At 33.7% G+C, this 244,040-nt stretch overlaps 1 protein-coding gene across 2 annotated transcripts; it reads right to left on the reverse strand.

The window, feature by feature from the left end:
• Positions 1-114,418: 114,418 nt before the first annotated feature.
• LOC100719234 (cytochrome c oxidase subunit 7B, mitochondrial) lies at positions 114,419-234,234 on the reverse strand. Of its 2 annotated transcripts, XM_003471565.3 has the most exons (3): positions 234,156-234,234; positions 197,475-197,530; positions 114,419-115,014 (listed from the first exon to the last, which is right to left on the reverse strand). In XM_003471565.3, the coding sequence occupies exon 3, from the start codon at positions 114,951-114,953 to the stop codon at positions 114,708-114,710; it is 246 nt and encodes an 81-aa protein (XP_003471613.1). In that variant the 5' UTR covers positions 114,954-115,014; positions 197,475-197,530; positions 234,156-234,234; the 3' UTR covers positions 114,419-114,707. The 2 variants fall into 2 exon arrangements, with proteins under 2 accessions (XP_003471613.1, XP_063096592.1); XM_063240522.1 differs by lacking the exon at positions 197,475-197,530 and having other exon boundaries at positions 234,156-234,227.
• Between the last annotated feature and the right edge of the window lie 9,806 nt (positions 234,235-244,040).

A 244,040-nucleotide genomic window follows, 5' to 3' on the forward strand; every position in this document is an offset into this window, starting at 1 on the left:
GTTCTTGTTGCATAGAGCATTATTTTCCATTCTTCTTTAGTCTATGAACTTTCTTTCTGAGTTAAATGTGTTTCTTGTACACAGAACACTGTTGGATCTTTTTCCTCGATCCATTTTGCCAGTCTGTTTCCTTTGATTGATGAACTGAAGCTATTTACATTGATGGTTACACCTGATATGCGTTGGTTTGCCTTTGTCACGTGCTTTTCCTGATGTTGGTTCCCTACTTTTTCCTCTGTTTAATTCCTTGCCACAGCCTCGTGGTTTCATTCTGTTGTTCTTGGAATTGTGGTCATTGTTATGCCTATTTAAAAACATCTTTCAGTACTCTTTGTAATACTAGTTTAGAGGTCATAAATTTCTTCCGTTGTTCTTTGTCATGAAAGAATCTCATTTCCCCATTAATTTTGAAGGATAGTTTTGCAGAATATATTAATCTGATTTGGAATTTGTTTTCTTTCAGGACTTGAAATACTTAAATTTCCTCTTGACTTTAAGAGTTTATGTTGAGAAGTCTATTGTGATTCTGATGGGCTTTTCTTTATAGATAATCTGATTTTTTATAGGCTTTTAATATTATGTTCTTGTGCTGAATTTCTGGAATCTTATATGTCTTGATATAGTTTTATTTTGGTCATGGCTATTTGGAGTTCTATATGTTTCATTTATTTGCATCTCAAATTTTTTATCCACACTTGAAAGTTTCCCTCATTATTTCTGTGAAGAGGGTTTTTTTTTTTAAATGGCATTTGTGCTGTCTCCAGCTTTCTCATTGACCCCAAATATTCTTATATTATTTGTGTTTGCTTCCTCTTGTAGCTTTTGGATTGATTTTTCACTGTCTTGCAATTTTTAAAATATATTTCATACTAGCTACAATTTTTTCTTCAAGATCTGCAATTCTATCCTCTCCTTTGTTCAGTCTGTTGCATGTGCTTTCAATGGAGGTTTTAATCTCTTGGATTTCTGTTTTGATTTGCTTCATGGATTCCATCTTTCCTATATTGAACTTTTTTTATCCCCATCATTTTCTAAGTTCATTTATTCTTTTACTGTGTCTTGTCTAATATCTTCAATTTTAGCATCATTTCTCTTTGTTCTTGAGAGATTATTTTCCCTATTGCTCTTTTCAACTTGATTTTCACTTCTGTTGCTGTAATTTCAGAAAGTTCCAATGTTTGCCTTCCAATTTCATCTGTCTCACTGAGTTCCAGGCTTTTCCTGGTTGCTCTGGTGGCCAAGGCTTGAATTTTGTGTCTGCATGTTGTCATTTTCTATTTTCTTTTTTTTATTTTATTTTGTTTTCCACGTTGATGCTTACCAATTTGTTATGATTAATAGTTTTATCACTAGTATTGATGCTTCCCTAGAAAATGTCTGTTCTTCAGGGATGTCCTGTAGATATAGGTGGTTCTTTATGGCTATTCCAAGAATCTACCTTCAAAATTTGTAAAGAATACAAAGTAACTATTTGGCTTAGTACCCAATCCTTTTGTCCTGGGCTGTGTAATGAGATGAACACATATAGTCACAGTGTTATCGTAAGGGACAAACACTGATTGTAACATATACCATATATTAGCTAAGGTAGTACAGTTAGTAATAACAATAGTTTCAAGTATATCTTAAGTACTGAAAAACTATGGTAACGATTACCTCCAACTACAGGAATAAACTCTAATGTTACATAACAAACTCAAACATAATCCACGTATTTGTATGCAGTGATTTTCCTGTCTGTGGAGTGATTTTACCCTTCTGAATGGGCAGCAGGGTTAGGATGGGTAGAGAACAGGATAAATTAATGAATGAGGTCAAATAGATACAAGGCTGGAGGTCAAAGGGTGATTACTTGATGTTTGGGAAACTAAAGGACACAGGAAGGAAAAACGAAATACAGTGAGAAGGAGTAAACAGAAAAGGAAGAGACATATTTTTTCACTTGAAACTTTAAATTCAAGAAGTAGTTTAAGAAAGATAAAGAATATCAATAGAAGAAAATTTAAGAACCTAAACAATAAAATGAAGGTGGAAGAAAGAGGAGAATGAAAAAGAAAAGAAAAAGATGAATAGGGAAAGAGGAGAAAAAAAGCCCCAAATCAAAAATACTCACATTATACAAAACAAAATATGACGACAGCCAGCCAGAAAGGAAAGGGGCATTCACTCCGACAAACAAGGGAGAACCCCTGTGGTGGGACTGGTCTTCTGTTGGTGTTCTCCAGAGCCCAACTGCTGGCTCCTTGCTGCTGGCTCAGACATTTCCACATTGCTGATCTTGCTGATTACTCTGCACACCAAATGCATGTGTTCACCAGGTGCTAGCTGTCCTGAGTCTCAGGGTTGTTGGCTCATATTGTTATTGTTGCTTTAGACTCTTCCATGTTATTAGTCCCATCTGCGAATCATGTGCACTCTAGTAGGAGTCCTTCAGTGTCACTGGCTTTCTAACTCTTCTCCAATTCCTGAGTCCTGTCACTGGTATAAAAAAGAGCCTGTTTGGGATCTCTTTCCTGCCATCTCCACAGCTCTGGGTCAATGGCATGAACTGACCCTACAGTTTAATACACAGCATTTGCTGAACACTTTGCAAGTATAATGAAGTACTTCACTGTATTACTTTATTACAAAAAACTTATTCCCAATTCACAAAGAAGAGAGAGTCTTCACTGAGTTAACTGTATTGCAAAGTCTCTATGAATTGAACAACATTTTTTTGGTACCTGGACTCAAACTCAAGACTTCATGCTTGCCAGGCAGGCACTGTGCTGCTCAGCTATATCTGTGGCCCTGAAAAACTTTCATTTAAGAGAGATAATCTGTAAGCAACTGAAGAATGCACCCGCTGCCAACTACGTCTGGGAATTATAACTACAACTCTGAAAGCAACATCTTACTTTAGGAAAACAGTGTATTTCTCATTCAGATTTCAAAGATGAGGAAGAATAAACAGAATGAGTATTAATACTCATCAGAATCACACTAAAGAGTATGTTTTACTATACCAGATTCTTTGAAAAGTATTTAAAATACAAATTAATATATATATATATATATATATATATATATATATATATATACAGGACTGAGGATTTAGCTCTGTCATATAAATGCCTGTCTGGCAAGTGTGAGTTAATGAGTTCAATCTCTTTTACCAAAAAAATTATTTTATTGACTTTAAAAATACAAATTTTCTATCATTGAATTGACTGTCATTCAACTGCTCTCCTTGGCAAAGCAAATGTAACTATACATAATAATAAATCACATTATAAGCCTGTAAGAGGGCTCAATATACATGAACACCCACTTTTTTATTCTTATATTCTCTTCCACTTGCTCTTCTCTTGGAATATTTCTCTATATGCTTCACTAATATCCATCCCTGAGGTCATCTTTTCAAATTCTTCATGGGCACATTAAATTCATAGGTAGAAATATGGAGCCTCTGCCTATGTGCCTTTTGCCTTTAGCCATTCCCCTTTTGAATATTCTCTGACACATTAAAAAGAAAAATGCCTGAGGTAGTGGAGTGTATTTGTCATACAGTGAGTTTCTTATGTAATAATTTTAATGTCTTTCCAAATGAATAAATGTATAAAGTACCAAGCAAGTTTATTTGTTCTTAAATATATATTGTCATATTCCTTGCCAAACCAATTATTGCTCATGTATGGAAAAACTTTCAAGCTAAAATTTTATCAGAACAATTAAAGATGTTTAATTGATTTGTGCAAAATAAACTTTGTAAAGTTCTAACCATTTAGGGACATAATTATCAATCCTCATATGTATAAGAATCAACTGAAGTTCCTACTAAAATTATAGAGATTTCACACAAAGTTTTTCTTTTATTTAAAGAGAAAAAAAAGAAAGGAAATAAAACTTAAAAAACCAAAGCAGTAAAAGGGTACAAATAATACAGAATTTGAAGGAAAAAATACAGTACGATATCACTAGTTAATAGGTTACATATTGTCATCTTTGAAATAGTTATCCAAATTATATAATTAAAGCATGTAAGGTGAACATTCATACAGTGAGATTGCAGACAGTGCCGATCAATGATCCAACAAAAGTTCAGTAATATGGATTTCCATCCTACACACTCAAACATACATGCAGTTATATCCCTTAGACCACCTTCCTTTCCTCTCTTTTTCATAACAATTACACTTTTTGGGTTTTTTTACTCCCACAATTCTTATTCATACAAAGTTTGAATAAGTCTGATTTACGAACTTCTTTGGGTACATCTAATATATTTTTATTTACAAAGATGATGTTACATAATTTTAATTATTATTTTATAAAAGCAATTATTTCAGAAATATAGATTAGGATTTTAAAATAGTTTCATTCAAATAAAAAGGACATATGATAAATTTTATTTATGTATTTTTAGCAATGGTCAAAGGGGGGCTGATTTTGCTCCTAGTGACAGAAGACCTTAGTGTAGTGTAGTTGGTGGTGATTTTACCTGTGTGCAGAATGCTACAGTTGTGAGGTCAGGAAGGCTTCCCCACAAATTTCAGAGGAAGTCTTGTGAGGTCAGATCAGTAGCTCCTAAGAGGAAAGTATGTGAAGTTGTGGGAATTAAGTTGAAAGAAGTATGAAACCCAAAGAATTTGGAGATATCAGGAATGTGGAACAGCTGCTGAGGACAACCTCAGGCCATGAGTGGAGTCAACCGAAGAGGCCATCAGGGTGGCAACCAGCAAGACTATATAAGGACATTTTCCTAATCTCGTTGGAACTCACATGTGCCCTAGATACCAGATTGGAGCTATAGGACTTAATATTTGCCCTGATGGGTTTCAGTCTTATTTTGAACAGCTATTTTACTATCTTCTGGGTCCTTCCATTTGGAATGGGAATGTTTGCTCATTGCCATCATACTTTATTATGTGACTTCATTTTTTATTTTTACAGAAGTCCATAGCTAAGAGTTTGCCTTGAGCCTCAGAAAAGACACTGATTTGAACTTTTGAAAATGTTGGAATTGCTGAGTCTCTGGGGAAGGGATTATTGCATTTTCTGTGTATGTACGATAGTTGTATCACACAAAATGAAATTATTAATGCTCTATTGTATTTATCTGGAGACTAAGCATGGTTTGTGTTTAGGGATCAAGCGGGAATTTGGTGGGGTGCAATGGTTAAGTCAACTTGATTGACTTGGGAGCCACCTGGAGGATTAATAGTGTATACTTCTTAATGTGTGCCACATCCAAAAATATAACTCAGGAATGCTGTGGGTTTCTTTACATATTTATTTGTGATCTGTATTTCATCTTCCATTAAGTATCAGTGCAAATCTCTTAGATACTGTAACTTAGGGTATTAACGGTAAGGTTTTCAAAAATGTTCTTTAACAAAGTAATATTCTCCCTTCCAATTTAGTGAGAGTTTTTATCAGAAATTAATTTTCATCTTTTCATATTATTTTCATCTGATAAATGCATCTCTACCATTCAGTATCAGTTGTAAATTAGTCTTCTCATTGTTACAATTTTTATGCATATTCATAAACATGATAATTTTTTTATTGCATAACAGATTTGAGAATTTGGCATTTAGAGTGAATATGTTTGTGTTTCCATAAAATTCTACATTTTTATGGAAAGTTAAGGTACTTGTTATGGTTTGTATTCAGATGCCCCCCCCCAAGTCACATGCAATCATGGATGTTACTGAATGCAGTGTTTGTGATTGGTTCATTGTCCAGTATTGAGATTGGTGGTGTGAGTGCTGCACTCACCCAGGAGCAGAGCCAACATACAGTGTAAGGGCAAGAAAAAGGCATGTCTCTTCTCTTTCGCATGGTTTGCTCTTGCTATTTTGGGGTGGTCATGAACAGCAGCCCACCATGCCACCCTGCCTTGGAGCCAGCTGAGTATGAACTTACATCTCCAAAATTGTAAGAAATAAACCTTCCCTTCCATAATTTTGAGGGTCAGAAATTTATCTCAACAATGATAGAACAGTAAGACAGAACTTGAAAATAATCTAAGCTTTTAAGTCTTGCTTTGAGCTTTGTTTGGAAAGATAAGGGTTTACTCTAGGGTTAATTTCCCCATTAGTTTTGCAGGAAACTTCCATATATAGTGAAACCCCATGGAAGGTTTTTCTATTTTAGCTCCAAAGAACAGCACTGCTCGCTACTCTGTATGAGCTCTTTTTTTAAAAATTCAGATGGTTTTTATTATTTCTGAATAGTTTTCAAGTATGTTTGTGCCAATTAGAACTCAACTGCAGTGTCCAAGGATTCCCTTCTTCCACAAGAATTTCAGGCAGTACTCTCCGCTCAGTTTGCTTTGCAAAATTAAGCTTCTCTGATGTCCCAGCTTATGGTCCCTCAACTTAGGGAAACTACAGAAATGTGTTTCCTATGCTGCGGGCTGGAAACTTTCTCCAGAATTAAACTGGAGCAAGCAAATGGATCATCTCAACTTTCAAAATTTACCAGCTTCAAAGATTAATGTTTCATTACTTAATATTCAGTTCCTTCAGATCTGTAGTTTCATATTTTTTGGTTTTCTTGTGTGTTTCAGATAGCGTACTATTTCTGATCCTGACTAAAAAGTTACATATCATTTTTTCAGTTAGTTCAAAATATTCTTTAATCATAACACTAATAAACATGTAACAAACTTTAAAGGTGACTTTTGACTTTTAATATTTAAATACTTTATAATTATATGCAGTATTCCATGTAACAAAACTTTAAAGGTGACTTCTAATATTTAATACTTTATAATTATAAGTAATATTCCAAAATATTTAATTTGTACTTATAATTTCTACAGATAATTCAATTACTCTCTGGGAGCTTTCCAAATTGAGATTCAAAAAATGTGTCAATATACTCTACAGATATTTTAGAATTTAGTCACCCTCTGAGATTTTGAGTTAGATTGGAGGGGGCCAGTTGCTTGAAATCTCTGTGTTCACCTGTGCATTAAAGAAAAGAAAGTAAAAAGCTCTCCTAACAGAAATCATACAAATTTTTAGTAATTCTTTTCTGTTTATAAATCAAAAAATAGTAAGTGTTAAACTTCCTTAATTATTAGATATTGCTTCAAAACCAAGTTTAAATTCTCACTTTCAAATTAAAGAAATAATATTAATTTCCTTTTTAAAATATTCATTTGAAATATACTGCACATTCAGTTTTGTACTTCCAAAAGTAAATAATAATACCGACAATTTAATTTACTAAAACTACACAGATTCTTATTTCTTTAACATAACATACAATACTAATACTCTATGTTCAATTTGTTTAAATATATTTACCTGTGGTAAAAGATATTTACCCACAAAAGAAAACATTACAGTATCACCTAAGTAAACTGATATCTCCATGTTTACAAAATGAGATTGTACATTGAGTCCAGATATATTGTCATGGATTTTGAGAGTAGGACTTCCTTTCTTTTCTTTTCTTTTCTTTTCTTAACCCAAGACAAAACTAAAAATGCTGATACCTATCTAGCCACTAAGTAGATTCCATACTTACACAGATGCTTAGCTTACAGTCCTCATTGCCTATGCTTAAATTATATATTAATCTAATTAGTCCATCAGATTTGACTCTTTTACCTTCTTAACCAGCTTTAATTGATTCCTTTTGACTCTGCACATTTGGCTCACTGTCTGACAGTTTATTATCCCCTGGCTGTGACCGAATATGCTGCAGACATCTCCTTGAATTGTTTATGCAATGGTTCTAAATTTTAATTTTTATAAACTTAACAGTGCAGATGGGATTCTATACTTTTCATTTTTATGTTCTGGCAGCCACACAGATTTGGTGCATATATTATGAATTAATTCCTATGAGATTTTGAGTGATATTCCTGGCCTTAACTGAACCTACACTACCACATTAACTTCATATTAGCAGCTTCCAACTATTTTAACAAGGATTAGTCAGCAAATCTATACATAGTTTTTCTGATGTCTCTGGATTGCACTTCAAGGTAAATAAATATCCATTAAATTCTAAGAAAATACTGTTGTTTGCAATAATATGACAGACTACTAATATATTTTTAATGTGTACTTTTTTTTTTTTTGTCTTTTTTCCTTTTTATCAGTACTGGGGATTGAACTCACAACTGCCTGCTTGCAAGGCAGGCGTTTATGCTGCTGAGCTAAATCCCCAGCCTCCTAATGTGTACTTTTTATGTATTCCATTTTGTATGAAAGTTTTTTACTAGAGAAAACATTAAATATTTTTGAAAATCTATTTGAGTTATGAAAATTGAATAATAAAAATAAGAATAAATATTCTCTGATTGATTAAAACTCACTAAATGTGATCAGTGAGAATTAATGAGGCCTCTTTCCCAGAAAAAGTCAACAGCATTTCTGATAATATGCTCTAATTTTTATTTACTCATATTTCTCTGACATTTACTTGATCAAGGACTAAAATTATTTTAGGATTTAAAAGATGACTGGATGGGGATCTAGATATGAAGTCAGCCTGCAGATTGTCTCTTTTATAATGCATGCTAATTCATAAAGTTGATTTCATATAGTCTTAGTCATATTTTTACCCATCAGAAAGTGAAAAGACAAATGATTAATATATTCATTAAAAATACATGCTGAGGTAGATTACCCACTAATGGAGAAACTCCATCACTAGTTTACCTTAGAACATTCACTATCACCTCAAAATCAAATGATACACATTTTTATTATAATTAGTGATAAAATACTACATTCTTTTTCAACAATACAAAAATTTTTAAGAAACGTGTACACTGCCTCCTCTGCCATGAGTATAATTAAAGAAAGCAATAGTGAATGCATTCGTGTATGTACATATTCTCATGCATGTATGTGTGTTTTAGGGTGACTGTTAGATTTGTTTCAATTTTGACCAGCACTCCCTTTCTCCCTAAATAACTGCTTCTGTGAAACAGAGCAAAAGTATATGAAATATATTCCCTATCAGTTTGTTGCTTTGTGTTGAATAGTAGTGCTTGTAAGTGATTTTTTTTTGTCTTTTTCCTTTTTATCTGTACCAGGGATCAAACTCATGACTGCCTGCTTGCAAGGCAGGTGCTTATGCCGCTGAGCTAAATCCCCAGCCCCCGTGAATTTTATGTTTTATAAAGGATTTTATTTAAAGGGAAAAAAAAAGCAAAACAGAAAAAAAGGGTAGAAGTAATACAGAATTTCAAAAAACAGATAGTAAGAAATCACTAGTTGATAGATTACATATTGTCATCTTATAAGTCGCTGTTCAAGTTACAAAATTAAAGCATACAACGTGGACATTTAAACAGTGAGACTGCAAACAGTTCTGTTCAATGATCCAACAAAAACTTAGTAATATGGCTATCTGTTTTACACACTTTTTTATAATAACAATTGCACACACAGTATTTTAAATGAGTATCTTCATTGTATAAGGTACACACTAAAGTTGAAAGTCAATAACTTGTTTCCAGAATAATGGTACATAAAGCAAATTTGGAAAACTAAAGAATAAATGTGATTTGTGATTCAATCATAGATCTTTTTTCTCCTAATATTCAACAAAATGAACTACTCTAAAATAATTAAAGAAGTATTAACACAACAAACATTACTCAAACCAAATATAGCCTAAAGTAAAGATTACATTTCCAAATAATGTTTTGGGACGTGATATAACTCAGTGATAGAGCAATGCAAAGCAATGAATTTCATCTACAACACAACACACACACACACACACACACACACACACACACTACTTTCAATAGGGTACAATTTTAGGTGGCTTTTGAAATTCATTTTCTGAGGGGAGGAGGGAGTTCTTCAAGGATGCTATAGAAATTGATTTTATTATATTAATTGAAGTGCTGTGTTAGGTAGAATCTTGTGACTTTAAGCCCATGGTTTTAACTATATTATGCCTCTCTTTTTAAGATAAGGTTTTTCTATGCAGTTCAGGCTGTACTTGAACTTATTTTGTACACCAGCCTGACTTCAAAAGTCAAGTGATCCTCCTGCATCAGCCTCCCATGTACAGGAAGTACATCATGAGCCACCACTCCAAGTTACACTTCTTTCCTCAAATAAAAAAAGTGAATATGTTGAAGTTTGGAGTGGTTCACAGTTAAATATTATGATGTCCATTAACATTTATTACACTGCTGACCATATAGTAGGTGCTTAATCAACATAAAAGTGTTTATTTTTTACTTTAGTATTTCCTATAAAGTCCACCAACTTAAATGCATTTCTACAAAGGTGTGCTTTCCTAGAGAAGATCTGTAAAATTTCTAGGCAAATCATAAAAAAAAATTGAACATACGAGCACTGACAACATTGTCATAACATTTCTGAGGCATCTGCTTGGAAGAAAGAATCTAGTGTTTGTTTATATTCAATGTCATTTAATCATCTGAAGTAACACTAAGCGAAAGTGATTATTTAGACTGCTTCGTCATTACTCCTGAATGCATGACGTGTCAAGTTTATTCTTCTAGTAGATGAGCTGGCAAGTCAACAAAATGGCTTTCTAGTCCTCACCTGTAATAAATGTTGTCCAGTCTCTATCTTGATACTGGAACTCTCTCTGAAACTGGAAACAGCTCTCTGTGTTAATTCTCATACATTCCACCTGATGCTGTAAGTTTCTCCAGCTCTGCATCTGTAGTACTGAATAACTTTTCCCCACCCCCATTTGTTCTTTCACAGCTGCAGGCTGGACACAGCCATTTGCCTCATGTACATCTGCAGAAACAGAAGTCAGCCTGGATTATTTTTACTGTGTCATGTCTGGTTTCCTTCCAGGTCCAATAATTTTACTGTCTTCCTCACTGAAATATGATAGAATACCAATTAACATTGCCTTAGATTCTTCTTCATTTCTATTGACCAGCAGAACTTTGTCACAGGTCAGCAGACCACCTTCCATGTTGTCTTTGTACTGTGTTTTTATCTCTTTTCTCCATCCAACCACACTTCATGCTGACTTCTTTAAAACACGTATGGCATGTGCCATGTGCCCATCTTCTTCGAGCTCATATGTGCTCCTCTTTCAAAATTCGCCTTTCATTTCTTATAGATTATGTGGATAACACTACTATAGTGAATCAATTTCTGTATGTAGGAATGCATTGCATCAAAATATTTGTATTCTCTTGTATAGATTCACTAGGACCAGACTATAGCAGTGTCTCTTCTCTTAAACCAATTAAATGCTAGAAATGCCCTGAGTTGGCAATAATCTGCCTTCAGTTGATAAAACAATTGCCTGCAGGATAGTTAAAAATGTTTCAGAAGGAAAAACCACTCTTTGCTGAAAATCAGTGGTTAAAATATTTCACAATTCTCTAGCCTTCCATAATGTCCTATTTTTAGCATCAAATAAGTGTCTTCATCTCTAATTCAATTAAATGTAGGAATTATTTGGCTCTTCCTGATTCTATCTATCCTGCAACTTCCACAGTTCTACAATCACTCAACTCCTTTGTTTTAGATCTAAGGCTCACTTTCATTTTTCCCAAAGTACCATTAAATCTATGATTGGATGAGGTTGGCAGCTTTTATAAACATTGATAGATATCAGAATACAATAACCCTAAATTAGAGTGAACTAAAGCTGAGATGAAACAAACTTCCAAAGAGATTTCAGTTTATTTTTTATTCAACATCTATCAACATAACTGCAAAATTATAGACTACTCCCTTAGGTGGGAATTTGTCCATGTGCCATTCTCTCTTCTCTCCTAGCATTCTGTCATTGTCAGGAGTTCCACTACCAGGCCATCTTACCATCTTTCTCTTCTCTCCTTTTTTTTTTTGTCTTCATTCCAAACTTCATAAACTCAAATATCATCTATTACCAAGTTTTCCATACTTCATAATCTCAAAAATCTGACATTACCAGGTAGAAAAGATATGCTTTGCTGCTTTTTTGCATTCTTCCATTTTAGTTTATGTCCAACAGGATAATACTGTATTCAACCAAAAGTATATGCCTATTTGAGTGTATTTCTCAATATTTGACTAATTAGGAGATGAATTATGGCCCTCTAAATATTTAAATAGTATCTCTGCTATGAAATGCTATACTTTATCTCTCCATTTTCTTTTCCTTTTCCTGATCTTATTTTAGTACAATCCAACTTAAAGTAAATGAAAATATATCTAAAGTCCCCTAAAGAAGAGGGAAATAACCATCCAAAGAGACTTCACTAACCAGCATTCCAAGCATAACTCTTAACTGCTCACGAATGTGGTCAAATTAGTGTTGTTACTTCCCTAACAATAAAATGCTTGATTGGGAGATTCTTTTTAGCTCCATGAGATATACGAGGCAGATTTATATGAATACCTAAAGAATAATGGTTTGAAAACACAATTGAAAATGTAATTATTATATAGATTCTCTCAGAAATCCACATTTAAGTCCTTGCACAATGTATTAAAGATCAAGATAGAAAAGAGAGAGAATAAAGGAAAGAGACAGACTTTGAAATTGCCCAACAGGGATTTTGAGGGGGCAGATGCATCAGGCTTCCCCAGGGCCCAAAGAGATGACAGATAAATATGCAAAATAGCTTCTGTTCGAATAGTTCAGCATCTCACTCTCCACTTAGCATTCTGCACAAAGCATTGCCAACATAAATAAATACATCAAAGCTAAAATATTTCAAAACATTTTAAATTTCAATACCAAATATTCACTCAAGATATTTTTATATGCATAGCAAAACACACATACACACACAAGTGTGCATTCATACACTAAGAAACATACAACATACGCAAATACACTCTAAGGAATAGCCAAATTGCACCAGCTCAGTTTAAGCTTTGGAATATACCCTGTTAGAACTACAAGAGATTTTAAGTACTTTCAATTACTTTTATATCCACATCTTGTAGTAAACAGAAGAGAAAACTGTGGCTGAAAAACTTGGAATCACAAGTCCAAAGTCATAAAACAAGGAACATGCTAGCTAGAATTAGAGTCCAAAACTTTTAAGCCTGTCTGCTTTGTATCTGTACAATTCTGTCCCAATGTATCAACAAACTGACAGAGAAATATATGGTTAGCACTGAACTAACTACTTTTCTCTGTGCGTTTTTACTTCATGATAACTAGTCCCTCATTAGAGATAAGGATACTAGAACTTAAAGAGGATTTTAATATTTGCTGCTGATCATACAGCTGTTACAGCTGCAGTGTGCTACAGGTCTCCGAAGGAAAACCATACTATGTCCAGGATTGAATTACACTTAAAGCATATGTTACGAACTGCATGATTCCTTCCCCAACACCCACTAAGACAAAAACAAAAAAATTAAATCCATAATGGTATGGAAATCTCCAGAGACAGATCGATGCATAAGGACTTTCCAGATAAACCTAGTGGAAAGGAAAACTCAAGAGAGAGTTAAGACACCTGCGATCTCATGCATTGGAAAGGATCTTCAAAGCTAAGAGTCTAAAACTAAGGCGAGGGCCATGAGATAGGAGTCCCTGGGAGGAGTAAATACGCGAAGGGACATCAGATAACTAACTAAAAGGTAAAGCTCTGAAGAAAAAATTCATTGAAGTGTAGAACTGTGTGTTTGGTCAAATCACTTTCAAATTTGATGGCACTCACTATAGATACATATATATATGGTCAAGAATTTGAAAAATTTATCAACAAGCTCATTCTCCTTGTAGATATTCTGCAAAGTTAGAAAAAGTAAACCAACACAGAATGCTTAGAGGAAAAGGTATAACCTATAATAAAAAACAAAAATAGCATGTGTAATAATGGTGAAATAAAAAATATACATAATCCATGGTAAAAAAAAAGTAATTGAAAAGCAACCATCGATAATGAGAAATCATGAATGAGGCACTATTTCAGAGGCTTTTCATATTTTAACATAATAAATGCTCAGATTGACCAATGTAGCAGGTTTAATTATGCATTTTAGAGCTGAAGAAATTAAATATCTTGTCCAAGGTCAAACACATGGTATGTACTATTGAGAGTTAAATTAAAAAATAACACTCAAGATCCTAATTTTACCTTTAAATAACTCAGTAATGCATATGTATGCTGAGAATAGTAATCTCGCAGTTGTTAGAAATTTGAGAAAATGCTTGTGTCTATCAAAAAAACACATATTTATTATAGTCATTCAACAGAATCCTACACCATGTACATATACTATGTATTCAACAATATACATAATTTCAAAATTATTATATTGAAGAAATTGGACACATGATAGTATATACTGTAGGATTCCTTTTACCTAAGTCTTCACAGTTTAGTAGTGTTAAATGTTCAGGAGTTAATGACTAAGGACCATGTGGGTTGCTTATCGGTTGAAGTTAAGATTATCTTATACTAGGTGGTCACTACACTCATATGTAAAAGAAATACAAAATGACCATAATTTGTATGATATAAATATATATATATATATATAACAAGATGTACATATCATTATTACATATATTCATTTTAACATCATTTACCTATTTAGTATTTAGTGTCAAAAATACACTAATATGGTATCAAAATTGTCACTAAATTTATTTTTGTGATTAAAAAATTTGATTCAGTCTTTTAAGCTCCAAGCTAACAAGTATTTGCTTTTAAAATTAAATAATTAAATGGGAATACACAAAGCATAAGGAATTTCAAAATTAACCAGTTTTTGAATGAATTCTCTCAGAGATACATTGTTTTAAATTTTTTTAGAAATAGAATAATTGCAAAATTTAAAGAAAAAATGTATCATGGAATCATGACTAATCATTTGCTGATAGTAGACGGCAGCATTTATTAACTGAGTACAATGATACTTCTTTTGTGAAGACCAAAACGCTCCTAGACTAGAATTTCTAGCTGGAAACATAGTTGGAAAAAAATAACATATTTTAAGAAAAACTGAGACATTTTTTTCTTCAGACATTTGCAAAACTCCTGTTGGTTTTTCAAGACACCATTGAAATCATACTTCTGTGGGCACTGGTTGAGGACCTGGACACATATTTCTCTTTCCATCCTGCTTTGGAAAAGCAGCACAGCGATCAGCGTCTCTTCTGCATTGCTGAATGACTGCCTTCTCTCTATTTTGAATGCACGATTTTCACTGAGCACATTCATCACTTCATATTACAATGTGTTCATAGACATCAGCCTACCTTGTCAGATATTTTGGATTCAGATATTCTGGATTCCAAATCTTCATGATGACATAAAGCTCTCAAAGCTGTGGCTTCACTCTGTCCTCTGGTCTAGCCCTTAGCCATCTACACAAGCACTATGTATTCTGGCTATGTACCGAACTTTTCAAAGCATGCTCTATTTCATTTCACATTAGTCCTGTGAGGAAGTGCTAGCTTTTCCATTTTATAAAAGGATAAAATAAATATTTATTACTTAATGTCAATTTAATATTACTTATAACTATTTGTTCATTTTATACTTTAATATCTTAAAAGTACTTTTATATATCTTCATGGTTCTTATATTAACATCAACTTGACAAAGTAGCATAGAGAAAATTCTATAAAAACTCAGTTATGAGTTCTGACTAAACTATTTGGTGGATATTTATATTTATAAAATTTATCAAAGTAAGAGACACATGGCAATTAATTACTCTCACTTCAAACACAGTTATCTTGTCATTCTTGCCACTATCTGAAGAAAATCTCCAATTTACTCTTTTAGACGTGTCTTTACCAGATACGTTTTAAACTGGACAGTTACCCAAGTTTCTCATGTAGATGCTGGCTATGCAAAAAGGGGAGGCAGTCATTGTTAGATTCTACAAATTCTGAACTATTAGGCTTTATGAAGGAAAATCTACAGAATTTGAGCACTAATTCTGAGTATTAAAAATATTTTTAAAAGAAATAAAACATCTATTTGAACATGGATTAAATAAAAAATCACATTATAGTCATTAAAGGAAATCAAATTCTTTAGCTCATTCATTAACAAATATTTATGGAGCACCTCCCCTTCCTGGTATGCAGTGGCGGTGGCGGTGTGGCAGACTGTGGCCTTTCCAGGGGGAGAACCACCAGCAGCTCCTGAGATCCACGCCATGTTGGAACTTAGGACGCTGTGAAACCAAACAACCAGCCTGCCTCCCTGCTAAGCAATAGAGAACCTACTGATGCAAGGCCTAGAGTCAAACATCCAACTTCCCCTACCCTCCTTCTCCTGTCCCCCTATCAGCAAATGGGAACCAGAAATCTGAGAGTCTCCTGGGAAGCTGACCATAGCAGATAAGGGGGACTTCCTTCTACCATCTCTTTGAAGGCAAATATTTTTATTACTGTTTTGCTCTATTCTGACAAATGGTACTGCTCTATTCAATATTCTGTTTTGATAAGTTCTATAACATTCTGTATTTCATCTCATTTTGATATACGTGATTGAAAGAACAACTATTATAAAGATAATGAAATATACTGTGATACCTATTACTGTTATCCCGGTAGCCTGCTGTGAAGTTCTGTACCAATTTCACTGTACGATCTTAGTTGGCTTTATTCTGTCTTGTTCTGTTGTTTTTTACCACTTTCAAAATAAAATTAAAAAAAAAAAACAAATATGTATGAGTGACCAAGGTTAGTTCTGGGGAAAAACTAGTAAATGTTTACAAATACTCAGTACTATCTCCATAAATGTGACAAATATGGCAAGCTGGGTTCAGGGCGACCTGAGCCCAGCTGGCACTGGAACCCCGACTATGTATATGTAAATAAATTTGAATTTTCAGTGGAACATATATGCTAGTAATTACCAGTAGACAAAATCACCATAAGATGAATTCAGCAATATCTAAGAGGTTGTTTCAGAAATATCCAAATATTAGGGCTTTCTTGAACTTAGGCAAAGGACCTAGAAACTTAGGCTTTGGAGACTAGGAACGGCAGTGTTAGGAATCATCTCTGAGTTCCTCAATACTTGGCAGCAAATGGCCATTTGGAAGGACTGAATTAAAGACGCTGAGATGTCTCTACTGAAATTCAAAAATATTTAAGGAGAATAATCACTAGAAAACACCACAGGCTTGTGAATAAATGTATAGTAACTCATAGACACTGGTTTTTATTCTGATAATGTACATATGCCTTCATTTGTAGCCAGAGCTGATTAAGCTAGAAGTCTACCCATAGCTAACATAGCCCTGATAAAATCCACCATGTGAGTCTTCTCTACCTTTGCCGTTATACCTTAACTTGCTTCTATCACTCTTTAAGCTAGAATCATGCAGAAGATTTTACTTAGTAAGTGCGTCTTACCAGCCATCATCTCCCAAGCTTTGCTCAAAATCTACCACCAAGACATAAGCCATTAAAGCTTTTCAATCACAGCTATAGTTGAATGCAGATTCAGGGAAACACTGTGTTTAGGAACTTTACTTGCATTATTTTATCTCTCTTAAAAAATCTTATCTTATGTTTACTGTGCTTTAATTCTCTCCCCTGCAATTTGAACTGCTGAGGACACAATCTGTCTTGATCATATTGGAACCAAGTTAAGAGAAATTGAATGCTTGCATGTATGCAGGCTTAATGAAGTAAGGCTATTTTTCTGGACAGATGATTCAAATTCCTGGCAAGAAAAAAAGTCTTATTTTAAAAGTACCAAGAAAAGAAGAAGGAATAAAGACTATTCCTGGGTGCTATTCTTAAGTATGAAAAGCCAAGAATTTACTAAAGAAACCCCCAGATAATTTAAGATACACAGAATTAAAACTTTAAAATACATATATTATTAATACAAAACATTGGGGTAAATGTAAAATTAAAATTTTTCTCTGAATGAATAAAATGAAAGTGATAGGAATGATTCAAAATATTATTAGATAAAAAGCTCTTTGCCCTAGACTGATAATAATTGTGAAAAGTAAGCCACAGAAAAGAAAAACATAGTTTCAATACTTAAATCTCCAAAAATTGATACAAAGCTATTTGTATCAAAAGCACACAAGAACTCTTGAAAATCAATGACAAAAGAAAAACAGTACAACTCATAAAATAGGTAACACGACACTAACAGATGCTTCATAAGAACAGAATCATCATTGTGGTTGCTATTATAGAGCAACTCTACACTGACATTTTCTCCTTTTTTTTTGACTTAAACATTTTATTCAATCCACTTTGTTCCCTGAGTTCATGACCTACTTAACCAAGGGTTTGTCTCAGGTTTTGATTTCAGGGTAACCAACCTGAAATAGGGAAAAGTTTCATGGTAACCAAACTAAAATAGGGGAAGGTCAATGGGAAAGGCCAATGAGAAAGTGTCTCTTCTCTGAAATAGAATAGGAAAAAAATAGTGTGGCATGTTTAAAAATAGCCCCCAAATATGTCCATGTCAGTTCCTAAGAATCTATGTTGCTAGCTGACTTGGAAAAAAAATCTTTGCAGATGTGATTAAACTAAAATCTTGAGATAAGCAGATAATTCTGGAATAAATTTCTGTTTTTTAAGCCACCAAATTTGTGGCAGTTTCTTTATGTACCCTCAGAAAACGAACACACATAGATTAAGGCTCGAGTAAAATGAAAGTTAGAGGAGAAGGAAGTTAAGAATGTCCTTACCAGATGGTCTGATTTCTTGCTAAAATAAGAGCTAAGTGTTTCCCAAATTTTAGAAATACTATATCCTCTAGAAGTGATTTTTAGTTAGCCTTTAAGTGGAATGGAGAGGGAGTTATTAAAGGCAAACAAAGGGTTTCCAAGGGAAACTACAAACTCAGCAGTTTGGAAATAAGGAATTTATAATGTGTTTACTGTCATCTCTTGGGACTTGACAATCACCAAACAGATGCTAATGAGCAGACAAATTATTCCACTCTCTTGTCTGAGGTCAAGGGTTGGGCTCAACATCCAAGAGAGAACCAGCAAGAAAAATGCAAGAGCATAATTCTGAAAGGGAACTGTGTGATTTTAAGAGGGCACCGCACTAAGAATGCACATTCCTTCTAAGAACTGAGGATTTTAGGGAATATCTTGTTTTAGAATCAAAAGAGAAGCTTAGTGAACAAAGGAGGTCATCTGCCTACGGCAGGTTACCCTCATGAGTTGCTGGGAACTGGGATCGCCTGAGATTCCCTGCCACAGACCAGAATGAGTGCCCCAAACCTGAGCTGAACTGAATGCACACATGAGGAACCAAAACGGTCCTATCCTTTTTGCATGGCATCGTTTTGGACTTCAACTCTTATCTTCAAGTATTTTCATCCATTTCTTACTCGACTGCTCCTTCTTCCCATACTAAAGAGTAGAAGGAAAAGAGAGAGATGGAAAAGTCAGAGATATTCATAATTATCATCTCAAAGAAACCTCAAACAGCTATTTTGGTTCAGAAATCACTATCTCTAGCTTACACAGGAAAAAAAAAATGAGACTTGAATTAAGCAACCTGCAGGCACACAATGGGTATAAAAAACGCAGAATTCAAGTCCAAGTTGGACCAATCCCAGAACCAATGCTTTTGCCCTGACCTCAGCCTACTGGTCCCCTGATAACTATTAAATTATGTGTATTTTTTAAACAGCATCAAGTCTCTCAAACTCTCTTTTCTAGTATACCTTTGTGATTGTTATTGATTATTTAAATCACTTGTTCAAGTTAATAAACCCTACACTGTAAACGTCCCTGTAGGTTAAAGGAAATTAAATAGTAACCTGTCACAAAGAGGAGGTTGTACATGCCTTCATGATTTTACATTCCAGTGGAGGAAACCCTCAATGAATTTCTTCTCTTTCTATTGTCTGGCTGGTAGATGAACATAATAGATCATTAGCTCTCTATCCAGGATTATGTTTTTCATACAGAAGGTGAAAATACTGTATTAGGACTCTTTTGGCACTTGATGCCAACTTAAATCATGAATTTCAATGAGTGTTTCAACTGTTGTCAGAGGATAGTACCTAGGTGACAGATCTATGCATTCACAATGAATGTTTTAAGAAAGCAAGATTCATATACTAAAAATTTTCTTTTCAAAAGAAAGTTATTATTTCAAGGTAAATCTGATTTTCAAGGAAAACAATCTAGGATATTTATTATCGATATGTTGAAAGTGAGATAACACAGAACACAGGAGCAAATTTAATTTTGGTATGTAACAAAGAGGAAAGCATTGCACCCTTTATATGGCCCCAATTCTCTGATATGAATCTCTTCCATGCTTGTCCAAAGATTGTTCTTTAATATTTTTCTGTTCAGAAATTAATTACAAGACATTTAAATATTTTTACATAATAAAAAGGGAAGTTTAAGATACAGCAAGAAGGTGCAGCATTACACAAACTGTAATATGCTAAAAACATTTTAATACACTTGAGTGTTCTCTACATGAATATCTTCACAGTCATTTTTCAGTTCACTCTTACTTTCCATGTTAAATCACTTGCATTTCTCATCAATAATATTGCAAATGCATCTAAACAGAAATCTAAGGGGTGAAGAATTCATTCTTTGCACTAAATAAATCCTGTCCCTATGCTGTATCAATAGCCACATGGCCATATTTATTTTTCCTCACTCACAAATACCCATTTTTATATGTGCTTATCTCTTGTCAAGCATTCAGTGCTTTTGCATCCAAGTAGAGTTACACTTAAAGTCCCTCACTACTCAATATGGAATTTGTAACTAAAGCCTAAATTTGATGGATATCAATAAAATAAAAATGCTTCATAGTTTGAGAACATATCAATAAATCAAATTGATTACTAGTATATATAGAGTCAGGACCATGGCAAAAATTCAATCAAGCACTTGGCTTTTCACCCACAACTTCCAATTCCTTAAATATCTACCTGACTCTAGACAAATATATTTCTCTCCTGCTTAATATTTTCAAATGCAAAGAAGATTTCATAATTTACTAACTTATTTAAATCTTTTAAATTAATTTTTTGTGTGTTCAGCATTTTTCCATTACCGGATTATACAGTGAATATGACAAAGCAGAGTCAATTTATTTCCCATTATAGTGTATTTGAATTTAAGTCCCCATGTAATAAGAAGGTAATTCCTCTGGTCTTGTCTGTCCACTCGTCACTCATTTCTTAATTAAAATAAAGGCCTTCTGTGATAGTTCTATTTAAAGAGTGCCTACTCTATTCCTATGATTTTCAGTTATACAACTTTGTCTGATTTCTTTATATTGATAAATTGGTTTCTACAATTATTTTACTACATTGTTGGATGAAATTCCATACAAAATTAACCCCTTCCTATACCTCCGGAAAATGAAATGTCTTGTATATAATTACAATATGTTTCTTAAGTGAATGAATAAATTAAGATCAATATGTAAAAGTCCCTGTCATTGCAAAGTGCTGGGGATTCCATTCTAATTAAATTTTTATTGTGTGAAGTCCATCTTCAGATGTGATGTCATGTTTAGGCCACAGGAAAGGAGAACCAGCTCAATCTGAAACCCTGTTTACTAAACAATGTATCTCCACAAAGTTCAAGACATATTTTTCTTAAGTCCCACAAGTGGCCCCCAAAACAATAACTATATATAGTCCTTATTTTTCTAGTTTGTTTCTCTAATTAAATAAGAATCCTCACTCATTCTTTTGAATAAAATGTTCACGTTTTATTGTGGCTCTAAATATTATCTAACAAAATATTATTGTGTGATGACTACAGTGGTCAAACTTGAGTTTTGTTTTTTTAAAATCTCTGTCAAAACTGTGGCCTATTTTTCCCTTCCTTATCTGGAATTTCAGAGAGCCAGCTCTTTCTAAGCTCATTCTGCATATGTAATAAAGACATGGGTATAAAATTAAAAATGAACTTTAAACACACAACTCACAATATCTAGTATTTTCTTAGAAAAATCAATGGTTTTAAATTAATTCAAGCTATTTTCCCATATAATGTACAAAAAATTTAAAAATAAAGCTAAGGGACTAAGTCTTTACATTCTGTTTTTGCTCTTTGTAAGTTCCTGTACATTAGGGAAATGTCATACTAAAATAATTAAAGTGGGCTAATTGCAGCTTTACATTGCCACTTTCAGTCCTTCAATTTTTATAGTTCCCTAATGTCTTTTGTACTGCTTAATTTCTTCATGCTTCAGTGATCACGGCTAATGCATGTCACATAGCTTTTGGGAATGGAGTGACCTGAAAAGTGCCCAACTCACTAAATGAAGTGGAACTTTGAAAAGACAATTAAATACCAGCATTTCTCAAGAAGTGTTAAGGTCTTGTACAGCTCTTGCATAAGTTTAGCTGCCACTGACATCCCAAGGTCATCTAATTTTTAATATTTTTAAAGTTAAATTTATTTTAACTGATAACAATAGATGCAAAAATTTTGTGTTTTAGTGAGGTACTATGTAATGATCCCACATATGAGTGCTCTGTGTAATTAATTAGCTTAAACAAACCTCATCAAATATTTATTACTAATTTTTGTTGAATATGTTCAAAATCCTTTCTAGTACACAAGCACTGTCCCTTGTCACTCATCTGTGCAGTATGCAGGTGTAGAAGTACTTTGCTGTACTTGGTTCTGGATTGTGTGCTTCATTCAGATTTTTTCCAAATCTTATTTATAAATAGAATGATCTTGTGTTAATTTTGGTACTTTTGGTAATCATTCACATGATGGTTTTATCCTCTGTAAAATGTATATGTTGCAGGGATAACTCAAAATTCCACAGAGCACTGGTGACTAGTGTAGGACCACCCTCATGTTATTGCCCTGCTCCTGAAGCCAGCCTGGATCCCAAATACCTGCTGCATCAAGCCCAAGTCTTCTACTTATGTTTCAAGATTCTCTACCACCCAGTCTTGCCCTATTTTCTGACATCTCTGCAGCACACACGATAGAAGTGGTTCATGTTATAGTTTTAACACTTCACTGTTAGGCTTACTTCTTCAGGAACTATAACTGGGGGACACCAGTGCCTCTCAAAACAAGCTCTGTGCACCAAGACTGTTCTTCACTTGGCAACATATCTATGAGAGAGGAATATTTAGCATGTTGCACTTGTCACAATATCTAAGTACAAGACAGAGAATGCTTTGGGGGAACAGTTTTAATGCTTTCAAACTAGCAGCAGGAGCTACACAGTAGACATATTCAGCAAGAGTATATTATGGCATGTGAGTAATTAGTTAGATAACCAAATAGTATAAATCCATTAAATGCTTAACAGTATCTACACACAACTATATTTTCAACTTATTTACTGCTCATTTTCATTTCTAATCAGAACTGTCTTTCACAGTTAAGTAAACTTTACAATATTTATTCTTAAGCTTAATTAAAGTTTAATAATGCAAGTAAGCTTAGTTTTCCGTCAAAAAAAAACATGTCACTTTTCAAAATAAAGCAGCATTCATAAAGTAAATTTTCATAAAAATAATTTGTAAGAAATGAAGGTCAAAATTTAATATCGTGTTTAGCAGAAGGACAATCTATCTTGTCTAACATTCTGTATATAGTCATGATTAACAGTGAAGTGTTAAAACTATAATGTATACCAGATGATATACTGCCTAATGGTGCAGTAAAAGCAACAAAACTTAAATAGCTTTTAAACTCGAGATGTAAATAAATTTTCAAACTAAAAAAAAATATCTACTAAGAGAATGGGTAGTGAATTAAAAAGCTTTCACAAATAAATGTTTATAATTTATATTATCCACTATTGTTGCCACATTTCTCATTTTTCATGCTCTACTTATTTTCCAAGGTAAATCCCTTCCATTACTGATTTTTTTTTTATTTAAGGAGAAAAGAAAAGAAAAAAAAAACAGTGAAGGGGTACAAGTTATACAGATTTACAGAAGAAAAAAATGTGCAGTAGGAGGTCACTAGTTAATGGATTACATATTGCCATCTTAGAAATAATTGTTCAAGTCACAAAATTAAAGCTTGTAGAGTGGACATTCCAACAATGATACTGCACACAGTTCTGTTCACTGATCCAATAAAACTCTGTGATATCATTTTCTATCTCATACATTTAAATATACATGCAGTTATATAGTTTAGAGCACTTTCTTTTCCTCTCTTTTGTACTGTGACTATTACACATTTTGGGTTTCATTGCTCCCACAGTTCTTATTGCTTTTTTGGAAGAGAGTAAAACCAAATGTGACATAACAGAACCGAATCGGTCAAGTCAAAAGGGTGGATATAATAGATAACATAAAAACATAATACAAGGTGATCAACAATGGTTACCATAATGCCTCCCGCTATTTCTAATAGAATTGCCTATATCATTAGTTGTAATACAATTGAACAAAACAGTATAGAATAAAACTGACAAAACCAAAACATTGGAGATATTGTAGGTCTTCAAAAGTAGATAAACGTCAACGAGAATGGGCGTTATAATGAATCTCATTATCTTCTCAGCTGATGCCTAAACTTTCGAACCTGATACTATCCAGCAAAACAGAATAGAGGAACCTGAGTCAAAAACAAGATGGTGAGAGTAATACAGGGCTTCAAATCGAGATAATAGAAAGTCATAGTGGGTTACTATATTATATCCTGCTATTTTTCCCTTTAATTAAACGGATAAAAATAAAAAAGTATATAATGGAGTGGAGATTGAGAAAAAAAAGAGGGCATAACAGCGAAACAGGGCAGATCAAAACATAACCATTTAAGCAGAATAGTGTTTCACCACCAGATATTTCCGACCCAAAAGTAGTTACCATATTGACTCTTTCCTTGAAGTCCTTGAGTACAACTTTGTATACTGTAGCATTAAGTATATCAAAACAATGTAAAACCATTTAAGAGAATGACAGCATTATAGAGTATTTAGAATCTACTAACAGAAAATGAACAATGGTTTCTGTATAGTCTCCTTGTCTTTACAAGGTTTTTGCTTATACTATCGTACATAATAAAATCCAATAAGATACAACCTGTTTAGACCATTGGAGACAGAACAAAAGCTAGATGAGACTTCAAAACAAGATGGTACTAAATCAGTATTACCTATTAAGATGTCATTTTCTCCAAAATAGCTGTTCCTATCATCCAATCGTCTCTGTCTCATTTCTGTTGAGCTCTGTTTCTGTCAGTAGCTGTCAGTTTGTCTTCTTCATTTTGTTCTCTGCTCCATTCGTTGTAGCTTCCCCGCCACTATTTCTGGGTTCTTTGTATTTTTCTTTTTTTAAAATATCCTGCAATACTTTCTGTAGGGTTGAATTGGTGGTTGCAAATTCCCCCAGTTCCTCTTTATCCTGGAAGCACTTTGTTTTTCCATCAATTTCCAGGGACAGTTGTGCAGGATATCTCAATCTTGGCTGGAGATTATTATCTTTCAAAGCTTGAATTATTTCCCCCCACGCTCTTCGTGATTTGATGGTTTGTGAAGAGAAATATGCTGTAATTCTGATGGGTGTTCCCTTGTAAGTAGTCTGTTTCTTGTCTCTTACAGCTTTTAATATTCTGTTCTTGTATTGAATTTCTGGAATTTTTATTATTATATGCCTGGGTGTTGCTCTGTTTGGGTTGTAGGTAGCTGGGGTCCTGTATGCCTCATACATCTGAGTATCTTTACCCTTTGCTAAATTAGGAAAATTCTCCTGGATTATTTCTGTGAGTAGCTTTTGTAGTTCACTTGTTTGTGTCCCTACTTCTTCTTTTATGTTCTTAATCCTTAAGTTATGGCTCCTCTTATCATCTTCTTGTCTTTGTATTATTGCTGTTTGTTTCTTTGTCATTTTTAAGAAGTTTTTCATTTCATTCTCCCATATTACAAGTCTGCCCTCCAGTTCAGATAGTCTGTCCTTAGTTTCTTTCAAGCTGTTATGCCAGTCTTCGATAGACTTCTTAATTTCTTGATAGTCCCTTTGAACCTGCTTCACATACTCAATGTTTTCTCTGTTTTCTCCATCAAGCAATTCTCCCCTCTTTTTCTGTTCTTCCATTCTACCATCTGTTTTTTCCTGAGTGGTGCTTAGCATTTCTCTAACTATTCTGCATACTTCTAGCTTCAGGTCGTTGATAACTTCATTCCTGAATTGGTCTATGAGGCTCTCTAGATGGCGCTTAATGTATATTGGTGCGGTGTCTACTATTGCCTGTTTCTCAGGATTGGGGACCGAGGAGCCTTTTTTGTTGCTTCCCTTCCCCATATTTTCTCTTCCTTATAAAATGCAAGTTTACAAAGGAAGCCCGGCTTCACTGCCTGTCAGCCACAGCCTGGTCAAATTGCGCTGGCTAGTTGTTCCCGCCCACCGCTGCGCACCAGGGAGTCGCGGAGGAGGCAGCCTACGCGGGAGTCAGTTGCTCCTCCGAGCCACCGTCAGGCTCTGGGATCTGGGTTAGGCCAGCCTAGGGAATCCACCAGCAGCGTCACTCAGGCCAGGGACTTTTCACCAATCCCGTCCGAGAGGGGAATGTGTGGCTGGAGTTGCCACGGCGCCCTGCTCCTACAGGACTGCCCGAGCCCAAAGAGACCTCCGCTGGAGTCAAACTGTGGTAGGGGCTCAGTTTTCTCGCTCACCTTGCCACCAGTCAGTTTTCGTGTACGCCTTCTTGTCCGTCCTGTTTTCGACTCTGTTCGCAGACTCCCGTTCCCGAGCTTCTGCGCGTCTCTCCTTGCCGAGCCGCTTGTGGAGGCAGCCAGCCGCCGGGCGGCGGGAAACCCAAATCGCGGTTTCCAATGGCGCGTAGTCGAGCCTCCACACCGAGCCTTTTCTGTTCCTATTTTAGCGCCAGGACTATATTTTAAGTTGGTTTCTCTCAGCCCAGTTTGTTCCTGAGTCAGCAGAGCATATCTCTACTGGTTCGTGACTCCTTAGTCCGCATCATTCCTGGCCTCTGAGCCGAGTCTTCCAGAGAGCCTTCGGTAGTTGCTGTTGTCTGTCCGCCATGTTCTCCTCCCGGCCTCCATTACTGATTAACAATATTGTAAACACATCTATAAAAATATCTGGATGGTAAAGTATTCACTCTGTGCATTAAACAGACAGTCTGTGTGAAAAGTTATTTTCCATATTCAATTTTCATCATACATGAATGTCCATTTTTATGTGCCCACATCTTATCAAGAATTCATCACTTTTGCATCCAACCAGAGTTTCAGTAAGTGTCCTCCATTGCTCACTATGAAATTTGTAATTTGGACGCAAAACCTGGTCATACGTGTACATATTTAATTGCTGAACTCTTAATGAATGACCACTGCATAGACAAGAACTTCACAGTAACTGGTAAACTTACAACAAAGAAGATAGTTCAAACATACTTTTAAAGTCAGCGAAGATCAACCTCAGTAGCAAACTGGGATATAGAATAACCGAAACAAATATAGCTTATAAAGTGTTTTATTTGTGCTTTAACAAATGTATACCTATTCCTAGCCCGGTAGTCCTTCCAAAATATATAATTTATAGATAAAATACTTAGCTTCTTTACTGAGAAATACAACTAAGCCTAAAGTGTATAAAACATTAAATTTGGAACTCAAGTTCTGCATAGCAGTATGATCTGATAGCATATTTGCAAACGCAAGAAAATGTGCTGAAGTAATTGTACAAATGTAAATTTTATGCCAGCTTATTGATTTTTACATGTCTTCTACCACTGGAATGTTCTGATTTTTTTAAAAAAACATGTAGGTTGCCAAATAATGTTCTTTGCAGTAAAAAATGTGCCTCTAATATTTAAAATGTGAAATCTGAGATTACCAAATTTGTTTGACAAAAGGAAATAAAAAGGATATATGTAATAAAGAAAGAAGTCAAAATATCATAATCTTCTAAAGGAAAATCAAATATCTACCCAAAGACTCTAAGATTAATAATCAAATTCAGCAATGTAGCTGAATACAAAATCGGCACACAAAAATCAATAGCATTCCTATACCCACTGAGAAAGAAATTAGGAAAAAATTCCAGTAACAGTAAATATCACAGAGAAAAATTAAATGTTCAGAAATTAACCTAACTAAGGAAATGGAAGGCTTCTGTAATGAAAACCACACTACTCTGAGAAAGGAGAGTAAAGATGATGTCAAAGAATGGGAAGATATCCCTAATCCTGGATAGAAAGAAGCAATACAGTCAAAATAGTCATACTTCCAAAATTGATATGCAGATTTAATGTAATCTCAGTCAAAATTCCAACTGCAGTCTTCATTTGAAGAAAACAATTCAGAAATTTATATGAAACCAGAAAAGACTCAGAAAGATCTGAGTAATAAGAACAAAGCAGCAGACATCACAATCCAGGACTTGAAGTTATATTAAAAAGATTTAGTGATATGAACAGTATGCTACAGGCCTGAAAACAGACATTAAGTCAAGGTAATAGAATAAAGGATGAAGAGACAACCCCAAGAACATTGGGCTATTTGATCTTTGAAAAAGGTTTCAAAAACATATACTTGAGGAAAGAAATGGGGTTGGGGAAAATGGCTATTCATATAGATCCATATCTCTCATGATGTACTAAACTAAAATAAAAACAGATCACAGAAGTAAATGCTAAAACAGAAACACAACCTGATGGAAGATTAAAATATGTAAAACCCTTCAAATCACAGGGGTTGGTAAAGAACTTCTGAACAAAATATTGGTTGCACAAGAAATAGTACAGAGAATCAACAAATGGGATCATATCAAATTGAAAAGTTTCTCCATACTAAAGGAAATAGTCAACAGAGTAAAAAGAAAACTTATAGAATGGGAAACATATTTTTCCAACTATTTCTTAGAGGACTAATATCCAAAATACTTTATTTATGGAGTTTTATATAAACTCAAAAATTAGACTTTACAAAATAAAAGACTGAATCAAAAATGGGCCAGTGAAAGGAATAGACATTTCACAGAATAAGATTTATACAGATGGCAAATAAATACATGCAAAAATTCTGTGTATAAATAGTCACCAAATAAATACAAATTGAAACAACACTGAGATTCCATCTTATGGAAAGAATTACCATCATCAAGAAATCAAACAATAGCAAAGGATGGTGAGGATACAGAGGAAAAGGAATCCATCTTCACTGTTTGTGGGAGTATAAACTGGTACCACTGTGGAAATCAGTATCGAGTTTCCTCAAAAAACTAAAGCCAGTAATTCTATTTGACCCAGGTATTCCCTTTCTTGGTATCTTCCTGAAAGAATTTAAGACATATTACAGTGATACTGTACACCCATGTTTAGAGCAGCACAATTCGCAACAATCAAAGATTGGAAGCAGTTTACATGACCATCAACAGATGAATTAAGAAAATGTAATATTTACACACAATGGTGTACTTTTCTGCATAAAGAAAGATAGACTTGAGTGTTTTGTGAGGAAATGGCTGTATCTTGAAACTATAATGTTAAGTGACAAATCAGACATGCAAGCTTAAAATCACATTGTGTTACACGTGAATTCCAAAATATAAATAAAGCACAAAATAAAAGATAATAGGAGTTAGAGAGATCTTTATCAAATGGGAAGAGGATGAAGTGATGGAGGAGGTAGGAAAGTAAGAGAAAGATGATGAAGAAATAAATTAAAATGTATTATATATATTCCCAACTCCACACAAGGAATATAGAAATTATTTTTTACAAACATGCTCAAGTGACTATGTTAGAAAATGAAAATCCAAAATCCTGATAGCAAAAAAATAGATAATACAATTATAAAATGTTTCTGCATGTTATCACACAATGGCTACTAAGAAATATTTGCAATACAGAATAAAAATCTCAGTGTTTCTGCAGTATAAGAAGCTAATTTGTGTCTCAACATTGTAATGTTGTGAATTAAGGATCCAACCATTCTTGTCTGGTATCTTTCATAATTCTAATGATCTTAGTCTTAGTGAGGAAGGAATATATTTTCTTCAATGGCTGATTAGAATTAAAAGCAAAAACTAAAGTTGCAAGCTTGAACTATTAGAGCTTTGATATAATGGTGTGATGTGGCCCGGAATTTAATAACAAGTATTGAGTAGGTATTGAACTGTATACTGCATATCTGTGAGAAGAGATTAACAATGTCTATATGAATTTGATAGAATAATGTAAATTCCTTCTGCATTAAAAGGACAATCAAATAACAGATATTGGTGGGATTCCCAACCAATTTATTTCATCGTAAGTTAAACAGAATTCAACAATAATAATTCAGCATTAGCAATGATGAAGCTTTGACAAGGAAGTTTCAAAATTCTGGATAAAAGTTAAAAATGAGTTTTCTTATCTTAATGCAACTGCCTTTTAGTCACATCTTTCAGTATTATCAACATATCTTTTTAAGAATGATTTCTCTTTAATGAGCTTAAAATTAATTTTAAAAGCTGACATATGCTAATATCTCTAAATAGTGCTGTCAGTAGACCTATTCTACATAATCAACAAGCAAAAACAAAGCTCACTTTTACTTTAAAACTGTATATTCTGATTTTTAGGATGCATCCTCAACATCTGAAATAGTTACTTAATACTATGTTATTTGTCACTTTCATTTCATTTTTTTTATTTTAAAAAGCAAAACAAAAACAGAAGCAATGTAGAATTTCAAAAAATAGTAGGAAATTAACATAAGTTAACATATTGCATATCGTTATCCTAGAAACAGTTGTTCAGGTTACAACACCTAGGCATAATAAAAATATCAAACAATTTTGAATGAACTTATACAGATTACTAGTACAGCTATCTATATTGTGTATACACATATAATTTTCCTTTCTCTCATTTCCTCTATCCCTTTTTCTTTTGAGCATATTCTTTCCCTTTCATTGTCACAGTATCTATTGCATGTTTTGGATCTTATTACTCTTTCAGTTTTTTTTTTATACTATGAAGACAATACACTATCTACAAATGTGAGTTTGACTTATTTCAGTCATGACTAAGGTCTCAAGTTGCCTCTATTTGCCTGTAACAGCCTCAAGATTATCCTTCTTTATAGCGGAGTAACATTCCATTGTATAAAAATACTACATCTTTGTTATATATTCCACAGTTCAAAGACCCAGTCCAAGAATGGGCATCTGAAATGAATATGCACCTCTCAGATAAAGATATACAAATGTCACTTTCATTTCTATTATGGTACTAGAAATTCAAATATAGTGGTGATCTTATGAATCACAGGGATACAAGCTTTCAATGAAAAATATATTTATCTTCAGTAAAGTTTGTTCTGCTTATATTGATTTAAATAATGTTTTGAGCTTAATGTTTTTTCCTTTAGGTTTTTAATCAATAATGAAATTGTCTATATGTATGATATAAAAAAAAAACTCAATGTGACATGTGTATATCATGTGGAATGGCAAACTTGACATATGTAACATACCCATTATCCCACAAACCTATTTTGTGAAGGGAAACTTAAAATCTCCTCTTCTTTAGAATATTGCATAATGTTATGAGGTACAATCACTGTTCTCTAAAATAGATGACTTATACTTACTCATTCTAAACAAAAATATGTAATGGTATCTCACGATTTTAGTTGCAGTCCCCTGATGATTAATTATGATTAGCATCTTCTTTTCATACATTGTTGGCATTCATATACTTTTTCAAGAAACACTGCTTTTTGAATATGATCCATTTTTAATTGGCTTATATTCTTGCTATTGAGTTGGGTTTTTTGTATATTTTTCATATTATCATCTTATCAGATTTATGGTGTACAAATCTCAACAGATTTGTAGTTTGTCTCTTCACTCAGTTGTTTCCTTTGCCACAGAAAGCCTTTGCATTTCATATAATCCCACTTGTCTACTCTTTCCAATGTGGCCCATGCTTTTGGGGAAGTAATGGCCTTACATGGGCAGCCCCTTGAGCGTCTGGAAAGACAAACATGTGTCTCTTATAGCCCCCTGCAGTTTCTACCCCACCTCCTGCCTTGTATCTCAGGGCACAACTATTTTTTTCTCCTTGGCTCAACCTGTAAGTAGACTAAAACGACAAGTACAAATGAAATCAGAAAGTAAAAGAGATGTTCTTACTAGTAACAAAGAAATACAAAAGAATTATGAGAGACCACTATGAACAATCACACACCAACAAGCTGAATAACTTAAAAGAAATCAATCCTTTGAAACATACAATCTACCAAGACTGAATCATGAAGGCAATGAAAATTAAAGTGATCAGTAAAAAACAAGAAACTTGAAAAATTTCTTCCAATTTCTTCCAATACTGGCTATATTTTCCTTTCTTTGTATCTTCTTTAATCTCTTCCATGAAGGTTTTATAGTTCACAGTGTACAGGTTTTTCATAACCTTTAGCCATTCTTATATTCAAGGAATAAATCCAACTTGATATGGGAGACTCACTCTTTTAATGTGCTGTAGGCTGAGGTTTGATAATATTTTGTTGAAAATATTTGCACTTATATTTATCAAGGATCTTGGCCTGATTTTTTATCTTTTCCTATAATATACATATTTTTTCTGTTACATTCAGTTACCTTTCCAATATTGAGTGGTCAGAATTCTTTTAATTCAGTGAGATTCTCATGTATAACTAATGATATCTAAGCAAATGACCCTGTCAGTAACAGCATTAAAGAAAAATTTTTAACCAACGTCAAAGAGGTACAACACCCTCTAAAGTACCCTTTCTTATTTTCTTGTCACATAAATTCTTTAAATATTTTTATGTACAAATTCACCGTACATGAATTTTGGAGAATACAGTCTTCTTTGGAACGTGGTGTATTTGTATAATACAACTTGTTTCTTTTTAAAAACCTCCTTCCCTCACTCTTCCTAACCTCTTTCTCTAATTCCCATTTCCCTATTTTCATTCTTGTTTACATTATTCATAATAGCAAAATCCTGGAAGCAGCAAAATCCTGTATACCTATCAACAGACAATTGGACAAAGAAAATGTGGTGTCTATATATACTGAAATACTACTCAGCTCTAAAGAAGGATGAGTTTGAGATGCTTTAGGAAAATCAATGTACCTGGAAAATACACTGTTGCATGAAACAAATCAGATATATTAGTTTGAATACCATATGATGTCTTTCATCTTAGTAAAGCAAAGGACAAGCTAAGATAAAACAAAGGAAGGATCAAAGGAGACAAGGTTGGATCTCTTATACATGGGAAGGGGTCCAGAGGGCCACAGGTTGGGGAAGGAGCAGGAGATGGGGAGAATGAAGTCACACCATCTACAGGATCCTAATAACCACAATGAGTGTGGACATTATAAACATGAGCTAAGATTAATGTCATCAACTCTTTAGTATGTATATTTAGGTTATAAAATTTTGTATTTCTAATTGGATCTCATAATCAAGAATTGTTTCAATGTAGTTATATGCTATATATGTATATACAACTCACATATTTACATAAATGTGTATGTAATTTTTAATTACCTTTTCTCTCTCTGTCTCTCTGTCTCTCTCTCTCTGAATCTAGGGTTTCTTTATATTTTGATAAGTATATTATTCACCTTTTCCAATTTTGGGACATAGTACCTATAATTTAAAGGAGGAGAATTTCTCCTTTTCCCATCTTAGTATATAACACACCTACAACTTAAACAAGGACAGTTTTACTGCACCTAATGGCTTAAGTACATGGTTGCCAGGTACCAACATACAAACGTCATGGTGGAAGGCGATGGCAGAGGAAATCTGCTGTTATGTTGGTGGGAAGCAACACAAGGGATCAGTGGCAGAGAGGAGGAGCAAGGAACCAGGCATTGATCAAAATTTATGTGAACATTTACATTTTAAAAATTGCTACAGTAAAGGTAGCATTTTCATTAATCCGACTCAAGACACCCTCCCTCACTTTGAATGCACTTATCCCATTGCTTGCCACTTTCTGAAGGAGCTCTGGAAATCCTCTTTTGTGAAGGTCTTTATAAAACATGACCAAAACTATGCTGAATGCTGCTTCTCAGTACCATACCGCAGAATAAAAGGCTTTCCCAAACACTAGAGATTACCCTCATCCAGTTTATTCTCCAAACCTGGCATCTTGTGACTTATTCCCAGTCTCAAAATAACTATGAAAAGTAAACATCTAAAACCAATTCAGAACACTGAGGCAACCACAAAAGCATAAATAAAAACACTAATGAAAGTGTGCTCCAGAACTGCTTCATGAGTTAGCAAAAATGATGGGTAACCATGTTCAAATTGAGAGATATGTGTGTTCAAAATCAGTTAGGACCAATATGTCTTTTGCTATAATAACATTAAAATTCAGCACACACAGCATTTTCTATCACTAATAGAGGTACCACAGTCATGCCTCTATGATCCACAGAGATATACACAGAAAAGCATTCCTCAGATCTGTGAGAGTTTCTAAGAAGTTGGCACAATCATGCTTCTCACAGTAATGAACCTTATATTTTTTGTGATTCTTAGATTTTTGTCTCTAAGAGGAAAAAGGGATTCATTAGGAGCTCAAGGCTTCAAGTTTTCCCTCTCTCTTTGGAATGTCTTTTGTCACCTGATAATCAATGTCTCTTCTCATTTGTTGTGCTTTTCATTCAAATCTTCAGAATGTTTATGATTCTGGGATCTTAACTCTCTTCAGATGCTCACCTGACAAATTCCCCATGTTCTGCACAAAGGAGAGATTCTAGTAGGCCAAAGGTGACAGGTTAGGTGTGGGTTTCACATGCTTAATACCCACCTAGAAATAAATGTTAAAATAGAAACTAAATTAAACAAATTTATAACATCAAATGAATGAAATTTTTAAGAAATATAAATTATTTTCTCTATATAGTTGAGACTCACTGTGCTATATTGTCCTCTTGCTGTGAATCACACAATGCTAAGAAATGATAAATGTGCAGCCAATGATTGTGAATTAGTAGATATATTCCAGTAAATTGGGTTATATTTTCTGAAATAAATAATTCCTGTCCATTCCTGTGGGTGGAAATTGTTAACGTACAGATCGAGATTCTTGTTATGGTTTTCCCACTGTTCAATTAAAATGCCTCTGCAATGTCAGGCCAGTCAATTTCAGAGGCAAGTACCTAACAGCCAACCATAGGACTATGTGTCAAGTAGGTACAAAGGAAAGTATTAGGTAACCTATTGAGAGAATTGTGAAAGTGTGATGACCCAAGATATGTTAGAAATTTTAACATTGAACATGTATAAGATTTTGCATTTTAAAACTATCCTATCAAAATTAAAACATTCCAGTGTTCCACAGAATATTATCTTTTAATCATTTAAACTAAAAAACTCAGAAAGAGAAAGAAGGATTTTAGAGATAAGATTCACTACCTCCAAAATTCTCCCAAAAATTACAGCATTGTAGTGTCATAAGGCCTTATCCCAGGTCCTAATTGTATCTGTTAGGTAGTTGAATAAGGATTATATATTTCTACTAATAGCTGGGTAATATTTTGGGTGACTATTTTAGTTGAAATAACAACAAGCAGTAAGATCAGGTAAAATTATAAATATATATATATATATATATATATATATATGTTACATATTTATGTATAAAATGGGTATATATTATAAATAATAAAATATAACTGTTATATTTATATATCAAATTATATGCATAATTGTGAGATTTAAGTATATTATACAATTATAATATATTATATATGCCATGCTAGTATATAAAATATATTTTCATTTTTATATATAATGGTAAAAGTCATATATCTACATATATATGAGTGGTCACAATTTATTTCCTTTGTTTTCACCATCTGAATCTAGGGCTGTTTCAACAACCAATCTAAGAAAAACATGTTTATCAGGTCCTAACCTAGATCCCCGATCTCCCAAATGAATGTGCATCTGAGGTTTAAATAAATTGAGACAAGTTATATGATTTTAGAGCTCCAGGAGTGTCAAACCCTTTAGTTGAGCTGGAGACTCCAAGGGCTAAGACAAAGACTTCTCTGGAGCAGCCCACTTTTATTAGGACCAAGGACAAAATGTGGGGAAACTAGGGAAAGCTTGGGAAATGAGCAGGACCTAGGGAGTCATTTCAAAGACTTCTCCAAGTAGTAAATTATGCCAATTTAGGAGAACTGTCTTGTCTCCAAGTTGACATTTATGGTAGGAGTGTGACTGCAGGAGCGAGATGCCTGTAGCTGCAGTCTCTGTTACTTAATAAGTGTTGGAGCCAAGGTGTCTTCAGCTGTGGCCTTATCTTGCCCTCTGAGGTATCTCTGGCCTCACAGGCCACTACAGGTCTCAGCCAGGACCAGTGATTCATAGAGGTTCAATTACTATGAATCAGCTCCCGTTGCCAGGCAAGGGGCCGAGGCCTAGGACAGACTCACAGATGAACATAGAAAGCAATTAGAAAAATTTAAATCCTGCTCTGAGCTGCTTCATAGTGGTCTCCAATACATGTTTCCTATGGTTTTGAATCTCTATTTATAGTTGACTAGAAGAAAAGAGAAGAATGGTAGGGGCTTTGTCTTAGTTACTTTTCTCATTACAAAGCCAAAATATTAGACATTTATGAGTTGAAGAGGGAAGTTTTATTTCGCTCACAGCCTGTAGATGTGAAGTCCATAGTGCTGGCTCCAAGGACAGTGGAGTGGCAGAGGGGCATCACAGAGGAGAAATATTTTATATCAGACAAAAGGCAACAAAGCTGTGGAAAACAGAGTAGTTTCTTTCTGTCCATTTGTATTCCATCCATGTTACCCACTTTTGAGTGGTGCCACCCACATGCAGTGGTACATTTTTAATCCCTGCATCACACTCTTAATCACAACATCACATATTAATTCCAGAACCACACACCCTAATCCAGTCACCTTTATAATCACATGAGGCTTGGGGAGTTCCAGATATAAACAATAACAGGCTTATATATAAAGCATCACCATAGTGGCATCCACACACTTAATTTCATGTGGAGAATTTGTAGGAATATACACAACAAGAAATCAAAGAGGTTAACAGACATATGGGAAATGCTGGATAAAATCAAGAACCACCACAACAATAGGAAAAAGAAACAAATCCACGTAGAGTTCAGATATTGAGTTATTAAATGTTCTTTTGAAATTATACCTACTCTATCTAAAGAACTAAGTAATAAGCTTGAAATTACTTTCAGAAATAGGAATAGGAAAATATAAAATATACAAGGAAGTGCTACACAGAAAGCTACAGTAACAACAACAACAACAACAACAAAAAAACATTTTGTCTCTAAACACAGAAAAGATACAATAGAAGAAATTGTCCAGAATGTAGCATAGAGAAAGGAAAAAAATAGAGGTAAAAGTCTAAATGTCACATCTAGAAAGTCTGATATATCTTGAGAAAGACAGAGATACTGAGCATAGAACAGTTAAGCAGATCTTGAGACTTGTAGAAATAACATAATATATGAATTCACAAGTCCAGCAACACAAAATTACCCTTGCTTGATGGTTAATGGAAAATCCAGCCCCAGATATAAAAAGTTAACACTATTTTAAAAAGTAAAAGAAGAAATTTCTTTTGCTTTAGGTTATGATTTTTCCTTACATTAAATCTAAAGCCTAATTCATATGCAGATATTCTTATCCATATTTTAGGTTTCTAAAAAGTATGTATTTAATATTGTTTTGTTAAAGTTATGAAAAAAAATGTTCTTCTCATTATGTAGCAAATTCATTGAGCAACAATTACTTGTTCCAAGTTTTACCAAAGGCTGGGTTGCTTTTGCCTTGCTAGATGGTAATCCTGGCATAAATTTTTTACAGTGCCATTATTTGCTAGCATACTTTTGCATTACTCAGTCTTATGCTAGCATAACAAAGTACCTGAGATTATTATAAAGAAAAGATGACTTATCTCCTAGTTTTAAGGGCTGAAGAGCATGACACTGGTATCAGTGCAGCTCTAATGAAGATCTTGGTCCAAATGATATCACTGTGGCAGGAACACATGCGAGAGGAAGACATCGCATCCTCAGAAAGGAAGTCAAAGTGGAGGCAACAGCAAAGCTAGTTGTTCTGTAAAAAGCCTTTCACATGAACTAACTCTTGGAGAAAACTTCTCCAATCCTTTTTGAGGGCAATATTTTCTGTTTTAACCTCCTTAGAGGTCCCATCCCTCAATGATCTCAGCACCTAACACCAGTAGATTGAGGACCAAACCTACAACGCAAATCTTTGGAGAACAAACTACATCCAAGCCATAGCAACTTCACATGGCAACGCTGGTCTATGTTCAACCCGACCGTAGTGAAGTACCAGAATTGCAGTCCCAATTGGTAGCTAAAGATACCAGTGTGTGAATAAATTCAGAAAGCTAGGATACTGCGAAAGATTTTCTTTTATCCCTCTGGGCAGCAAGGCCAAACGGTATTAGAAAGAGGTTGGTGCCCACAATAATGGTTTGTTTAGTCCCTCAGAAATTTAGAGATGTGAATGAGCATTTCCTGGGGAACCCACAAGATTTAATAGCCCTCTGAGCAAAGAAAATTCACTTTCTTTTTTCTATGAAATATATGAGCAGTTATATATATAGATAAAATAATACCGTAAAATTTTTGAAAAGCAGGATTGTGCTGTGATCAGAAAAATTCATGAAAGAATTAAAAAGCAAAACTCTGACTGTTCTTTGTATTTGACAATATTGATCTTAGAAAACAGACTGAGATTTTGTTTGACCAAAGATAATCAAATGAATACATGTGAAAGTGAAGAAGAGAACAATAGGCTGGGACGTCTGCATTTTGATCGTTAGTATCACCTAAGGCTGCAAAGGCAATGTGTCCCTATGGAAATTCACGCCCGAAGTAGCAAAAATGAACTAAAATAATCCCTTCATCTTTCCTTTAATATCCATAGCTCACTTTCTTTGGAGGCTACAGAAAATTCTTCATTTAGCTTTTAATCTTTTTCTTTTTCGAGTGTGAAATCAGTCTTCCATAATTTTCTTGGAAAGTTTAAGTGTCTCTGTTTGTCTTTAAGACTTTAAATGAAATAACAAATCCATTTCAGAATTATCACTGTTAGAGATATGGTTTAATCAAAGTCCTTAATGCCTTCTTACCTTTCAGTTATATCGAAGATAATGTAAAATATAATTTGGAACACTTGTTTTCTCCCTAAACTGGACCAAGTATATGATATCACTAATATCCAGAATTCTTACTTTGATTTTCTAATCATGAGAAACAAGCTTATATTTTCTGTAGATGTGGTTTGATTATGACTGTCAATCATGTATATGGCTAATGAGTCATTAACACAGTGACTTTCAATAACCTATTAAAATTAATTATGGAAGTAAATTACATTTTTAAAAAAATATGTATCATTGTAAAACACTGTAGTCAAATTCTATTTCTTTAATATAATTAATAGGACTTTCCAATATTGCCTATTATCATGTCAAGATTAATACAGAAGAATAAAATATTAGCTTACGGAGTACTATTTAAAAATAAAAAGACATTGCTCTGAAATGCTTAGGAGGGAATTTTGAGTTAGAGAAGAGACACTGGCTGTTATCTTAGCTAACAGAACTTTTTTAGATAAATTACATGGGTTTGGAGTATCATGTAGGTTAATACTCAAGCTCATCACTTCTACAACCTGCTACTGTGTAATCTAATACCTCTTTCAGAACAGTGAAGCCACTTGATTTCTTTCAGGAGCCCTTTTAGATAGGATGCTTTTGCTAGCATGCTGTTGTAGATCTTTTAGAAACACCAAAAATGGATTTTAATCTAGCTAGTTGAACAAACAGAGAAAAGTTATTTGCTCTGGAGTTGTTTTGCCTAATAAACCCATCCTGGAACCTAATCCGCTGGAATTACCAGAGCCAAGAAGTTAATTCTTTCAAACAAAACAAAAAGAACTGCCTTTGCAATCTCAGAAAGGAATATATCAGCTGAAATGCTTAAAAGAGTTTATAGAATATACACAAAGTTTTTATTCAAAAATAGTTGGAGGCCACCCACAGCATGCTATAAAAAGATCCAATTTTCTATACTTTTTAATTCTGGCACTGTTCGCTTTCTTGTCTATAACAAGGAAACTTAAACATGATAGTTTTTACCCAAAGCTTGACAATATAAAATCTTGTTATATTATTAAATATTCATATTCATATTCTCTGAACTAAAATTTCTTTTAAATAATGAGTATTTGAAATATTCCTCTTACTAAACATATGATTTCAAAAACTAGCTTATCAATTTCTGTCTTGTAGAAAGTAGAATTTTAATACTTACAGGACATCACTGTGTCAGATACCCACAATTTTCTAAAAGGACCAACCAGATCTATGCCAAACAAAATATCGTAGCCATTTTAACAAATACTTAGATGATAGGGCAATAGCTCGTTATACTGTGACCCCAGCTGAAGGGGAAAAAGCATATTTTAATAAACACACCTTTCTTGATGGGTAAATAAGTGAATTATTTGACTAACCACACACATAAATATATTCTACATGGAATGAAAAATCTGATGTGCTTGCCAAACCATGAATACCTTTAGAATGCTTACAATACATCAAAAATGTAGTTTTATTGTTGAAGTTTTATTTTGAAATACAAAATAAAACAAAATGTGTTGCATGTTCAAGATGTACAAGGACATGATTATATATATATATGTGTGTGTGTGTGTGTGTATATATAAAACAGTGATTATCACCATCAGATTCACCATTAATTACCTACTGTTACAAGTTATTTTGTGCATGCATGCAATAGACACTTAAAATCTGTTCTTATCAAATATATAATAAACAATAGAGTACAGTCATATATAGTCACCATGCTATACATTAGGTCTCAGAACATATATATCTTATAACTGAAATTTTACACCTTTTGACTAAAATTTCACTTTCCCACACCTGCCAACTGACACTGTTTTACTCTGCTTCTGTGATTTCAGCTTCTTAATCTTGCTATACATAAATCATGCCGCATTTGTCTCCATGTCTCTCTCAAATGTCCCCCAACTTCACCCTTGTTATCACAATTGACAGAATAACATCTTTTATGGCTGACATGTATATATCTATGTATACTACTATAGAGAACTGTGTAGTTTCCTATTTTGGTGAATATAGATGATGCTGCAATGAATAAGAGATGTAGGTATCTCTTTGAGACACTGTTTATTTATTTATTTATTTATTTATTTATTTTGTACTAGGGATTAAACTCACATGACCTCACACTTACCAGGCAAGTACTTGAGCTGCCGAGCTAAATCCCTGGTTGTTTTTATTTCTTTTGAATAAACAACCAGTAGTGGAATTGGTGGATAACATGATACTTTTATTTTAGTAATTTCTTGAGTAACCTCCAGAGAGGTTTTCTACATGGCTGAATGAATTTATATTCCCATCAACAGCATTAAAGGATTTCTTTTTCTTCATAAACTTGCCAATGGTTTTCTAACATCATTTTTATGATATTAAGGTATGAAATGTTATTTCATTGGAATGTTAATCTGTAATTTTCTCTGCTGAATAGTAATGTTGAGTATTTTGTATGCACTTATTGGCTATGTCTTTTGAGAAATGTCTTCATGTCATGTGGCTATTTTTTTAAAGCATGTAGTTTTCAAGTCATTGAATTATCTGAGTTCCTTACAAATTTTGAGTATTAACTCCTTATTAGATAAACATTTTGCAAGATTTTCTCCTACTCTATAGGATACACTTTAAATCTGATGGCTTATTCCTCTGATATATAAAAGCATTAAGACAAAGATCCAATTTCAATTGTTTGCATAACAACATTCACTTCTCCCAATACCATTTATTTAAGATATTGTATTTTCAACACTATTTATTCTTATCTAATTTTTCAAATACTAGTTTACCAACATGTGGGAGTATATATTTTTAAATTCTCTACTTTTTCCCATTGGTCTCTCTGCTTTTCTGCCAGGATAATACTGTTTGGATTATCACAGTCTAGTAATAAAATTTGAAATCAAGGAGTGTGTGTTATACAATTTGATCATCTTTCCCAATATTACTTTGACTATTTAAAGTATTATGTACTTTCATGTGAAATTAAGATAATGTCTATTATTATTCTTTGAGAAATACTGCTGCAATTTTAATAAAAATCACATTGATCTAAATATTTTAGTTGTATGAAAATTTTAACAACTATAAATTCTTCTGATGTATGGAAAACAGGATATATTTCTATTTATTTTCATCTGCTTCAATTTCCTTTATCATGTTTTATAATTTTCAGTGTACTATTTAATTATTTTGATCATACTCATTTCTATTTTTTATTCTATTGTAAATTGTCTTGTTCTCTTAAAATTTTCCCCTCAGGAAGTTTTATTTGTTAGTGTATAGAAATGTTGCTGAATTGCACATATCAATTTAGCATCTTGATTTTTTTAACTTCTTAGTTCTATACTTTTATGGATGGAGTCTTTAGAGTTTTCTATAGGTAAGAATATGTCAAGCAAAGGGAGATAATTTTCATTCTCTTCTAACTTGGTTACTTCTAACGTCTGAATGTGTATTTTCCTTCAACCTCATATATTAAAATGTAACCACTAATGTTATGATATTAGAATTTGGGGGCATTTATGAGGTAATTAGCTAATGAGACTTCACTATCATAAATAGGACTAGTGTCTTTATAAAAGAAACTCGAGTTAGCTTGTTCAGTCCCAGGAATTATAGAAGATAGTATCTGTGAAAAACATGACTTCATTACACACCAAAATTTCTAGCACTCCAATCTTCACAACATGAAAAATTGGGAAATGCAGTGTTGGAAATTACATCACCCATGGTATTTTTTTAATAACAGGTCAAACTGACTAAGACAAATGCATATTATATATATATATATATATATATATATATATATATATATATAGTGTAATTTCTGTAATATAAATCTCACTACAATAGAGTTGGTAAAACTGGTGAATGTGGGCATCCTTGTCCTGATCCTGATCTTAAAAGGCCATATATAATGAGTTTATCAGATATAGATAATTATGTTGAACCTTTTTTCTTCTCTATTTAATATTTTGAGTTTGCGTCTAAAGAAAGTTGAATTTTGTCAAAGCTTTTGTGAAAGCTTTTCTTTGCTGTTAACTATATGTATTTTGTCCTGTCTTCTGTTAAAGTGGTGTATCATATTTATTAATATACATATTTTGACTATGTTTGCATTCATAGTCTATGTTCTTCTTTTTCATGGTGCTTAATGCTTTTAATTTGCTCTCAATTAGTGGAGACAAAATAGTGTTGGTGGGTTTTGGATTCATATTTACCAAACATACGAGCCTGTGATTATTTTCTTGCTGTGATTTTGGCTGTGGTATCAGGAAACACTGGCTTCAAAATATTCATAAAATTAGTATAGAAGCATTTCCTCTTCTTCATTTTTTGGAAGAATTCCAGAATTATTGGTGCTTATTCCTTAAACTATGGGTAGAAAATAAGTATTCCTCATGGATCTAAAGACAAAAGTACAAAATTCATATGAAACCAGAAGAGATACAAAATACAAAATAGTATTCGTTATGAATCTAAAGAAAAAAGTACAAAATTGTATGAAACCAGAAGAGATTCAATTGAAAAACAGAAATGGGTAATAAGAACAAGACAGGAGGCAACATAACCTGGATTTAAAGTTATAATTCAAAACTATATTGATAAAATAAGCATGGTACTGGACCAAAATCAGACACTTGAATCAATAGAACGAACTAGAAGATACACAAACAACGTTAGGCATATTCAAATATTTGATCTCTTACAAAGACACCAAAAACATACACTAGAATATAGTTTATTTTGTTTTTGTAAATGGTTCTGGAAAAATTGGCTTTCCACACGCAGAAAATTGAATCTACATCCATGTGTTTCACCATGTACTGACTAAAGCAAAAATAGGTCAAATATATAAGTGTGAAAACAGAAATCCTTAATTTGTTGGAAAATAAAAGAAGTAAAACTCTTTCAGCATAAGTTTAGACGAGGACTTTCTGAAGAGAACCTCAATCGTATAAGAAATAGTACCAAGAATCCACAAATGGGATCATATGAAACTCAAAATCACAGCAAAGAAAATAACCATCAGAGTTAAAAGATAATCTACGGAATGGGGAAAACTTTTTTTCCAGCTGTTCTTCAGACAGAAGATTATTGCATAGAATAGATAAAGAAGATTAGGCCAACCAAAATAAAGGACACAATCAAAAAATGAGCAAGTTAAATGAATAGACACTTCTCAGAAGAAGAAATACAACTGACCGATAAACACATGAAAAAATATTCGACTTCACTTGCCATCCAATAAATGCAAGTTAAAACAGCATTAAAATTCCATTTTCCACCAGAAACAATGGCTACCACCAAGAAATCCACCAATAATAAATGCTGGTGAGGCGAGGGAGAAAGGAACACAGTAAGAGTATAAACTGACACAACCATTAAGAAAATCAGCATGGAGATTTCTCTAACCATGACAAACCAAAATTCTGTCTTGTTCAGATACTTCCCTTTTAGGTATGTTTCTAAAAGAGTTTTAAAAAAGTCATACTACACTGATGTATACTTATTCATGTTTATAGCTACACAAGGAAGACAACATAGATGAATGGAGGAGGAGCCTCATTCAGAGCTACTCAGAAAAATTCAACTAAAAACAGTTGCAATTAGAAGAAAGGAGAGCACACACACCCTGAAACCAAGATCAATCTGAAGTAACAGAATCATTGGTCAAGCAATACATACATAAAAGACTTAATAAAATGACCAGCCAGCCCACTCAGCTGCTGGTGGTCACCAGATAGGGATGACTGCCTGTCATACTTGGAACTTTAAAAGAAGAAAAAAAAATGTATGCAGTAAAATAGTGTGGAAAAATCAAGCTATGCAGGATAGACTTGAGATATAAGGTCCTCTAACTCTTCTTCCTTCCTCGAAAAAGAGGATGCTACAGAATGGAAGTGAGCTCTCCTGACATGCACAGGAGTGAGTGAACTATATTCGCCCTGAAAATCAGCCAATTTTTCTTTCTTTCTTTCTTTCTTTCTTTCTTTCTTTCTTTCTTTCTTTCTTTCTTTTTCTTTCCTTTTCTTACTTTCTTTCTGGCTCTTTCTTTTTTTTCTTCTTTTTTCTCCTTTTTTTTTTCTTTTTCACTTCTTTTCTTTTCTTATCCCCCTTTTTATGCACCATAGCACTAACTGGAATGCCTATGAACACGATTAAAGACTACAGATATGCTTATTAAATGAAACAGCTAACCCTTACCCATGATTTGCAGATAGATAGAAACAGGGAATTAAACAGCTTTGCACCATGAGACTGTGCAGCCTGACATTGTCCCCACATTTCCAAGGACAGGAGCAGAAAGGCACCCCACAATAGCCTACCCCACCTCACCCAGAGATGTTACACACCACAGAAGAGGCAGATGAAAATGGTGGAGGACCTTGTAAAGCAACAAGTTGGAAGTTAGCCCCCATCCCAGGAGAGGAGTAAGAATTTGGACTGAACAGCCAGAGACAGGAGCAGGCACAGCAAGCCAGATCACATTATATCATCCCACCCCAGCCTGCAACAAACAACTTGAGATGACAGAGACTTGTCAATAGAAAAGGAACACAGAAGATTGAGCAAGGAGGAGTCAACTGCTCGTGGGACTGGGAGTGTCCCCCTGTGTCTGTCTGAAAGCAACACAGCAATGGGGAGAGAAATGCTGAAATAAACATTGGAAGGAGCCAGGCTGCTAAGGGACACAAAGAAAGTACAGGCTGAAGTCTCTGACCCCAGACTTGTATAACTGGAGGCCAAACTCTACTGCACAAACTCTAGTGCATGTTTTCCAGTGTTATCCAATATTTTTGGACTCTCAGTGAATACCAGACAAATTTTGTTGCTTTTTCCTCAGTGTAAGTTAATTTTATTTTTTCCTTCTTTGCTGGTTTGTTTCCTTTTCCTTTCTTTTTGACTTTTACCTATAATTTTTCTAATCCTTTAGTCTCCCTTTCCCTTTCTTTAGTTCACCTTTCTAGATTAATAATATTTTCACATGAGTGAATAGACTCTAACTTTTCTGGTTAACTTCAATAATTCCCTGGTTACTCTTTCATTATTTTTCTCCTGCCTTCTTATCTAGCTTCTTAAGCTTCCAATTATCATCCTTTGTCCTCCAATCTTGTTTCTACTTTATTTCTTTTCAGTTATATCTGTTTCATTCACAATCCTTCATAAATTTCCCTAGTGAAGGATAAAACTACTCTACCAAGAGGAAATGCTTTGCATACAAGCTCCCAATTTATGACTGATTCTGTTATATAATTGTAGCTTTTTGCTCCTATTGTTTAAGGCACAAAATTAATAGCTTTCTCAGTTTCTCAGTTTCAAAACTATGCTTGATGCTATTGTTGTTGCTAATTATACTACTTTACCTAGGATGGCATATCTGTGATAATCAGTAGGCCTCACTTCTGTAATAACAATGGGAAAATCTGGGACCTCACAACACTCCAGCACCAAAAGATTGTGGACTGAGCCAGATAGCAACATCGCACTCTTAATTAATTGGGAAAGTAAGATTTTGGAACAAATAAAATCAAGAATTTCTTACACATACAAGACATCTTAAAAGAACAGACTTTTCCTAGAGAGACCTTGATACTAGTCATAAAGATACTTAGTACAAAAACTTACAAGGATCAATACAAAAAAAATTTTTTTTGAAATTTAAAATGACAAAGTACAGAAACAAAATGCAGTCTGAGAACTCCAGCCCACCCTGAACAAGTATAGGAGATAATGTGATAGAAGAAATGGAAGACACACACCTGATAATTCTGAAATAATAGCAGCCAAAGTAAAGAAAGTGATATATGAGGCTATAGAAGAAATAAGATCAGAAATGACAACAATAATAAAAGAATTGCTTAGCAAATCTAGAAGAGACATAGATTTTAAAAAAATAGAGGACCAGAGAAGAAATTATGGAAACCATGAATGATCAATAAAGGAAAAAAAATAGAATTCATGAAATGGATTCAAAAAGATATCCAAGAAATTAAAAATTCACTTGAAAGCTGGCAAAAATGCTTGAACTAAACTAAAGATAATTTTTCAGACCTTAAAAATAATCTTAGGTCTAATAATCATGAAAGGAAAGCTCTCTTAAGAATCACAAGGGGAAAAAAAAGAGTAAAGGGGGCTGGAGATTTAGCTCAGCAGCATAAGTGCCTGCCTTGCAAGGCGTGAGTTCGATTCCTGGTACCGATAAAAAGGAAAAAGACAAAAAAAAAAAAGTATCACAAGGAATCAGGACAATGCAACGAAAAATAATATATAAGATTGTTGGGGGTCAATTAAAAAGCAGGAGTCAACACAGATGACATAAAAATAACTATTTGCAGAAGTAATACCAGAAAATATCCCAAACATGGGTAAACAATCTGACATACAGATAAGGGAGGCATATAGAACTTCAATTTGCCATAATTAAATAAATCTATACCCAGTCATATAATAATCAAGATTCCAGAAATTCAGCACAAGCACAGAATATTAAAAGCTGTTAGAGAAAAGAAACAGATAGCCTATAAAGGAAAGCCCATCATAGTCATAGTAGACTTCTCAAAACAAGCCCTCAAATCAAGAAGAGTTTGGAGTGAAGTGTTTCAAGTCCTGAAAGAAAACAACTTCCAACCTAGTTTTATGTACTCTGCAAAACTACCTCTCAAAATTAATGGAGAAATAAGGTATTTCTCTGACAAAAAACAACTGAAGATATTTATGACCTAGAAACCAACACTACAAAATGCATTGAAAGATATTCTAGACAGACATAAAAAATGTTCACAATACCAAGAACAACAACAGATAGAAACCACCAGGCAGGGTAAGAAATTAAACAGAGAGGAAATGCAGAGCACTGACAGCAGGAAAATAACATGACAAAGATAAGCCAATCATATTATCAATTATAACCATCAAGGTAAATGGCTTCAATTCACCACTCAAAAGAAACAGACAGGAGGAATGGACCAAAGAAAAGATCCAACAATGCGCCATACATAAGAGATTTTTAACTCAGAAATTCATGAACTGAAGTTTTAAGGATGGAAAACAATGCTATATGCAACAAAATCACAAATATACAAGAAACATTGGGCAACTATTCTATTTGCAGAAAATGTGAACTTCAAACTAAGAAAGATCAAAAGAGATAAAGAAGGACACCACATACTTGTTAGGGAAAAACTTCAACAGGAAGTGATAGTAATCATAAATATGCATCCACCAAATAGGGGAGTACCCAGATATGTAAGACAAACATTGATAAACATAAAAATCAAATAAACAATAGGACAGTTGTAATGGGGGAACTTAATACCCCACTCTCACAAATATACAGACCAAAAAATAAATAAATAAATAAATAAAGCAAAGAAATATCAGGACTTAAATAACCCTATGAAAAAATGTACTTACTAGATATTTAGAGTATTCCACCAAATAACACCAAAATAAACATTTTTTCATCTGCACATAGGTAATTCTCTAAAACAAATCATATACTAATTTGTAGAAAATGCTTAAGTAAATGCAAAGGATTTGAAAATCCTCCATATATATTATCTGACCCTAGTGCAATAAATTGGAAATTAATGCCAAAAGAAACATTAAAAGTTCTACAAATGCATATTAAATAATACCCTTTGAACAACAGATGAATCAAAGATAAAATTAAAGAAGAATTTAAACAATATCTACAACTAAATGAAAATACAGATACAACATACTGGAACTTTTGAGATTCAATGAAAGCAGTCCTAACAGGGAGATATACAGAAGAGAATTCTCACATCAGGAAAGAGCTCATAGAATGAGCACAAAAAAACAATCTAATTTTGCACCACAAGGGTCTAGAGAAAGAAGAATGATTCAAGCCCATAAAAGAGAGGAAACTGTAAAGATCAGAGCAGAAATTGATGTAATGGAGATGAAGAAAGCAATACAAAGAATTACTATATCAAAGAGTTGTTTTTGAAAGAATAAATAAAATTGATAAACCCTTAGACAGCTTTTTCAAGCAAAGGAAAGAAAAGACTCAAATTCACACACTGAGGGATGTAAAGGGTAAAATCACAACTAATCCTATGAAAATTTAGAAAGTCATAAATACTTACTTCAAACTTTTTACTTGCATAGGATGGATAACACAGAAGAAATGGACACATCCCCATACAAATATGAATTGCCAAAGCTGAATCAAGAAAACATAAAAATTCTGAGTAGTCCAGCACTGCCCCACCAGACTAGAGGACCACTGTGCCATCCTCAGCTCGGCTCAGACCCTGCACCTGTGTGTCTGGCATACTTTTCCTGTGTGCCACCCAGCTGGCCCAGATGACCACCGCACCACCAGCTGGCTGCCCTTGACAACTTTCCTATTTCCTAGACCAACTATTGCTGTTGATATTTGGCTTCCACTCCCCATCTCAGGACCTTGAACTGCAGTAGATTAACCAGGCAAGGTTGATGGGAGACTCAGTAATGCCTCACCTAGAAGATCTCAGCTGGCTCCAGTCACTACAGCAAATATGCCTATAAAACTGAGGTCTTCAAAGGGTAAATTGAGCAGTAACAAAGCTCCCTCAAACTGTAAGAACTTGGAGAGCTTGACAAGGGTGTAGGTGACTCCTACCTCTACACAGAGATCATCAGAGAGAATGAGGTGTGTGCCAATAAGGGCTCCCCCAACTTGGATAAAATTCAAAAGGTTTATGAGACACCCAGTGACACAGTAGAATCTCAGCTGAGACAAACACTACAGACAGGGAGGTCTGGTGACCTATAATAACCTAAAGACATAGCAACAGCAGGAACTAAGGGTTGACTTACATCAATACTCCTAGGGAAGTCAGCCCCGGAAGAATTTAGGACTCACCCAACAGGACCCAGAGGAGAGATCAAGTGACTAGCCCTCCTCTTCATTGCGTAGTCAATAGTCAGACAAGCATCAACCACACAGAAAGACCCCAAGATACACACTACCGAGAGTTGTGACTGTTGAGATAGCAAAACAAAATACTAGCCCAAAAGGTGAAAATGACAAAACAAAACAGCAAAATGCAATCTAAAGCATCTAGTCCATCAGGAGCAACAACAGGTGATAGTGAAATAGAGGACATAAAAAGTCATGCACCAGGAATCTATGAAAAGATAGCAAATGAAATAAATCCATGAACCTATAGAGGAAATCAAATTAGAAATAATTTCTCACAAAAAGATAAAAATAGCAACCTTAATGAGTTGCTCAGAAGATCTAGAGAAGAAATAGATAAAAAAGAAATACAGGAGCATGGCAAATTGATTGAAACCTTGAATGAACAATATAGAAAACAAGCAGAATCCATGAAACAAACTCAAAAGAGTTATCCAAGAAACAAAAAATTCTATTGAAAGCTGACAACATGAAGCTAAGGATAAAATTAAGACCTTGAGGACAGGATCACAGATAGAGATCTTGAAAGGGTAGAACTTTTAAAAACAACAAAGCAGCATGAAATAGTAATCTATCAGCTTCAAAATGATGCCCAAGAGGGGCTGGGGATTTAGCTCAGCGGCATAAGCACCTGCCTTGCAAGCAGGCAGGCGTGAGTTTGATCCCTGGTACTGATAAAAACGAAAAAGACAAAAAAAAAATGATGCCAAGAGAAACAATATAAGATTAGTAGGCATCAGTGAAGATTCAGGGGTCAACACAAATGAGATCAGTAAACTATTCACAGATATAATAGCAGAAAATTTCCCAAACATTGGGGAAAACCTTATATGCAGATAAGGCATACAGTTTGCCAGACAGTCAAAACCAACAAAAACCTATACCTAGACATATAATAATTAAGATCCCAGACATACAGCATAAAAAAGAAATACTAAAAGCGGCCAGAGAAAAGACACAACTCACCTATCAAGGAAAGCCCATTAGAATCACAGGAACCTTTTCAGGGCAAACCTTGAAGTGGGAGCTGGAATGCAGTATTTCAAGCCAAAAAAAAAAAAAAAAAAAAAAACAAAAAAACAACTTTCATCCTAGACTTATGTACCCAGCAAATCTATCTTTCAAATTTAATGGAGAAACAAGATATTTCCATGACAGAAAACAACTGAAGAAATTCATGTCCACTAAATCAACCCCAGAAAGAGTTTTTGAAAGACATATTAGATAGAGATAAAAATGACCATAATCTCCAGAACAACGACAGAAAGAAACCACCAGGTAAGGCAAACAATAAAACAAAGGAAAAAATCAGAAAACAAAAAACAAGAGCATATGTGACAAAGTTGAGCCAGTACATATCAGTTATATCCATAAATGTGAATGGCCTCAATTCACCTATCAAAAGAAACAGGTGCACAGAATGAATCAAGAAAAAGTATCCTTGTATATGCTGTATACAAAAAAATTTTTTGACTTAAAAGGAAACTCATAGTTTTCTTCCAAAAGATAGAAAACAGTATTACATGCAACAGAAACCCAGAAAAAAGCAAGGGTAGCTATTCTGTTGGCAAACAGAGAGAATTTCAAACCTAAAATGATTAAAATAGATAAAGGTCACTACATACTTGTTAGTGAAAAACTTCAAGATGAAGAACTAAAAATTATAAATATGTGTGCACCAAATACAAGAGCACCCAACTATATAAGACAAATACTAATGGACACACACACACAAAAAAAAAAAAAAATACACAAGAACACAATTGTAATAGGGTACCTTAATACCCCACTGTCACAGAAAGGTAGATCAACTAGACAAAAACTCGGCAAAGAAATAACAGAAATGAATAATACCTGTGAGCAAATGGACTTAGTGGATGTTTACAGAGTGTTCCATCCAACCACATCAGAATATACATTCTTCTCAGCTGTACATGACACATTCTCCAAACAGACCACATATTAACACATAAAGCATTATTAAATAAATGCAAAGGGATTGAAATTATCCCATACATAAATCTTACGATAGCACACTGAAATTGGAAATCAAAGGTAAAGAAATTCAAAACCTGCACAAATACATGGAAATTAAATAACAACCTTCTGAAAAACCAGTGGGTTACAAATAAAATTAAATAATAAATAAAATAATACCTGAAATACATGCAATGAAAATGCAGATACAACATACTGTAACCTGCGCAAGGCAATGAAAGCAGTCCTAAGAAGGAAATATATAGCAATAAATTGTCACATCAAAAAAAAAAAAAAAAACGGAACAAGCACAAATAAGGAACTCAATGCTACATCTTAAGCTTCTAGAAAAGGAAGAGCAAGTCAAATCAAAAGCCCATAGAAGAGAAGAAATTGTAAAGATAAGAGCAGAAATTAATGCAATTGAAACTAAAAAAAAAAAAAGAATTAATGACTCAAAGAGCTGGGCTTTTATAGAGAATAAATAATATTGATAAACCTCTATCCAACCTTATCAAGAAAAAGAAAGAAAAAAACTCAAACTCATGCATTAAGGACTAAAAAGAGGGAAATTACTACAGATCCCATGGAAATTCAAAGGATCGTGAACACCTACTTTGAAAATCTCTATTCACATAGGTTGTAAAACACAGAGAAAATGGACAGATTTCTAAAAACATATGAACTACCAAAGGTCAGTCAAGAAGATACAATGGTTTTTAGTAATCCAATATCAGCTACCAAAATTGAAAACGTGATTAAAAACTTATCAAAAAGAAAAGCCCAGGTCCTGATGGGTTCACGGCTGAATTATATAAGAAATTTAGGGAAGATTTGATGCCAATCCTCCTTAAACTCTTCGATGAAATTGAAAGAGAAGCAATCCTCTCTAACACATTCTTGGAGTCAAGTATCATGCCGATACCAAAACCAGAGAAAGACCCAAACAAAAAGAAGAACTACAGGACAATCTCACTAGTGAATATTGATGGAAAGATTCTTAATAAAATATTGGCAAATACAATGCAGCAAATCATCAAGAAGATTATACACCATGACCAAGTTGGATTTATTCCAGGAATGCAGGGATGGTTTAATATGCACAAAACAATAAATGTAATACACCACATAAACAGAGACAAAAATAAAAATCACATGATCATCTCAATAGACAAAGAAAAAGCTTTTGATAAAGTCCAATACCCATTTATGATTAAAAAAAAACCTTCAGAAACTTGGAATACATGGTATCTACCTCAATCTCATAAAGGCCATATATGACAAACCAATAGCCAACATTACACTAATGGACAAAAAAAAAAAATGAAAGCCTTCACTCTTCACTCTAAAGGCTTCACAAGACAAGGATATCCACTATCATCACTCCTATTCAATATAGTTCTCAAAATAATAGCCAGAGAAATCATACAAGAGAAAAGAATAAAAGGAATAAAGATAGAAAAAGAAGTTAAATTATTATTATTTGCAGATAACATGATTCTTTATATTGAAGACCCAAAAACTCCACTAAAAGACTATTAGAAATTTAAATTAAAACAGCACTGAGATTCTTAGAAATATGCACCACATCAGCACTGAGCTACAAAGAAACATAAAAGCTGAATACAGCATGATATGTAAGGAGATGACTACACAGAAGACCCCAAAAACTCCATTAAGAGACTGCTCGAGGTAATAACCAAATTCAGCAGCATAGCTGGATACAAAGTCAACAGCCAAAAATCATGTACACAAAAAAAATTCATAGAGAAATTATGGAAATATTGCCTTTCACAATAGCATCTAAAAAATGAAATACCTAGGAATCAACCTAACCAAGAATGTAAAAGACCTATATGCTGAAAATTATACTACTGTAAAAGATGAGATTGAAGAGGATATTAGAAAATAGAAGGATATTCCTTGCTCATGGTTAGGAAAAAACAACACTAAAAATGAAAATGGCCATACTCCCAAAACTGTTATACAGATTTAATACAATCTCAATAAAAATACCTTTAATATACATTAAAGATCAAGAGAAAACACTCCTAAAATTCATTTGGAAACAGAAGGAATCTAGAATAGCAAAGTTGATTCTGGGCAACAAAGGCAAGGCAGGAGGCATCTCAATTCCTGACTTGAAACTATACTACAAAGCTACAGTGATAAAGTCAGCTGGTCTTGGCAATAGAATAGACCTGAGAATCAATGGAACAGTTAAAAGATTCAAACATAACTACAAAGACACTCAGTCACTTTATATTTGACAAAGAGGCTAAACATGTTCACTGGAAATATAGATAGCCTCTTTAATAAATAATGAAAAATTGGCTTTCCACATGCCAAAGACTAAAATAAGTCCCATGCCTATCACTGTACACGAAACTGAAGTCAAAGTGGATCAAGGATCTAAATATTAAAACAGAAACAGTAAGTCTACTGGAAGACAAGTTAGGTAGAAATCTTGGAGACAGTCTTGGAGTAGGCAGAGAACTCATGAACAAAACTCAAGCCACAAGGAAAATAATTCAAAGAATTAACAACTAGGATCTTAGATTACTAAAAAGGTTTTGCACTTCAAAAGAGATCACCAACAAAGTGAAAAGAAAACCCACAGAATGGGAAAGAATTTTAGCCAACAATCCCTCAGACAAAGGACTTATATCCAGAACATATGGGTATCTGAGATGAACACACATTTCTCAGATGGAGACATACAATGATAAATAAATACATGAAGAAATGTTCACCATCATTGGTCATTCAAGAAATGCAAACTCATTCCTATAGACAAGTATTTTTCCAGAGAAGATTCAAACAAAAAGAGAATTACAAGCAACCTCCCTAATGAACATACATATAAAAATTCTTAATGAAACAGTATGAAGCAAATTACCAAGATCATACACCATAACCACTTGGACTCCATCCCAGGAATGCAGGGATGGTTGAACATATGCAAATCAATAAATGTAATCCACCATATCAACAGAGCCAAAGACAAAAATCACATGATAATTTCAATAGATGCAGAAAAGCCTTTTATAAAAGGTTTTGCTTACATATTCTCTCATCTTAATTGTTATTGACATGTGTAGATTTTCAGTATCTTTATGACTTGGTCTTAATAATTTTATTTGTCCAGAAATTTGTCTATTTCTTCTACATTAACAAACTTGATAGCTTATATTTTTTCATAGCAGTCTCTTATGATCATTTTTATTTCTAGGTACCAATAGTAATCTTTCCTCTTCCTTTTATGTTTTTATACTCTGTTGTTCTCTTTTAATCCTATGAAGTTGGTATAGATAATGGTTTGTCGATTTTGTTTTGGTTATCTTTTGAAAGCCATTTGCATATTATTGATTCTTTTTATTGTCTTTCTAACTTCTGTTTAGTTCTGTAGTGATCTTGTTTATACTCTTCCTTCTACTGACTCTGATTTCAGCTTTTTGTAGTACTTAAATTACTATGTTATTTGAGATCTACTGCTTTTCTTATTTATCACTGAGAACTGCTTTTGCTGTAACTCAAAAATATTAGGATGTGTTTCTTTTTTATTTTTATTTTTTTGTACCAGGGATCGAATTCACAACCTACTGCTTACCAGGCAGGAGCTTATGCCACTGAGCTAAATCCCTTGTCTCAATTTTTTCATTTCTCAAATTTTCAAGTTTCCTTTCCCATTCTTCTTTGACCCATCAATTATACAAGAATATGTTAAATTCCGTATGTTTATAAATTTGCCAGACTCTTTCCTATTATTAATTTCTAATTTTATATCAGATACAGTAGTACACATCATCAAACCCAGCTACCCAGAGGCCAAGGTGGGATAATTGCAAATTCAAGGATAGCTTGGAGACCACGATGCAATATTTTAAAAAAAGGAAAATGGATTGGGATTGTAGGCTGATGGGAGAACATTTGCTTGGTATTCAATGGTATTTCAATCTTTAAAAATGATTTACATTTGTTTTGGGAGAAAAATACATCTTATCCTGGAGAATATTGTGTATACTGTTCAGAAAATTATAATTCATGTTGTTGGATGGAATTTTCCGTTATCCTTCTTTAGATCCATATAGTATTTAGCATTGTTCAAACCCTGTTTTTCCTTGTTGATTTTTCTCTCTTAATGAACAATCCATTACTGAAAGTGGGGCCCCCTACTATTGTTATAGTGTCATGTCTTACTTCAAGTCTGGTAATGTTTATTTTATCCATTTAGGTGTTTCAAAGTTGGGGGTCATGTATGCTTACAATAATTACATGTGCGTCATGAATTGGGCTCTTATCATTATATAATTACCTTTCTGACATGAAATCTATTTTTCCTAATGGAAATGTAAGAGCTCTGCTCCCCTAAACTTCTTCCTTGCATGGCATATCTTTTCATTATTTTACTACAAGTCTATGTGCATGGTTAAGGCTAACATTTGTCTTTGTAGTCATTTGAGTTCAAAATGTTAACTATTTAGAATAGATAAAGACAGACAAGAGTATACTGTTAACATTTTTAAGCTGTTTTTGAATTTATGTGTAATTACTTTCTTCCTCTCCCTCTGTGATATAATTTTTATGTTTGCTTTGCTTCCATATTTTGTGTATCTACTAATTTTCATGCATGTGTATAGTTTCTACAGATCTTGTAAAAACATTACAACATTGTAGTTTAAACTGACAATAACTTTACTTGGATCACAAACAAAAAATCTGCACTTTTCTCTCTTTTCTCACATTTTATGCTTCTCATGTCACTTTGTATCTCATAGTACTGTGCATCTATTAAAAATTAATAAAATATTTTAATGCTTTTAGAATTTATACTAGTGTTAAAAGTGATTCACTATCTCAGCCTTGGAATGTTCTGAAATTAACTATAATTTTTTTTCTTTTTTTAGATCATATTTTGTTGGTACAATTTAGATAAACATAATGATCACATTAATCACAGAAAATTTATACCTGTACATGATATAACTTATGCTTTCCCATTCCCTACTCTCCCTGTTTTTTACATAAATAATTTTATACATTTTCATGTTATTAGTATCCTTTGCATTAAACTTGAAAAACTCTTTTTAGTGTTTTTTATAAGGTAGATCTCATGGTGATGAGCTACATTGTATTTTGTTTGTGTAGAAAAAAACAAATCTTTGTATATTCTTATTTTCCTAAAGATAAATTTTAAGCTACAGTATTGGTGACTTAGATTTTTTAAAATTCTTTTCAGTATTTTGAGTATATCATTCCCCTCCATGTTAGCCTGCAAGATTTTCATTAAAAAACTGATGGCACCACTGTAGAGTTCCCTTGTATAAGACGTATCTTTTTCCTTTTGCTCATTTAAAGACCATATTATCATCTTTGATACTTAATATTTTAATTTAATGAATATTTCAGTATTAGTCTTTGAGTTTATCTTATTTGGTTCCACTGATTTTCACAAATCTGGAAGTCCATATCCCCTCCGACAGTTTGGAAGATTTTAACTCATGTCTTTTTGAGTAAGGTTACTGTCCTTTTCTGTCTTCTTTGGAGACTTCCAAAGTTCATGTATTCATAATTTTACTGTGACCTTTAGGTCTCTGATGCTTTCTTTATGCTTTTCATTCTTGTTTCTTTTGCTTCTTTAATTATCTAATTGTACATGATCTATTTTTACTCTTCTAATCTTTCTTCAGGAAGACTGATCGTGCTATTTTTCTCTTTGAATTTTTCACTTGTCATTGTATTATTCAGTTTCAGTTTTGTTCCCTTAAATTCTAATTCTTTATTAAATTTCATGTTTCACTCATTGTTTGCCACATTTCATTTAGTTGTCAGTTTTCTTGTTTCCCAAAAAGCTTCTTTAAACTCGTTATTTACAATTTGTTTCCAGGCAATTTTCTGGCTTTTATTCACTTAAAATTGGTTCACTGAGCGTTATACATTTCCTTTGGTGGGTCACATTTGCCTGATTCTTTGTCATCCACAATCCATGTAGCTTTGCATTGGTGAAGGTACAAATAAGTCTTCCAGTCTTTACACATTGTTTTTGGCAGGAAAATCTTTTTACTCTTGAGTTTTAAGATTGATTAAACTGCCCAGGATTCCAATTGAGCTTCGGCCAATCAATATAGGTGATGCTGAATCCTTAGCAGAATTCACAGTTGGCAGGCTGGTTTACGAGGTTTTAATCATGAGTGGATTGTGGTTGATTTCTGTGCAGACTGAATTCCTCCCTGACCGTGGTCAGTAGAGTTGGTGTGAAAATGAGGGTCTACCTCACAGTAAGCAGTTGAAAGAAGACTTGTTACCATGGACACAAAACAGGTTTGACTTTCTCAGGTCCATGAGAGGGTTTCTTATCTGTAGTTACATGGGTCCCTGGACAGGTAGAAATGTTTACAGACTAGGACTGAGAGGTAACCAAAGGGTGCACAGCCAAGACAGTGGGCTGCCAGCCTGCTTCTCGGAGAATAAAGTGGTATGTGTGTTTCCCTCTTGTCTCTGGATAGTCAGAACCACTTTCAAGAGTGGTTGAAAGGAGTTTTTGCTAGTTTATAGGATAATTTTGGGATATACTATGAGATGGAGATTAGAAAGCTCGTCATGAGAAATTAGAAAGGCATAATAAAATTATTGATAAAATCAAAGTATGTAATAAATAGTAGTTAAATAATCAAAAACAAATCTCTAATTTTATAATAATCCTTATACTTTATCCTTTGCTTCTCCCAAGGAAATAATTTCAATATATCCCATTTGACAGAATAGACAGAAATGTTGAATTTAGCAATCCCAAATATGCTTAGGTTTGATTCTTTAGCACATTTAGGCATTTTCTATTTGTTCATATTTCTCTCCTTAACAGAGTGTTAAACTCTCCCTTTTCCTATAGACAATTCACAGACAACTGCCAGTTTGAGGCCCACTTTAGTCCTAATATACCTGAATTTAAAATGCTATCACAAGTAAATCACCCAAACCTACCAGACTGTTTTATCTGTGTGTTTCTATTTGCTACTTATTGTCTACTTTATTGTTTGTAATACCAATCCAGAATTATTCTCCCTACACTTAGCATAGAAGGTTCATCTGTCAGCAGAATTGTTACAACTGTTTTTGAACTTAAGTTTTTAAATTAAAGGGATAAGATTTATTTTAGCTTTTAATTCTGAAAGAAAATAACTATTTGCTCTTCTACCATATAACAAATCGTTTTGTTTGTCAGCAAGACACTGAGAATTTTCATGTAACGGAAAGAATTTTTGCATGTCCTGTCTTTGTAAATATGAGAGAAAATATTTACCAGAAGCAATAGTTTAGAAAAGACTAGTTTCTAAGTTTATTTCAGTGTAATTGCAGTTCAAAATTACTATGTAACTGAGAAATATAAGAATTCATTATTTTAATTTTAGGTAACTATTTCAAAGCCCATTACAAAATATTATATTTAATTGTATATGTAGCAAAACCTTCCTAACATTTAAAGTGAAATAAGTATCACTCAAAATATTTCAATTTCATTTAGGTATATTTCCAATAAAACCTACAACTAGAAATTAAGAGAGAAAAAATAAAAATAATGTAACAAATTAAAAAATATTTAGAGGATTCAATTTCTTAAAAACCCTGTAGTTATTATTAAATATTTTTAAAACAAATATTCTTCCTTCAACGTTGAAGATGAGCTCATTTTTCCTGTTTTTGAATTGCCGTGAGTTAAATAGTGATTGCCATGAGTTAAATAATGATTTATTTGACCATCTTAAATAGAAAGCACATGGTGGATCATTTCTGTAGTCTGTAGTTCTACGATCACCAATTTGTGATCTTATAAATTCACATATATCACATTTCTAGTAAAATGTCCTTGCTAAATTTCCCATGGGTGATGTATTAAATATGACACTGTACTTCTGTCATTGGGCCTACCCAAGCTTTATACATTATTGGCTCTTGCCCACATTTTAGGGATCTGATACCAGAGATGCTGACTCTCCATTGTCAGACATCTCATCTATTCTAGAAGTATTCTGATGTTTAGAGAACTGAAAAGAAAGGATTTGTGTGCCTAATTAATGCAGACAGGATATCTGACTCAGTTTATTTTTGGAAATAATGTGCAAAGTACTTACCACTTTCTTATTTTTTTATTTGATGGATATTTTTCTCAAAATCAATCTCTACAATTTTCAGACTTTCCCTCTCCAAAGACTATTTCATTTGTAATATTTAACCTACACAGATAGATGACAGAAGTTTCTGTTATTTAAATAGTTGGATATTAAAGATTCAATGCCATTGAATTCAAACTATCAAGAAAAGACAAAATTAAAGAATAGAAGTGTAATATCTGTGGAAAGTTAATATTTTTCTCTTCTTTCGAATCATTGGTAACATAACAAAAGCTGGAAATTTAAAATGTAAGTCTGGTAAAGTCATGTTTATCTCTTTTTCACTCATTCATTTCTTTACATAAAAGATAAACAGTGGTTTTTCCCTTGTATCCACACATCAACACTTTTTAAGATCTAATTAAACATATCGATGCTATTAGTATACAAAATTAAAGTTACCCTGCCACTAAATCTGTTAAACCCTCCAGAAGGACTTTCTAAAGCTAATATTAATAATTCCTCTTAGATTTTCATGTTACAAGGGGATAAATGAAGACAAAACAGACATGTTAGAAGCAAAAGAGTAAATGTGGTATTTGCCTTCCTGTCTGCAGCACTGGGGTTTCCCAGAAAATTACCATCAGTCATTTCAATTAATACACACTACACTAATTTCTAACTAAATGATAAGCCATTAAAAGAGATGAGTAGGTGTAATAAAGCTTAACCGTAGACACATCTAAAAGGCTGACCCAAAGGGCTTACCTATAATTATGCACTATATCATGGCACTAACCAACTCCAAATGTGAAGCATGAGTACCATACATGGATTGGTGTTTCCAATTACCTACACAGTAGAAGATGATTCCAAATATTGATCCAAAAAATAGAGAAGGGTGGACATATCGGGAAATAAAATTGATATTCTGATTTTTCAGTCTTCGCACTTTGCTTTAATTAAATTTGTTTGTGTTGTTCATATACTCTTTAGCCCTCTGTTTTATCAGAGCATTTGCATGTGGATAGATGAGTGCATGAATTAAATGTTATCTAAAACGATTTAAAATTTATTAGAAGACTTTGAATAACCTTTTGGTAGAATAGGTGTGCCATTTTCATCTTTCCACATCTTGTCTAGCTCCCAAATCCTTGTAAAACAGATATGATCTTCACACTAAAATGTTTATATTTTATTGTGGATTACTGACAAGAAACAAATACATAAACAAGAGTAGTACCACATATTGTCTAACATTATGAAGAAAAATAGTTAAAATAGATGATAATGGTTGACAACAGAGCCAGGTGTTGAAGAGCACAAAGTGCCATCTGCATGCTGGGGATCCAAAGAATCCAACCGAAGGCCTGGAACTCATCATAGTATCCCAAACAAGTCCCTATCAGGAGGCCAGAGGATCTGAGATGGAATGCTGAAGGGTCAGAGGTAGAACTGAAGAGTCTGCACTGGAAGCCAGGAGACAGTGTTCAAGGTAGAAGTGAAGACTGGAGCTCCTCTGAAGAAAATGGGAGCAACCCTTCTTTCTCGGTTTCCTTTTTTATGATGTTCCTCATGATAACCCTTCTTTTGTGAGTCTTTCACCCAGAACTATGCTGAACCAATTTAGTTGGGCATTACTTACTCAAGTTAAAGTAATCAATCAAACATCACAGAGCCTTTCTCACTTTTCAACAAATGTTGATAGGTTCCTGGCACTACAACCCATGAAAGTGTAGGTGTCACACAATACTACAACTCCTAAAAGTGTCTCTCATGGTGGGTCCACACTCATTCTCTAAAAATTTATAAAATTATGATATAAGTGTCCCTACCAGTGTGTGGCCCCAGTGGCTCCTGAACCCGGTACACAGGTTTTGGATACGACTCTGAATTTGCCTATTTTCTCAGTCTTGGGAGCATTGATCTGCCTGACAACCTGTTTTCTGTTAAGTAAGAAAGATCATTGATTTTTCCGACTCTCAGCTTTTTCTTACTGTGTGGATAAAGGTAATGCTGTCTAAGTTCCTCAAATTTTGGAACTTAAATCAGATGTAAGAATATTCATAATAGTGGCTTATTCAATCTTTTTGAAGATGTTATTGGTAATAAAAGATCAGTATAACTCAAAGAGTTAAACAATGTAGGCTCCATGCAAAACCATCTTTTGAATGGCATCTTATATTCAACATTCTATTTTTGTACAAATCATTTTTCAAGCAGAGAAACTGAAATTGAGGAGGATATTTCAAGAACCAAACTAGCGCCATCCACATTTACTGCTTTATTTGAAACTTATTTCTTTTCTTCTCATTGTTCTTTTGCTTCTTCTCTAGGGGCCTTAAATCCTGGCATTTCCAGCTGTGAACTGATTCTGTTGATGTTTCCTACCTTGGTGAAATTCCAGTATCTTCAAGCTCCCACTAGAAAACCACCTTTGTCACCTTTCAGTGAGTCCTTCTGAAATCATTTAATTTACTCTTCTTGCCTGCTTCACTTTTCTCCACTGAACCAGTGTTCATTAACAAATTCATTTAATTAATGTTTAATTTTGTCTCAAATTAATAAGACATAACCTATACAAGGGTATGTTTTTCTTTTTGTTTTCTGCTATATTCACAATACCTGGAACAATGCTTGTTTTATGGCAAACACTGATAAATACTTGTTTAATCACCGAACCTTCCTCCTGTTTGCAATTGTCTTGCCATGACCCTGCTTCTTGCTCTTTTGTGACTTTCTCCTAACTTGTCTTTGTGTGAAAGTTAAAACTTTTAACACTTATCATTTTATAAAGTGGTGTTTCCAAAGTGTATTTCTAGTCCTATCTCTGTTTACCAAACCTTCACGAGCCCACTCTCAAGAATAATTCTTTGTCTGAATACTGAAGCCTAACAGCATAACCTGATTCTTTAATGTAGATATTTCACAGTTTCATCCAAAACTGAGTACCTATAGAATGAGTCAAAGGTACGTGAAAATTTTTAGAGACATAAAATTTGATTTTGTTACATACATTTCAAGAATTAGAATCGCAGATTCGTTAGGAAAGCCTCCAAGATAATTCAAAACTCTGACCTCAATTTAGATTTTAAGTCTTCTCTACTTTTACAGTGTCCAGCCAATATGCTATGAAGTGTAGAAAGCTAAGTGAGAAGTACTCTCCGGAGAGATTGTTACTTATGGGAAAGGAAGTTTATGAGATGCTTAACGAAACTTTCAGGAAAGGAAGTTTATTTCTGTGGGAATGAAAAATAACCATGATCTTTAATTTATATAGTTTAATAGCTAATTATAAAGAGATGGTTAGCTGTTTAAAAATCATTCACTTGATATAAAAGCAAGTTTTTATTGTAGTAAGGATTGAGCAAACAAACTTATTTTGAAACTATGCTAAAAGATTTCTTCAACGAATGAGTTTTATTCCTTGGTATTGTTACAGAGTAGTAACACCCAACCCCTCATCCCAGGATGCCAAGGAAAGACTTAGGATAAAGGCTTTGAAGTGTAGGAAAGCTGTAAGAGGTTGAGGATGGCCAGGGGGAGGGAGTCCCAAAAGTGGGTTGCTGCTGAGCTCTTTGTCTAAACACTTTTGATATGCAAAAAATAGTTTGTTGATTATATTGGGTCAAATTCTAATCATTCTAAAGGATTTTACATGCAATCACTTAGGAAACATTGATCCAGTAGGAAAACGAAGTGCAGAGCAATAGTATTTAGCAGGAAAAACAAAGGCATTTTTGGAAGGACTAGGAGAGAGGGTCAGAGAGGTCAGAGTCCTCCATCTATGTGCTCATGACATTGTTTCTATGTGTTTGTTCCACTGTTATTGGACCAGATGGTGTGGGCTATAGAACAGTTGTGGGCTGTTGTTCATCTCTGGGAGGCTCATTGGCCTAGTCATGGTCTCCATCTTGGGGCCTCGTTTCATCACCCCACTTCTTCACCCCAGGCCTGGTTTGACTCGTCTCTGTTCTGACTGTCTTGAGCCTGGTTCCTTTCTAACTGCCTGTTCTCTCTACTGACTTTAGCTATCTGCAATAGTATGACTCATCACTTTCAATAATAAAAAATCATTATGTTATACTGTAAAAAGTGCAAATGACGAAGTATACTATCATATTTAATCCCTTCATTTGTTCAAAATTGGATAATAACATAAATACAAAAGTTAATGGCAAGATAGTAAAATCTGTATGTTTCTAAAACTGAACTATCCAGGTCTTCAGATATAGCTCAGTGTAAGAGCACTTGCCTAGAAAGTATGAGGTCCTGGATTCACTTTCTGTCACTGTAAAAAAAAAATGGATAAACATAAATTTGAAGCTTTGTTTATTAAATATGAAATCAGTTTCACAAGACATTCATAGCCACACAAGACTCGATGACACTAGTAGTTATAAACATGGCATTTAAACTATTCATCCTAAAATTGAATTATTAAAGTTTTAACAAAATACTGTTATGAAGTGTAAAGGTAAGATACTCATCATAAACCCAATAACATCTAATTGGTTGATATATATTTATATATAATTGAGATTTATAGATAGATATGTAGATATATACATAATCAAATGTATGCACATTTCACATTTTCTGAAAAGTCTTATTTACTTCCCTCCCTATGACATACTACTTTATCGCAGGAAACATTTTGCCTGATCCATGGATTCTGCATTTTTTCCCTCATATTTGTTATTTCATTAATTCATATGTTTAAATTTTAATCTTTTTCTCAAGAAATCATTCATCTCTCCTTTAATAGCCTCTCTACAATAAGAATATTACATCACCACATGAATACAGTGCTTTGTTTATAATATTTCAGCCCAGCTAATCTGGCATCTTCAATGAATGCTATAAAAACTCATTTGCCTGTAATATCTAGCCAGTCTTTATTACTTTAATTCACTTGTGCAACAACCTCTTGAAGATATCCTTCTATATTTGTACCCACATAATACTTGACCAGAGATGATTAGAGAACTCACAAATCATTGACCCAAGAAATCTTATGCACAGGCTGGGTTACCCATTAAAGTTCATTTCTAGGAAATAGGAATTTGAATATTGCAGACTGAGACACCTGTTACCCAGACTTGGGTAGAGGGATGTAGATAATGTAAACACAGGAAAGTAGTAAAAAAAAAAAAAAAAAAAAAAAAAAAGAAAAAAAAGAAAAAAAGAAAGAAAGAAAGAAAAGAAAAGAAAAAAAGGGAAACAAAAGTGAAGATTCAAAACAACTGATTTCTAGGCTCCTAGAGCTATCCCACATCTTAACTCCTTAAAGTCCCAGTATTTCAGTCTTCTTAGATTTTGTTTCCTTGCTTTTGGATCAAGCTTGAGTCGATCTCAAAGGCTAAAAAATAAATAACTATATAATTATCCTATTTTGCTTGTGTCTATAATTTCTATGAATTTTCTGTTTTTTTATGTTTCATAATATTTTCTAGATTTTAAAAATTGAATGCATTACATTTAATTCATCTAGGAAAATAAACTCCTTCCTAAGGTAAAGATAAAAAAGGTTTCTTGTCTTTTATCAACAATGAGAAGCAGCAGCTTGTTTGGGACTCCTGCACCTCGCCATCAGTGTGCAGAGGAGGGGCTGAGGCGCCTGCATCAGCCTCCCCGTGTGTCTGGAGGACTGTGGATATCTCAGCAAGCAGGGGAGGATCGCAGGTTCCAGAGGCACCACAGCCTGTGCTGAGTGCTCAGCGCACTCTGCCCAAAGCCCAGAGTGTTCGGAACCCTCCAGGCTTCCGGGTGCAGTGAAGTGGAGAAGTGGGTTTGAGGCCTCTACATCCACCTCCCCATCCCATCTGCACTTGGAGAACTGCGGAGCTTCCAACGGGTGGGCAGGCCCACACTATCCCCGGAAGCCAGCCTGTTTGGGACTCCCGCACCTCGCCATCGGTGTGCAGGGGAGGGGCTGGGCGGATCTGGGGCACCTGCATCAGCCTCCCCGTGTGTCTGGAGGACTGTGGATGTCTCAGCGGGCAGTGGAGCATCACAGGTTCCAGAGGCCTGCAGCCTGTGGTGAGTGCTCAGCACACTCTGCCCAAAGCCCAGACTGTTCGGGTCCCTCCAGGCTTCTGAGTGCAGTGAAGTGGAGAGGTGGGTTTTAGGCGTCTACATCCACCTCCACATCCCGGCTGTGCTTGGAGCGCTGTGGAGCTTCCAACAGGCAGGTGGGCACACAGTGTCCCTGAGGCCCAGCTTATCTGGAACTGCAGAGTTCTGAACAGGCAGAGGAGGGCCATTGGTTCTGCAGGCCCAGTGGCTTGGGGTAACGGGGTGCCAGAGTCTCAGGAGCTACAAACATAGAAGGGGATTTCCAACAGACCCTGAGGAAGCTTTCAAATAACACTTGAAACACAGAAATATAGGAAAATGACAAAACAAAAGACCAAATTACAACCTCAAACCTCCAGCCCATCTCAAGAAACCCTAGGCGCAATGTATATAGAAGAAAACATATGCCATTCACCTCAAATATCGGACACAATAGCTACTGAAATTAACAAGCAAATCCAGGAAGCTTTAAAGAAATTCATAGTCAAAATAATCTCCCAGGTAAAAGAAGAAATGATAAAAGAAATGAAAGAGATTCTGAATATATCTAAAGAAAACACAGATAAAAAATTGGAGAAACTAAACAAAAAGATAGAATCCCTAGACGAGCAATATAAGAAACAAACAGAATACATAATGCAGATGCACAGAGATATACAGGAAATAAAAAACTCCACTGAAAGTTGTAAAAACCGCCTTAATGAAAGTAAAGATAGAATTTCAGACCTTGAAGACAGGATTGCAGCTAGTGAACAGGAAAGGAAAGATCTTTTAAAAATAACAAGGAATCAGGAAACAACAATTCAACAACTGCAAGATGATGCAAAGAAAAATAACATAAGAATGATAGGGATTAATAAAAAAAAGGAGACAACATAAAGGATATCAGGAGGATATTTAGAGAAGTAATAGCTGAAAATTTCCCAAGCATGAGATGAGAAACCGACATCAGGATCAGTGAAGCATATAGAACTCCAAATAGTCATAACCAAAATAAAACTACACCCAGACATATAATAATCACCATCCCAGAAATCCAACACAAGAATAGATTATTAAAAGCTGTCAGAGAGAAAAGACAGATCACTTATAAAGAAAACCTATCAGAATCACAGAAGACTTCTCAGCACAAACAATAAAGTCAAGAAGAGCATGGAGTGAAGTATTCTAGATCCTAAAGCAAAATGATTTCCAACCTAGACTGATGTATCCTGAAAAACTATCATTCAAAATTGATGGTGAAATACGATACTTTCATGACAAAGAACAGCTGAAGAACTTCATGAACACCAAACCAACCCTGCAAAAAATATTGAAAGACAGTTTAGATACACAAAGGAAAAAACCACTAAGCAAAGCAGATAATTAAATAGAACAGAAAGATAAACATGCAACAGCAGAGAGATAACATTCCAACAATAAACCAGCATTTAACAGTAATAACCATTAATGTAAATGGTCTCAATGCACCAATCAAAAGGAACAGACTAGCAGAATGGATCAAGAAACAAAATCCAACCATATGCTGTTTACAGGAAACCCATCTAACCCAGAAGGATACTCACAGACTGAAAGTCAAAGGATGGAAAACAATACTTCATGCAGCAGGAATCCAAAAAAAGGCAGAAGTAGCCATTCTGTTTGCAGACAACTTTAAACCAACAATGACCATAAAGGACAAAGAAGGTCACTACATACTCATAAGGGGAAAACTCCAAGAGGAAGAGATAACTATCTTAAATATATATGCACCACACTCCAGAGCACCCAGTTATATAAAACAACTATTAACAGAAATGAAAACTCAAATTATCAGTAACACAATTGTAACAGGAGACCTTAATACGCCATTGACACCAAGGGACAGATCAACCAGACAGAAAATGAGCAAAGAAATAACAGAAATGAATCACACCTGTGATCAAATGGATTTGATAGACATATACAGAATGTTCCACCCAACAACATCAGAATACACATTCATCTCAGCAGTACATGGATCATTCTCTAAAATAGACCATATATTAGCTCACAGAACATATTTAAACAAATGCAAAAGAGTTGAAATCATCCCTTGCATGTTATCGGATCATAGCGCTCTGAAATTAGAAATTAATGATAAAAGATACTGCAAAAATTCTGCAAACAAATGGAAACTGAATAACACACTCTTGCGTAATCAGTGGGTCACAGAAGAAATTAAAGAAGAAATTAAACAATACCTAAAAGAAAATGAAAATGCAGATACAACTTACTGGAATTTGTGGAATGCAATGAAAGCAGTCCTCAGAGGAAAATTTATTGCACTGAGTTCCCACATCAGGAAAACAGAATGAATACAAATAAATAACTTGATGCTACACCTCAAACTGCTAGAAAAAGAAGAGCAAGTCAAGCCCGAAGCCAAAAGAAGAGAGGAAATTATAAAAATCAGAGCAGAAATCAATGCAATAGAGACTAAGAAAACAATCCAAAGAATCAACGTATCAAAGAGTTGGTTCCTTGAAAAAATAAATAAAATCGATAAGCCCCTAGCCAACCTTATTTTAAAAAGGGAAGAAAAGGCTCAAATTCATGCAATAAGAAATGAAAAAGGTGAAATCACTATAGACCCAATAGAAATACAGAAGATCATCAATACCTATTTTTTTTTAAGATGCATCTTTTTTTTTTTTTTAATTTAAGAGGAAAAAGAGAAAAACACAAAACAAACCAAAGCGGCGTAAGGGTACATGCAATACAGAACTACAAAAAACAAAACAAAACAAAACAAAACAAAAAAACATAACAGTAAGAAATCACCTGCTAGTAGATTACACACGATCTTCTTGAATATAGTTCCTCAAATCACAGTATCAAAGAACACAAGGTGGACATTCAAACAGGGAGTCCGCAAACAGCTGTGTTCAATGTTCCAAAAACATTGATATAGTCAGCTATTTAACACCCCCAAACACACTTGCTGTTATATCCGTTAGAGCTCTTTTTCTTTTTTTTTTCCCCTCTCTTTTTTACAACAAAACCCACACATCCTGGATTTTACTACTCCTTAGTGCTCATTACTTTCTTTGGGGGGGGGGGAAGAATACAGTCAAATATGGCAAAACAAAGCTGTCAGTCAATACCAAGGATAGACATAGCACATGGTGCAGAACAGAGTACAAGTTTATCAACAATGGTTATCAACGTTGTCCCCTGTTTCCTTAAAAAGAGTTGTCTATCTCACCAGATATCATAAAGTTGGACAAAACAGTAGAGAACAAGACCAATACAACTTAGGCATTGTAAACATTACAGGACTTCCAAAGAAGACAATAGTCAAACCAGAATGGGTATCTTAGTGAATCTTATTGTCTTCAAAGTACTTGCCTATGTCTTCAAAATTGATACTATCATATAGAATGGAACAGAGTCTAATCAGTCAAAACAAGATCGTGGGAGTACTACAGGACTTCAAAACAAGTTAATAGGAAATCAAAAAGAGTTACTATTTATATATCCTAATTTTTTTTGAATTTTTTCTTTAATTAAGACAAACATAAGAAATGACTAAATAATTTTTTTGAAACAATAAGGGGGAGATTGAGATAAAACAGGACATAACAATATAACAATAGAGGTCACAGCATGACTGTTTCAACAACCTAGTACTTCACCACCTTATAACCTGACTTAATAGTAGTTACCATAGTGTGTTTTTCCTTGAAATATTTGGATAAAACTTCATATACTCTAGCTTCAAATATTTTCATATCAAGAAGCCCAGAATAAAGCCTTTCTAATTAATGAGTGAAAACTTTATAAGGCTTCAAGGCCACCTAATGGGGAATCATGATTACCACATATTTTTATAGATTTGAATCATTATTTACATTAGGGAAACTATTCGGTATTCACACATGCGAGATTGATTTATTTCACTAATGAGTATGGTCTCAAGCTGCGCCCATTTATTGATAAATATCTCAATGTGATCCTTCTTTATAGCTGAATAATACTCCATTGTATAGAAATACCACAACTTTTTTATCCATTCCTCAGTTGATGGACACTTGGGTTGTTTCCAAGATCTGGTGATTACAAATTGTGCTGCTATCAACATAGGTGCACATATATCACTGTGGTATGATGCTTTCAATTCTTCTGGGAATATGCCTAGAAGTGGAATAGCTGGAATAAATGGGATTTCCAGTCCCAACTGTTTGAGAAATCTCCAGACAGATCTCCACAAAGGCTGCACCAGTCTACACTCCCACCAGCAGTGCAGGAGAGTTCCTTTTTCCCCACAGCCTCTCCAGCATTTGTTGTCGGTTTTCTTGATCCTGGCCATTCTTTCAGGAGTGAGATGGTATCTGAGTGTGGTTTTAATTTGCATTTCTCTAATGACCAATGATGATGAGCATTTTTTCATGTATTTATTTGCCATTTGCATTTCTTCATCTGAGAATTGCGTATTTATCTCAGATGCCCATTTTTGGATAGGATCTTTGAATTTTGGAGGTCTGAGTTTCTTTAATTCTTTATATGTTTTAGACAAGAGGCCCTTGTCTGAGATAAAGTTCACTAAAATCTTTTCCCAGTTTGTGGGTTTTCTTTTCACTATGCTGGAGATTTCTTTTGACATGCAGAAACTTTTTAATAAGAAGTGGTCCCAGTTATTGATTCTAGGAAGTAATTCCTGTGCGGTTTGAGTCCTGTTCATGAATTCTTTACCTACTCCTATGTCTCCAAGGTTTCTACCTAATTTGTCTTCCAATAGATTTAGTGTTTCTGTTTTAATATTCAGATTTTTGACCCATTTAGATTTTAATTTAGTACATGGTGATAGACATGGGTCTAGCTTTAGTTTTCGGCAAATGGAGAGCCAGTTTTTCCAGCACCATTTATTAAAGAGACTGTCATTCTTCCAGTGAATCTGCTTGGCTCCTTTATCAAAAATAAGGTGGTTGAGTGTGTTCGTAGTTGTGGTTGTATCTTCTAATCTATTCCACTGATCTTCGGCTCTGTTTTGATTCTAATACCATGTTGATTTTACTACTGTTGCTTTGTAGTATAACTTCAAGTCAGGGATTGTGATGCCTCCTGCTTTGTCTTTGCTGCTTAGAATTGCTTTTGCGATTCTAGGTCTCTTCTGGTTTCAGATGAAATTTAGGAGTGATTTCTCTAGATCTATAAGGTATGTTGATGGTATTTCTATTGGGATTGCATTGAATCTGTATAACAGTTTTGGGAGAATGGCCATTTTCACAATGTTTTTTCTTCCTATCCATGAGCAAGGGATGTCTTTCCATTTTCTGAGATCATCTTCAATTTCCTTTTTCAGTGTATTATAATTTTCACTGTATAAGTCTGTCACTTCTTTCATAAGAGTAATTTCTAAATATTTCAGTTTTTTGCTTGCTAATGTGAATAGTCCAGTTTCTCTTATTTCCCTCTCTCTAATTTTGTTGTTCGTGTATAGGAATGCTATTGACTTCTGAGTATTGATTTTGTATCCAGCCACATTACTGAATTTATTTATTGTATCTAAGAGTATTTCAATGGAGTTTAGGGGGTCTTCTATGTAGAGTATCATGTCATCTGCAAACAATGATAATTTAACTTCTTCTTTTCCTATCTTTACCCCTTTTATTTCTCTTTCTTGCCTAATTGCTCTGGCTAGTACTTCCAGTACTATATTAAATAGGAGTGGTGATAAAGGACATCCTTGTCTTGTACCCGACTTTAAAGTAAAGGCTTTCAACTTTTGGGCATTTACTATGATGCTGGCTGTTGGTTTGTCATAAATGGCCTTTATTATATTGAGGTAAAGACCATTTATTCCAATTTTCTGTAAAGTTCTTATCATGAATAAGTGTTGGACCTTATCGAAGGCTTTTTCTGCATCTATAGAAATGATCATGTGATTCTTATTTTTGGCTTTATTGATATGGTGGATTACATTTATTGATTTGCGTATGTTGAACCATCCTTGCATTCCTGGGATGAATCCCACTTGGTCATAGTGTATAATCTTCTTGATGATTTGCTGAATCCTATTTGCCAATATTTTATTGAGGATATTTGCATCTGTGTTCATTAGGGAGATCGGTCTATAGTTCTCTTTTATAGTTGGGTCTTTCTCAGGTTTTGGTACTAGAGTAATATTTGCTTCCAGGAATGACTTAGGAAGGATTGCTTCCCTTTCAATTTCATTGAATAGTTTGAGGAGTGTCGGCATTAGGTCTTCTTTATATTTCTTGTAGAATTCTGCAGTGAATCCATCTGGGCCTGGGCTCTTCTTGGTGGGCAAGGACCCAATTACATTTTCAAATTCATTAGCAGAGATTGGGTTATTCAACAGTTTTATATCCTCTTGATCTAGCTTTGGTACTTCATATGCTTCTAAGAATCTGTCTATTTCTTCTGTGTTATCAAACTTTTGAGAGTAGAGGTTTTCGAAACAGATGTTGATGATCCTCTGTATTTCTATTGGGTCTGTAGTGATTTCTCCTTTTTCATTTCTTATTGCATGAATTTGAGCTTTTTCTTTCCTTTTTTTAATAAGGTTGGCTAGGGGCTTATCGATTTTATTTATTCTTTCAAAGAACCAACTCTTTGATTCGTTGATTCTTTGGATTGTTTTCTTAGTCTCTATTGCATTGATTTCTGCTCTGATTTTTATAATTTCCTCTCTTCTTTTGGCTTTGGGCTTGACTTGCTCTTCTTTTTCTAGCTGTTTGAGGTGTAGCATCAAGTTATTTATTTGTATTCGTTCTGTTTTCCTGATGTGGGAACTCAGTGCAATAAATTTTCCTCTCAGAACGGCTTTCATTGCATCCCACAGATTCCGGTAAGTTGTATCTGCATTTTCATTTTCTTTTAGGTATTGTTTAATTTCTTCTTTAATTTCTTCTGTGACCCACTGATTACTCAAGAGTGTGTTATTTAGTTTCCATGTGTTTGCGGAATTTTTGCAGTATCCTTTGTCATTAATTTCTAATTTCAGAGCGCTATGATCCGATAATATGCAAGGGATGATTTCAACTCTTTTGCATTTGCTTAAATATGTTCTGTGAGCTAATATATGGTCTATTTTAGAAAATGATCCATGTACTGCTGAGAAGGATGTGTATTCTGATGTTGTTGGGTGGAACATTCTGTATATGTCTATCAAACCCATTTGTTCACAGGTGTGATTCAGTTCTGTTATTTCTTTGCTCATTTTCTGTCTGGTTGGAAAACAATTCTTCATGCAGCAGGAATCCAAAAAAAGGCAGGAGTAGCCATTCTGTTTGCAGACAACGTGAACTTTAAACCAACAATGACCATAAAGGACAAAGAAGGTCACTACATACTCATAAGGGGAAAACTCCAAGAGGAAGAGATAACTATCTTAAATATATACGCACCAAACTCCAGAGCACTCAGTTATATAAAACAATTATTAACAGAAATGAAAACTCAAATTATCAGTAACACAATTGTAACAGGAGACCTTAATACACCACTGACACCAAGGGACAGATCAATCAATACCTACTTTGAAAACCTCTACTCTCAAGATTGATAACACAGAAGAAATAGACAGATTCCTAGAAACATATGAAGTACCAAAGCTAGATCAAGAGGATGTAAAACTGTTGAATAACCCAATCTCTGATAATGAAACTGAAAATGTAATAAAGTCCTTACCTACAAAGAAGAGCCCAGGCCCAGATGGATTCACTGCAGAATTCTACAAGAAATATAAAGAAGACCTAATGCCGACACTCCTTAAACTATTCAATGAAACTGAAATGGAAGCAACCCTTCCTAAGTCATTCCTGGAAGCAAATATTACTCTAGTACCAAAACCTGAGAAAGACCCAACTAAAAAAGAGAACTATAGACCGATCTCACTAATGAACACAGATGCATAAATCCTCAATACAATATTGGCAAATAGGATGCAATCATCAAGAAGATTATACACCATGACCAAGTGGGATTCATCCCAGGAATGCAAGGATGGTTCAACATACGTAAATCAATAAATGTAATCCACCATATCAATAAAGCCAAAAATAAGAATCACATGATCATTTCTATAGATGCAGAAAAAGCTTTCGATAAGGTCCAAAATTTATTCATGATAAGAACTTTACAGAAAATTGGAATAGATGGCCTTTACCTCAATATAATAAAGGCCATTTATGACAAACCAACAGCCAGAATCATACTAAATGCCCAAAAGTTGAAAGCCTTTACTTTAAAATCAGGCACAAGACAAGGATGTCCTTTATCACCATTCCTATTTAATATAGTACTAGAAGTACTAGCCAGAGCAGTTAGGCAAGAGAGAGAAATAAAAGGGGTAAAGATAGGAAAAGAAGAAGTTAAATTATCATTGTTTGCAGATGACATGATACTCTACATAGAAGACCCCCTAAACTCCATTGAAAGACTCTTAGATACAATAAATAAATTCAGTAATGTGGCTGGATACAAAATCAATACTCAGAAATCAATAGCATTCCTATACACGAACAACAAAATCACAGAGAAGGAAATAAGAGAAACTGGACTATTCACATTACCAAGCAAAAATATGAAATATTTAGGAATTACTCTCATGAAAGAAGTGAAAGACTTTACAGTGAAAATTATAATACACTGAAAAAATAAATTGAAGATGATCTCAGAAAATGGCAAGACATCACTTGCTCATGGACAGGAAGAACAAACATTGTGAAAATGGCCATTCTCCCAAAACTGTTATACAGATTCAATGCAATCCCAATAAAAATACCATCAACATACCTTATAGATCTAGATAAATCACTCCTAAATTTCAGCTGGAACCAGAAGAGACCTAGAATAGCAAAGGCAATTCTAAGCAGCAAAGACAAAGCAGGAGGCATCACAATCCCTGACTTGAAGATATACTACACAGCAACAGTAGTAAAATCAACATGGTATTGGAATCAAAACAGAGCCGAAGATCAATGGAATAGATTAGATAATACAACCACAACTACAAACACACTCAACCACCTTATTTTTGATAAAGGAGCCAAGCAGATTCACTGGAAGAATGACAGTCTCTTTAATAAATGGTGCTGGAAAAACTGGCTCTCCATTTGCCAAAAACTAAAGCTAGACCCATGTCTGTCACCATGTACTAAATTAAAATCTAAATGGGTCAAAAATCTGAATATTAAAACAGAAACACTAAATCTATTGGAAGACAAATTGGGTAGAAACCTTGAAGACATAGGAGTAGGTAGAGAATTCATGAACAAGACTCAAACCGCATAGGAAATACTTCCCAGAATCAATAACTGGGACCACTTCTTATTAAAAAGTTTCTGCATGTCAAAAGAAATCTCCAGCATAGTGAAAAGAAAACCCACAAACTGGGAAAAGATTTTAGTGAACTTTCTCTCAGACAAGGGACTCTTGTCTAAGACATATAAAGAATTAAAAAAACTCAGACCCCCAGAATTCAAAGATCCCATCCAAAAATGGGCATCTGAGATGAATACGCACTTCTCAGATGAAGAAATGCAAATGGCAAATAAATACATGGAAAAATGCTCATCATCATTGGTCATTAGAGAAATGCAAATTAAAACCACACTCAGATACCATCTCACTCCTGAAAGAATGGCCAGGATCAAGAAAACCAACAACAAATGCTGGAGAGGCTGTGGGGGAAAAGGAACTCTCCTGCACTGTTGGTGGGAGTGTAGACTGGTGCAGCCTTTGTGGAGGTCAGTCTGGAGATTTCTCAAAAAGCTGGGATTGGAAGTCCCATTTATTCCATCTATTCCACTTCTAGGCATATTCCCAGAAGAATTGAAAGCATCATACCACAGTGATATATGTGCACCTATGTTTATAGCAGCACAATTTGTAATCACCAGATCTTGGAAACAACCCAAGTGTCCATCAACTGAGGAATGGATAAAAAAGTTGTGGTATTTCTATACAATGGAGTATTATTCAGCTATAAAGAAGGATCACATTGAGATATTTATCAATAAATGGGCGCAGGTTAAGACCATACTCATAAGTGAAATAAATCAATCTCGCATGTGTGAATACCAAATAGTTTCCCTAATGTAAGTAATGATTCAAATCTATAAAAATATGTGGTAATCATGATTCCCCATTATGTGGCCTTGAAGCCATATAAAGTTTTCACTTATTAATTGGAAAGGCTTTATTCTGGGCTTCTTGATATGAAAATATTTGAAGCTAGAGTATATGAAGTTTTATCCAAATATTTCAAGGAAAAAGACAGACACTATGGTAACTAGTATTATTTCGGGTTATTTGGTGGTGAAGCACTAGATTGCTGATACAGTCATGCTTTGACCTGTATTGTTATATTGTTATGTCCTGTTTTATCTCAATCTCTCCCTTATTCTTTAAAAAAATTAGTTATTTCTTATGTTTGTTTTAATTAAGGGGAAAAATTAAAAGAATTAGTAGGGTATATAATAGTAACTCTTTTTGATTTCCTATTAACTTGTTTTGAAGTCCTGTAATACTCCCACAATCTTGTTTTGACTGATTAGACTCTGTTCCATTCTGTATGATAGTATCAAGTTTGAGGGTATAGGCAACTACTTTGAAGGCAATAAGATTCACTAAGATGCCCATTCTGGTTTGACTATTGTCTCCTTTGGAAGTCCTGTAATGTTTACAATGCCTAAGTTTTATTGGTCTTGTTCTCTACTGTTTTGTTCAACTTTATAATATCTAATGAGATAGACAATTCTTTTTAAGGAAACAAGAGACATTGTTGATAACCATTGTCGATAACCTTGTACTCTGTTTTACATCATGTGCTCTGTCTATCCTTGGTTTTGACTGACAGCTTTGTTTTGCCATATTTGACTTTATTCTCTCCCCCCAAAAAAGTAATAAGAACTAAGGAGTAATAAAACCCAAAATGTATAAATTTTGTTGTAAAAAAGAGAGGGAAAAAATGAGCTCTAAAGGATACAACCTCAAGTGTGTTTAGGGGTGTTAAACAGCTGACCATATTAATGTTTTTGGTTGGATCATTGAACACAACTGTTTGCAGTCTCACTGTTAGAATGTTCACTTTGTATGCTTTGATACTGTGATTTGAGCAACTATCTCTAAGATGATAATATGTAATCTATTAACTGGTGATTTCTTACTGTTTTTTTTTTTTTTTTGTAGTTCTGTATTACTTGTACCCTTACACCGCTTTGTTTTGTTTTGTTTTTTCTCTTTTTCCTTTTAAATAAAATTAAAAAAAAAAACAATGAGAAACATTGTACTAGGGAAAAGAGTGCTAGGTAGTCTTACTACAAATTGCTCCACAAAAAAGATAATCAGCTAGCTTATAACATAATGTGTGGTCATATTGAAAGGTACCATCATCTCTCCTGCCTCAAAAAAGGCATTTATTTTAAGCTCATTTGATGTCAACATATTTTTAAACTGGGATTTAGTCTAAGGCAGAGGATCGCCTGTCACATAATCTCTGACTGATATCTTTGCAGATGCGTCTGGCACAGTTATCACAATGAAGCAGTGAACCCTGTATTAGTAGCAACTCATGAATTCCATTCATCTCTTCTTTGGGTGTTCATAAATCAAGATACAACATAAAACAAAGCAGGTCCTCTGAGACAAATGAGAAACATGTATTATACCATCAGTTTATTTTTATTTCAAATTTTTGCCTCTTACATTTGGAAGGTACAAATCTTTAAAAAAAACTCAAATATTAAGTATGTGGGCTGTTTTTGTATGTGGCATGCTTTTCTTATTTTGAGGAGAATAAAATCAAATGAGACTAAATAAAATAGAGTCAATCAAAACAAAAGGATCAACATGGCATATTACTTTAAAAAATACAAGGGAATCAATAATGGCTACCATAATGCCTCTTGATATCTTCAAAAGGATTGTCCACATCATCAGGCATAATAAAATTGAACAAAAACAGTAGAGAACAAAACCAGTAAGAACAAAACATTGGAGACATTACAGGACTTCAAAAGAAGATAATAGTCAAACCAGAATGGATATCACAGTGTATCTTATTGTCTTCAAAGTAGACACCTATACTATCAGATTTGATACTATAAAACAAAAAAATATAATAAAATCTGTCAAAATAAAACAGTGAAAGAAATATAGGGCTTTAAATGTAGCTAATAAGAAATCAAAAATGGTTCCCATAATGTATCCCACTCTCTTTGGAATAGCTGTCCATTCCATCAAATCTAATAAAAGTAGACAAACTGAAATAGAATAAAACCAAACAAAACAGAACAATGAAAACAATATGTGTTTCAAATTATGATAATCAATTAACAATGGCCACTGCCTTCCCTTTTTAGACAATTTCTCCCCTTTCACCTTCACAGGATGTATTATACATTTTGGATCCCACTAACTCCTTTAGTTTTTGTATTAGAGAGCAACCCACAATTCACCAAAGTGATTGTGAAACTTTTTACCCCTGAGCATGATCTCAAGTTGTATGCATTTGCCTACAAGACCCTCAAAGTTTTCTTTCTTTATAACTGAGTAGTTTTCCGTTGTATAAAAGTGTCATGGCATTCTTACCAATGTGCAGCTGATGGGCAATCTATCTTCACTTTTTTTCTGGTTCCCTGTCACATAAAGCATTGTTTTCTCATCTTTGACTGTTCAGGTTAAATGTTTTCTTATATAAAGCAAATTGATGGACTCTATCTCCTGATCCACTCTGCTGTTTTTTTTTTTTTTTTTTTTTTTTTTTTTTTACTGGTGAATCCAGGCCATCTATATTAATGATTATGACCAACCTCTGTCTCATCTCTGCCATGCTATTTTTCTGCCACTGGTTGGCTACTTTTCCCCTTCATTCCCTGTCTGCCTAGTTCAATGAGCTTCCTCTGCTATTGTTCCTGAAACCATGGTCTTTTTTTCTCTCTGTCTCTAGAATGTCCTTCAGTATTTTTTGTAGGGTTGGTTTGGTGGGCATGAACTCCCCAGTTCCTCTTTGTCATTGAAGCATCTTTCTTCCCCATTAATTTTGAGAGATAGTTTTTCATCAATCTGAGTTGGAGGTTATTTTCTTTCAGGACTTGGAATACTTTACTCGAAGATCTTCTTGATGGTTTGTGTCTAGAAGTCTGTCATGATTTTGATGCGTTTTCCTTTATAGAGGATTGGTTTCTTTTCGATGACCACTTTTAATATTCTGTTCTTGTGTTGAACTTCTGGGATCTTCATTATTATATGTCTGAGTGTAGATCTGTTTTGCTTATAGCTGGATGGAGTTCTGTATGCCTCAGTTATCTGAATCCCATTTCCATTTCCTATGATTTTGAAGTTTTCTTTAATTATTCTATAAATAACCTTTATATTTCATTTGTGTTTACCCCTGCTTCTTCACTCACATTTTTATCCTTAAGTTATAGATCCACTTGTCATCTTACTGCCTTTGTATTTGGCCCTCCTGGTTCCTTGTTATTTTTAAGAGATCTTTCCTTCTGCTATCACAAGCTGCAAACCTGTCTACCTTTAGTTTCTCTCAACCAGTTTTGCCAGCTTTCAATCGAGTTTTTAATTGCTTGGTCATCTCTTTGAATCTGTTTCATATATTCTAAATCTTTTTTATATTCTTCATTGAAAGTTTCCCTCATTTTTCTATGTTACTCTATTCTTCCATATGTGTCTTCCTTAGAGGTGCTCAGTAATTCTTTTATTGTATTTCTCATTTCGTCTTTTACCTGAGATAGTATTTATGTTCTAAGTTCTTTAATAGCTTCATGGAGTTGTTTCTTTATTTCAGTTGCTGTTGCTTCAGAACTGCAGGTGTGCGGCTCCTCGTCTCTTCAGTGTTTATACCTCCTGGACTAGTACTGCTTGCATTGGAGGCCAGAGACTACTTTTTGCTTCTTCCTCTTGTCATGTTCCTGTTTTCTTCTGAACAAGTGCATAGCAGGGTCCCCAGTACAACTTGTGTTGGTTACAATTTCTCTGAAGCGTGCTGGCTAGGGATTTCTGATGAGGACCATTGTATGCACTGGTGTAGGGCTATCAGTGGGTTGTGGTGTACAAGCAGGGGTGGGGCAGGCTTGTGCTTCCCTCCTGAGCTGGTCAACTTCAGGGATCCCTCACCACATTAGTATGCACAGGGCAAGAGGAGCTGGTTGGGGATAGCTTTAGGGAAACATTGGTGATGGCTGTTGGATTGTACAGAGGGGCAGGACTCAGTCCAAGCAATTTCCACCAGTCTGCTCCCAGCTAGGAGTGGCTGAATGAACTGCATTTCTGGCTCCAGGCTTATCCTGTCCGACTCCAAAATGGCTCCAGGCCAATCACCCACTCCCACAAGAGGACCGAGTCCCCCATACTCACCACCACCCAGTTCAGTTCTTTGGTCCACTGCTCCCCTCTGCCACCATGTCTCCCCAGAGAGGCCTTCGGGCTTGCCAGTCACTAGCTTCACTGTGACCATGCATCCCCAGATTCCAACAGCACTTCTTGCCTGATGATTCCGGCTCCAGGTGAATGTGCCCCCTGCTACCACTTTCTTAGGTTTAAGTTTAATGTGGCCCCCACTACGATCTTCTTATGTTTAAGTTTTGCCTTTTTTATTCTCTCTGTGGGCTTCATTAGGGTGTTCCTAGGTCAACGGGACCCACTTCCTTCCTTCTTGGCTTCTCCAGAATGCTATTTTCCATCATCTGGACTGTTTCTTGAGGCTTTTTACTCCGATGCTTACTATTCTGCCATTTCCCCAGGATCATATGTGGCATGCTTAATATGGATTTTATGTAAATTCATTTTTTAATTTTCTACACCTTCAGTAAGGTCTGAGGGAAAACAGTCACTTGATTCTTTATTGTTTCTGTTTGACAGAGTATGTTTTAATAATCTTCAACTAGAGGAAGTAGCTGTCTAAGCACATTACAACCAACTACAGTGTGAAACCTGTCTTGGAATTTCTTCTTCTCTCTGTTTCAGTTTGGTAAGAATATGATTTGGCTGCCATCTCCAGCACTCCATATGTTTGATTTAGAATGTTTTCCATGTTGTCACTACTTTTTCACAGATGCACAGATGAAAGGCAAAGTGGATTAAGCTGCCATAAAATACTACACTGTATTTTGCAACAACTGCACAATGACTACCAATGAATCTTTACTGGAAACTGCCATGGTCAGGCTCTTTATTTTTGCCTTTATATTTACATGGTATAGAAAAAGAACAGTTGGAATGAACTAAAGAAGTCAAGTCTGTCTCAGTCTATCTCTAATACTGCCTAGACTTTGATCCACCTAAAAAGAAAGTAAATTTATCTTTTGCTTTGAAGTACGAAAAGCAAAATACAATAATATTCAAACAGAGTAAGAATCTTTACCTTTATACTCACTAATGACCTATGCTAGGTATATACTATCCTCACCTTTAAAACAAATAATCAGCACTTTAAACAATACTTAGTTAATAACAAAAATTTCAATTGCTTTATTCATTAAAGATAATTTCACAGAAGTTTGGTACAAAAAGCATTATTCTTATGCTCATTTTATAGAAAAGGAAATGATTTTCACAAAGACACATATATAAGTGTGCAGAGGTCAGATTTATGTCAACGAAACTCTTAAAACTTATTTTCACTAATCTATACATATTTTATCACTTATATTATCCCATCATTCTTCCTGATTTTTGCAAACAATCTTTGAGCAGTGACTTAATTGTGGACACATGAAACAAAGCAAGTTTAAGATGTGTCTACTTTTCCAAAGATGAGTTCTGCCGGCATACAGTCTAAAATAGTTATTGCAAATTGTTTTGATTACTTTTCTCTCATTGCTGGGAAAAAATATCCAACATCCAAAAATGAAGGCAGGGAATGTTTATTTAGCTTGTATGTGATAGTTGAATGTTTATTTAGCTCACTATTTGTGGAAGTTTCAGTCCATAATCAGTCGGCTCTAAGGCAGGGTGGCAATGCAGAGGGGCAACACTTCAAGGCAGCAGAAGACAGCAAAGCAATGTGAGCAAAACGGGGAGAGCAACCCTCTTTCCTCTCTTATATTGTGCAAAAGCCACTCCCTGTCCAGGGCCGGTGTAGCTCTCACAAAATCTCCTTGCTCTCCTCCTGTGCAGGATGAGGATGTTTGCAAAGTAAGGACTCTGCCTCCCTTCTGAGTTGATTACTTAAACTTTTTAAACTTCTCAAGTTGAAGCAATGTATCCACCATAACAAAAATTCATGAAATCATCAACTAAAAGCACAATTTATTACAGTGTCCCTCTTAAATCTATTTCAGGCATTGTTAATAAACCTCTGTTCACTTGAAATTTAGTTCTAGATTATTAATTTTAAAAACCTGACTATCATAAAGTCTTGAGAGTTAAAATGTAAGATGAAAACTTTATGAAATGTGAAATCTGTTAATGTGTAGGTTAGTCGATAAATCTTAGAACCCAGTTATATAGTAACTGTGACTATATTACACATTTTTAAAAATTTTGTGCTATGCAATTACCATTATATTGTACCTAGAATTTATTCTTAATCAACATATTATTTACTTTGTTGCAGAAGAAAATTATAATGCTTTCACAAAATGCATTCTACATAGGACTGTCTGGTTATGAGTCTTTCTCTAATCTAAAGAAACTTCTTCATTCTCTGTCTTAATGTAAATAACTTCAACTATTACATACAAGCAGAAGTTGCCCCACATCAGACTGAACCATAATGGTTTCTGGGGTAGAAGTGTTAATTATATATTACCCTACCTAGAAGATTTAATTAAAACCTCTTTAATTGGAAGTAAACCTTTGAGACAAGAATGAATTTATAAAAAGAATATTATGCAAGAAATATCATATTTTAGAGAAATTATCCTGGTTTACAGCCCTCAAGCATCAGGATGATGGAATTTTCAAGCATCTGTAGACTTCCATTCCTGTTCCTTAGAATTTTATAATTTAAGGATCTACATTGTATCTGGAACATGTGAGGAAACTTTGAGCATGTAACTCCTTGATTTTGGTTCATGAAAAGACATCCATGCAGAGCATTCTCTTCTCTTGGTATACCACAGAGATGCCCCTCAAGGCTTAAATCTGGTATCATTCAAAAAAGATACTCATCATCGCTCCCAGAGCCACTATGTTCAAATTTCAGCCTCTTATAGGCATTTTGCAGACATCCATTATGGAAATCTTACCACACTGTAGACTGTACACGAAAGTGGGGAGCAGATTCTGGCCATACTCAATCCTCATAATTTAAGAATTTTATACTTTTTCCAAGTGAAATTATCTCCACTCTCCTTTCCCTGTTTTTAATTCTTTGAGTCAGTGGTGTCCATAAAAGTAGCCAGATTTCTCTATCCATGAACATATAAAGTTGTGGCCAGTCTTAGCCAAGTGTCCTAGTAGTATAAGAGACAAAATGTATATCTAAAACCTTATTTGTAAACAACTATTTAGAGTATATCATTATTGAATTTTATATTGATCACACATTGAAAGAGTAATATTTCTGATTATATAGAATAGCCTGAAATCTATTATTAAAATCATTTCACCTTTTTAAAAATGTTTAAAAATCCAATTACTAAAACTCTGCAAGTTACAGATGTGGTTCAGTTTGTATTCTGACAGTGCTGCTGTAAGATAATTTCCAATAAATCTGTTGATGAGCCTGTCCTTATAAGTATTGCCTGGATTGTTACTTATTTTAGGATGTTCCCCCAAAGAGACTAAACCAGCACACATTCTCCCACTCCTTTATCTTGTAGAGTGTATGATGAGAAAAAAATACATGGTTAATTTCCCAGTTAGATGTAGCTCAACACTATTAATACTACTGTGCGATTGAAAGATAAATTTAAGAAAAGCAAAAAATTTTTTCTGTGTTACAACTGTGTGCCACATCCTTTGTGAGTTACTCAGGCTTTCAGTGTCTATATCTCAAGCTGGCTATTCAGCTGCTTCCCACTGAGATCCCCTGTGCTGTGTGTACCCTGCTGCTATCTTTTTCATGTCCTCAGACAAAGAAATAATCAGACTGTGGTGAGTAAAATTAGGTTTCACCAAAAGGTTTATTCTTCTATCAGTACAAAAAATGTTAACTTTCTGCCTGACACAGTTGGGCATGCCACATCTAGACATACTGAGCAGACAGAATATAGCAAGATCAGTGACTGTGTTTTGATTACTTTCACCATTCAGAAAAGTTTCCATAAGTTTTATTTACATTTTCTTCTCCTCATAGAACATGGCTTGTAGTGTGCCTGACTCTCTTGGTATCGTTTCAATCAAGTGATTTTCACATCTCAGATTCTACCTGTAGATTGCAGTGTCCTTTTGGGTATATAAAGGGACATGCCTGTTGTGATTTAAGTGCTAAGAACACAAGGTTCTGAAACAGTGCCCAAGTTAATTGGCAAGGAAAGAGATACTCTCTTGAAGATCGATGCTTTACTTCAGAACTAAATCCAATAATTTTAATTGCCACCAATCTAATAATTTTAATTGCCACCAATATAAAGTCAGTACTCATTTTAAACAAACAAATAAACAGGCTTTTTGGTGAAATTAGAATTGTTTGAAAATGTCTGATATTAATGAGTATCTATAGTATTCTAACTTAAGGGTGAAAAACCATACAAAATTCCAGTACTTTATTTGTATTTAATTAGATTTAAGTAAATATCTTGATTTTTGAAAACTCTTTTTAGAGTCCTTCAATTTCCTGAAAAACATTACATTTCTTTTTTTTTAAATTTTATTTAAAGGAAAAAAAAACCAAAACAGTATAATGGTACAGGTAATACAGAATTTCATTAAAAAAAAAGTAAGAAACCACTAGTTAATATCACTAGCAATATTCATAGATTACATATTGTCATCTTAGAAATAGTTGTTCAAGTTACAGAATTAAAGCATACAAAGTAGACATTCAAACAGTGAGATGGCAAAGAGTTGTGTTCAATGATCCAAGAAAAACTTAGTAATATGGTCATCTATCTTAACACACCTAAACATACTTGCAGTTGTATCCTTTAGAGCACTTTTTTTTTCCTCTTTTTTTTTTTTTTACAACAACATTTACACCTTTTGGGTTTTATTACTCCCATAGTTCGTATTACTTTTTTTGGAAGAGAATAAAACCAAATATGACAAAACAAAGCAGTCAGTCAAAACAAAGGATGGACATAGTACATGATGTAAAAACAGAATACAAGCTAATCAACAATGGTTACCATAATGCCTCTTGCTACCTTAAAAAGAATTGTGTATCTCTTATTGTAAACTGTAAAATACTGACATGATTCAGCTGCTGTTCAACAAAGATACTAGCCAAAAATATCCTCCTTAGGAACACTACAAAAGATATATGACTCTCCATTAAATTAAGCTACTCTTTTCTGGCAAGAATTTACACTGAATAGTTCCATTAGTTTATTTATCTACTCTAATGTAGATATTATTCTAATGATGTTTGATTTTTAGATATTCTCATCTTTCCCTTAAAATATTAAGGTAGCTGGTTATTAATATTTTATAAAAAGGAAGTGATACAGGAACAATCTTCAATTTTAGTGGAGAGTAACAGAATTTTGGAGGCACTATTCCATCATGGATATGTTTTAGAGAACAAGAATGATTGTACAAAAAAGCCTTCTCTAAATATATGTAAAAATCTTATTGTAACTGGATGGTTCAAGAAAAAGATTGTAGAAAGTAATGTAGTATCTCTCTTATTGCCTTCATATTTGATAGCTGTGTTTTTAATTTTAGAAAGTAGAAAAAAATACAATGTGTTGTGCCCAAACAAAAATGACTAATTGAACAGTATTTTAATTGACCAAATTGATTGAATTGTCATTTTATAGGAAATAAATACAAAAATATTTGATGAAAATTACAAACATCATGTAAATACAATCTCTATATCAATAATCACCAACTCAATCTATTTCTTCTGCCCCAATCCTTGCTGAAATTATTCTCAATAACAGTACCACATCACCAATGACTTAATATTGAGTGCCAATGTTTGATTTACTTGATGGTGGTACCCAAATACCTCACTAAATGTTCAGAAATTTAAATTTCCACTGTCATTACCTTCAGAGTAAATGCTTTATTCTTGGTTTTGCTTATGTATCTGTGATACATCTTAAATATCATTCATTGTTTTATTCCTGTTTTAAGGATTTAAAGTGGTTTCACTGAGGCATGAATTTGGTTTCCCAAGGGGTTAAAAGATTGCAAAGGAGAAATTAGAACTGCCCCAAACTCACAGAAAAGAAAGCCATAACCTCCAGTAGGCCTAAGGGGAAAAGATATTCAGAGACCTATAGGAACTGAACTCAGGAAAGAGAGACCCAGTAATGGATTCTTTAACTGTAGAGAAATGCAGCCAGGGTCAGAGAAGCATAAGGGTACCAAGGAGGAGGAAATACCACAATCTTTCTGTTTCTAAGCCTCATATGTTTGGAGGATGAGTAGATCATGTGGTGCCATAATAATTAGTGGATTCATCAACTGTTGGATGTGTTGAATAGCTGCATGTGTCTGGAGATGGGAAATGCTTGGAGATTTTTCACTACAAGTGTGACCTGGAGAATTATATTCTTGTCCCTGGCTCCTCCTTCTTTCTCTGTTTCTTGGTCCTCGTGGGTTGAACAATTTTTCCTCCTCCATGATTCTCTACTATCCAGTTTCTGGTTGGAACCAGTTGACTATGGACTAAAACAGGCAGCCAAAATAAAGCTCTCCTCATTTATGTTGCCCAATTTGACTGTAAACTAGAGAAGGCCCTGCAGGATACCTTCTTTTACAACCCAAACTCTTGAGGACTTGAGTAGAACAAAAACCTGGAGTAGGGGTGGAAACAAACAGAAAAGTCAGTTAAAGATGATGGATTAACGTCTTTGATAGCATCTTTCAATCTTTAAAACTAGAAAAATAGGGGCTGGGGATTTAGCTCAGCGGCATAAGCACCTGCCTTGCAAGCAGGCGGTCGGGAGCTCGATCCCTGGTACCGATAAAAATGAAAAAGACAAAAAAAAAAAAAAAATTAAAACTAGAAAAATATCATATGCATAAAACATACACACAGAAAATAGTATATTTAGTAATTTTTCAATTGAAAGTAAAATTTCAAATCACAAATGAAGAAGAAATATGACTAACATTTTGTAATACTAATCCTTGAAAATCTGATTAATTAGGAACGCAATTCATTTTATTGTGTACTTGGTGGGAAGGTTAGATGATTGTATGTAATTTTTTCTCTGTAGAATAGTTACTGGCTTACTTTGTCCACATTTTTAAAAAGTGGTTGGCTATTCTTACTCATTTATAAAAGCAACTTATTTATACAAATACACGTTATATCAACATTTCCAAACTCCATATTGCCCCAACTGGAGGCACTAAAGATGAGAATTTCTCATGTATTCTTTCACAATTTTTATTTGAATAAATAGCCATACATGTGTATATGTTTTACATACAATGATGCCCTTTATAAACTCTTCAGTGTTTACTTATGTCAATTTTTAAAATTTTTTCATTAAATTTTCAGATTTTTCTGCTTATAACTAGTATATACTTAACACAGTCTTATAAAATATTGATAGTGTTGCAATATATGCATATATTTTGCTTAAAAATTATCCCTTACTTTTTTTAGTTGTTTCTGGTCCTTTGATATTATAAATAACACTATATGTTTTACTTATATTGTATGTTATGTGTATTAGTATGACATTATTGATGAAAACATATGCATAATTTGAATCATTATAGCTGTTTTCTCACAATTAAAAAGTACCAATTTATATTGCATTAACAGTAAGGAAATACTGATATTAATAAGACATCTTAACTTTTGTGAACATGACACACAAAACATGGACTGTCATAACATTAATTTGCGTGTCTTGGATTCTCAGTGAAGTTGTTTATATTTCATATTGTATAGAGTATTTGCATTCATTTTCTTTTGTAAGTTTCACAAAACCTTTGCTGATTTTATACTTGTATAAAATATTTGTATTTGTATACAGGTGTATGTATTTATATAAAAATGCACTTAATTAATTTACATCAATATTTACACATTATTATTCTCATTGTTTTGTTCATTTGATCTTCTCTGGTGTAGAAAAAATACAATAGATTCAAGAAGAAAATTTATAAAGGGTCTCAGCAAAACGCTAAATGTGACATTTCACATTAAAGAGAAAAGTCAGATTTTATTTTTTGTTAAAAGTGATCAGAATGACTGCTAACCATGTGGGATAAATAAAAGCTATATCTTAAAGTTATTCTTTTCACCACAAAAGATTTATACAGATAAAAATAGAATAAGGGAAAACTGATTTAATTGGAAAGGGAATAAAATTAATAAGGACATTTATTTATTACTTTAGACTGGAAACTAATTTTCCTCATTAGACAGAATCCCCAGAAAGTATAGAGTACAATACTATTAAAAGTGTTTTTATAACAATTATTAAATTTCAGAACAGAAAAAAATATAAAAAACTAAAACTGGCAAACTATGAACTAAGATTATTTTATTAAACAAAAATACATTTCTGCATATTAAAATAATCACTCCACAGAAAAATGGATAGGTTATGTAAAGAAGTAGTGGCAATTTGTAAATTTCTTATAATTAACAAAATGAACTTTAAAACAAAGCTTTTAACTTAAAGAATGTCCAAAGTGAGAGTGTCTATTTGTATTATTCTGATAATTTCAAACCCTAGTAAAGGGAATATAAATTGGCTCAATCTCTTTGAAAAATAATTTGACAATAAAAAATACAAGATACATAATATTTGGCTTAAGAGCTTTGCTTCTTGGAACTTATTCTTGAATGTAAATACACAAAAAACTGAAAGTCTTCACCTTTGGTTAGTGATGTTGTCCGTGAAAATTTTGTTAAAGAAAGTAAAGCACTGAGAAATGTGTAGACAACTGTTTTTTGTGCTTGTTTGTTTTATTTTGTTTTTGTCTTGGCAAATGAATCTAGAACCTAGACTGAAAAACGAAAGTTTTTATTATATACATGTTCAAATTTATCATTTGAATTCCTCTTACTAATATAATGGAATAACCAGAGTTTTACTATATAGTGTGCTAGCATTTTATATTATGGTAATGTTTTATAGATCTAGGGAGTCTAGGTCTCCAGAAGTACTGAAATCCTGACCTTCTGCCTTCTCATGAGGTTGGTAAAAAAATTTATCAAGTACTATTTTGGGTCTTAATGTTTATGATCCTTAAAAACTGAGATTTCTGGAGCTTGACCTGTCATGTTTCAACTTCACTCAAATTCTTCTCCTGAACACACCTCATAAGCCTTAAGCAGATTTTTCAATATTATGATGTTGTAACTTCATGGCAGGATGAAGCAGAAAAGAGACCAAAATAAGCAGTCTCTATGTCTGTTAAAATGATCAAGTAATTATAAGAGTCAAGAAACCAAAAGGATGTTTATCACTGGATCCAAAAGTTACTTCCCTCTTTGGCTGAGAAACGAGGAATATGTAAAGATGAAAGACTGAAAACTTCTTTTAGCTTAAAAACCTTTATGGAGCTGATAATTACTAAGTCTATAATGCACTCAGCCCTATCTATATTCAGTAGTCCAGAGACTAACTCTCTTATTTGGATAATCCACTGCTATCTGAAAATCAACTTGTCCCAAACTGAACCTATAATTTCCTCCTAAATCTGTTCCTCTTATAATCCTATTCACATCATAGACACACCAGTGACCTACATGCTTAAGGCAAAAATGACAATCTTCAACCCTGACTGTAGGCTAGAAAGATTCCTGCACTTGAAACACAGTTTAGAGGGCCCTGAATATATCAAGAACACACTTGTACACATGACCCCACCAAGTTATCAGGGAAGGCATGGGCACTTCTGTTACTCTGGATCTGGCATAAACCTGGCACTCATATATTTTCTCTTACCTACCGCCCTTCAATTTCTGTGAGAAGTTTGCTGACATCTTTTTCCTCATATTCTGAAACCAAAAGAGGAATTGCTGGTGAATAATGGTGAGGAGTGAAAATTGTGTCACTAATGACTTCAGAGACGGACCTCGCTGTGGAGAATTATGAGGGTTTAAACTGCAGAGGTCTGTGCTTAATGAAACGAAAAAATGAATTAATGAATTCATCAATTCTTTCTTCTGATAGCTTAACTACAATGGATGATTGCAGTAATGAAATATCACTCTCCATTAATGCCAAGTATCTATTTTCTTGTTCTCTTCATGTTCCAATTTGTAATTCAACAAGTATTCAAGAATTAGTATTAACTTTTCAACAACTATTCAGTGGAGACTGAAGAAAATAGAAGCCGTATACTCAATGTTTATGTAAGTCATAAAGAAACAATTGTCTACAAAACACAGAAAACCAATCCACATTAGCTTAGACAAAAAGGGAAATTTTAACAGTTTATTTATAAATAAAATATGTGTCATAATTCTTACTTGAGGCATAGTTTCTTGCAAAAGTTCAAGCATTATCAAAAAAGTCTTGTCTCTTCAGACACAGATGGATTGCATCTTCATTATATCAAAGATGAGAGTGCTAACCTGGCTGTTTCATTCTATGCATTACATCTATCACAAAAATAAAATGGTATCATGAAGTATCACTGTTTCCAAAATTAAGGATCTTTCTAATACTCAGCCTGAATTAGATTCGTTCCTTATAGCCAAGACTCTTTCACAGATAAAGGAGAGAAATTTACACAAATGAAGGATTAGAATCAAATACAAAGGTCATGTATAATCTGAGGTTAGTAACCTAGTAGAATATAAAAAGAAATGTTCAGACAACTAACATAAGCAATCTCAATATACAGATTACATTACTATAACTAACCCCATTAGTTTTCTCTTATTTAGCTTTTGAACTTGAAGCCTATTTCATGAAAATGCAATAATTCTTCCATTCAATCTGAGCTGATCACAATGACTTCAAACTAATATTCTCATATATCCATTAATGGTTACAAAAGTTTAATGTAAGTTAACAATTATGTGTCACAAAAATTGTATTTTACCAAAATATTTTCGATGTTATACCATTTTTGGTAATTATGATTTTTTGAAAAATGTGATAATTTTCCCAAAAAGTATAAATATAATTTGTAGCTTTTTCTATTGCTATAGAACCATACCATGAGCTATTTAAAGAAACACTGTTTGCAATTGTATCTAACTTAAATGTGAAGTTTAACAATCTTGCCATTACTGTGATATTTGATAAGAACTTACTATATTTGTTCAACTTCATTTTGAAGACATTAGAATATTTTTGACAGCATCAACTAATAAACATTGACATCACCATGAAAGAATGTCATAGATGTGATTATTTTCCACAATGCAAAAAAAAAAAAAAAAGAAATACAACCAATGAAAATTTCTGCTTTACCTTAATGCACAACAAATCATAGAAAATACTGAACAAAGTAGTCCATGTTGCCATGAGCTGACTCTATAGCCCTCTGGTCATATTTCCCTGAGTTATTCATCTACTAAATAGTTACAGAGTGATGCTCACCAGATGCTGTGCTATATAATACATTTCTTTGTGGTCTTTGTGACTTGCCTGCAACTATTTCTTTGTGGTGTGTGTGTGTGGTTTACCCTGTAATGATTACATTTCTTGCTATGTGTTGCTTTTCTTTATGCCTCTATTGTTTGTAACTTAGTTTTAAAATACTATTAATATGTATAATCACATATAGGTAATAACAACACCCACAGAAAACTTTAAAATACTGGATCTTTTGGTGAACTTCTAAAACAAAATTACAATTATGTATAGATATTTTAATATGGAGCAAACTGCTATAAAATTTAAAAATTGAATAATTAAATATAATAAATGGAAAAAAAAGCAAATGACCTGTTAGTCATCTTTCCATTGCTGTTACCAAAATCAGAGAATAATCTAAGAGAGAAAAGGTTTATTTTGGCTCAAAGTCTCAAGAGGGTTAGCTCATAGCCTTGTTCTCAGGTGTATGGTGAGACAGAAGTGTCATGCAGTAAGTACATGGCAGAATGCTTACCATCTCATGGCAGCCAGAAATCAGAGAGGGAGAGAAATTGCTAGAGAGGAAGGAGTCAAGTACATAATACAGTCACTAAGGTCATGCCCCCATAACCAACTAGACCCTATCTCTTAATTTCTGTGATCTTTCAATAGTCATGAATTCATGATCTCATCAATAGATTTTTTAAATATGTATGTATTTATTTATTTATTTTTCCAGTACCAGGAATTGAGCTCACAATCTTGTTCTTGCCAGGAAGGTGCATACTTCGCTAAGTCCCATCTCTTGCACCAGAAGATTAATCCACTAATGAAGTTAGAGGCCACAGAATCCACTCACCTTTCAAAAGTTCCACCTCTGAATACATGAAATTTTGAGGCCAACATTTTAGATCTAAACCATAAAAGTATCCAAGTAGATGATTTATAGAAGTTACAGAATCATTTAAAACAAGTTTCAACCTTTTGGATAAAGAAAGAAAATCAAGTAAAATGTAATACAATTTCTATTTAATTGGCAGACTTTCAAAAGTATTAATACTGCATAGAATCATTCGTGAGAAATTCTTCTATGATGTTAATGGATGTATTTGAAGGGCACTTTGACACACATTATAAGTTTCTGATAATTAATTACTCTTAATTCTAGTCTTTTTACTTCTAACATGAAATTCTAAGGAAATAATCAGAGTTGTAGGAGGATATTTATGCACAGAATTCTTATTGTGGCTTAGCTTATGATAATGATCAGAGAGGCAACATTTTTATGATAAACTAGTTATTTTATTGTGTGTGTGTGTCTTGAAATTCTGTCTCAATTAAACAAAATACCAATTAAAACATAGAATGTATGCAAATAAAGATTATATGTGGCTCAGAGTTCACCGTCCACTAACTAGATTTTTCTACCACTTTCCTTAGACAATTTTGTAACGCAGTGTGGTACTCCTTTTGGTGTTCAGCACATTTGCGTAACATATTTTTCTCATTTTCAATCTCTTTGTGCCCTAGAGAATAAGGCCTTTAACTTTTCAACATTAGAGAACACTAAATTATATTATGGTACACTCATCCATAAAATAGAGAACCGCATTTCTCTTAAAATCTACTCATTCATAATTATTTCATGGAACATATCCACTATAAAATATGTGATCAAAGTAGTATGCAGAAGTATACTAGCACTATTTAAGTGTAGGAACAAAAAGAAATATATCACTTTGGGAAGAAATTATCCATTAAATCAATGTTAACTATTTTCTTCTGTATAAATTTCTGAATATTACATATTTCCTTTGACTAAAGAACATTCCATTGAAAAGTAAACAAATTTATTTTGAAAAATAACTTGTGCCTTCTGGCTCAGAGTAGTAAATTAAATACAACCTTTTCTTATTTTATCTCAATATCCTAATAAAGGACAATGACAGTAAAATGTATGAATTAATATAATAAGTAGAAAGGAACAATTTACTCAGCAGACAGAATATTTACAAAATATATTGACATAGAAGAGAAAATCATGCTTAAAAATTAATGAGAAGGGTCATGGAAATGGAGAAAGCTGGTCATTTGTATAATACCTCTGGATTAACTTCAAAGGGATTTGGAATAAGTTTCCATCTGCTTTTAGTGGTATGCAGTGCAAGCCCATATCGTGGTGGCTGTTTTGGAAAGACACTATATTATTTCTGTGTGTACAAATTAGAATAGCTAATATTTGACCCCAAAGCAAATCTGTTCAATTCTACTTTTCACAAAAATTCCAGTTCTCTATTCAATTTTTCTAAAGTGTGAGAATTGACAAGTCCCTTTTATAAGCTTGGACTTATGATTGTGACTCATAAGCCTCAACGTGAAGGATAATCACTGATTGCTAGAAATTGAAATAAAGGTTGTGAGGACAGAAAGATCAGGATGGACAAACAGAAAAGCTATGTGAGTAGAAACATCAATTATCAGGCAATTAGATGAAATGTATTTAAATTTAAAAAATCAATCCATAATGCCACATAGATTTTCAAAGTATTGCAAACCTAAAATGAGAACTGTGTTACAAGAAAAAATAAACTTACAAAATTTCATCTATCATAAAAAGACACCAGGAAAGGTAGAGTGGGGTGCATTTTTAATCCCTGCACTTGCAGGGGTGAGGCAGGAGGACTGTCCCAAGTCCAAGGATAGCCAGGACCTCCATAGTGACTTTAAGACCAGCCTGAATAACAGAGTAAGACCTTGTCTCAAAATAAATACACTCCAGGACACAATGGGTAAATTAATAAAGTAAGAAACATCAATATAATTCTATGATGTAAATATAATACAGCAATCTTGAAAATCATTTAGAAAACTATAAAATTATTGTAGTAAAAAGGGACTAAAGACGGAAGAAGATAGGGGCCAATATTGGTCTTATTTTCAGTCATATATTGCTGGAACTTTAAAGCATGAATTAGTATTATTCTGTTACAAATTTAAAATAGAACTAAATATGGCAGAATATAATTCAAAATATCCTTTCTCAAAGTAATAAGATTTTTAAACAAAGTCAGACTCCTAAATTCACACGTGTTCTCTCTTACTTTGTGAGTGGTGAAACCTAGATTGGGAATGTTGTAGGCAGCTGAGCTAGTTAGAAATATTATAGGCAGACAGACAGGGATAGGTTCTCAAGGAAACTGGCACAGAGGACCAAATGTCTTGTGACCTTGGAGGAGACACACACCTCCTGCTATGGGCCACATCTCAAGACAGAAGGTAAAACAAATGCAAGCACATCCTATGTATAAGTATTAGGGATTAAGTATGGATCACTTTGACAAGCCACGAGTCACCTTCCCAACCTCCTGCAGGAAGAGTCACTGATCCCTAAGAATGCTCACTTGCTACGTGACTCACTTCCTCACCTGTTCCTAACTGGTCAGTTCTACCTGAACAATTATAGTTACTGGTTGACCATAGTTCTCTCCCACCTCATGCCCGTCGGCCTTGCGAGTTTCCACTTTTCCCCACCTTGAACCCATCTCATTTCATGATTTTACTCTATAAAAATCTCTAGAAAAGACAGAATCTTTGGCAACCCACTTGGCACCCTTCTGTCTCTTTCGTACATAGACGCTTGTTTTCTTTCAATAAATATTTCTGCTCTTAACCTCTGTTTTTCCTCAAATTCATTCTTTGATTTTAGAGAACATGAACTCACACCGGACATACAGTAGGTCAGGCGTTTCATTCCCGTATGTCAGGAAATCATCTCTGAAGCAAATAACCCAATTGATTTACTTTGTTGTTATCATTGCATTTTTATAGTCAAATATGGCTATTAAATATCAAAAGGAAACTTCGGTATCATTTAAAAAAGTACATGAATGATATTCTACAAGCATTTTGCTAAATATTACTTATGCCCTTGTCAAAGATGCAAATGAAATATCTAATTTTAAAATATTTCTAACCAAATGAAATTCTAATTTTAAAATATTGATATATTTTTGTTACTTTTCCTTTGACTTTTCTACTCTTAAAATATACTACAAATGAAAGACTAAATATACATATTTATTGTCTACATTTTCAAATTCAAAACACTGATATAGAAACAGAAGAAATAAGGTCTGTGCAAGCAATCCTAAATATCAGGGACCTGACCAAGATCCCCAACTGCCTGTATAGCAGGGTATGGCAAAGGATAAAATATGAACATAGATAAATTTAGTAATGTATAATGAGAGCTGGGAGGTCAGTGCCTCAGGATGGGCAAAGACTCATGTACTCCAAACCAGCCACTATTTATTAGGTGTGTACTATGCAATGGGTATATTCAATGATAGGAGAGGCTAGTGGAGGATGCTAGGCTGGCAAAAGATTCAGAGGTCAACGACACTGTAGGTGATGGATAATTCTAGAATGACTCGAGAGTAGAGATGATCTTATGCTAAGAAGGATCTTGCTGTGGAGTGTTCTTTTTCATCTTAGTAGTTTTAGGTTAATCTTAATGGGTGGGAGAAGATAACCCGCCCCAAGAGTTAATGGGAAGCCTCAGAGGATGATGTCATAATCCCAAACCTCCATTTATCCTGTAAGGAAGTATGTAGAATTAGCCATTGTGAATTCGTGGACCCCAATACCTAAAGTTTTGTAATTTCCAATAATCAGTCTTGCTTTGTTCTTCATATTCTCTTCATATTCATTTTAAATAAAATTCTACAAAGCATTTAGGAACTGAAAAAGGTTCCTACAATGTAATTTTATTATGGCTGTTTACAATTACTTAGTGCATAGCTTTCTATCCTCTTTTTGTTTTTCTGCCATTTATCTGTGAAGAATTATTGGTATTTGTCTAACAGAATATCCTTGAGTCTTGATTTTGTCTATTGCAGTTCCATGATGGAATAAAACATGTTCCTCTCTTTCCTTATTTAATGTAAATAAATTTTAGATTTAACAATGTGCTTATTATAGAATGTGTTTTTACTTTCCAATTAGGCATACATAGTCTTTTTGAGGTATAAATAGCAATTATCATTGCCTAGATACATTCTTTCATTTGATGACAATGTTCTAATTATGTCATTTGTCTTCATTTAGTTACTGAAATAAAATGAAAAGAAACTTCTCCTCAGTACCCACTTACTCACTTACCTTTTATTACAGTTCAAGTCGCACAGGCAGCATCAATGCTTTATTCGTTTCAAAATTAATTTTCCAAAATACGGTGTTTTTAAGTATTCCATAAAGGAGCTGTTGATACCACTTTTGAATTTTTCTAATTTTCACAGATGGATCCTTATCATGCTATTGAGATACCAGCTAGTACACCTTGTACTTCACAGAAACTGGATGCCAATTCTGCAAAACTCAGAGCTCAGAGATGCCAGTTCTGACAAATCTGCAACCTTCTTTCAGAAATCTAAGTTCTACATTTATTGAGCTGATCTGTAGGCTTCCAAGTTAATTATAAATGTTCTCTCTTTCTTTGTTCCCTGGTGATAGCTATGTGGTTCTTTATCATAGTTCCTGCCTGTGTGCAACGTTGGGTTTCCATTTTTTCTAGTTGATTTCAAGTAAAAAAAAAAAAAAAAACAACCTTAAATCTTAGAAAAATTTGGAGTTAACTGTGTAAATAGACCTAGAAATGGAATAGATTTTTTCTGCTTTATTTTCCCTATAGTTAAATAGATAGTCAAACACTACTTATTACAAAGTCTAGATTGTCCTGGATATTATCCATTCTCTCAAAGGACTTCTATAACATGTCAAGCTCAATACAAAAGCATTTACTACATAATAAAGCAATATTTAAATCATCAGGGAACAATTTCACGTTGTTAAGATGAACAAGTGATATTGTTTTAATACTCACAGAAACTAGAAGCACAACAGGAAAACTAGTATCATTAATTTCCCCTGGGAGCTCCAGTTTTGTTCAGTCCCCCTTTGATGCACAGACTAACATAAACTACTAAACCAACAGAAATTTGCTTGGCAGAATCCTATCATGCTAACCCAGTCAGTTACAGCAGGATAATTTTGAAGCTGAGACAAGAGTTTAATAACTGGCTGTTCATAGTCTTCAGCCATTATAATAAAAGTATTGCCATTAATAGAAATACACATATATACAAATTGTATATATGCTAATAAATGAAATTTCTAAGTCAAAGATAAGTGCAGAATATCATTAGAACACCTGGAGTATTTATCAGCTGTCACTTTAGGACCAAAATACAACAGTGCTGGTACTTTTCAGCCTTAAACATTTATTGTAAATATAAACTCTGCCAATCACACTGGAAAGAATATATCTAGTTTTCATCATAACACACAAATATTTGAATTTATTTCTCTGTGAAATATATATTTCTGTAAATTAGCTGTTCATATTTCTTTTGTCCACTGACTTATTTAGATTATGATTTTATATGTCACATGTAGTAAATCTTCACTGATATAATTTTCAGATACTTCTCCAAATTCATTTATTTGTTTTTCCTATTTTTCCCAGTGGATATATTTTTTCTTTGCTTTTTAGATGTTCTTTTTTTGTCTTTTTCCTTTTTCATTTAGTTTTATTTTTACAGTATGATATCTATTGCTTAAAAGTTAAATTCATCAATATTTTTCTCATTGCATTTCAATATTTGATTCACAATGAAATTTTCCTAATTGCCATGTATTAGATAATCCCTTACTATATTCTTGTATAAATTTGTCTTGTATTTGGAGCTCAGAACTAACAATTTGTTCCTTTTACAACAGTTGATAAAATTTAGTGCATTTCAGTATTATTAGTTACCCTAACACCACTTATTAAATAAGGCTTCTGAATACTGTCTCAAAACACATTTTCATATGGAATGAAATTTATTTATGGATTGTTTATTTTCTTGATGTTCTGGTTTAGATATAAAATGTACCTTCAATGTTTCATGTATTCACAGATAGGTTCTGTTTTGAAAAGGTAGGTCGCTGGGGCACGACTTGGGAACATGCATTCTTGTTCCTAGCGCCCCATTTTCTGATTCCTAGCTATCATGGAGCAGTTTTCCTCCACCACACACTTTCACCATGTGGTTTGTTTTGAAGCCAACAACCATGGTCTGCACCCAGTTAATCTGTCAACCAAAATAAACCTCTACCTATAGACATTGCAGGTGTCAGGTATTTTGTCCTAACAATGAAAAGTTGACTGCCAAAGAAAATTGGTACTAGGAGTGTGCTTGATGCTGTGATTGTATGTCACTTTGTGGTTCAGAAGCCTTTGGAAGTGGGTTTCAGGAAGAGTTTGGAAAGATTTGGAACTGTGGGCTGAAGAAACTTTCACATGCAGTATGCATGGATTAATGAAAGATTCTGATCAAAACTCAGGAGATTAAAATAATGATAGGAATGTGGACAGTAAAGCAAAGTAAGTTCATGGGGTTTTAGACAGGGACAAGAGCTCTGTTGGAAATTGTACTAGTGGACAGACAGGTGCAAATTCTGACAAAGAATTTTTCTGCATTTTGTACAGGTTAAAACTTTCTGTGAGAATAAACTTGAAGGTGTTGAACTAATAAAGCTGGTACAGGAAATGTCAAAGAATTCATAATTTAGGCTGTGGCATGAGTACAACTGGCTGTTGTTAGCCAGGTCATCATAAGAATCAAGAACATAAAGCAGAGGAAAAGTGAAAACTTTGCATCTTGGTCATAAAAGAAGCCTGTGTGAAGTTTGGCTCAAAACCACATGGTTGCTAAAAAACATAGCTTTCCAAAAATTAAGGTACTTTGCATCAGAGCAACAGGAAAGATCCCTTGAAAGCATCCCAGGAAAGGGAAGAACTCATCTATCACGGGCTCAAGGATATAAAATGGTAAATTATTTTGAAAGACTTTGCTTTGAGAAGAAATAGCGGGATCTCCCGCCCTACCATTGACCATTAGGAAAGTGTATCACTAAATTTAACCATCCTGGCATGCAGATACAGCTGCAGTCATGGTTTAAGGCAGACAGCCTACTCCTACCATATGCATAGACCTTTCATCATCCCTGGTTTATACACATACAGAATGCAGTCACTTTGCGGTCATGGAAGATTTCACCTAGATTTTACATGTACCTGGGAGGACAGGGAAACTGGTTCTTTGAGGGGCGTGTGTGATGCCATGTGAGTGAAGCAAAATGAAAAGCAGAAATTCCAGAAAGTTAGAGATGCCAGGGATTAGGGCACAAGTTGATGAAAACCTCACGCAGGCTAACACAAACTGCCCACCAAAGAGGCATGTGAGGTGCAAACAGCAAAGACACAGAACTATAGGACTTAATATCCCTCCTCCAGTTTTGGTCTGCATTAGTTCAATTCCTTTTTGCCCTTCATGCCTCTCTTGAATGAGAATATGTATCCTATACTATCGTATACTGAAAGTATTTATCTTTTTTTTTTTTTTTTTTTTTGGATGCTTACAAGGACTCATAGCTAAGAGTTTGCCTTGAGTCTCAGAGGAGACTTTGCAGTACGAATTTTCAGTAGTTTTGGTACTGTTAACTGTCTCATAGACTAAGTTCATTTTTGTATGATGAAGGTAGATTTGAGACTTTTGGGGTCCAGGGCCACAATGTGATGACTAAAATGTTAACCCTAATATGTTTGCCCCAAATCTCATGTCTCATGTGTTCAAAGGTGGACCTGGTTAGAAGAGGTAGGTCCCTAAATGCATGACGTGAAAGAATGTATTCTTTCCACAGCTCTTTTTTTTTTTTCCTCTCTCTCTTTTTGTTTCCTGGATGTCATGGTTGGATCAAATTTCCTGCACTATGCCTTTCCAACATGACGTTTCTTGGTTGAACCAAATAACCATGGGTTACACCCACAAAAACTATGACTCAAAATAAACTTGTCCCCCTTTAAAATTGCAATTGTCAGGTATTTTTGTCCCAGTAACACAAACTGACTAAAGTATTTTGACTGTTTACATACATACAACGTAGCAAATCCTTTATCAAACTAAAAATACTTTTATAACTAATTTTTATCAGCTGTCTTTAGTCTTTCAAATTAATTTTATAATTCAATCATCAAGCTCCAGAGAATACTAATTTACCATACTTTTTCAGGAAAGCTTTAATACTATGAATCAATTCATTGAACTCTCTCTCCAAGAACAAAATACGTGTTTTCATTTGCTCATAGACACATATCTTTTGCTGGGCATAGATTTCCGTATGTGTATTCTATTTTCATTTTACTTTTTATGAATAGAATTGTTTCATCTACATCTTTTTTTTTGAAGCTTATTTTATATTTTTATAATCTGCTGCCATCCAGGAGTATTTTTTTATTGTTTCCAGTTTGCCAATTCTGTGGATTACTACATAACTATCATCCTAAAACGCATTAAGCCAGGTGCTGTGGTGTACACCTGTAACCCCAGCACTTGGGAGGCTGAGGCAAGAGGACTGCAGCAAAACTTGAGACCAGCCTGAGCTGGGGCAGCCTGAACTACACAGCCAGACCCTGTCTCAAAAAAACAATATATAAATAAAAAAAACTGATTAAGTTTCTTTCCAATTAGTGTGTTCCTAAATGTTTTTTCTCAACAAATTGCAAATTGACTAATTTTGCAAGCTAATACTTGCAATAAAGTCATAAACAATAGAAATATATACTTGCCTGGAAATTTGCCGTATAGCTACTATGAATGGAAAGTCTCTAATATTTTCTCTTTAGATAATAGGTAAGATGCTGAGTTTTGCGCTGTGTGTATATGTGTGACAAATACAAAAATCATCTATTTGTGTTACAAACAATAGATTTCATGTTTAATATATTTATTCATCTATAGATATATGATTTATCTCACTAGTTGTATAAATAAAATGAATTATGTTAATGTGTTAGTATTTAAAAATCATGCATTGTTGCAATACAAGAATATTCATATGTTCACCATTTACTACTGCAAAATTGATAAATTAGATTGGATTTAATCTTTTGCAACTATCTGCAGAAAGGTTAAGGTAAAACTGTGTAACTTTCTTTCAAAATATTTGCTTCCTGACGTGAACTTGTAGCTTTACCTTTTGTTTTTGTTCTGTAAAAGTTAAAATAATTTCATGATTTTGACTAAATTACCTGTGGATCAAGGCAGGGGTGCTTGTCATGTTATTATTGTTATTCGGTTGAGTACTCTTATTTTATCCTCTATTAATTCCATGGTTATTTCTATGTTTGGACTTTAAGAATCAATGCATTGGGTGTGTGTGTGTGTGTGTGTGTGTGTGTGTGTGTGTGTGAGAGAGAGAGAGAGAGAGAGAGAGAGAGAGAGAGATCCAAAGCATAATAAAAACCAAAATAGTTGATAGTGGAGGAAAATGTTCAAATGGGAAGGGGAATAAAGGAGAAGGCAAGGGAACAGGAAGGGAAGGAATAAGGATAAAATGTTTTTAAAAATAAATAGAAAGAAAACAATAGAAACAAAGTTTTGTAAAGTAAAATGAGAAGAAAATGTGAAATGGAAAAAGTGATTAAGACGTATTATGTACAAGTACAATTTCTATATGATGAATGTGATCATTACATATGTCTAAAGCATACCAAAAGCACCAATCAAATTAATTTTAAAAGAACCAATGCCATTTAATAAATTGCATTTTGAAAGAACATTATTTTTCAAGATCTTCTTATTTTCCCCACAATCAAATCTCTGGAATCTATCAAACTAATGTGTTTAATATTTTCAGTTTCCACAAATAAGAAGTAACATAGGGATATTTTGGTGTCTGGCTTATAGCACTTAATCCACTCTCCTCCAGGCTCATCCTACAGATGGCAGGTGTTCTCTTTTCTGACTGGGTAACATTCAATTGTGTGTATATAAGAATATGTGTGTGTTGTGAATAATGCCGTAATGCATATGAGTTTTGTAGTTGTCTGACATGAAGGAACTAATTTCATTTCCTTTGTATATTTACGCAGAACTAGGATTATTCAATCATAATATAGCTCTTATTTTAGATTTCTGAGGAGGATCCTTCATATGTTTTCCAGAATGACGTATCAATTTAGTCCTAGTGAAAGAGTAAAAGTTACCTTTTCCTCACACTTTCATGAAAACTTATTTTTCTTTTTTGGTAGCCATCTTTAAAAGTGTGAAATGACATCTTATTGTTTTCAGCTTGCATTTCTAGATGATTAGTGACATCAAACACCTATTTATATCTATTGGCTACCAAATGCCCTCTCCTCAGGAATATTTAAGTAAAGTTATTTGCCGTTTTTGCTGCTGGGTTGCTTGACTTCTTTATATATTTTGTGTATTAACCCTCATTTCACATATAGTTACAAAATATTTGCATTCATAATTTCCTTTCTTTTTTTGACATTTTTGTTGTAGTTTTAATTTTCTGTAGCACCACTTGTCTATTTTCACTTTGTTGCCTGAGCTTATGGTATAATGTCCAATAATTCACAGCTAAGTCAAATGTCAAAGAGATTTTTTCTTATGCACTGCATTTTTTTCTAGAAATTTTGGTAATAGATCTCATATTTAAATATTTAACCAATTCTAAGTTAGTTTTGTATATGGGAAAAAACAAGTATCCAATTGTTCTTTTGCATGAAGATGTGTAATTGTCCAAGATTTAATGATTCTTTCTTTATTACATATTCTTGGTACTTTGTATCACAGTAGTTGACCGTATAGATGTGGGTTTTTTTTTTTTTTTTTTTTAGGTTTTTGACTCTACTGCATTAGCTTATGTGTCTGTTTTATATCAATAAAATACTTTTTTGAATTCCATAGCTTTGTAATATAATTGAGAAATGCATACTATTGTATAGTATTATAGTTTTGTAATATAGTGTGATACTTCAGCTTTGTTCTTGCTACAAATTGTTTTGGTTGTATAGAATATTTTGTAGTCCATTAATTTCATGTTTTCTCTATCAAAATACCATTGAAATTTTCTAACTATTAAATTTATACATTGCTCTTGGTAGTATGGAGAGTTCAACTACATTAATTTTTCACTTCATGAACACTGGATATTGTTTCATTTCTTTGTTTTCTCATCGACTTGTATTGGAAAATGGTTCATTTTTGTGGCAGATACAGTAGGATATCAATTTAACTTTGTTTTTTGGTGGAGCATGTTACTAGGTGATTGGGTGGGTCTTGGAGGAATGGCATTGAGGTCCGTGCCTGTCCCTCATCTCTGTTTCTCCAGCACTGTGTCAGTGCTCTGTTTAACTATCTACATGAAGTAGGTTTGCTCATCCACATCTCCTGCCACTGTACTCCCTTCCCGCCTTGGAGCCAGCTGACCTAGACTGATTCTTTTAAAATGTAAGCCATTTAAAAACTGCTTTAATTTTTGAGTGTCCAGAACTGTGTCCTGCAATATAGAAGTTGGCTAATACAAATTTTATTTTTCAAATATATTTGCACAAAATGCAGAATAATGCTATATTTTCTCTTAAATGTGAAAACATTAACATTTTTAATTTTCTGTATTTGCGCTCACACCCTTCATATTTTTCAAACATGATGATTGACAGTTGCTTATTCTTTTGATCATTTCAAACAAGTGGGTGTACGTTTGGATTTACCATTAGTGCATAATGCAAATTTGTTATACTTCAATTTAAGGATCTAATATAGTTGGTTTTGGCTTTCATGACTCATTTTAAAGTTTGTTTCTTTCCCATAATGGTTGTATGTTTATATTACTTTTCCTTTAGAGTTATAAATCTATACTTTTCCCCCTTGATATCTAATTTATACATATCCTACAAATGCAGATATACTATGTCCTCTTGATCCAATATTTTCAAGAAGGTCTTAAATTCTGGTATTTCCTCTTTGATCTAAAACATGCATGATGATTAATTTTGTCAATTTGACATGGTCATGTACTGCATGAATTTTTGTTGAAACATTATTCTGAGTGTCTGTGAGACTATTTTTAAATGACATTAATGTTAGACTTGGTACACTAAGTAAATCATCTTCAGTTTCTTGATTCTGCTGGGCTCCTTCAATCCACTCCTTGAAGGTCTGCTAAGAACAATAAAAAGACTGACAATCTCACAAGTAACAAGGAGTGACTTCTTTGAATGGGTTAACTGACATTGCTTTTCCAACCCATAGGTTCAACCTAAAGTCAGTTTTTCTTGGATTCTTTGGATTGACACTGACAACATTGGTGCTTTTGGTTTTTAGGCCTGTGTACTTGGATTGGAAATATACATGGATTCTTTGATATTCAATGTTGTTGACTGCAGATTTTGAGATTTCTTAGCTTCCATAATTGTGGTATAATTAAAAAATCGTATGTCTGTATATATACATACATGTGTATGCATAAAATATTAGATATGTGTACTTATATATACACATATAATGTATATATAGTAATCTTTCTATAGATTAAAATACATGAATAATATTTACACACACATATATACACAGAGATTCATTATTGGTTCTATTTCTCTGGAGGACTCTAACAAATATAAGCTGTTTAGGAGGTTTGCTTTATATTTTTACAAAAGTCCTGGTGGGAAAGACTGTCTTGCATGTTGGAATTAAATAATATAGCCATGATAATAGGACATACTATTTCAGTTACACATACTTATACAATCTCATTTTCTAATACAATCATACTATTTTGTGGAAAGGAGCAAATGTGATCTCTTTTGGCTTACAGAATATGTAAAACTCTTTCCTGTTGCTCATGTTTGCTATTTGTCTCTGAGTCTCCAGTGGCTTGTTTTATGAAAGTTGTTGCTATGCTGTGTGCAACCTTCTGCTGCAAACGCCTAAAATTGATGGATAAATCAGACAGAAATAAAATTTTATTGTTTGAAATTGCATTTTTTGTCTTTTCTTTAAATTCATCTTACTATGTCTAACTTATGGAGTTTAAAGGTAAAAAAAGAGATTCGCTCAGTCACAAGGTGGATACATCAAAAAATCAGTTCAGCCAATGCAAATGAAATATGTCATATCGAGAATTACTTCATAAAACACAAAAGAATATGCCTCTATTTTGCCACTTCCCACAGCCACTTCAGATTTTAAAATTTCAAAAGCCAGTTAATGATCTTGTATTCTATGAGAACACATAACAGTCCAAACTATTTTTAATCCTTAAAATGCAAAGAACAACAACAAAAAAAACCTCTTTATTTGTTGAATAACTCTAAGTATGTGATAAATAGGTAAATCCAGGGAATATTCTTCTTTTAAACATTTGTGATTAAAAAAGTAATTATGAAACCATACAGCATTTTTTTCAGTTGTCATAGAAACTTCCTTTAATTATTAAGTGTGCTTTGGTTAACATTTTGTATAACTATTAAATTTTTCTCATTTTTTAGGTGAACTGAGGTTGAAGTTGCATAGGAAATTAAAGAAATCAGTGTTTTTCTTGTTGATGAAATTCTTTAATTCATCAAATTTTTAATTACCACTATGGTTCTTAATTATAAAGAAAATTCTCATGCTTACTATATATATTCCTGTGGTCATATTAGGAAAATAGTAACAATATAGCTCAAATTTATTTGCATTTCAGACAGAGGATATTGGAAATAGGTTAACAATTCTAATCTTTGAATAATTTTTTGAAATGGGCAGGAAACCAGAAATCTCAGCCCAGTCAACTAAAGAGAACAGTTTCCATTATTTGTTCAGTAATGTTTACGAGTTATCTATAGTCACTGGGGCTGCAAGTTTCTCGATGCAGTAAATAAACTTTGAATGACAGTCTGTGACCCTTGCCACCATTCTTATAAAATCAGGTGAAGTAGTGACAATGTAATTACCTGATCACTCTATTCCTTTAGGAACTCAGGGTTAGTAGGTAAGGAAAGAAGATAGATAAATAAGAATTGGGAGTGCATCTAGGGTTTTTCTTGGTATTTGGCCTCTTATATGCCAGCATTTATATGTTTCATTGCAGCAGAAAAGGTGTGTGAATAAACACACTGTTTGAAACTGTGTTAGTAAGTGCAAATCTGCCTTAGCCTGAGGCAGGCAAAATATTCAAATACATCCTGTTAACGTACTGGAGGAACCTGTAAATTATATCTTTTGAATCTTCATTTCATTAAAGTTAGCCATTTTTTGATCAATTCTGTAATTAATGTAATTATATCTGCTTAAAATGCTTATAAACACGAGTTGTTAACCCACAAAAAACACATACTTTGCTCTTCATTTCCTTGCCTATTTTTTAAAAAAGTTATATTCTAAATGCATCCCATGGAGTTCCCACATATTCATTATTATGCATGCGTTGCAGGAGGCAAAGCTTTAAAGTTGTTTAATTTTAATACTGTGTCTATGGTAATATAGTAGTATTATATCGTGTATTTATTCAGAATTGAATATGTAGATTTTCAGAAAGAGTGACAGGAGAAAGGCAAACAGAGGTAGGGAAGAAACAGACTGGGAGACAAGTACAGTACAATAGGGATAAACAAAAATAACAAAAAAAAATTGTGCATGGGGCAGAAAATTCCATGTTTTGTTCTGCTCAGCAAGGCATCACATCCTTTGTCTTAGTTTCAGTGTGCTCTCACAAAGGCATGCTCTCACAATTCTGTGGGTCCACTGTGCAACTGTATTTGTCATATATACATTGTGGTAAATGCATACCACTGTACACATTTCACATAGGTGTAACAAATCTATAGTAAAATAAATGCCAAATTTATATGTCATGTAATATTAAAAATGACAAGGGTGTTAGGTAAAACACCTACAACATGTGGAAGTCTCTCCCTACCCCAATTCACGTGACTCAGTCTGCAAATAACAATGTTTTTTGTTTGCTTTTTTGAGACAAGGTCTCACTATGTAGTTCACTGGCCTTGAACTTACTATGTGGCTTAGGCTGAAACTGAACTCACAGAGATCCTCCTGCCTTAACCTCTCCAGTGCTGGGATTACAGGTGTGCGCCACCATGCCTGGCAACGATCTGTTTTAAAAGTGAATTTTTTGAGTATCAGTTGAATTTTGAACCATGAATAGATTCTATTATGATGAAAGAGTTTATTATTAGAGAATATAGCACTTATATTTAATCTCTTAGAATATCACCTGCCTTTAATGATCATTCATTACTAAGCTAAACATCAACAGCATCATTATCTATTCATTTTACCAGATAAAAATTTGTAATTATTAAGCAGTTACCTTCATTCATTAAATCTTCAAACAAATTTGTAAATCAGGCATCATTTGCCTCTGTTTTATAATAAGAAATTGAAAGACTTGAGTCAGATAGCTAGGGGACCAAGTTAAGCTCTGAACACAGATCTATCTGAAGCCAAAGCCCATACTATTTCAGAAAAATGATCATTCATGCAAAAAGCTAAAAAGAATATGCAAAAAATGACTTTTCAAAACTGTATGTTTTATTTCTGTATTTAACATCTTATCAACCATTAAAATGTTTATATATTAAAATGTTTATATTTATGAAAGTTTTAAAACTCTTGCATGTATTAGCTAACAAAATATCCATATACTGTTTGATTATTTTTATATTTGTCAGGCACCCATCAGTTTTAGTTGCATGTCTGATTGGAAGATCTTTCATTTCAAGAAAATGTGAAATGTTTCCATGGAGATCAGCTTGAGATAGCCCAGTGACGAACTTCTTAGCTATAATTTCACATTGGTTTCTATGGTTTCCAGATAGGAGAAGAAAATGAAGTTGAAGAATTTTTTTGTAATGTAAAAGGTTGTTGGAAACTAAGAGATACTGCTCAAATTAATGTCATCCCCCAAGAAAAGAACTGCTGGCATTGCAAAACATGAAAAATTTTATGATGTATGTTATCTTTCTATACTTTACTTATAACAGATAGCTAATTGTCATGATAGTTAAACAGTTTCCAGAATTAGCAGACCCTCTCTTAAAAGGGTACATTTTATTGCTGAAATTTGTTTCAGCAATGGTTACTAATACCTGCCTGTAATTTCTACGTCAGTTTTTAAATAAGATATTTAACAATTTCATATAGTATATCTGTTAGATTAATAAAGGACATAGTGGGAAAACTATCAGATAGAGATATATGCTTTATATATTGTTCATATCTGATACCAATATTATTGATATCAATATTCCTTTTTATTGGTAAGGTTGTATTGTGAAGAAAAAAACTGATAAATACTGGACTTTGTATTCAAATCCTATTAAACTGGATATACATAATTCAAACTACTCAAATGTATACCAATCTTTGGGGCCTATTCTTCAGCCTGAGTCTTCTGTTTACCAATTTTGACACAAGTAGGTATGGAACTATACCTCTGATCTATCAGTTTACCATTATTATTTAGGATAAGATCAAGATTGTCTCAGAAAATATGTAAATGAGTAAAATAAAATCCAAGATGTAGATTTTAATCTTCATTTTTGTCTTCTATGTTATTTAATCACCCAATAGCTAAAATGGATACGTATCTAGTCAATGACCAACTAGTGGACTTTACATAACTATTCTAAATATCAAATGAGAAAAATATTTAATCCTGTAACAATTATAACAGCACAAAAATATGGTAAATTTCATTTATGCATTTCAATTTAATTTTCATACTAATAACCCAGTAGCAAAAATCTGCTTCAATGTCACAGTTTTCAAAGAAAAACATGTGCCAAATGAAATCTTTCATGTTGGGTGACAGTAAGATCAAACTCACAACCTTGTACTTAACAGGCAAGCACTGGAGCCACTGATCTAAGTCCCAGGCCTTTCAATATAGTATTGTATTGTGGTTGGTAACTTGATTAATTTGTTTAAAAGTAGTTTTTGGACACATGGAACACAAAATTGTTTTCACTCAGTCTTTTACTAGTGGTCTAAATACAATTTATTGTGAGGTAAGTTAGGAACAAAGAAATATAAAATATTTAAGCTTGGTTATAATAATCTAGTGAAGAAAATTCAAATATAAAAATCGTAAGCATGTATGTTTTTAAAATAAATGTCTTGAAAAAAGTATCTAGGCATAGCTATTTCTAGTTATACACACATAAGCATTTTTCTGTATACAAACTTACAAATACACATACATAAATCTGAAGAATTATGACTTTAATCCTAATTTCAAATATACTATTCAATATAACAGTAAAGTAATTCCCATTTTAAAATACTCGTTAATATCAAACATCTATGTGGACTTGATTCCTGGACCCATTGTGTCTAAGCTAGATATCTGGGAAAGTTTCATGTTACTTTGTCCCTAGGTTTTATAGGAATGCTAAACCCTAGATCTAGTTCTGCAAAATATGCCGCCTATATGACAGTGGATAGTTTCAGTTTAATGTCAGGTGTTCTCTGAAGGAAAAGGAAAATTTTTCTGGGAAGCAGTACATTAAGTAGTACAAATAATTATCACTTACCTTAGAAGGACAGATGGCCAGAGGGACAATTTCACACTGAGCCATGAGTATCAGCCAATGCCTTGAGAGAACAGGTCGGGAATCAAAAGGAACAATATTAGAAAACTAATAACCAAGTGTCTGAGGATGCACTGTGTGAATATAATGCACAAATGAGCATAGTTGAAGATAAGCATGTCTCATATAAATTACCATTAAAAGAATATATTCCAGCCAGGGATTTAGCTCAGTGATCTAAGTGCCTGCCTGGCAAGCACAAGATTGAGAGTTCGATTCTTGGTTTAAAAAAAAAAAAAAAAAAAAAAAGGAAAAACAAAAGAATATTAAGCATAGGAATATCTTAATAGTGAGGTGGAAAAAATGATCCATAACTATCCGTGTTTTCCCCAGCTAACCTATGTTTTCACAATGACTCAGACATAAAAGGGTAACCATGACAGAAAAGATGGAGTCTATGTATACGATTTGCAGAGCAAACTTCTACTCATCAAGGTAGTCTAGCTACAGCAACTGTTGAATGCCCAAATTATCAAAGGATAGACCAATATTGTATTCTCACTTGGCATTATTCCTTGGGGGAAAGATCTGCCAGCTAACAGTGCCAGGTAGATTCTACTGAATTATTTCCATCATGCCACAAGCAGTACTTTATTGTTACTTGAATCCACATTGCATATATAGATTTACTTTTTCTTCCTACAAATGTGTGAAAACTGTCATTCATGAACTCACAAAATTCCTTATTCAGCATCATGGTATAACCCTTGTCCTGATTTTGATCAATACGTGCAGCAAATAAGTACTAAAATGACTCACATGATGAGCTGTCTCCCTATGTTTCCTATCACTGGTTGCCATGGTTTATATCAGTGCCCCCCCCCAAGCCTCATACAATCATGGACGTGGCCAAATTTGTGATTGTTTGTTGTCTAACACTCAGATTGGTGGTATGAGTACTACACCAGCCCAGGGGTGGGGCCAGCATACAGTGTAATAGCAGGAAGAAATCATGTCTCTCTCTCAACAGTTCACACCTTGCTGTTTGCTACAGCCATGAAAGGCTACCCTCTAACCACGCCACTCTGACTTGCATCAAATGAGTATGGACTAAAACCTCCAAGAACTATAAGAAATAAACCCTTCCTTCCCTGTTTTTGGTCATCAAGTATTTTGTCTCAGCAATGAGAAAAAAGTAACCAAGACACTGGTAGAATGCCATAGGGCCTTAACAGTTCAATGGCTTCCAAGATGTTGGATATACTTCAAGTAAAGAAAGGTCAGAGTCAAGGTTTAGAGATCTACAGATCAAGAACAGAATATGGAATAGTTCCTCGCACAATTACCCATAGAGATTCACTAGAGAAATATTGTTTGCATGTCCCCACAACTTTAGGCTTTACTAGTACAAAAGTCTTAGACTTCCACTAGGGATCACAGAAATGGTGCTGTTGAAGGAGTATGAGATTGTCATCCTAAATTTTGTGCCCTTCTAAGACAGCTAGAATGTTTTTAGCTTTACGAAGGAACGTTGCCTAATTTTAGGTGGAAGAATAGTTTCTTACTGTCTTCATTAGAAATGTAAGAATGATTAGTAAAGCTGATGTCAGTTTGACAGAGGGTAGTAAAGAGTAGCTTTCTAAGTTTCAATTTAGGTCACCTTGAACTACTTTTCCCCTTGTCTGTGTTTGATTTGCATCACCATAACAAAATATCCTAGGTAGCTAACAATAAAGAGAAAAACTTTACTTGGCTCATAGTTTTTGAGTTTGAGATCGGGCAAATGAAAGTCTGGTCTCCCACTGATGAAGGCAACAGATGACAAGCTATCACAGGAGTTCTGAGAAAGAACATACACAGTTCCTTCGAAGGGTATGCCCCAGGTGTTCTGAGGCTCTCAATCTAGTCCTCACCTTTTAGAAGTCTGACCATCTACTAATGGTATCACACTGGGAACAAAACTTTTAACATAATGGACATTTGAGAGCCACTTAAAAACCAAACAGCACCAGCGTTCCATTCCCTCTATGGTTTCAGGTTAGAGTTGGTCATAAGAAAAAAATGCATGAGTTAGGGAAATCAAGCATGAAACATCAAACAATATTATCCTTAGAAAGTTGGTGTAGAGCACAGAGCACTGTGATAGCTTTTGTAATTTGTTGTGGATCCTCTGGCTTGCTTCCAGTTGTACCTGGGCCAATATCCATTTAAATTCCCACCAGTTCTTTTCCTTAAGCTTTTCTGACTCTGAGCCAAGTAAATGTGTAGTTCCATAGTGATGGGGCACCAATTTTCTCTCAAGGTCATTGCAGCGCTTTAGTTAGAGACAGTGACAAACAGGTGCAATGTTCCAATCTGAAATACTGATTGCAGTGTATCTTTACAATTCTAGTTGGCCCTAGCTATTCCCTACTTCAAATGCAGCTTTCCTCTACTTAGACTGTGTTTTCTATCAGACACAGAGTAACTGCTTTGTAAAGGTTTCTTTACCACCTACTGCAGTTATTTTCATTCCAATTTCCACAAGTAATCCTATATTCTATACTACTTGTGTTGGTTCTGTCTCTGTTTAAATCTTGACTGATGCAATTAGCATGCAAAATATACAAAATACTTCCATAATGAATAGAAAAGTAGAAAAAAACCCAGAACAAATAAAATTTATAGAACAGAAAAAAGTAGGATGCAAAACAGTAAGTCCAAACTCATCAGTTAACAGAAAAACATATATTAATTAGGAACTACTATTTAATACTTACCAAATGAGCAAAATATTAAAATTTCTGACCAAACTAACATTACACTTTGGAGAATGATTCTGAATACTACAAAAGCCAACCAGTTTCACATGAAGGCAGGACATCAGAATTCTTAAATGGTAACATGGTAAGGGGCACCTGTAACATCCTTTTTCTAGAAAATAATGACAACAAATATGTATTTGAGTTTGAGGAACAAACACTTTGAAGTTGGTCATTCAGTAGGAGGGAGGAAACGTATCTGTTGCTACTGTCATATACAGCCCTTTTCTTTCCCAGTGATATCTGTTATCAGGTAATCATCCCCTTGTATATTCTCTGCCCCTTGTCCATGGGCTTGGGTTTATTTCTAGTGAACAGATTACAGTAAAGGTAAAATGATATTACTTGTAAGATTAAGACACAAAGTGTGGCTTCTGGCCTGAGAGTCACTGTTGACACAGGGATGAGCTACCCTATGGAGACACACACATTACAAAAATCTGTCATATCAGCCAAATCCAACAAACCCTCAAGGCCAGCCAACAACCATATGAATGAGTTTGGCTATGCATTATCTCTTAGTTGTGCCTTGAAATGATTGTAGCCCTGCCCAACACTGTAGAAATATGAACTCCTACACTACAGCGTGCAACCAAGTCATACTCAGATTCCTATCCCACAAACTGAGTTTATAGAGGCTTTAAGCCTCTACATTTTGGATAATTTATTAAATGGCAATAAAAATATGATCTGATAATCACTGCAAATCAGTAATTGCAGTAGTAAACAATTTCATATTTTAAAATGCCTAAGGATTCTAAACTACCTAAAGTCAACAAATAATGCATTGATTCAGGTTACTAGAAAGTCTAATACATCACGGCCTATTCAAAGGACAAAATCAAGAAAAGCACACCCAAAACTATGCTTTTATACAGTTTTCACAAAAACAATAAATAAATATGTAAATAAATAAGCAAAATATATCTAATATCAGGTGACAATAGACATCGAGAAAAATAAAGAGGTAAAACAGAAAAATCCAGTCCAAAAGAGTACAATTTAAAAAAAAAAGAGTAGAATTAAAAAAGTAGGCAAAGATCCTTTATGAACAAAACCAAAAAAAGTGTGAGGCAGTGAGTCATACATAAAACTGGAGAAGCACATCCTACACAGGGGAAAGGAAGTGCTAATGGAAACATCTTGATATAGGAGGTAAAAACTAGTGAGTATAGCACATACAGGATTGAGCACCTTGCTGTGAACTTCAGCTTTGACTGTGAAAGAAATGGAGAGCTGCCAGGTTTTGAAGATGAGAAGGAGCATCCCTAGACAATGTTTTAAGGGACTATCCCAGCTGTTACACTGCCAAAGACTGGGGTGTTAGGTTTGTAGTATATATGCCTAGGGAGATAGTCAATAAACAAGCAAGGACAGTATTTAGAAAATTTGTATAACAACTCCAATGAGTATACTCTAGTGAGTGGTTCAGATAAGGGTAGAGAAGGATGTGAAAAATGGTCACCTCTTGAAAATATTTAAGAAGAATATTCTGTAAGATTTGTTAGCAAATTAATTTTATTCATAAGGGACATGTATGTGTACATCCAAAGATGAATACTTGGGGTAAGCCATAAACCAGACTTTATTAATTCTACTTTTAAATATTTGTTATTCATAATCCTCTAAAATCTATATTCAGTCTTACATAGCATTGAATTCAGGCACTAAAATGAGTATTTATAATGATTTTATAATTTCAAACATGTTTTATTTCTTTAGTTGTGTTTTCTTAAATGAACAGTAGAATGTGTATATAACAAGTTGGGTTTGAAACACTTCTGTTTTATATTAATGGTGGTAATTACATTTCTTTCCACTCTTTTGGGGTAACTCGGCCAACAGGAGATGGGTTCCACACTATTCCCATCTGTGTAGTTAAAAACACCCATGTAGCAGCACAGAAAATGGTTCCACCAGCTAGCACAGTACTGCCGTATTTGTCATGAAAATTCGATGACTGCTTCAGATGGGCCTGTCTTGCGGCAATTTGCAGAATGCTTCCACTCTTTCGAATATTGAGTAGTGCATATTTGGCCAAGGGAAACATTATAAAGGTGTGATAGGATTGCAGTTGATTGCAGTTATGGTCTATTTTGTTGCCCTCAGGCCTGGGAAAACAAAAAATAGCAACATCATTAGATCTGCGTTGTTTGAGTTTTGATATCAAAAACTAAACTCTACCACTCACTACTTAGGCAGCTATTTAACTCTTTACCTCACTGTTAAGTTGAGATAATAATGTCCAACATGAAGGAGTGTTATGACTATAATATGAAGTATATAAACCAATGAAGTAAATGTACAGTAAGTTTTAGCTTTAGTACTCTTCCCAAACAACTAATAGTTGGGTCTAGAGTTAAACTTCAAACATACTAGCATGTCTAAAATGGCTATGAAACAGTTTCAACTTGTCCATTAGTCTAATGCTCTAACTTCTATCAATAATTTTGTTTTATTTTGTTTTTGAAACAGGGTGTTGCATAGTTAAGGCTGGCCTTGAGCTCAAAATGCAGCCCAGGCTGGTCTTGAACTTGCAGCAATCTTCCTGTCTCATCCTCTGGAATTCTGGGATTACAGGAATGTGCCATTACATCTTGCTAACTATAAACTCTTAGAGTTTCAGTTAGATTATAAGCCATTCAAAGTGTATGTCACTGATGCATCCTGCCTCAAGCTTTCATTTCTCCCTCCTATTTAAACCCTTCCTTCTCTGTTGGCCATCATCCTCTTGGTAAAATTCTACCTGCCTTTTGAATCCCATCTGAGAATCACTACTTCTGTGAAACATTTCTCAAATTTTCCTAGACTAACTTAAGTGCCCTGGGCTCTGGGCTCTCACACCCAATGAGAGAAAGGTTATAAAAAGTGCAATAGCCCAGAGGAGGGGATTATTCTAAGCTTTCTAAAACACTTTTGTTTCATATAAAAATTGAAAAGAAAGTACAGAGTTCCAAAATACTCTCTCACTCAATATACCTACAACGTCCTAGATACTAGTACCTTCTACCAGAATGATACATTTGTTGTAACTGACAGACCTATACATTCATCATTATCATCCAAAACTGGTATTTTACATGAAGGTTCACTCTTAATGTTGTATATTCTTTGCATTTTTGACAAACATGCAATGACATGTATATACCATCACAATATTTTACAGAGTGGTTTCACTGCCCTGAAAAATCTTGGCTACTTCTGTCTATTCACCTTTGCTATCCACTAACTGCTGTCAATCACTGTTCTTTATAATGAAACCACACTTTTGCTCTTTCCAGAATGTCATACAGTTGGAATTACACAGCATGAGCCTTTTTAGATTGGCTTCTTTTACTTATTTCTATGCATATAAGTTTTTTCCCTGTCTTTTCAGAACTTGCTAGCTCATATCTTTTTAATGGTGAACAACATTTCATTGTCTGGATATACCAGTTTATTTCTCTATTTTCTTACTGAAGAACATCGGGGTTGCTTCCAAGTTTTGACAATCATGAATAAAGCTGCCAAACGTGTGTGCAGGTTTTTGGGTGGATGCAAGTTTTCAACAAATTCAGATAAATATCAAAGCGCATGACTGATGGATCATAAGGCTGTGATATGTTTAGGTTTTTAAGAAGCTGTCTGAAACTGTGTATCAAAGTTGTATTAGTTTACATACCTCCCAGCAACAAATGAAAACTCCTGTTGTTCCTTATCTTTACTAACACTGATAGTAAGTGCTCATGTTTTTGAATTTTGCCTAGCAGTTGTATAGGTTGTTTAATTTGCAAGTGCCTAATTCACTTATTACAGTATCTTTTCATATGCTTATCTACTCCCCTTGGTAAGGTGTCTTTTATCATTTCTTTTTTGCTGAAACATAAAATTTCTTTGTATATTTTAAATAACAATCCTTTATCTGTTTTTTGTAAATACTTTCTCATAGTTTAAGACTTGCTTTGTCATTTGAAATTTTCTTTTTTATTCTCTTCCAATATACCATAAGGTCTCCAAAGCCAAAATAAATTTCCACATAAAGCAGACTGTCACAGATGCACAAAATTTTAAAATAATCCAAAATATAAATGAATATAAGTATTCTCATAAAAAATTAAAATAAACACCAAGAACTAGTTAAACTAAATCAGATGTGAATTTCTTAGTAGTTCTCATGATTTTATTTCTTAGGTTGTTACAAAAAAATAAGAAATCTAGAAGCAGAAACACACTGAAGAATTCTGTTGATTTCTTTTTCTTAGTACAAGCTGTCAAACAGTGCTCAAGGCCTTTACAATGATAAATGTTAACTACAGCCCAAATGTAGTCAACACATACACAAAAAGGCGTGAGGTTAGTCCTTGCAAACTTGTAACTGTTCACTGAGATTTGCTAACCTAAAAGACTCTATGCCCAACTTAGAAACAAGACCTTAAGACTCGCTTTTGCTTCCTACCGTGTAAGTGGTACTCTTCAAGAGTGTGATAAATAAGGCAAAGCAGAGCCAACTTTATTTCTTCTGAAGTTCCAGTCAAAGTAATTCCTTGTTAGTCATGAATCTCCCCACCAAAAGCCACAAAGTTTTCATTCAAACTGAATTCAGAGTAATCTGAAGGTAAAATGAGTTATGGTATGATAGTGTACCCTTAATCCAATATGAAAGCACTTTATGCCACCTATGTTTTTAGTCTTTATTAGGAAGGCAGATGCAGAGAATAACTCATAATAACTAATATCTCTGGTGGGGCATTAATGCATGCTTACCATTTTATGATAAATTGCCTTCATTACTCCTATCCTCAAAATGCTAAGTTGAAAATTTGCTTCTGGTAACACTGAGTGTATTCCATAGTAGCTTAGTTGATCCTTTTATACCTTTTATATTCTTGCATCTTTAAAGCTTTTCCCCAACTAATTCTAAATTTTCTTGTAATAATACATGTCTATTAAGAATTTTCCTTCAGGAAGTCTTTGTGTAGTTAATATTTCACCCTAAAAAACTAAAGTAGTTTCATTTCATCAGTTTGTCTCAACTGCCTTCACATTTACTTTGTACCTACCTTTGTTAATAAAATACATCACATGAAATTCACTGATTAGAGCAACTATCCAAATTGCTTCATTCCTCATGACCCACTTTTATAATAATTATTGTGCGATCAGTTAAGTTCTAATCCTATTATTCAAATAGTTAAAACTACAGGTTATAATATCCATAGGAAGTATAAAAAAGGATAAAAACAGACTACAAAGAGAAGAAGACAGGTATTTCTCTAGATAATAAGAACAAAGTAAAGGTTTCCTCGTGCCTGTAGCAATAAAATAAAAAAGTTCTGAATGAATATAAATTGTTAAAGTCAATGAAGTATCCTATGATGATAAAAACGAAAACTTGATTGATCACCTATCTTATACACTAATGCTGAAGTTCAGTTAAAAAAAAAAAAAACTAATACAGGACCTCAATTGAACTGCATGCAGAAATTATACAGATTTTAAATTTATTTGAAACTGTAATTTCAAATCAAAAAAGCCCATAAAAGTAAGTCTAGAGAGAAAAGTAACATTCAATGAGCATATATATATGCGCAAGCATTGTGTTAGAAATTTGCACATTTGCAATTTTGGTATAGGAAGTTGATTGTCTCTATTTTATACACAAGAACAAATGGCAGTACAGGACATGAACAAACACCCTATGATTTTAAATATATTAAAATATATTAACTCTCAGAGTACTGGAAAATAAAGCAAACTGAAAATTAGTGTTACTATCTATTACAATTTATAACTATAAATCCCTTCAAAGCCTCATGAACTTACAGCAGAGGCTTTTGGCTGGATCATGGGTGTCTGATACTGGATTATGGGTGCATGAAAACTGAGTTAGTACACTGATTGGCTTTCCATGGCTCTGGATGTGGATGGAGGTGTCACCAACCAAAAGGCCTATAACCTGAATGGAATAAAAAAGAAAGGGAGGTGTGCTGGTTCCTGTCTCTTGCCTGCTACACTATGTACTATTTCTTTCCTGCCATGCTACTTTTCCATACTGCCCTCTTTTGGAACCAGCCAACTATGGACTGATACCTCTACACACCATGGGCTAAAATAAATCTTTCTTCCTTTAACTTATGGCAGTGAATATTTTCTCCCAACAATGAGAAAGTAACTAACACACTACCAGAGATGACCCTTTCATTACAATGCTTGTTACAGTTTTTTACATTCACTCTGTGTCAGGGCCTGGGCTTGGGGCCATGGTACAACCACTTCTCTCAACATATGTATGGTGTACTAAAGGAATGCACAGTTTGTCAAATCTAAGGAAGGAGATAACTTACAGATGAGCACAGACTGTCTAGTGAGAACAAGAAGTGAACTTTTCAATCTAGGAATTGTTTAGATGAGTAAATACCTAGGCTACAACTTTGAAAGATGATTCAGAAACAAATAAAAAATGGAGAGAAAATTCATAAATGAAACAGTGAAAGCATAAGCACAAAATCATGAATAGCATGGAGACAGAGCAATCTGGTGAGCTCAATACCACCTGATAATAAGTATTGAAGCAACAAATGTTCAACACACAAATTTTTAGAGACGTAGAAAGAACACTCTGTGGACATTATAAGCTTTGCTATGGCATTTAGACTCAATTCTACATGTCAGTGGTCCCCATTATTGAATAAACAGTCTTCAAAATCATACAATTCACTGTGAGTTAATTAGATGTTTTAGTATTCTGAAGTTTTACTTTCATGAAAATATACAAATGTAAGAAAATTATATGAAACCTGAAGATGTTACCAAAAGATTTCTACTGTTGCTATTTATCATGCATGTGACAATTTTGCTATAGGTTAATGTAAAAGAATTGGAACAACTTTAATAATTAAATAATGTATTAAGAACAGAGACAAAATAAAATAGAAAAACTGCATTTTATCAAACCTTACCCTATGGCACAGACATGTGGAAAAAAAGGAATTATGATCACTCTAGCAGTGTTGGCATTTTAGAACAATATGAACTGTTAAGTAATGTGTCTAATTTGTATTTGTTTTAAATAGCTTAGTTCCCTTCTTTCTGTAAAATATGTTTGACGCTATAGTTGTATACAAGCCTTAGATACACAAAAGTTTAATTTGGTTTCAAACTGATATGTAGGTGGTTTTATAATAAAATTATTTCAGATGATATCATATATATGAAAAGTTTCTCCTTTAAAAAGATTCTACAGGAGCCAGGGATGTAGCTCAGTAGCACAGTGCCTTACCTGGCAAGCGTGAGGTTGTGAATTTGAATCCCATACCAAAAAAAAAAAAAAAAAAAAAAAAAAAAAAAAAAAAAAAAAAAATCTACACAAAACAAGTCAGAGAAACATTGCTGAAAAAGAGGAGAAACTAGGTACTGGTGTAACAATAAAAAGGTTATACTAGCGAAAAATCTGGGAGAAAAATGTGCTTTGTAAAAATAACTTAGATGGAGAATGATTCGTGAAGTGGTAAAAATGGAAAAAAATTAAAATGCTAAGCAATAGTGAAGTATTTACTGTAACGCCTTGTATGATGAAGACAGAACTACTTCTACAAGATACAGAAATAATAGAACTAAAGAATATAAAGATAAAACAAGTTTATTTAACAATTGTTATTCTAACTAAACTGAAAATTCAAATCAATCTCTTGGTTAAGATTTCAGCTAAAACTTCTGTCTCAATTTCCATTCAAAATAAGTAGACACTGACACTAGTTTATACTGCCTTTAGAGATTCAGAATATGAGCGATTTAGGCATAGAATATCAAAGCACACATAATGGAGACACTCTAGAAATAAGCAAGTTTATATGACTGCATGGAAGAGAAAAATCTAGTCTAAGTGTATCCCAATATATATCAACAAATGAACAAATGGCCCTCAGTATCTCAAAGTAATGATGCACATGAAAGGATTAAGTATTATCAGGACTTACAATTTTGACACAATTGACACAACGGTCCCGTTTTGATGGTGGTGGTTGGAGCAATCCTGTGTTTATCATTCTACTCAACAGAAAAGGTAAATTGCAAAGCCATACAGCCTACCATTCCCACAACGGAATTCCAAAAGGTTGCCTGTCAGTATTTTTCCCTGAACTAAGCTCAGTATTTAAAGAGTTATGCAGGGGCTGGGGATTTAGCTCAGCGGCATAAGCGCCTGCCTTGCAAGCAGGCAGTCCTGAGTTCAATCCCTGGTACTGATAAAAAATGAAAAAGACAAAAAAAAAAAAAAAAAAAAAAAAGTTATGCAGTACAAAAATGTAGATGTCTCACATAAACCTATCTGAACCATATAATTGAAATGGTGAACTAATTTAGTTTTTCCCAAACCTATCTTAATGAGTCATCTGGAATATTTGTTACAAAATGCAGACTCCTGAGTCCAGGCATAGCCTGAGATCTGTATTTTGGATACAAGATCTCAGGAAAGTCTTATTTAAGACACGTTTATGGAACAGTAAATCAGATAATCTCTAAGGCACTATACAGTTCTAAAATTTTAAGCATTTACACAGTGGGAAAAACATTTTAGAAAGATCATTATTCTTTCAGGTTACTGAAATAGTACAGCAGTAATTGAATTCACTATCATGGTAATTTAGAAAGCTGTACATAAGTGACCTGAAAGAGGGATAGGATCCCTGGGAATAAATTAGTCAAAAGAAACATTTGGTATCATTCAAAATATTAAAGGCACTAGTAATCTTGATGTAATTTTGCACTAGTAATTTTGGTGGTGTATCATATAATGAAAGACACATTTTCAAATCTGAGACGCCTAGACTATATTATTCTATTGTAACTCCTTCATTTTCACCTACTTTTACTTCTACTTTTGTTTTTACAGCATTGGAATATCAATGCAAAATAAGAAACAACTGAAAGGTAATCTTGAAATGAAAGTGCATATTACCTGCAGTGCCTTTAGCTCATTTATGTATTTGTTAGTAAGAGTGTGATGTTCTTGGCGGGATTAAGTGTACACAGTGCAAAGTGTCTCCCACCAGGATACTTAAACTTTCAGCTGTTCAGAACAGGAAATATGCAAATCCTGCAAGAAGCAATGTTGCTGGTGGAAATCCTGAAAAACGGTGCTCTTTGATATGTAATAGCATCACCTTCTGACTCACTGAATTGGTATAGCATATAGCCATTTGCTTAAGGCTGTATTTTGTATCACTTTCTAAACCCTAGCAAGTTATATAAATGAATTCTATCTGAACAAATAAAAAGGCAGACTATAGCAATGAACTCACACAAGAGGAAAAAAAGGACTGAAGAATTTCTGAGTTGACGTCTTCCAATATGCAACACTACATGAAAAGTCAAAGTCTGTTAACATTTGCACTCTCACTCACATTCTTTCCATAGTCAAATTCTAAATGAATAGACCATATCTGTTCTATGGATACTAAAAGCATTCAATATCTACCCTCCAGATAAATATAGCATTCACTCAAGCATTTTCTTTCATGTACCGAATATTAATGTGATTAATTTATTAGGTATCCATAATACTTCAGTTACAAAGTTCTTTAATTTACATTAATTTTTTTCACCTTTTTTGAAAACTAAATAGAGGAGAAAACAATAACATAGACATTGAGAGCTTTTCTCCTTGTCATAATGAACTCAATGGCAAGACTGTACAATAATTATTGTTTTGCTTGTTATTAAATCTCAATCAGGCACATCATATTTCCTCCAATTGGATGTCCTAGTTATTTTTACATTATAATAAATTTGGAATATTGGAAATAGGTGATCTTGTAATTTTAGATAATGGAAGTTTTATGAAGTGGACTACCATGATTATACTCAACAAATTTTATACTGATTATCTTCTATGGCTTTTAGATTGTGTGTAGCCAAGCCTTGCAAGAATAGTTTATTTCAATTGTGCTCACAGGTCCAAACAACTGGTAAATGCAAAACATTCCTCTAACCTGATTGAGAAAACAAAAAGAAACCTTAACACGATGAATTTTAGAAACAAAGATTTTGTTGATAAAGTAATATAGGAAAACATTGAGAATGTGAGTCACATGGTCAAACCTGCAGTTAAGGCATTATAGTAAGTTCTTGACCTAGCAATGAGTTCTGCTCAGGAAGAATGTTGGATTGATTTGCAAGTCCAACAAAGTGAGTCTTATATACCTTTGATACAAACATGTAATACAAAGCATATGGAACCAAATATAAATACACAGCTAGTCTTCAACTGCATTATACTATGTACACTATCACACTGTACAATAAGCACACAGCAACACAACTGGTAGACTTGTGAGCTACTGTGATTTGTTTGCAACTAGCAATGTTACTAATGTTAAAGTTCACTGGTATCTATGAAAGTTCACAACTTGAATGGTCATGAATTAGAGACTTATTGTATATAGAAGCAAATTTCCATGGAAAGATGTCTACAGGCAATAAAATTTATGTATAAGGTTACAATAAAAGTTCCAATGAGAAACATTAAGGGAATGAATGTGTGCAGTTTGTTAATAAAAGTCCCAAAATACATTAATACCTTGGTATGGTCATATTTCTGCATGTAATTCTTGGCTTTGCAAAGCAAGACCACACTTCTTTTCCACTAGTTCTGTAGCTGAACCTCATGCCAATGGAATCTCAGAACTTACACATAAACAAGAATGCAAGAACTTACTTCTTGAACTTTAAAATAGCTAGACTTTCTAGCTCACTGCTAATTCCAATTTGTAAAGTGACCTCAAATAAGTATTTCCCAAGAAACATGTGCCCACTTCACTAGTTCTACTACAACTAGCAACTGCTATTGGAGGGAAAAAAAAGGATTCTAACATCATATAAGTTTAGGGAGAAAAAACCAAGATGATTAAAATTTTATTTTTATGAAGAAGTTTTCAAGCCTCTTTGTGTTAATAAAATGTGATTTCCTGAGAAGATGGCATACAGTGCTTTCCAAAATTGGCATGCCTTGAATGTGTGTGTGTGTGTGTGTGTGTGTGTGTGTGTGTGTGTGTGTCTATATGCTTGACACATATCCCCATAATTCATTGAGGTTTTCCAGAAAACAATTAGGGAAACATGAAATGATTCCCAGTGCTGTTGCTCTGGATTCTCAATGCTGTTGCAACATTACATCCATTCCCAGTGTCTTTATGGTTACATGATGCATTTTACAAAACAAATTATGTAGGAATTTTTAATACATGACTCAAGGAGTATAGAGTGTGTGATAAATCCAGGGTTTCTACTCATAGAAGCAATTAACTCTGGTCTTCATTATGTGATTCTAAATTGTGCAGTTTTAATATTTAAACAGAAGTTTCTCTTTCTCCACATCCACCTTTGGTCATTAAATACTCCAGGAATAGAAAGAAACAATGATTCTACAAAGGCCATTAGAGTTGCATGAATGACTCTTCATTGTATAATTTGGAACTTTCATTAAAAACCTTGAAAATGTACAAGTCATTTCTGCTTTTAATCTAAGCACATTACTGATATACTTAGGTAAAAGTAAAGAATCATTAAAATATTTAAGTTTTATATATCAAAGACATTTTAATTTTAAAACACACAATCTGTTTCCTTTAGGCCAACAGGGGTATAGTTTAGACTTAACTTCATGAAATTCCAAATTAAAATCACAATATTTAACAGTGAAAGTTAATCTCTTCCTCCTTGCTTCTGAAATCATTAAATTTTTGTATTTTCATTTTAGACATGTCTGCTCTCCTAAATTCCTCTCAAAGTACATCTGTAAACTAAACCATTATGGGGAAGGCTTTTATTATTGCCATCACCTGTACAACTTAGGGAACATTTGCAGAGAAATTCCATTTGGTGAGAAGAGCACTTCTCAGTACTGAAGTAGTAACTGTGGTATCTTTGTAAGTTGTTTATCAGTGCAGAGCTGTTTTTCAGAGTGACTTTTTCTTCTTTATAGTTTTCATAAAGAAGCCCTATTTGTTACAGGAAATACTACATTAAAATGCTCTCTTACTATTACTCCTAGTGTCCTACAAAAATAGCAACAGGTCTAAGAAATAACAGGCCTAAATCTATAATCATATTATTCTACCCTCAAACTAGTCCTTACCAATGGCTTCATCTCAGCAAACATCACCTGACCGAGTTAAATGCAGAAATATTTCTTGCTAGTTTCAATTTCCTAATGGTACTGAATGTATCAGTAGATTATTTTAATTTTGCATCTAAAAAACCTCAAATCTTCCAAGTTCTCTCTATCAAAAACTACCTTTCTAGCAGCACAATTTCTCTTCTGTACTTTCCTTAAATGATCTTCCTCAAACATACCTATACTCCACCTATTCTCTAAGCTGCTAACGACATCATCTTTTATTAGCAGAAACATAAATGTATCATGTCTACAAATTAAAAACATATCATCCTTGTGATAATTTACTTTCAAAATATTTCATGATAGCACACAGACATGTCGATAAATTAACTTCAATTTGTAGCATAAGGATTATTTACTAGCATTTGAAATACACTATTAGATATCCACATTTTAGGAGTGGCTATTACCCGCGTGTCATCCAATTATAGCTTATTATACTACAGAGCTTGCTAAATAGACTAAGGAAAGTTAGAAATATATTTTATTTGTAAGTACTATTCCACATATGTGGTTCACCAGAAAAGTGTATCAAGGCTTAATGCATTCACATTAATGAAGTATAAAATTAAGCAAGTATAGCAGCATGATACATTGGTAGCAGTCCCTTAGATCTACAGTTCTACTTTGTTGAGTTATTCTGCTGCATACAACATTGTGTTGTGTGATTTAGGTATCAGATTGGGTGCTCCTCCCACTAGAATATCATTGGGGTTGTCTTGATGTAAGGAGAGTATCAAACTACCTGGGAGAGAGGGTAGAGACTTCTATGAGCATATAGTCTTATGTATTCTTTATCTTCCAGCGCAAATATTTAGCAGAGTAAGTTTAGAAATTTACAGTGATACCACGTAGTATAAAAATTTTCTATATTTTGAGACCTATTCTAAATATTAAAAAGCATAGATTTTCCCTAAAAGAACCTAAAAGATCCGATAGTTTTAAGTCAAGACATAGTACCACTCAACAGTTTTTACTGCTTTTAGGAAAAATTTGTCAAGCTGGGGATGTAGCTCAGCAGGGCAGCACCTGCCTGCAAATCATGAGGTTATGGATTCAATTACAGATAAAAAAAAAAGAAAGAAAAAGAAAAAGAGATTTGTCTTCTTTATATGACTGTCTCAGTATGCTCAGACAACTGTAACAAATTAGTATTGAATGGCTTAACAACAGAAATTTATTTTTGCATAGGATTTAAAGGGTAAAATGTCCAAGTTTCAAGGTTCAGATACATGAATTTCTCTTATTGCCATGTAAATATTGCCTGGTTTCTCCCTGTGTCTTTAAATAGAAGAGAGACAGAGAAAGACAGAATGAGGGATGGGAGAGGAAAAGAAGATGAAGGAAGAAGAGGAGGAACAGGAAGAGGAGATGGAGGAAAGACAGGGAGAGAAAGAAGAAGAAGAGAGAATTCTGATGTCTCGTTATATGGGGACCAGCCCTGTTAGATTAGGGTTCCACTCTTATGACCTCACTTAACCATCTCCCCTTTAGAGGTTCTAGTTCAAAATAAACACACATGTGGCCAGGCATTCAATATGTGGGTTTTCTGGTGGATACATATATGCAGGCCATAACACTGATCTTTCAGCTTTCAAGATTTCTGGCCACTTAAGCAATATTCTCTCACTTATGCTATTCACTTTCCTAACCCAAGTTATCTACGGCTTTCTTTCAGTTTCTGGAACGCCTATTCCTTTTTTGCACTGAGTTTTTTACTCTTCCTTCAGATTTCAAATATCCTATCCTTCTGTTATCAGCTCATATTGTCTTCAAAGAGACATTTATATTCTTTCATTTATTATCACAACTAATTACAAATGACAAATTAGATACATCACATGCATTATTTGGCACTTTAATAGAAATTTACTAGTGTATGTTAGTTAATTATACAGAATATGGATATTTTTTGGAATTTTGCTAAAGTACACATGAACATTTTATACTTAGTGTTTGAAAGTATGACTAGTTTTTCACTCTATTTTTACATTAATAATTTAGTCTCATTTAACTTCTAACAGAAAATGCAGATGCTAATTATTGCCCTAATTTTAGAGTAGACACCAAAAATATTCTTATGCTATGCTGTTATTTATCACTTTGAATATTTATTGAAACAATGATAGATGGAATTCTCTGTTCACAGATCCTGCACAGTTCAATGGAAGAGTAAGTCATCCACAATCCAATATAATTATGAAATATGAGTTCTACAAAACTGCCAAGTGTTATAAAAATAGAAATAATAAAAAAATAAATTTTATATTACAGATGTGCTTGGAAAGGGGAGAAAATTCTAAGCAGAAGGTTCAACCCATGATGGCTATGAGAAGAATGCCGGCTACGAGTGAAGCATCATAAAGTGGATGGAGCCTAGCACCAAGTAAAGTGAGGAAAAATTATCAGAGATCTAATGCAGATCATTGAAAACTGCAAAGCGAATTTGAATGGTATTTATAAACATGCAATTCTATTGTCACTTTATTATGTAAACTTTTTTATAATATTTGTCTGTAAATACTGGAGAAATAGTCAAATTCATTAAAAATTTCTCTGTTACATGACAATCTATTTTATACATATTATTTTATAATGTTCTAAACCTAAAGGTATAAAACACATAAAAATTACAGAAATAAATGGGGACACAGTTGTTGGTGAGAAACTATAAACAATGACAAAGGAGATGGGACAAAGGATCTCAATATTAATAATTAAAATTTAAATTTAAATTAATGGGTTTACTGGCAGATAAGTCACAGCTGAAGGAAAAATTAGTGAAGAAATAATTGAGAATTCAGCAGCAAAACAAAGAAAACAAGGAAAAAACTTTTTAAAGGCTTTTTTTTTGGTTCAAATACCTAAAAAGATCTCAGAATCACTCAATGTAATGTAGATAAGTTATTGTATAATATTCCTAATTAGGCCTCCAAGGAACTTCCCTCTTTTACCTTTAAAAACCACTCTGGTCTTAACTGTTCAGTTACTTGAGCTGGCTGCAAATCAAATGCAAGAAAATTTCTTGGAAGGCAGATGAGCTATTTACATAGAAAGCTAAATGCTCTTCTAAGCAGGATCTCAGTTCTCCCCAACTAGAGAATTTTTGAGTAAAGAGAAAATGCATTAAAGAGAATGCCATGCTAGCAGAAGCCAGAGTTCCTTGAAAAATAGTACTTGTTCTATCTGTACAACATGCTTCTCAGCAAAATCGGTGGCAGGAGGCCACCTAAATGGTAGCAGCTAAAGTGTAATATAGCTTCCTGTTGTTTTCATGCAGCCAAGGTATCCATTAAAGAGCTGGCACAGCTTCCACAGGCACATTAAAAATGGCACTTACTAAATACACAATCTCCTCTTCCTTGCCCATACAGATTATGTTGCTTTAATTGGTCAATCATTCCTACTGTGTTCTGGTCCCAGGGCAAGTGAGAAAGTTGAACTGCTCCTGTATGTTATGGCAACATTTGCTCCTGACGAAGATATATGACATGGAATTAAGGCTGTGAGTGCACTCTCCTCAGGTTATTACTTCCTTTTATCACACTTTTTGCCTGAAATGTGAATGTTTGGACTCAATATCCCAAGCTTCTTGAAATTTGAAGGTTCACTCTTTTGCTCTAGGGAAATACAGATCTCTGCTGACCAGTATGATACACTCCTTTTTGTTTTGCCCTTATTAGACCCTTGGAAGTACTATGGATTTCAAATCAGCAGAGCCCAGGAGAAATCAGAAATTCTAATGATAGGTCACAAGTTGTTCAGTTGAGTGAATTAAAAATGATCTGAAAATTCCACTGTTCATTAAGGTGACTTATTGACCCCTTTCACTGCAACAGTCATTTTATTCATCTACTTTAAACTACTTTTTAAGGTTGCAAATAAACCCATGAACAGTATATCCCAGGTGCAAAATCCAAAAAAATTTAGACTTATCTCTGTGACTTATTTATCATCTAGGCTTTGGGCAGGCTGCAAACTCATTTGCTCTGTTTTCCATATGTAAACAAAGGTAATGTCTATTGTAGCTTAAGGAAAAATAATTCATAAAAGGTTTAAAATAGGTGTTAATGAAATATAATGTCCAGCAGAGAGAAAAGGGTTTTAGTTTGTCCACTGCATAAATCAACTCTAACAATAATATATCTCCTCTTATTTTTCTACTTAGTCACGTATTTAATGAGAATAAAGATTCTTTTATTTATATTTGAGTTTTTTAGGATCAACAAAGTTCCCTAGACCTACAGCAATGTTCCATCTCTCATGAGAGGGCTGACCCTAAGATGTGCCCATCCCACATAGGAGAGAGCAGACCTGCAGCAGGCGCTGGCAGTCACATACATACAATGCTAGACAGCAGTCCCAGAGTGGTGTCCCCAACCACATGAGAGTCCACACAACTGCTGACACTAAGTCCTACAGCCCATTGCCTTTGACAGGACACTCTATCTTATTTTTATTTCCTTCTCATATCCTATCAATTAATGTTTCTAATTTTGCTTTTTTTCCATTATCCAGTTCCCCATCCCTCTCTACATTTACTACTAGAATTACTAAAGCTTTATTAATTCCTAGCTAAAGTTTACTTATCTTTAATACAGAACTATTTTTATTAAAGGAAAAGTTGTTCTATTTAACAGCTGTTTACTGCAGGTCAATAGTGTATCAATATCGGGTTTGTCTCAGTGTTCATATAATAATTATAGATGTTACCCATAGGGACAAGGTGGTACTTTATTGGTCCTTAGGGCTTGTCAATATTCAGTTTGTACCTAATGCTATCATTGATCCTAATTTTATTACTATAGCTAAGGTGTCACAGCTGTTACTATTAAGAGATTTTGTTGAGATGCCATTATCTAGGTTTCCTAGAGGTCATTTAAAATACCATGGCCTATTTTAGGAGAACTGAGTATTGGGAAAACACACTGCAACTTACCATCTCAAATCAGTGGAGGTGGTTGGATTCTAAGACACAAGCAAAGGCCAGTACTTAGCCACACAACGAGAATACCACTGATGAGTAGACATTAACTGGAGTGGTCTCCATACAGTACTAGAAACAAATCTTTCCACTACAATAAACACAACAAGCCTCAATACAAAACAAACAAAGAGCATAAAAAGACAAGACAAAAATAAAACAACAAAAGAATGCCTCCCAAAACTCTCAACTCCCACAGAGATAATTCATGAGGCATCAAAGGGGAGGAAATCAAAAGCTACACATCCCAAAGTATCCATTTCGTTATCAGGGGATAATGAAAACAGAAAAATAATGCAATGGGCAAGACCATGGAGGATATAAAAATCAAGATACTGGATCAGTTAAAAAAATTTCAACAAGATTAAAGAAGACATAACTGAAAAGACAGAAAAGCTACAAAAGCATAAAACATTCAGCATAGAAAAAGAATTAGAATACATAAATGGAGTCCTAATAGAAATTCAAGAGAGGAAAATTATAGGGAAAGTGTGGAAAGCAGAAATGACCAATGTGAGGGGAGAATCTCAGAACTAGAAGACAGGGATATATATCATCAATGACCAATTAATGAGAGACATGTTAATAAGAAAAACAGGCCTACTAACTCCTAGAGGATGCAAAAAATAACTTAAGATTTATTGCAATTAATGAAAATTCAGAACATAGCACTAATTACATTAAAAAAAACTATTTAGTAAAATAACAGCGAAAAACTTTCCATATATGGGGAAAAAATTAAGACAGAAAAGTGATGTATACAAAATCCCAAGTAGCCACAATCAGAAAATAATTTTCTCATGACACATTTCAGTCAAAATTCAGAAATTCTAACACAAGAACACAGTATTAAAAATAGAAAAAAGCTTCAATCCATGGTACCAATAAAAAAAAAATAGAAAAAGCAATAAATAACAAAGAAAAATCCATCTTAATTACAGAAAATTTCTCAATACAAACTTCAAAGCCCTTGAGAGTTTTATAGTGAAGTGTTTCAGCACTGAAAGAAAACAAACTATCACGGACTAACATACTCTGCAAAATTATCTTTTGAAAGTAATGGATAAACAAAGTATTTTTACAATAAACTGCTCTTAAAAAATTTATGACCACCAAACCACCACTCCAAATAATTCCCAAGGATATCCTAAAAAGAAACAATGACATTAACAATGACAAAATGTCTAATAGAATGAATATAATAGGCAGGGTGAGCAGTTACATAGAAAAGAAAGACAGGGCTGGGGATTTAGCTCAGTGACGTAAGTGCCTGCCTGCCAGATACTAGGTCATGAGTTCTATCCCTGGTACCAAAAAAAAAAAAAAAAAAAAGAAAAGAAAAAGAAAAATAAAGAAAGAAATGAAAGTTGGAATCAACAATAGAAAAATAAGCTAATGACAGGAATAAGTCAATTTGCATTAGTAATACCTCTCAATGTTAAATATTTTATGTCCCCAATCAAAAGATACAAATTGGCAGAATGGATTAGGAAACAAAAATCAAATATTGTACTGTAAACAGGAAATACATTTTAGTCAAACAGAAACTCAAAGGCTAAAATTCAAATAATTGAAAATAATATTCCATGTGACACGAACCCCTACAAATGACAGACAACCTGAACTTCAAGCCAAAACAGATCAAAAGAAGCATTACATATCAAAGAAGGTCACTCTACATATTGAATAATGGAACAATCCAATAGGAAGAGGTAACAATTATTAACGTATGTGCATTAAACAAAAGTACACCCAACTTCAAAAATCAAATACTATTGGACATAAAAGATAAGCTAGCATAAACACAAGTATACTGGTGAATCTTAATATTCTATTATTACAAATAAATACATTAACTAGAGAAAAAGTCAGCAAATACTACAGTTGAACAAAACTTTGATACAAATTGACTTAATAGCTATCTACAGATTGTTCTACCAACCAACAGAACACACATTCTTTTCAGCAGCAAATGGAATTTTCCCCAAAATTGACCATATACTGGTCAATCTTAAGTAAATATAAAAGAACTGAAATGCTACCATTTATATTATCAGACTACAATATAATGAAATTGGAAGTCAATAACAAAAGAAAACACAAATTATACAAATGCATGGAAGCTACATAATACATTTATAACTAAACGATGGTTCCATAACAAATCAAGGAAGTAACAAGACAATTTCAAAAGCTAAAGCCATTACTGGAATTTATGGTACACAATAAAAACAATTCTAATATACCCATGAATGCACACACTATAAAAACATAGCAAGCCTAAACAAGTAATTTAATGATGTACTACAAGGTCCAAAAAAAAAAAATAACAATCCAAGCTCAAAGCTAGTACAAAGAAGATTATAAAGATCAGAACAAAAATCAATGAACACTTCACCAAAAAAAAATCACTGAATTAGTGAGTCTAAAACTTGGTTTTTTGAAAGAAAAAAAACAAACAAACAAAAAAAAAAACAGACAAAAGCTTAGGCAGTCAAAACAAAAAAAGGAGAGAAAAGACCCAAATCAAAGCAATTTGAAAATGAAAAATATGAAATCACAAAGGGCACTGTCAAAATTAAAAAATTACTAATAACACTTCACAAAGCTGTACTCCAATAAATTAGAGAATTTAGAAGAAATGGTTAGATTCTTATATATATGAAACGCCAAAACTGAAGTAAAAAGATTTTAAAACCCTGAACAATCCAGTAACAGACAATGAAACTGAAGAGTAACAACCTACGAACTAAGAAAAGCCTATGTCTACCTGCTGACTTCTACAAAATCTTCAGGGAACTTCTATCAGCAATGCTCCTCAAGTTTTGTAATGAAAATGAAAGAGAAAGGATGTTCTCAAAGTCATTTCCTGATTCCAAAACCAGACAAAGAGCTAACAAAATAAAAACAAGAAGTGCAGCTGTGCCTCAGTTCAGGAACTTAATCCAATCCTCAAATCTGGAAAAGATGATCACATTCATGGTGCTTGCAGGAAAGATGGCCATGGTCATGTTCATCAGCTGATGCAGAGTTCACAAAAACAAAAGTTTTGCTGAACACTTCTGTTTCTGAACCAATTTTTTTGCATACAAATACATTTGTCAACTGAATACCACTGTATAGACTAATTACTTTAATGAAAATGGAAGTGAAAATCTTCAGCAGTATACTGGCAAACAGAGTGCAATGTATCATCAAAAAATTCATATCTCATGACAAAACAGGCTTCATTTGAGGGATGCAAGGTTCAGTATACACAAATCAATGCATGTAATTCATCATACAAATAGAACAAGGACAAAGAAACACATAATCATTTCAATTGATGCAGAAAAGGCCACTGACAAAATACAACATTTTTTCATAAGACAAAAAAAAGGGTTGCAAATATAGCTCAGTGGTATAGTGCCTGCTTGGTAAGCATGAGGTCACAAGTTCAATTCCCAGTACAAAATAATAATAATAATAATAATAATAATAATAATAATGGAATAAAATAGGTATAGAAGGAACTTATTTCAATCTGATAAAATCCATTTATGACAAACCTTCTGCCAATTTCATATTAAATATGGGGGAAAAAAGCAAGCTTTCCCTCTAAAACCACAAACCAGATAAGGATATCCTCTCTAACCACTCTTTTTTAAGGTAGTATTTGAACATTAGCAAGAGCAATGAGTCAAGAAAAAGAAACAAAAAGAGACCCATATTGGAAAGGAAAAAGTCAAATTATCATTATTTGCAGATGACATGATTTTCTACACAGAACACCACCCAAAACACTCTTAAAACTGATAAATTCAATAATACAGTAAGATACAAAACACACAAAAATCAATAATGCTCATGTACACTTTTCCACTGAGAAACTAGAGAAAAATAACATCTGCAATAGGCCCATGCAAAATTAAATTCCTGGGAGTTAACCTAACTAAAGAAGTAAAAGACTTGTACAAAGAAAAGTATAGTGTTCTTAAGTAAAAAAAAGAATTGAGAAGGACATCAGAAACTAGACCAGATGTGCCTATAATCTCAATGACATGGACATGCCTGTAATCTCAACACTCAGCAGGCTGAGGCACACAGGCAGCTGCAAGTTCTAGGCCAGCCTGAACTGCCCAGTGAAACCCTATCTCAAAAACACCAAAAAAGGGGTGGGGATTTAGCTCAGCGGCATAAGTACCTGCCTTGCAAGCAGGTGGTCATGAGTTCGATCCCTGGTACCAATAAAAAGTAAAAAAAAAAGGCAAAATGACCATCTTTCCAAAATAGATATGAAGATTTAACACATCGTGATCAAAACTGCAACAACATTTATCATAGAACTAGAGAAAACAATCCTAAAAGTCATATAAAATTGGAAGAAACCAAGAATAGCAAACAATCCTGCATAAAAAGAGCAAAGCAGGCAGCATCACAATCCAAGACTTGAGGTTATGTTACAGTGCTCCAGTGATAAAAATGGGATGATACTGTTACAAAAGAAGACATGAAGATAAGTGAGGGAGGACGCAGCAACAATTCCAACTACTATTTGATGTTTGATAAAGGGGCCAAAAGCACACACTATGGGAAGGTATCCTCTTTACTAAATAGTTTTGGAAAAGCTGGCTATCCATGTGCAGAAGATTAAATCTAGTTCAACATTGCTCACTAAGTACTAAACTAAACTAAAAACAAAATGGATTTAAGAACTAAATGTTAAAACAGAAACACTTGCCAGGCGTGGTGGCATATGCCTGTATTCCAGCACTTGGGAGGTGGATGCAGGAAGACTGTTATGAATTTGAGGCCAGCCTGGGTTACATAGTGATGTCAAGGACAGTTTGAATTGCATACTGAAACACTGTCTCAAAAAAAAAAAAAAATTAACAAAATAACAACAATAACAGAAACAAGCTGCTGAAGGACAAAATAGGGAAAATTCTTGAATTCACAGGAATATGCAAGGACTTTCTGCACAAAACTCCAATTGCACAAGGAATAGTTCAGAGAAACAACAAACAGGATCATATTAAATTAAAAAGCTTCTATATCGCAAAAGAACCAACCAACAGAAGTAAAAAAAAAAAAAAAAAATTTGACAGCAATTCCAGAGGACTCATATCTAGAAAATATAAAGAACTAACAAAATTAGACCTCCTAAAATAAAAGACCCATTCATAAGAATAGGCAACTGAAATGAATAAGGAACATAAATAGACAAAACATACGTTAAAAAATGCTCAACCACATTGGCCAATAGAGAAATTTAAATTAAAATAGCACTGAGATTCTTAGAAATACGCACCATACCAACACTGAGCTACAAAGAAACATAAAAACTGAACACAGCATGATATGTAAGGAGATGAGTACATAAGAGACCCCAAACACTCCACTGAAAGACTGCCAAAGGTAATAAACAAATTCAGCAGCATAGCTGGATACAAAATCAACACTCAAAAATCAATAGAATTCCTGTACACAAACAAAAAACTTCATGAGAGAGAAATTATGGAAATATCACCTTTCACAATAGCATCTAAAAAGATGAAATACCTAGAAATCAATCTAACCAAGAATGTGAAAGACCTATATTCTGAAAATTATACTACTCTAAAAATGGATTGAAGAGGATATTAGAAAATGGAAGGATATTCCTTGCTCTTGATTAGGGAAGAACCAACATTGTGAAAATGGCCATATTCCCAAAACTGCTTCAATGCAATCACTATCAAAATACGATCAACATACCTTACAGATATAGAGAAAATATTCCTAAAATTCATCTGCAAACAGAAGAAACCTAGAATAGCAAAGGCGATTCTGGGCAACAAAGGCAAGACAGGAGACATCACAATTCTTGACTTGAAACTATACTACAAAGTCACAGTGACAAAATCAGCATGGTACTGGCAAAGAAATAGACCTGGGGATCAGTGGAACAGATTAGAACATGCAAACACAACTACAAAGACACTTGACAAAGAGGCTAAACAAGTTCACTGGAAAAAAGATCGCCTCTTTAATAAATGATGTTGGAAAAATTGGCTTTCAATATGCTGAAGATTAAAAATAGAGCCATGCCTATCACCACACACTAAACTAAAGCCAAAGTGAATCAAGGATCTAAATATTAAAACAGAAACACCAAGGAGGACAATGTAGGTAAAAATCTTGGAAACATAGGGGTAGAGAGAGAATTCATGAAAAAAAATGCAAACCACACGGTAAATACTTCAAAGAATCAACAACCGGGATCTCATATTACCAAAAAGGTTTTGCATTTCAAAAGAAATCACCAACAAAGTGAAAAGAAAACCCACAGAATGGGAAAGAATTTTAGTCAACAATCTCCAGACAAAGAATTTACATCCAGAACATATATAGAAATGAAAAACATCAAGGCTCCCAAATTCAAACACCCCCTCCAAAAACAAGCACATGAGATGAACACATAGTTCTCAGATGAAAATATACAAATGGCAAATAAATATATGAAGAAATGTTCACCATCACTGGTCATTGGAGAAATGCAAACTAAAACAGCTTTGAGATTTTATCTCACCCTGGAAAGAATGGCTGTCATGAAGAAAACAACTGATAACAAATGTTGGTGAGGATGTTGGGAAAAGGGAACACTTCTCCACTGTTGGTGGGAGTGCAGACCGGTGCAACCATTCCGGAAATCAGTAGGGGGATTCCTCAGAAGACTAGGATTGGTATGAATGGTATTTCCATTCAACCTAGATATTACTTTCTTGGGTATTCTCCCAGAAAAAATTGAAAAGATCATGTCACAGTGATATATGTGCACCCATGTTCATAGCAGCACAATTGTGATAGCTAATCTTGGAAACAACCAAAATGCCCATCAACCGCAGATTGTTTTTTAAAAATGTGGGATTTTTAAACAATGGAATACATTTCGGCTATTAAAAAGAATGGTCTTGAGGCCTTTATAGGTAAATGTAGGCAACTTGAGAATATCCTCATCAGTAAAATAAACAAGACTCAAAAATAATAACTGACAAAATAATATGATCCAAAAAGTTTAACAGATACTGTAAAAGTGGAAGGGAAGGAAAATGCTCAAAAGACACAATGGTATGTATAGTATGTAAGATAGATGATTATATTACTAAATTTCTATTAGATCATTGAACAGAAGAGATTGCACTGTCAGTGTTTGAGTGCCCAGCCACTTTATATGCTTTGATTTGTGACTTTAACAACTATTGTTAAGATGACAATATGTAATGTATAAACTAGTGATTTTGTGATTTTTTTTTGAATTCTGTATTCTACTTTTTACTCATTTTTTCTATTTTGCTTTTTTAAATTTTCGTTCTTTCTTTAAATAAAAATTTTTTAAATTTAAAAAATAAAAAAGGATATGTAAGGAGATGGATGGAATAAACAATAAAACCTTGCCAACAAAGAAAATGATGAGATTTACTAATTTTTCTGGTGAGTTTGGTCAGATACTTAAATAATTACTGTCAAGATTTTCCCGAACAATACAATAGGAGGACAAACTTCAAACTAACTTTATAAGGCAGCATTATGCTAAGACCAAGAGCAGAAACATACACTACAAGAAAAACAGTATATACACTAACATACCTGATATTACATAGACTGCTAATGTATTTATCAAAATACTAACAGCTCATATTCAGTGTCACATGATATATACCATGAAGAACCTTCAATTGAAATGTAAAAATGATTTAATATAGGCAAATTGATAAATACAATGTATCAGGGTGAAAATTGAAAATCATATAATTTAATGAACACATAGAAAGTACTAAAAATACATTACACACAGCATACATATCCTTGCACATGCACGCACACAAACAATATTATTCATCCATAAGAAAGTAAGTTTTTGCCATTTGTGATGACATGGAAGAAACTACATTCATAATACAGAAAGACAAATACTAGTTTCATCTCACTTATAGATGATATCTAGAAGTTGAACCTGTAGAATCAGAGAATATAATAATTGTCAAAGTGTAGAAGATATACACAGCATACACAATTTAAGTAACCATAGGCTTAAACCTCTAGAGATCAAAGGTACAATATGTATACTATAATTACTAGTTTGCTTATACTTACAAATTCTTAAGAGCAGACTAAAGGTTTTGTCATCTCACATAAAAATTGGTAACATTATGAATATGTTAACTAGATTGAAAGTAGCAATTATTTCAAAACATATAGACAGATAAATAGAACCACACATACCAAAATGTGTACCTTAAATGTATAATTTATTGGTTATAAAGTTGGGAATAGGAAAAGAAAATCAGAAGAAAGAGCAGAGAAAGGGAAGGAGAGAAAAAAAGGCAAGCAAAGAGATGAAAGAGAGAAATGTAAGAATAGGCAGTTTCTGTTAAGGTTGTTCAGCAGCATAAACAAAATCTAATATTTGGCCCTCATTTGCACAAAAGTACATTTTTAAAACTTACATGGATTGTTAAGGATTCATATGATGAAATTATACTGTCTTTACTCTTACACAATAGGATAATTTAGTGCTAATGTTTACTTAGTCCAGCATTAAGTTTACTTAGGCATAAAAGTACATGCTAGGGAACCAAACTACTAAAGAATTTTGTATAGTGACCCTTAAGCAGAAATATTTTTTGGCTACTGAATTTAGAAGACAGAGCACAGAATTGAAATCCATGGAAAATGGAAATAATGGAAAAAAGTCACCAATGTGCTAGAGGCTTTCTTATAAATTAAACAGCTAAAATTTTCACTTCAACAAAAAAATATGCAATTCATGTTCACATGAAACTTATGAAATATGATCTCTCCTTTTTCAACTTATTTGATTTTCCTTTCTAGATAGACACAGAGAAATAGAGTACTATTATAACTAACACTTGTGGTATAAAGATGAGAAAACAGCCTGACACTGTGTTTTAGCAGTGAGGAGAAAAAAAATAATACTGAAAAGCACGCTGAACTAGGAAATCATGTCTTCCCAAAAAAAAGAAAATACATTTGAATTCTTGCCTGTTAGAATTTAAACTAAGACTCTAGATCTAATTCTTAAGAAAAACAGAACATCTGGATCACCAATGTCAAATAGCTTAATTTATAACAGAATTAATTTCTAAATATACAATTTAGGGCAAAAGCATCAGATCTCAAAAGTATATGTAAATTCATGGACTATGACAAGACCCTTATCTAGTGATATGTTTAACCAGATAATGATCAAACTTAATTTCATGGAATCAAGTACAAAATATGATACCTTGAATGAGAAATGTATCTCCACTAATTCCTCATTCCATTATTCTCCTATGGACTGACCTTGAGTTTTGCTGTCAGGCTTTGAATTTATGCTCTCAGAATTTGTTTAATGGTCAGGTACAACACAATCAGTTTAGGCTCTCTCTGATTATTTTTCTGTCAAAAGATTAACCTTTTGTATGTTTTAATAGTGCAAATAGCTGTCATTCCTTCTAGAAAGGTGCCTCCAATTTTTATGATATTCTCTTTGAAAATGCTCCTGTTACTGATTGATTGGCAACACATTAATAATCTGTTATCGCTGGTCTGCTCTTCTAGCAATGGCTTCTTTCATCACTCTGTGCAAGATTTTAAATTTATGTGACCTTGCTCTCAACTTTAGATAAATTATGCTAACTCGCTACCTGTCCTCTGCTCCAGTGCTCCAGTTTTATGTATCTGGACAGATTTTTATTTTAGACCTTCTGTGGACAGTCTACCATGCAGGCATCAAACTGAAGAACTTCACTTTAAAAAGAAAGTGATGTTTGCATCATGCTTATTAGTAGTAGCCTAATTTCTAATTCTCTAATTCTATGTCTAAAATTCTTATTTGTTGATACTGCTAGCTAAATAGGTTCATCTTTTATTCTTCTGTTCTTTCACTAATGTATACCTTACTCCTGTTTCATATTGTCTTATTTTTTTTTCTAGTCCAGATCTCTCCACACAAATATTGTAGGTAGGTTGTAATGGTAGCTAGTAATACACACATTTGATAGTAAATGGGTAATTTTTCCTAAGACTAATCTTGGCTCCAAAACAATTTAAATATATCAGAGAGATATGACTAATATAATTTATGTTTTCAACATTCAACTTATAATAAGTCATTCTAAAGATAGTTTTTGCTTATTTTTAAATATAAACATTATACACATTTAATTTTGAAATAAATACTACCTGTTTCCACATCTATGAAATTAAGGTTTTTATACATTTTAGTGTTTCAATTTGTAACCTTAACTACATAATTACCTCAACACTAGACACTGCAGGTACTATTGTGTAGTGCTTGAAAATAAGTATACTATTTGTGTGCATAATATATTGACCATATTATTTAGTGAAAATGATGCCTAAGAAAGATCAGTTGTATTCCTTATGTTACAAAAAATATGGCATCCAGTATGCTATTCTGCAAACTAGTGTATCAGATTTTTTTTGTATTTAAAAAGAAAAAAATGTAGCAATAATACAGAATTTCAAAAAAATTAGCACTAACAAATCACTAGTTGATAAATTACATATTGTCATATTAGTAATAGTTGTTCAAGTCACAAAATAAAAGCATAGAAAGAGGACAACCAAACAATGAGAGGGCAAACCATTGTGTTCAATGATTCAACAAAAACTTAGTAATGTGGTAATCTATCTTAGACACTAACACATGCAGTTATATCCTTTAGGGTACTTTCCTTCCCTTTCTTTTTTACAATAACTATTACACATTTTGGATTTTATTACTCCTACAATTTTTATTACTTGTTACACCGGAGACATAATGTGGTATGTATAAATATGATTACTTATTTCACTTATGAGGATAGTCTCCAGTTGCCTCCATTTACTTATAAAGGCCTCAATTTCATCCTTTTTTACAACTGAGTAATATTCTATTGTATAAACATACCACATCTTTTTCATCCACTTTGCAGTTGATGGGCATTTTGGTTGTTTCCTAATTATGCTGTTACATTAAACACATGCTGTTAAAACATTAAAAATTGTGCTGTTACAAATATGGGTACACGTGTATCGCTGTGACATAACTTTTTCAATTTTTCTGGAAAAATATCCAGGAGAGGAATAGCTAGATGGAATGGAACTTCCAATCCTATCTTCTGAGGAATCCCCACACTGATTTCCATAGTGGTTGCACCAGTCTACACTCCCACCAACAGTGGAGAAGTGTTCACTTTTCCCTGCAGTCTCAGTAACATTTGTTATCAGTTGGTATCCTGATGGTAGTCATTTTTTCTGGAGCGAGATGAAATCTCAATGCTGGTTTAATTTGCATTTCTCAGATGACCAGTGATGGTGAACATTTCTTCATGTATTTATTTGCCATTTTTATGCCTTTATCTGAGAAATGTGTGTTCAACTCAGATGCCCGTTTTTGGAGGTCTTTGAATTTGGGGTGCTTGATGTCTTTAATTCTTCATATATTCTAAATATAAGTCCTTTGTCTAAGGGGTTGCTGGTTAAAAAGTTTTCCCATCCGGTGGGTTTTCTTTTCACTATGTTGGTGATTTCTTTTGAAGTGCAAAAACTTCTTATTAAGAAACCCAGTTGGTAATTCCTTGAAGTGTTTCCTGTGAAGTTTGCATTTTGTTCATGAATTCTCTATCTCTATGCCTCCAAGATTTCAACCTACCTTGTCTTCCAGTAGATTTATGTTTGTTTTAATATTTAGATATTTGATCCATTTTAATTTTAGTTTAGTGCATGGTGATAGGTATGGATCTAGTTTCAGTCGTCACCACTTGGAGAGCCAATTTTTCCAACACTATGTATTAAAGAGGCTATCCTTCTTCCAGGGAACATGATTAGCCCTTTGTCAAACTTCAGGCAGTTGAATGTCTTTGTAGTTGTGTTTGCATCTTTCAAATTGTCCCACTGACCCTCAGATCTGTTTGTTTGCCAGTATCATGCTGATTTTATCACTGTAACTTTGTAGTATAGTTTCAAGTCAGGAAATGAGATGCTTCCTGTCTTGCCTTTGTTGGCCAGAATTGCTTTTGCTATTCTAGGTTTATTCTGTTTCCAAATGAAGTTTAGGAGCATTTTCTCTAGATCTATAAGGTATGTTAATCGTATTTTGATGGGGATTGCATTAAATTTTCACAACAGTGTTGGGAATATTGTCATTTTCTGAATGTTGGTTCTTCCTAGCCAAGAGCAAGGAATATTTTTCCATTTTCCAATATGCATTTCAATCTCCTTTTTTAGTGAAGTATAATTTTCAATATATAGGTCTTTTAAATTCTTGGTTAGGTTGATTCCTAAGTATCTCATTTTGTTAGATGCTATTATGAAAGGTGATCTTTCCATAATTTCTCTCTTATGGAGTTTTTTGTTTGTGTACAGGAATGCTACTGATTTTTGAGCACTGACTTTGTATCCAGCTACAGTGCTGAATTTGTTTGTTATCTCTAGTAGTCTTCTAAAGGAGTGTTTTGGGTCTTCTATATAGAGAATCATGTCATCTGCAAATAGTGATAATTTAACTTCTTCCTTTCCTATCTTTATTTCCTTTATTTCCCTCTCTTGTCTGATTACTCTTGGTAATAATTCCAGAAATATACTGAATAGGACTGGTGATAGTGGACATCCTTGTCTTGTTCCTAAATTTAGAGTGAAAGCTTTCAACTTTTGTTCATTTAGTATAATGTTGGCTTTTGGTTTATCATTGATGGCCTTTATGAGATTATTGAGGTAGATATTGTGTACTCCGAGTTTCTGAAGAGTTTTTATCATGAACAAGTGTTGGACTTTATCGAAAGCTTTTTCTGTGTCTATTAAGATGGGCAAGTGATTTTTGTTTTTGGCTCTGTTCATGTGTTGTAATACATTCACAGATTTGTGTATGTTAAACCATCCCTTGGTTCCTGATATGAATCCCACTTGGTCATGATGTATCACCTTCTTGATGATTTATTACATTCTATTTGCCATTATTTTATTGAGAATCTTTGCATCAATATTCATTAGTGAGACTAGCCTATAGTTCTCCTTTTTGGTTGAGTCTTTCTCTGGTTTTAGTATCAGAGTAATATTTGCTTCCAGCAATGATTTAGGGAGTATTGCTTCCCTTTAATTTCATTGAAGAGGTTAAGGAGCATTTGTACCAAATCTTGTCTAAATTTCTTGTAGAATTCAGCTGTGACTATATCAGGACCTGGGCTTTTCTTTATAGGGAAGTTTTTAATTATGTATTCAATTTCAACAGCTAATATTGGGTTGTTCAAAATTGCTGTATCTTCTTGATTGAGCTTTGGTAGTACATGTTTCTAGGAATCTGTCCATTTCCTCTGTGTTTTCCATCCTATGTGAGTAGAAGTTATCAAAGTAGCTATTCATGATTTTTTTGAATTTCCATGGGATCTGTGTTAATTTCCTTCTTTTCAGTCATTATTGAGTAAATTTGGGTTTTTTTTTCTTTCTTTTTCTTGATAAAGTTAGCCAGACATTTATCAATTTGCTTAGTGTCTCAAAAAAAAAAAAGCTTTTTGATTTATTCTGTTTTTTTTAAATTTCAATTGCATTAATTTCTGCTCTGAGCCTTACAATTTCCTCTCTTCTATGAGGCTTTGTTTTAACTTGCTCTTGCTTTTCTAGAAGCTTGAAATACTGTAGCATTAGGTTGTTTGTGCTCATTCTGTTTTGATATGACAATTTATTCTATATATTTCCCTCATAAGACTGCTTTCATTGCATCCCACAGATTACAGTAGTTATTTCTGTACTTTCATTGAGTTGTAAGTATTTTTTTGTTTCTCCTTTAATTTCATCTGTAACCCACTGGTTGTTCATAAGGTTGTTATTTAGTTTCCATGTATTAATGCAGGTTTTGCTATTTCTTTTGCCATTAATTTTCAATTTCAGTGCACTATGGTCAGATAATATGAATGGGATAATTTCAATTCCTTTGCATTTACTTAAGAATGTTTTATGGGTTATTATATGGTCTATTTTGGAGAATGTCCCATGTGCAGCTGAGGAGAATGTATTCTGATGTGGTTGGATGGAACACTTTGTAAACATCTACTAAGTCCATTTGCCCACAGGTAAGATTTAGTTCTATTATTTCTTTGCTAACTTTTTGTCTAGTTGATCTATCTCTTTGTGACAAGTGGGTATTAAGGTCCTGTTATAACTGTGGTCATTTGTATTTGCTTTTTCATGTCCATTAGTATTTGTCTTATATAGTTGGGTATTTGGTGCATATATAACTGTTAGTTCTTCCTCTTGAAGTTTTCCACTAACAAGTATGTAGTGAACATTATCTCTTTTAATCATTTTAGGTTTAAAGTTCACTTTGTATGCAGACAGAATAGTTACCCATGCTTTTTACTGGGTTCCTGTTGCATGGAATACTTTTTTTCCATTCTCTAACTTTTAATCTATGAGTTTCCTTTTGAGTCAGATGTGTTCCTTGTACACAGCATATTGTGAGAATCTGTTTCTTACTCCATTCTGTTAACCTATTTCTTTTGATGATTGAATTGAGGCCTTTACAGATTTACATTTACAGATATAACTGATGCGTACTAGCTCAACTTTGCCATGTTTTGTTCCAGTTGTTTGTTTTCTGCTTTTCCACCTTGTTTAATTGTATGTCCTGCCTGGTGGTTTCTATCTGTTGTTGTTCTGGGGACTGTGGTCATTTTTATCTCTATCTAGTATGTCTGTTAATACTCTTTCTAGGGTTGGTTTGGTGGACCTAAACTTCTTGAGTTGTTCTTTGTCATGGAAGTATCTTGGTTCTTCATTAAATCTGAATGCAAGTTTTTCTGAGTACATCAATCTGGGTTGAAAGTTGTTTTGTTTCAGGGCTTGAAACACCTCACTCCAAGTTCATCTTGACTTAAGGGTTTGTGCTGAGAAGTATGCCATGATTCTAATGGGTTTTCCTTAATAGGTGAATTGTGTCTTTTCTCTAACAGCTTTTAGTATTCTGTTTTTATGTTGTATGCTTGGGATCTTAGTTATTGTATGTCTGGGTATAGATTTATGTTGGTTGTAACTGTTGGGCATTCTATATGCCTCACTTATCTGCATATCAGGTTTTCCCCCATGTTTGGGCAATTTTCTGCTATTAATTCTATGAATAGTTTAGGTACGTCATTTGTGTTGACTCATCTTCACTGATGCCTTATATTGTCTTATATTGTTTCTCTTGGTATCATCTTGAAGCTGCTGGATTGTCATTTCAGGCTGCTTTGCTGTTATTAGAAGTTCTAGTCAGGGACTGAGGATTTAGCTCAGCCGCATAAGCGCCTGCCTTGCAAGTGTGTGGTCGTGAGTTCAATCCCTGGTACCGATAAAAACACAAAAGACAAAAAACAAAACAACAACAAAAAAGAAGTTCTAGCCTTTCAAGATAAGCTAACTGCAATCCTGTCCTCAAGGTCCGAAATTCTATCATCAGCTTCATTTAAATGGTTTTGTCGGCTTTCAATTGAATGGGATTTTTTGTATATCGCTTTGTATTTGTTTATTTTCTTTTTTCAAACTCATCATTTGAGTTTACTATATGGTTCATTCAAGGTTTCAATCAGTTTCCTATGCTCTTGTAGTTTTATTATCTATTTTTTCTCTCGCTATGTTTAGCAACTTCTTTTCTAAGGTTGTTATTTCTGTCTTTACATGGGAGATTACTTCTAATTTAATATCTTCCATAGCCTCATTGAATTGTCTTTTTATTTCATTTGCTGTCTTTTCAGAGATTTCCAGTGTAAGACTTTTAAAGTCCTCTATTTCAATGTCTCCTTTACCTGCACCTAATGGACTAATGTTTGAGATTGGAGTTTGCTTTTTTATTTTGTCATTTTTACCTTTCAGGCTAATATTCGGTCTTTCAATCCCACTAGTCTCACCCATCGGTAATGTGTATCTTAGGGTCCTACTGTGTGATTGATGCTTGTCCAACTGCTGGGTGCCACAATGAAGAGGTGGGCCAGTCACCTAAATTTCTTTTGCACTGCCGGTTGGGTAACTCCTATATTCTTTCTAGGCTGACAAACCTAGAAGTACTGATGTAATAAATCAGCCCTTAGTTCCTGCTGTTATTGTATCTTCAGACTGTTCCAGGTCACCAGATCTCCCCATCTACAGTGTTTGTCTCATCTGTGACCCTACTGTGTCACTGGGTGTCTCATAAGCCATTTTCATTTTCTCCAGGATGCGGGAGGCCTTATCGGCACCAACCTCAACCCATCTGATGTTCTCTGTGTAGAGGAAGGACTCACCTACACTCTCGCCAAGCTCCCTAAGGTTCTGCTTCTGGAGGGGCTTGGCTATTGCTCCTGTTTACCCACTCAAAGTAGCAAAATATATTCCTATTTTAGGCAAACTCACCACACTGATGGGAACCTGCTGAGGTCTTCTGTTTGGATTAGGGGCTACTGAGTCTCTCATCAATACAGCATGGTTAATCCACTACAGTCCAAGGTTCTGGGGGGGAGGAGTGGTAGACGAAGATCAACAGCAATACTAGGTCCAGGAGGTGGGGGGGGGGCTCCCAGAGGGCTGTGCTGGGATGGCAGAGGCACAGAAGAGGCAGGCTCAGCCTGGCCCTGTGCGCTGCTAGAGGTCCTGCGTCTGCGGCAAATGGCAGGACAGTGGGGGCACAGAAGGGTAGGCTTGGGGGGCCCAGCCTTGCATGCTGCAGAAGGTCCTGTTTCCTGTGGCAGATGGCAGGAAGACAGGGACACCGAAGGGTCAGGCTCAATTATTGTCAGATATTGTTAAAATAATCAACTCAATTCAGTCTAGTGTTCTAATGAGATTTAAAAGTTAGTGTACTTTAGCATAACTTAAAATCTACCACCAGAGAATGCATTATACACATTTTTTAGAATTTACCTATAAAGTATCACATTATTGTACACCACTTTTAGTAGCTTGATCGCCAGTAATTTCATGATAAATATGTTGTGTGAATCCTTTTGTGTAATTTGGGCACACTACAATGGAAATCTATATATATATATGGATGTATATATGGATGCATGTGTGTCTTGTGAAACCTGTTATAGCAGCAAGGTTCAGCCATTATTTATTATGCATGAAAGATAGGATTCAATAGGGCTAATGTGTAATAAAATGGAATAAAAATTTAGAAGATTTTTATAGACTATAAAAAGAGGTTTACAAATGAAGAAAATCTTCTTCCTTGGAGGTAGTAAGAATCACATTATGAGATATTAAAAGAGAGCTGATGCAGCCAGAAAAATACAAATAGTAGGTAAGACATTGGTTAAAACTATTTCTAAGTCTCTGTCAAAAGATTATGTGTCATTAGCTGGCAATGTGAGAAAACATACCAATACCTAAAATGAAACAGTATTTATCTAAACATATACTTACTGTTTTTGAAAATTCCTCGTGCCCTGGAAATAAACCCATGAGTAATACATACCTTGTGACCTAAAAAAAAACTTAGTCTATTGCAAAATGACAAGAGACAGTTATAGACAAGTTGGAATGCATTTGTCCTTGGTTATACAAAAGTATAGGGCAAAGGCAGTAAAGCTCATGATTGTGACCTCAGGAAAATGGAGGCACCACCCAGAGCAACCACTTTAAAAGGATTTATATGTTGTATATCAAATAGCAAAATGTTTATGATGGCAAATACATAACTTTTAAAATTTATTTTACTATTTCTTGATAAAGTGTTCAGACTAGAGTCTGACAGTCATGAACACACTCTTTATAGAAAGGAAACTATGTATCTACTATACAGTATGAAAAAGTGCAGACTCAAAAGCAACATGAGTGATACTATAATTAACTAAATAGAAAATGATTAAGAATTTAAAGTAAAAGCAGCAGAAATAAAGGGAGGAAATCAGGAAATAGTAACTTTTCCTGCATTTACTGTTAGTTGTAGAAAGGTAACAGAGAAAATAACAATGTCTATTGAATGTCAGCCTCCATTCCTGTATTTTATCTCAATAGCTAGAGATACAGTAATAAAGGAAACTTTTGGCTTTCCATATATCCAGGAAGAGCACAAAAAAGAATGTGAGCTTCATCTCTCACTTAGAACCGTAAAAACAGGGAAAGATCTCCAAGAATTCAATTCCACAGATTCAAGGTTTCACTTGATCACCACAAACTGGCTAGTTTAAAACTAAATACTATCAACTATATTCATTCTTTAACTTCATGGGAGAGCACATAATTTACCACAGATAACAAGATTCTGAAATCAATATCCTGATTTTCTTCTTACTTTCTTTACCCTTCTACTGGATGCACGCTAATAAATATAAACATTTTTAAAATTCTGACAAAATTGCATATCATCGAGACTGACTATGATAGGCCAATAATCTCACATTCTACAAGGAAAAATTAACTAATCTTATATAGAACTAAAAATACTGAATTGTCCTAAAATGCATTTTGTAACCCTAAAGTTATATTTATAAGTTTACGTTTGTGTCAAATGTCAAAGATAAGTTAATGCAGAGTGAAAAAGTGGTTGTTAGATTTAGCAAAATGAAAGCTATTGTACCTGGACAAGGAAACTGTAGGTGTATGCAAAGAAACAAAAGCATGGATATTAAGTTTAAAAAAAAAAAAAAAGAGCAACTGGATATAGTCAGTATAGGTAACTGATTAGGAATTTTCTTTCAGCAAAGGACAAGTAAACAGATGAACTGATGAAGGGGAAAATGGGATTGAGAGAATGTATGCCGTGTGTGTGTGTGTGTGTGTGTGTGTGTGTGCGCACGCACTCTCATTTGTATTCTCATTCTCAACCCTGGGAAGGGTTTGGTTTTCAAATCTTCTTTCAGTGCTTTTCTACTTATGCTTGTCTTAGTTCTTTTTTCACTACTAAAATAACCCTAAATGACACCTTAATAGGTCCATGTGATAAATGATTCTACAAGATATCCTACTATGAATGGAGTATATGGAAAGACTACGGACCCCTCAAAGGTACATTTTCTTCCACTGTATTTCTTCCACTGTGAGGACAGATGATTTAAACTGAATTATTGAAATAATGTTTGAAACATTCAGTAATCTAGAGCAATAAATCTGAAAGAAGCACAAGAAGGAGGAAAACAAAACCCAATCTTTAAGTGCTTTGGCGACTATAAATTGTTCATTCTTGTGAATTGGTAAAAGGCCACTCTAAGTAACCTGTAACCTTTTTGATCCCTCAGAAGTATGTTATATAAAGGTCCTCATGAAAACATTAGGACAACTTGTTACAGCAGCAATAGCTTGGACCGTCTTGGTGAGAAAAAACCCATACTGTTGAACACAGGTATCATTTGCATCCCAGTCTTATTATGCCATTTTGTAAATAAGACCCCTGAATCAATTCTGGGTTCATTAAGAATAACCAAATCTACATAAAGGATCATATTGTATTTGTTTACTTTCATTAAACCAATGATGTTCCTAATGGAAATGTATACATGCGGGGCTCATTCTACGAGGTCAATTACCATTTTGTTTGTAAAGAATAAAACCCACACTCAAATTCACTTTTAAAAAAAAGTTACAAATATACATAACTGGGAAGATTAGAGGTGGGGCCTACATTAGGTATCAAATAATCAAACATTATTGAGACTGTGAAATTATTTTCTTTGCTTTGCTACGTAGTTTCCTCATCTTCTTCTATTAAAGATAGGAACTCTCTTTGACAGAGGGGCTGATGATGACAGTATCATGTCTTCCACTTCCCAGTGTTTGTATACATTTTGCCAAAAGCTTCTAAGTCTATCTTAGTTACTTTTCTCATTGCTGAGACAAAATATCCAACACCCAATGTTAGAGGAAGAAAGGTTTATTTGGCTCATAGACTGTATAGGTTTCAGTTTATAGTTGGCTGGCTCCAGGAAGGTGGCATGGTAGAGGAGCACCACAGAGGAAAAGAGTTTATGGCAGGCAGAAGCAGCAAGCAGCAAATTACAAGCAACAAGGAACAAGTGGCAATAGCAGCTTCTTTCAATTCCTTTATATTGTATCTAGCCTACCTGCCCTTAAGACAGGTAGCACTCACACTCAGAACTATACCAAACCAATCAGTGGACTAATTTAGTAATTATATACCCTTAATCCCAGTATCACACACTCTAGACATAGCTATCTCTGATATTTTCATCTATGACTGCATGAGGCTTTGAGGGGACATCTAGACAAAGACAGTAAAAACTCACATGTCTTGAGTTATGTGTTTCCTTCAGTCACAGCCAGATATCAGTTATGCTTCAACTTTGCTATACAACCCAGCTGTTTTTGTGAATAGCAGTCTCATAAGAACTTCACAAAACAGCAGGAAGCAAAAAAAAACAAAGTATAAAGAAGAGACTACTGGTATCAGACAGAGAGATACTGCTTAGACAAAATCAAACTGTGCATTACAATAGAAGTATCATTTTTTACATGTAAGGATTGTAGAAGTTTAGTCTTAGATACAAAAAAAGACTTAAAAAGAATCTTTGTGGATTATGTGAAGGATATATTTCTAGACTACTGAAAACTGAAGTAGAAATTGCAATCTTAACATTTATAAAAGGTTTACTTCTGCTACAAGTTATAATTTTTATAGCTCAAGATCTTACCAATAAATATTGACTTCATAGCTTTATCTTTAATACCATCTAAAATGTTGCTTACACTACTGTTCATATATAATCAACTTTTATTAGGAACTATCTCCTTGATCCTAATAAAGTTTGTAATATTTCATTTCATCACAAGTTATTTTCAATTAACTACATGTGCAAGTTTCATAAAGAAATTTGGCGTAGAATTTAGAAGAAAGTATTCTAATAATCTTTTAGAGTCTATTTCATTATTTGAAATACTTCAAAATATGTATTTATCACTTTGTGGACCGTTGTTTGTATTATTATTGTCATGTATATTCTCAATTAGTAGGCTCTAGTCACACGGACATTAAGGGAACACCTTGTTGAGGAAAGTTATGCCATCACTGGTATGTAATCAACTTCTAAACCAGATCTCACACAATATTGTCTTTGGGAAAAATATACTCTTGTGAAACAAACATAAAGGAATTCTAGAAAACTTGCTGTAATAATTTGATGTTTTGTGAAAATTCCTGAACTACATCTTCCTAAAAATTACATTTCTATCATTACCTTAAAGCCCTTTTGCTTTCACTCCACCACTGTATTCTACCCAAATTTAAAGCAAGGTCAAACATGCTAAGATCTTAATAAGAGACAGGAAAGAAGAGACTGGACAAGTGGTGGAGGGAAAGGGTACTCTTCACATAATCACGTGGGCAGAGCAGAGATGGCACCTGGGAGCACACAGCCATCCAGCCTAGTGTGGCAAATTCTTACCCTTCATCTGTCATGTAATACTCCTCCCTTTTAGGGGAAAATAGAATATAAGCAGAAAAAAAGTCCATTTTCTCTACTTGTTCCTCAGAATTGATAAAGAATAGAGAGAACATACATACACAAAACTGCCCACCAATGTGACTGACACACAGTAAATGCAATACAGTTGGAAGCCATTACTTCTTTCTGAAATTGGAAAGTTCATATTGGTTTTATTTTTGTTGTTAAAAGGAAAAGCATACACCTTGAAGAAAAGTGACAAAAAGAGTAAAACTGGACAATCTTGAATTCCCACCAACCATCCTACCTCTTACTCATCCCGTGGGAAGTATCTAGCAATTGATGATCTGTAAAATTCACTTTTCTAACCTAAAATATGGTATAAACATCTCACATCAATATTAAGTAATTTAAATGGGAATGTACCCATTAGTTGTACACATGTAACATGTTATTTGCCCATGCTCCCAACAGTGAACACTAACATCAATTTTACTTTTAAAATTTTAATAATTAAAACAGTTCTGGGTATATATGTAGCCTAATATTAATGCATTTGCTTGTATTTCCTTTGCAGAAATAAACACTCTAGGTATAACTGGTAGTTGTAATCACAATCACTTTTCTCATACATAAGATTACATGTTTTTTACTATCTGTCTTATATTGTATGCTGTTAAGTAAATTTTTGTGAGATTCAGATATATTTCCTTTTTTCTCTTTTTTCTATTTTTCTGAAATAATTTGGCTTTATACTTCTTCCTCTCTGGGTTTATAGACTGAAAGAAAGTATAGAGAGCATGAAGAAACCTACCTTTTATGAAAAGCTTAAAATCATGTGACACTAACATTATATAGCCTTGGAAGAAATGTATCAAAGTAGGGATGCCTCAGTTTCCTTATGTAGTACAGACCATATGTGGTTCCCAAGCAGGTGCCTAGACCTAAGAGAGTGTGATAGAAGGATAACATACCTAAGAAGTTTGAATCCCAGCGAAGTACACATATCATTCATGTTCTATTTACTCTGTTCTGCCTCTTTCCTTTCCTGGGGTTTTTGCACAACCTAGCTTCAGTTGCTTCTACTTATGCAGTTCCTGAACATCCATGTGTCATCCCAGTATTTATATGTTTTTTTTTCCATCACTTGGTTTCTCTTGACTAGCTTGAGAGCATTCCTGTACTTCAAAGGTTGGTTCTGGGCTTGGAAAAGATGATACCAATCTTTACAGAATGAACAAGTAATAGCCTTCTACTTTTTGTTTGATCTTTTTTTAAAAAACACTTTTAAATTAGGTTTATAGGTACAATTTAGATGTACATTCATTCATTATGATTACATTCATTATAGGGAATTTGTACCTGCACATGATATGTCTTAGTTCTTTTTTCTCTCCCTCCCTGCCCTTCTCCTCAATCCCTCTTCCCCTCCTTATTTACAAAGCTTTGTTTCCATTTTATCCTTTTCTTTTCTAATTTTTTTCTTTTCTTTTTCACCCCCTGCCCAACTCTTTTCCCTTTGAACAACTTATGGGAGACTAACAAAGACTGACATCCTTTTGGAAGGCAGTTTAAAACCCTATTGGATTCACTGGGTGTGGTGGTTCACACTTAATTCCAGCACTTGAAAGACTGAGGCAGGAGGAACATTGTGAGTTCAAGGCCAGTGACTACACAGTGAGTTAAAGATCAGCCTGAAATACTTATGGAGACCTTGCCTCAACCAAAAAAATTACAACAAAAATAACAAATATGGTAGTTTATTTGGCAGACTTGGAGTCATACAAATGCAACTATAAGTTCCTTGTGGGGCCATTATGGGCTCTAATCTTTAGGTAATCTATTTTATCTGCCCTACTATAAAGGTATTTCTAGCCTTCAGAAGAAAGTCTGACACATGGCAGGTCCTTAAGGTTAACTACTGAACTAAATTGGAAAATAAAGTACAGTATGACCACACTATAGCTTGACAGATACTGAAGAGAGTTTATTGACTAGAAACCCTTGAGATGGGGTCCCTAAAGGTAATGTCTGACAGAGCCTTCATACACAAAGACCTTGGCATATGCTCAGCCAGACATCATGAAGTGGCCCAGTAAGGCCACAGATGAATTCTAAAATGGCTCTCCCACCCTGCCTTGCCTCTCATTACCTTGTGTTAAACTTTTCCTAAGCTTTAGTGTATCCCGGATTTTGTGGCTTTGCTTACCTAGTTTCTGTTTAGCCATGTCATTCCAACACTGAAAGTCAGCTTTGTCTCCCTCAGTCAATTTACCTTGGGTGTCTATGGGTACAGTCTTTCACCTACATTTATCTCACCAGTACCTTAAAACATAAGTGAACAGGACGTTTAACCATCTGAGCTGGATACCGCAGCAGGAAGTGTAAAACTGGGGTCAGGAAAGGGGTTAAAGAGAAATGTCATAATACAGTCGTACAGTATTGAAATAACTATGGTGTGAAAAAAGCACCATATTATTTAGTATGCTGATACCACTGGTCACTTGTATTGTTCCATTATATTTAAATCAATATAAATAGAATCAAGTGATATCAGATATTACACTGTTAACTTTTTTTCAATTTTTTCCAATATTTTATTTTGGTACCAGGAATTAAACTAAGGACTTTGCACTTGCCAGGCAGGAGCTTATGCTGCTCAGCTATATCCCCCGCCCCTATGCTGTTGTCCTAGAGATTTTATTTTTAAAAAAGAATTGTTTTCTTATTAAGAAAAAAATTTATATTTTGAGTTTTTTAAACAATAATGTGTTCCTGAAAAAAAATCTGTCTTGTTAAAAACATGTTATTTTTTAATGTCTGTGGGTCACCTCTCAGAAAAATGATGGTATCTGAAAAGGTTAATTTTAAAGAGTCAGAAGTTCAAAATAAAAAGTTATCAATTTCAAGACACTCTCTACCCAACATGCATGATCCCAAATAGTATGTTTTAGGATCCTTAGCATCACCAGGATTGATTTCATATTCATATTCATGGGTTTGTGTGTGTCTGCACATTCACAACTTATTCTAAAAAGCACAAAGAGATAAATATGGTTAAAGAAAAAGTGATGAACTTACACTGCACCTGGTCAATGAAATGCTGTAGAAAATAACTGAGAAAGATGCATGGGAAACATGATTTTATCTAACTTTTTTCTGCAAATCAGAAAACTGTGTTGTCCTAACTTATCCCATTGATGATCCATGGAAGGAAGTTTCTTGTGCTCAGCACTGCAGTTTAACTTAGATGCGGAGACTACCATTTGTAAGATGTACCATGCTAACATAGGTAAAGTTTCCCAAAACATTTTCTGGTTCTATTTTTCTGCTTTGGGCCCTACATCATCTGTGGTATGCTGCAAGTTAGTATCTGGTTTTCAGATTTCACAGTCTTGGGCAACTGTTTTTTATAGGAGACCAGAATAAAGTTAAGGTTTAGTTAGGAAAACTTTACAGGATTCCATTTCATGGTTGGTGAATCCAGTCAATGATGAAAAATTAGGAGGTTGATTAGCTAATGCATACATTATTGAGGCGATTTACTATTCTTATACTCCAGTTAATTCTTTGTCTAATTTAGTTGTCTACTTGAATTCTTTTAAGTAAGACCAAGAATATGGAAGTTCAAAATAAACATGTAAACAAGGCTTTGAAATCATACAAAGAGGAGATCAGTACTGTGCCTCCTTCACTTGTAATGCTAGTGTTGGTCAAAATCAATCATAACAAAAAAGTATTTTAAACAAAAAACCCTTTAAAAATAGTATCTACAGATGTTGAAATTGATTAATGGGTGAAAAGATTGTTTTCAGCTATCATATCATTGATATATCACTGCTATAGTGGTTGCATAGGAATTCTACCATTTGTAGGGGCACATTACTGTTCATAGATATAAAAATGTCCAAGATGACTGGGGAAAATCATGCAAGAGGAAATAGGATTGTATGTTTTAAGTAACTCAATGGGGAAAATAATGAATTGTCTCCAAATGAACCACTTAAGCTTTCTTTCCAACTTTTCAATTTTCAATATTAAACTAATCTAAGGAAGACTTACAGGTTTTTCTGCCCTTGGCAAGCCCTAACTTAGTTTTTATAAACTCGTTAGAGATATACTCTTTTGGTAATTACTTTTATAGATCCAACTAAAATGTACTCTAAAAGCATCCTGAAAATTCAAATTTAACACGTTTCCAATGTATGTGACATTTTTCAGAATTTAAAAACAACATGACCAAAGAGAGAACCTCTCTGGAATTCCTATTCAGTAACTAAAATAAATTTATTGAGCATTTTCCACTAAAAATATTTTTGAATTTCTTAATTAAAAATCTGCAAAGAATATATTGGCTTTATACAGTGATATATTTTATTTAAAAGGTTTTTTAATATTTGTCATACAAGTATGCTCTTACTCCACAATGTCAGCTTAGACTCAAGAAACAGAGAAATACAAAGCAGGTACAGAATAACTAACTTATCTAATGTATGTTTCTTCTGGTTCCATTAACTTACTCAACAAATATTTATCAAACTCTAGTCTCAGGCTAGGGTCTATATATCATTCATAGACTACTAAATTTATATTTTCTTAATCTGGAAAGGGGTCAGCTAAATAGCCACTGAAAAGTCACAATACTGAATCTTTTATTTATACATATAACAACCAATGCAGCATTTTGAATGACATGTTCCAATCAGGAAGTCTGATCATTTAAAAACTCAAATTTATTCACAAAGGTCATTCAGGCTTATGTTATTTAATTTTTCATTTGTTAAGCTTATATTATTGCTAATTTCTCATGAAAATTATCACTTTCACAGTTCAGGAGCATTCCACTTCATACAAAGACATTTAGAGTCACTGCAAACTATATTCTTTGACTTTGCGATCTCATTTTTTCCAATTTATTCTAACTACTTTTAGCTTGTATCAGTTATAGTTATCCATACTGTTCTGGCACTTGTAAGTTCTGCCTCTTACTATTTGTGAAATAAGTCTAGGAAGGTACAATATTAATTCTTGTTGCGGCTTGCTCAGGTAAACATTACTGGATAAGCCTTACACACATATTCAACCATCAAAACTTGCAACTATCCATTAACTCCCTACTCTTCATAAACATCTGATTTTTGTTACATCAGAATTAAACCTTAGGCTTGGTTTCATTTTTAAAATTTTTCTCCATTTCTCTGGTGAACTAGAAATTCCACTGTTAAGTCTAGTCGATTTCAAAAATCCTTCATTTTATCAAACACCAATCACCCACATATTTAAGTGGAAATAAATTAGGAACTTTATATACTTTATAATTCTAACATATAACATTAACATTATTTTGAACAAAATCATGGGTTTAAATAAATTTGGGATGAATCTTGATTCGTCTTGGTATTTCCATTTGTTTACTGTCACATTAAATTCAATTATCTGGAAAATAACTTAGGATCTTCCTGTGGACTGCTTTACAGTTGGTTAACTGAAATCCAACACTCTCCTCCTCTGCACTCAATTCTCGAAGGTATCAGGAGGTTGCCAGATTCCAAAATCCTAGGCAGCTTACACTGTTTAACAGTCAAATGAATGGCTTGTAGCTAAGTCGAAAGTGCCCATTTCTTTACAAGAAATTCTGCTCTCACACTTCAAGAGAACAAGTGCTGAAGTCTTCCTCTAGAAACTCAAGCACATGTAGCATACTCTCATTAAAGTAGTGTCCAAAGCACTCTGACCTCTGGCGTAGGAATTCTAGTTTTCACTCGATGATGTTTATGATTGTTTAGCCAAATTTGTACTACACAATACAAGAAAAGATTATATTTGTTTTCTCATTTTATTTTTAATTCTTGCTTCAATAATGAACCAATATACCAGTCAAATAGGTACATGCAGAGCCAAAGAAAATCTTAAGCCTTTAAAACATTATTTCAGTTTTTAAATATCTCTAGGAGATATTTGCATATCAGATGTTAAGAAATAAAACCAACAGAAATTTAGGGACTTTTTACCTTGGTGAAATTTGTGTCGCCTAAATGGTATGGGGAATGTTGAGCTATCTCTTCTGAGGCAACAGTCCAATTATGGCATCTGAACCCTTCTACGATCAATACAGAGTCACAATTATTAGTGGGCCTCTGGATTTTGGAGGCAACATATTTCTCACTTGGATATGTCTTTCTGGTTCCTTTGTCAAATGACCCAAAAAGCTACTATTTTTAAATAAGGCCCAGAATAAGAGAATGTTTTACAATAGGTTCAAGCTGCTATACAAGCTGTTATTTCACTTGGGTCATGAGATCCAGCAGATCCACTTGCTTCTGAAGACTCACTCATAGAAAAAATACTTTCTGGAGTCTTTGCAAGGCTGTGCTAGATGACTGCAATATTTAAGATTTTGATTAAGATTTTGGAGCCCAACAATATCTGGACATAACTATTCTATAAAATTCTGATGCATTGCTACCCAATCATGGGCCCTCAGGTTGCCATGCACCTAAACTGCCCATACGAACTGGCTGTTATTGACCTACTGAGTCATGAAATTAGCAGACTGGGAGAGACTACACAGCCAAAGAGAAGTATTATATATGTGATGGAACCTGAGGAGCCCCTGAAGGAGACAAGTAAGTTATATGAAGAAGAGAGTAAAATGTCTTAGGGTCTTACTGTTAGCATACTGCCCACTTTCTTCCCTCAGTCTGCCCTATAGCTTCAGGGAAGGATTCTCATGGGAAGGATAATTCAGGTCTCATATGAATTTATCTTCTCTAAAAGACCCTATACTAGTGAGTTTTTTCATTGCTAGGACAAAATACTAGAAATCTGCAAGTAGAGGTTTATTTTGCCTCATAATTTCAGAGGGGTGCTGAGCCCAAGGCAGGAATATCTTGACAAGAGTGTAGTAGAAGAAAAGCCACTCAACTCATTACACATCCAGAAAGCAAGTAACAGGGAAGAGTCTGAAGAAGGAGCCAGAGACCAGATATAAACCACCAAGTCAAACTCCTTTGACCCACTTCCTCCAAATAGATACTTCTTAATAGCCCATTTAGCTATAAACTCACCAATGAATAAACCTATTGATGAGGTCAGTACCCTCAAAATACAATCATCTCTCTGGGAGTTTTCTTATTCCTTTCTTTTCTTGGGAGACCAAGTGTGGTAGGTATGTGGGATTGACCCCAGGGTCTGCACACTGAGCTACAAGTCTAGCCTTTTTAAAATTTTTACTTTGAAGAGAGATTTTGTTAAGTAGCTAAATTTCCTAGGTAAAGCTGAAACTTGCAAGTTATCTCAGCTTCCTAGAGCGCTGGAATCAAAGGTATGTACTACCACATCTGGCTCCAGGAGTTTCTTAATCCAATCAAGTGAGCAACCAAGATTAATAAAAACAAGGTTCAAAATTAGTATCTTTTATTTTTCATTCCTCTGATTTCCTATTCACCTTCTTAATACAGAAATATTAAAGACTTGGACAGAAAGATCAAAGAATTAACACAAACTTTGCCTTAAGAAATTCTGGGTTGATCTTTAGGTCTTAGGAGATTTGATAATGCTCAGAAAAGTGAGCTCTGGATACAGTGTCAATAGGGTAGAAACAATCCTCCATTGGCAGATAACAAGTATAGCCAGATAGCTTAAAAAAAAAAAGTTTACTTTGCCACACTGTTATAAAACTCAAAAGTTTTTAGTATAAACGTGATTTCCTGTGTTTTGATGTAGTGTTCTGGTAGAAAGTAAAATGCCCAAAAGACTTTAGGAGTTCTGTGCATGATTTATGGACAGGTCTACTAGTTTAAAGATACACATATGTATCTATAGATATATAGATACACACACACACACACACACACACACACACAAACACGTGCGCGCGCAGAGATAGAGTGAGTCAGGTTAAGTATGTATGAAACATCCTGAAAGGTCTCTTTCAATTTGGTGAGAACTTGTTTAATGAACTAGTGTCTATGGCATCTTTTATGGAATGTCAAATGAGCACTGAATTCATGGACATGTTGCTGTTGCTGCAAAAAGCATGCTTACAAGATAATTTTGCAGTTCTTTTTTGACACCCAATTTAATTATTAAGTCAGATGATCATTTCCTAGCAACAGTGGTATCATTTCATTCAAGTTAGCCAATTAACAAAGAATGAATAACAGACTACACAGCACTCTACTGATAAAATTCCTACTTGATTCAGTTCCACAAGGTTAGTCCAAAACCTTTCTGACCACAACAAAAACTGACAACTAGATTGCTACATTTGGGTTATTATGCTTGGATTATTTTGTAAGAAGTTACTGAAAAGGAAATTGGAGATATGTGGGAATGGTACTGGAATTTTAGAGATTGATGAGGTAAAAAAGTTACTGTTTATAAAACTATGACTGGATTATACTAGATAGGCATTCTGGTAAGGCATAAAAATCGGCTTTAGGAGCTAAACTGTACCTGAATGAGTCCTACTTTCCATTCCACAGGCAAGGAAAAAAAAGTAACTTTAGATGATTTTGAATGATCTGTATAAAAGGAGATTCTATCAACTTCCTTAGCGAACAGTACCTGTGCCAAGAAAATTTCTCTTTCATTGTATTACTTCTTAGGTCATTGTTAGGACAATTATCACCAATATACCCCACCCAAAAAGAATCAACATGCTATATGCTGAGCAAATATATGTGGTACACATACCTAGTTAACAAATAATAGAAATGGCTTATGTGTGTAAAAAATTCCAAAGGTTTTTTACCTTCTTTATGTACATTATAATTCTACAAGGTATATACATCAAGAGCACTTATTCCCTTTATACAGATGACACTAAGAAAAGCATAATGAACAACAAACAATAAAGATTTAACTCTAATTTGTAAAAATTTTGCATTTGTCCCCATGTGATAATGCATGCCCATAATCACAACACTTGAGAAGTTAAGGCAAGACGATCACAAGATTAAGTCTACCGTGGGCAATTCAGAGACTTTAGGAGACTCTGTTTCAAAATAACAAATGAATAAAAAGCTGAGAATATAGTTCAATGGAAAGGCGCCAGGTTCAATCCCCAGCAACACCCCCCCAGTGTTAAAAGAATAAAGGAGAAAAAATTTTCATATTTTAATATAAGTTTATCTCCTTCCTTTTGTTTTTTGAGTCTTTATTTAGATTCATGTAATATTTCCCTTCTACAGTTTGTGTATTTTCATCAAGTGTGTAAATTTTCACAGATCAGTATGATCTGATGTACTATTACTCCTTTCTGCTTTTATTAGACATTGACTTAAAAATAAAGTTATATATCTTCAGGTAACCTCTAAATATTTCAAAAGTAACCTCTAAATTTTTAAAACAAAGACACTAACTTTTACTAGAAAGTATGTAGAATGTAGAGATAATTTGACAATCTAGGATCCAATCATATTTATCTTCTTAATTCTTGGCAAAGTAAGATCTCCACAGGAGATCTTTGCCTTTTTTCACCTTTTCGGGTGCTTTTTAGTCATTTTGTTTAAATGCAGTTGGTTTATTTATTGTGGGCTTTTATTTTTGTTTTTAAGGAGGGTAGCCAGAAACTTCTAGTTTACATTCATGCTGATATTCTGATTTTTAAAAAGTATCTACATAAGGTGCATAGTTCATGCATTTCAGTACAAAAATCAGGATAATATCCTGCATATTTTTAATAGTTAACATTTAGAGTATGCTAATAATAATAGCAAATACACTCTAAAACATGACAAATGTTGTACATCAAAAATTTATGTATTGCTTACTCAAAGGCATGAGACCAGTGAACAGTGTCACTTATTTTCCCCATGTAAGCCTTGATTTCAGGCTTTTGAAAGGAACAGTGACTATGAAAGCAATTTTATTTCATGTGTTCAGACATATAAGGTGACCTGCATCATTTTTATCACGTTCTATTTGCTGATACACAAATATCTATGCAGTTATATAATAGCTATTTACAAGAAAGCCTGACCCAAGAAAAGGAGGAAAACAAGGTCTTTGGTGAACAAATCACGGTTTTCACAATAATGTTAGCTGAATGTGAATTTTGAGGTGAATTGGTTAATTCTTCCTTAGTCATGAGACTTATTTTCCAAATCTTGATTTGTTGTTAGATACCAAGCTTGTTAACATTGCAAATTTCAAAATAAGACTTCCAATTTTCCCCTATTCACTGGAGAAATTATTTTGTTCATGATGACAAACTTGTGCTCTCTTATTCAGGTTATTAATCCACACTACTGTGCAAATGTGGGTGATCCATAATGTATCTGTTTTAAGTATATCTTTCTTACATGTCATCATCGTTTGAGTACAAATTATAGATTTGCATTGAAATGTCTTTACGGGGCTGGAGATTTAGCTCAGTGGCATAAGCGCCTGCCTTGCAAGTGGGCAGTCGTGAGTTCGATCCCTGGTACCGAAAAAAAGGAAAAAGAAAAAAAAATGTCTTTACTTAGAATTTATGATCTAGTCAGATTCATTAAGATGTGAATATAATAATTAACAATTCTGTTTCTAAATAATTCTAATACAGCCTTCCACCATTTTTTATATTCTATGTTTCACGCATTTTGAATTTATTTCCACATGCTTTTAGTTCTTACAAATAAAATTTGATAGCTTAACCTTGGAATTATATGATGTTCTAACTGGTACTAAAAGAAATCTCAAATTTGAAATGAGCCACAAAAATGCAGATTCAATTTTCTTCAAGTGGTGCATTAAGAACTTACACAACAGTACAACAGTATGAATCTTACTTTCTTATCCAGGATGGGAGAAACACATAATCTTTTTATTTTTTACTTAAAATATTATTAGAACTTGAAAGTGTTACTAGAAGATTTTTATCATGTCAGGATTGCAGAAAACATTACAATGCCTTGTATAAGTAACTTTTAACCTAGAAAATATCTATAATATAGAGTTGTTGTAGTCAGAGGTTGCAAGGAGAACAACTACATACAGGACACATAATTGTATTATTTTATGATGGTCATTCAGGGTTAAATACAAGAAGGTGCAGGAAATCTGTCCACAGCACAAAAGACCTAGACAACTCCAGCAGCGGTACCATCCTGAATGAGTCGAACTGAGAATGTAGAGCCCATGACAAGGACTCATGAAAGTCTGTTTTATGGATCTACACTCAGAAGGCCCACAGGTCAGTGGCAGAAGACAGAAAGTCTATGCCAGTAGGCTGAGGGTCCTACATTGGAGCCAAGAAGTGCCACTCAAAGTTAAGGACCAGTCTCCCCTGAAAAGTATCACAGCCATCCTTAGTAACAATGAGGTCCCAAGTTCCCCTGATTAGAACAGTAGAGTACATGTCAGGAAGCCAGCGTGACAAGCTTCTCTGGAGGTTAAACAGCAAACCAGAGCCAGGAAGCAATGCTCAAAGTAAGGACAAGGTCCACAACTTCTCCAATGATAATGGCCAAATTCATATCGGGAAAGATAGCCATGACAAGATCCTCCAAGAAAACCAATGGCTTCAAACAACAACACTTAGAAGAACCCACAATGCCCTACTCTTCCTTTCCACATCTCCTTTTATGCTGGCAACTCTCCTCAGGTGGGCCATCCACACTCAGCTCCAGCCAATTTAATTCAGTTGGTGTTAAGTTGACCACCAGTTTTTAATCTGTAACTGTAGTTACTTTAGCAGATACAATTTGTTTTCCTAGGAATAATATTTAAAATTACATTTATCTTTTGGAATAGCATCATATAAATATTTGTAAGATTTGTGGAACACAAAAAGAATCACTAATACTCTCCTCTTATTTCATGCATAGACATGAGGTGAGACTAATAACTTAGTTTTTTATGTGGATAAAAAGTTTTAACAGTAGGAGAAATGGAGCTGCTAATGTCAACCATCTTCATTCTGCTCGATAAACAATATACATACAACAATTAAATACTGAGTACAAGATAACATTATATCCTATAATATGTAGTACCCTGTAAAATGGCTGTAACCCTGAATATATGGAAATAAAACAAACTTCAGCTTGCTAAAATTTTAATGTCCTCTTAATGGTACAGTCAAACCTGAACTCTATCTTTCCTTTAAATTTAATGCATATTGAATTGTTTAATTCAGTATATCTGTCTAGCCTCCAGTTCTTTCCTTAGGCTACTCCAACGCCCTTCTCTTTTTGAAATTTTTCTCTTTTGTTTTGCTCTATATGGTCACTAAAATGTCACCACTTTTTAAATTCTATACTTCCTTAAAACAATACTGAAGTAATCCTTTGCTTTCTGAATTCTCACATTGCTTTATGAGAAACTCTATAAAAGGACCTATTCTGTATTATGATTTTAGTAGTTATCTGTTACTATGATGTATTCATCTTGAAATCCTAGTTTATCCTTGAGTCTTGATAACCTTCTAAAAATTTATAGCAAAATATCTTACCCACAGTAAAAACTCAAGTGCTAGAAATATTATTTAAATTTAAGCAATTGTTTTAATTTTAAACAGCCAGTTTTTCATTAGGATGGCTTACCAAAGACATAATCTGCTATAAACAATAAAGGAATCATTGGATTCATTGGAAGAATACCCTATACCTCACTGATTCATTTTTTACTGTGACCCAGGATGTTTGTGGACTATAGAACTAAACCTAGATGAGAGACATCAAGCTAGTCAGTCATGTCTAAGCTACCAAAATTTATTGAGATATTGCCTTATAGGTCTTGTAGATTATCTGGGAAATAAACCTCACTGACTTTGTTAAAGTGGGATTCAAGTGTTCAACATTTTGTTTCCTCTGCCTTGTGGATTTAGTATACAAAGAGAAAGTGATTCAATCTTAGCTCAGTGTTTTATAGGCAGCTGCTTACACTAGAGTGGGAAATTTAAAAAAAAAAAAAGTAATAGACAAGGAAACGCAAGTGAATTTTAAACCTGAGTTCTGCAAATTAAATGCTGAATTGATGATGTGCCCACTTTTCTTTTTAGTTCCATCAATGTTACTTGAGCTGTATATGGGTAGAAAATAAGAACAATAAGAAATGAAGTAACATTTATTAAAAACATCAATACACTGCTAGTGAATCTGGATAGATTGTCATTATAACAATAACTCATATTATCCCATTTCTATTGATGAGGAAATAGAGGTTTGGAAACCTAATTGCAGCTACAAGGTCAAAAGCAAATCCATAATTCTCATTTGAGTACATTAATCCCCCAAATCCCATGACCTATTCATATCCCAAATAAACTTAATTTTGATCTAAATACCGATTTTTATTGTATTCTCTCTTCTAACCCTTCTCTGATATCTTTTAATTAAGCAATATTAACTTATTATCTAATTATAGACTCGAAATATCCTGAATAATTACATAATTAAGGCATAATCTTAGGTTACAGAGTAAATAAAACTGTCAAATCCTTACCCCTCTTGAGGAAATATGATAAACTTAAAAGCAAATATAGTCTATAGAGGCTTATAGTCTGTGGGCTCAACAAAAAAGGCAAGAAATGCAAATAAAGCCCCAACTGGGGCATTTAAACAAGGGCCACATTCTCTAATTGTCTCATTAGATTAGGGACTTGCCATAGAGAAGAGTTAGTGGGTCACCCTACAGAAAGACTTCAAATATATCTCCCTTATTTCAGAACTTCCTTTGTGTATACAAAATATTTGAATAATCTCTGAATACACACATCCCTCAACAGAATATAGCAAAGGAACTTACAATAAATTTAAACTTTAGTAACAGTCAACACTGCAAAAGAGATTTTCTCAAAAATGCAATCTAAGAGTCTCCCAGTGAGTTTTAAAATGAATGTTACAAAGGGTAAGTGCATGGAGAGCCATATCAACATGCACTGTTTGAAAACATCTAGAATAGCTGGTAAGAAAGTATGGGTAAATAGAAAGATTATATGTCAGTTCCCAATTATTCAATGTCTCTGTATGCACTCAGTGACCTAGACTGAATCTACTGTCTTATTAATATTTTATAGATTCAGTAAAAGGTAGAAGGGTCATCTTATCAATGTCTTTTCTTAGAGGTCTAGTATTTAGAGTTTTTCAGTGAACTCTTGTGAAGAAAATATAACCATAGTAACTGTCTCCTCTTAAACCTCAAGCATCTTTCAATGTAATGAATAAATAAGAACAGGAATATATGCTTATTACTGTTATTAATGTCCTTTGATATGGCACACATATGGGTAGTCATCTGTATGAAATGGGTCATAGGTAGGTTGCATTATCAACCTGTGCTCCCCAAACAGAGCTAACCACTTCAAACATCCCAATGTTTTACACACCATATAATTGTTTGAATTACTCATCTGGCTCTCCTTCTGTTCCAATAGTGTAAGTTTCAAAAATGAAGGAAACGTTTCTACCTATCACTTAACATTTGATGCCTCAGATATTATATAAAGTGTTCAATATCTTTTCAGGATACATAAATGAAAAAACTAATTTTTTTCAATAATTATGACATATAAAAATATAAGCATACAAAGATAATCCAACAAAAAGCCTCTCTGAAGACTCCCAACTCCCCAAATGCTGTTCCATGGGGCATTGAAGGGAATGAAATAAAAAAAGCAAACACCTTAATTATTTGAAATGATCTCAGGATAAAAACAAAACAGAAGGATAAAAACAAAGCAGAAGCATAAGATGTTTCACAAACAGAAAATATAAGTAAATAGAAACTGGGTCAAATACAGCAATCAGCAAGTCTACAAAAGACACTAATAAAAAGCTAGCAGAACTAAACTAAACAACACAAAATATGAAAAGTAAACACAGAAAACAGAGCACACCGAATGGAGAGTGGAGCTGGCAGGGAACCTGCATAGACCTGTGGTGAGTGACAGGAATAAAACCAATCCACAGAAAAAGGGGTCCAACAGACAACATTCTGGGACCGGGCAGACTGGCGAGAACAAGGAGCAGTGGGACTTTAGTCAGCTGCTCCCTTCTCAAGCGGGATTGGTGGGCTATGCTTGGCCTGGGTCATGCCTCAGGCTGACCCACATCAAGTCCCTATACCTGGCAGTGTACCCTAATGCAAATGAAGCCCTCAGCACGAACTGTAACCAACAAGGAAAGAAACTGGGGCCTCCTATATACACCTGTATGGAAGGAACAAAAAATATGAGAAGAGGAAGCAACAAGAAAGGGTCTTCAGGCCCCAACCCTGAGAACATTGATCCAGGAAAGCTAAATGCAAAGGAGACTGAGGATGGCAAACATGCAGTATCAGACACAGCACCAGTAGAAATAAAGCGTAATCTTCAGGACCTCATAGACGAGTTCAAAAGTGAAATATTTAACCAAGTAAAGCAAGATATAAGTAGATTAATAAAAGAAATGCTAAGCACCTCTCAAGAAGACACAGATGGAAGAATGGAGGAAAACAAAAAATGGGGAGAATTGTTTGATAAAGAATATAAAGAAAACAGAATACATGAAGCAGGTTCAAAGAGATTCCTAGGAAATTAAAACCTCCATTGAAAGCTGGCAAAACTGCTTGAAAGAAACTAAGGATAGATTATGCAAACTGGAGGACAGGTTTGCAATGTGGTATCATGAAAGGAAAAATTTCTTTAAAATAGTAAGCAAACAAGCAGTAACAATACAAAGGCTAGAAGAAGACAAGAGGATCTATAACTTAAGAATAAAGAATGTGAATGAAGAAGCAGGGGTACAAACAAAGGAACTGCAAAGGCTATTCACAGAAATAATTAAGGAAAACTTCCCATGCATAGGAAAAGAAAATGATATTCAGATGTATGAGGCATATAGAACTCTAGCCACCTACAATCAAAACAGAACTACAACCAGGCATATAACAATCAAGATCCCAGAAATCCAATATAAGAATAGAATATTAAAAGCTGTCAGAGATAATCAGATTACTTACAAGGGAAAGCCCATCATAGTTACAGCAGACTTCTTGGCACAAACCATCAAATCAAGAAGAGCATGGAGTGAAGTATTCCAAGCCCTGAAAGAAAATAACCTCCAGCCCAGATAGATGCAACCTGCAAAATTGTCTCTAGAAATTAATGGAGAAACAAAATGCTTCCAAGATAAAGAGGAACTAGGGGAATTTGCAACCACCAATCCAACTCTACAGAGAACACTGCAGGACATTCTAAAGAGAGAGAAAAGTATCAGGATTTCAGGAACAATGGCAGAGAGGCCTCAATGAATGGAGCAGAAAGCGAAATGAAGCAGACAGACACTAATGAGGGAAAAATAGCACAACAGAAATGAGGCAAAGAAGGTTAGATATAATTTCTAATATAGATGGCCTAGATACACTAAATTGAAGAAAAAAAGAGAGAATTGCAGGCAGAGTGGATCAAAAGGTAGGGTCCACCAAGATGCTCTTTAATAAGAAATATAATTAACCTGAAAAAGGGTATATGGACTGAAAATCAAATATGAGGAAACAGTACTCTATGTGATGGGGAACCAGGGAGTAATAGGGGCAACTGGACCAGTATTTACGGATAGGTTGGAAAGACAGGCTTTAATACGTAAGAAATACAACTAGAGATCAAAACCAGGAGGGAGAAGGTTCAGAACCACTTAGGTAAATAGCAGGTTGCCCGCCAATATAAAACTGAGGGTGTTGGGGAGACCCAAAAATACTCAGTACACCCTGGGGGAGTCAAAGTAGTGTAGTCTTTAAAAAAAGACAGCAGAAGATACTGCTAATAATGTATCAAGAATTAAAACCCATATTATTCGCACCACTCTGCTTAGATAGAATTATTCTGTCCCAGTTTGTATACAAGCACTAGATCTGAGGGCACAGACAGCTATCCCAAAAATATCAAGATAGAGCACAGTAATCATCTTTAATTTCCTATTAACTTAATCTGTATCCCTGTATAACTTACACTGTTATATCATGACTGACCTTAGTTAAATCTGATTTGTTTGATTGCTGCTTGTTATTGACAGATTTTATTCAAAACTGTTAAGGTTGATAGTATCAAGTCTGAGAGCATAGACAACTATACTGAAAATGACAATGATTCATGACAATACCCATTCTGATTTGATTACTACCTGTTTTTGTACTTCTACACTATCTACAAAGTTGTATTTCTATTAATACTATTATGTACTGATATATTCAATTATATATATCTGATGATATAGCCAATTCTATTGACGATAATAAGAGACAACACAGTAACCATGGTAGAACTCCTTGTACAGCAGTTTTATATGTTTTAGTTTTATGTGTCTATGGGAATATGTTTTGTTCTATCCTTCTTTGTTCTGTTTCTCCCTCTATCCTTTCTATATAAGAAATACATGTTAAGACTCATGCTTGTGTAAAACCTATAAATAATTTACCAGAACTGATCTTATGACACATGATGAAATGAACAAATATTTTGAAAGAAAAAAAGGAACTACCATACCCAGTGCTGATTCCGGAGTGTCATGATATGAAATCCAGCAATATTATTATTCTTTGATCAGAGTGATTTTAGTCTGCTTTGGTTTGTTTAATCTCAACATAAATGAAGATTTTGGTAAATGCATGTATGTTTTAGTGTACAGGATTAATAACCATATTACTAATTTTTATTAGATAGCTGAACTATTTGGTCTCACTGTTTGAATTCCCATTTATATATTCTACTTTTGTATCTTGAACAATTATTTGTAAGAGGACAATATACAAACATAAACTAGTGATTTATTAGTTTATCTTTTTTCTTTGAAAGTATGTATGATTTCTACCCATTTTGTTTTGTTTTTCTTTAAGTAAAATTTAAAAAAAAATCAAAAGGTAAGTGCTATGTAGTATATAACAAAAATATCTAAACAAAAAATAAATGAAAAGACTAAAACCAAACAAAGAAAGACAATATTCCAAGGAATAGGAATCTGAATAAAAGCAAGTATATCTATCCTATATTCAGATGAAGTGGACTTCAAGGCAAAATTGAGGACAAGAGCCAAAGAATGTCATTGCAGATTGGTTAAGGTAACAAGCCAACAGCAACAGATAATAATTATCAAAATACATGCAATAACAATGACTCATACAACTTCATATACAAGTACTACTGAGCACAGAGGATCAGGTAAATATAAGCACAAGTATAGTGGGGGACTTCAGTACTGGAGTATCATAGATAAACAGGTGAACAAGACAAAAAAAGTCAGCAATGAATTAGAGTATGACAAAGCCACCAAAAAATAAACTTGGGAGACATATATAGAGTTATCCACCCAAATGGAGAATACACATTCTTCTCAGCAACACTTGGAACTTTCTCTAAAATAAAATACATACTATCCAAAACACAAGTTTAAGTAAATGTGAACATACTGAAGCTTCCATGTTATCAGAATGTATGCAATAAAACTAAAAATTATGGACAGGGGATATAGCACAACAGCACAGACCTTGCCTGATAGGCAAGCATGATGTCATAAATTCAATCCCTGGAATGAAAAAAAAAAAAAAAAAGAAATCGATGACAAAACACAAAAATTGTGTAAATTCATGACAAATAAGCAATATACTCTTAATGAAACAAAGGATTACATAAGAAATCAATAAAGAAATATGCATATTTAAAACTAAACAATAATGCCAACATAACACACTACAAATTATGGGACGCACTGAAAGCAGTACTGAGAAGGAAGTTTTTACCTGTTTATGCCCATATCACAAAACAGATTGAGTCTAATAACCTAGTAATACACCTCAAGTTTCTATAAAAATAATAACAATCCAAGTCAAAGCTAGTACCAAGAAGGAAATTATAACTACTGGATCAGAAAATAATGAAATTGAGACCCCCCCATATAATCATTTAATCAAAGAGTTGGTTCTTTGAAAAAAGGAGCAAAATAGATAAATGCTCAAAAAAAATTTTAAAAAAAGACAAATGCTCAGCTAAACACTAAAAAAAAGGAAAGACTCAAACCAGTACAATCATAAATAGAACAGAAAAAAAAATCACAAAAGACACTGCCTATATATATATATATATATATATACACATACATATATACATACACACACATACACACACACATAAAACTATTACTTCACAAATGTGAAGTAATAAATTTGAGACTAATAAATTTGAGAATTCAGAAGAAATGGACAGACTCTTGGATACATATCAATTACCAAAACTGAAATAAGATTTAAAAACTCTGAATATACTACAATAAGAAACAATGAAATTAAAGCAACAATTTAAAAACAAATGATCAACTATAAAAAGCCCAAGTGTAGATGAATTCACTGAAGAATTCCACAAAAATTTCAGGGAAGCTCAAATACCAATACTCCTCCAGCTCTTCAATGAAACTGAAATGGAAGAAGTACTCCTCAAGTCAATCTTAGAAGCTACCATTACCCTGATTTGAAAACCAGACAAGGATCCAATCAAAAAACAGTCATAGACCTCTTTAATAAATATAGAAGTAAAAATTGTAAAACAAGAGTCACAAAACAGAATGCAACAAATCATAAAAAAAAAAAAAATCACACATCATGACCAAGCAGTTTCATCACAGAGATACAAGGATGGTGTAATTTATGGGAATCAATAAATATAATCCATTATATAAATAGAAGCAAGACCAAAATCACAGAGAAAAGCTTTTTAATGAAATCCAATAACCTCTCATGATTGAGAACACCAAGGAAAGTAAGAATAGAAGGACCTTGTCTCAATCTAATAAAAGCCATTTATGACAACCTCCTGCTAACATCACATTAAATGGCAGAAAAACTCAGTTTTTCCTCTGAAATCAACAACAAGACTAGGATGTCTACTAATCACCACACCTGTTCCACATATTAGTCAAATCATTAGCAAGAATAATTAGACAAGAAAAATAAAAACAATATATTTAGAAAAGGAAAAAGTCAAATTATCATTATTTGAAGATACTATGATCCTCCACATAAAAGATCTTTTAAAAAATCAACCAAAAGACTCCTAGAATTTTAATAACCAATTTACATAATACAGAAATAAACAGTCTTGGTGTTTACTCATAATGAACCCAATGAGAAAAAATTGAGAAAAGAATACCATTCACAATAGCAGCAAGAAGAATTATATACTTAGGAATTAACCTACTAAGCAAGCAAAAGACCCGAACAGTGAAAACTATAGTAAGCTGAAAAAATAATTCTAAGAAGACATCAGCATATAGAAAGTTATCCCCTGTTCCTGGATAGGTAGAAGCAATATTGTCAAAATAGCATTATTTCTAAAACTGATATATAGATTTAAGATATTACCAATCAAATTACCAATAGAATCCTTTACAAAACCGGTGGAAAAAAAATCCTAAAATTCACATGGAACCAGAGGAACTCTAAAACAGCAAAAGCAAACCTGGGTAAATAGAGCAAAAGAAAAGGTGTAACAATCCAGGACTAGCAGTTATATTACAAAGCTGCAGTGATAAATACAGCATAACATTGGTGCAAAAATTGACATTAGAATCAATGGAAGAGCATGGATGATGCAGAAACAAGACTAAATACACTAAATACATGTAACTATTTCATCTTTGACACAGAAGACAAAAAAATCTACAAGAAATATATCTTCTTAATAAATGGTAAAACTGGCTATCTACATGCAGAAGATGGAATCAAGATTCTTGTCTGTCATCATATACTAAACTAAAATCAAAATGGGTGAAAGAACTAAATGTTACAATAGATACATTTAACCCGCTGTATGATAAAATAGGAAAACCTCTTGAAGTCACAGGCCTACACAGGTTCTGAACCAAAACCTGATTGCACAAGAAAGAGTACTGAGAATCAACAAATGAAAGCATATCAAATTTAAGTCTCTGAGTAACAAAAGAAACAAACAAGAATAGCACAAGACAACCTACAGACTGGAAAACAATTTTTGCCAGTTATTCGTCAGAGGCCTAATCCATAGAATAACTAAAATAATTAAGACTCCTAAAATAAAATACCCAATCAAATATGGGCAAGTAGAAAGAATAGTCACTTGGCAGAAGTACAATGCAATAAATACATGAAGAAACGTTCAATATTGCTGATGATTAGATAAATTCAAATTAAAAGAATACTAAATTTCCATCTTACCTCCGAAAAGAATGGTCATTGTCAATAATAAATGTTGGAGTAGGTGTGGGGAAAAGGAACCCTAGTACACTGTTGGAGAGAATGTATACTAGCCACTATGGAAATCATTATTTCTCAAAATACTAAAACTAGAAATTTGATTTGACCCAGCTACTACACTACTAGGTTTCTTCCAAAAAGGGTTAAAGACATCATACTGCAGTGATACATGCATATTTAACATTATAGCAGCACAATTCGTAATATCTAAATCTTTGAAGCAACCCATGTGTCCATCAAAAGATTAATGCATGAAGAAAGTACGGGAGTTACACATGATGGAGTTCTACTCTGCCATAAAGATAAACATGAGTCATCTGGAGGGAAATGGATGCACCTCGACACCGTAACATTAAGTGAAATAAAGCAGACATTCACTCTTAAATATGGCATGGTTTCCCTTACAAGAGAAACTCACAACAAAAACAGAGTCAAATAAAAAATCGACAATAGGATGTAAGGAGATAGATCTTTCTCAATGAGGTAGTGATCAAGAGACATAGGAAAGGATGGGGAAAGCAGTGAAAGGGCATAAAAAATAAATTAAAAAGTGGTGTGTGCATATACCAATTGCACACAAGGAATCTAAACATGTACTGCAAACGTACTAATAATTTTTTTTAAAAATAGTTACTATCTCAAAGCCTGTGAATCTGCATGTCAACGATTCCTTTTTGTGGGTTTTGTTTACTAAAATCAGATGAACTGCTTCCTAACGATTTCATTTCTTAAAAAATACCTCTGAGTTTCATATCTGTAAGGTTTAGCTGAAAATTTTCTGCCCTGGATTCACCTCAGATTTACACTGTCAATTATTTTTAGCAAGGTGTCATACAAATTCATTAGGTATTCTGAGGTAAAAGTCGTGAAAGGCACTATAGATGTACCAAAGAGAATTCTACTGCTCTCATCAAAGTATTGTTAGACAGTACAAGTGATACTTTCTAACTAAAACTAGTTTCTCAGAAGAAAATATGAACTATATTTGGCAGCAACATTCTTTGAAGTTTTCAGTGAATCTTCAACTAACCTTAATACATTTCACTCTATGTTTTATAGTCTATGCTTGAACTGACAACTAGTATACAACACAACAAGCAAAGAAGGGTTGGTATTATGTGGCAGCATGTTTAGGAATAAATGTTATAGCACTGAAACTTACCATTTCCTTTTTTAATTTAAGCAGATAATTTAATCTCTTTGAGCATCATGTTCCCTAACCGTCAATATATGCGTTAACTCCTATATTGCATTTATACAAACAATCAAATAGGACAAAGAATGCAAACTATTCAACCTTTTGAAATATAATTTAAATGTATCGAATTAATAACACCTTACAACTTCTATTATCAATTTAAAACAGGATTATAATAGAATATAAAAGACAGTTCCCTGATTAGCTGTGAAATAAACTAAGTCTAGAAAGCTAAAATCAGGTGTCTCTTTGACAAACTGTTGCCAAGTGTTTAATAAACTTTACATTCAATCAATTTGATTCCTATTCATAGAAAACATAGGAGCCTCTGTCTCTTGAGGATAAGCCACTAACTTGAATTGGATTCCTTACACAAGTGCAACATAGTCCATGACTGCAAAGTAACACAGTACCACTGAAACAACCCTGAACAGAAGTACAATATAACGACTACGAGAAGACTTTAGCAAGACAAAAGATATAGAGGAGATGTAGGTGGAAAGAAATCTATGGGTCATAAAAGTAAAGAAGATGTATGTAATTACAAATTTTTCTCTCTTTCACATAATATGGATAAACATTTGTTCATCCATTTTGACAGCAGGAAAACAGTGGAATTTTGGCACAGAAATAGACAAATTAACCAGATTTTTAAAAATTATTACTCATTATGAAATTTTATTAAAATAATTACCTCCCTTATATCCAAGCATTAAAAGTATCTACAAGTTTTCATAAGTCTGTTCAAATGCTCAAAGAACAGACAAAAATTCTTATAGAAAGAAACAAATGATATTCAGGGTTTTATATCATAAGACTTAGATTCTAAAAACTCAGATTCTGAATAAGGGAAGTGTTTATGAAGGCATATACAAATTATTAAACAACTAAATACACTAATACATTCATTATAAGCAACAGCTCAAAGATGAAAAGAGCCTGAAAAAGCCTCACACCTCCCTATAGAGAGCAAAAACACACAAACAGGAGAGAAACAATTTCCAGGAACTCAAAAGAGAACTGAGGTCTCAATAGAAACAACTAAGCCACATCTAGAGAGGTGTCTGCAGGTAAAAACAAAGCCAAATTTCCTAACCTGGTACGTATAACACCATGTGTTACGTCCAATGGTAAAAAGATTCTACAGAAATATTTAACAATTTTCTAAAGATAAAAGTGTGGAACAGCAGCAAGAGTACGATGCTCTGGAGTGCCCAGTAACAGGCATAAGTGTATTCCATCCTTTGCAATTTTTGATCCAGGAAACCTACTCAGCCGCTAACTGAGGAGAGCAAAAACAACCTGAAAAGATTTTTTTCAAAGTGTTAATTAGTAGAACAGTAGCCACTTCCAAAATTCTAACCAGACATATTACCACTATTTCTCCTACAGAACAGAGGCCTTGATACGGAGAAGAATGCTAAAAACAAAAACACAAAACAACAATAAACCACAGGCTAAGTGAACACACAGAAACTCACTACAACTAAAGGTAAGGGACAACAGCCAATAGTAGACTCCATCTAAAACACATACGATGTACTCCTAAGGAACAAATATACATTAAAGGGGAAAAGGAATAAAATTAAAGTCTCACATTCTTGTAGAAATATCATGGCACAAAATCTGAGAAGTTCCCCTAACAGGAGATGTGGCCTCAATTGGACCTGCCAAGTAGTCTCATGATTCTCACCCAAACAACAAAATCAGTATGTATCAAGTGAGGCAAGGCCAACATTTTAGGTAGAGTAAGAAAGAAAGAATAGGAAAGGACTCCATTATGAGCAATTGGAGGAGGATCACTATAATGAAGAGGCTCAGACCCACTTGCTGATAAAAGGATGCCAGCTTTTTATGGATTAGCCAAAATGCACAAGGATCCAACAGATGATCTCAGTTATCTTTTCGGTTTGGAAACTCCAGAGGAATCCTTATAGATTAAGGAGCAGTTTGATTTACCATAGCATAACTTCTTGGTAGAGGTTATATCATTGTGCGGTAGCTCAGACTGCTATTCCTGGACCCTGAGGTCATTACGTCAATTGCTGCAGGTTTCTAGGTATTGCTGTGGAGAGGCTCAAACTGGACATTATTAAAAACTAGTACTTGGTGTTACTACAATTCCTGAAAGTTATTTTAGTTACTCTTACTTCATTATGCTTAAAATAAAAAGGAATGAGACAGAATTGGAAAACTTAAGGCCAATCAACTTTGTAACATTATAAGATGAACATGCCCACATGCAGTATTGAACAGGAATCTGACTCAAAGTTTTAAGGTAATACAGGAGACAAAAATAAAATTTCCTTGTGTCATTTCTACTTATGTTTATGTCTTCAATTTTATCTCAAAAGAAAAAAGCTAGGATAGGAGAAGAAGAAAACACCTCTATCTATGAAGCAGGACAGGAATGTGTGCTCTTCCCTGGAATTAAGTCTAGAAGAATGGAAAGAAAAATTATGAGTGCTTTACCACATGAGAACCAGCTTCAGGTGAGAACTGCTCAATATACCAGAAAATCAACAATTCCTTTAACCCTCATTGTCATATTAATTAAAAAAAATCGTGGAATATAGCACAACTCAAACATAACATAAATTCTATACCACGAGTTTAAAAGAAGAAAAAGTGTACACATTTCTAGAGATTAAAAACATCACTATGTACATTTCTTTTTCGTATGTTAGTTTTTCAAAAATAAAATTACATGGGACATAAAAAGTGAAGAAAAAGAAAAGTGACAAAATAATCAAAACCTTCTGCAGATATGACACAGATGCTGGAACTATTTAAGGACACCTAAAATAATTACAATTAGTATGTTGAAGGTGATAATAGAAATACAAACACATTATACCAGATACATATTTATGTAGAGATATGAACATGTGAATGAACCATGATGTGAATGAAACATGATAAAGAAAAATAATGAAACATGATGAAGAAAAATCAAATCTTTGATGAGTTTACATTAGACTTAACAGAGCAAAAAAAAAAGCATTAATGAGACTGATGATAGTCAATATGATAGTCAATAGAAAATACCTTAACTGAAAGAAAAAAAGAAAAAAAAATCATAGGGAAAAGAACAGCAGAACAGAGCACATAACAAGCTATGAGACAACATTAGACAAATTAATATTTATGTAACTAGAATCTTTGAAAGAAGGAATGAAACTGAAACAATATATTTTAAAATGCCTGATAAATTCATAAATTAGTGAGACACCAAATCAAACATTCAAAACTTTAAAGGACACCAACCAGGAGTATAGAAAAAATACTTGCAAACTACTGAAAATACAAGAAAGGCATGAAGCTGGCCAGATTAAACATATTGCCAATAGAGGAATATATCTGAGAGTATCAGCCCATTTGTCATCAGACACCAGGCAAGCCAGAGGATAAAAGAAAACAAAACAATTAAGAACTCTCAAGAGAGTTTTTGTTATGGCTTGTATTTACATGACACTTCCTCCCCACCAAAACTTCATCCAGTCATAGGTGATACTTTTTCAGAAGGGACTGGGTCTAGAGTATGTAATACTGAAGTTGATTCATGGTGCAATGCTAGGATCAAGGGCACTAGGACTAAAGGTGCAAGTGCTATCCATTCTACATAGACTGGATAAGAGATAAAGGACAGAAAGAGCTGTGGTCATCCCTTGTTACACTGCTACCTTCTGCCCCCTTTAAACCTTTTCTCTTCTGCAATGCCACCCTGCCTCAGAGCCAGCAAATTATGGACTGAAACCTCTATATACTATAAGCTAAATAACCCTTTACCCTTTAATTTTGGGTATTGGGTATTTTGCCTTAGCAATGAGAAAAGTAACTAAGACATTCAAACATGGAGGGAAAAACATTTTCTTTTTTTTTTTTTTTTATCAGTACCGGGGATTGAACTCATGACTGCCTGCTTGTAAAGCAGGCGCTTATTATGCCGCTGAGCTAAATCTCCAGTCCCCGGGAAAAACATTTTCTAACCTAACAGAATTTTAAAGCAAGGTTTGAAAGTGTAATATGCTACAATCAGAAATGCGGACCTATGTGAAAATAAAGACACGTTACAATTTGAATAAAGTCAAAAATTTAGTATTTGTTATCTATTTATTTTAAACATAACTTTATATCAATAATTATAATGATATGTGTGCATTCAATAGCATATGTGAAAATGAAATTTATAATACAAATGAAACAACAAATGAGGAAGGAACTGTTGAAAGTCCTCCATACTTCATGTACTATTTGACATACAAATACATACTTGAATAGAAACACTAAAAATTAGAAAGGGAGGTAAAGACAGAAACAGATGAGGAGAGGAAAAAAAGAGTAAAGCTGATAAAAGACTGTGTCTTAGTTACTTCATGCTCGTCGCTGAGACAAAATACCTGATGCCCAAGTTGGGAAAGGAAAGGTTTGTTTCTTACAGTTTTTGGAGGTTTCAGTCCACACTCGGCTGGCTCCAAGACAGGCAGGCATAGCGGGACCGCCATTCATGGCAGCTACAAACAGCAAGCCGAAATCAGCAAAGAGAAAGGCATACCTTCTTCCTGCCATTACATCACATCCGGGCTCCACCCCTAGGTGGGTGGAGCACTGACACCATCAATCCAAGCACTAGACAATGAACCAATCATAAATACACAATGCAAACTCATGAGGCCTGGGGGACAGAGACATAAACCACGACAGACTGAGTGCAATAGAAAAGAGAAAAATGTAGTTTTTAATCCACCCAAAAGATGAATGATCTAAACAAGGCAGGTAAGGGACACATATTATGAGACTGGATAAAAAGCAGACCCAATATATGTCATCTGCAAGAAATTCACTTTAAATATAAATTCCTATGTAAGCCAAAACTGAAAGGTTGGAGATAAGTATACAATAAAAACAAGAATTTAAAGAAAGGTGTAATCATCTTATGGTCTCAGACCAAGTAGTCTTAAAACAAGAAAGACTATCTGGTATTGTCTATAGTTACACAATAGTCAATTCTGCAAGAAGATGAAATAATTGCAAATGTATGTGAATCTGATAAAAGAATTTCAAAACATTAAATATTGATTGATCTGAGAGGAGAAACTGTCAAATCTACAATTACTTGTGGAAATAAACACCCCTATCTCAGGAACTGACAGAAAAACTAAGCAGGAAACCCTTAAGGACACATATAACTTGAATATCACTATGAACTACCATGATCTAATTTGCATGTATAGCCGGGCGTGGTGGCTCATGCCTGTAATCCCAGCACTCTGGAGGCTGAGGTGGGAGGATCCTTGCAAATTGGAGACCAGCCTGGGCTACAAAGTGAGCTCAAGGCCAGGCTAAACCACATAGAGAGACCCCGTCTCAAAAGAGACAAAACAAAACAAAAATTTACATTTACAAAATACATCACTTAACAACAGCTTAAAGTATACTTTCTAAAGTGCACATAAATCATTAAAATATACAGCATATTTGGACCAAATATTAAAATTTAATAATATTAAAACACAAAAACAGCAGTATATTTTCAGACCATATATGAATTAACTTATAAAGCAAAAACAGAAAGACATGGGAAAGTTCCTAACTTTTAGAAACTAAATAAAATATTGCCACTGCCTCATGAATCAAAAAAAAAAAAAAAAAAAAAAAAAAAAAAAACTCTAAAGAAAAACTTCTAAATAAAAACTCAGAAATAATACAATAAAACATGAAAACTTTAGGGGAATGAAAACAAGACACTGATTAAAGGAAATTTATGGTAATAAGTATATTGAAAATTAAGACTAAAGTCAAAAAGCATAAAACCTAAAGGAAAAGGTGCACATTTGTATACAAAGCTAGTAGAAGATCATGTAAAGTTTGGAGAAGAAATTGATATAACTAAAAGTACAGAAAAATCAAATACCAAACAGGCTCATTAAAAATTAATAAAACAGATGAGTAATGAGAATACTAACAAGTGAAAGAAACAGAGAGAGAGAGAGAGAGAGAGAGAGAGAGAGAGCGAGAGAGAGAGAACGAATCTAAGTTAACAATATAAAGAATGAAAGAAGAGGTCTCATTCACTATTAGCCTCATAGATATCCAAAAGACAGAAATTACTAAAATACTATGTACCTGGAAATCAACAACTTAGACATAATTAATCAATTCCTTAACAATCACAAACTAACAAAGCTGACTAAAGGAAAATTAGATAACATGAGAGACCCTGTGCCTATTAAAAAGTGTGCAAGAACAAGAACAAAAGTCTTCTCAAAAAGAAAACTTGTAGGGAAAATATTTAGTTGAATTCTAACAAACCTTTAAAGAAGAAATAAAAGTAATTATAGATAATGCTTGCCAAAAAAATAAAAGAATACTCTTCTCATTCCACTAGACCAGAATTATCCTAATAGCAAAACAAGACATAAAATCTCAAGAAAACAAAATTATCAATATCCCTCATAAACACAGATATAAAAATGATAAAGTTAACATTTTCAAATACAGTAATACAGAAAATAGATAATACAAAATAACAAAGTGGACTTTTTATGTGAACTCAAAGCTTGTTCAATATTCAAGTAATAATGCAGTTCACCATAATAGACTGTCTTCATCCATTTTCTATTAAAGAATGCTTTATTTAAGTAATTTATAAACAATAGAAGTTTATTGGGCTCACAGATCTGGACTTGAAATCAAGATCAACTGTTGTCATATGTTGACAGCTATCTTATTACAGAATGTCATAACATGGTGGAAGTTATCAAATGACAAAAGAGCACATCAAAGTTAGTAAAAGAAGATGAAAGTACTCCATCCTTTTACCAGGAACAAATTACCATGATAACCATCCCACTCCTGAGATAACAGCCTTTTCTCTCATGACCTAAGCACTTCTTAAAGCACCCATCTCTCAACAGTCTAACACTGCAAATTAAGTTTTCAACACCAGGATTTTGGGAGATATATTCAAACCACAACATAAGTTAAATGAGAAAAAGTAGTTTCATCTCAGTAGATATCAAAATGGCATTTGATCAAATTTAACATCTAACCATAAATATTTTTTTAGTAAACTAGGAATGGAAAGAAACTTTCTTACCCCAGTAGAAGTGACATAGGAGGTTAGGGTCTGGCAAAACTGGCTAGAGAACTAGATACGATCTTTTAATTGTAAGATCTGGGAAAACATGTACAAAACAGTTCTCAAAACCCGGCATATGGACTTCTCATGAGAACTCCCACAGTTTTCAATAGTAATGTCTAGACTTGATGTCAGCCTGAGGTGTGGGACCCCAGCAATGCCTCTCAGGACCCATGGGTAGAATTTTCCGGAGTTTCGTTGCGATTTGGACAGCCTAAAAGGACACAGACAGCATGAAAAACTTGCTATCATAGCTTTCTTCAAAATAGCCCATCCTGCTTTCTACAGAGTATTCTTTTATCTTGCTTTTTATTCTTTTACTCAGTCCAAGATCCTCTGCAGAGCCAGTTTCTCCCTCACTCTTCACTTTTTCATATAAACTTTCCCACTGTTTTTAGCTTGTTTCATTCAATTGTTCATTCAAAAGAGGAACCTGGAATCCAACTCCAGAAGGTGAGGAAAGTAATCCAGGACCAGGTAACACTTATTTGATGAGCAACTATTAGAAGCAGTCCACCAGGTAATGTAAGAAATACATGAAAGACTTGCTGTTGACATCATACCAAGCAATAAGCAAGCCTAAATTTTTTCTTGTTTAATCAAGAAAAAGAAAACTGTCTTCTGTTATCATATTTATTCCTTACACTAGAAGCCCTGGTCAAAGCAATTGATTAGAAAAGTGTAAGACAAGGCATATGGAAAACGAGAAATGAAACTCGCTCAATTCATAAATAACAGTTATCTATAAAAGACATGAAATAGAAAAACCTTACTATTATAAATTGATTTTAATAAAACTGCAAGTTAAACATAAAAAAGTGAACTGAGTACCTGTGGTTCTAAAATTCATATGCGATTACAAAGAACTATTCTAAACAATCCTGAAGCTAAACAAAATTTGAAGATTCACGGCTCCAGAAATGTTCACTATAAAGCTTATGTAACTCAAACGAAGTGGAAAGATAGACATGAGTTAGTGAAGCAAAATAAAAGCCTCAAAATAAACCCCTCTGAAAATAATCAGCTGACTTTGCAGAGATGGAAAAGCAAATTAATGGTTTGTTAAAAGGATTATCTTTCCAATACTTATGGCTGGAATACTTGGAGTCATCTTTTTAAAAAGAAACATCAGAATAAACCTTATAACATGCAAAAATTAACACATAATGGGTCACAGATATAAATGCATAATGTAAAATTCTATTATTTTTAGAAAAAAATAGACAAAAAGTCTTAAAACTTCATGTTTTTATATTACAACAAAAGCAATATCCATTTTTTAAAAAGGGATAATTTGCATTGTAAAATGTAAAACTTGCTTTTCACAATGGTCATCTTAAGAAAATGAAAGAAGAGCTATGCAGGGAGAAAATACTTCCAAATCGTGTATCTGATGAAAGATTTGTTTCTACAATATACTAAAACCTGTTAAAACTCAATAATAAAGAGATATCTTTACAAAATAAAAATTAAATTCTTTTTAAACAGATATTTCATCAAAGGAGACATAAAGAAAGTAAATAAACATATAAGGAGCTTATCAATATGGTTAAATATTAGTACAACAAAAATTCAAAATGCAACTGAGCTACAACTACATACCTATTATAGTGGATGAAATTAAAACAAATTAACTAAGACCATCAATCACAATCTAGTAAACATAATACACAGATATGTATGCTCATTCCATGACAATGACTATCAAAGTCATACAGCCACTTTACAAAACAGTGAGTACATTCTTATAAAGTTAAACAAACAATAAAAACATGATTTAATAATCTTACTCTTGAGTACTACTAAAGTGAATTAAAAAGATACAATTCAAGACTTGTGAATCAACTGCTATCTAGTCAGAGTAGTTGAATATATAAACAAATGGTGGTAAACCTAAGTAGAATGAATTCAACTGAGAAATAAAACAAAATGCTAATACAGATAAAGATATGCTTTTTGTTAAGGCAAAGAAGCCTAACAGAAAAGTTTGTATATTATATCATTAGAACTGGAAGGCAGAAAACAGTACTTCTCAGAGTTTGGGGAAGAGAAGAGGCATTATGTATAAATGGAAAATCCAAAGCAAATTATAAGCTACTGAAAATTTTCTCTATGATGCTGTAGTGAAAGATGCCTAATTTCATGTACTGCATTTGTCAAAATAAAACTTTTACACCATAAAAAGTAAACTCTGTTGTATTAAAAAAAAATTTAAATCAGTCTGGCTGTTGAGAGATCCCAGGATACAACAGAGATGTTCTCAAGTGAATGTTACTGGATTAGAATTGTAATGTGTTAGTCCAAAAGGGCAGTGCGGGAAATGAACTAAGCAGTTTTAGAAAACAGCTCTCATATTGGACTCCTTCTAAATGCTGCATTAAAAAAAAATGAGTTTCTCACATGAATTTTCTTTAACAATTCAAAACTGAAGTTACACATAGAACAAATAAGAAAATATACTGATAATAAAGGGAAGTAAAGTTGGCACAGAGAGAAAAAGTTAAAACTAAGAAAAAAAAAATAAGGATAGAATGATTCCTGTTTAAATAGTTAAAAGTATTGGTATAAACCAATAAAGACACATGCACAATAAAGATTCACACACAATAAAGATCTAACTAAAAATATGCACATATGCTGGATTTGGTGTCAATAAACATGTTTCCTATTTCTGTTTACTGAGAAACCTAAGACATAGAAACATCCCAGTACCACTGAGACACTTAGTAATCAGAATTTACTTTATAAATACCAAAATAAATGGAATGAAGACTCTCCAGAAACACAGATGATAGAAGTGGAGGAATAAGAATTCATAGTAAACAATACAAAAACTGACAGAAATTAAAATAGAAGTAGAAATAGAAAGCAATAATGATTTGTTTTTGAACACTCAACATTTCTTATTAAATATTAGATCAAGTCAATGGAAAATCAATAAAGATGTGAATGATGTGAAGAATCCAATCAGCTTGCTTTAATTCACATTTGTAGTACACTCTAACCAATCTTTTAACAAAATATGCTAGACCATATAACTAGATACAATAAATTTAAACTACTCATATCGTAAATTATGCTCAAAGATCAAAACACAATCTAAAACACGTAACAGGAATATTTGAAAATCAGTGGCACACTATTAGATTAAAAAAAGCCCAAACTAAAGAACAGAATATTGAAAATAAATATGTGAGCTAAACCTCAAGGAAATGCTTAAGAGAAAAATTTACAGCTGAAAAGTTATAGAATCAGCAATGGGACTATAACTTTCTGGTGGAGAATTTGCCGAGTGAATTCCAGGTGTTGGTTTTGATTTCGAGCTATGCCAAAAAAAAAAAAAAATTATAAAGTTAATGACAAACATTTGTACTTTAAAATTTAAAAATTGTTAATGGACCCAAAAAGTAAGGAGTGTCAGACATAGTGGTAAGGATAGACATAAATAAAATATGGAAGAAAAACACATGAAATCAAAATCTTATTAGTTGAAAACTCCAATAAAATTGTATAAATCAACTACACAAATTGACAAAATATCTAACACAAACTACAAAAAATAGAAATGAGAGGCAGAACAAGCCCTATAGATATCAAAAGAATAAATGAATATTAATAACCTTATAATAAAAGCTTTTAAAAATGATAGAATAAATCTTACTTCCAATAACCTCAACAATTTAGAATAAAATGAATCTGTAAGAAATATAAATTATCAAAACTGATTCATAAAGAGTTGGTAAAGCTAAATGATCTAAAAATTATTCAAGAAACTGTATTTATAACTACAACTCTAACCACAAAGAATATTCTAGACCTAGATTGCATTGCTGATAATTCTATCAAAATTTTAGAAATACTAATCCCACCAAAACTATTTCAGAAGAAGAGATAATATAACACAACAAAATTCTTTGAGACTAATATTATCCTGAAACCAAAATTAGATAAGAAATTAGAAAAGAAAACTATGTAAAAATCAACACTAAAATACTTAAAATGCATATCAAATTGTAAAATATATAAATGGGAAATACATTTTGTGATTGGATACTACCTCAGAAACAGAGGTTGCTTTTACATTTGAAAATTCATGATCACAATGCACAGTAAAAAGTATAAAAGCAGAGAAATGAAATTTATGCCAACAAATGAAGCAGAAAAGGTAACAGATTGGGTAACCACCAAAATCTGAGCACCAATACTCCTTGATTTAATGACAGAATTACACTCTGATGAAACCATAGTAATTTTTTATATTAACACTGACATTTTCTTATGTGCATGTTACATTCACAATCATCTCGGGTTATATTCACAATCATTTATGAGATATCATTTTAGCCTACTTAGAAATTTAGGTATAGAGTAATTCAATAACTTACTCAAGGTTATATAGATGTAACAGCAGGATATGAAAATCAAATTCTATTTGACTATTTTATCAACATTACTATGTTGCATTGTTTGCATGTAGATATACAGTAAACACAGATGCTGGCTCCATCCCTAAATGCAGCCAGCCTCTGTTTTTCTCATGTACCCTCCATCAGGCTTCATTAGGATATGAACTATCCAGCAACCTCGGACCAACTTCCAATAGAGCTGGACACAGCCTTGAAGCTATATACAGAATAACAAGTATGCAACATGAGCTCTACCTCACATAAGCTGCTTCCCATTTGGAAAACAGTCTACAAAAGCAGCTTTCATTTTGCTTCTTCCAATTCAACATTTCAGTGTTCCTTAGTAACACGATCCCACCCTATGATTAATAGTCTTGGGTAGTACCCTTTATCTGAAAAATTACTTATTCCTGAGATTTGGAAAGAGGAGAAAGAGAAGCAGGAAGAATCAGTAGAAGCAAGCTAAAAACGAATTTGTAGAAATAAGACATGTAAGAGATACATTTCATAATATGAGTCCCTACAAGTTACATGATTAGAATGAAATCAAATATTCATTCTCCTTAAGAGAAAAAAAGTAGTTTCTGACTTACTATAATATATAAACTCTGGGGCTGGGGATTTAGCTCAGTGGTAGAATGCTTGTCTAGCAAAGATGGAAGCCCTGGGTTCAGTCCTTAGCACCAAAAAGTAAAAACAAAAAATCTGAAACAAAATAATAATAATATAAAATATATAATAATAGATAATAAATCTAAAACAAGACAATATATAAAATAATATATAATAAACCAAAATAATAACACTACACAACTAAAATAACAAAGATGTTGGATACAACAGGAAAGCATCTAAAGCCATTTAAAATTAAAGAAAAATATAATTAATTTATGTAGATAGAGAATTTTAGCAAAAAAGAACTATCAGTATCAATTTTAAGATGGAAGAAGAAAAATGTAAAATTTCACATAGATAGATGGAAAGGACAAAGTTTAAAGTTCAGACATGTGAAGTACATGCACTACTTCTTAAAAGGAATGTAAACATTGTGTACTGCAAATAAGTACCAATAAAAATAAATAAATTAATTTGAAACTAAAAACTCTTTTGGTTTTTGCAAAATGTATCATTCACAGCTTATCTGTACTCCATGAAATGTTAAGAAAGTCAGGAAGGTTAAAGACAAAGGGCACCACATAGTTATTATGTAGCTGTGTGTACATACTCTTCTCCTTTCAAATTCTTTCATTTACAGTGTAAATGTAATTAACACAACATGTACACACGGCAGGATGCTACTTCTATGATAGTCCAGAAATTTAAAAAAAAAAAAAAAAAACTTTAGTGACAAAAATAGAACACTGGTTGCCTGGAGCTAGGAATCAAAGGCAGAAATCAACTACAAAAGGTCACAACATTTTTGCTGTTGTTATAGAGAAATTTTCTCTTTGTTTGTGGTAGAGAGCATACAGATCCATGAATTTTTCAACACTAGTGAGAGAATACATTAATGTGGTTATAATTACTAAAATTCACCTTATTAAATTTCTTAGAAAAATACAAAACACAAACACATAAACCTGACAAAATATAAAGAAGGATTTCTGTTCAAGGAAAATACTGTAACCAAAGTTCAAAGAAAGAATAAAGGCTGGGAGCAATATATTTAATATCTAAAACTAAAAAGCATACAAAAAACCCAAAAGAAAGAGTTTCTCATTGTCTCTACTACAGTAAAACAAATTTCAAACTCCAGTTTTGAAATTGCTTAGATAACCCCAAGTGTTAGAAAGTGTAACAGTGAAATTAAGCTGGTAGGCTTTGAGGACAGGCCTATAAATGGATTCAGCAATCTTGCAAAGCAGTAAGGAGGTACTTAATAAAATCATATGTTCTATGGCTTATTAACTTTCTTCAGTTAGTATCAGGTAAAATCACATAATTTAATAAATATGATACACCAGAATATGAAATGCTGGGCAACAATCAAAAGAAATTAAGCACAAAGAAAAATTAGTAAATCCTATGAAAAAAATGTAGGATAAAATGTACTAAATATAATGATTTGTATAAACTAAAAGAATGCAAACCCAAATACACAAAATAATAAGTAGTTATATAGTTTTCACTCAAATTCTTATCTCTGAATAGCAGAGGAGATGGGCAGCAAATATGAGGAATCAAGTAAAAAAAATCTACAAAATTGGGTTTGGTGACACGCCCCTGTAATAGGAGCATTCTGAGAGGCTGAAACAGAAGGATCACTCCTGGGCAATTTAGCTAGGCCCTTTCTCAAAAATAAAATAAAGGACTAGGAATGTGGCTCAGTGCAAAGGCCCTGGGTTCAATTTCAAGTACCAAGTGAATAGATTTATACACAGACACATGAATACATATTTAAAAAATAATCAACAGATTCACTCATACCTGTTGGAAAGAGAATTAGTACCAGAGAATTATGTAGGTAACTCTGTATTTAAAATTTAAAAAATTGTGTATGCTCATGCTTCTTAATAGTTACATAAAGCTGAGGCAATATCCATATATTTGAGTGGTTATTTCTCAAATAATGGCTTACATTACAAAGACAGTGGCAACATTCTAAACATGTCTTTCTGCATATTAAATTAATTGCACCATTCCTTGGAGAACATCAAAGTCTCATTTCAGCATCACTTCTTTCTCCCTAAAGAAAGCGTATTTATATTTCATGGTGTGTGTCATACTGTCAAGATCCATTTTATTTTAAATTAAAAAGTGAGTCAAGAATCATGATTCAGTTTAAACATTCTGAAGTAATAATGTCTCATTTCATGAAAGTCATTTGGTGACCAGAATATACCTACCTCATATTGACTAAGACTAATCTATTTCCAAATTCCTTGCAGATCTATTGTCTACTTTAATTTGTAGCCATTTTTACTCATTTGTAAGAAAGTAAAGATATATTTATTTTCATGTTTAATATTTTCAGGTAAAACACTATTAATTTCTCAAAAGAATAGCCATTACAAAGCTCTTCCTCTGCTAAAGGAAATAGGATATATTTGAATAGCTGTAAGAAAACCAGTGTGTCATAAATAACCCTCCACTTGATAATACTTCATCAGAAGATGAAGAAATTATTCTTAAAGTAGGGGATTAGAGAAGCCTTGTTAAAGAAATAACATTTGACCTAGAAGTTGAATTCAAGAAAATTTTACATATTCTGAGATGGACAGGCAGACTATGTAAACAGGAAAATGGGTGGAAATGTATGTGACTATATAATTCAGATAAGGACAATTTGGAAATATCTATGCAAATTAGTTACAACTGCTTTTTACTGCTGATATACACAGAGAGAAAACGGTATATAGAAGACTACATTTGTAACACTGGTTTAGCAAGCTAAAGATTTCTCTAGTTTGTATAACATCCTGATAAAAGATCTGTGATATATAGATAAACCAAACACACACTAAGACAAACTGTTGTTGAGGGTTGGTAGATCTGATTGCTGCCATTTGAAATATTAAGCATGCCTTGTATCCTGCTGATACAGCAAAAGGTAAAGAAACAGATTTCCTTCAAAAAATTACATTACACATTTTATACAAAACTCAGTTATCAACTCTGACTTTAAAAGTATAAGTTAATTTACATTCATTTACTTTGTAAAGCCCAAAGCTTCTTCAAGGGCCTCTAAAAATGTATGAATTCTAAAATTATAAAATACAGTGAATACTAAAATTATGAACTTTAAATAAATGGGTATGAGATTTTACATTTCACTAAGGCAATAATTTAAATCACTTTGTGTTTAGGTATAGTAATATTTACTACAACGTAAGTTCATTTCCACATGGCTTCAGTGAGGGCAATGATTTCCAAAAGAAATGCTGTCTAAAGATCTTTAAAAGGCACTGAGGCTTAATTCAATGAAAAGCTTTTAAGTTCAAGACGTACAGATACTTTTAAAGTAATAGTTTACTTTGCAAGAAACAATCTGACCATCCAATAAATGAATGATTAAATAAAAGTATTACATATGTAAAATAGAATAATATTTAGCTATAAGAAATGATGGTATATACATGCTACGACATGGATGAATCTTGTAAACAGTATACTAATTGAAATAAGTCAAATGTAGGATTTAGTATGATTGTTATTATAAGAAATATGAAGAACAGAGACTAAAAGTACATTAGAAATTACTCGGGCACAGGGAGAAGGGAGAGAATACAGTGGCAGTTCTTAACAGATACAGTGTTTTTCTCTTGGATAATGGAAAGATTCTAGAAATTATGGTGATGGTTCCACAACATTAATTAACATAGTACAGCAGACTGGGAAAATTTTAAAAGGTTTTATTTTAGCTCATGGCTCTGGTCCAGAGTTGAGGAAATCACATGTGGCAAAAAGCATTGCTACATGAGTCCTAAGGCAGCACAGAGCATTCATAACATGGCAAGACGTAAGGAAAGCTACAGATATACATGTGTAGCTTCTCTCCCTCTTCTCATAAAACTAGGAGTACTCAAGCACAGAGTCTCCGTCCTGATGCCTTTATATAATCCTAATCACTCCCAAGACCTCATGTCTCATGTCTAAATACCATACAGATTAAGTTTTCACACTTTTAATAACTTATAATGTGGATTAAATTCCTACTTGAGTTGGGAGGGTACAAACCAAAACTTTAAAAATAAGGAAAAGATGGTGCTCTTGGAAGACTAATACCAACTGACTTGAGGGTTTTTTTAATGGTAAAACTCTAATTGTGTTCCTCTACTGCCTCATTTCAGCAACAACAACTATGAAGAAAAAGCACAGAAAAGAAAAGTAATAATAAACCATAGAACGGATTTCTAAATGAAGAAATATACAAAAGGTTAGAGCTCAGTAAAACTCAAAAATGGAAATAATGGAAATTACCCTAAAAATAAAAGATATACCAAGTGAACATGGTATGTATTAAATCTTAGATGCTAACAGAACTTAAATCTAGAAAGCCATAATACTCTTTTGAAGTAGATTACTATGTTTCACAGATCAAAACGAACTGCTAACTACAAGTATACAGTTGTAAGAAAAATTTAGGAGAATTTGCACATTCTATATCAGCATCAACTTAAAATTAAAAGGTTACATTTCTATTGTGTAGCATTTGACAACATGCAAACTAACTATGCTATCACATAGAAAACAATTTACTCATTATTACAAAAAAGCAAAAACAACTCATGAGTAAAATAGCAGTTTTATACTGGGAATAATTTAGATCATTTTTAATTTTAAAAGTGATCTAAGTGTTTCTATATAACATGTAAACACATGTGCATATATATGAGATTTTATCAGAAATCCACTCTCCGTCCAATTTCATCATGTGAGGTACTTATCATTCTTTATTCAACTGGACAAACAGAATATGGTCACAAGAGACCTCTGCCTTTGGTGCTTTGTTCCTTCAAGAACTTTGGAATTGTGCTGCATAGAAGTATCTGTAATTCTCTATGAGACCCTGGTGGTCATGCATCATAGAAAGCTCTGGTCCATTAATTCTGGATGGGCTGAGAGCATCATGCATTCTGTGGTTGCACAAGCATGGCTTGATGCCTTATCGGTATTCACAGTTTCTCTCCAGGGTGTGATTTTAAGGAATACTGGAGACAGCCAGTCCTTATTATTCAAACCTGGATCACTGGCAGCTTTCCTCTCTCATTCATCTTCTGGGAGTACCTGGTATGTGTGTTACAAGAAATGGTAATGTGTTCATATTTCCTTTTGCAGTTTATCCTAGACCCCAGAATTCTAAATGGCATTTGGCCCAATCCCAGGAATTTTATTTGACATTAAATTTGCCTTTCCTGTGACTCTTTGCAATTCAAAATCTGCACTTAAAAAATCATCTCAAGATCAAGTACTGAAATCAATGCCAGTGTCCCTCGAGCTTCTCGCTGAATCAGGTTCTTTGAATTTTGAGTGTCTTTCAAAACATCAACTCATTACAATGTTTATGTTTTATTTTGAAACTTTTTCATTTTCACTCCTTTGAACGAACCTCTGTGATTTCAAAACAGTGTCCTTATTATGGCCTCCTTCTGGCTTTCCTCACAGGCTCTGCCGAGAGCTCCGGAGGAAAGCAGCCTATTTTTGTGCTCTCTTGAGGAGACTTGTTCCCTAGGTCTCCCTCATTGTGAGTCTGTTCTGGGCTGTCAGCTGCCTGATGTTTTCATGTCTCTCTCCATTAGCTAACTCTTGCCTTTCAACCATGGAGCTTCAGCTTCTTGTTTACTGTTTTCCTGTTACAGCTCTTGGCTTATTGCTTCAGTCTATGTGTCAATAGAATCCTTGGCAACTTCCTGTGTCAGCTCTTGCCCCTCCTCCTCCATAGACTGCTTTTCAGATATTTGGCTTTGCAAATACAGCCTGTCAGCAGCTCCATGTGTGGTTTTATCTTTAGTCTCCTAAAGTATGCTCATTTTCATTATTATTAAGAGGCGGTGAGGCTGATACAGACAGCTGAACATCTAAGAAGGGTCAGAGAGGCACAAGGAATAAATCCTGCTCAAGATGACTAAAAGCTCACATAAATACATACTTACTTTTAACAATCTTTGAGCATCCAGCCAACATGCAAATACTCTGTTGTGTTTGCTCTTAGAACATATGCATACTGTGATGCTCACAATATTACTCATTCTATCTTACATGGTATTACATATTGTAGTTAATTTTATGTGTTTATATCTTTACAACACTGAAATTTATTTCCATAGAAACAGTGCTTCAATCTTTGGATCACAGTATCTAAGGTTAAACACAGTTATAATGGGTCTCAAAATACAACTGGTTAGGGGCTGGGGTTTGCCTGGCAAGTGTGAGACTGAGTTTAATCCCTGGTACAAAAAAAAAAAAAAAATATATATATATATATATATATATATATATATACACATACATATACAGTGCCATCTATACTATTAGCTTCTATATCACTTAGAGAAATAAGATATACAACAGAAAATCCAAATAACAAAGGCTTAAATATAACATGTGGAAGTTTTCTCAAGCAATAAAAAGCTAAGGAAAGAAAATCACTTGCATCAACTTGAAAGCTCAAAGGACATCAAAATTAAATGTCTTTAATTCCTGGTTTTCCTTTTACTTAAAGATGCAACATGACTGCTCTAGTTCAAGTTATCAGGTGTACCAGGAATATGGAAAGAATGAGCCAAAAGGACAAGAAAAGAAAGTCTATACCAAAAATAGAAAAGTAAAAACTCAGAAATTCTTCCAGATTTCTGTGTGTGCCTCACTGGACAGAATTTTGACAGTGTCCCTCAGCTTAAGAAGGCTATGAAAATGGGGGAAGTGTATGTGACATTTTGCCTACAACAGTGTTAAGATTCAGCAAGTAAATTCTGAGCATGCAAAGTGGTTCAGTGCACTAAGGTGTGTATGTAACTGCAAGGGTCAGTGTGCAAATGAAAAAGACTAACTGATGTCAATTCATGGTTGCTTCACCACTGAATCCAGAATGCCTAACTGAATCTAAGCATTTTGATCTGTAAGTGTCACAGTCTGAGTGAAGGTGTAGGCTTCAGGGGAATCAACACAGATTGTGCCTTTTTTTTTAATTTAATGTCTTCATGAACTTAATGTTTCTGATATACATGACATTTACATCTAATGAATAATAAAACATAATACCTGCTTTCAAGCTGCCCTCTGTAAACTGAACTTGGTAATGGCACAAGTAGACAAAGTGTCTCACAATTGGCCACTAAGAGGTACTTAACTCAGCCTGAGTATAGGCTCTTGCAATTGGGATTTTATCCTGGGAAAGATTATTATCACCAGCCAGTGTGAAGTTTAGGTGTTAAAAAGGTAAAAATGACTGATCAAATGAAGAAAGGTCCTACTGGCATGGAAGGTAGGTACATGAAGGCACAGAGAAGCAAAGAAAGTAAAAAGCTTCTGAGGTCTGTTAACTTTTTCAATAAAGGAAAGCACAGTTTTAAGGGATAAGGACGTTTGTAATAAAGTAAGCTAGAAGAGAGATAAACAAGAGTAAAGAGATCTTTGGAAAATAGACCCTGATTAATTTTAAGCTGATGACTAGTTCTATGCATAAGGAAAATAAGCCTGGTCCCAAAACAGGCAGGTTTTTGGAAAAATAAAGCTAGAAAAAGGAAATTCAATTAATTATTTCAATTGTTTAAAATATAATGGTCTATTCCAAAATAGTATCAGCAGATTAAGAAAAAAGGATTGATTCTACAGACATTAAACTAGGCCTAAAATAAAAAACATATATACCAAATGCTCTGATGGTGAGTGTCTGTGTATGAGATGGGCAGAAAAAGGTAGAAGAGATGATGACAAGAACCTAAAAACAACTCTGATTTTTTTCACTCATCAATGTTTGAGCAATGATAGTTAAAGTGATTTTTCCGAATGTTAGTGGATGTACTACCTTATATTAGTAACACATAATAATATATATACCTGCTTATATTAACAATCATGATATAAGTCATTTGACTATTCAGGAGCCTGACAATGTGCTATTTAAAATGTTTCAGTTTTGATTAATGCAGGTCAGTTGTACTACTAATGGGGTTCAGTGTGGTGGTTCAACACTGAGCATGAACTAATCAAATCCACCTCTATTCCCTTCACACTCCTTTTTTCAGTCTCTAGTAATTTCTACTACGTATTTCGGCTGACATTTTTTCAGGGATCATATGTTCTTCTAGTCTCATCAATTTTGCTGTTAATAACAGAGCTTCATTCTCATTTTTGACTGAGAACATTCCTTTGCCTGTATGTACTAACTTTTCTTTATCAGTTCATCTATTGATAGGTACCTAGGTTGATTCTCTCAGTAACTATAATCATGGCTGCATTAAGCATGGTTATACAGGTATCTCTTTGGTCTGTTTATTTTTCTTTGCATACATACCCAGAAGTGGGATAATTGTATCATAAAGTAGTTACTAGTTGAATGTCCAACTTTTGAGCTTGCCTGGGCCATAATGAGTGGAAAGCAATTATCTTTGGCCACATAAAAATATATATAATACAATTAATATAAATGAACACTTCTACTTTTTAATATTTTCATTACAATATTTTTAAGAAGAAGGCGAGCTGCCCTTAGGCTGTGGATGAGACATACCTTGAATGACTTTTTAGGAAATGATCCCAGAAGCACAGGGAAACAAGAGCAAAAACAGACTAATGTTATAACATCTAACTAAAAGGTTCTACAAAGTGAAGAAAATAATCAGTGGTATGCTTTCAACTGTGGCTGAAAAACCTTCTTTCTTGAGCAAATCTAAAGTACCAAGGAAATAATACGCAACAGCAGATTTGATAACAAAGAACAGGATTGTTTACAACTGCTTTTATGATGAGCAACATAGCAGCCTTCAGAACTACTTTTTAATGGGATGAGAAACTTATTACATTCATCTGTATGACAATTAAAGAATATAATCTAGTACATAAAATGTCAGAAAAAACCTCAACCCATAAAGAATATGGTATAAGTTTCATAAAGCCAATGCTAACATTAGATACTTAAAACAGATTTGTAGAAATAATACAGGATTAAAAAAACAGTAAGAAATCACTAGCTGATAAATTACATATTGTCCTCTTAGAAATAGCTGCTCAAGTTACAAAATTAAAGCATACAAAGTGGACATTCAAACACTGAGACTATAAACAGTTCTGCTCAATGATCCAACAAAAACTTAGTAATATGGTTATCAACCCGTCACATTTTTTCCATCCTTTTTTGTTTTGCTTTTTTCTCTTTAAGTAAATTTTTTTTAAAAATTAAAAAACAGAATTGTAACACACATGGGAATTAAGATTAGGGTCACAGGTTCAGAGAAAACTAAAAGAAATGCTGTTAGAATTATTCTGAAATTAACATTCAATTATTGTTTTTGTATCGCTATGATAGTGCCTCAGTACTCACTAATCCAGTATCTCTTGTTCAATTCGTCATTGTCTTAAACCAGTGGTTAATAATCTGGTTTGAAAAATAGCACAAGAAATAAATTATCAAGAAATCCTAGTTTTTCAGGATTATCTCTATTAAAGATAGATTGTCTTTAATAAGATAAAAGATTAAAGAAGATCACCTCTATTGAAAGACCTCCCTTTAAAACAATACACTTCCTCTGCATTTTTGCACTGGGGAAATTCTTACACCTAGGAACAAATTAGTAAAACTGAGTGAGCATGATTACATAAAGTAGATACCACAACAGTTATGTACCAACTTCAAGGCAACCTTCAACTAGAATCATAGCCTTTCCAACATATAAATCTTTTAGTTTCACTATTATTCACCCATAACATAGAAACAATAGTCCTCAGTTCATAGACTGTGAGAAATAAATCCTTCTAAGGCAGTCAACCCCCAGTCTGAATTACAGTGTCTTAAATAGCTATTAATATAAAGAATGTACTAACAACATCTAACAAAGTAGTGACTTGCTTGCATTCTTCTTTCACAGAAGATTGAGATGCTGAAAAAGTCACCAAATATCTTGTTCAAAGTCAAATTTTAGGTAAGTAACATGAAACATAGTCTGCTACAGCAAGTTCATTACTCTGAATTTCTTTTCATCCTTTCAGCAAGGCAAGAATTACTATAAATACTGTACCTAGCTTACACCTTCACCATCAGTCATGAAGGGAACATATAGAGGAAATTTTAAAAAGAGAGCGAGCAGTCTACTACAGACAGCTTGCCACTGTAGTCCTGCAAATTATCAAATTTAGAACACAAGCCTATAAGAAATGGTTAAAACACAGTAATTTAGAGAAGAACAGAGAGAATTGCTTCTGATTATCAGATTTATAGCAAAGTGGTTTAAAATATTATGTACAGTTGTTTGCCAGGATGATTTAATTATCTCCAAAAAACTAAAATTTAAATGCATTAGAATCCAAGAGTTACAAACTATGTTCCTGGCTGCCAACTTAGACTGCAATCTTACAGCGTGGGGTTGGCAGTCATCTGAGGCATTTATATCTGATGGTAGGAGGTATTTAAGAGACTGATTTACGATTTACAGATGAATTACAAATTATAGTCCTATTTGCAATTTTCACAACTATAGGAAAGGTTCTTATTTGCAATAAAATCTGAAGACTTGGTTTTTTTTTTTTTTTTTGCTGCTTTTTTTTTTTTTTTTTTTTTTTTTTTTGCAATAGATACTTTAAAAGCAAAATATGCCTCAATTCTCTGGTTAAAATATCCATGAATTTAACAATAAGGAATTATTAGTAGCAACTCATCACTTAACTAATTCATCACCACTGATTATCTCATAAAATTTTATTTGTGTATAACCTCAGTTACTAAATGAGCTTATTAGCTTGAAATAAAGTTTAGAAATTAGATACTCCCATATTTTGTTTTCAAGTTGAAACACTGACTCACATGTGTAAAGGAAAAAGAAAATTAAATGCCTATTTTTAGACAGTTATATGCCTTATTTTGCAAGTCAATCTAGCATCAAAAGAGGGTCTATAACCATTTAACAGCAAACAAGACTGTGTCTAAATTTCGCATCAACATATAATTATACAGTCACACCAGGGGGCGCTCTTAACACTAAAATGATGGATGACATATTTTAAAACACGTGGTGGACTCAGCTGGCCAAAAGAAAGATTTTTCTATGTGGTACATAAAATAAGCGCTTATCTCTTGAAAATGTTTGCTGAAAATACAGTTTCTTTGGCATCCAACTGTTTACATAGTTAAGATTATCAAGTTAGTCCACCACATAAAACATTTTTTGCTGACAGAAAATATTTTATTTTGGAGACATGTGTCTACTTAGATTGGCATCTGTCTCTTCTGTAGCTGTACTGATTCTTAATAATAGAGTGATAAAAGACTACATACAGTTTTTAAAAATGATTTCAGGATGAATTTTTTTGACAAAATTTCCTATTAGAGTTTTAGGGTGTTTTGTTTTGTTTTTTTTTTTTTTTTTTCCTTTCTCCATTTAAAAAAGGGAAAGTGATTTTCAAATGCTATCTAAAGTTGAAATTATTAATTGAATGTTAATCTACGTAACATGAGTTTTTCCGATATTTTTACTTACCTGGTGGAGACAATGAAGCCCAGATGCTCTCTTCAGAAAGATCAAGATTCAGCTTCCTAAAAGCACAATCAGATAATCAATATGAGGCTTCAGAGAAATAAAATGAAAAGGGTTAATGTAGGCCAGTTAACTGGAGAAAAATCATCATATACCACTCCATCAAAAGTAAGTATTCACATATAAAGGACATCTGGTTAGAATATATTTTATGAAACAATTGAAAGTTAAAATGAAAGCCTCACAAGGTATGTGAAAGGATGGAAGGCTAGCAGTCTGTGTTCCTACAGGAGAAAAACAGTTTGTAAGTTGTTCTCAACACATCTAGTTGAAAATGCTCTCTCTTTCTATCAGCTCCCTCCAGGAGTCACAATCCACCTGTGGCCAAGAATAGATACAGAGAATTACGCCTGGAGTTCTGGTACATGTGGATGAAAGTCAGGTATCCCTGTGATGTGAACTCAGAAAATGGGAATGGTTTCTCTATCGTTTATGTTCTAACCCAAATTCACCATTTTGCTAATACCTCAAATACTATTGAAAGAATTTTTTTTTTACTTTAGAACAAGAAAAGGAATTTAAAAATACGCCTGAAGAAAAAGATACATTTGTTCAGTATTTTATGCCTGACTGTTAGAAAGTTCAACCCCAGGAAATACAACCCCAGATGTTAACACGGTTTTGGAGACTGTATGGGTTTTCTCCCAACCTGTTAGATGTCTCCAGTTCCTATCTCACAATATGGACAGATGGACAAAGGAAGTGAAGAATAGGAAAATTGTGTTAAGAGAAAGCTAATGAGAGGCAGGAGGAGTCCCAAGAATGGGTTGCCACTGAGTTCTTTGGTGGATATTTATACAGAGAAATCACATCACAGGGTTTGATTGAGACAAACTACAATCAACCTATAAAGTTACAAGTACAGCCACTTAGCTTATATTGGTCCAATAGAAAAACAAGGCACATAGAGTAGAACAAAGGCATTTCTGGAAGATGTAGGAAGAAGAGTCAGAGTGTCTGGTCATCTGTGTGTTCATTACATTGCTTCTACATTTCTGTTATATTGTTCAGGCTTACTGAACCAGATGATGCTGGGTTGTTATCCCTGGGGGGGGGGGGGCTAGCAGACCTACCCATTATGTCTGTGTATTGGGGTCTAGTGTCTATCAACTCAGTCCTTGACCCCAGGACTGGTTTGCCTCATCTCTGTTTTAACTCTATTTTGGGCCTGGTCCCTTTCTAACTGCTTATCAGTCTCTACCTCACTTATCTATCTGCCATAGGGAGACAGGAAGAATGTAGGCCCATGGAATGAAAGAATAGGCTACAAAGAAGAAAATTCTTCAGGAAGGATATGTTGGGAGTTGGGTGTATGTTGTTTTAAACTAAGTTTGTGCACAATAGTAGAAAAGTAAGTCCCAGGTTACTCCATCATTTAAAGTTCAAGAAGGTATGAAGAGTAAAAAATGACCAGTAAAGGAAAGTCCAGTTAAATAGAGGAGAGAGCCAGAGAAAAGCCTTTCTCTAAGAAGCATATCACCAGCTTCCACTCAGAAAAACAGACAAAAGGCGAAGGGCAAGATAAATACACTGACCTTCCAGAAGCTGCTAGGTGATCAGCAAGCTCAGAAAACACGAGAAAACAGGTCAGCTACTACCACTCTAGGCTCAGAGTACTTTACTTCCTCCAAGAGAAGGTAGCAAGCGGCACTGATTTTCTATAGAAATTGTTAGAAGCCAGAAAGTTGTTCAGTTCTTTCTGAATAGATGCTCATTCACAAACAAGACTAGTTCTTACACTGGAAGATTTACAGCTAATTTCTAACACTGATGAATCTTCCCACAATTTTTTAGAGGGACAGGGTCCCTGTAATCTAACCTGCTGCTCACTGCTAAGTAAATGACATTCAGCCTTATTAGACTCCTTAGAAGATCCAATTAGTGCCAGATCTGTGCTACTTGACTGTTTATAAAGCTCTGAAGGTTGGTATTTGAAAACTGGCCAACAATTCCAAGCAAAGTTGGCTCGTTTTAATTACTAAGTAGCTAGGATAACTTATTTTTAAACTTTCATTGTTACAAAACATGTTTAGATTGGCTTTTAATTTTCCTAAAATAATCAATTGAACCAAATCAAATGAGCAGGTATTATGGCAAGGACACGAGCTAACTTAACGAACTTAACTCCGTGAAAGATGCTCCCTGCTGCTTTTGGTACCACCTAAAATTTATATGCAAACATATACTACTTACAAAGTACTGTCACTCACAGACTGCTCTGCCTTAATGTTATTAGGATTTAGCTTTTATCTAGATCTATCTAGAGCACTTCATTTTATCTAGATTTATCATGAGCACTTCATTCTCCTATAATATTTTGAAAGTTCTTTCTTCTCTATTCATCTATGAAGATTTATTACTTAGTCACAGAGAGGGCCAAATTTGATTTTCAAAATAAATTATTTAATGCTTCTGACATACAGGACACATCTCAAATGTATTCCCTTATCATCTTTGATATACTTTAAATATGTATATGTGCATATATATAATACACAATGTACATATACTCAATATGTATACAGATATACATATATATTCACATATATTCTGCAGTGCAACCCTTGTCACTTTGTCATTAACTTTTCTCCAGGTTTTGCTCCACTAAGAAGGCTAAAAGATTAAATCAGTCGCTCCTAAACTCTACTTTAGTCTTTATTAGTCTCAGTAATCTCCTTGACATTGTGAGGCACAGAAAAGTCTAAAACTTGATCAACACATGGAGTTTTCAACTTTTTACTGGTGTCTCGTATTTTCTTTTAGATGTGTCTCCCCATTTGAATGTATGCTTGTCCATACTAGAACTTCCTGTAAAGTTTTCACTGATGCAAGTTCCAGCATGAGTATTCAGTAAACATTAATTATCTGATTAGCAGCTTTCTAAAATGATTTTGTGAAATTATAAAAATGGAAATATACAGTTAGACAAGCAAAATCTATGTATGTATATAAATATATATAGGCTGAATAAGTGTCTACATAATTTTATTTCCTTTTATTCAGAAATTTACAATGACTATTTTAAGTATGTCCATATAATTATTACATTTATAAGTTAAATCTAGATTGGTGCACTCTAACAGCTAATATAGAAAGAGAAGTGCAGAAGTACAACCATATTTTCAACAAAAGGGAGTATTTCTATCAGTGAAGAAAATTGGTCCTAGATGATATATTCTAAGAATTTATTAGCAAGTTTGTTAGATTTAAGGAAAAACTAAGAGTTTATCTGTCAGTAGTCTTAGGAAGATAAATAAAATAACTTTAAATTGCTGAAATGAAGAAACTGAATACATGAAGATATAAATGTCCTTTCAGGATTAACAGTATGATTCTACTGACTGTTAGTCTTTGTGTTAATGGCTTATATACATAGGATACGTATACACACACACACACACACACACACACACACACACACACACACACATATATATGTGTATACACATACACACACACACACACACACATATATACATAACAGGATATCCTATATGTATCCATATATATCCTATGTGTATACATAGGAAAAACTTGTGAATGTCAAGTACATTCTAGATTTTACCTAATTACACTGTTTTACTGTTAATTCCTTATACTTTTACCATATAAGATATTTATAGAGGAAATAATGAAACAGAACTCAATAATTCTGCAATTTTTCTTCATGCCCGTTCAAAATAAAAAAACTTTAAAATACTATAAAGTTCACTGAATCCAATAACTTTCCTTTATGTCTGTTTTGCAATTAGATTTATCTGGGGTAGGGGAAACAATCATGTCTTAAACGTTTAATTCCTTTGGCTATCTTAAGGAGTAGTACAGTTTGATCAAATAGTAGTTCTATTTTCAGATTTTTAAGGAACCTCTATATTGACTTCCATGGTAGCTATACTACATCAAATTCCATACCATGGATATATGCACATCCATGTTTATTGTGATATAATGCACAACAGCCAAGATACAGAATCAGCCTAGATGAATAGATAAAGAAAATGTGATATATATTATCTAAAATTGATTTAATTCTTGTATGCACATTAAATTCTAGAAAATACATGTATATAAAATGAATGGTTTGCTTGTCCATGCCTCAATTAGAAACAGTCTTACCAATTAACATGATAGTAGTTATGTGTAACTTCTGGTCTTTAGCCTTACAGTATTCAGTCATAATATTGTTTCCACAGTAATTATGGCTAATTATTTTATTCCTTGCATTCTGTTTTAGCTTCCCCTCACTTCAGTTAAGTTTTGATTTATTTAATTATATAAAAGATATTCCTATAATTTTAAGTCAGACAAAATATAGGCTCACTGAAATGATTAATCCTATATTTTCATTCATTTGATTCTGTGTTACCTAAAAATTATAAATTTCATTTTTTTCCATTCCCATTCCAGCATATAGCTTTCTGACACGAAGTAAATATAGGTTTGCTTGTAAGTAACAAAAGAAAAGAATCAAATGTTTTAATTTTAGGTAATTCAAGAGAATGTCAATCCTGATTCCTTAATTATTTTCAATGATATAAATCTTAAAGTAGCAATAGACACTGAGTAGAATATACAACTATTATTTTCAAATTGGACTAATTTTTCAGTAACTTACAATTAGTCATTTTAAATACCAAAATGTATGTGTCAAAATTCAACACTTTATGATTTTTCCACTTACTCTGGATAACTGCTGCCTAATACACTATTTTTAAAAAAAGGATTATAGATCCCACATCTCAGGAAAGCTCACTAACAGTACAGAACTATAAATACAAAGAGCAGATTTCAAATTATGAATAGTTTAATTCTACAAGATAGTATTGCAACCAGGGATATAAGCAGCACAGCCTGTCTGACAAGTACACGATCCTGAGTTCAATTCCCGGTACTCTTTGACAAAATAGACAGTATTTAGGATTACAATTATTAGCCATATGTTGCTATTCAAATTCAAATTTAAATTTGTTAAAACAACCACACTGAACTGTGCAAAAATCTTCGTATTTGCTGAAAATTTTATATGGTAAATTCCATGAGATTAGTGACTATTTCCTTGTTGCAGGATAGTTTCTTAATAGCCACCCAGGACACAGTTCTGAAAGGAATGCATAAATGTAGGATAATACCAGGAACAAATTCTAGTAACATACAGCAAGAGATCTTTACATTATTTAATATAAGGTTAACTGTCAATTTCAGTTAAGAAAAGCTCAACTAAACTGGATTGTCATAGTTTTGGGTATAGCTGTGGGGATTTCGTAAAAGACAGAAGACCCATCCAGAGGAAGCTTGTGACCAGAATGTTGTAAAAGGCAAACAAAAAAGGAGAGCTTGCTTTCATTTCTTCAGAGGAGCTCTAGTCTTCATCTTCTCCTTGGATTGCATCTCTTGGTTTCCAGTATAGACTCTCCAGCCTCTAGCACAGATCCTTCAGTCTCCGAGCATTAACCATTAAACCTTCTATCAAAGGCCCTTTGGCCTCCTGATGTGGATTTGCACAGGACAGGACAGTGAGCTCCAGGCCTTCAACTGGATCCTCTGGCTCTCCAGTGCAGACAGCCTTTGACAGTGTTCCACATCTGACTCTGAAAGCCAATCTTATGAATTCTAATATGTTTGTACACACTGCATTAAATTTGCTTCTCTAGAAAGCACTGACTGATACAAACATAACTCAATTATAACTGATTTTATGATGCATAACTGACTTTCTTTTTATAATACAAGTGTCTTATTTTTTATTTGTTGCTGAGACAAAATATCTGATGCCAAAACTGGGAAAGGAAAGTTTGTTTCTTACAGTCTTTGGAGGTGTCAGTCCATATTCAGTTGGCTCCGAGGCAAGGTGGCATGGTGGGGCCTCAGTTTATGGCGGCTGCAAACAGCAAGGTGGAAACCGGCGAGAGACACACCTTCTTCCAGCCATTACACTGTATATTGGCTATACCCCTAGGCAGGTGTAGCACTGATATCATCAATCCAAGCACTTAGACAATGAACTAATCACAAATGCACAAGGCAAGTGCATGACCCTGGGGGCCACCAACATAAACCATGACAAGAAGACACTGGGAAAAAAACCCCTACATATCCAATATATAGTATATATTAACTATATAGTTAAACTAATATTTTAGGTAGAAAATAATTATAGAATTACAAACATCAAAAGCTGAATGATAGCTAGTTATGTATATGTTATTTTTCAAATTTTGTCAGTCTGTAATTTAGTTTCTATAGTAATATTTTATTGCCATATAAAAATGATTATTATCTATTTTCTAAATTATACATTTAATCTATACTCTAGATCTAGGATTGATTCTTAAGGGCAATAACATTTAGCAAAAATGATTTTTATTTATTTGATTACAAGAAAAAATCAATGATTTCTATTAGAATCGTCAATGTATTCCTATAATAAAGTATTAACAAGAATGAAAAAATACGTGCTTATCAACATAAAAGAAAATATGAATGCATTAATGACATGTTCTTGAATAGCATTAAACATGGGAAACTATCCGTATTTACTGTACTATTCTGACTTGTGTATTAAGAGACAAAAATATGAAATAAAATTAGACATTTTCTAAAATTTAACTTATAAATATAGTAGCAAAAATATACATTTCATAGTATTAAGGTGTCTTACTATAATATCTGGATCAGTATTTTGATTTGAGATCACTTTTTCACTCATACAGGTGTTTTGGTAGGTATTTCCATGAAGCCAAGAAACTATTTATATATATTACTCTAGGTGTTGGTATAACAAGAAATTTTTATTTATGCATACTTTTTATAATTTTTGGTTTTTTTTATTTTTCATCGGTACCAGGGATCGAACTCACGACTGTCTGCTTGCAAGGCAGACGCTTATGCCGCGGAGCTAAATCCCCAGCCCCTACTTTTTATAATTTTAAAAACACTCAGTTATATCTGCTTTTCTTCTACAATTACAAATATAAAATGTTATATCAAAAAACAATGCTGAGATCTGATAGTTAGGCAGAGGATGTGACTATGTTATAAAGATTTTCTTTCAAAGCCCTTGATTAATACAACTGGAAATATCCCGCTTCATTTCATAAACTTCAGCTCAGCATCACGGAACTGAGACATTAATCCTCACTACTCAGGACTAGTTTGTATAAACATAAGTACTTGTTATAGCATTTATAAATTCTCCTCAAATACAAAATCTATTTCACATTCCTTTTGTATCTTCCAATTGGGCTAACTCAGCTTTAATGGGTGGGGAGCTCAAAAAACTGATGAACAGGAAATCCCTGCCCAGTAGAAACTATGTTTATCATATCAGTAGATACCATTTTCATAGACAGAATAAAATTAATGGTAGAAGACCAAAAACAGTCCTAGATCAAAAGACATGTTTGAGTAAATGAAAAAAATTAAGACAAAGTTATTAAGAAAATTATTTTACTCATCTAGTCATCAACAGATGAATTTTTTTCTCATTTCTAAAGATGAGCACTGTAAGATATATTTGCACTAGATAAAGTCAGGATCACAGTAATTTCAGAATTCCAAAGGAATGGAATCCTGAAAATAGAATTTGAGACAACTATATAATGAAAATAGAAACTTTTATTTTTAAATGTCAAAATTCAAACAATCACATGTAGGAATACTAAAAGGTAGGTCAATACTATACCAGTCTGCATACATGGACATGACAAGTTCACTATGGAATGAAGAAAATAAGCACACAGAGCCTGTTAATAAAGGGCACAGAATCCAAGACTGATGGTAAGAGTCAAAAATCCCACCTGTAACACTCACTAGCTGTTTAACTCTTTATAGGATTTTTTAGTCTTTCCATTCCTCAATTTTTCCTACTGAAGACTGAAGATATTAAAATATTTACCATATACGGCTCTCGTAAGAATAAAATTATTCCACATGGCAAGTGAATAAGTATGAGCCGATTTGGATAACAAGTAGAAAATGTAACTATTTTGGTACAGTCCATTTTATTGGTTATATAAAAAATTACTAACAAGCTGATTTTCTGTTTGGAATGCAAAAATCAGTTTGAATTGGAGCTCTGGAAGACCCCCTCCATGTAAAATATGAGGCTACCATTTTCTAGATTCAGTTGTGTCATGCATGAGTAGGTAGCCTACATAAGACTAGATAAGCTTTACATTGCCATGTTGCTTCCAATTCCTATAATCTATAGAGTTTGGATAAAAAAGTATTTTAATACTACTGCTTATAAAATATTTTCACAGTAGGATCTGAAATAGTGGAGCACTTCAACATATTTATGTAATGGCTAAATTAAAGAGCAAGTAGAATTTCCCAGTGGGAGAGCTACAGAAGTACAAACTGTTCAAAAGGAAGAGTGTTTCCATCCATGCAACACTAAAGATGTAGTGAGTGAGAAAAAAAATCCAAAAACACAAACCTGGTGCTGGAGTAAAGGAATGAGAGAACTATTTTTTCTTTCTCTGCCTTTCTTCTTCATGGTATAAAACACACAGGATTGTAACAGATGCAGTTTTTCATCTTGTAAATCAATTTTAGCCAATATTCATTAACTTCTATTGTGGCATAACTTGCCATGTATGACCACAGAATATATATGATACCTAATATATAATAAGGTCCGTAAAAATATTTGTATTTTTATATCCATATGCACACAATTAAAGATGAAAATGGAACACACTGAAATAAAAATAAATGAATTAATTTGAGGGACAGTAAATTCAAATGCTTTTAAGTATAATAAATTTCTAAACCAACTGCACGCCAAGCCTGGTGGCACACAACTGTAATCTCTGCATTTAAGAGGCCGAGGCAGAAAGATTACTGGGATTTCAAAACCAGCTTGGGCTACATAGAGACCTAAAAGCCAGCTCAAATTACATAGCAAGTCCCTGTATCACACACACACACACACACACACACACACACAAAAGCTAATATATTTTTCTGGGTTTTATTTATCATTTTTATTTCTGGTGTTTAAAGGTTAGAAACATTTTAGAACACCATATAAATCAAGCAGACATCTTTCTGAGGTATATGCATTCTGTGGGCTGATAGTTTTACAACCTCTGGTCTGCTAAGTGAAGTAACAGAGTCTGTTGACATTTTATGATGTTACAAGATGTTTAACATTCTATTTTTTCTTATAAAGACCTGAGATAATTACCATCCCAACTCTTACAATTTCTTGGAGAGACTGAGAGTCAGAGAAGCTGAATGTCCAAACAGTCATACACCCAATAAAAAGACTTTATTTTAAAACCAATGTGACAACTGCAAAGCTCTCTTACATACACTGAAGAGAATATGTGAAAAAAGAGGCACTTTCCTAGACCTGTGAGCATAGGCAGGATCTGAGCTGACAAAAGGAATGTGAGGCGGCTGTAGAGGAACACGTGCAGACAAGAAGAAAGCAATGAGTGTGGAATTTTAGGAAGCAGCTTAGAAACTGGTCTGGTGATAACAGACATTTCATACTGGGAAAATTAAAAACTAAAAACAAAAACAAGCTGAAATTCATCTGGTTTGCATTTTATAGTCCATTTTGTAACTACATATGTAAAGAGCATATGGCACATCACACTAATGCTTCTGTGCATTGTTCTGGTTCCAAAATCAGAAGGTATTCTGAGCTACATTAATCATATTTTAAGTTCATGTTTTAATACCTAGGTTTTATAAGTTCCTGATGGATTCTGAAAGTACACAGTATTAGCTGTCTATGTGGAAAAGATATAATACTTTTAAAATACTAAGAAAATCATAAATTAACCAAATACATACAAACCTATTAAATATTTTCTAAAGATCTCTCTGAGCACTTACATATTTGTGCATTCTATCTGTGTATTCTCTAATTCTGACTCATCCTAATATATCCAAGTTGCTTTGCTTTTGTTGCAATGTTACACAGACTTTAATACTGCTTAATCAATGTATTCCCTTTCTAATATGTCTACTGTTATTAGGCTGATCTCCTAAGAATTCTTTGAAAATTACAAGTTCATTCTTTCCTCCCAGTAACACTTATTAAAAATACTTCATTAACATTACCACCATTCTTTGCTTCCAAGACGATGGCTATATAACTTATCTGGAACATTTACCTGGCTACAAGAACTGCTATACTGCACATAGAGTTACATTCTGCACAATTCTAACCACTTGTTACCAATTTTTTTCTATGGTTTCTGTTTTAATTTTTAAATAGGAATTTACAAATGTCTTGGAGATTGTATGAAAATAATAACAGCAAGGAAAAACTGAAAAGGCATTTTAAATTCTTTGACAAGTAGAAATATTATATTTTAATGCATTTCTTTCAAACACAGAAACTTGACTTTTTTTCATCATTGTGTTCTCAGCTGTCCTCGGAAATAGCTTAGAATTGCTCCATCTTTTAATTTTAGTTTCATAGCTCATGTCTAGGATCTGTAGGATTTCAGCTAATTTTAGCTACTAGAGTGATACCATTTGCTACCTCCAATCCACACTATAAACATTCTCCAGATTAAATTTCCTGAAGTACCTCTTTTACCATGTCACAATCTCACTCAGGATCCTAAAAAGGATCTTGTGGTTATGAAAAGAAAGCCTCGTAGTCCTTATACAGATAGGTTTCAAAGTTCTGGGAGAAGCATCCCATTTTAGTTACCAGTGTACCAATCTAGCCTTCACAATTTAATTTTAATCCAATCAGAAGATTATTTTTCACCCCCTCTGGTTATGTTCTTCAGTGATATTCCTAATGTTTACATCTTTTTCCCTATCTCAACTGTTTCAGTCCTACCAATCTTCTAAGGTCAACTGCTATGTAATAAATTTCATAAAAAATTTCAACTACTTCTGACAACTACTAATATTTTTCTCCAGATTTATACTATATTTACCATCTAATATATAATTTAATGAAGTTTATGTATATACTGCTCTTCATTGCTTCTCCTATAAAAAAGCTATAGTTCAAATAATTACAAGCTGATCAACAGCATACTATGCAATTTTTTTGCTTGTTTTTGTTTTGTTGTCCAATGTGATCCTTCTAGTGCTAGAAATGCACTAGATATATAAAAATACAAAGTGAACTTGATATGCTTTAAAACAAAAAAAAATTTTATAAAGGCAATTTTATTAATTCTTCTAGTAACAAAGACTGATGATTATCTAAAAACTATGATTAGGGTAATTCACGTATTATGAAATGTTAATGGCAAAACTTTTATAAGTAAAATTAAAGCTTTTAATTTTCTAAAATAAGAATTGAAAAAAGGGAAATATTAGCTTTGTTATCAAAAGAGAATTAAAATATAATCTCAAAGCTCAAAATAGTCTCAGGTAGCCAAAAGGCTGAAGCCAGAGGATTGGAAGTTCAACAGAGCAAGGTTCTGTTTCAAAATAAAAGATAAAGGGGTGGGGTTAGGGATGGAGATGTTACTCATGCAAAAACACAGGGTTTGATTTCCAGTATCAAAGAAAATTTCTCAGGCATGTCTAATTACGTTAAAAATCATTGTTAAACGTTGACAAGCATGAGATCTGTTAGAATAAGGCTGTTTGATATTTTCCATACAACAGATCCTACTATGTTAAAAACATTGCCAATCCTTACATAAATAAATCTGTAGAGAGTGTGGAAAGTAAATCTTGTTCTCAATTTCAGCTTACAATTTTAAGTGTTTAAAATAAAATCATTAAATAGAAACCAAACAACTCTTTAAAACCAAGTCTCACTACTGTGACAGATGGAAAATGATCATCAAGATTTCCAAAAACAAAACAGAAATACATTAAAGGGGCAAATGAAGCAAAACTTGGTATATTATGGGGAAAAAAATGGATGAAGGCAGGTACAGTAAGTCCCCAACTTGCAAACATTCAACTTACGAGCTTTCACAGACCAATAGACCTTGAGAACACTGGCAGATGAGAACAAATTGCAGAAGTAGCTCATATGCCATTGTCAGAGTTGGGTTATGTACTTACTGTACAGCATGATACTCCATAATTGGAGACTTACCGTATTTTGGGTGCGTTTGAGTTGTTAAGCTTTACATTGCAAATCTGTGCCAAAGGTGTGTAAGACTCAATTTGTCAGGCTTAGAACAAATCCAACTTTTGAACATTCTCCCAGAACAGAACTCATTTATATGTTGGGGACTTACTGTATATGGAATAAGTAATCATGTATCTTAGATCATGTAACTCAATGTTAAGACTGGTAAACAACTTATCTGTCAAAATGTTTAAAAACACTTGAGCTCAAGATCTATGTTTTCTCATTCATCACTGTCTTTATCACTGCCCATTAGATATTCCTTTTCTGTGTCTCTCCTTGCTGACTAATCTTTCCTTTTTTTAGTAAGCAAGAGTCTCAACTAGCGCATGTATCTAGTTATCTTTATGCAGATATAGACGGTACAAAATTATATAGAGTTATCTCACATCTGTTAGAGTAGCCATTATCTAAAATACGAGGCACTTTAATACATATTGGTAAGGGTATGGGAAAAAGTAAATCCTGTCCATTGTTGGTGAGAATGTAAAGAGCACAGCTATGAGCCAAAGCAATACTGAAGTTGCTCAAATATTAAAAAATAACTACCATGTGACCCAATAATCTCACTATCAAGTACTACATATCCAGTGGAAATGAAATTAGCACCCACTTCACTTTATAACACTAGTAACACCGCCAAAACATACAAACCACCTCAGTGACCATCAATAGATGACTAATAAAGAAGATATAGAGGAAGACAAATAAATAAAGAAGATATAGAGCAAAACAAAAGGAGATATTGTCATCTGTTGCAGCATGAAAGAACCTGAGCGACATTAGGCTAATAAAAGCAACTAAACAGAAAGAAAAATACTGCATAAGCTCATTATATATGGAACATTTTTTTTAAAAATTCAAATACATAGAAATACAGCAGCACAGTGGTTATCAGGCATGGGAGGAGGAAAAAAAAAGAAATGGGTCAAAGAAAAAAAACTTTCAGTTATGTTTCAGACATGAGAATAAATGAATCTAGAAAGGTAACATACAGAATGAAGATTATAGTTAATATTACACTATAAAATGAAAATTCACTTACAGACATTTCAGATGCCCTCCTCCCTCTCTGCCAAAAAAACTTAACTCTGGAATTTGCCCGACTGCAGGAACTAATTTCACACATCAGTATCAGAATATCATGTACTTTTTAAATATATAATAAAATTAAAGAGATCTAAAAATACAGTGCATTAAACATGACATAAACATATTATCTCATATACCATCAAGCTAATTTAAGCAGTAGAGGTACATATAATCAGCTGGAACTCAGCCTCCTACTTACTGCTGTGTCTTCCTCGACATGTCTATTTCATGGGCAACCGAGGTCCTTTAGATTCCTTTATCACATCCACAGCACAACCCAGAAGGCACTCACATCATGTGTTTATGTTTCATCGGCCAGAATAGCTAGAACTGAACCACACAGACACATCTACCAAATGAGGAAGCAATATAGACTTTGCTAATCAAACATTTGCTCAGCTAAGGTTTATGACTACTAATATTGTGCTTCTTGTAATTCCAAGTAAATAACACTGCATTTTTTGTGACTGACTCAATTTCCTACTAAGGTAAAGGTAGATTTTATTCCTTCTGAATGAAGTAAATTAAGGATATGACCTTACTGTTAACTTGATTTTTTAAAAGTTGTGTTTTACTAGACTGTTACATAACATTTATCCATTTTACATTTTTTATTCCACTTTTGGTTGATCTAATAACAACATACAAAGCATATTCTAGAATAGGCTACAAAAAGATCTTGTTTTTAGAGTTGACGGCAAGGAATCAAGGACAATACCTTGGTATAACCAAAACTTTCATATAATGAGAAAACTTTGGTATAGCTAATTCTAAACTTAGTTTTTAACTAAGTGTAGAAACAAACCCATAATTTAGGATAGTAGAATTTTACTGATATCATGGTTTTCACTATATACAGAGAAATAATTGCTGACACAAGTATATGTGGTACATGTATCTGTACTTATGTGCGTGTTACACATATTTTCTTTATTTCCATCCACTATAAGCTCTGGAAAAAAGCAATCAGCTCACCTAAATCCTAGATTTTAGCTTCTACCATTCTCCATTAAAAGCAATGAGGTTATTTAGAGAAAGGGCTTACTTAGGACTAAGAGAAACCACAAGGTAAGTACAAAATAAGCACAAAATAAGGAAATGATCAAATAATGGAATATGTTGTAAGACTACAGAAGTAAGTCTGTGTGATTTACTGCATCCTGAACTGTGAAAAATTTGAGCACAAAAATAAAATAGAAAGTCTTTATATGGATAAAACTTAATAAATTAAAGCAGATTTGTGAGGGACAGGATATTTATAAAATTTCTAAGTACCTTTCCACAAAACACTATGTACAAAGGAGGAAAGTGGCCCCTTTACAGTGTAAGAATCTCACAGACATCCACTTAGTCAAGTAATCAAAAGGAACAATGTTAGTAATGGAACAAACTGAATTCATGCACTATCTGATAGGATGCAATGAAAAGAATAAAGCATCCTTTCTGTGATTTCCTGCCCAAGATGCCAATCCAAAACCAATCATGAGGATACATAAGATAAACAAAAAGTGGGAAGAAACTTTTCAAAGTAGCTGGTTTGCAACCCTCTTAAGTGGTACAGTCATGAAAGTCAAAGAAAAAGTGAGGAAATGTTTTAGACCCATGGTGGCAATCTTTTACAGATGAATGCCCAAACTGCAACCCAAAATCCACTTATTTATCACAAAGTGCCAACACTACAACCTAAATAATAAAGACTTTTAGTTCAGGAAAAAACTCATACATTAACATCTTTGTTTTAAACACACACACACACACACACACACACACACTAAAACACACACCATAGGTTCGTCACAACTGTTCTGGACTGAAGAAGTCTAAGGATTAAACACAAATAAATGTAGTATGTGATTTGAAATTCAATTCTCTTGTAACAGAAGACAGGATTATGTACCAATACTTAAATGGAATCAAATTTATTTACTAATTTTTTTCTTATTTGGAGGGGCAGTACTGGAAACTGAATCTAGGACCTTCACAATGAGCTGTATCTCCAGCCACATTTTTGTTCTCTATTGAAAGATAGGGTCTCATTAGGTTGTTCAATTGCCCACACTGGGCTTGCACTTGCAATCCACCTAACTCAGTCTCCTGGAGAGCTGGGATTACACTTATGTTCCTATCTTGGTTTTGATGGCAGTACCATAGTATCATGGGAAACATTCTTGTGTACAGGTTCATACACTAAAGTATTTGGGAAAAATATAAATTCAAATCAAATGTAAATCAAACTTACAAAAAATATAAATTCAAATCAAATGTAAATCAAACTTACAAATGGGTTGAGGCAAAACAGTCTCTACATTGTATTTCCAACTTTTAAAACCTTGGTATTTTCTTGAATTATTAACAATGTATACATTGTAAGTAATTAAATTTTGTTAAAATATGAGAATACAAATCCACATAAATATAATGTAAACTAGATCATGGAAGCTTTATGTAAGTACCAAAAAGGAATATAAATATCAATGCTATGGTCTCTGGTTTGTACTCTGAAGAGTTCCCATATTTAATCACTGAATACAACCCATGTTCTTAATTAATTTTCAGTTGGGATAAATTTATTTCCTAAAAATCATCTTGGATAGGTTAAGTAATCCAGCCTGGTAATAATCGGCTAAAGTTCACATACCGTGGACTGCTTTGTCTTTGCTAACCACAAGACTCACGAAAAAACTTATAGAAAAATGCCTCCATAAAAATACAAACTGTTTATCTAAAAAGAAATTTTAGACACATGAAGTGATAGAAAAATTCAGGCAAGTAACCAGACACTCCTCTTAACAAAGATTCTATTTCTCTTATCTGTTAATTTTCTTTCCTCCAAACATTGGGTGAAATACTGACCAAGAGACGCTTAAAATAACTGACTGTGCATTTAAATGAATGCTGTGGAAAAACTTTTTACTTAAAATTTTAATATTTTACATACATGTGTCTCAAGATAGCAAAATATTTCTTTGCCAATTGTGAAGTTCTCCTTTTTTCTAAATTCTGTAAGCTGTATCACCTATATAAGAATTAAGATTTTAGCCAACATCTAAGAAAGAGTGGATTTCCCACCTACTTGGATTTTTTTATTCACCATACACTTCAAAGAAAAAAGGATTAAGAAATGACAAAGATTGATTTCTTTCTTCAACTGACTTATCGGAAGTCTATATGACACTATAAACTATACCAATAGATATATAAATCTGATAAATTAACCACATCATAAACCATTTTAATGGGTCCAATTGAAATTAAGCTATACTGCAACATTTTGCTTTCATAAACCTTTACATTAGTACTGCAAGAAAAGTCTTGACAAAGATAGAGAGCCTGGCTCTGTTTCTAGAATGTTAACAGCGCTGCTTGAAGAAGACATTTTAAAGCTGAGTGTTTTTCCATGGTAGAATTACCAAGGCCACAAAGTTATTAGGAAGATCCTTGAGGAAAACAATAATTTTAATGCAGTTTAAAACAGTGACCTGCAGAGTAGGGTAACAGTGTGTCTTAGTCACTTTTTACTAGTCCCTGAGACAAAATACCTGAAACCCAAAGTTGGGAAAGGAAAGGTTTATTTCTTACAGTTTTTGGAGGTTTCAGTCCACACTCAGTTGTCTCCAAGACAGGCAGGCATGGCCGGGCTGCAGTTCATGGCCGCCGCCAGCAGCAAACTCGAACCACCAAAGAGAAAAACACACCTTCTTCCTGCCATTACATCACATCCTGGCTCCACCCCTATGTGGGTGGAGCACTGACACCATCAATCCAAGCACTATACAATGAACCATCACAAATGAACAATGCAAACTCATGAGGCCTGGGGGACACAAACATAAACCATGACACAGTGAAACAGCAGATTCTTGTCATTTTTCTTAAATCATATTATAGAGTTAACCCTTATTCTATCTTCACCATCATTTGTACAAATCTGTGCTGTTTCCTCATTACCTGTAAAAAATTTCCAAATAAAAAGACTTCACTTCTCATAATTAATGGGCATTCTTTAGTTTAATCAGTTAATCTGAGGTCCATAGTTTTTATATCAAATGAATCAGGATCAGTTTTCCTTACTTTGGACAGACATTGGGAAATATCTCAATCTTATACATATGATGAAAAAACCAATAAACTTCACACCCAAAACTGAATCACTGCTAAAGGTACTTCTAAGGCTGAGTATAATTAAATTGGCCTCATATCTGGTCAATTCCCCAATATCATAAATCTATTAATTATAAGAAGGAACGTTTATGTCAAGAACTCTATCGATTGCCTCCAACTAACTGGCAATGCTATCATTTATGCTTTCTGCAAATTACTTTGCAGGTTTGGTATTTTGGTATCCATCTTCTTGGCTTTTTGACTTTATTCATATAAATAACAACATCTCTAAGAGGTCTTTTCAAAATCTACTCTTTTTCTGTATTTTTGTACTGAGATTTTTCTAAAGTTAATTTTTATCTATCAATTTAAAGATACAGCTCGGCAGCATAAGCACCTTCTTGGAAGCACAAGGTCCCAAGTTCAGTGCCCAGTATCAAAAACGAGATGTATGAAAAAATATAACAACAAAAAAAGAAATGTAATGAAAGTAGATTTCATTACAATACATGAATTTTAATATTTAATTATTGCCAAAGCTTCTAAATTGAAATATTCTATCAGAATGAAATTTCAGCACTCTCTTTTCTCATCTCTCTGTACCATACTAGAAATAAGATACGGGAATTAATGCACAGAATTCCTCTCCCTGCTTTGTAAGCACCTAAAAATCCAGAGTGAACATTTGTGTTGCACAGAAGAAATAAGAATACCTGGGTTTGAAACTTCATTTTTCATAACACATTAAGAGATAAACTATACTATATATTCTGTCTTCAATTGTTATTCCTTTAGAGATAGGAAAAAACTCAATCTCCAGGAATTTTAATAACTTTTCCAAGGTCTGACACATAATAAAAAAGAGTCATAATTGAAAACTATGTATTCTTGTCCTAAAAATTTTGTGTAGGTGCTTTTGTATTTTTAAATTATTCTAATTAAAGAAGTTTAATTCATGCTGTATCAGTTTTGAAGCAATAAAATACATCCTGTTCATCTCGTTCTGTACACCAATTAGCTCATATGTGAACAGAAAACAGTGGAATACTGTTAGTATAATGTGAAAATAAAATTATTTGATCCATTATTTTTCTTTGGATTTTCTACTGTCAAGCAGCAGCAAATAAACCCAGCAACCCAGGGAGGAATTCTGGGCTATAGACATTGCTCACTTGTCCCTTTGTTTTCCTTCCAAAGTGTCTTTGGTTGCTCTCCTTGGAAGGGTTCACAGAGTGATTTGTCTTATCTCTGGTGAATTCTGTCCTTACTTTTCCTCAGTTAAACACCTATAATCTTTCTTTATATTTTCTTACATTGTGATACTTTCATCATTATTTTGTGATGAAGCCCTAAATGAGGATTATATGTAAATAATATACACAACTCTTTTAATGGTGCTAATATTTTTAATAGGACTATTACATTTCTGCTAAGACCCTGGTTTCCAATAATCTGCTCAAGCCTATTTTTCCCATAAATTCATTTTTAATCACAAATTCCAATACACTAAATTGCAGAGTTGAAATATAAACTAATCTTAACTGAGTAACTTAGAAATATTACCCTTATATATAGTCTTTATATTATTATTATCATTATTATTAAATCTCTCATTTAACTTGAGACTACTCTTCATTTCTCTTATAATGTTTATTAAACTGTAATATATAAGACATTTCAGCACACAAATGTGCATTTAACAATAACTTTACTTATTACGAAATTATATTCTAGTAAAACATGCATAAAGACAAATAGCTAATATACTATGCATCTGTGTATAAAACAATGTATTAGGTAATAAAAGTACTAACATGTTTGACATTCAGCTCTTCTCTATGGAAAATAATACACACATGTGAAACTAACAGTACAGGTAAATAAGTAAACAAACTGACAAATTCTGTAAGATATAGAATTATCTATGACTTAGTATATTTGTGTTTATAAAGTGATTTGTATTTGTAGCTATGAATTGCCTTACTCTTTTAGGTTTGCTAAATAAATCAATAAGTCTCATTCCAGTTAAGAAGTATCTGCCTACCAGTGATATGTGCAGAACAGTGTGCTTATATGTTTGATATCAGATGTTACAAAAAGATAAATGGGACAATAGCCTTCCACAAGTTTACAGCCTAGAATAAAATTAGCAAAGTTGGGCTTAATTATAGAGGAAAATGGTTACTTTATTTTTCCACTTATCTCAACCTTTAATTCTTCCACTAGAGGTAGTACCTGCAGTGAACTGTTTGGAAAGTTTGGTTTTATGCCACATTATCTTTATTAGCCATATCAAAGCGAAATAGTGTACCAACTTTACCTAAATGAGGCTTTTCCTAAATTACAGTCCCAAATCAAGAGACTTCTCCTTCAAGTTGGAATAAATATGTTAAATCAACTATTTAAGCAAATAACATATACAAATGAATGGTAAATCAAATTTCCAAACAACAAAAATAGAAAATAGTTGTATGGAGCCGGGGGGATTTGGTTCAGTGGTATAAGCACCTGCCTGACATGCGTGAGGTCATGAGTTCTACCCCTGGTACCTAAAAAAAGAAAGTAGTTCTAGGTAAAATTAGAAGACTGATAACCTATATGTAAAATGAATCTACACTTGTCCCAATGGTACAGATAAATTGAATTCAGATGAATTCAAGTTACAGGGATCATCTTAAAAATGACACAAGTACCAGAGCCATTGGTAAGAAATGCATTTAAAATGCTTAATATAGAATAATGTGATGAAAAAAGCTACGAAGACAAAAAAAATTATTCTCATAACAAGTATAATTATTCTTATATGTTATATTGTTGCTAATATAAACACACACAAAAAACAGTATATGTTGAAATACTTTGTTACAGATTATAAAACTGGGTTCAAGAAAAACAACTAGTTATTACAAAGGAGCCTTGATTGATAAATAAATATGTCAAGACACATGCTAAGACAAAAATAAAAAAGATGAAATTATTTCTCAAACAGGAGTAGGAAGAACCTCAGAATCCATTTTCAGCCTTTCAAGCAGTAAATGAAAGAAACCAGAAGTTATATGAGGAAAAGCCTTTTTTCAGATTTAAGGAACACTTGATTAAAAGATCAAGAAAATCCCTGTGTGTACATAAAGGAGTCCATCTACTGGACAGAACTGTTAATTGGTATAGGAAAAAAACTGCAGACATGTTTTGTATTCTAGGCAGAAAATTTCAGCAACAAGAAAATGTAACTGGCTTAAAAAACAATTACGATTACCATTCTAACAAGCAAGAACTATTATGTGATTCACATCAAAGAGAGCTTTTAAGAAACATCAAATAAACATATAAGATGGAAAGAATAAAGGGAGAGAAAGAGGACAAGTCTGAATATCATCTCTTCTTAATATTCCTGTTTTGTCTTGCTTTCTGAGAAGCATTTTGGAGGATGCATTGTCATGCACTTTTTCCATAGAAAGATACTTGGTCTTTCCTACAGGTATGCATAGGAAAAGCAAACAGACTCGAGAACTTTATTCTATTCCTAATCAGTTTGATGTTTGTGAGAAAACAGAAAAAGGTTTCTTTATACCCTTTACCCACACTCTTTCTACTACTCAGACCTCAGGTTTATAACCTTCATCTAAGATCACTGTGTGAGACAGCTCTCCAATAGCTATGATAAAATACCTACACAAACAATTTAAAGGAGTAAAGATTTATTTTTGTCGCATGGTTTCAGAGATTTCAGTCTATAGTTTGCTGGTTCTATTGCTTATAAACCTATGACAGGGCAGAAAAATCATGATACACGGCGGTCACCACAGATGACTCCACTTTAGTATCTGCAGCTTTTGTCAGGCCCATGAGAGGTCCCTCTCCTACTCATTGACAACCCAACATAATCAACCTGTCCCTATCAGCCTGTGTCAATCTGTATACTGTTCCTCTGTGCACTGTCACAGTTATGCAGCTCTATAGTATAAGCTCTAATAAAGCTTCTCCTTGGTGGCATATTTCTACCTATTCATGATTTCTGTATTAAGTAGCATAATACAGCAGGTAACAACAAAGGCAACCGGCACCAAGAGCAGTTAGAGCTAGTAGCGTTTCAGTGGCTCCAGAGAGTGGGAAAACCAATAAAGTGCCTGGTATCTCTAATGGCCAGAATTCTCAAGGCCTGCTAATAACTGCTTGCTCCAAGTTCCAAAGAAGGATCATTAAACAAACATGTATCAATAAAAATAAAACTTTCTAAAAATAAAAAAGAAAGGCCAATAACAATGAAAGAGCTGATAGCCATTGACACTCAAAATCCAGAGGCATTTTCACTAAAAGAGTTACAATTTTCCAATTGATGATTTCTGTATGTGTTGAGCAAGAACCCTCAGCCAATTAGCAACATCCTGAGAGCACCCATGGAAACCATTCCCTTTAGATGACCCTGAGGAAGGTTGACAATAATGACTATCATCAGCAGACATAAGTATTTGTCAATCTGATATCCTTCTTTAATGCGTCTAAGAATTCACAGTAGTTGGTAACACCACAAAGTAGGGGGTAAGGAGGTGGGAAATAAGGGGATGCAAACAAGATATAGTCTCCAGGACATGCCTCCATGACCAATTCCAATTACATTGAACCAGATGCCACTTTTTGAGATTACAATTCCCAATAATGCAATCAATCAAATTATAAATCCATCAATGAATTAATCTCATTAGAGCCCTCATTATCTAATCATCTTCTGGAAAGTTTACCAGTGATCATGGCTACATGGGGGATCAACTGTCAACACTTGAGCCTTCAAAGAGACATTTCAGATCTAAATCATAACAATCATGTACATAAAAATATCTTAAAAAGTAAATATTCTATATGACACAATCAAGTTGTATTTGACAATTGAAATACCAAGCAGGCAAGAAGTCTTATAACTGACTCTTTCCTAATTCCCTCATTTCAGAGTTACTGTCTCTACCCTTTACAGACAGCCTAATAGGAACTGTCCTAGTCCAATGATTCCGTTGCCATCTCCTGGACATGTCTCACTCCTACTTGGAACCAGTAATCAGGAAAGAACCAGTAGGCTGCTAAACCCTGCTAAGCCATAGATGCCCCAAATGGAAGACTTGCTTGATGCACTGAATTCACTTTTAGTGACTAAACATCTGAAAAATAACGCTGCACAGTAACAGAAATGCACTGATAAATTGGAGTAACAAAGTGGTATCCCTTAGTAGGTGTCAGCATCTCCATGTATTCCTTTGAGATGTCTTGTAAATCAGAGGACTGCCTCAGTGAAATAAAGAAGATTCCACCAAGATTTCAGTAAATTTCTTTAGACTTGCAGGAAATAAGTCATATTTAAATGCTGGTCCCTCCAATTTCCTATTGCCAGCTTGTTCATACCAACTTAAAAATTTCTGTATTTTTTAAATATTAGATTTCCTTTCTAATCACAAAGGTAATACATAACAAATTAAGTACCTGATGGATAGGAGTAGATTACTTCATTTTTTTTTCAAACATTTTATATGGCATTGTATCACTTTCCTGTCTCTTGTTTTATACTTCCTCCTGTCCAAGATTTATCTCTTTCCCTAATATGTACTTTCCCTTTCATATGTACTCCTAATACCACAGGATTAATACTGATAGATATTCTTAAGTGTAGCATTTCTTTGGCTTCACACCCCAGTAAATTATAATGATCATATATTAATTTTAAAAGTCCAGGGAGAAAGATCCATTTGGTAGAATTATTTAAACCAGTCTTGTCTCACATTTCCTTCTTCCATTATGATCATTGCTTATATTCTCTTTGGCTAGGACTTTCAAAGCCAGCTGGGTAACCAGAATTTGGATCTCAAATATGGTCCTATTATATATTTTCTATCTATTCCCTAGATTTAGGTTCTGTCACAAGCTAGTGTTATTCAATTCTTCCCACTAACCACCAGGCCTGACATCATAGCATTACTCCACTCTTCTTCAATGTCTTCTTTACACGTTTTTACTTTCCCTCACAGGCTGTATTCCGATCTCAGCAAAAACAAACTACAAGCTGGAAAGAAAGACATGCAGGCTGTTGCAGTCACTGTTTACCAATATTATCAAGACAGAATGCTTTAGAATGTATGAAAAAGAAGGGAAATATCCACTCAAATACTTGGTAATGATAACATGGATAGAATGAAGTCTCTAATTATATGCAAAAGGTACACCTTCTAAGGAGTAGCTGGTATGAAGATAAAAAGTCAAATTTACTCAACTTTTCTATTAAACCTATATAAGGAAGAAACAAAGAACTCTACAAATAGTGTTCAAAAACTTCTCACTTATTCCAAATATATGAAGACATACACACACTCTAAAATGAAACTGGTAAGAAGTATCAAAAATATTAACAATAGTTTTCAAGGAGTTGGAAAACAGTTATTACTTTTCTACTTTTTTCTACAGCTGCTACCACACTCTTTCCCAATTAATTTAATCTGAGTTACTTTTGTTAGAAGAAAAAAATATGATCTCTTCAAAGGAAGAGATGCCTGCATTACAAATGATAGAAAATCATGAAAGCATTAACACCTCCAAGCCCATACAGGCAGTTCGGACCATTTCCAGAAATAACAGATTTAGCCAAAGTGAGCAGAGAACAAACTTAAGCCTCCAGTAAGCTGGATCCGAAGTGACTCCCTGAAGATTTATGTTACTTTGTGTATCTGAGCAGGAAAGTCTAGGCTTTAGTTAGTATATTCGATGTTTTCACAATCACAATCATTTGGCTTCTGTCCTAGTAGAGATTAGCTACTAAAAGTTGAATCTAGCAACTGTGTGGAAAGTATAATGGATCTGACTATGACCATACACTGTTAGATTACTTCAGGAAAATATATTATTGTGATTGCAAAGCAAATGAAACCTCTAGAACATAAATGACAGTTCATTCACTCATCCCCTAAATACCTTTTGAGTGCCTACCTATTCAGAGCCTATACCAGTACAGTTTAGACTGTGAGTGTACTGAACAGGACAACTGAGACAATCAAGTATCTTCAATTATAATTCCTATTCTGTACAGGGAAACAGAGGCAACAATGAAAGATGAAGAAAAGTATATTACTTTCAACAGGATACTCAGTGGAGTCTCTCAAATAAGCTGTTATGTAAACACAGGCCAAACCATGTGGACAACTTAAGAATGCTCAAGACAGAATGAATAGCTCATGCAAAGATTTTGAGATGGTATGATTAAATTGCTAAGTAGGAGAAGAACTGGAGAACAGTGAGTAGATACAGAAGTCTGGAGACATAATGTAATGCCTTTGAAACAGTAAAGATTTTGGGTATACTGAGTAAGACAGAAAATCACTAGAGTATATTACGCTGAGACTAATGGCATAGTAACATTTCACTAGCCATAAAGGAAATACTGCTAAAAGGAGGAAAAATGAGGACAAGAGGTTCAAGGAAGATCCAAGAGTCCAGAATACAGACAGACAGTGCTGCTTTGAGTGAAAATGGTGATGTGGAAGTGAAAGTTGTCCGATTCCTAATAAATTGCAAGTTCTGGAGCCAACAGTTTTGCTAACATGAAATGTGAAACAAAATGTAACACTTACAGGACAATTAATTTCTGATGTCATTTTTTTTAATCTAAGCAACTATATATTACCATTTACTTGAAGGAGAATGCTATAGGACATATGATAGATCTTTTTTTCTACAGTATATAGAGCAGATTTGGTAGAGAAAAATCAAACGTTCAAATTTGGGTGTGTTAGATTTAGGTAGACAGCTGGATATGAGCCAAAAGTTCAAAGAAAAGATTTACAGCAGGTTTATACCCTATAGAATCTTCAGTATATATATGATAATTAAAAGGCCATATCACAAATGAGCATATATAAAGAAGAGATGAGATCTAAAGAGAGTCCTGGGACTTCAACATTTAGATGTCAGAGTGACGACACTCTAGCAGAGACAACAAAGAAAGTAACAATAAGATTGGTGGAAAATCTGGAGAATGATTTTTTCAAATTCAGAGAATACTAAGACAATACATTTTAATAACAATAATATAATTGTCTAAAGTTTCCACATTTTTTATGCGATCTCAAAGTTCTAACAAAAAAACTATTATAGGTTCCATTTAAGTTTTCTGCATGCTTTTGAAATCTATGTGGTAGACTAGGGAATATCGTGTCACCTGACTACTGGTTAGTTTCTTTAGCTCTTAGTCCACCCTTGCTTCTTGCTCTTTTCTTCCATCTGCTATTATTAGGGAATGACAGCAGATTCAGAAAAAGCTAAAGAGGCCACAATCTTTTAAATGTAAAACATCCTGAAAGTCAAACCCGGTTGGGAGCACTGTAAAACTAAATTAAACTGCAGGCATGTTACTGAGATGCAGTGAATAGAAAATGAGTCTCAGATGCAAATAGGTTCCTTTTGCTTTGCCTCTGTGCAGTGGACATTTTATATATTCATTTTCTTAGTCTTTCACTTTCTTCAGTTAAGTGTATTTTAGCTATTATTGGGCATCCTGCAGTAGAGGCAAATCCTAAAATCTCTAACTGAGCAGAACCAACAGGTTCCAAAGAACAAAGTTCTTAACACTGTCAAAAGAAAAACAATCACCTTTTACTTTGGAGTAAAGGATTCACTCTGGCTAACTGTAGCAGAATGTGAGTCTTTGGACTTTGTTACTAACTGCAGGAACTATCACTATCACTGTTATAGATTACAGTGCAGAATAAAAAGAAAACAAAGGCAATAGTGCTTACTGGACTTGGTATTTTCTTATGTAGTTCAAGTCCATCAGAAATGTCACAGGACTCAGTATATGTAATCAGCAGAGGTAGACATTTCTTGAATTACTGTCAGGTATTTTCAATCAATTATCTATGATGGAATCCACAACACATTTTATAAGAGATTGGACCGGCTTGGCCATCACATAGAAACTGAAGCACATGTGGACATGTATTTCTTGTACAAGTTACATTATGGACATGTCATCAGCTTATATATAAGGACATTTGAAAGATGATTTGTTCAGTGCTTGACTCTTTGAATCCAAATTTTGGCCAACCTTTCCATATCAGGTACTAAAATCAGAAGAAAAAACAGTATCTCCTTCGACGGATAGAAAATCAAAGTAACCCACTATCTTCAGAAAATAAAACCTGGACTAGATCGCTGTATCCCCTAACATCCTGGTCCATATTAATAGGGGTATTTGATGTTGAAAAGCTTTTTTCATGAACAAATAAGGTTAAAAATAAGTCCATACAATTAATTAGGTTTGTTAGGAAGTCTTATTAAAGCCTTAATAAGATAAGGCTTATGATAAACATACACTGAAAATGTCTGAGAAGAATATATAATAGAGTATGTTTTATAAACTTACTTGGCTAATAAAAATCCTTTTCTTTCATACTGCTCCATGTCCTCTGGGAAATGTTTTGAAAAATGACAACACAAGTGACTGCAATTAAACCAACTAATTGGAATACTCTCTACTTGTTTTCATAGCAGTCCTTTTCACTTACTAGTACATACGTGTAGAATGTTTACAAGTTTTGTGGGAAGTTGGTAATGTATTTAACATTTCAGTTTCTTTTTCTCATCCCTTTTCTCTTCTTTCTCTCTCTCTATCCCTCTATACACTACAGATTACATAAAGCCATGTTCTCCCTGAGGGAGAAATTATTAATTAAAAATTACTTAGCTAAAAAATGATTAAAATCAGATTTGAAGCTCAGCCAGATTGGTCTTACAAAGAGTTTATTTGCATCATCATCACCTTTATCATTTAAGCCTCAGAATAAAGTTCATCTTTTCTGTGGATTTAATATATCTGCAAGAGAGAGAAACCAATGAGGAGTCTAGAAAAGATACCATTAAAGAGGAAGGAAGTACCTGAAAATAAACTATTGCTAAGTCACAATTTTGCCTAGACTTGTGCCATTAGCTTCTTGTTATAAGGATGGCTAAAAACAATTATTTATGGAGTGCAAATGAAAATAAAATTTTATTTCTTTACTCTTGCATTTCTATAAACTTTACTATGGTTTCACAATCAACACGTCTATGAGACTGTCTGCTGGGGAAAAAGAAAAACCTACAGTACTTCCTTTGTTTATGGAAATCTCTACCTCTGAGGTATGGATCTACTTTTATTTCTGAATGGTTTTTATTACTGCAGTGATTAGTTACTGGGAAATGTACCCAGTGACCATTTCATGTCTTACCAAATGAATAAACACAATAAATAATTAAAGCTAGAATTATAAATTCTAATAAGATACTGGATTTTTTCCTAAAACAATTATAACAGACATGTAGAATGATTACAACAGATAAGCAAGTCAATCACACTTGAGATTTAATCATTTTCTGAAGATTCACAGTTGCGTGGCTATTAGAAGTAGTGGAAAAATCTTCCACTGGGGATTATTTTCCTGGTTCATTTTGTAACATTCTAGCCCTCATCAGCGGAAAAAAAGGACCAAAAACACAAGATTCTATAATAGAGAAAACCTCAATACACCTAATACTCATCTTGGGGCAATCGAATGTTGTATTTTTTCCAATAACTAGCAACAGGCACCCTTTGCTTTTATTAATGCTGTTCAGCTGATATGAGCAGACAAAATTGAAAGAGAAAGAGAATGTGCTTTATCATCTGTAGCCGAATTTCAATTTTCTCTTTCAAGTACAGTTGAATGCATTTTCTTTGCAGCCCAAAGACAGAAGATCTTGATTACTGTTGCAAGAATAATCTCAGCCTTTGTGTGAAGGAGATAGGGAAAATAAATAGTCTCTCTGGATGATGTGTCAGCTTGTGAACTTACAAAACAAGACATATTCTTGGAGGTAGGGAAATTAAATTAAGGTGAAATGGTATGGCCATTAAAATGACAACTGAAGGCTTATTTTGTAGTCCATGGCTGGCTTCCCAATTGTCCTCTATTTTAGCTTCACCCCAGGGGCACCAACAACTGAACCAGAAACAAATGGGGTCACGACAGGGCAAATGTCTGGGAACACAGGTCACTCAGGCTGTGGGCTCTGTCACGAACTGTTACATTTTTTCTAAAATTGAGGTTCTGATTCCCTTTTCTCCAGCCACTTCCCGTTTCACATCTTAAGACAAAAGAAAAAAAAAAAAAGTTAGGGGAAGGGTGATTGACAGTTCTGTGAATTTCTTTTTTCTTTGCTTTTATTCATGTAAATAAGATTAATCCAACATCAGCTTGGCTCAATTCTGTTTCAGAAGAATATTAAGTATGTGTCTTCTTGAGTATCAGAAAAAGTTTTTTCTCTGAGTTACCTTTATTGATCCTGATACAGCAGACAATAGTTGGGCTTCTGATAACAAATAGTTCATTGTACAGAGGATCAAAAGACACTAAATTAGGAATCGGCCCACCTACCGTTCCTTCTTAGATATTTTCTCATATGAACCCTTAAAGGTAATCTCTAAGGTTGACAAATGATCCTCACCCACATCCTTAACCTCTTGGGGCACAAATTAAATAGCTCATTCTCAACTTATGGGACAAAGAAGTATGCAAAAATGGATGATATCTGTTTAATCTATATATTCATGTGGACTTAAGAGTTCAGGATCCTATCACACACCTTATCTCACACTAAGTAATACATTAGTGATTAGTGATGATTTCTCAAACCTCATTTTCTCCTGCTTCACATAAATATTTGGTATCGTTAATCATATGTATTTTACATCATTATTTCTTTTCTTTTTCACCTTGCTTAATTATACTCCTATGTTCTCTAAATGCACCTGTCATTCTTCTTAACCCTCTAAGGGCTTCCTCTAAACTTTTCTCTGGACTTGAAACTCCCTTATGACTACTGCCTCTTTATTTTGGTGAGTTTTAACCTTCAACAACTGCCCAGTATTTCAGGATTTTCCTCTTGGATATAGTCACTGACCAATATACACATATGCATAATGATTAATTTCCCTCATCCCTATTTAAACTGTATTGTTTTCTCTAAATCCTGAAGTTACTTACATTGATAAAATATATAAAGAAATTCTTGAGTTACCTGTTCCAAAAGCCAAAATTACATTAGATGCTTTCATCACTTAGAGCTGAGATTATTCCAGTATTTTTTTGGTTGGTTTTCTTGACTGAAATATCTCTTCATTCACCTGACAATTGGCCAATTTTCTTAAAATTCTGTTTCCCTTCTTTTGATTAGGTCTTAAATATATGTTAATTCCATTTTAAGGGCAACAAGTTTAAATTCTTTGATCTAATCTCAAATGCTGATTGCTGCCAGAATATATTTCCCTACTCATTGATCATACATTTAATCACTGAATCATGGTGTACTGTAAGTCTATATTAAAACTCATGAAGGAAGGAGTTGTTCTTCATGTTACCTCATTATAATCAATCAATCATTCACTATTCATGGAGAAAAGAGTTAATAAAACATGTCTTCAAGAAATGGTCTTAGTTCATATTAGTTTCTATAGCTGCTACACTGTATTCTTTCTTTCCTTATTATATGAAACAAGGTTCAACTCATGTTCTTTCTTTTACACTAAATATGGTCTAGTACTTCAACAAGCCTCTATATCAATCCATCTCTTCTAGCAGCTACTGCAGCTTTTAAATAACCTGTCTCACAAACTATATTAATAATTCCACCTTTAGTAGTATACTAGTCACCTTTCTTATTGGTAGGACACAATATTTTTACATCTACAACTTAGTGGACTAGAGTTTAATTTTGCTTGCAGTTTCAGAAGACTCTTGCTTGCAGTTTCATAAGACTCTGTCCACAGTTGGCTAGCTCCAGGCAGGAACTTCATGGTGGAAGGGGATGACAGATTATAAATGATAAATTCATGAAGTCTATAAAGCAGAACAGAGGAAGAGAACAAAAACAAAAGGACCAGGGACTACACATAGTACCCAAATGTAGGTTTCCATAACTTACTCAGATACACCCAGAAGCATACTTTACTAATCTCCTTGGTATCCCCCTCCAACCAGCTTAACAATCACATCTTATCTATTGTCAACTTGACACACAAAACACGTACTTAAGTCATATGAAATCTCCAGATAAATACAATATACATTACAATCTCCAGATATAATAATAAATTAATCAGTCCCCTAACTCAATACAATTGTCTGCCTTACAATCAAAAATGCAAAAATCCTTTCTCAGTGTCACAAGTTCCAGCATTACTCAAAAGTCCAAGTGAAAGTCTTCTCTAAAACCCAAGGCTGAAAGTCACTGTAAAATTTTAAAAGCAAGTCACTTAAATTCCAAAATGCAATGGCACAGATTGCACATTCAGATTCCAAAAGAGAAAAGAATCAGATCAAGACAAACCCAGGAGGGCAAATATGGAACATAACGGTAAGATGTTAACTCCAAAGGCTTTGATGGGTCTACTGCTATCGCCCTGCCAGTGGCAGCCATTATGGTCTACGTCTTGGGCTGGCACTTCTCAACCTTTGGCTTTCTGAGTGCCATGGTTTTGGCAGTTCTAATCTCCTGGATCTTCATGCACGCTGGGTTTCATATCAAAGCTTCAAGTACCTCCTTCTCATCTCAGGGGACAGTGCTTAGCTTTCCAGTCCTTCCTAAAATCTGGACAGAAGCCTCCATGACCACACAACTTTTCTACACGCCTGAACACCCAGCACACATAATGCCAAGGTCTGCTATCAGTGGAAACCATATCCAGGCACCCTTGGACCATAGCTGCAGCAGTCTGTGAGTATCTGGATGAGCACAATGAAATGAAATCTAGGATGTCAAATCCCTAAAAGGTTCTTCTTAAACAGAAGTCTCAGACTTCCTTCTCAATTGAAAAAGTGACACTTTTGTACCCAGGAGCCTATGAGGGGTAGCTAATTTTTTGAGATGTCTATAAATCAACTGTCTTCCTGTCCCTGTACAAAGTAGTTGGCTTCTCTGTAATAGTGCTAATCGTTTACCACATTTCATTTGGCTCTACATGTGGTTCCCTTGAGAACTTTGGTGCACCTTGATGGGCATATGATCCAACTGATAAACCTCTGGAGAGAATGGAAACCCAAGCTCACTTCAAGGAAAGTTCAACAATCTGAGTTTCATGTTTGCATTTTCATGTGCAGATGTACTTATGTATGTAACATCTTTGAGGAAGGTATTGTTTCACCATTACCAGAGAGGTAGTGAATTGGACCAATATACTTCCACGACACCATCTAAATACTTCTAAATACTAAATATTTCTATGTCTAAAGACTTCTTCTAAGTCTCCAAGCTTACAACAGACATGCTTTAACCTATATTTCAGTATCAAGTTAAATTCATAAACAAATAGTAACTTCCATTTTAATGATTTTTTTCTGCAACTATGGCACACACATTTTTAAATCTTAAAAAATTAAATACAGGGCCAGAGATTTGCTATGCAGCATAACTGCCTACCTGGCAGGCATGAAGTTATGGTTTGACCCCCAATCTCCCCCCAAAATTAGATATAATTATTTTTTAACAGCCATTATTTGTGGACTACCTGGGCATACTCAGATATAGTATTGAACACTTTAATCAGCAGAGATAACAGAAAGTCATGTATGTAAATACATGGATTTCTGTGGTCCTATTAGAAGAAAAGCCTAAGCCTATAACATATATTCACATGTAGTATAAAAAGGAGAATTATATTCACTATCAAATTAAAGAATCTTTTATTTCTTATAAAAACATTCACATCTAGCTTGAGAATTTAATTGATAACTGTTTCCCTAATAATTGAAGCTCAGAGTTCTGACCCAATTTTAAACTTCTTGTTCCCCAAACCAAAAATTTATATACTGGAAGAGGTACCTGAGGTCTAGATCAAATTACCAAAGAAATAATTCTGAGATATTTACATTTTAAGCATCAGTGACACTTAGAATGTAGAGACATCTTTAGATCTGAGACCCACAGGGCTATATGAATCCTGTGATCCTATTTATATGCCAAAGTGCTGTAGTTGAAAATTAGATTTACTATCTTTTCAAGGAAACTGTTTCAGAAAGAAAAGGTATCTGCTTCCTTGACCCTTAATAATGGAAAGTGATATTGTTTACTTGTTTCTCATTCCTTACATATAAATGTTTGAATACTTCAGTAGAACAACTGACTTGGCTTTCACTGTGTCACCACAAATGTAAGAACTGGAACAGGGATAGAAGGGGTAGGAAGTGTTCCACTATTAATAAATCTGTCACCAAGATAGAACATCTCAAATCCATAATAAAAAAGACAAATATTATTATTGTCTTCACCTCTCTAAAATGTTGACAACCCAAACCAACGGTGATGGCATCAGGAGAAGGGGTTTATAGGATATAATTAGGTTATAAGAGTTAACACCTATAAAATGGGAAATTAGAGAAATTCCTGAGAACAACTAAATCCTAAGAAAAGGAAAAGAAAGTCATTTCAGGAGTTTTTTCCTAAACTTAACAATCATATATAAGTCCTGTAATTACTCAGGTAAAAACTATACTGAAAGGCTAGATGTGTTAAACAATGGATTCTCCAAATAAAAGAAAACATCAGAAGTTCAGAGTCTGGAGCTAGATTGCTTAGGTCTGTTTCTGCCACAAGCTAAAATCTTTCTGAGACTTGTTATGGCATGTATCTAGATGTCCCCTAACCCAAAACCCCATGCACTTCTAGATAAGTTTCAAAGGTAGCTCAGTTTGGATGTATAAATGTCAATTAAGGGTTTGATACCAGGATACAGGGGGTTAATAAAAGAAGCCCTACCCGTAGTATGTGGGGCACCACTCAATAGGATTGTAGCCTTCATGAAATACAAAGGGTCAGAAAGAAGGTAAGCCTACTTCTTGCTGCCACTGCCTTTTGCTTGCCATGCCATGAAATATTTCTCCCCTGCAGTGGCCCTCTACCATGCCACCCTGACTTGGAACCAACTGAATATGAACTGAAATCTCTACTACTATAAGCCAAAATAAACCCTTCCTTCTTTAAGTTGTGGGGGTCGGATATTTTATTTTAGCAACAATGAAAAGCAACCATTATGAGTCTATCTTTAAAATATAAACAATAGGACTTTGCATTTCAAAGTGTTGATAAGCAATATAAATGAATTAACTTTTATAAAATAAGGCACACTGAATAATATGCACTTAAGAAATATATAAAGTTGTTTCCCCCACAAACAACTAAATAAAGTTTGCAGGAGTAGACACATGAACAAAATGTGGTTTGATAAACCCGTATTTTTAACTATGTTACCGTAAATTCAAAATCAATAGTAAAAGAACACAAACTATAAAATTGGCTCTATACCCATGAAATTTAAATAAAACCCACTCCCAAATCTAATAAACATTAGCTCTAAGAACAAAGTCTTCTTGGAAACAAGAGTTGAATGACCTCTAAAGGAAGAAGAGAACATGGAAATATTCTTGGTTTCAGCCTCCTAGGATGCTTGTCAGTTTACCCAGCACATTCCTATCAATATGTTACTATTAACCCTATGGATTTATCATATCTGCAAGAAAAATGAACTTAGTACACTTGATACCACTATGAATGAATTTTCTGCCTTTCACAGGAGCATAAAAGTTTACAATCACTATCACCAGGTTTTACCTAAGGGACATTTGCTTCCTCTAAAACATGTTTTTAAAACATCTTCATTTCTGTTCACTTTGAGATTCCAGTTTCTAGTATTCTTTCACTACTGGGAATGTACGTCTTACAAAACACAACCTACTATCTCCAGTAGGCAGCTATTTCCAGTCCTAAACTACAGTGTTTTTTTCTACTGCTTATTGTTATAGGCTTGCTAAACTGGTGAGACCTGGGAGTGGTTCTATTTCATCCCGTTTGTTTCAGCTGGAAAATCATTCTCAACAGATGAACTGAAACCACAATTGCTTTCAAGAGCCAGGGCCCCTCGGTGACCAGCAAGAACTAATTCTTCCACTTGCACTGCTCCTTCAGGCATTGTCTTTTATCCCTGAATTGTACAGACCAGCATTTTTTTCCTACATTATTTTTCTTTAGCAATACATATGCTTCACTTTTTTTCTTCCAACTTTCTCTATATTATTTGAATCAGTTAAAATTTGTAACTATTTACTCTGCCTAAAAAGTTGAGTTTTTAACTGCTTGGATTGCTTATTTCTTTGACGTTTTCCAAATACCTGTTACTAATGCAATGTCTTTCTTGAATATTTGCCTTTCTTGTTATTTTTCTCTACACCTTAGTTTTTGTTTGTTTTTAAACATATTGCTGTTTCTTAAACTCCAGAGTCATCTTTATCAACAATGAAATGGCTGAATTTTGAGTTTACTCTAAGTATCTACTGTTTAAACAAATTTTTTCCCTCCACCTCTGTGAGATCCAGAATTCCATGAAAAAACTTTTCTCCCATCAGACATCTAGCTCATTCAGTTTCAACTTACTTTCTTACCTAGAGTCTTGAATTATAACTGATCTTGCTGAGTCTTATCTTGATCCTTAAATCCTAGAAACATTTCTTCAAACCACAAACCATACCTATATTCAAACACGACAATGGCTATATTACCTAAAAATTACTTTGTGTAATCTACAGATCTTTGTCTTCAATATTTAAAATGCAATTTTAACTGCCTTTATAATATTCTTTTTGACTTCTCAATGAATTTACTTCCTGACTTTCTTTGAAAGTCATTTCATTTGCAATTTCATCTCTTGCTCACTGGTTACTTTAGAATCAGGCCCTTATTTCAATTTATTTCATTTAGTAACCAGTATTTCTTTCTTCCCAATACTCTGCTATACAGTATTAGCTGTTTCAGTTTCTGTTTCCTCCTTACAGATGTCTACTTCAACTTCAGAGCTCATCTTCTGTCAGTGTTTTGTCCTTAAAAAAATTTCTGCAACTTTATTTTATTCTTTTCTTCCTTCCATAAACTCTCTAATATCTAAAATTACTAAAACCAAAACATTTCAATCCTGTTTTTTTCACTTCCTTAGTTTTTACAATAATTTTGAGTTATATCTCATTCTCAATTATGAAGATACATATTTTAACAAGACAGTATCCAATCTTTTTAAATTGGTATTCATTTTCCTGATATGACAATCCTATGTACCTCCCAGAACTGGAGTCAGTTTTAAGCTCAAGGATCAAAGTTATTGTCACAGTTTATGCAATTATCAAAGTCAAAGCCAATTTGAGATTAGAAGTAACTTTTCATTTATGGTTTGCTTTTTGAAGCTTTGTGTGTTTTATAATGCCCCTGAGATATGTCCCCAATCCTTTTTATTTATGAAAGTCAGAGTTTCACCTAGTTGTCCAGACATGACTTGAACTTGCAATCCTTATGCCTCAGTCTACCTAAATGCTTGGATTACATAACTGTTTTGCTGTGCCATCTTGGGACAACTTTTAAAACTTCCATGCTGTCTCCCAGAAACAAATCTATGATTTGTCTTTCTACATTTACTTCTCCTGACTCAGAAAGGAAGTCAAAACAATATAAACAGCATTATAAATAGCTCCTGCAAGTATTGCTGGACATATAGCAGAAATACTTTGACCCCTAAAAGCTGGCATTCAAAGAGACTCTATGACCACAGCTTTGACTCAAAAAGGATACTTTAAAAAATTGTTTTTCTACCTTCAGATTTCAAGGCTAAGAAGCAGCGGTCATTTGATTAGAACCCAGTTAATGCACTGTTTAAGTCACTCTGTCAGATTCTGCTTGTGGGCCTCTCAAAGGTTGCTTGCCTTTTTTTTTTTTTTTTTTTTTTTTACAGCCAAGGGATGGATATCTGTCTCTAAGAAAAGGATATTTGCTTATATAAAAACTGTCATTCTACTGTGGAAGGAAAAAAATCATCATCGCTACAGTCTACTGCACTGAACACTGGTCAGCGAGCTGGCCAGTTTGGCCAAACTTTAGGGACCGCTGCACACCCACAGCCACCAAGTCCTGGTGATCCCAGTGCTCTGCGAAGGAGAGGCAGGAATACTGATCCTAAAGCCAGGCTCCGCCTGGGAATTTTAGTGAAACACTGGGTAAGAAAGCCAGGATACCAGGAGGGCAACTACTGGTACTGAACAGAAACAAAACTGAGCAAAACAAAAGCCAGGACTCATTTCCTTCTCTATCTTCACTCTTATGTCCTAGATGCTGGAGTGCGAGCAAGGAACAAAACATAACGTCTCTCTTTTCCCATCTCCTTTGCGAAGAAATGAAAGAGAAGACTCAACAAGAAAAATAATCAGCGAATCAGCGAGAGAACCAAAGTAACCCCTTGGAACTTACTGAAACCGAAGCCCTCAGTTACACAGACTTACCCACGTCGCCACAGGAAGCAGCCCAAAGAAAATGGCGCAGCAGAAAACGTGAGCGCTGTCAGATCTGCAGACCGGAAGCCAGGAATGCCACAGGCACTTCCTGTGGGCGGGGGAATAGGAAGCGGCGGGATTCTCACCTTCCAAAGTGACCAATCAGATCACTGATTGCCACCTCCACTAGAAGAACAGAAGATTCACTCCAGTGCCCTTCACCAATCCTAATGAAGATTGCATTTCAGTATTCTTCATCCCAAAATAATACATAGTATATATACATGGAATATACACATCATGGGATACATTTTCACAGATTATGGATTTTTGTATATCACAATATATACACATCAGGGGACTACTAATCAGCTCCCAGAAAAAATGAAATTCTGTCATTTGCAGCAATATAGGTAGAACTGGAAATCATAATATTCAGTGAGAAAAGCCAGACACAGAAAGAACAGAGCTATATGATCTCACACACATGTAGAATATAAAAAAGTTCATCTCCTGAATGTTAAGGGTAGAATGGTGATTACTAGAGGCTGGAGATCGTAGGAACAAGAGAAGGATGTAGATAGGTTGATCAATGGGTAATATATTAACTTAGGAAGAAGAAGTTCTAGTTCTTAAAAAGGCAGTTGGAAGTAAGAAGTTCTTGCATTGTACTGAAGCAACAAATAATGATAATAACTGTATATTTTAAAAAGCCAGAAGATAATATTTCTGAACTTTTTATATTGAAGGAAATAGATGTTTTTGACCTGATTTAAACATTATGCAATGAATATACACATTGAAACATCACATGGTAAACTTTAATATATACAATATTTATGTTCTTATTTTTCAGCTAACTAGTTAAGAAAATCCAAAGTAGATAGTACCACAAAAAAACAATAATTTGACTTCACGAACACTGTGTAGTTGAATTCATCAAAAAAAAAAAAAAAACACCAAAAATCTTATAGATTTTTATGGCTCTGGTGAGAACAATATTTCCAAATGATGAAGTGCATAGACTTCAAAGGAAAAATGTAAATACGACTACATAAAATTAAGATAAATATGTACTTCAAAAGAACAAAGGAAAAGGAATTATCAAACTATAAAAAGTATTTGAAACAAGTATAACATGTGACTAAAATCATCACTATATAAGAATTTTAAATAATTCAATTTGGAAACACAACACCAATAGAAAAGTAGAAAAGATGAACAGAAAATTCATTTAAAATTATATTTAGAGTAGCTAAATTTTAGAAACAAGCTAAATGCTCATCAACCAAGGAATGGATAAAAAGGATGTGGTTAAAACGGGAATAGAATCAGACACTAACCATTGCAGCCTAAAACCAGAAGGTTAATCTTTTGTAAGTCTCTGGACTGTTAGTGTCACAGATCACCTTGTTTTATTTTTGTTATAAGTGTGCTGCATGTTACACTTAATTTTTAAAAAGCTTTGCTTCTACTAGATCTAAAAGGATCAAGAAAACAAATGATTGTTGTCAGGTTTGATCTTGTATTAAAATCAGTTTGTTTATTGGAGATGGAACTCATGACCTTGTGCTTAAGTGTTTAAACAAAAAGTGTTTAAACCACTGAACTAAATCTCCAGTACTAAAATCAGTATTTTGATACTACACACATTTCATATATTTCTAAACGCAAACATAGCAAAAACTAGAAGCAGAAGTATGTGACAAATAGACAAGACCCAATTGATTTATTTTAATTCAAACAGAAATAATAGTTTTACTACAAGACTTTAAAAATCAGAGAGAAATACTATATTGGACAAGATGCCAGGAAATAACACACACATTCTTTTGTATATTCTGAGAACTCTCCAGATAGAGAATAGAACACAGTCCCCTTTGACCAGTTCCATTCTCATCTAATTTGTCTCAACATACGTTTTGTTTTTCTCCCTATTTTGTTCTCAGAATTTAATCTTAGAATTAGAAAGAACATCCCTATTCTTACCTCTCTTTTTAAATAATTCTTCTCTATATATATCTACAATAAAAACTATTCCCTCTTTTAATCTCAATTTGGTTCTCACTCATAAATATTATATAGAGGAGGGAGTGGTTTGGAATTTCTAAAACATTTTATCCGTGAGAAAGTTAGATCTTTTCTGTGTAATGGAATATAAGTAGAAACTAAACTAGAGAACTAAGAAGGAATCAGAATAGGAAAAAAGATGACAGGTACATGGTCTCAAGATACGTTTACGGTGACTTTTGGAGGCAAAAATATAGAGGTAACTATGGAATAAAAAGAAAAGAATAAGTGATAAGAGGATTTTGAGAAGTGTTCATTTGTGTTATATGCATAGAGTTGATGATTTTAAAGAAATCTAAGTAAATAAAACAACTTACTTGGAAATTAATGTTTGAATTACTGTTTTGTGAATCTTTGACCAGATTGTAACTCTGTAATTCCAGTAAAAAAGCATAAAATAAATATAACTTGGAAGAAATTTTCATAAAATGTCTTGGTCAATAATAAGTTTAAGTTAAAAATAATTGGTGATAGTAGAACTCATAAAATGTATTGAATTTATGGTGCCAGCCTACACTGCCCTGGAGCCTCAACCTTTTACACATTTTACGTATTATTATAAGAGATTCTACGTCACACTTCCTGACAATTTTTTGTATTCGCAACCAAAAGTTTGCATTTATTTAAAAGAACTGATATCTTCAATTACTTAGATCAAGTGTTTGCTGAAATAGAACCTCAAAAACTAATTTCAAATGTACTCATTTCAATTAACCACTTAATTGGCTCAATTGCCGGCCCATTCTCAAGACTGGATTCAGGCACCTTAAAGGGACAGGTATAAAGCAATATATAATATCAGCAGGAAAGGTATTATATGTTACTGTCACAGTTCCAAAGCTCAGAGTCCTTTTGATTTAAAATACTCTGCTATATTCATCTGAGGGTCAGAAAGAAACCCTTGTGTTCTGGTAATTCTTTTTACTGGAACCTGAATAACCTCTAGTTTTAACATCCTGCTTAGAGAAACATCTGTGACCCAGTTCTCTCACAGTCTTGTTTTATGTGTTATGAATGTAGAGACATGTATCTGCTATGGGTTTTACTACAGGATAAATCATTTCTCTGCTCATTTAGAATTGATGTAACTTTTAAGTAGTTTCAGTAAATAGCCACACATCAGATAGTGCAGGTCAAGGAAAATAATAGCCTGGGCTGCTTTTCATAAGCTGTAATTGTGTAGTAATTATAAAGTCAATTATAAAAAGATCGCATTTATAAATACCTTAATACGAAGACCCTAGGCTCAAGGAATCTGGACGCCATGGTGGCGTCTTAATGGCCAAGAATATATAAATGATGTCATTCACTAAATGGATTATCAAATGATGTCAGTATTTGTGGTGATTGAAGATGACTGTGATCCTTTGACACTCCCACTAAGGTGAGATTTATATTTCCTTTTCTTAAAACGGAGTGCACTATATAAATAATTTGATTAATACAATATGGCAGACATAACACCATGCAGGTTTGTGCACTGGGCATTAATAAACTTGCTGTTTCTAAGTCTTTTCCCTTGGAATGCTTATGTAAGAAAGTCAGTTACCACATTAAGAAATCTGACATCTAATATTGCCAAGTTATCAGAAAGCTCCAGGCAACCACCTGGACACAGAAAGATCCTCAAACAACAAGTACCAGCAGAATACTCCCATCCTAGATATAATTCTGTGACTAAGTAAATCATTCCTATGATTTAATGTTTGGCTGCTATTTGACTTCAACTACATAAAAGACCCCAAGTGTGAATTGCCCAAGTTGGCCCACAGCATAAAGAATAAAAACATATTGCTATTTTAAGCCTCCATATTTTGAGGAACTTAAGTATCCACCAGTAGATAACCACAATAATATTCAACATTTACTGAGCCTCAAACTTTGTGCCAGATACTTTTCAAAAATATATTCAGTGAATCAATTGATTTAAAAAAATAAAAAATACTCCTGAGCTAAGTGATGCCTTATTTCACTTTTGAAAATCTTGAGCAGGAGTAAGATTAAATAGAACACATAAAGTCACAAACAGGTAAGCGATACAGTCCAGAGCAGTGATGCAAACATTTTAGAGCTTTCAATGATAAAACAGCCTGCTGCAGCACGTGTGCCACAGGCTCACCACCATTGGACTAGAGCCACTGGATAACCGAGCTACTAACCTGAATGTTGGCAGTTAGACACTATCGTAATTATCTTACCTATACAGATGTCACAACTTACAATACTGTGTGCACTGGCCTGGTAATATATGTTAAAACAAAATCTACTACTAACACATAAATATCACCTAAATAGAAACCACGTGACTATTGATTTAAAGTCTTCAAAAATTATTAATTCAGTCCACAGTATGTAATATCTATTATATGAATATGGTTCAGTTATTCCTATAGCTTCAGAGATTTACTATGTCAAAAAAGAAAAAAGGTGGATCACTTGAATATGATCTCCCAACCTTACGATATTATCAACATAAATTATGTAGTTCATAGCATAATTTTGAAAACTTAATAGTAAAATAAAATATCAAATAACATCTGGTCTGTTCTTATAGTGTTTATAGCTAAGAGTTCTTAAAATTCTTAAAATGAAAGGCATATCAATATAAAGCATACAACAAGTCATATTAAAAATTAAAAATGTTAATTTTGCTTTTATAAACCTACATTCTGAGTGTTTTTGTCCTCTATTTTTAATTTCCATACTTTCTAGTCTGTATTTAAATTATTTTTACATAATGACAAAAAAATCAATTTATACTCTAACAAAGTTATTTCTTTTCAGTCAGGCATCAGGTAGGAGAAAACCTGGTTTAATTTTGTATTTTTTCTATGAAACCAGCCGCACAAACTAAAAGTAATTAAATGAGCAAGTTTTATTGTGACCCAGATATAGGATTCTAAATGCCTGTGCTGTTGTGCAAAATGATTCAGAAATAAGCATACTTACACATCCAAAATTATGTAACTATTTTCACCATTATCTAACTTTCCACATGCCAAATTTAACTTTATACAGGATTTAGAAACTCATCTAAAAGTAGTGAAACAGTATTGTGACGCTTTTGATAGTTTTATTTTACTACCAGCCCACTTTAAAAATCACTGAGAAACTCCATTCACAATACTCCTCACTACTTTTTCACCCTCTTAGATACTTGATACTCACTTTTTATTTCCACTTTCAGGGGAGTTTGGCACGAGTTAACATGACACAATATAATCCTACTATGAATCGCACTATTATAAACTTACTAAAATAAGATTACAATAGATGACAGTGTAATGTTAGTGTTGCATTTCTAAAATTCCCGAAACCAACTCCATTTTACATTTCAAAGAATATTTATTTCAAAATGACTTGTATAGTCTAAATATATTTAACTCAAAACGTGACCATTGCTAAGGAATTACAATTCTATTGGATAATTTAAATGACAAAAATTTTTACGAGATTTTAGAAGAAGAGGCCAAGTTTTCTCATAATACGTATATGAAGTCAATAATTTTATTTTCCAGGTCCATTCTCTTACCTAACAGGAGTTAAGAGGAAAAGAGAGACCATGAAGATACCCTATGCTTGAATTGCACTGTGCTCTGAATGAAATGAAAAATATTTCATAGGCTATCTTCTCAGGTGATAGGTTGCCAACAGAGCTCTAAGGCAATCATGAGATGAACGGGATTGTGCTTTGCAAATACTCTAAAATTATTGTATAGAATAGGTGAGTTTGGAGATGAGACCAAGAAGCCCGTAATAAGGTCACCATTTCAGCAGAAATGCCAAAAATAATTGTGTAATGGAAAATAGATTACATATCATTTAACTTTCACAACAAATGCCAGCATTTTAGAACTGCTCTTTGAGGGAGATATTTGAATAATTCAGTCAGCACAATCTCTAAAGGGCATTTTCAGTTCTATGTATGGTTTATTCTTAGAATAGCCAGAAGGTATAATTCTATTCACAATGTTGTCTTTTACAAAATAAAGAGCAAGAGCTTGTCCCTCACATTTCTTTCTTTTAGCGGAAAGAAACATTAGATCTTATCTTAGTCATGAGTGAAAACTATATTGTTTTCATTTATGGAACAGCATTACATATTGTGTGACATAAAAAAGTACATATTTGAAAATGCACAAAAATAGAAAAATGCTTTTACCTTTTTCCTTTTGTGTGCAGGAGAAGAGACTTTGTTCTCTTTCCCATTGTGGCACAGATAGCAACACCACAAACTATGGAGGAATAAGTTTTGGTAGCATATAATATTTACATTAGAAAGAGAGTAAGAGATAGAGGGACCCAGGAAAGAAATGGGAATGCAATTTGAATGCTGATGTCACCTGCCAATTCACATACATTCCTCTGTTAAGAGTACACATGTATCAGTCTGGGTTTGAACTGACAAATGCATGTGGAGTTTTTTGACAATAATCTTATTATACAAGCAGACATATCAGGCTTACTTAATAAATGATAGCTCTGATTACCATTTTTCTTAATGCTAATGATACAGACTCATGAATTTGTTTGCCTAAAATGCCAACTTGATGAATATTACCCTGAAGAGTTTTTAAATGTGAACATAATCCAACCAATGTTTAATGATCTTATTTTACATTCTCCAGAATAAAATAAACGGGTAGCATTTATGAATTTAAATGATGGATGTATATTTGAAATCAGTAAAACATGCTAGAAAACAATCACAAGAATTTAGTCCAATTTTTCTTGTGAGAGATTAATTATCAGAATGCGTAAGAGATAATGAAACAGATTAGGTAACATTGTAAACAAGTTCACAATTACTGGACCATACCAGAATTTATTTTTATAACCAAGAAACCCAGTAACATGTTTTGTTTTCTAATTAGTCAGAAAGAATACTGACCTTTGACAATTACAATTTGAGTTGCAGGAATTATTAGCAGAAGAATAAAACAAAGTAACTAGTAGATTTTAAGAAACTGATTTAATCTAGTTTGAAAAATCATATTGCCAAGTCTTCCATTAATGTATCTTTCCCACATCTCTATTAATGTTTGAGTTTGTGAAATTTTTTTAAATTTTGACTTCCAACTGCTATATTAGCTATACTTCTGTATCACTGTCACTGAAAATAAGCAGCAAGTATTTTATAATAATTATTTAATCCAATTGTAAATAGGATCTTGTAATCAAAGAGATGTTCAGAAATTCATCTAAAAACACAATGCAATATATACAGTTTCAATATTTTAATTTTAATAGAAATTCTCTTACTAGGGTAAGAAATCACATTTAACAGACTGAGTGCAATAAACATAGACGAAATTTACTACACAGCAAGTAAACCAAAGAATATTGTGTATATTATGTGTTTTATCTGTATATTCTCAAGGATTATTAGAGAAACATTTAATGCACGATACACAAATTACTAGAATTTACTAGACTGGCTTACAATGGCTGCCCAAAGAGTCTGGCGTGGCAGAGTTAAAAAGCTGTGTACAGGCTGGTAATCTAAACAATCCAGCAGAAGACCTGGAGCTCACGGTAGTGACTGTGTTAGTACGAATCAGGAGTGATGAAAGTCTGCACTAGGTGAAGAGTGCGTTGGAGGCCAGGAAATGACAGCCAAGGTAAAAATGAAGACTGGAGCTCTTCCAAAGAAACAGGAAGTGAACCTTCCTCCATTGTTTCCATTTAATACCATTTAGGCAGCAAGCCCACTGATTGCTCCCTTATGCCCAGTAAATCCTAGCAAATCTTCACATGAGCCCCTCAGTCACACCCAGAACTACACTGGGCCAATTGAGTTGGGTGTTTCTTACACAAGTTAACACAATTAGTTGACTATCACAATCTATATGTGTTCATACAGAAAACTGTGCATGTGTACATACATATGACATATATATTCTCTATATGTATACATAAGCATGTGTATATATGTATATATATATATAAATATGTATGTATATTCTAGATAGTTCTGCAGTTAGCTTTTCTCTCAGGTACATTCCCTTTTTTCAAGAAGTATGATCAGAGGTCTGAATTTTTCTTCAGAAAATAGTTGTTACAGAAATTTGCACTTAGAATATTTGCCGGTATATTATAAGAAGTAAAACACAAAACCAAAAAGTTGCATTAAAGATAGGGATGTTGTTCAAAATGCTCTGTCTTTTCAAAACAATAACAGCTGAACAGTAAGCCTAAATATTAAAACACTTATGACCAAATATTTTATTATATATTCATCTCATTCAGTTCTTCATGAACTTACTTTGATCTTCCAAGGTAGCATTGGGTCACAGATTAATTGCTATAGTTTATTATTTTTAAAACTTTTCCTTACTTTGACCCATCAGAAATATACTCACATGCACACACACACACATACACACACACACACACAGAGAGACACATACAGTACCACATTGAAGAATCAAAATCACAAAGTAAAAAAGTTTTACAAAGTCCTATCAGTTAATATGTATCCTAAATAATTTTTCCTCATTCATTCATGTATCAAAAATATTCCCATTCATTAAAACTTTCAAAATTGCAATCTGTAGGATACCAGCATGCAGGCATTTTGAAGTCAGTGAAAACTAAACTATTCATGATAACAGCAGGGTTTCCAATGTGAAGCATCATGTCAAACACAATATGGTGAATAATGTAATGCAAGAATATGAACTGAAAGAAGAGAACCTTGACCAAAAGATTCCAGAGATATTTATGCTTATTACTTTAAAATAAATAGAAAAAAATCTATTAGGATACAGTGTTTTATACTTTAATGATTGCAATTAGTTCCAACACATTTATTTTAAAACATAAGTACCATTAATTAAATTTTATTGAAATTTAAATGCTTGCTATGCTAAAGTGAGAAACCAAGCCCTGAATGATTCCACTATGCCATGTCTATATTTTGTGTGAAAAAGCAAATGAACTTTATCATCATGAGTTAGCTTTGAACAGTTAGAGAAATTTGCTTAGAGAGATACCATTGAAAAATCATTTCTGATGAATTTTTTTAAAACACTAAGAGAATATTTGACAACCTTTTTTCTAAACAAATGTTCAAGAATAACCCATGACTATATGCTCTGTTCCTCACACTAATATGCCATGGTATTATTTCTTCCAAGAATAAAATCACCCATTTCCAGGAAGTCACATGTAATTGTTGGAAATTCAGTATTGTGTTTTGCAAGAAAATTATATTCTCTATGAAATAGAAATATTTCTATCTTGTCCAAAAATTGAACTGTTATAAAAATCAAACTTTACCCTTGCTGTTCTGATTAAAGAACAATGAAGCTTACAGGATAGCAAATATAATTTTTATATGATGACATGTTCATGCTTTTTCTTTAGTTGCATACAAAGGAACATATTCAAATGCACAATTAAATAAGCATTTAAAGTTATTTGGGAAAAGGAGCGAGAAAATAAACTTTGTATTTGCCCATTTGTCCCACACTCCCACTGAAAAACCAAACCAAAGAATTTATTTCTTTTTTGGGTTGTCAACATTTTCATCATAAAAGTAATTATTAGTTTATCCTTAATTAACCTATTTCATATTTTGACCATTCACTATCATGTGAAATAGAGGAAATACATGAACACTGGATTATTCATTATGAGACTTTAAAATCATAAATTGTCAGTCAACAATAATATGTGTCTTAAGAAATGAAAGCTCTGATTTATTGCATATGTTCACTAGGAGATAACATACATAATCAGTACAATGACAGCCAATACACTGGGGTGTATCATTAATATCAGTAAAGATGGAATATAGAATATAGTTTATAGATACACTTA

This window comes from Cavia porcellus, unplaced genomic scaffold (genome assembly GCF_034190915.1).
Source record: "Cavia porcellus strain 051 isolate PalLab524CR breed Dunkin Hartley unplaced genomic scaffold, mCavPor4.1 scaffold_30, whole genome shotgun sequence".
In the NCBI taxonomy this organism is placed as follows: domain Eukaryota; kingdom Metazoa; phylum Chordata; class Mammalia; order Rodentia; family Caviidae; genus Cavia; species Cavia porcellus.

What these genes read in the sequence shown, in the direction of transcription:
- LOC100719234 (XM_003471565.3), bottom strand. Translation starts at nt 114,953, where the DNA reads ATGTTTCCCTTGGCCAAATATGCACTACTCAATATTCGAAAGAGTGGA.